This window comes from Carassius auratus, unplaced genomic scaffold (genome assembly GCF_003368295.1).
Source record: "Carassius auratus strain Wakin unplaced genomic scaffold, ASM336829v1 scaf_tig00005797, whole genome shotgun sequence".
Lineage (NCBI taxonomy): Eukaryota > Metazoa > Chordata > Actinopteri > Cypriniformes > Cyprinidae > Carassius > Carassius auratus.
In genome coordinates, this window is record NW_020523696.1 from 101,989 (window position 1) to 362,728 (window position 260,740).

At 39.4% G+C, this 260,740-nt stretch overlaps 1 protein-coding gene and 2 long non-coding RNA genes across 3 annotated transcripts; all 3 read right to left on the reverse strand.

Moving 5' to 3' along the window:
- Positions 1-81,157: 81,157 nt before the first annotated feature.
- Positions 81,158-83,209, reverse strand: LOC113071040 (uncharacterized). Its single transcript, XR_003280020.1, has 3 exons — positions 82,978-83,209; positions 81,958-82,087; positions 81,158-81,392 (listed from the first exon to the last, which is right to left on the reverse strand). It is a non-coding gene; the product is annotated as an uncharacterized LOC113071040 (long non-coding RNA).
- A 19,112-nt stretch (positions 83,210-102,321) lies between these two features.
- LOC113071044 (uncharacterized) lies at positions 102,322-102,759 on the reverse strand. The gene is made up of 3 exons (XR_003280021.1): positions 102,700-102,759; positions 102,523-102,611; positions 102,322-102,415 (listed from the first exon to the last, which is right to left on the reverse strand). It is a non-coding gene; the product is annotated as an uncharacterized LOC113071044 (long non-coding RNA).
- Positions 102,760-118,895: 16,136 nt separating this feature from the next.
- LOC113071043 (E3 ubiquitin-protein ligase rnf213-alpha-like) lies at positions 118,896-242,116 on the reverse strand. The gene is made up of 67 exons (XM_026244408.1): positions 242,063-242,116; positions 240,842-241,869; positions 240,571-240,725; positions 232,700-232,815; positions 232,303-232,454; positions 232,036-232,206; positions 231,765-231,967; positions 231,388-231,683; positions 230,567-230,826; positions 227,263-227,505; positions 226,890-227,082; positions 226,677-226,732; positions 213,998-214,142; positions 213,738-213,890; positions 213,083-213,181; positions 212,494-212,616; positions 201,783-201,975; positions 201,538-201,705; positions 201,307-201,459; positions 200,612-201,213; positions 200,374-200,521; positions 200,062-200,279; positions 199,841-199,975; positions 197,686-197,850; positions 196,182-197,454; positions 190,725-190,906; positions 190,457-190,612; positions 186,768-190,361; positions 186,542-186,666; positions 186,365-186,460; positions 186,152-186,273; positions 185,940-186,071; positions 185,806-185,864; positions 185,540-185,693; positions 185,305-185,440; positions 185,005-185,196; positions 184,518-184,645; positions 184,183-184,340; positions 183,891-184,100; positions 183,611-183,798; positions 183,091-183,211; positions 182,910-183,010; positions 182,644-182,826; positions 181,724-181,890; positions 181,530-181,635; positions 181,331-181,445; positions 180,596-180,803; positions 179,516-179,712; positions 179,311-179,433; positions 178,914-179,024; positions 159,729-159,971; positions 159,578-159,653; positions 158,864-158,898; positions 158,621-158,721; positions 158,067-158,223; positions 138,078-138,252; positions 137,895-137,989; positions 130,498-130,749; positions 129,457-129,589; positions 128,964-129,044; positions 128,672-128,852; positions 120,883-121,084; positions 120,665-120,742; positions 120,267-120,464; positions 119,977-120,066; positions 119,710-119,888; positions 118,896-119,506 (listed from the first exon to the last, which is right to left on the reverse strand). Exons 1-67 carry the CDS (start codon positions 242,114-242,116, stop codon positions 119,353-119,355), a joined length of 15,996 nt encoding a protein of 5,331 aa, XP_026100193.1. The 3' UTR covers positions 118,896-119,352.
- Between the last annotated feature and the right edge of the window lie 18,624 nt (positions 242,117-260,740).

Sequence of the window (260,740 nt, forward strand, 5' to 3'; positions counted from 1 at the left end):
TTGAAAATATTGATGTGCCTTTTGCACAGTAGTATACTGTATACACACACATATATACTAAAGGTGCACGATTGATCGGCTGGTGACCGGAATTGGCCGATTTTCACATGATTGGCCAGTCAGTCTGACATATGTCGATTTTATGCCGATCAAATTCACTCGTGCGCCGCATGATTAACATTGCGCAACATCAGCATCACACATGCACATGTAGGAAACCTTTACCCATTTAAACTTGTTTTTATTATTCAGTTTAGTTAAAAGTATATGGTGTTTTTTTTTTTATAAAAAATAAATATTTGTGTGTGCTGTAAAGTGGTTAGAAAAATTCATATCTGCTCAAATCTGTATCGGCAGGTCAAACTCAATGAAAAATTGGAATTGGCCTAGAAAATTGTAATCCATGCATCTAATATACACATGTGTATATGTATATATCATACATACATACACACACTCTGAATTAAAATGAATACTCTACCACTTTCAATGAACTGACGAAGGTAGCCAGCAATTCGGCTCTTATCCTCCAAAGAGCATTCGTCATCATTGTCGTCTTCATCATCATTTTACACCATGGAAGGCCAGCTGATGCTGTTTATGACACACTACAGATAAAAATGACAAAAACAACATACAAAAATCACTGTCAATTATAATCAAATATACACATTTCAAGAAGTATACAGGATAATCAAGCCAATTGGAGTATTATTTGGAGATGACATTCCATTTCATTCAGATTTACTCTTCTCTGAGATTATTACCAAAATTACGTACCACTGGGGTCAACACATCATTTTTCTCTGGTGGGAAAATGACTGGCAGCACATCCGGACGCTGACGAAGTAGTGGCCTTTAATCCTTTCCTAAGTTGCTTGATTTGCCTCATAGTTCGTCCGATAACCTAGTAAGAAAAAACATTAAATAACATTACAGAACGGGTTAATAGTCAAAAATTTTCCACCTATGTTAAAATGCATACTACCGCATGATGTAGAAGCCTCTCATAAAGCCATCGTCGATTAGCATTGTTCACTGGAGGAAGGTCCCACGAAAAGCACAAATCATTAATGCTTTCCTTCTCATCAGGTGTTAGTTCAGATTCTCCTTCAAGCTGAAAGTGACAATAAAATATATAAATAAATAAATATCCAAATGCAGAATATATACCAGCATAATTTTCTGACGCAAATCAAAATCTGGACAGTCTGAAATCTGTACAACAGCTGTTTCAGCACTGCCGCCAGAAATGACATGGACAACAGCAGGGCTAAGTCCTGACAAGGGTGGCCCTCCATGAAGAAAGCAGTGACCGATCATTCTACCAGCCATCAGAAACAGGTCACTATCCACCAGATGTGCAGATGAAGATGGTACGAGATGATCTGGCTCGCCATCAAAAATCCTTGTAATATGAGCATTTCCTGAAAAACAAGAAAACAAGATATTTTGTGGTCGGACACTGAAGAAGACAAAAGTTAGACAGTGTGGATTCAAAAATTGATGAAGTAAGGGCATACCAAAGTTAAGGTGAAAGCCACATTTCAATTTCTGTGTGGTCATTGAAAATAAAAAACGGTTTACACCCTCTCCAATAGCAGGATCCCCTAGGAAATAATAAAAAAAGTTTAAATGTTGTTCTTAATTACTTCAGCTATTGTTTGCAAAAAAATACATAAAAATTTAGGAAACCACCTTCAAGCCTGGTTTTCAGAGGACATCCCCATTTCACATTGCATGCTTTGTAAAAAGCAATGAGAGAGGCTTCTTGGTCAGAGATGCTGCTTGTAAGGTCAAGGTGCATGTAGAGTGGTTTCTCAGATGCATGATCTTGGATAACAGATTGCCTGTACAATTCAGCTGCTTTAATGGGGCCTTGTACAGTTTTCCAATCTACAAAACAAAAAAAAAAACATTAGTGGATTTAAAGAGTCAGGGAAAGGTTGTAAATAAAATCACAAAACAATTTGACCTGTATGCTTTCCAGCATAAGATTTCAAGGACTGCCTGTATGAAAACATTATGAAGACCACAGAGAAAGAAAATGTTATGTAATATGCTACAAACCCTTTGCTTCATCAGTAAAATCAGACAGTGATACTGATGAAGTAGATGGTAGATTTTGGTTGGGTGTAGTCTGGGAAGCTATGCCTGATGGGCCAGCCTCTTCTGCGGTGTCAACATCCACTGTCTCAATGTCTGACAAATCCCAAACAGGACACTGGCTGAAAGACAAAAGTAATTCAATTTGGTACAACAAAAATACATTGGCGGAAGCATGCGTTTCCCCAAGATACTAATTTTGCCATCTAGATAACATGAAAGTGAAAAAGTGATGTGACATGTAGCCAAGTATGGTGTCCCATATCCGGAATTTGCGGTCTGCATTTCACCCATCCATGTGCACACATACAGCAGAGAGTATTGAACACACACACACACACACACACGGAACAGAAGGCAGTGGCGCCCAGGGAGTGATTGGGGGGTAGGTGCCTTGCTTAAGTTTGGGTTTACCAGTGGTGGACATGAGAGTGGAAGAGACCACTGTTCATTCTCTCCCCACCTACATTTCCTGCTGCTACTGAATCTTGAACCTGCGCCCCTCAGGTTACAAGTCCGACTCTCTAACCATTAGGCCACAACTGTCAGTAACAATAAATTTATAAATAAATAAATATATATCCAAATGCAGAATGTATACCAGCATAAATACAGCCACTTTGGAAATAACACTAATCAATATTGGTTGAATGTTAGCAAACTCTTTGTGCTCAAGTACAAACCTTTCTCCACAAGCACTGGCATGAATCTCGATATAATCAGGAGGGAACATAACTTGGCATATTGGGCACCTTTTACTTGTGGCGGATTGGTCTTCTTTGTTGGTGGGATCACTTTTAATAGATGTTTCAGGGGAAGCTAAAATAAAAACAAACAAACTGGTCAAGGGTCAACTCTACAAAATGCGCACAAGCAAAACATAAAAAAACATAGTTCAAGTAAGAATAACTACTTTAAAGTTGGTGTTAATCTATGCAATTATAATGAAGTAATAAATGTGATCGTTAAGACTTACAGACAATCTGTGTACTTGCTTCCAAGCAATCACTTGATTCTTCTTCTGCCTCCTAAACAGAGAATATGAACAAATAAATGAATTAAACCAAAGCATATATCTTCTATAATAATAATAATAATAATAATAATAATAACAAAAACAATGTAAGTTCAAAACATTTTAATGAACATTTCAAACTTACTTGGTCACTGTCTGGCTTGCTACAGGACTCTAAATGCAAAGCCAGAGCTTGTAATGGCAAAGTTTCACCACATGTCTTGCACTGTGATTTTGGCATTTTGCTGAACTCTGGGGCATCAAAAGGAAGTGGTGAAATATCAATTTCATCCTGAAGTGGAACAATGAAAAGCATATGCCTTCCATTATTAGATGAGCTCTTGAGTAGCTTTGCTGAGTATCCCTCTGATTCTGGTGGGATCACTGTCAATTTCCTCTGGCCACTTCCACCTTCAATAAATGAATAACATCAATGCATGCACTAAGAAAGCAGCATTAATACTGGCAAACAATTATACAAACAATGGAGATATATTAAGAGACATCAAAGAGTTAAACATCAAAGTCATAAAATAGTTAAACAATGGATAATAGATTATAACTACTGACCTGACGCCTTGTATAAAAGCCATCCACCCATTAAGTTCTCCAATTTAGGATACTCAACTGCCAGAGATGCTGTAATCTACAGAAACAAAATTTAATTAATGCAAATATCAAATACATTGTTCCTGCTTATAAATACTGAATTTAAAAACGCTCACCTCTACATGGTTGCTGTTTTCAGGTAAAGAAATATGGCGTTTACCTAAACCTGCCATTAACAATTTAAGTTCTTGAGATCCTTGTGGGGTCCTATCTGTTGGTGCTGGGAGTAAGTAAAACTGCAGACTAGTATGCTTTGTGGGGGCTACAACAGCTTTTGTCACTGGAGTAGGAAATCTGCGTTTCCCGCTGGTTCTTTCTTTTCGAAACATACTAGGAAAGGACCTGTTGAAAAGTATTCAAAGAAGGAGATGCAATATTTTCAGGATTTAAAAAACTTGTATTTGTATCCAAACACAATAATATAATCTAAGAAATGATATGTAACCTAGTCATCTCTTGATGAATGCTGGGCTGCCTCAATCCCAGACTTTGACTGCCAGGTGGATTTAGAGTCAGACCCCGGGATTGGCTCTGACCCTGAACCTGTTCCTGACCAGCTGTTGCCATTATGAGTGACAGCAAGTTTCTTGCTGCACTTTCAATGAGTGCATACTCTGGCTGTTAATAAAAAAGAAAGAGAAAATAAATTAAATAATAATAATAATAATAATAATAATGATGATGATGATGATGATGATGTGATTATTTCAGGCATGTAACAATACACTCGTCGCACAATTGAGTTTGATACACGATACTGATCTTGCAATAAAGTACAATACACTGACAATACATTGAACAAATTCAAAAGAGAGTTAAAATGGCATTTTGTTATTATAACTTTTATCACATTTGGCAACTCATTAATACTGATTATTAAAGTGCTATATTTCATATTATATTAGAGGTGAACTTAATCTGTACTTGGTTGGTGCTCCCCCCATTCACACGGAAAAGGTGACAACTCTGCACTCTGTTCCTGCAGTCTACATACAGTAGCCTACATTTTTAAATGTTGTATTTTATATAGATATACTGTAGATGTGACATATTGTTGCATTTTTGTATTGTAAAATATTGTGACAAATAATATTGATATACCCCTGCATTATTTAAAATGTTCTCTGCAAAAAACAATTTCATAGTCATATATGTATAAATAATATAAAAGTATATATTTTTGTATATTCCCGTGAACCTAAGTGGATAAAAGGGATGGATGGATGGATTGATTGATAGATCCATTTTTATGGAGAAAAACCTCCCCAGCTTAAATGTTTTCAGCCGTGTTTGTCACTATTGATTTTGCACTTATTGATCGCAATAATATCTTTAAATTCTTGTTTTTTTAATATATATATATATATATATATATATATATATATATATATCGTGTTGGCATTGTGAAAACCTCAAAAGGTTAGTTATAGATATTGTAAGACAGAAACTCACCTGTTCATCGCTCATTTTCCTGTAGTAGGCTCTAGGCAAAGGCAAGCACGCGTTTCAGTGACTAGATCAATTAATCCCCTAGTTTAGCGCCATCTACTGTTTTGGAAGAGGAAGTTACTCAACTGCATTTGTGAGAAAATCTGCCTGGAGGCATTTGTCAGAAAATCGAGCCGAGAGATCCCAACTGTCTCACAATCGTAACAAACAGGTATGCATTTGTATGCACTAGATTTGGTATTTGTTCAAAGGTTACATGCAATTTGTTGGATGGTTTGTATTTATTTGTGAAATATCATTTAGGCTCATTTATTTATATTTGTAAAACACAATATTACTGAACTGCGTTTTCGCTCAAATTGACCTTTGTATTTGAACATTGCCTTCTGTTTGTTTGCGAGTGGAGTTTTCCTTTGCAAAGCAGATCGAGTTTGTTTGCGAGTGGAGTTTTCCTTTGCAGAGCAGATCGAGTTTGTTTGCAAAATGCTGGATTTGTTTGTTTAATTATGGCACAAAATTCGCTCCATATGTGGGGTCAAACTAACCCCCCAAGTCCATGAGTGTGACTGACTTGGAGGAACTATCCCTTTAATTCCAAAACTGAAAATTATTTTTTCTATTTGGGTGGACTAACCCTTTAATGTTATTGAGTATATGTTACTATTTGTCTAGGCAAGGTTCTGTGGAACACAAATGTTTAGCAGAATGTGCATAGAGCAGTTATCAGCATCCTCTGTCAACATTTTTCATACAATTGTTGTGAATGTTTTCTCAGGCTGCTAATGCCTGAAATTCTGTTAAACCTCAAAGTCAATCTTGTTTAGAAGCAACACAAATAAATAACAGAACTGATTTTCTTGTGAACGATCACTTTAGACTCGTATGCATTATTATTTTTCCTCCCTTGATATAATTGAATAAGCATCAAATGCACTGAATACACAAAGATGTTACCACAGTTGGGGTCATTTTATTGATTATTATACTAGAATACAGACAATGTTTTGCTGACATCTAACAATGTTTACAAACATGGATTACTCATACATGTTTTTCCTGCAAAATTTAATTGTGTAAGGACCTGTCTGTTTTTCCCCACATTAAAATTGAACAAGAATAGATTGGAAGACTTTGCCTAAAATTTATGAACATGTTTGTGTATAAAACCACTTCTAAACAAGTTTTGAATAACAAGTTTAACTTCCCTGAAACCAATAGGGTTGAAACATAATTTTTTTAATAGGGTATTTATTAGCTGGCTTCTGATTTGTAACAAAAAAAAATATTTGCAACTATAAACCAATGTACAGTATAGCTATTCTATCTTCTTTCAATTCAGTGGAATTTAATGTTTTGTATGAAATGGAATAGAATGGAAATTGAAACTTGACTCCATAAAACCTATTTAAAGCTTATCAAACTATAAAATCTTAAAACGTCTTAGAAACTACTCCGGAAGTTCAATAAATGTTAAATTACATTACAAACAAAATTGCATGAAACAACAAAACAATAAAACAGTATAACCACCGGTGTACACAAAATAAGCTTAACCTGACTTACTCCATTTCAAGGTCCATTGCAAAGCAATCTCCGTTTAGTACATTGTCAAACTGTGCACGAAACTCTGGATAAGAGCTGTATATACACGGTAAGTCGAGAACTGCTCCACATGTATGTGCAACAGGCCTACGTCCAAGGCCACATGATACATTAAACATGACTTCGATTTTGTCTTTACACACGACAGTAGAGCCGGTACAGAATCGTAAGAAAGTCTCCAGCTTTCTTTGGTCTAGATTTTTCACATAGCGCTGCAGATGATTAAGGGTCAGCTGCTCTTGCTGGTTCAAGCAATCTTTTGCTGGCTTTATCATTTGTGACACTTTCTTGTTTGTAGCTTTCTTTGACTCGTATGCTTCAAGTATGCTTTGTCTGGTCAGATTCAGAATGCCAGTTGGCATAATGGTCCGGAAGCAGTCAATTATAAATTTGGGCTCTTGAAGGAGGACTTTGTGAGCCATTGTCAAAATAGCAGAATCAATGTTTTCTTTTGGAGGCAAGCAGTATGAACCCATGCGTGAGAAGAGATCAAGTAAATCTTCTGCATTATTTTCATCCAGGTTGCCTTTAGCTTTTTCAACAACAGATTGCTCTGATGCAAAAAGATATTTAAAAAATGAGGACATCAAGAGCTCTTCAACAACGGAGTCCACACCATCAATACAAGCCAATATAAATGCCGGAGACAACCTGATGGGCATCACACCATGATCAACATAGCCTTTCACCCACACTCTTCCAACAGCCTGCCACTCCCTCTCGGAGTAGTCTGGTCTCAGTCTTGGAACTCGTTCTTCCTCACCCTCACACTGAGCAAGAAAATCTTCCCAAAAGGCAGTGTACAGTACACGTGACAATCCATCATCATCATTGGCATTTTCATTAGTGAATTCTACACGCAGGACTTGCTTTAATACTTTTTGAGAAGATCTCCAAAACATCTTTTACTATATTGACCCTTCTCACTTTCACACTTTGGATTTCTTTCATGCTCTCAGGATTCTCTGATTCTTCAATCAAAAATTTAATATTTCTTACCATTTCTTTTGTGTATCCTAGCCTGGGAACGACAAACCTGAGCCCTAAAAGGAGACATTGTTATCCCTCACTACGAGTTCAAATAAATTAGAAAGACAACTCTCTTTCACTTAAAGTTTATTTTGTTTGATTGGTTGTGCAGCAACTAACACATCGCTCTCCTTGTAGTAGAGATAACCGCTACTGAGACTTACCATCTCCATCCTCTCTCTCCTTTACTTTCCTCTTCTCTTTTTACATTTGTAGGACATGTAAGAACCATCAATCAATTCTAAGTGAAGTAAATACACAATCGTGCCAAAGATGACGAATCATCCTTATGAATTTTGATTGTAATCATCCTCTCATTTGTTCTTCATAACCTCCCTACATTTGGAAACGCAATCCAAGTTTTAGCATCTCATCCAACGTTGAGATCAATTTAATAGAGATACGTGTTGAACAACTGTCGCCTTCACAGCCTCCCTGGTGAGCGGTCCAACTGTAAGGTGTACGGTGTCAATCCTGTCAGACTAAGAAAAGAGATATCAGAATTATTATTGTATTCTTTTGTCCAAAGCAAGAAATATAATAATATTGTTTACGTTTTTGATAACATTTAATTGGAAAAAATAATTTTCCTCATTTGAAAAACAGAAATTTTGCTTGTCATTTGAATTTGTTTTTCACCTCTGTCTTTCTTTTCCTCTTCCTCATTAGAGTGACAAAGTCTTCGCATCTCTAGTCTACTTAGACACCCTGAGACCAACACAGTCATCACCACATTTCACTAGTGGTTCACAATCACTGATACAACACTTAGTTGCCCCACCACACATAGGCTTTTACTCCACACAGATCTGTGTCAGTCTCTCTTCTCCCCAGCGTGCCAACATGCCGCAGACTGCAGACCCCATTTCCCATGGGGAAGATGTGAACATTTGGCTGAGAGGCATAACAGACAGCCTCACTCCAAAGACATTTGAACTGTTATTAATTTTAATAATAATCCTAATCCTGAGAAGATTCCTGACACAAGATTCAAGCCAGAACAACAACCACGAGGAGCTAGTCAAGATCAGGAGCTCACTAAGCTATGCCTTCACAACCCAGCTAAAAACTGAGCGACAAGCAAATCACCCACCTTCAAGAGGAGCTGACACGTGTTCAACGTCGCATAGACAAGCTGGAAGTGAAAGTTCAAGATCAACTCAAAGCACGCAGAGAGAGGGAGCGGGAGACAACGGAACAAGTTATGAAGCTCCTAGCAGCCCTGGCAGCAGCTCAGCTCGACCAGCAACATGCAACGGCTGCTCAGAAAGACCTGGTAAACAGACTCCAGTATGCCGAACTGCTACTGGAGAAAGCCAAGATAGACATCAGAAACAAAAGCACCCAGCGAGAGGGAGCAGGATACAACAGAACAAGTTATAAAGCTCCAAGCAGCCCTGGCAGCAGCTCAGCTCGACCAGCAACATGCAACGGCTGCTCAGAAAGACCTGGTAAACAGACTCCAGTATGCAGAACAGCTACTGGAGAAAGCCAAGATAGACATCAGAAACAAGAATTCTGAAATCAGTGCTTTGAAAGACCACCTTGAAAGGTACAGAACTGAAATGGACAATCTGACCCAACAACTAGATGATACCAATGATGAGCTCTACATGGTCAGAAAAGAACTCCAAAATGCTTACAAGCACAAACAAGAGCCAAGAAAAGAGAAACATCTCTTAGCCTCATCACTGCTGAGCAGAGCAGAGTCCCACGTCCAAGAACTGGCATATGACGAAAGGAGCGAAGGGGCACAACCCAAAACCTCACCTGCCTTCGCCACACAACCCTTTCCTGCTAACGAAAGAAAACCTCCCGTCCAAGGCCTTGAAGCATCACACGGGATGACCATCAAAGACCTCAATAAGCTGTCTAAAAACATCAGCAGGTTCAACCCGAACTCCACAGAGAGCCCCGAGATCCAAGCTTACCTGCGAGATATCGAATTTCACCTGGAAGTGAGACCTCATGTGACTGACAAAGACTGGTTATACCTCCTTAGAGCCACGTCCAGTCCCGAGGTACGAAACTTTCTAGATCGACAGCCCAGTCAAACCAAGTCAAACTACCAGCGACTTCGTGAGGTCCTGATTAAAGAGTTTACAGACCCAGAGTCTGAACATGGACTGTTAACTGCCTTGGAAACCAAACAAGGTCGTCAAGAGACTCCACAAGCTTACTACAACCGACTCCGACAAGCCTACTTTGGTGCACACAACAACTCTGACCTTGAAGAGGATGTGAACTTCAAAACCCTCTTCCTAAAGAATCTGCACCCTGGAGTCAGTCACCATCTAGGTGTCATGGCCTGTCCGAACTCCATGACCATCCAACAGTTGCGTGACCTTACACAGACATCCTAGCTCAATAGTAGTTGTAACCCATGCTAGGAAAACCCACAGCAGCCTTGTTTTGTTTTGTTCTTCTTTTACCTATCCTTCTCCTTCCCCTCTTTCCTGAGTAGGTGAAACGCCTAGACACCCTGCAAGGGTCGAAGGTCTGATATTAGGATTGACTCGCAACACCTAATATCCGCCAGCCACTCTAAACTGAATGGAAGCCAGAGAGCTCCATGCATGATAGGTCAATTCATTGAATTGAAAATGAAATTACTAGAAAACTAACGGTAAATGTGTAAAGACAACCTAGAAGAACCAAACAAAGTTAACCACAAATTTGATTGATGAATCAGAATAAAACAACAATTTCCAAAACAATCTAAACTATCCTCAATGTGCTAAACTACATTGACTAATTGAACTTAACCACGTGTACCTAAATAACCTGATGCCTGCACCAGTACAGTAACTGTCATGGAGGTGTTGTCTTGCTGTTTGCTGTGTTTGTCTGCTTCTTCTGCCTTTGTTTCTCCAGCGGTCGACGATGTCTTCACCTAAACACCTCGCCGATCGAAAGGGGGATATATGTAGCAGAAATGAGTCAAACCAGACAAATCAAAGAGTCTATCAGAGCTGTGTGCATTGAAACGAGAGCCGAACTCCTCAGGAAGTCATAAATCAGTTCTAGTGCCACAAGAACCAAGCAAGATAACCAACCAACCAACTTGTTCACACAACAGCTTTCAACATTAACACCAATAGAACAATTATTGACAATTTTAATTCGAAGAAGAGATTGTCAAATTTATTGTTCGTGATTGAAATGCAACGCTGGACATCACATGTAAACCCAGGAGATCAAGTTAAATACTTGCATTGACTTCCCCCCAGCCAGTGAAACCAGACTGAAATTCCTAAGGGGGAAGGGCTTTAAACCTTTGTCTTCACAGAAAAGTCCCTTTGCCAGAGAATGGCAAAGAAACTGCTTTTTGTACATTATATATGGACCAGAATGAACTCAAAAAGACTTATAAATGAATCGTTCCATTGCTTAACTCCATATTCATTTATGTGTAACCCACACATTTGACTATCATGTATAATCACTTATTGTGTAGGTCTTTTGATAACTATAGGATACATAGTCATGTCTAGTATTGACATAATCGAATTTTCTTGCTTGATATTGTCCTGACAATCATTTATTTGTAAAATATATCATAATCATGTTATAGGAATCATGTCCAAAATTAGACCCTGTGAGGCAAGAACCACATGCTTGGTAAGATAAACAAATGATTTATGATACCCCAGACCCAAGACCATATCTGATTGGTCAACGCAACATTTGAGGGGTGGCCAACAAGGAAGTTTAAATACTTTGGACACCATGCAATTTTGCTTTTAGTTCTAGCATTGCTTGTGCTATCAGTCATGCCTTGCTTTTAGTCTGCTTTTAGTCCCTAGCTGCTGCTATTAGCCATGTCGGCTTTTAGTTCCAGCCTTGCTCGTGCTATCAGTCATGCTATTAGTCATGCCTGCTCTTAGCTTTTAGTGTTTAGCTTTGCTACCTAGCTTTAGCTTGTAGCATCTAGCCATGCGGTTAGTCATCATTGTTCTTTGAGCGCGGTTCCAGCGTGCCTGCCTGCTGCTACTATGCCACGATGAGAAGGAACACAACCTAGTCTCGTCAAACTTTATTTCTTTTCTTTTCCGTTTGAGAGTTTCGTGTCCTGAGTTAAGTTTTGTAACGTCGAGTCTCCGACGCCTGACCTCAGATGCCCGTTCAACTTCGACCAGCGTACACGACTCTGCACTTTCAGCCAACGCCCAACAACCACGGGCTTCCCAAGACGTCACTTCACTACTGAACTTCCAGCCAATCAGCGACACCGGGATACCCCTTTCAACGGGAGTCCCTTTCACAGGAAACAAAGGCAACGTATCCCCAGATATTTGTTGTGCTGGTGTATCTAATATAATTTTAGTCACATTGAGGAACTCAATGCAAGGGCTAATTACGTGATTGATGGTTGTTCATGTCTATGCAATTTAACGTATTGCTGTAAACTTGGGATTCCATATTTCCATTCTCTTAAACTCATCTCTTCCTAACTTTCGATCTTCCTGCAACTTGTGTGAATGTGTGAGTGCATGCGTTTATGTGCTAGATTAGTTTATATGTCTTAGATTTATCTAATAAAGCCTTATTCATATTGAAAAGAGAAGTATCTTGTGTTTTGTGCTTACAAGTTAATGTCTTAAACTGCCGATCTTGTTACTGTGCTAATTGATAGTGTCACAGGTCGGAGCGGACCACAGATGTTGCAAGTCACACCCCTTCCTAGTTTCCACCTCGAGGAGGTCTCAAAGCAACCCCAATGACCAGACAGACCAAGCGTAAGTAATATTAAAACAACTTTATTTAAATTAATTAAAATAATTCAGGGAGGGGGAGGTAAATCTTAAAATTATCGTCTCTGTTCAGCGGGAGGAGAAAGGGGCCGGAGAGGACTATGCGGCGAGGGTTAGTATGTCCCTTTGGGCTTTTGTTGACTCGTGGCGCCCTTCTTTTCTCCTGAAGGCAGAGAAACACACAATGAGTAATCGATCCGGTGAGAGTGGCTACCTGTTACTTGGGTCCATACGACTGGCTGATAAATGACTTGTTCCTCCGATCTCTTCGTACAGGGTGCTCGGGCGGCGCCTTCCCTTCTGCACACTCCGAGGTGAGCGCCAACCCGCGACACAGAACTCCAATGGCACTGCAAGAGAGAGGTCACTCAAACTGCGGGGGACAACACAGGTAGGTACTTCACAGGCAACTGGGGCTCTATTCTCGCTTTAGCGATTCGTAGCAATGGACAAAGGTAAGTATTCCACAGGCAACTGGTGCTCTATTCTCCCTTTAGTGATTCGTAGCAATGGACAAAGGTAAGTATTCCACAGGCAACTGGGGCTCTATTCTCACTTTAGTGATTCGTGGCAATGGACAAAGGTAGGTATTTTACATGCAACTGGTGCTCTATTCTCCTAGAATACTTCTCCTGGGCGGTGGGCTTACGGTGAAATACTGCGATACAGTAAGTAGATGAACTGTCAGACCTGGAGTAGTAAATCGTCGTAGCGCAGGCCTCCACAGGGATTTCCTGTGCGTCGGGGAAAGTTAAACACTGTCGCACCGGGCCGAACGCTTCCCTCTCCTCTCTTCTATTTGCAGTTTAAGGGATCTGGACCGGGGTGAACCTTTGAAGAGGCTCCACAACAGGTAAAGTAAATCCACACAGCTAATTTTCAACAGTAAAACTTCCTCCTTGCATATAGGTATAATTTTTGGCTTTTACTCACACCAGTCTTGCTTATGTGTATTCTTCACCACCGCTTCCACAGAACCAGGGTATTCTTAAAGGGTCTAGACAGGACGTTATATTTGGGTCTCCATGCAGGGGTCGCAAAATGGCATTTAGATGAAAATGGCGCTTCACCAGCCTCAACGGTCACTGGTCTCCCCCACGACTCATCCAGTCCAGGGTGGCTACTGACAACACAACCACAGCATACCACTGCAAGATTTCAAGTGTACACACTCACAGCACAGACAAGGACTCACCCACTGCACTCCACACACTCTACGTGAAATAGGGTCAGAACCACGGTTTACTAGGACTTATCCTGGGGTTTCGTTGGGCGTTGTTGATAGATGAAGGGCCGGAGGAATAACGTTGCCATCACGACTGCTTGCGGCTTCCTGTACTCGTACTTCCCGGCTCACCCAAAACTCTGCTCCGTAATGGGGCCGCTGGCCTATTTACCAGATGCTCACAACATACGCTGGATAATGCACTCTCCCCAATGATGTACAATGCACTATCCAATAGTACTCACAAATGAACGAGAACACTCTTCCTTTGTCTCCTTCTCCTTCTAGCTGTCCAATCCTCTTCACACCATCGGTTTTCCGTTGCTGGAGATCGCCTTTGACGTTACTTCCGGTGAGTACTTCCTATGACTGTGACTCCAACACATCAGTAGTTTATATACAGATGGTCTCTTCAAACATCAATAAATGTCGTATACTCAGCCCAGTTACTAGTGTCCTTGTCTCCTTCTTCACCCCGTGAAGATCCTCTGCCTTCACCAATGCTGACTCTGCCCAAACCTCTACACTGCCCGCCGGATCGGCCTGAAACGATTCAACTCGAACTCCTGTTTGAGTTTCTGAGACTCTTTTTATACCCTTCCTGTTCTCTCCATCGTCCAATCCACGATCGCCGCATTTATTGTCCTCACCTGTGCCTCGTACAGCCCAATTTGCCTCCCGGAGTTTCCCGGAAGTTCCAGTGTTTGTAATATACGAGCCGGGCGGAAACCATCTTCGGGCGGAACCAACCTTCGCCACTTTTGGTTCCGCCCCCAAAAAGTCACAGTGTGACAATAGTGTTTCACTATAGTTTGGATATTAGTATCCAGCGCAGATTTGAGGTTAACCGGCTTGTTCAGTGAACCGCAGGCGCGTCTCCGTGAACAGCCGTGAAACAGTGATTCTGTTCAAATTCCCTTTAAAATCTTAAATGATTCCCTTTGAGCTAAATTGACCTGTTTCCCTTACATATAAAACTGTCATATAGCCCCACATCCTCTTCAACGTGTAAAGTTAGCTATAAAAAATATTATAGTGGACTAATAATAGGCGCAAAAGCTACGGCCGACCACGTACGATAGCCAAAATTGCGTGCGTGTCGGGGTCATAATAACCATCAAACCTAAACATATCTTAGACTGTTTAGAAAAAATGTAAAATTCATATATTGATTTAAAAAAAAACATATAGTCAAAATCGCGGTCATTGTCTTGGCAAGTCAATGGAGTTGGACAATGACTGGGGGTGGACGGGTTGGGGGTTAGGGCACACTTATGTCTGGACACATGTATTCCCCAGCTATTTTCTGATTGGCTGATCGGTAGCTATATTTTTTTTATTTGATTAGCCGGTGCGTGTCAGGGCCGCCGGGGAACTCACTTGATTCCTCTACCTGTTTCACTGTTTAAATAATAGCGCCGCAACTTTGTGGCAGTTATCCTCGTAATGTCTCTGCTTGAGAAATACAAGGTGTGGCGTGTGAGCGTGTGATCAGGGTTGGGTATGCGTGACTTGAGAGCCCTGGTATATACTCTGATCAATATTGTACATAGCAACTCCACTGTACATTCTGTATATCATAGCTTTACTTACTCTGCATTTTTATGTATATAAAACACTAGATAGTCTAGATGGAAATAGGGGTCCATGCGTACCCCCGGCTTTTTTTATGCCACCTGATTTTTTTAAATCCTTAAAGTGTCTATTTTCAGATTCTGCCAGGTGCCAAGCTGAAATAATGTCCCAAAGGGTTCTTTTTTAACCCTTTGCTGCACCCGACCAGAACCCGAAAAATCTAAAAGTGATATAGAAAGTGGCATAACATTAGAAGTAAACAACATACAGAGACAAATAAACACATTTTCCCATACAATTCTGACCCCAGGAATTTAATAATAGGGTTATTTTTGACATTTGACAACATATTGACCTTATTTCTGGACAAAAATAGCAAAAAAATGGCCAAAGATGTGTAGAGGATCAACTATTTTTTCGTTTTCTCAAGCGCATAGGGTGATTTTTTTTTTCACAACATATTATTTCTTTATCATTCAACTGCAAAATGCTTGATTTTTAACCCTTTGCACCAAACCCGAAAAGTCTAAATATGATTTAAAGTGGCATAACTTTTGATGTAAATAACTCACAGACAAATGGACACATTTTTCAATACAATTCTGACCCCAGAAATTGTTATTTGTCATGTTTTACAACATCTTGACCATCTGTGGTCAAAAAGAGCAAAAAAAGTTCATTTGACAGCGTTTTTATTATACTAAAATAGGGTTTATTTGAACCTTTTACTTCACCTATCCTGAACCTGAAGATATTTAAAATAGTTTTACTTTTGAAGTTAACAAAACAAAGCAAATTAGCTTAAATAAATAAATAAAATAAAAAAAAAACTACAGAAAAAATCCAAAAAGGTCCATAAAGTTGACTGAGCATTAACTGCAAGTTTTTGATTTTTGGGGCTTTGCAGTTGGCAGTTGGTGGTCGTCGGTTCGTACCTGCAGATCGCCATCTCCCACTGCTCTCACTTTTGGAAAAATTTCAGTAAGTATTTGAAACTATAATTAAGATATACCTTTGTAGTCATAACTTAAAGTGATTTTTCAACAGTTTTTACTATAATCACAGGCTTTCGGAAATCAAATCTATATTCTTGACTAGCAGTGTTGGTAGCTTAGTTGGTATATACTAGCTAAAGTTTTTTTTTTTCTTTTTGTCAGACTCAATACTTCATACATACTTACCAAGGGGAAAATTAAACATTGTAACACAGCTGAAGTGCCTCCAAAGAGGATTCGTTCCCTAACACGTATTTTACACGTCTCAACTCTTTCTGAGTATGGTAATTTTACAACACTCAACACATGCCGGTGGGGAGGGCAAGCGAGAAGCTATCATATCTACACAGTATATGAGATATGAGACTCTGTAAAGATGTCAGTTCACCATACCACATGAGGGATATTTGTGAACAGGTTCCATTGAAATTAGAGGATTTCTCTTTGGATACAATTGGCTATCACCAATACTGCTATAAAGCTTTACAGGGAAAATACACTCACCTAAAGGATTATTAGGAACACGATATTAACACTGTGTTTGACCCCCTTTTGCATTCAGAACTGCCTTAATTCTACGTGGCATTGATTCAACAAGCTGCTGAAAGCATTCTTTAGAGATGTTGGCCCATATTGATAGGATCGCATCTTGCATTTGATGGAGATTTGTGGGAGGCACATCCAGAGCATGAAGCTCCCGTTCCACCACATCCCAAAGATGCTCTATTGGGTTGAGATCTGGTGACTGTGGGGGCTATTTTAGTACAGTGAACTCATTGTCATGTTCAAGAAACCAATTTGAAATGATTTGATCTTTGTGACATGGTGCATTATCCTGCTGGAAGTAGCCATCAGAGGATGGGTACATGGTGGTCATAAAGGGATGGACATGGTCAGAAACAATGCTCAGGTAGGCCGTGGCATTTAAACCATGCCCAATTGGCACTAAGGGCCTAAAGTGTGCCAAGGAAACATCCCCCACACCATTACACCACCACCACCAGTCTGCAGAGTGGTAACAAGGCATGATGGATCCATGTTCTCATTCTGTTTACGCCAAATTCTGACTCAACAGAAATCATCAGAGACTCATCAGACCAGGCAACATTTTTACCGTCTTCAACTGTCCAATTTTGGTGAGCTCGTGCAAATTGTAGATGAGTGGTACCTGGTGGGGTCTTCTGCTGTTGTAGCCCATCCGCCTCAAGGTTGTACGTGTTGTGGCTTCACAAATGCTTTGCTGCATACCTCGGTTGTAACAAGTGGTTATTTCAGTCAAAGTTGCTCTTCTATCAGCTTGAATCAGTCATCCCATTCTCCTCTGACCTCTAGCATCAACAAGGCATTTTCACCCACAGGACTGCCACATACTGGATGTTTTTCCCTTTTCACACCAGTCTTTGTAAACCCTAGAAATGGTTGTGTGTGAAAATCCCAGTAACTGAGCAGATTGTGAAATACTCAGACTGGCCCGTCTGCACCAACAACCATGCAACGCTCAAAATTGCTTAAGTCACCTTTCTTTTCCATTCTGACATTCAGTTTGGAGTTCAGGAGATTGTCTTGACCAGGACCACACCCATAAATGTATTGAAGCAGCTGCCATGTGATTGGTTGATTAGATAATTACATTAATGAGAAATTGAACAGGTGTTCCTAATAATCCTTTAGGTGAGTGTAGATTGTTTACAAGGTGTCAAAGGCTTCTACATCTGGTGAATTATTATCATTGAAAAGGGACTCTCTGCGCCATGTCAAATCACGGTCAGTTCAATCTGAAGGAGCTCCAAGAAGATGTTCCTTCTTGTTTCCCAATCAGTGCATTTTCTGTGACAAAGCAAACTCCAAGTTCAAGGGCAAGACTGAAGAGCTTACAAAGTTTCAGAGTTGGAAACACAAGGAACCAGGCTGGAAAGTTATTGAACCTAGGGCACAGGAATTAAAGAAAGAGGCTCTTTATCGCAAGGTGCAGGGCAAGGACCTATTTGTATTGGAAGCTAAGTAGGACCCACTTTATATTAAGTGGCCTTAACTACTATGTACTTACATTTTAATAAATAATTTAGTACAATGTACTTATTGTGTACAGACATGTTTTTACATTGTACTTATATTTTAAAAAACTACATGTAATTACATCTGTTTGTAATTTCTGTAATTACATTTATAATTACACTGTTGACCCATACTTTACACCTTAACCCACCCTTAAACTTACCCATACCTCCAACCCTCTCCCTAAACTTACCCCTATCCCACCTCAATAGCAGCAAAAGTGTTTTACAATACAATATGAACACAATAAGTACATTGTACTTATTTTTTAATGTAAGTACATAGTAGTTAAGGCCACCTAATATAAAGTGGGACCGCTAAGTATCATCCATCATGCAGAAACAACTTCAACACAGAGTACCAAACCCATGAGCGTGGAAGGGAGAGAGTAGAAAAGGCAGCAGACAACACTGACAACCTGCAGCCCCAGAAGATAGCAGCACATAACAAGTGTAACAGAAATGAGTTGAACCAGACAAATTAAAGTCATATTAACAAGTCATATTGTGTGGTAAAGGATTACATTCTTAGGAATGTGATTGAATGCAAAGAGGTAAGATCCATGTGCAACTTGTACATGAAGACATTGGAAAATCAAGGTTTTCCTAATCCTGAATACCGCAGTGAGAAATTGACAAGACAGTTAACTGCAAAGACCCAAAACTCAAAAACTTGCAGTTTATGCTCAGGTAACTTTTTTGGACCATTTTGGATTTTTTCTGTAGTTTTTTATTTATTTATTTATTTAAGCTAATTTGCTTTGTGTTGTTAACTTCAAAAGTAAAACTATTTTAAATATCTTCAGGTTCAGGATAGGTGAAGTAAAAGGTTCAAATAAACCCTATTTTAGTATAATAAAAACGCTGTCAAATGAACTTTTTTTGCTCTTTTTGACCACAGATGGTCAAGATGTTGTAAAACATGACAAATAACAATTTCTGGGGTCAGAATTGTATTGAAAAATGTGTCCATTTGTCTGTGAGTTATTTACATCAAAAGTTATGCCACTTTAAATCATATTTAGACTTTTCGGGTTTGGTGCAAAGGGTTAAAAATCAAGCATTTTGGAGATTATTTCAGCTTGGTACCCAATTTAATCTTAAAATAGACATTTGAATGATAAAGAAATAATATGTTGTGAAAAAAAAAAATCACCCTATGCGCTTGAGAAAACGAAAAAATAGTTGATCCTCTACACATCTTTGGCCATTTTTTTGCTATTTTTGTCCAGAAGTAAGGTCATATGTTGTCAAATGTCAAAAATAACCATTCCATTAAATTCCTGGGGTCAGAATTGTATGGGAAAATGTGTTCATTTGTCTCTGTATGTTGTTTACTTCTAATGTTATGCCACTTTCTATTTCACTTTTAGATTTTTCGGGTTCCGGTCAGGTGCAGCAAAGGGTTAAAAAAGAACCCTTTGGGGCATTATTTCAGCTTGGCACCTGGCAGAATATGAAAATAGACACTTTAAGGATTTAAAAAAATCAGGTGGCATAAAAAAGCCGGGGGTGCGCGTGGACCCCTATTTCCATCTAGACTAGTCTTCATGTGCAATGACAGCAGTGTGTTTGTGGAAGCTGTTATACAGGGTTCCTTTCTATATAGCACTGTGGACTGAATCCTACAGAATTTATTCGTATCAGCTGCAGTACCTATCTACAATCGTCTGGCAATTATTGAACAGCATAATAGCAGACAAAGTCAGAATGTAACATGCTTGTTAATATTTGGATTGGAAAACTAGTCATTTACATAATAAGCATCTAGCTATTTATACTCAGATCTGTAATATGGTCTGGAATATTGAAATGGAAAGAGTTTACGTGTTCAAAAATGGTCTTGGTCTCTGTCTCACCTGGGAATTGACCAAATTCTTGATTGATCTGGACTTTATGTCAGAACACCCTTGTATGGCCTATGACTTGTTTTCTGTTTAAGTAATCCTGTTTGTGTAATCCAATATTAATGGATGGTGAATAATAGTTTGTGTTCAACACCACTTCTTCACCAGAACTACAATATAAAAAAGTTCATCTGATCATTTTCCTGTTATTTGTGTAATTGTCTTGAAAAAGTATTTGTGATTTGTAGAACTGCTAAACTTAGCAAATATTTAAACAGAACAAATCTCACTATTTTTAGGGTCAAAAGCTGAAGCAGGTGGAGTGGGAGCCATGCAGACTATGGTATGTACCACTTCTCATATGTAACACATAGTCAATTAGTTTTTACAAGTACAAACTTTTGACTTACCGGTATGTTAGTTAGTACATGTCAAAGTTTGTCTTAATAGCTGTTAAATGGGTGGTCAGTATTTGCTCTTGTATTTTAATATACAGAAGCCAACACAAAGTGTCTTAGTGACGTGTTAGGCCAAAACCTACCCTCAGAAGAGCTTCATGATCTTTGACATAGATTTTCTTAGACTTTCTATTCTACTGGGGGCAGGAGGATGGAGCTCCATTCATCCAAAATGTATGCTTTCATTTGGTGTTTTGATAATGTTGGATCTTGGTGGGCCAACATCTCAATAAGACACTTTGTTGTTTTTTTCCCTTAATTTGTCAGTCTGCAGTGTATCTGATTTGCCAATAACACCTAGGCCTGTCGCAATAATCAATATATCGACTTATTGCGCAATATACTGTATGTAAATGACCTCACTTTTTGATGACGCAAAATATCGGCCATTATATTTACTTAAAAATAAATGTCACCGTGTTTTATTAATTCTCCTTATGCCTTTCTTTTGCAGCTTCTCTTACATATTTTTTTCTACTTTTTGTTAGGAAATGATTATTTACTATTTATTAATATTTTTTAAGGTCTCTAATATTTTGATACTTAATTCCCATGATCTAAATATTCTTAAAAATTAAACCATTTGTTGTCATTTGGAAGTGTTTAGGCCTTCTTACATTATTATGCCATTACATTATAATTATATATTCAGTAGCACAAAATGGTCTTTAAAATTACAATATCGCTAATTATTTCAGGGCAATATATCGCACAACAAAAAGTTATCGTGACAGACCTACTAACACCTACTATTGCATTCACAGTGAAAATAGTTATTAACAATAATGATTAAGTTATTATTGCCAAACTAAACACAGCCACACAGCCTGCATTGCGTGAAATACTTACTCCAAACTCGTGGCCCTGCCACCGCACATGCACGGGAGCGTAACATGTGGAACTACCAGGTTCAAAGAGGTGTACAGGGGATAGGTTATGTGAAGATTTATAGACAATTTAGAAGTGTATTCTCTGATGAACTGATGAACCAGTGTAGAGATCTGAGGACTGGAGCGATGTGTTCATGTTTGGGACACAGTGTTTTGGACTAGCTGAAGACGCACAACCTGAGATTTACTGTAGATATACCGCAATATAAGGGATTCCAGTAATCTAGTTGAGAAGGAACAATTGCATGAACAGCCATTTCTAGAGTTTTAGGAGTGAGAAAGTCTCTGATTTTAACAGGAAAGATGTTGTTTCTTTTTATCTACTATCTTTTATCTAAACTCCGAGTCAAGTTACAGATTTAAAATGGTATTCATTGCAAAACCCCTGCGCATTCAAAGGCAACATGATAGAGAAACTAGGTATTTGTTAAAAAAAAAAAAAAAAAATAAGTGTGTGTACGTACATATGAAGTTTACCCTGTTGTAAAATCCAACATATGCTGGTTAGGTGTATGTTTAGAAGCATGTTGCTGGTTTGAGCTAGTTTAAGCTGGTCCTTAGCAACTAACTCCTGCTCAGGACCATTTTAGGACCAGCACATGACCAGCTCAAACCAGCTCAAACCAGCAGACATAATTCAAAAGATACCGAACCAGAATATGCTGTTTATTCAACATGGCAGTGGATGTGGATGCCTTATATGCCTCATGTAGTTAAACTGGAGCTCTTTTAAATTAAGTTTCTCAAAACTAATGTAATCTGAGACATTTTTATTTCTTATTTTAGTACACCATTGTCATAAATATATCCTTGAAATGGTTTGTTACTGCAGTACTGCATTACTTTCTTAATAACTGAATCATTATATTTACTGTCAGCTTGTGATCTTCTTTTACGATAGATGTTGTCTCAAAGTAAAATGTGGACTTCACTTTTCTCATTTTAGAGTCACTAGAACAAAATCCAGTCAATTGATGAATGCTTTAAAATAAAAAATGTTCAAAAGATGACAGAGTGAGCCGCTGGCTGAACAGAAAGGAAGAAATACACTTGAGAGTATTGTGCATAGCAAATAGTGATTCTTGTAAGAAACAGAACAGATTATAGAACATGGTAACAACACATTTTCTACTTCTGCACTGTTGACTAGCATTAGCCTACTGTGATGTAATGAAACCCCTGAAAACAGATACAGGAGTCTTCATATGTGCATTAATGTGTCTACAGTTTGTCTGCATAACCCAAACATCTAACTGCATCCTTCCTTTTTGTGTTCCAGCGGAAAGAAGTGACAGATGTAGACACGGTTTAGTTTCAATTTCCACAGGTTCCCAATGTGCTGGATTCCTCTTTATTTTATTTATATATTTATTTTCTTCTGTTGTAATAATCAATCATAATTTGTTTGTTGCATACATCAGTTGTTAACACTTTTGAGTGAGTTTATTATAACTTGTCTTTATTTATCACATATTTTGTATACACATTTCATCTATATCCAGCTATGGAAATGCCTTGGCATTTAGCTCCTTGATTTCTAAATGACAACCTGTTACGACATCTTTATACAAAGCTTTTTACATTGGAAATAATCAAGTAAATGTTTCATATATATATATATATATATATATATATATATATATATATATATATATATATATATATATATATATATATATATATATAATATATATATAATATATATTCCTCAAATAAAGACACCATCATTTAAAATAATTTTAACTTTCAAGTCTGTCCATTTGCATCGTTAGCTTTATATACCAATAAAAAGATTTAAAAGCTGTTGTTAGTGAGCTCATAAAATATTGTACATATATGTCTTGTGTCATGATGGCGTATTGTTTGTGACTTTGCTCTGTTCTGGATGTTCCCCTTCCTCTTCAGACGACCTATACCTATTTTATTCAACAATTACGAGATGTGTTTGAATATCCCGCTGGGGGCAAAGATATTTCCACACAATTGCTTCATCTATCTCAAGACAATCGCAACGCTGCAGATTATGCTATTGAGTTTAGAACCCTCGCTGCACAAAGTGGCTGGAATGATGTCTCATTAAAGGCTGTGTTTCGACAAAGTCTGAACCTCGACCTACAAACTGAACTGGCCTGCAAAGGGGAAAACTGTTCTTTGAATGAATATATCACTCTTGCTATCAAGATCGATAATCTTATGAGGAATGCTCCCAAGAGGAAGATATCACACTCCAGTGCTACAGTCACACCCCAGCTTTCCCATGTTCCCCAACCCATGTCAATGCTTAGCCAGGAGCCCATGCAACTGGGTTTTTCAAGACTCACGGAAGAGGAAAGAAATCGACGACGTCAACTCAATCTGTGCTACTACTGTGGTGAAACAGGCCACCACAGCATAACATGTCCACACAAAGCCCGGAAAAACACCAAGATAACTACCCGGGTGAGTGTTGAACAATTTTCTCTCCTTCCTACCAAACCAGTGTATGCACTCCACCATAATCAAGCCCTGTTTAACGACCACTATTGAAAGCCCAAACACCACTCAAAATACTAAAATTGGATCCTGTTACAAGGAATTCTCTGAGGTTTTCAGTAAAATCAAAGCCACACAGTTACCACCTCACCGACCATGGGACTGTGCTATTGATTTGTTGCCCAATGCCATGCCTCCTAAGAGCAAGGTTTACCCTTTGTCACGTAACGAGACTCAAGCCATGGAAGAATACATTGAAGAAGCCATGAACTCTGGATTTATCCGTCCCTCCACCTCTCCAGCGGCTGCAGGGTTTTTCTTTGTAGAAAAGAAAGATGGAGGCTTATGGCCATGCATAGACTACAGAGGGCTAATAATGTAACTATCAAGTTCCGTTACCCCCTTCCACTGGTTCCATCTGCACTGGAAAAACTACGTGAAGCAAGGGTTTACACGAAGCTGGACCTCAGAAGTGCGTACAACTTGATCCGCATTCGTGAAGGTGATGAATGGAAAACTGCCTTCCTCACTACTAGGGGAGTATTTGGTCATGCCGTATGGACTTGCTAATGCCCCAGCAGTCTTCCAATCTTTTATCAATGAAATATTCAGAGATCTCTTGAACCAATATGTGATAGCATACATAGATGACATACTGATTTACTCCAAGACAGAATCTGAACACATCCAACATGTCAAGACAGTACTCTCCCGCCTGCTGGATAATCAACTATACATCAAGGCAGAGAAATGTGAGTTTCATGTCAAGCAAACGTCCTTTCTTGGGTACAACATCAGTTACCAGGGTGTGGAGATGGATAACTCCAAGGTCAGAGCAGTCACCGACTGGCCACAACCCACTAAAGTCAAGGAACTACAACGTTTCCTTGGTTTTGCAAACTTTTACCGGCGGTTCATTCGTAATTACAGTCTGATTGCATCCCCCCTAACATCACTGTTAAAAGGCAAACCATCCAAACTTAAATGGACTCAGGAAGCTATCCAGGCATTCACCAAACTCAAGTATAGTTTCACAACGGCCCCAATCCTCAAGCACCCTGATCCTAATCTACCTTTTGTGTTAGAAGTGGATGCATCTGATTGTGGAATTGGAGCCGTCCTTTCTCAACGTCATGGTCAGCCTGGCAAGCTCTACCCCTGTGCATTCTTCTCAAGGAAATTGACTTCTGCTGAGTGCAACTATGATGTAGGCAATAAAGAACTGTTGTCCATGAAAGCAGCTATTGAAGAATGGAGACACTGGCTTGAGGGAGCAGTCCACCCATTCTAAGTAATCACCGACCACAAAAACCTGGAATATATCAAGAGTGCCAAACGCCTGAATCCACGTCAAGCTCGTTGGTCTTTATTCTTCACCCGTTTCCAGTTTACAGTCACCTACAGACCTGGCAGCAAAAACAGTAAGGCTGATGCTCTATCTAGATGTCACGATCCTCCCGTAGACAATATCACACCTGAATCTATCCTCCCACCATCTGTTATCATTGCTCCAGTAACCTGGGACATTATGGAAGAGATCCAGCGGGCCCATCAACAAATTGTCCCCTGAATAAGTGCTTTGTGCCTCAACGTTTGCGTCTCCGAGTTATGCAATGGGTTCACACCAATTTGAGCTCAGGACATCCTGGAATTTCACGCACTCTCCATCTGCTACAGAACTCTTTCTGGTGGCCTTCAATGACCAAGGATGTGGTAACCTATGTCAAGTCCTGTCAAATCTGCGCTCAATCCAAGACACCCAAAGAACTACCCTCTGGCCTCCTTCAACCGTTACCCATTCCACAGCGTCCTTGGTCCCACTTGTCCATAGACTTTGTAACAGACCTGCCTCTCTCCACTGGTTTCACCACCATACTAGTAATCATTGATCGCTTCTCTAAAGCCTGCCGTCTGATCCCTCTCAAAAGTCTTCCCACTGCCATGGAAACGGCTCAAGCCCTATTTCACCATGTCTTCAGAGTTTATGGCTTACCTGAGGATATTGTGTCGGATAGAGGACCTCAGTTTACCTCTCAGGTTTGGAAAGCTTTTTGTAAACAACTTGACATCAACATAAGCCTTACATCAGGATACCATCCACAATCAAACGGCCAATTGGAGAAGTTGAACCAGGAAATTGGCAGGTATCTCAGAACATATTGCAGCCGTGAACAGAACCGATGGGCAGAATTTCTTCCATGGGCTGAGTATGCCCAAAACTCCCTGACCCACTCCTCCACTGGCTTGACCCCTTTCCAATGCGTCTTGGGATACCAACCCCCCTTGTTTCCGTGGTCTGGTGAACCCTCAACAGTACCTGCAGTTGATGACTGGATCAGACGTAGTGAGAGGGTGTGGGACAGTGCTCATGTTCGTCTACAGAGAGCCGTCAGAACCCAAGAATTCCAGGCTAACAGACGACGTCGCCCACACCCTCCCTACCAACCAGGACAACGGGTCTGGCTTTCTACGAGAGACCTCAAACTGCGGCTACCTAGCAGAAAACTCAGCCCAAGGTATGTTGGACCTTTCAAAATAATAAAACAGATTAATGAGGTCACATACCAGCTTGAACTTCCCGTTAACTACCGTATCTCCCCATCCTTCCATGTCTCGCTCCTCAAACCGGTCCATCCGGATGCTGACCCCAATGCTGAGAACCAAGAGCCACCGCCACCACTGGACATAAATGGATCACCTGCATACAAGGTGAAGGAATTGCTGGACTCAAGACGCAGAGGGGGTCAGCTCCAATACCTGGTGGACTGGGAGGGCTATGGACCTGAAGAGAGATCATGGGTAGCCGCCTCCGACATCCTGGATCCATCACTCATCGAGGATTTCCATCAAGCCAGACCCGATCGTCCAGCACCCCGACTACGGGGACGTCCCCGTCGAGCGCCAGGAGGCGCTCCTAGGGGGGGGGATCCTGTAACGCCACGCCAGCAGAGGGAGCCCTCGCCTGAGTATTGACTGGTGCCGCTCCCTCTGCTTCTACTATCACTTCCTGTTTGGCAGCCATTTAAGCATGGCCAGGCCGAAACATGATTTGCGAAGTATTGCCAGTTCTACTGCCTTACCAAGCATTATTCCATTGTCTGATTTGATTACACTGTGTTTGACTTTTTGCCTGTTTCTCTGGATTTTTGCCTTTGGGTTGCCCCTTTTGCTTGTTTGTTGGTTGGATTGTTTTCTATGATTTTGACCCCTTTGCCTGTGACCTCGACTTTCTGCTTCACGATTTGGATGGTTGAACTGTTTTTTTAAATAAACTTCTGCAAATGGATTCTAACACAGCTTCGGCTTCACCGTCATTACAGACAGCAACATAGTGTTGGCCCAGATCCGGCCCACATCTGAGATGACACTGTTATTACTGTAGATTACTTTTACTAAGATTACTCCAAACAGATGTCTTTCCATTAACAGGGTAATGTGCAGAATTATATTTATATTCTTAGTAATCACATAACAGTTACACTTGTAATAAAACTTGTTTTAATTACTTGAGCATGGGACTTCTGAAAGATTTCACATGAGCTGAGGAGTCCTCCTAGTCAGCTGTACTTTTGACTGGTCTGCATACTGTCTTCTGGTGTTTTCATGTGCAAAACTCACTCTTAATGTAATAAGCAAATCATTTTACTTGCTTTTGGAGATAAGGGAAGGTTAATAACTATACATTAAATTTACATTTAGTAATTTAGCAGACACTTTTATTCAAAGCGACTATAATGGCATCTGTAAAGTAAATTAGACAATGATTGTGTATATAGCCAATTAGCCATATGACCACAGCATATATAGTAGCCTGCAATATTTAACCGTTGCTCCTCATGATACTGTGACGTATTTTTTAATGCAACTCACCCCCGTACTTAGAATCATAAATACCATTAATTTGAGAACACTTTTTCTGGAGATTACAATTTTAATTGGGTCAGGGCAGGGGTGTCCAATCCTACTCCTGGAGGGACACTGTAGTGTAGAGTTGAGCTCCAACTCCATTTATTCACACTTAAACCAGTTAATCAAGGTCAGACTAGGCATAATAGAAACTTCTGGTGAGGTGTGTTGAAGCAGTTTGGAACTGAACTCCAAAGGATGAAAAACATTTCAAGAGGTCCACAGTGACATTTGTAATTCTAATAAGTCAAAATAAATTTGTCATTAAAGAATTTGTCTTTTATTTCCAGTAATGACATTTTAATTCATGTTTATAAAATAGACTCTTTCATGTCTCTTTGAAATGCATGCATGACACAAAGGCTGAGTGGGCAGAGTGAAAATTAAAATGTTGTCATTGGACTGTCAGGAATCTGGAAGGAGGACCCAAATGCTGAGTGAGTAACCAGGGTTTATTGACAGAACAGATCGATTCAATAGGGTTGTGGAGTGCACAAGTGATACTACAACAGGAACACAGTAAACAGAGACAGTTAGGGAAGGCCACAGGAACAGCTTCAGTCATCAACTGGCAGAATAACAGAAGAGGGGGCGGCAAGACCAGGCTGATGAAGACCAAACAACCATAGAGCAGAGCTCAGATACTCATTGACCACCAACTCTGAAGCAGACCAAGTGCCAGGCAGAAACATAATTACCCCACAGTAAGAACAAATAAAGAGTAACTTAATAAGAAAGAGATAATTACCAACTTAAACCAACGGACACATACTCAGCCACATCCACAGACAGAGACAAAGACAAGGCGTGAGAATGACCACGAACCGGCAAAGACAATAGGGCAAGGGGCACTATAAATGGGGAGGAAAACACTTGAGGGACAGCTGAGCACAATTAGACAAACAAGAGGGCGTGGTCAAGAGGAAACAAGGAGGAGGGGCCAAGGAAACACATGGCCAAGAAAACAATCAACAAAGCCATGTGCTGACACAAGACATAGACACAAGAAACAAAACACAAGACAAACAGTGTCAGTGCAAAACCCTGACATAGGACTAAACCAAATACATCATTGGAAAGGTCTTGATCAGCAGAGTAACAGCAAGCCAAGGCTGAAGGCTGTACATCAGTGGCCTAAAAATAGATGCAGAATTATTTTTTATAGTCTCAATAAAAAATGTTTACTAAACTTGGGCTATTGCTGTTTACTTAGAAAAAAAAAAAAAGAAAAAAAAAAAAAAAAAATATATATATATATATATATATATATATATATATATATATATATATATATATATATATATATATTTATCAACTCTTTCACGCGTAAATTACAAATATTTTAACTGACCCCTTGTTTCCATGGCGACGCGTCATGTGTCACGTGACACACCGTAGCCACTAACAGATGTATCGGTATTCGTTTTATTTAGTTTTTCATTTTTTATTAAAAAATATTCACAAACTTGCTTACTGTGTAAACTATTCAGATTCTTCGTTTAAAACCCTTTATAAATGAACTTGATCTATAACGAGATGAGCGCTGCAGTCCTGTCAGCCGGATTTAACGTACAGCACTTGAATTCCCCAGTTTCTCCCGAAATACATGAAAGTAAGTGGCTGTTGAACTGGACGAAGAATAGAGTAATCTTTATTGTTCTGCTATGTGTGTCTGATATATGAATAAAACAAGTCTGCAAATTACATTTGATTAGATAGTTTTTGCTGCTTCCATAGACATCAGTGTGTATTTTAGAAACTACCAATGGATTGTTTTACTAGTGATTATGTATATTTAAATGTATGAAACCTAAAATAAACATTATGTGGTTGAAAACACTGCATATAAATTGCGATATATGACAAGCGCTGAGCGCGTCCCGTCTCTGGCTCAGTGCAGCCAACGCGTGAAAGCAGTTTGAATCTGGCAGTTCTGTGACACCACTGAACATTCTAAATCATACTCTCAGGGGCACAGACATAAGAATCCAATATATGGTGCAATAATGCTAAAAATGTTAAAATGTAATTTACATTTTAAATTATTTTTGTTAAAATATATCTGCCGACATTTGGACTGCCAACCAATCAGCAAACAGCAGCTGACTGTGACCCCAGCAGTCTATTATAGATCTAGATCATTTTTGATAGCACATTGCTAGCTAGCAATATGTCGCAGAGCTCCTTTCTTAATTTTTTTTAGCAAAAAACCTTGGCTTGATGGACAGCCAGACACAAGGCATAACGTTACACCTGATGAGGATGTTTCTCCCTCCCCGGGCACAACATCAACAGACAGTGTTGCCAGATTGGTAATGTCCAAGTATCTGAACTTTGACATTGATGCATGTTTGTTCCTTATAATTAGGCAACTGAAGGGGCCACAATGATGAGACCAACTGTTATACAAAGCACTTGAACTGTTGCATTATGAGGGCTACCTTTTGGTGTAATCACAAATAAGGGCCATCACAAAAAATGGTCAAAATTGAATTTCATCTAGTTATCATTCACAATTTCCAAATTCTGAACAGCCTAATGTGTTTTTCATCTGCCCATAGTCCTGAATGCACTTTAAGTTTTATGTTCCAGACATTCAGTCATGAGAAAGAAAAAACAACTACAATTCCCTGTTGTAGCGGATTACAAAGTGATAGACAGCACATTAATTATGTAGTTCTTCCGGTTTACAAACTAAGGTTTCAAAAAGAATTATAGATTATAACGTCTTTTGCTAAAAAAAAAACAAAAAAAAAAAACAAGCACAAAACGTGTTGATTTATATATTTATATATATATAAACTCCCGTTCTTGGCAAGGTTCATGTTCATTGCTAAAGTAACTGTGTTAAAAACTGCCATTCACACCTTGGCCAATTTAAGAGTCTCCAGTTAACTAGTTATATTATTTTCTCTCGGTTAAAAATTATAACTTATAGGTTTTTAATAAAGAAAACACAAAAAAATGATGGAAAAAAAACTTTAATTATACATCACTTTTCAAAGTAAGAAACTGAGATGCATTAAAACAAAGATGACAAGGCCATTCATACATACACAAAATTGTACACATAACTCAAAGTAAACATATGATTGTTAGCTTATATTTACAATAGCAGTTGATTTAGTATTTATTATTGTATCCAAAGTAAAGTTACAGCAGGATAATGAAGAGCTCATCTGATTTATGGCTATAATTTACTAGTTAATTAATACAACATTGACAATTAACATGTAAACATATTATTTTGTGTGAATACATTTATTTGTATACAGTAATTTCATGTTTTTTTAAGACTAGTTCAGCATGAACAGTTCAACAGTTTTATAGTTACCTGAAGTAACATGGCAAAATTGTTCCTTTTGCTGGCATGGTAACCGAAATAATAACAGGACACACTACAAAAAATATTTAATGTAGTGTACAGTAAATGGCTCACTCCTAAAGTGACCAAAATACCTGTGAATAACATTATACAGGCGTGTACAGTATAAAACAATCTGAAAGCATTATATTAGCGAAATCGTAATATGTAACATAGATTCTTAACGTATGTAATGTAGGGAGAATAGATATTGAACGGTTTTAAAGGTGATAATTTTGACAAGATGGCTGGTGTAATTCACAAGATGTAGCACCACAGTTGCGTGAAGAAATAGTCTGTGAAACACTGGAGCTAGAGGGGAACTTAACCAACCTGCTGTTTGTAAGAAGAGTTTTGGAGAAGCACATTAAAAAATATAAAAGCACTGTATCAGACATCCAGTACACTTCAAAATAAAGTGTGTTGTTTTTCTTGAAACACACCTGCAATCCACTCACAACTGACACACATTCTTCAACACATCCCACCAGTTAAGAACCACTCATTTCCATTGCTTCAAAGTTACTGTCATCTGAACTCTCATAATCAAATTCTTCATGGTCCTCCAGAATCTCTTCAGGCCCATCCTCCAGCAGAGAAGCCGCATTTGGTCCTAAAGCCTGGCTGTAACTTGAGCATATGACTGGGAACTCGTCCTCCACATCTGCAAGCCTTTTCTGAAGAAGACACAGTAGTCCGCGATGACCTTCTTCACTTACGGTATACTACCTAGAAGAAAAAATTAAAGCCATGCATGTCAGTACTTCCATTGAGTCAGTATTGTTGAACTATTCATCATTTACTGAAGAACTACAGACCATTTTAAGATCTAGCCACAAGGAATCTGCAGTATAAAAAGAGGATACACAGTGGATCGCGAAGTGTGTGTGGTTTTATTGTCGTATTTACTCTTCTCTGATCATTCAGTTGATCCATGACTTTTTAATCACTAATGGACCAGCCTGATCTCACAATCAAAACATACATATTTAGACGTAAATTAAAACTGTCCAATACGTATGTGCCTTTACGTATTTAAAGTGTCATTTACGTATTATCTGGACGTAATTACAGGTTCGATACGTATCGAAATTTACGTAAAAACAACCTCAAATACTACAGATAGAACGTGTTCTCTGAACAGTCAGTTATCCATAAAAAATTGCTCATGAAGCTGCTTTTCGATGCGTATCTGATTAATTTCTTTAATATTTATGTATATTTTCCCTTTTTATATATATTTTTTTTATAAATGTAAGATCCCTATACCCCACCCGAACCTAAACCTACCCATTTTATACAGAATGTTAAAAGAATAAAACATAATAAAACACAATTTAGTAAAAATATAACATTAAAACGATATTTTGAGCCACTAACGTTAGTACTTCACCTACCCCTAAACCTACCCATAACCATTTCTTAAAACTACACAACGTTACTGTTACAAATAAACAAATAACAGAAAAACAAACATAAAGTTAATCATTTATTTTTTGCGAAAATATCAAAAGTGGTACCAAAAGTAGTTCAAATGACAATAAGTTCCAGTCGCAGTCCTCTATATGGAAGTAATAGTTTTTATAGGGTACAGAGCAGAATTTAATTTATTAATCCATGAAATTATGTATCTGTCTTCTCTCCGTGAAGGTGCTAGTGATGGCCGATTCGTGAACGAATCGTTCAATTTAACCGGTTCTTCTTAGTGAACCGGTTGAACCAGTTCACCAAATCGAACTGAATCGTTTGAAACGGTTCACGTCTCCAATAAGCATAAATTCACAAATGACTTAAGCTGTTAACTTTTTTAACGTGACTGACACTCCCTCTGAGTCAGAATAAACCAATATCCCGGGGTAATCCATTTACTCAAACAGTACACTGAATGAAATGCTGTGAAGACCGAACTGAAGATGAACACCGAGCCGAGCCAGATAATGAACGAACACGCCCACTGCTGGAGCAGTTCTCGTTCTCGAGTCAAGAACCGGTTGCTTCGGTTTTCGGATCACCAGTACACTCAACCGAGAATCGTTTCTGTCGGACGCGTCCGAATTGAGAACCGATGAACTGATGATATTGCGCATGCGTGTAATTTTGTAAGTATTTTGTTAAACATCGGAGAGTTTGATAAAATAACTATATTTTTTTTTTTTTTTTTTTTTTTTTTTTTGATTAATGTTTCCAATCTGTATATTGTATATAATGTATAGGCCAAATGGGTTTTCAGGGAAGTTGGACAATAATTAAGACTCTAAAGACTCTTATGTTTAATATAGGAATAAGGGATGATTTATGAAATATGTGTACTGTATTTATAGTTAATGATGACATTCACAAATTGAGTTTGTAGTAAACAGAACATGAACACGAGTAGAGCAGCTGATGACACTGAACTGCAGCACATGCCGGTTAGAGCGATTCTCGTTCTCGAGTCAAGAACCGGTTGCATCGGTTTTCGGATCATCAGTACACTCAACCGATAATCGTTTCTTTCGGACGCGTCCGAATTGAGAACCGATGAACTGATGATACTGCGCATGCGCGATTCAGCGTGAAGCCAACTGACTCACAGCATGTCTGAACCGAAGGGATTCTTTTGGTGATTGATTCTGATTCTGTACTAGTAATATTATGAGCACGGGTATTTCGAGGGCTAGGATGAAGGGCAATCTGGAGAAATGTAAGTTAATTTAATAACAAATACATCGCAATGGATTATGTTTAGTAAGTGGATCATGGTTTCTGCACTGATGACACCTAATTTATTTACTTTATATCTTCAAGACTTAAATCCTCATATGCACATTATTGCTGTTACTGTATTTAGGTGTTGTTGCAAAACTCAAATGTAAACTTTTCATGATTATGAGGTTTTAACTGACTAAAGTTATGATTACTGACTTTATATATTTGAATGTTTGATAGACGTGACGCCATTACGTCATCGCCAATGACGTCATTACGTCGAGCGTGAAAGAACCGATGAACCGGTTTTTTCAACCGGTTTATTGAATCGAACCGTCCGAAAGAACCGGTTCGCGGAAAAGAATCGAACTTCCCATCACTAGGGCTGTGTCCAAATTCAGGGTCTGCATCCTCCTTAGGATCCTTCCTACCCGGTTGAAGGAGGATGGGTCCTCCGACGACCGCAAAAACCGGAAGTCGGTGTTTGTGAATTTGCCTACCCTTCTTTCAGTTCTCTCCCTTAACCGTTGCTCATATCCTGTCGCCTAGCAACCGTGACAGCGCCAAGCAAGACGCCGGTGAAGAGCTCATCGTTCTCTCCCCGGAGCTTTATAAACACTTCTGTCTGCTCTTTCGTCCTTAGAAGCGTTAAAAACAGTTTCAATCACTAACAAATAAGCTGTGTGTAAGGGGATATTCACACAGGCAGTAAGGAAGAAGCTAGTTTACAAAAGTAAACTTTTTTTTTTTTTTTTTTACATATACACGTACAAATGTAAAAAAAAAAAAAATGCTTAACGCTAAAACAAAATGCCTAACTAGAAAACCACTGAAAATATATATTTTTGAAAAGCCAGTTTTTCAAAAACATCGAAAATAATACTCCTCCCCCACTCCGCTACAGCTCGCTTCGTCCTGCCGAAAAGAATTATGGGATAAGTAGGACGCGAAAGGATCCTCCACACCCATCCTTCCAATTCGGGGAAAAGGAGGACTCATTTGTGGGCAGCATTTGAAGGATCCTACGAATTTGGACAGCCTTCGTCGCAGCGCTGTGACGTAACATCCTTCAAATGCGTCCTCCGAAGGATGTAGACCCTGAATTTGGACACAGCTTAGAAGGTGCACTGGCACAGTACTCTAATGTCATAAACTGAAACACGACATGTCGCAATCTGTGACGAATTGGATGAGGACCAATGAGCGTTCGATATCAGTGCCGTAAACCATGTCGTAACGTGGCGCACTGGCGCTATTTTCAAATTCTAATCATAACGAGCACGAGCTTTGACTGTGACGGACGCTGTTGCTGAGAATGAAGATGAAGATCGATTGATATGGATATGTTCCTTGCAAACATCTGGATTGTAAAGATATGCAGTACAGCAAACAAATAAAACTGATGTGATTTGTAATTTTATGCTGTGCTTTTGTGTATCTATGGTTTGCAGCATTCACAGACATGTTATTTCCTATTAAGTAGACGAGTAAACTGCTTTCAATAAATTGAATAAAAACATGTATTGATATGACAATTAAATACAACAGATTTAAATCATTAAAGCCACTATTTTAATATTAATACATGGGAATTCATATACATTCACACTTTACGTTAGAATATTTACGTTTTTTTAGCTCCTAACACGTACACATTTGTACGTTTTACTGCTATAAATACGTCTAAATTGTACGTTTCTATGTGCATGAAAACGTAAGTAAATGTACGTGTGGTAGAACCACATTTAACGTAAAAATACACACGTATTCTCATGAGATCACGTTGAAAGGACAAAGGAAAGTAATTTGAGAAACTAGTAAAAATCCTGAAACTAACATGTGATTTATGGAGATTTCAAACAATTCCAAGTCTCTGGGCACAGCCATTTGGCTGTTTTTCACCTTTTTTTCTCTCTTTGTCAGATTCTGACCCAGAAACATGTAAATGAAAAATACACATTAATCAAACTATGACGTTCATAAGAAGAACATATAGCAGTGGTTGGGTAAGAACCCAGTCTCCCCAAATCTTCACACAGCAAGAAGGTATAAGAAAAGTTCATTTCTTACCACTGTTTCTGCCAGAAGACATTTCTGATGTCATTGTCCTGATGTTCCCAGTCAGCTTTCTGAGCTCGGTGCAGTGCTGTCGCATCTCCCTCATCACAATCAGTCTTTCCTCTTCAAGACACACTTTTGACATGTACGCATCAAACTCTTCTTCTTGGTATAAGGATGTTGCTGGATTCTGAAATCACATAAATAACATCTCTACAATACAAATTTGACCTGCACATTCTAAACAGCAGGCAAAACAAAAGTAGTGTATGTACCTCCCAAAACCTGGTGCCGGGTGCAAAAATTAAAAAAGTTGGCTTATTAAGGTATAAAACATTAGAAAGACCCCCACACACTAAAGATTGTCTCCCTTGTTCTTTATTTCAAGAACTACTCCGCTGATTAAGAGCTTTAAATACCTCAGTCATCTCACAAGTGATGTAGGCCTGATGAAGACCTTGTGGTCAAAATGACTTGTCCTAATAAAGAATAAGTGAGTAAATCCTTAGTGTAGCAGTCAGCAAGATAAATTAAAATAGACAATTAGTTTTTTTATAATTTGATTATTTGAAAGTGCAGACCCAAACATCAACAGATATAGGACGATATTAATATTTTCTCTCAAAACATCGCTGTACAAAAACTGTAGAAAAAAGTGAAAAATGATTCTGATAAATAGTGTGACATATGTTTACAGTAGCAAACACAGCATATTAGTTTGCTTAATCATGCACACACACAAATACCCTTAGAGACAAATGGTTACACACCACTGCTGTGCACTTCCCATGGCCATATTAGACTGTCTGCCCCCCCCCACCCCCCCCCACCCCAAAGAGAGTCCGCTGACCACCTTCTCCTCAGCGATGCGCTCCTCATCTGGCATCTGCTCATTGCTTGCAAAAGTTTTCTCTTCTCTTCCCACAATTTCCTTCGACACAAATGTCGAATTTTGTTGCTGTCTATAAAAATTGCGAAACACAAAAAAACACTATGTACAAGCATGTTTATGCAGATATCAGAAATTAATATGAAACAGTAATACTTAGAACTAACTTAGGAATTAATATATCTAAATGTAAACTAAAAACTGAATAACTTAAAAGGCATAATTGGCTTAATATCTGTAAAATTAAGAGGAAGACACCTTAAAATTAAGGAAAATGTATTAATTCCACAAAAATCCAGATGAACCATCTGGAAGTCACAAAAATGACTAATATATTAGATGAGTTGTCAACATACCAGTCTGATTATAAAGACTAGAAACATTTGTTCAGTTGATTTCTGAAGGTTATGTTGTTCATCTGGTACCTACCGAATCTTAAAGAAACAATAATACATGTAAATTATTATAATGTCTTTTAGGCTCAATACCAGTTTTAAGATAATTTAGAAATCCAAATCAGTGTTTACAGTCTCAGTGGAGTCACAAGTTTATAGCAAGTAAAACAGGAAGACAAGACCTTTCTTAATTCTCACGCATGGCACAGATTCTCAGTTCTACACATGATGACCACACTGCAATAGTGAACTACTTCGATGACTGTGTGTAAAATACTGTCCCCTCAGTACCCCTCTGTCTGACATCATGTACCCACTGAAGCACACCTAGTTCACTGCTCAAATCCTCCAGTCTCTGACACTCAGACTCAGCCGTTTGAAAATAAAAAAATAAAGATTTTAACTTTGCAATCTTAAAAACTGATGAAAAGCTTTGTATTCCTAACTGAAGGCATAGCATCATACAGTACCTTGATGTATCTGCTGGATAATGCAAGATGAACGTCTTCCTGCTTCCACTGGTTTCACCCAATAGCACGGATCATTAGCAAGTCATTCATGCTTTTAACAACACAATTATGTGATGGAAGATAGTCCTATTAAAGCTCATGGTATTTCAGTTCATCCACACACATTGACCACTGAGTTTTAATTCAAGAGAGATGTAATGCAGTTTTATTAATGTAATCTCCTTAATCTATGTCATTTATGCAATATCCGACAGAGTTTTTGACAAAGAATAAAAATAATGAAAAGAAGAAAGAATAAAAGAAAGGTTTTCATAAATAACCATCAATTAGCAGATTGTGTCATGAGCTGTTAACCGTTTCAACCTCATCCCGTGCTCCTTCCTGATTCTTGCCCCTCCAGATTATCTAATAGATCAGTGTGACACTTATGTTTAATCATATAGTGTATTATACCAGTAATACACATGTTTACTATGATTAGGAATATGAAGTACCTCACATCATGACAGAAAGGAAAGGTCTGATCTGCAGTAAAGGTCTGAGCTCCAGCATGGAGACTGCCAGCTTCTCTAGCTAGAGCTAATACTAGCATGAAATATCTGTCCCCGTGTGGCTGCTTGGAGCTCCTTCTGCAGGGACATATTTCCCCTCCGTACATGTGAAGAGCCTTGAGTAGTAGTCCGTGTCTGCAGACAACCACCTCCAGACCCTCTTCATCACGTTTGCTTGCTCTTCTGACTGGCTCCACAGATCCCTCTGCCAGCAGTCATTAAAAAAAAATCAGACATTATATATTTTACTGACACTTTTCATTTTACTCCTGATCTCATCAACACAATGGTGTACATCAGTGTCCTTGGCAATGAAGGTACCATCAGAATAGGCTTCTTCTGACCTTAATAGAGTAAGAGAAAGATTATGAGTGTCACACATTGTTTTCTGTAAAGTAAAGTAAAATACAAGTGTAACACAACTAACCCTTGTGACTGATGAAATCGGTGTAGTTTTCTGTTGAGAAGGGTGTTGGGTGAACATGTTGATGCCGGGCAGGTGAAGTGATCTACACATGTCATTTTCTCACACTGGTGCTGGCAGAATGTGTGTCCCGTAAAGCTTCTTTGGAGAACATCTCCATGTATTTTCCCAGCCTGTGTGTTTGATTAGTGAAGAAAACAATGAAATAGCTACATTAATATTATTCCATCTATACTTAAGGACAACTTTGATCCACACTGATCGTACTCTTCCAAAGTGACAAGTCCTCCTCTCCAACATCTGCACAAAACCTTGTCCTGATAAACTGGGTGCAATAGTTTTCATTTCTTCAAATGTGCTGAAGACATCCACTGAAAACAGTGTGTCAGCATTCACAGATGCTGGACAATACACACTTCTTATCAGGTGACCATTGCGCCAGACATACTTTACACAACAAATGTGCCAAATACTAAATCATACCGGCCTAAAATTTAAATACAAAACAATATTTGGTCATACTTTAGCACACAAAAGAAGCAGAATGAATTAAAACATAAAACCATAGGTTCTTAGCATTAATGCAAACCAAACTGATTGCTCTGCAGCTGATTCAGTGGTGTTTACAGGGTCACACGTACAGAAATGGACAGGTCTCACTATAAACACACTGAAAAGAAAAGGTCCATCATTAGTGAGAAAGCATCAAAAATGTCCACTTATGATTGTATTTTAAATATAAATTCCCCACTTCACCAGAAAGGTTCAGAACACTAGCTTGACTGAGCAGTGTATATTTCCCATCTTTCTTTACACAGCACACTGCTAGATCAATGGGCATGTAAATCCCCTCAATGCAGGACTCTCTGTAATGAAGGGAGAGTTTTTAGTGTATGTGTATGTCACAATCTATACACAGACACTCTTCTGACATGAAGTCTTTACAGCCAATGATGGCAGGAGATGTTCTGGAGCCAAACTGCAGGACAGCAAGCAGTTAAAGTGATGGGACCTTGCTTTCTGCCACTCCTCTTGGGCTACAGATTGACCCAAGCACTATGATTGGGATGTTGATGGACTCTTGTTTGTGCTTTGAACATTTGCTGAGGTCAGAATGTCCTGCAATTGATGCATCTCACTCTCTGTAAAACAGAAACAACAACAACAACAAAAATAATCATTCCTTTCAGGCTTATTGCTAAGTTGCTTCATTAAAGTAAGATGACATCTTACCAAATAAATGTTCAGAGTCGTTTGATTGGGGAACTGTGGGAACCTCCGTAGCTGAATCAGAAGTAGTAGCATCCTCACTGACAACTACAGATAATACTAAAAATTTAGTTAGAAATTAAAGAGATAACACTTTTCTTTGTCTTATTAACAGAATACAGCAGGGGATCTCAACTCTGGCTCCAAGTTTAGCTCCAACCTTGATCAGATTCACCTGCATTTAGCTCTCAGGGTCAATATCACTGGAGGGTGCCTTTTGGTGTCCTGAACATAAATAACTCATTTGCCATGATAACTCAACATACAAATGACAATGAAAGGTGTGTTATATTAGGCCAAGTTTTTTTATTCATAACAGAAGCATTACTTGGCTCTTTAGATACAATTTCTATATTTTCTTTAGTTTTGTATGAGAGGATGTATGTTGTTTTGCTATCTCCCAGCCACTGCTCATTAAACTTGAATGAGAGTTAAATAGTCAAAAAAAAAACAAAAAAAAAAACAACTGTTTCCCTATTAATATTTTGTTAAAAAAGATATTACTCAAATTGAGTTTATTGATCATTTTGTAATAAAAACAATATTTTTATTTAATAAAAAAGAAGAGTTTGTCAATGTCCCTTGAATGGACGTCCACCCTGTCGTATTGCGGAATCTGTCCCTTTAAGAAGAGACCATCACCATAGTGACATCATACAGATTTTTTTTAATATCTTCAGTGGCGAGAATTTCAACTGCTGAGGTGAGTAGCAGCTGACTTTTCAACTGACAAATTTTCTTCATATAAGTTTGCTTACTTGTTTTGCCAAAGCTTAACATGTCCACCCTGTCGCCATAAAATATACAGGAAGTGATTAAAATACAATATTTTCAAAATATGTAAGTTTAAATATACCAAATTCTCTTCAACAAGCAGACTAACTATTTAGCTAGTCACAGTTTGTTGTAAGCTAATATGCTAATTGAAGCTCAAAATGTCCACCCTGTCGTTGTTACACAATATCCACCCTGTCGGCCACTTAGACTCGATGGGGTGGACATAGCATTCATTTGTAGTTAATAGAAATGTTATATTACATTTTATAGAAACATCTGCTGTAGATAGTAGTTGTAATAAAATAAATATATATCAATGTGATTGAGAATGTAATTATATATTTGTTTTTTATTTTGAATAAATGTTTCATTGTCATATTTTGTCATGCTTTTTGTTCTGCTTTATGTGTCTACTCCGTCGTGGTCTCATCCACCCCGTCATCTTGGTATTTTTAAATAATATTTAAAATAATAATGTAATCATACCTATATACAGTATTGTTCAAAATAATAGCAGTACAATGTGACTAACCAGAATAATCAAGGTTTTCGTATATTTTTTTATTGCTACGTGGCAAACAAGTTACCAGTAGGTTCAGTAGATTCTCAGAAAACAAATGAGACCCAGCATTCATGATATGCACGCTCTTAAGGCTGTGCAATTGGGCAATTAGTTGAATTAGTTGAAAGGGGTGTGTTCAAAAAAATAGCAGTGTGGCATTCAATCACTGAGGTCTTCAATTTTGTGAAGAAACAGGTGTGAATCAGGTGGCCCCTATTTAAGGATGAAGCCAACACTTGTTGAACATGCATTTGAAAGCTGAGGAAAATGGGTCGTTCAAGACATTGTTCAGAAGAACAGCGTACTTTGATTAAAAAGTTGATTAGAGAGGGGAAAACCTATAAAGAGGTGCAAAAAATGATAGGCTGTTCAGCTAAAATGATCTCCAATGCCTTAAAATGGAGAGCAAAACCAGAGAGACGTGGAAGAAAACGGAAGACAACCATCAAAATGGATAGAAGAATAACCAGAATGGCAAAGGCTCAGCCAATGATCACCTCCAGGATGATCAAAGACAGTCTGGAGTTACCTGTAAGTACTGTGACAGTTAGAAGACGTCTGCGTGAAGCTAATCTATTTTCAAGAATCCCCCGCAAAGTCCCTCTGTTAAAAAAAAAGGCATGTGCAGAAGAGGTTACAATTTGCCAAAGAACACATCAACTGGCCTAAAGAGAAATGGAGGAACATTTTGTGGACTGATGAGAGTAAAATTGTTCTTTTTGGGTCCAAGGGCCACAGGCAGTTTGTGAGACGACCCCCAAACTCTGAATTCAAGCCACAGTACACAGTGAAGACAGTGAAGCAGGGAGGTGCAAGCATCATGATATGGGCATGTTTCTCCTACTATGGTGTTGGGCCTATTTATCGCATACCAGGGATCATGGATCAGTTTGCATATGTTAAAATACTTGAAGAGGTCATGTTGCCCTATGCTGAAGAGGACATGCCCTTGAAATGGTTGTTTCAACAAGACAATGACCCAAAACACACTAGTAAACGGGCAAAGTCTTGGTTCCAAACCAACAAAATTAATGTTATGGAGTGGCCAGCCCAATCTCCAGACCTTAATCCAATTGAGAACTTGTGGGGTGATTTCAAAAATGCTGTTTCTGAAGCAAAACCAAGAAATGTGAATGAATTGTGGAATGTTGTTAAAGAATCATGGAGTGGAATAACAGCTGAGAGGTGCCACAAGTTGGTTGACTCCATGCCACACAGATGTCAAGCAGTTTTAAAAAACTGTGGTCATACAACTAAATATTAGTTTAGTGATTCACAGGATTGCTAAATCCCAGAAAAAAAAATGTTTGTACAAAATAGTTTTGAGTTTGTACAGTCAAAGGTAGACACTGCTATTTTTTTGAACACACCCCTTTCAACTAATTCAACTAATTGCCCAATTGCACAGCCTTAAGAGCGTGCATATCATGAATGCTGGGTCTTGTTTGTTTTCTGACAATCTACTGAACCTACTGGTAACTTGTTTGCCACGTAGCAATAAAAAATATACTAAAAACCTTGATTATTCTGGTTAGTCACATTGTACTGCTATTATTTTGAACAATACTGTAATCCATTGTGCTAGGTGTGGGGGCAATAACATGCAAACAAAAAACTGCGTCCAAATATTCAAATATTTCTCCAAATAAGAAAAAATACATGTGTGAATTTTATGAGTTTCTTTAAAAAAAAACATTGTTTACATAAAATCTTTTATGTATTTATAATTTGAAAGCAAACAAATAACCCTGTTTAGGAAAGGGACATCATACATTTCAGAAAGTATAATTTGTATCTTAATAGTGCACTGAAAACATATTTAACTATCATTTATATGTCCACGACAGGGAGAGATGAGAAACCCAGTAATACAGTGTTTGTATAGTGACTTAAGTCTATAATACACGTGACTATTTAACATTTCTGACAGTTACATTGATCTCCTAAAGTTTTTCCCCTCATAATCTGCAGATAATCTGGAAATGTTAGCAGCATTTAATTTACTTCCACAAAAGTGAGAGAAAACGTACAGAGCTGGAATATTGTTACTGCAGGTTTAATGGATCAATAAAGTTATTCTTCAATCCACTTAAAAGAAGAACTGGAGAACAACGGGGAACAAAACCCCTGCTTCAAATTCTGTATGAACATATCCCACTTTAAAAAAAAAATACTACTATACTATATTCATTTATAGTAAATAATAATTTCTGAACCATACTAAAGTTTTTGAACCATAATATATTATTAAAGTACTTGAATTAATTTGGTGTGGTAATTCTATAGTTGCTGTGGTAATATAACAACTATAGTAATAAAAACTAAATACTGTACTAGGTTTATATTATACCAGAATACACTACAGTCTACTGAAGTAAAATGTATTACAGTTGATCAGTTCACTATAGATAATACTACAGTAAGCTGTAGCAAAAGTGTTGTGAATACTATAATATATACAATGTAATAAACTTTACTATAGTAGTGGTATTTGTTCATGTGGGGACACTGATTGCTTCACTTCAGTTTCTGAGCATTACAGTAGTTGTGCTGAAGTTAACATCTCAGGATGTGTTTCCAGTCTTAGTTTGATAACAAACACACATTTGAAAATAGATAAAGCCAATAACATAAGTAAAAGATATACCATAGGGTGTTTCTGATGGCACAGTTTAACATGCAGTATTTAAATGACAAACTTATTAAAAAGAACATCCTTTTGAGTTAAAAAAGCTTAAATCTATATACAATAGGCACAGTTACACTCTGTTAAGAAAGATTGGGTGGTAGGGGTAATCACAAATAATCTCAGAAGACATGCTACACCTGTAGCTGAAGCTCGTTTCCGGGTCTCTCCACTTCTGCTTCTTTTAAGCAGTGGGCGTCCTTCAGCATCTTTCTCCACCCATCGGACATTACATTTATTACAGGCGGATGTTGCTTTGCCCTTGGCTTCCTTTGCCTTGCATGACAGAAAGAGAGCATTGTGTGATAACACTGAAATTATGTTAATAGTACCACCAACACTGCAAGATCACTGTCTCAATAAATATACTCACCTTTTTTTGAGTAAGAAGCATGTCTTTGAGGAAAATAGCATCCTCTGCTTTCCCTCTGTTATTCTGAGCAGACATTTCAACAATCCTATATTGCAAAGGAGGATAAAAACATGGGTAGACAAAAGGAGGATTGAGGGCGAGGTGTAGGGAGGCTATCGCTTATATTTGGTTCATAGAGTTGTTGGCTTTGAGAAAATGATCGCCCCTGCTGGTATTCTATCGGTAACTTCACCTTCATACATGCGTGTAACTTTCACGCCTCGAGGAGGCAAAGCGTGACACTTACACGCATCCTTGAGTGGACCAGCATGACTGCTACACGCTTTGGCGAGATACCGGGTTAAATGATCAGTGCACAAGGGTTAAATATCATCTAATATTAAAATTAGCTCTGATTATGAACACTTTTACCAGCAATGAAGCTACTTCTCCCCGTTCCTCATCACTCTTCTAGATTAAGTAAGCAGTGTTTTTATCTTTACCTTCCTGGAGAAGCCATAGAGGCCTCCAAATATCAATGTTATACCTTGAAAAAGTATATTTCTGTCACATATGCTGAACTGAGCATACAGTATATACTTAAATAAAATAAAAAAGGTTTACTTAACTTACCGTATCACCTTGTGGTTTGTGTCAGTGTGCATCAGGGACAGAGTATGTCCTCCTAACCACACATCCTAATTGTGACATCCTTCAGTGTTAACTCAATGCATTGAAGAACAAACTCAGTCCCACTGTACCCGATGACCCTGTGCTCTCTCAGACCCATCATCATTCTGTAACCTGTCTTCAGATTGCTTGTGTGGATTGTTTCCACAAGAAAGTCTAGCTCTGCATCTGCAATGTTGCTGTAGGTTGTCTTCACAGATGATCCCGTTCCACCATGCGTCTATGAATTGTAAACTTGGACACCCCTAGCAACCTTGCAGTACCTGTCACAGGCAATCCTGATGTAAGCGGCTGGGATACAGAGTCTTGGGATCAGAATCCATGGACGGACATCTTTTCCTCTCTCTTGGGAAACCATGATGTGTGGATCCGTGTTAGTATTCATCACGGCTATCTGGTGGTCTTGATAAAGTGCATCATACAGTTCATCCAGAATGGGTCTCTGATCTGAGATGGCACTGAAAATGACCAGCTCCTGGGAACAAGTAAGAAGTCCATGTCAAGAGTAATGTGTTCCAGCCAAAGTGACAGACGTGTGTAAAGCTGTTGTAATAAACGGTTCAACAACACTTCCTGCAAGATAATATGAAAAAAAAGTTATTAAATGTTCTAAAAAGTAAATCCCTCAATTCATCTGTCATCTAACAATGGTTTTTATGTAGTATTAAGCTTTAGTGTTTTCAGTAGGTAAAGGCAGCTAGTAAAAAGATCACATCGCAGCACTCTGGAATACTTCATTATAACGTGTAATAAACAAGATTTAACATCATGATAGTGTAAGTAATTTTAATTTATAAAGCACATTTACACACAGCGCAAAACTGACCAAAGTGCTGTACAATGAATAGCTAAAAAGACAATAAAAATATAAACACATAGATTGAATAATCATAATTATATAAAACATTAATAAAAATAAGCCTTCAATATCACGTCACACAACACAGAAATACAGAAAACAAACAGAGGTACCAGGTTAGGGAACAAGGAAAGCCAAGGAATAAAAATGAGTTTTTAACCTGGATTTGAATGCAGTAATGGAGGGGGCAGATGTAGGGACAGTGCCGGATGCAAGACATAGATTTAAGATGACTAGAATGGAGGGACCGACTACATCAAAAACATCCTTTATAATAGAAGAGGGGATAGAATCAAAAGATGAAGTAGTAGGTTTCATATGTGATACTAAATTCCTCAATTCAATGAGAGAGATGGGCTGAAATCGGCTAAAAGTAGCCAGAACCCCTGAGCAACCAGGTGGAGTAGCAGATGAGGTGGGGGTAAACACTGACCTAAAGTTCTCAATTTTATTAGTAAAAAACTTAAGAAATTCCTCACAGGTATCGGTAGATACATCAACAACTGGGGCATTTGAGGCGTTGATAACAGAGTTTATTGTACTAAATACAATTTTAGGTCTGTTTGAGTGTTTACTGATCAAATCAGAGAGGTGCTTTGCTCTGGCTATTTCTGCTGCTGCCTGAAAAGAAGCTAAAGCAGATTTAAAAATTTGAAAAGAAACATTGAGATGATCCTTTTTCCATTTCCTTTCAGCTTTATGACAGGCCTGCCTAAGAGAGCGTGTATTCTCATCTAACCAGTAATGAGATTTTAGTTTGGAGCGAGTGTATGTGAAAGGTGCTACAGAGTCAAGTAAGGAAGAGCAAGATGAGTGAAAAAGGGTGACTAATTCATCCGGACTAGAGGAGAACGATGCCTCTGTTGCAATAATAGATGCAACATTTCCACTCAAAAAACTATCAGAAAACTGAGTTGCAGTAAGAGAATGTATCTGTCGAGTGTCAGTGTGTGTGTGAGAGTGTGTGTGAGAGAGATTTTGGTTGGGTGACAGTTGTAGGTCACAGTTTGACAAGAGTTTATAGTTTGACAAAAGCACAATGTTGTGTTTAATAGCGAGTCCTCACAAATATAAGTAAACACTCAGCAGTTTGAATGATGTCCTGTATGAGCAGAAGGACGGAGTATGTTTTTATGTGTCCACTGTTCGATCGCACCTGCGCCTCTCTAAATTACTCCATAATGACCAACATTAGATTACAGCAGCGTATGTAAATATTCAGACTTCAGCTAATATTCAGCACATCTCTGCACAGTTTCACACGAGCCAGTTTTATTCCTAATAAGAATATTTACTGTTGTCAGACACTTTAGCTTTGTAAATACACCGTTTATTAACACTGTACTGTGCTTACACACTGGTAAATAATAATTATAATAATAATAATAATAAAAGTTAATGATTCAATTAAAATGTGTTGTACCAGAAGTGAAACAAAAACTGGACTGTACTTAAACGTAATCACAACAACACCACCACCAAAAAACAACTGTACTCAAATAAAAGATAGAAGTAAAACGTATTAACATTAGTGATTCCTCTCGTACCACTAGAGGGAGCTAACTAACTAACTAACTAACTAACTAACTACTGTAACTAACTAACATTAGTGCTACACTTTAGAGCTGAAGATCTTTTCTTGAACCAAACGGGACCCGACGGGTTCGGGCTTAATTTATATAATCTTACGAGGGCTCGGGCTCGCGCTCCGGTTTGTGAGGTAAACCAGCGGTCATGTGATGTGTTTCGATGCTGAGCAGGTGTAACGGAGGCTTGCCTCTGGTGATTACGTTTTGGTGTCACCAGCAAAAGCAAAAGTCTGAGATGTGGAGAAGTTTTGACCATGCTTATTATGAGAATAATGACATCATCAGTGAGCGCAGGAACGCGCTGAAGGCATCTACAGTGGATTCAATCATTTTCCTCCAGAAAAACATGAAGACTAATCTCTGTGAGTAAAGGTTTTTCAAATGATAACTAAATATTCATTGAGTCTTAAATGCATAATGTAGACAGAGTGTTTACGCTAATGTTGGCATTATTCTTTTATTAAATATCATCTGCTAGTGGGGAAGCAAATCCGGCGGAGCCTTTATCTTAATTCATTTCATTATTGCCAAATACCCATCTTAATTAGAATTTATCTTAATTCAATTTTTTAAGAAAGACTTATTTTTATTGGTGTGTTGGCCCATTTATATGCTAAATGAGCCTATACCTATTAAGAGTGCTGAGATATTACGATGTTACAGAGGAATTATTTCATTTATTTATTCCAACTTCCCTTACGAAAATTAACCATGTTTTTTTTTTGTGTAGTAACTATGCTTTAACCATGTTTTTTTTTTTTTTTTTTTTTTGTAGTAACCATGGTTTAACTACGGTTATTGTAGAAAAACCATAGTAACTACATATAAACCATGGTTTTACTACAATAACCTTGTGTTAACCATGGTTCCCTATCTGTCGGTCACTACGAGTTATGTCGACCGACAAATGGGGTCTCACTTGGGAGGCCAATCTTCTCTGATTTTAAGAGAAAACGCCAATGAAATTGGCAAGTGGATTAACACACCTGAGCCACTCCCCGTGCCAGCGGGTATAAATAGGTCGACAGGTGCATCCACTCATTAGATTTTTGCTTCGGAGCCGAGTAAAAAGTCCTCTTACCTTGCTCTATACTGTGTGTGTATGTTTTTTACAATTTGGAAATGGAGCATGTTTACACCCCTACTACTCTCAAACTGTTGCGTTGCTACACCCCCTTGGACTCGACGCTGTATAAACTCTGCAGCTCGCTCGGTATTATTCGTCGTCCACGTTATATTCATCGCGGCAAAAGAGGACCGACTCTTATCTACGGACATGATGCGCTCATTCCAACGACATACACGCCCGATTGTTGTAGGCGACCCCAGCATAAGTACAGGGGAATTAACTTTGGAAATCTCCGTCACCCCTCCAGACTGTCTGCTTCTGCCTCGACGTCAAATCAGAACTTTAATATTGCCCATCTAAATGTGCGATCAATCGCAAACAAAACGTCCCTAATGAATGATCTTATCCTTGACAAAAAGTGGAATTTGTTTTGTATCTCAGAGACTTGGCAGCAACCTGGCGATTGTATTCATTTAAATATGCTGACTCCCCCTGGCTATTGTTATATATCCAAACCAAGATTGGTAGGGAGAGGAGGCGGTTTGGCGGTAGTACACCGCTCTGACCTGTCTGTTAAAGAACTCAGGCCTTTTGAAGTGACATCTTTTGAATACATTGCTGTAAAGGTTGTTACTATACCCTTACTATTACTGTTAATCTACCGCCCCCCCAAACCATCTGCAAATTTTCTGTCTGAATTGAATGAACTTCTCATAGTAATTTCATCTCTCTGTTCTGCCATGATTATGTTAGGGGATTTTAACATACATGTGGATATAAACTGTTCTTACACCTCGGAGTTTAACTCTGTACTGGATTGTTTTAGTTTAACACAGCATGTTAACTTTCCTACTCACACTCATGGCCACACTCTGGATCTGCTCTGCTCCTCTGGCTTGGATGACATTTCTGTTTCTGGTTCCATCTCTGGTGTATCTGACCATAAGTTAATTGAATGCTGTTTTCATACGGTCACAACTCCTACCTCCTCTGAGAAAATAACTATCACAGGTCGTAATACCAGATCAATTGACCGTAGCATGCTTGCTGCCTCTATACAGGCCTCACCGTTATCTGAGCTGGACGAGAACTCATCCCCAGATAACCTGGTTGATATGTACAATGACTCCCTGAACAACCTGCTTGATAGCTTAGCCCCTGTCAGGTCTAGGCTTGTACCAGCAAACCGTAGATGTCCCTGGTTTACCCCTGAGCTCAGGCAACTAAAGGCCGCTGGCCGCCGTCTTGAACGGCTATATAAAAAAACTGGCCTTACAATTCACTCTTTGCTCTATACTGAACATACCCAGACATATAGAGATGCCCTTAACGCTGCCCGCTCAAACTACTACTCATCACTCATCACCTCCTCCATGTCCAGGCCAAAAACCTTATTTAGGACTGTAGACAAACTTCTCAAACCCCCTCTCATTGCCTGTCCTAAGACCCCTGAACAGTGCCATGCCTTCTTAAAATTCTTTGAAGACAAAATTACCCAAATTTACAACACTTTTAACACCCACGTTAGCTCTCAAACTACTCCTCCTCCCATGGGCCCACAGCTCTCCCAGTTTACTGCTATTGACTCTACCACTATCACTGACATCATTATTAAGTCTAACTCTTCCTCATGTCAGCTCGATCCTGTCCCCACCTCTTTACTCAAGGCCTGTGTCACATCTTTAACTGAATCCATTACATTGATTGTAAACGCCTGTCTCAACTCTGGTGATCTGCCTGCTGCACTCAAAATTGCTGTAATCACACCCATTCTCAAAAAACCTAATTCTGACCCTACATCACTGTCTAACTACCGTCCAATCTCCAACCTCCCATTTCTGGCTAAGGTATTAGAAAAAGTGGTGGCCTTACAACTACACACTTTTCTACACCATCACAACCTGTACGAGCCTTTTCAATCTGGCTTCCGCCCGTGTCACAGTACAGAGACTGCCCTATTACGCATAGTTAACGACCTCCTTCTGTCTGTGGACTCTGGCTCACTCAACATTCTCATCCTTCTCGATCTTAGTGCTGCTTTTGATACAATAAATCACAATGTCTTAATCTCCCGTCTGTCTACCATTGGTGTTTCAGGCACAGCCCTAAGTTGGTTTCAATCTTACCTCACCAACAGAAAGCAGTTTGTCGCACTTGGCTCACATAAATCTTCTATGTCCCCAGTCACTATTGGTGTCCCTCAGGGTTCGGTTCTCGGGCCACTCCTCTTTCTCATATACATTCTCCCTCTTGGTCAGATTATTCGCAGCCACGGTCTAAATTTCCACTGCTATGCTGATGACATTCAACTCTATCTTACCACTACTTCCTTCTCTGACCCCCCCCCACACTCGCTCACTGACTGACTTAAAAACATGGATGGAAAACAATTTTCTCAAACTCAACACGGATAAAACTGAAATTCTGCTGATTGGCCCCAAAAGCATGCTCTCCAAACCGTACACTTTTACTCTTAATATTGATGATTCACCCGTTCACCCCACCCCGGTTGTCAAAAACCTTGGCATTACATTCGACTCCACTCTCAGTTTTGATCATCATATCAAATCACTCACTAAAACTGCCTTCTTTCACCTCCGTAACATTGCCCGCCTCCGACCTTTCCTTTCTATTAGTGATGCAGAGACTTTGGTTAACTCCTTCATCATGTCCCGCTTAGATTATTGTAACTCACTTTTCCTTGGTCTACCCACCAAATCCCTTCAAAGATTGCAATACATTCAAAACTCGGCAGCCAGGCTCCTTACACATACAAAACGATCTGCTCACATCACCCCCATTCTCCATCAACTCCACTGGCTACCAGTCCCGTCCCGGATTAAATACAAAGTACTACTACTCACCTTCAAAGCTCTCCATAACCTCGCTCCTCCATACATCTGTGACCTCCTGATTACATACACCCCCTCCCGTTCACTCCGATCCTCCGACCAAAACCTTCTTGTTATTCCCCGCACTAGACTTTCCACCGTGGGTGGTAGGTCTTTCAGTGCCCTGGCCCCAAAACTCTGGAACTCCCTCCCACAACCTCTTCGTAACTGTTCATCTCTTCCTTTCTTCAAAACGCATCTCAAGACATTTCTGTTTAATGATCACTTCTCCTCATACAATTTATAATCCATTTACTGTATGTTTTGTTGTATTACTGTTTGTATTACTAATTCTTATGTTTCCTATGTAATGTTAATCTGTTTATTCTGTTATTATGTTTGTTATTCTATTTCTATGTAAAGCGACCTTGGGTCTGAGAAAGGTCGCTATATAAAATAAACTTATTATTATTATTATTATTAGTGGATGAAGAAACCTCTACAAAGCCATCATCTTTGTTTTGTTTTAAAACTGTTCCTGGTCGGTGTGACGGCGCATTACAGCGGTGTCCCTGCGAGTCGGCGATTCCCCTGGCCTCGTTCTGCTCCGGTGCCTTTCTTCCCGGAGGTGCATGAAGAGGTGACGAAGTCGTGGACAGCCCCTTTCACGGCCAGAAGCCGCTCTTCTCCCTCTTCCATCCTCACCACCCTCGATGGCGGGGCAGCCAGGGGGTACGTGGAGGTTCCCCAGGTGGAGAGGGTGGTTGCGGTGCACTTGTGCCCACAAAACGCCGCCACTTGGAGGAATCGTCCGCGTCTCCCGTCCAAGGCCTGTAAGCTGACGGCCGCACTCGCTGCCAAGGCTTACAGTGCTGCGGGCCAAGCTGCCTCTGCCCTGCATGCCATGGCTATCCTGCAGGTACACCAAGCCAAGGCACTCAAAGCTATGCACGAGGGTGGTACCGACCCGGGGTTGATGCAGGAGCTGCGCACGGCGACTGACTTCGCCTTACGGGCAACGAAGGTCACGGCGCGGTCCCTCGGGAAGGCGATGTCCACGCTGGTGGTCCAGGAGCGGCATCTCTCGCTGAACCTGGCTGAGATGAGGGACATGGACAAAGCGTGCTTTCTCGACGCCCCCATCTCCCAGGCAGGCCTGTTTGGCCACACTGTCGAGGACTTTGCCCAGCAGTTCTCGGCGGTACAGAAGCAGACTGAGGCCATCCAGCACATCCTGCCCCGACGTGTCTCTCCGGCTGCCACCGTTCCGTCGCGGGTAGCGCCTCAGCCTGCTCGTCGCCGTGGGCGCCCCCCTGCGTCCTCTACGCCAGCTCCGCCCTGTGCTGAGAGTTCTTCGAGGCCGGCAGGTCGAGCCCCGCGCAGGAGAGCGGCGCCCCCCGTGTCACTCCCGGCTGCGAAGTCCTCCAAGAAGTCGACCAAGCGGCCCTGACACGGGCAACTCGGAGATGCGGAGAACTGCTCTTCAGGAGATGGCGAAGACAGCGCCACTCCTTCCCCCGGAGGAGGGCCGGGCGGAGAATCTTCAGTTTCTGTTTTGTTCTGTTCCGCCACTGGCCGATCAATCGTCCAGCCGACGCGCTCTCACGACAGCTCACTTTCCCCGGGGAATGGCGATTCCATCCCCAGACGGTCCAGCTGATCTGGAGTCGATTCGGGGAAGCCCAGGTAGACCTGTTTGCTTCCCACGAGTCCTCCCACTGCCAGCTGTACTATTCCCTGTCCCAGGCCCCCCTGGGCACAGATGCACTGGCACACAGCTGGCCTCGGGCTTTACGCAAGTATGCGTTTCCCCCAGTGAGCCTGCTCGCACAGACACTGTGCAAGGTCAGGGAGGACGAGGAACAGGTCCTGTTGGTTGCGCCTTACTGGCCCACCCGGACCTGGTTTTCGGAACTCATGCTCCTCGTGACAGCCCCTCCCTGGCGCATCCCCCTGAGGAGAGACCTTCTCTCTCAGGGGCTTGGCACCATTTGGCACCCGCGTCCAGATCTCTGGAACCTCCACGTGTGGCTTCTAGACGGGACGCGGCAGACCTAAGTGATCTGCCCCCAGCTGTGGTAGACACTATCACTCAGGCTAGAGCCCCTTCTACGAGGCAGGCCTATGCTCTGAAGTGGAGTCTGTTCACAAATTGGTGTTCTTCTCACCGAGAAGACCCCCGGAGATGCCCGGTCAGAGTCGTGCTTTCTTTCCTGCAAGGTAGGCTGGAGCGTGGGCTGTCACCCTCCACCCTGAAGGTGTATGTGGCTGCCATTGCAGCACATCACGATGCAGTGGACGGCCGGTCCCTGGGGAGGCATGACCTGATTGTTAGGTTCCTAAGGGGTGCCAGAAGGTTACATCCTCCTAGGACACCCCTGATTCCCTCCTGGGACCTCTCTATTGTCCTGGCGGGACTTCAGAGGGGTCCCTTTGAGCCGCTGGATTCGGTTGAGCTGAGGTTCCTGTGTCTCAAGACAGCGCACCTGATCGCGCTCACTTCCATCAAGAGGGTCGGGGACCTCCAAGCATTTTCGGTAAGTGAAGAGTGCCTTGTGTTTGGGCCGGCCTACTCTCACGTTGTCCTGAGACCCCAGCCTGGATACGTGCCCAAGGTTCCCACCACTCCCTTCCGAGACCAGGTGGTGAACCTGCAAGCGCTGCCCCTGGAGGAGGCAGATCCAGCCTTGTCGTTGCTGTGTCCGGTAAGAGCGCTTCGCATATACGTGGACCGCACCCAGAGCTTCAGAAGCTCTGAGCAGCTCCTGGTCTGCTTTGGAGGTCAGCAGAAGGGGAAGGCTGTCTCTAAGCAGAGGTTGGCCCACTGGATAGTGGACGCCATCGCCTTGGCTTACCATTCCCAAGGCGAGCCGTGCCCCCTGGGGGTGAGGGCCCACTCCACACGGAGTGTGGCCTCCTCCTATGCGTTGGCGCACGGCGCCTCTCTGGCAGACATTTGTCGAGCTGCGGGCTGGGCGACACCTAACACCTTTGCGAGGTTTTACAACCTCCGTGTAGAGCCAGTTTCCTCCCGTGTGTTGGGTAACAGGTAATTGGCGGGAAGGGCTGGCTGGGTGTCTCGCTTGCTGCGCCATTCCCCCTAACACGGGGATGTGAGCGCCTTTTTCTCCCAGTAGAGTTCCCCGGTTGGCGTACCCTGGTCGAGCATCCTCCAGCACCCTCGGCGTCAGACTTGGCGGAGCAGTCTGTCGCCAGGCCCAGTACTGGCGTTAGCATGCCCGGAGCCGGTCAGCCCCTGTACTGGGCTAGGTGTCCATATGGCTGGGTTCCCTACGGGTAATCCCATATGTGTATTCTTCCACGGTAAGGTTTCCCTCTTGGCAAACCCGTGTCTTCCCTTGACAGATCGCTCTGTCAGTCTCTTCTGGCAGCCGTTCCATCCCTACTCCAAGGTAGGACCTGCCTCAGAGACCCTTTCCATATGTAGTACTGCCCCCTGGGTCAGTCCATATCGGTATATCCACATGTCACCTCCCTACGGGTAGGATGTGGTCTCCGTAGCGACCTTTCCTAAAGGCTCGCTTCCCCATTGTCTTGCCAGCTGAAAGAACAAATAAGGAAGATTTGAAGCAATCTTTCACTGAAGGTTGAAATCCCTTCCATTTACTTTATGTGGGCGGAACAGCAGCATGGCCTTCTCCAGCAGGGATGTACTCACCCTTTGGCCCCTTCGGTACCAAGGTCAGTGAATTTGCACTGGGGCTTTGGGAAGGTTACGACCTTAAGCGTAGCTTTTGTGGCACGCCAAGGCTTGTCAACAATTGCAGCGCCTCAGTGTTGTGACGAGGTTCAGGTTATGGCATTTTCCATAGGACCCCATTTGTCGGTCGACATAACTCGTAGTGACCGACAGATAGGGAACGTCTCGGTTACATACGTAACCCTCGTTCCCTGATGGAGGGAACGGAGACGTTATGTCCCCATGCCACAACCTTGAACCATTCGCTGTTGCCGGGACACGTTCTCGGCTCCTCAGCGTAAAACCTAATGAGTGGATGCACCTGTCGCCCTATTTATACCCGCTGGCACGGGGAGTGGCTCAGGTGTGTTAATCCACTTGCCAATTTCATTGGCGTTTTCTCTTAAAATCAGAGATGATTGGCCTCCCAAGTGAGACCCCATTTGTCGGTCGACATAACGTCTCCGTTCCCTCCATCAGGGAACGAGGGTTACGTACGTAACCGAGACGTTATTGTAGAAAAACCATAGTAACTACATATAAACCATGGTTTTACTACAATAACCTTGTGTTAACCATGGTTTTAGTAATAAAACCATAACCATAAAATTAACCATGGTTTTTACAGTAACCATGATTAGTTTTGTAGAAGAAAACCATAACTGCCTAAATGAACCATGGTTTTACTACAGTATATATTTACTAAGGATTTAGCCATTTCTTACTCTTAATAGAATAATCATAATTAATCTTATAATAGTATATTAGTATAATGGTCATCTAGGAATTATTTCTCATACACCCAAAATGTCATAACTATGTATTGTTAAATATACATTTTTTAGCCTGCTGAATTCTCAGCACTTGACATGTTTTATCTTTGAATGTAAACATGGCGAATAAAATTGGCAATTGAGTTTTCAATTTAAAGTCTTTATAAAAGTAAATATGTTTTCATGAAATTACTAAATTAACAGGAAAAATGTGGAATCTGGGAGTAACAGAAATAAATAAAAAGAGCCAACGATATCTGAAAGGCATCTTTTTAGATAAGATGAATAAAACAGTTATATCAGATACATGTTTTAAAACAATTTATACACATTGATGTTTAAACTTCCCTGAAAATATTTCTAAATCCTCTTGCAGCATGTCATTAATAAGACAAAAATAATGTATGACCATTTTATGTAATCTCTTTATTACTTTTGGTTTATCACAGTGTTTCAACACTATACCAACATCCAAATTTAAGCAGCATTTCAAAATATCTGTATATAATCCAGACATTGAAAGCCAAGAAAATATTTAAAAAGCACATACACATTTCCATACATCTTTTAACATGCACATCTAATTGTCTTTTACCTCTAGTATATAGGACTACTTGTGTTTAATAACAGTACAGTAACAAATCATTGTGCAAACAGAAAATTGTTTAGTTTATGATGTTTAAAACACATTTCTCATGACAATTTTCTCTTGACATAAGAGTGTTGAACTGCTGGACTGGTCTGTTAAATTAATGAATAATTGTATGGTTTACAATGTTTTACATTCCTACATGTTCATCCAGCTAATACATTGACATCTGATTGTCTTTTAACAAATGAAGGACACCAGTCACATCCATACTTGCCATTGATGCACAGGAACAATCACTAAATCCACAGTCACAATGACCCCTCAGCAAAACTAAATGCTGGATACGCTAAAAGCTTTCATCTTGAAGCATTGCAGAAGAATTAATGTGCTTTCGCATTTTTGTGTACGCATCAGAAGTGTAGAAAATGCCATCATGTAAAAATCTTTTGAAGAACTGTAATGGATGAAGTAGGATAATGTGAAATGTTCGGTTAATAGCAGCAAGTTGGTTTGGTGACAGTGTTTGCCAAAGAGATGTAGATTGTTAAGAATGAGCAGTTTCTTTATTCCCGTAAGTCTCCTGCAGTAACGGAAAACAAGACTATTTTACTGTTTGTTACTGTTTGTCTAAAGATGTTACGCCAAAGGAGAAATGTGCGGCAGATCTGTTCAGGAACACACTGTGTACCATGGAAATACATCATGAGATTATGATTAATGCTGATATACACCACAATGGACCCCACAACTTGACCGTATCAGCTGAATGTGTTAGCTGATGAACATTAAAGCTCATGTTTTCTCTGCAATATAACTTGTATCACAAATGTATGTAAAGCAAGATCTGTCTTTTGTACAGCTTGCCGTGAGATGTTATTCATAAGGAGCACATGCATGGCATAAACCAAAAGCAACCAGTGGTTTAGATACTGTGAGGGCAAGACACCTTGAAGAACAGCAAAGGAGTAGTAAAGCAGCCAATTCTTAAAGTCCGAAGCTTTCCAAAATCTTATCTTGTCCAATGAAGAAGGAGTACGTGTGACTTCCTTGGGGGGCTTAAGTGACAGCAACCGACTACTAATGACTTGTTTTCTTGTTCCAATATACCATGGCTTGCAGTGATATGAGCTGTCAAACCACAGGGTCATAAACTGAAGAACAACACCTAATAGGACAGCATGGGATGAAACCAGTTATGATGTTAGAAATGGCAGAAACAGAAGTGGGGATATTCCTTTTACTTCCCTCACAGGAGAGCCTGCATCCTCTTCCCATCGTTGGGTTGCCTTCTTTCTACAGGGGAATCAACATAAGGGTAGGTGTTCACAAAGCCATTTCCCTTTTCTACACGCTCACCGGGGTGAAAATATATGTTCAGGATATGTTCTTTTCTCAAAGCTGCTGGCAGCTCATTAATAGTTACTTGTATTGTATGTGAGAATCATTCAAATAGTGACATCACTTCCTGGATATATAGGTTCATCTCCATCATCGGAGTGCAAGGGATCCTAATAAAATAAAATTAAGCATTATCATGATTAAATAGTTTTAAGCCATGTGTGCAAACGTTCATGATTTTGGATGGAACAACCTCACAAACAGAGCTTAAACTGCAATAGGGTCATTTCAATGTCAAATCAACCAAATTTGAGAAACTTCCCAGGTTTAACAGTATTCTTGTCGGTTCTTTTTGTTATTTTATTTAAGGAAATAATTAAGAACAGTAACATGGCTTTATATTTTGATATTTATCAAATAAATATCTATAGCAAAAGAAACATTAATGTTTTAACATTGTTCGGCATTTTTTGTGTATTATATAGATTACATAAGATAAGATACAATAAGCAAAGAACAAGAACAAAAAAATAAAATAAGTATACAATAAAACAAAGATAGAAATGAAATAAACAGTGCTTTAATTACAGGAAAGTCTACATAACTGTTCAGTTAAGTAATATGACCTACACTGTAAACCCTGATAAGTTCACAGAACTCAAAAAATATTTTGTAACAGATTACACAAAAACATTTAAGTGATGTTTTTAAATGTTTTAAGTTTACATAAACTTAACAAATGTAATTCCAGTTGCCTTAAATTATCTCAGAGTTATCTTAAATAATTATATTTCTGAACTTATAATTAGGGAGTAATTCACTCATAATTTTATCTATTTTTCAACTCCTATAATGTGGGAAATACACTCAAAATTAGGCTTTTGCTGTCCATCCTCAGTCTAACCACAGGCTCTACTCTTCACCACAACGGTAACACTACAAATCCAACATAACATAAACCTTTGTGACATCTTATATAACACAACATTTATGTATTAACTTATGTCCCTCTATGTTAATCTTTTGTAAAAACACACAAAATAACACTTAATTTCTAAATTTATTTTCCTTGTTTTCTGATGCAAAGCATGCTGGGAACTAGAAAACACAATCATTTTAAGTTCACCTCACTACAACAAAGTTTTGAGTTAACAGAACTTATTTAAATTAAGTCCAATGAACTTTCGTTATTATTTGAGTGCAATTAACTAATTTCATTTGATTAATTTCACTGTTCGGTTTTACAGTGTACAAAAGAAATTAATAAAGTTATCGGTAACACTTTACAATAAGGTTCATTTATTAAACATTAGTTAATACATTAATAACATGAACCAATCATGACCAATACATTTGTTACTGTATTTGTTCATATCTAACATTAGTTAATAGAAATACAGCTGTTCATTGTCAGTTCATGATAGTTCACAGTGCATTAACTAACATTAACAAGATTTTAATAAATATTTAATAAAGGTTTAGTGTTAGTTAATGTTGAAATTAACATTAACAAAGATTAATAAATGCTGTATAAGTGCCTTTCATGATTAGTTCATGTTAACTAATGTTAACTAATGAATCTTATTGTAAAGTGTTATCAAATGTAAAATAACACTTCATAGTTTATTATAGACAGATTAATGCTTATTAAAGTTAAAGTTATTCATTCAGGAGCGGTGAGTGATTTTCTCTTTGCCTTTAGTTGTTTGATTCACATTAATAACTCAATCATCAGCAGGTTTATTAGACTCCACCACTTTAAGACCGAATGCAGATCTAATAATAATACACATATTATCTCCCAACTATTAACTACCATTTAAGACATCAACTGTGTTTATATGTTTGTGTGTATGATTGTTTAGACGCACAGTTTGCTTAGTTGCGGTCCACTTCAGAGTGCCTTGGGAACGGGCAACGTCTCTTGCACAGATTATGATTTTAATAGCCCTTTTTTATTATCAAACACATCCTGCAATTTAGCAACAGCAGAGACTGCATTTAACAACAATCACCGATTGTGCCGATTCTGACGTTAAGTTTGGGTTTAGGGAGAAATGACAGCGTGCGATCACTGCGATGTAAAAGGAAGGAAGATGCACTAGACTGAACGCGGCTAGTTTTTAATAGTTTTACCTCAAATATCTTCTTATTATAATCCTAGATAGGTGAAATCGAAAATAAAATGTGATTAATATCAAGGCTAAAGTGTAACCAGATGTTTGAATGTTTAGTTATCTCCATCATTGTCACTGTTAACAGGGATTTCGTGCGAACGTTCAGGGTTTCTGCAGGTATCTTCAAATCTAATTTAATGCTTTTTAATGCTATTTTTAACATTCTTAATGCCACACATGACCCATGATTAACCACATATTATATATACATATATAAATACACACAATTATTTTCTTTATTTTAAATACCCATGTCCCAAATTCTGGTTTGCAACCATTCAGTTTGACGATGATGCAATGATGAGACTATATCACTCTGAACTGAATTAGAAATGGCTCAGAAGACTTTACACTATCAATGGCCAAACGCTGCTCGAATGTTGCTTGATTTTCCTAAATTATCTACACTTGTAGTGACTACAGCAGCAGCTGTCGTCGTAGATGTAGATTTGTGGTTGATTTTACAGTGTTAATTTCCATTGTTCCCAGCTTAAATACCCTTTCACAAACGCAGTAAAATCCATCAATGGGCTGCAACCAAACTGTTCACCTTCCAGCCACTTCTTCTGGAATTGGCACTTTCCCATTTTTCTGCTTTTATTCCTGTCAGTCAGCCGTTTTCCAAAAACACTGCGTAATTACGGTTTAGCACCGGCCGGAAGCAATTACCAAACTGATTCAGCATTTATCACACTCATGTACATATTTTCAACAGCAAATCAAAGTAATTATGAAGGCTATATTCAAAATAAACGGATAATATACATTTTCTTCAACACTATCCAGGACAGGGAGCACTGTACCCCCTTACTGAAAATTTTTAGGAGCACAAGCAGAAGATTTAGAGTCACATCTTAAATCAGTTTTTCCCATTTCCCCCCATTTTGACTGATATACCAACAAATGGCTTTTACAGACATTAAAAGTGCAGTTTTATTTTAAGTTGACAGGCTCCAGACTAACATTTGAGGGCAGCAGCACCAGAGCCACTCAGATCTACAGACAGTATTCGATAGCACTGGGGCTGAAGATAAGTAGTGGTAGTAGTAGCCCTTTATTGTCTCTAGTCATAAGTACCAGCGAAATTAGCCATCAACCTGTCCATACATACACAACATACATACAATGGGGTAGACAGAACAGGAAGACAGGGAATTGAGGAAGAAATACAGCATAACATTGGGAAAGTGAGGAGAAAAAAAACCAACACCCACACTATGCTCCTTTTGGGAGTACAGTATGGGAATATGAAAAAACACCTCAGCAACAAAAGCACATACACCAGAAACACACGACTTTGTAACTGGGGACGGAAATTGGGGGGGTCGAGGTAATCCAGTGCAGGCAGCAGTCGTCCTACCCTGCAGCTAGAAAGCGCTGGTCACGGACCCGCTTGACAGACTGAACCTTTAATAAGAGTGTCACCAAAGAACCTGATTTGATCTTAGATGGTATAAATATACTTAGTAAGAAATGTGTATTCGGCATATTTTTCAGAGTAAAAAATATAATGTTGCTAAAGGCAAATTTTATTGGGCCTCTTTTATTGAACATATCGACTGGAAGGAAGCCTGGATGTTACCTCATAAGTGTTTTATTTCAAATAAAACTAAGGACGTTCATTTTAAGATCTTACATAAAATATACCTAGTGAATGATACTTTTGCAAAATATATGGATGTTGACAATTCTTGTTCGTTTTGTGGGAATGAGGATGAAACACTGATTCATTTAGTTTTCCAATAACTTCTGGAATAGGTTATATCTTGATATTGGCAAGCACCTTCATTCTTCCAAATCCTTTCAATTAAAGGATATAATCTGTTACTATAAAGAAGATAAAGCTAGCACTTCAATTAATTATATAGTTAATTTTTTTATTTTGTTTTGGGAAGTTTTTTATTCACAAGCAAAAATTCTCTAAATCGCAGCCTACTTTTCCTCATTTTTTAATAGAAATTGATGCATGCCTGAAGTCTGTAAGGTTAATTAAAAACAGGAAAAGTGACCGATTCCTGAAATATTATGATGATATTTTTGGTATAACCACTGATGCATAATGTTTCCTCTGTTTATCCTTTTTTTTAAAATAAATAAATAAATATATATATATTTACTGAGTGGAATTTGATTTACTGAATGATATTGACCGTATTGTATTGAGAGCACAGTTGTTTTGTTTACAGAACTACAGAATAAGACTCATCATCCTTATATTTTCCCCAAAGATGTTAAAATGTCCAGTTTTGTATTACTAGAAATAAATTATAGCTGTTAAATATATTTCCATGTGTCGCTCTGCACAATTGCTGGTAGTTCATGCAGTAAATGGCTGATTCAGGTGTTTGAAAAGCAAAAAGTGCTTCACGCTGGGTCTTAAAAAAGTTCAATCACCTGGATATATCATCAGAAATAGCCAGTTGTGTCATGAACACACATGCTAGCTGACAGACGGCTAGTTCTCTCTGTAAGTGCAGCTTTCCTCCGATGCAGACGACAACACAGTCTGCTTTCATCCACATTAGTTCTGTGGCGTCGGATTGGTTTAGATGTTTCCATTTCCAGAACATATTGACACATTGTGTTTCCTTCTTTATTCCTTACATTCTCTTTACTTGCTCTTAAAAAGTCTTACATTTACCTTATGCAGTGGTGTCAAAAGTACTGGCATTCATTACTCAAGTAGAAGTATAGATACTAGGGTTTAAAAAGACTTTTGTAGAAGTTGAAGTATCAACTCAAGCTTTTTACTCAAGTAAAAGTGTAAAAGTACTGGTTTAAAAACTACTTAAGTATAAAAGTAAAAGTAATGTAAGGGGAAAAAAATGCCATTAAGAACAAAAGCTTAGGCCGCACCACAGGGGCCTATTGTGTACTACCCCACCTCCTCAAAAAACATTTTTCTAAAGGCCATATGCCATAATGACTATAATGTTATATTAAAATGTTCATGTTGAAAAATTTGGGATGCACTAGGCTTCCTGTTTCAGCCGCATATATGAAAATACAAAAATGGTGTGCACATCCCAAACATCCAATTAGGACACAGGTGCAAGACAACTAAATGATATAGACAAATAAAGAAGTGAAGTCTGAACACTGAAAACTACTGCTCCAGAGGAATTTAATCAAGCAACGTTTCGACCTTCAGGTCTTCCTCAGCCGCATATATGCCCATTTAAAATGAACGCACTTTAGTACAATCCAAATACATTAAAGGACTAGAGATATGATTACTAGTTGCCAATAAGTATTGTTATGGTGCAAAAAGTCAAACTTCAGAGGCTTGTCATCAATAACTTTTAATGGAATGTTTATGTACATCCATGATTAGCTGCAGGAATCTGTGAGGGCAATGGACAAGAACATTGGTGCAGGCTTAGTAACAATTACACTTGTATGGATGTCTATTTACAATAAACATTATAGTGCTGTCAAAATTAATGATTAATCCAAGTGATTCATCAAAAACTAAAACTGAAAAAGAAATCATAATCCTGATACTTTCTTGATTGATAGCTTCCTGTATTTGGTACATACGTCTGCTATGTCCAGTGTTCGGAGGGTAACGAGTTACAAAGTTGGTATAGCCTACTTATCACAACTTTGTCAATCGCATCGTCAATCGAAAACGCTAAATTATTCAAACGTCTCGCTACCAAACTACCTACAGTAGCTTAATTTGTGGAGGACGAAGAAAAAGCACTAATTTGGTAAATGAGCCAGTGAGAAATAATAACTTTTAAGTAGGGTCCAGTGCCTTTTCAATACTTTTAAAACGGTACCGGCTCCTAAACGGTGCCTGAACCGATACTTTAAAAAAAAGAACCACAAAAAAACTATGGATAACTTTAAAGAACATTACAAATATTTTAAATAAATCCATAGCTTGTTGTGCAAGTTGTGCTTCCCTTAATCTAAGGCTAATAAATGTATTTCACAATCTGGGTCATTATTTAATACAAAACCACACATAATGTTTCTACTGTATATCTTTCACTCACTCTGATATTTAGTTAAGATGAGTGCTGTCTTTCACTGTCTTTTATCAGTTCTGTGAATTACTGTATGGTCATACTTTATAAAGTAGCAACAATGTCGTTTTTAAAATACAGTACTTTGCAAAAGTCTTATGGAAAAATGAGTATTTTCTCCCCAAAAAGGGTTTTAAGCCAGTTATTTATATCTTTTGCTGTAGTGTGTCCGTTGGAAATATCAATTTGCCATTAATTTTAATAATAATCTAGTGCGATTCTGAATGCACAAGCAGTCTGACAACGGGAAAATTAATGTTTGGAAATGTAAACTGATATTTTATACTGACACACTACAGCAAAATATATAAATAACTGTCCGAACACCATTCTTTTAAGTGAAAATACTAAAGTGTCTAAGACTTTTGCACAGTAGTGTATGTATAAAGTACGTATGATTAAATTAAGTATATTTTAGTAAGTGTAATTAAAGTATGTGTTCATTCATATGTGTTATGGGCTAGATTTTCGCTGGAGAAAACGGCTGTGGTGTGATGAGCGAAAACTTTACAGATGAGAAACCGACTGCTACCTCGTGACTTTTTGTAAACTGTATTTATGACAAAGAACTGCACAGATATGGATATTCTAACAATCTATCGATAAACACACACCTTGTGTCCTCTGTGTGTTTAAGTGCGCATGCGCTGCTCCGTTCGCAGTCTGCGCCTCTGCGGATTGAAGAGCGCGCTGAAAGACGGGAGGAGACCGGTCTGACGCCGGTTTCATATGAAATTTAAGCCGACTGACTCTGAGGCGATCGGGATACCGGTTCCATACCCAACCCTACTTTTAAGAAATGTATTTTTTGATAAACGAACCCAAAACTGTCTATGTCCTGGCTGGACTGTTATGTGATTTGTGTCACGTGCAGGTTCGATGGATCGCGTAAAGACCAATAGGGTGTAGGAATGGTATATGTTTATACTTCTCATCCAACCACAATCAAATTCACTCCATCCGGATGGCGCGATTTATCTGGATAGGTTTTTATTTATTTATTTTATTTATTTTTTAATGATGACAAGGCAGAATGAAAACAAGCCGAAATGAAACAGCAGTAACGAAGCTATTTTTAAAATGTAAGGAGTAGAAAGTACAGATACTTGCCTGAAAATGTAAGTAAAAAGTCGGCTGAAAAATAATCACTCAAGTATAGATACCCCAAATTTCTACTTAAGTACAGTAACGAAGTATTTGTACTTCGTTACTTGACACCTCTGACCTTATGATATACGTTTTCTGCTTACACTTTACAATTTCATTTGTTAACATTAGTTAATGTTGTAAGGTTATTGATGCCGTTTTGACTGGATCAGATAAAACATCACAGCAGGGAACTTTCATGAGAACCAACACCTAGATCCTGTCTCGCAAGTCTGAAGCAACACACCCAACTGAGAGGGACAGACAAATGGCCCACACCATATGCATAAACATTTCACTCCTTTTGCCCACTCCCTCCTAACAGGAAACACTGAAACTCAGAGTTTATAACAATGCAATAATTCGTGTCTCATGTTTTTACAAAAGGTCTCTGTGTGTCTGGTAAAAGGGGTCTCATTCTCTTAACAATAGAACAGGTAACCACAAACATTATAAACAGACTACTCCCAGGTTTTTCACACAAATTACCTCCAGTATGTAAATACAGCCTCCCATAGAAACCAAGGAAACCAATCTTCAAAGAGTAATATGCTAAACCCCTGCAATAAATACCATTTGGCAATTCTGGGGTCCTGCTGGAGATATAAGGGAAGGTGACAAAGAGCTCAGGGAATCTGTAAACAGATATCCCGCATAATTGCTGTGCGTAGCTCTGAATTATCAGGTAACTTTTACATTCTCTCATCTCAGTATTATTGAATGTTTATTTGTGATTGATTAGTGTTTTTTATATTGTTTGAATTGGATTTTGAATTATTACTTTGATTACCTGATTAATAAATTGTTATGTTTGATTTTATTCTGGTTGTCCTGAAATTATTTTCTCAAGTAGATTAAGTGAAGGCTATGTTTCCGCAAATCTGCGTCCAGGGTTAAGTGCATACTAGAACTCAGACTAGATGGAGCATAGGGCACATCAGGTGAGGTTTTAGATTTCTGGCTAGACCGCTTGGCTTTAGTTAAGTTGTACTCAGTTGCATTAACTATGGGGGACCAGTAAAAGTACTGGTCATAACCGCTGGTTATTGTCTCAGCTTTAATTAAGTTGTACGGAGTTATATAATTGTCGGGGGCTAGACAGATAGTGCTAGCATAAACCACTGATTATTGTTGGAGCTTTGATCAAGTTGTACGAGTTATATGACTGTCGGGGGGGGGACTAGACAGACAGTACTAGCAGAACCGCTGATTATTGTTTTGAGCTTTAACTAAGTTGTACATGGGTAGCTGAGGGGAACTAAACGGAAATACTATTTAGAATATGGTAAGTATAGGTAACCTATTAAATAGTATTAGTCATAACCTCTGACTACTGTTGAGACTGGCGAGATTGTGATCGTGGGGCACACGCAAGAACGGCCGTCGTGGGGCACCCTGAGCGACATAGATTCTTAATGAACGAGTAAAATAAATGTGAAAGTAAAACAGGATTATCAAACATACACCTAAATTTAATATACATCAAACATCTCTTCTAACCCTTTTCATTTTTGGAGTCAGATGAATAAAAGAGGTAAACATGCAAAGAAAAATGTATTTAATCTGATATCATTGCGTTATATGAAAGGAAAGACAGCAACCCGCAAGAATCCTTCTACCGGATCATTGGCTACCGTCATTGGACCAGTGGGCGGACCTTACAATGTATTAAGTTAACCATCAGAGACGTGTGTGTGAACGTGTGTGTGATCTGTTCGGGATGATGTTCATAACACAACACACTCCTTAACTGGATTAAATCAGAGAGTGTGAAACATTGCTTGATAAGAAGCATGGCAATGCCATTCTTACATTATTTTGAATTCATTATATTGTGTACAGTTGTGTTAATTGTCTCTAAATATTTCTCATAATAGTTTTTAATTTAGAGTACACTTTAAAGAAGTTTCCATCTTCAAATATTAAGGAGCTAAGAGTGGCAGCAAGAAACAAACTAAACAATGCAAGCAAGTTGTTCAGGAAAGGGTAGGTTAAGACAGCAATCTGTGATCTCCTATGACATTTTTTGATATAGTTGACATAGTTTGAGCTGGTTCTAGCTGTTTGGCCGAGCAATGCAAGACCAGGGTATAATTTATAGGAGAAAAAACATATCTCAATGGCAGATTTTCCCAAGACATAAATTTGCCTGTGAACACTTTATATAAATACAATATAGTTAGGTCTAAATCCCGGTGATCATTCATATCAATGTTATATATATCATTATATCATCCAGCCATTAAACTAACACCTAGTTTTTTTGTCAGTTTTCTTTTAAAAACATCCAACTATGCTTAATAAACCAATAACGCACGTTTTGTGACCTCTGCTTTCTGCTGATGTATTGTGTGTTTGTGTATTTACAGATCTTACCTAATTCTGGATGAGGAGTAAAGGAAGGATGTTGGATACAATTTCTGACTTTTCTATAAATCTATTTTAAATTGCATTGTTTTATTAGTTATCTCTTTAGTGCATTATGTTATTACTTTGAACACATTTAACAAATGTCTTTACTGTGGTCCAATCAGACAGGAAAAGGTAATAATACAACTGCCAAATATTGTACTCTATGGTATATTACTCAATTTGGGTTCATTTTCTGCCCTTTTGATTTTATTGGTATGTATCTGACAAATTATATGAATCAGAAATCATTAAATAACGTGACAAGACTAAAATACAGTAGGAATACACATCCAAATAAATAAATTACACCAAACTTTTCTGGAACAAAATTAACAAAGTGTCAGGTAAGTTTTCAATCACATTTTTATCTTCAAACTGTCTTTTCAACTTGTGACTGGTGGTACAAATATTAATTCTGACTATTACCATTAATTAATATGTATGGTACATAATCAATTGTTTTGTTTTTAAAACCTTTTTTTTTTCAGCCAACTATACCACCATGAAAAAAAATTATAGGACCTGAAGAAAAAATAAACTAACCATTTAACCATTACATTTAATGACTTTGGTCAACTTGTGACTTACATAAATGTAATTTCTAACGATCTTCTTTAATACAGACGAGAGAGCGTGTGATCAGCTGTTTGCTGGGTCACAAATAAACATGTAATGATTATATGCTATGTACTGTATATCCCAATTGTTTGTTGTTGTTTTTTTGGTCCCCAGTCTGCCAGAAAGACCTGTCCAGTTTATACCAGCATGAAAAAAAGATTCTTGGACTGGAAGAAAGTGAGTTCTTTTGGCAAGTTCATTTACAAACCAATGATGTTTATCTATCAAATGTCAGTATAACTCCCCAAATTAAATATGATAAACATTAAAGGGATAATTAACTTACCAAAAACAATATTTAATATCTGTTACCATCTACTTGCACGTTTTTTCAGATCTTTATGACTCTGAGGAACACAAACCGTGAACTTTGGAAGAATTTTCTGATTTATTCTTTCCATGTAGTGAAATTTAACAGAGCCAATCTTTTTTTAAACTGTAAAAGTAATATAAAAAAATAACTGTAAAATAGGTCCACATGACTCATGTAGTGGTGTCCAGGTTGAAACAATACAATAGCTTTGGGTGAATAAAAACCCTCTCTTGATTATCTATCTTTGTATTTCTCAATTCTTTATGATTTATGCATTTAAGATTGAATTGAGTGTCTAGAGCTCTATCCCTTTGTTGGTTACACGTCTCTACTCAAACCAATACTTTCTCCATCTCTTTTGTCCATTATTCCAACCCATTTTCTCTTTTGTGAAATGATGTGTCTGCCATACGGAAACGCCACCCCTGGAGGAGGGGGATCCGCCAAAATCAATCAGTCAATCACCTTTATTTATATAGTGCTTTAAACAAAATACATTGCGTCAAAGCACTGAACAACATTCATTTGGAAAACAGTGTGTCAATAATGCAAAATGACAGTTAAAGGCAGTTCATCATTGAATTCAGTTATGTCATCTCTGTTCAGTTGAAATAGTGTCTGTTTTTATTTGCAATCAAGTCAGTGATATCGCTGTAGATGAAGTGACCCCAACTAAGCAAGCCAGAGGCGACAGCGGCAAGGAACCGAAACTCCATCGGTGACAGAATGGAGAAAAAAACCTTGGGAGAAACCAGGCTCAGTTGGGGGGTCAGTTCTCCTCTGACCAGACGAAAACCAGTAGTTCAATTCCAGGCTGCAGCAAAGTCAGATTGTGCAGAAGAATCATCTGTTTCCTGTGGTCTTGTCCTGGTGGTCCTCTGAGACAAGGTCTTTACAGGGGATCTGTATCTGGGCTCTAGTTGTCCTGGTCTCCGCTGTCTTTCAGGGATGTAGAGGTTCTTTCTAGGTGCTGATCCACCATCTGGTCTGGATACGTACTGGATCCGGGTGACTGCAGTGACCCTCTGATCTGGACACAGACTGGATCTGGTGGCTACGGTGACCTCGGAACAAGAGAGAAACAGACTAATATTAGCGTAGATGCCATTCTTCTAATGATGTAGCAAGTACATCAGGTGTTATGGGAAATGTTTCCGGTTCCGGTTTACCTAATTAATGCAGCCTAAAAATCCTTTAATGGATTTGGATATTAAAAGCATATTAGTATGTTATGTAAATGAGGTGCTGGATCGGATTTCGGAGGTGCCGGATGCGGCTTCGGCTTGTTCAGGCACAAATTAAGCCCTGCGCGTACGCCAAGTTCAATTTTGCGTGCATATGATACGCCATTCCTTCCCATTAACTTCGGCGGAGAGCAGATGCGTTGGGACAAACTCGGACATCAAGAGAAATACAACGCGTCACCATCAACTGCGCTGACATCACCAGTGAGGCTCAGTTCGCCTATTATTCTCATGCACCTGATGCGCGTCCCGTTAAATCTTCAAACAGGTAAGTTAAAGGCCGTGTTGCAAGGTAAATTTTCTTACGAATTTGTGCAATTTGCTTGTTGGTAATAAACATTTCAACTGTTATCCATTGTATTTTATGTTGTTGGGTATCACAAAACGGAATATAATATGAAAAAGTAGGTACTATCTTACAGCGGTCTCCTTTCCCCCACAATGCATTGCATCACATCACGTTGGGGAGAGAATTTACCAAAGCCCGCCTTGAGAGCATTGAGAGTGACTAGAGAGACGAGTAGTACACGAGAGTATTCAGATAGCGCAGAATTTAGATAAATAGATAAATACATAGACATATATAGATAGATAGACAGATAGATAGAGAGATATCGACCAACAGCGACCCAAACGCACTCACTTCCCTACAGCACAAGCTTTCCAGCGCAGTTTCCATGGGACAGCACCGCCCACACAAGCACCTGCCAAACACAGCGACAGACACACGGCTACGTTTGCATAAATATTTTCACCGGAGGAAGAGATTAATGCTTAGAAACGGCCACATAGCTAGCATATGCCTTCTATTTCTAGATGACAAAGACAAAGTTTACCAGTTCTACGACACTATGACAAAGGTTACCGGTACTTATCTGAACTAATGTCATGATCACCGCCACTAGATATAAAGAAAACACTCGGTGCTATTCAATGACAGTAAAAATAATAATAATAATAATATATATATATATATATATATATATATATATATGTGTGGTTATTGTGCACTGCTGCTCGTAGACTAGCTCCAGTGCTCATTGCTGCGATGCTAAATGATAGCAACTCACCAGGACACTTCACCAACTCTCCACTCATTCTCCTCTGACCATGAATAGGCTTTGACGGACATCATTTCTTGGCAATTCCTCATTTGCCCTCTCACGACTGGCTCGATCGAAATTACACAGCTGCGAGTCATCATACATGTTTGCTCTCGCCAGCTCTTCCTCATCCCAGTCAGTCACTAAAACGTTAGTTCTGATGCTGCGTTCCAGGCAGGTTTTTGAACTCGTAATCACTATTTCATACCACTGCTAACGACTTTGTACCGTTCCAGGCAAGTTACGGCAAACTTTCTGAGCGCAAGGAATTGTAACTAGATTATTTATTTTATTGCAACATTACATTGTCCTAAAATCGTTTTTTCAACGTGTACCACTTGCATAAACACTGCATCCGTAGGCAGTATTATTCGTAGGGGCTGTCATCATTGTTATGCGTGCTGTGTGACCTCTGAACTCGGAGTACATCGATCTAGTACGAGACACGAGTTCACGGGTGGGAAGTCACAGATTTGATTGCCGTTCCAGTGCACTTTCACGGGTTTAAGGTTGGAAAAACAAGGGTTGCGGGATGCCTGGAACGCTGCATCATACTAGACTGAGGCTACCTTTCCTCCACTTCTCCCCAATGTGACGTCATCACCGAGTTGCGTAAAAAAAAACGTTAATACCAAAAACGTAAAAAAATAGGTCTTTTAGACCATTTTTGAGACATTTTAAAAATGATATACATATCTTGAGTGATTTATGTACCCATTAATCGAAAGTGATGGTTAACCTGCAACATGGCCTTTAACAGTGTTATTTTTGTAATGAGATCACGGTGTTAACTATATTGTTTTAATTATTTCAGTTTTTCTATTACATGGGGCCATGTGTCGAAATGGCAGTGTAATACGTTTAAATTAGTTGTTAATGGAACCGTGGGCTGCTCCCTTAGCACTTGATCTGGTATCCTACCATTGACATTAGCCTAAGCTAACTTCTACTGTATGCCTGTTGCAGTTTGAAATAAATAAAAAAACAGTTTTTTATTATGTTTTGACATGGGTCTTCAGCTTTTAGACATGGCTGACAGCACTACAAATCAACAGACTGAATTAGTATTTGCTAATGTTTTTAGCTATAGTGGCATGGTTAGCCATAGCCTACGGGATCCCCCAGGGGTCAATAATGTGCGCATGGAATAATTCAGGCACGCGCAGACATTACTAGCTTTCAGATGCATGATACTGTAGGGATAGATTAGACCTCTATCCCCCAAGATATTAGATTTCTAATGTCATCATCATACATAGTGCATTTACCTAAATTGCACATTGTTGGTTTAATTGCTTATATTGCTCTCTTCATTTGTAAGTGGCATTGGATTAAAGTACCTGCTAAATGATTAAATGTAAAGGAAGATTAAGCAAGATTTAGACTAGACCCTTTGTCTTCAGCTGAAAAACAGAAATTGCTTAAAAAAAACTTGAATCTGTAGTTGATAATAATAATAGCTAATATGTTAGGTGACATAATTGTAGCCTTGGTAAAATAAACAGTTGAATAAAGAAATATCATTATAGTTACATCCAAAGGTTGTAATGAATATCTGCATTCTCCTGCAAATAGTCAAGACACCACTATCCTCTACCGGAAAATTAACCTTTTACCCTCATATGACTGATGTGGTAAAAATAAAAGAGCCACATTTACAGGACAGAATAGCCGACCTATCAGTCTATTACCTTTACTCAAAAAAGTCATGGAAAAGATCGCTTTTGAACAAGTTTATAAATACTTTTTTTCTAATAGGCTAATCACCAAGTACCAGCATGCATATCGAGAGGGTCACTCCACATGTACTGCTTTAACTCATATGACCGACAACTGGTTAGAAGAAATCGATGCAAACAGATTAGTAGGAGCAGTGATGTTGGACTTCAGTGCAGCGTTTGACTTGATAGATCATAAAATACTGCTTCAAAAATAAGAATGCTATGGTTTTACACCTTTGTCTCTGTTATGGATGGGGAGTTACCTATCCAGTAGGAAGCAGCGGGTGTTCTTTAATGGTCAATATTCATCTACTAAGACAATACATTGTGGTACCCCAGGGTAGCTGCCTTGGGCCTTTACTATTCGATCCTTACAAATGATTTACCTTTAATTGTGAAACATTCAACTGTTGTCATGTATGCAGATGATTCCACACTGTACTGTTCTGCAAAAACTCCTCATGATGTTTCAAATCTCTTAAATCATGACTTGCAGAATATAGGCAAGTGGGTAAAAGATAACAAATTAGCTTTAAATGTAGACAAATCAACATCTATGATATTCTGGAAAAGATCAAAACTAATCACCGAGCCTTCTCTGAACTTGTCAGTCAATGGGCTGCAGCTAAGACAAGTGATGCAAGCCAAGTTATTGGGCATCACTTTGGATTCTTACTTGTCTTGGTCAGCTCATATTGATGGAATGATAGCTAAAATGGGGAATGGTATTGCAATGTCCAGAAAATGTATGTCATATATTCCTATGTCCATTGCTAAACAGGTTCGCCAGTCTCTTGTTCTGTGCCATTTAGAAAACTGTCCAATTATATGGTCATCTACATCACAAAAAGACCTACGTAAGCTTCAAGTGGCACAAAATAGGGCAGCGAGGACTGTCCTCCAGTGCTCTCTTAAGACTAACGTGACCCTGATGCATACACGCCTTTCTTGGCTCACAGTTGATGATAAAATCAAACTACGATTAACTTTAATATTGTGGAATGCAGTATTTATGAAACAGCCACAGTTTCTTTCTGAGCAGCTTGTTTTTGTAGGAAGTGGACACTTATATGCCACCAGGCAGGCACTAGGTGGTGACATAAAACTTCCGCTTCCCAGGACAAATTTTCTGAAACGCACATCATTTTACAGAGCAATATCTATTTGGAATCGACTTTCTGTCTCATCACGCAGAGTTCAGAACAAATATAAATTTAAGAGGACAGTAACCCAGGAACTGCTGCAAATGACCTTGTGAAAGCTGGAAATTGTCATGTTCTTTCAATTGGTAATATTTTGAATGTAACTGTAATGTTTGAATTTTCCTGATTGTAATTTGTGTTTGTTCTGTGTAATTTTATGTTGTGAAGATTTTTAAAGAGGACCCCAGGAAGATTAGCTGCCATTAAATGGGCCGCTAATGGGGATCCTGATAAAACAATTAAACAATGTGGTCCAAACTTTCTATTCAGTTATAATAGTCAGCAAGTTTGAGTTACACGTAGATCTCAGATCAAACTGACACCTTTATTTCCTGATTAAGTACAATGTCAAGAGGAAATAAGAAGAAGCTAGAAGCTGTTCTTCAGCTCGGGGATGCATTTGTTGAAGAGATACAGGCATGTTTCATTCTTGTTATTCACAATTATGTAATTAATTAACTCCAGTTAGTTAATGCCTGTGTTTCACCCTTCTACGTTTCATTACATGTGCATAAAGAAACGTAACACAGAGTTACAAACGCAGAAGGCTGAATACACAGGACAATCGAAAGTGACCTGGTGGAAGAGGGATCGTGATGGGCAGAGTGTGACCACCAGCAAACAGAGGAAAAAAAGTTCATCTGCTGGTTAGTGTACATCTTATCAAATTGATGTCAAATACTTTAAATGAAGAGTGATGCGTGATTAAGAGAAGGTGCTGGTTTGATAATGCTGTTGTTACCCAATATTCTGTATGCTTGCACATTCATAATCTAAATTACATTATAATGACAAATGCATTTAGGTTTGATAGTTTCCATGCTGCAAGTTTTCAGCTTTTATTTTTGTACATCTGGCAAAGAGTTTGAAAGGACTGTACTTAATTATAATGTGGTTTTTTTATTTTTACTTCCAAACAGTTGGTAATGGTACTTCTTCATGTGCTAGATCCACCATCACAACTTTATGTACTAGCTAACAAAAGTAGAAAAACTACTTTAAAACACTTTTCATAATATGGTATGTGTCAGTGGCCGAATGTGTCTATAACATTTAACTTTTGTAGCCGACTACGCCACCTAGAGTAGAAACTAAGACCCCAGGAACCCAATATTAACACACGGTTCTTTATCGGAGGATGGAACAGTGGAAACCAAAAACCAGAAATGCACAGTAGAAGAACAATTTATTAAAATAAAATTAGTTGCAAGGAAAACATCAAATTTATCAAACAACAAGCAAGTCCAAAGTCCAGATCTTCAGCTCAAGGGCAGGGTTTAACTCCGTCTTTACTAGACCCCGTTTTACAGCGGCTGTCCATTAACACTCAGTCACACATAGAGATCAGTATTAGCCCGATGTGCATGACTGGACAGCAACCCTGCTATCCAGTCCAATGTATTCACGGCAGAAGAACCACGTCGTTTTCTTATCGTCTCCCAACACTCCCGGTAAGCCCTCGCAGCCGGCCCTCAGCCCCTCTCACACGCTGCTACTCCAACAGTGTTCCGCGAATCGTCAACGTTGTGGTCACTCGTCTACCATGCAGTCTCTCATAGCCATAGGCCGTCTCAACATGAGTGAAACACAAACACTCACGCTCTGATGCAGGCACAACGTGAGTTCTCGCTCACTGTGTTAACTCCAGTTACGAATACACGATGCTGCCACACCCCGTCAGTCACTGTTACGTCTTTTTATAAGGGAACAAATTACCCGCTCCGCCCAGTATCCATCACTTATTAGTTCATTAATCTATCAGGAATAGAGGTGTGGCTATAGGGAACTGTTTTCCAAATACAAACACAGCAAATCCACACGAAAGAAAAACAATTCACTCCAAAGAAAAACACAGCAATTAAACGTGATCATGCATATATATAAAAAATACATTGTGCAACGCCTTTACTCCACAACATATGCTTCAAATAAAAACAACGAGTTGTGTAAAAAGGAAGCCTCATTATACCTGCACTTTAGCTATGTTTAGCAACTAGTCATCTAATGATGCTCCTTTTTCCACAGTCCCCAAACATGCCTCAGATATTAAAGTTACCTCAATTTGGTGCATTCAGCCCTGTCAACATGACAGAAATAGGAAAACCTTAGACAATAGCATCACTGTTTCTCAGCTAAATCACATGGTTGTAGTTTAGTTTCACAGTTAAGTGGGCAACACTACTTACAGCCAGCACCTACACAGAATATATCCTGTCACCCTCTGCCTTCTCTGCTATAACTGGACTGTCCCTGTATTAAAAGCAAAGGAAATGCCTCAAAAGAAGTCAGTGGTAGTGGAATTGCAATGTTGGGTTTCTAGTATGTTTTTATTTTTCTCTTTCTCTCTCTGAAGATTTGAATATGCTTCTACGGGATTCAGAGAGCATTGATTGGCCTGCTTTTGCTCTTTTTGCTCACGTGACAGAAGCCATCATCCGTTGCAAGGAATGTTTGCTCTCAGAGTGGTTTTGTGCAGAGTGTGATCAGTTGGTACATAAACGCCACACTCTACACAGTAGACAGACCACCATAAATGACTTTTATAAATACATTCCCCCAACAGAGTTTGTGAAACTCCATGATGATAAGTACATCATCTGTGAACAAGGTTGGTGTCTCTTTTTCAGTTCATTTGCATTTTTTCATCAACACACAACATTATTAAATGATTGATTGTTTTCCAAGTACTTGCTAACAATCCAAACATTCATTAATGTCATCCAGATGGTCCTTTGCTCTTGCAGATTGTTCTTTCCTCAAAATATATCCTCCTGTGTAGGGCTGTCGTACTCGAGTCCGGTCTTGGACTCGAGACATTTTTCTGTCGTCTCGGACTTGTCTCGGACTCGTTGTATTTGCACTCGGACTTGTCTCGGACTTGGCCATTGGACTCGCCAAGTCTTCTAGTTGGTCTCGGCCGAGTCTAGCAAAAAAATGAAATACAACATAACTCCTTCAAAACAAAACCACATTTGCATGATGTCTGGAAAACGCTAGGAGCGCCGCTCTCCTTATTTCCAAAGCACTCTGTAATCTACGCTTGCGCTCCAGTGGCGTCTGCTGTTGCTGGGCAACCATGACCCGCTCTTCATGACGACACAGAAGTTTCAGCAAAGAATAAATGGATTTCCAGCACTAAACATCCCTTGCAGTCCTTGTAGTGTTTCTCCATCTTATCTTTCAGTATTGTTCCTGGAAAGGATGTGCATGACCAGGGGTGCACTTACTGCGACCTGAAAAGTTTCGATGTTTCTAAATTAATTTTTGTTAGATTGTGTTTTATTTACGTCTACATCTAGATAGCCTTAAAAGTACCCTTTACAACAATGAAATACTAATTATTGTTGTACAGTATAGGGGTTGCAAGACTACTGATTTCTGCTAGTAGATTTTTTTAAATAAAAAAAGCTTGAGTTACTCGACTACTCCTGGTTCATGCTATTGTAAATGAAAATACATTATATCGTTTATCAATAAACGCATATTTATTTATAGCCTTATGCAACAATTACATAGCCTTTAAAAACTTTATAATTATGACATACCATATTTACATTTTCATGTAACAGCCAGTATTTGTATCTGTAACAATCACAAAATTTTTCCTGTCTGCATTCGGATACAACATCGTACAGTTACTTGATAAGACCGTTATGACTTTTTTTTTCCGTAGTTATCACTGAACAAGTATGTCGTGTTAACCTAAAATAATTATTAATTTCTAAAATAATATTTATCATGCAAGCAGAGAGATGTCATGACAAACGTTTAGTGATCATTTGAACACGACTGAATCCATTCAATGCACACATTTTCATTACAGAACACTTTGAGCGAGTCTTAATGTTAATGAACTTCACTTAACAGATGTGTGTGTTCCGCGCAAACCAGCAAAAGGTAAAGATGCAAACATGTAGGACAAGTAGACAATGTATCCGTATCTAAGCTGATTATTAGCCTACTCTTGAGAGAGAACTGGTTTGGTTTTTGAGAGACTGAGACGCGCAACGCTGCGGTTTGATTGGTGAGCGCGCTGTGCTTATTCCAGGGGGGGGGCGGTGGGGGACACGTCCCCCGCACTTTTAGAAACAGGTGATTCTGACCCCTGCTAATTTTTTTTTTTTAGGATCCAGCGTGAATATTTCCTGTAGTGTTCTCTGATTTGTTACTTAGATTTGAGTGAAGTAACATTCAGCCAATCACAGAGCGAATCATCTCCTGGGCGCGTCTGCTATGAGCTTCAAATCTCTTGTTGCTCTTCTGACTTTTCGTTCGTTCGTTTGTTCACTTTGCTATTCGGCCGTCTGGGATAAAATGCACTCCAGAAAAAAGCAAAGGACGATTACATCCTTTTTTCAAACACACAATGTAAGTATGTTACAGTATATCGCGATGACACGAATCGCGCGATAAAGTTTTCATGTTATGATTTAACCTATTGAACCCGTATGGACCTCGTCACGTCGCGCCGGATTCAGTGTGTTAAATGCTCTCCTAATTGTCGCTTTGGATAAAAGCGTCTGCTAAATAAGACGTAACAATATTATTGGTTTCCGCTGTCTTTTGTTTGTCTACGTGCTGCTCGCGGAGTAAAATTATAATTTCACAATAAATCATATTTGTTTTGCAACGAATATCTTAAAATACTTTATCAAATTTTATTCTTTTAATTCATAACTGTTACTTTATGTCCTAACTGGTCTGTAGGAAAGGCAGGCTGTGACGTCACTGGCAGAGAGAGCGGGCAGTTGCTCAACCTCTCCAGAATGTGTACAGGTGAGATTTGTATAAAAAAAGCAGATCGACTATCTTAAACTGCGGTAGGTAACTTTTGACGCTCTAGCGGTTAATAAACAGAACTGCTTGTGTCTTGCGGAAGAACATCGTAGCCGGAACTACTTCTCTCTGTTTATGTCTATGAAGAATCACAAAGGTACTGGGTTACTCCGCCGCGGTATCCCCGAAGCAATCTAAAATAGTCCGAATATAAACACTTATTATAGGTGTACCCTAGTGATTCAGGACAAGCTAAAAACACGGTTTGGAAAATGGATTCATGGTGTACTCGCTTATTATATACATTTTTCTACATTTTGAACACAAACAAAGTTACGGACCGCAGCTCTGATTGGTTATTTTTTACCGGGAGTGATGTATTTCTGCAAATGGCAATAGGACACTGGGAGGAGCCAGAGGAGCTTGATTTTTTTCACAGATTATCTGTCTCATAATTTTCATAAAATGTATGTTGTATAAAATTACTGTAGATGTAATCTGTATACTCATTTAACACCTGTTTTTGTCCAACTGTTAAAAAGAAAAGTTATTGTTCAAATGTAGTGCAACTGAAATATTGTAAATGTCATAAAATATCTTTATTTCATAAAAAAAAAAAAAAAAATTATAGATGGTCTCCCATTGGTCTCATAATCCTGCAGTATTTTTACATTTTGAGTATGATTTAACAAAAATAGGTTCCTGTATATCATGTCATGTTCCCAAATTTGAAAAAGTAAAATGCCAATTGGTATTCTATTTAGAATTTATTATGAACATCAGCTGTCCCCCCCACTTTTAAAATGGCTGCTACGCCCCTGGGCACAACCCTAATTATTACATTACATATTTTATTTTTACATGCAACATAGATACGATCATATAGTAACAGCTCCACGCAATATGGTAATTCTAAAATTCACGTCGTACTTGCAAACACTTTGGGCCCTATCTTGCACCCAGCGCAATTGACTTTGTACACAGACACATGTGTCATTCCTATTTTGCACCCGCGCAAAGCGTGCTTTTCCCTCCACAGAAGCACGTCGCTAAACTATAGTTGAATGAACTTGCGCTCCCTGGGCGGTTCAGCGCAAAAAAGGAGGCGTGTTCCGGCGCAAACAATCCCTGGTGCTATTTTGCTGTTCCATTAAACAATTGCGTCACTGACCAGAAAAAACCTAGTCTAAAGTCAGTGGCGCGTTGCGCGTTGTTCATTATGCTATTTTAAGGGCGCATGCTTGACCATAATGTATAGCGTGCACAACGCGCATACACTTTGCTCATGTAATCTACACAGATGCAACAGTTATTTTTGCAAATCATAAATTGTTACACTAAAAAAATATTAACACATGAGATGACGGAAATCATGACGCTATTTTGGGTGGGTTTCTCCCATCCCCATACAACACAACTTCTCTGTCTTTCACTGCTCTTACAAGAACATCTGTCTCCTCGGCTGTGAACCGCTCCTGGCGTGCGCCTGGTAAATACGCCATAATAATAGCAATCCATAATGGAACTTGCGCACCTGCTTTTAAAGGGAATGTTGGATGACGCTCAGATTTGCGCCGGGCGCAAGAGTCATTTATCCCGCCGGGAAAATAGCAACAGCGCCGAGACCCGCCCACAAAGTTACTTGCGCTTCGCGCTTTGACACTTGCGTTTCAGACCGTTAAAATAGGGCCCTTTGTATGCATTATGGTTAATGCATGCTGGAGTAGTCGATTGTTTCCAACAGCGCCGAGTAGTCTATGCAAGCACTAGCACAGTATGACAAAATTTTCGTTGTATTTATGTGCGCATGCCCAGTAGAGCCAAACGTATCCATTCTAGCCTTGCTGCGCGCATTTGTCATATCCCGAGCTTTGCGTGTGTCTGTGCACTGTGCCAATTAGGCATAGTCATATAAATTTTTGACCACAGACATAATGTCAGCAAAAGCAGCATTATTAAGTAAATAAAATGAAATTAAAGTATTAAAGTAAAATGAAATTTGACCTTACAGCTCCAAACTGTGTTCTAGAGGGCCAGTGTCCTTTCTAGTTTAGATCCCAGGGTCGGACTGGGGGTAAAACCAGTACTGATTACCAGGGCCCCAAAGGAAGAGAGGGCCCTTGAAAAGTATGAATCTGAAATATATATATTTTTACCTGGATATTTTCATGGGTGGGGGGCATGGGGGCCCATCAGGACTGCCTATGCATAGGGCCCGGGATCTTGTGTAACGCCCCTGTTAGCTTCAACCCTAATTATACACACTTGAACCTAATCAAGCCCTTACTAGACACACTAATCTTCCAGGTGCAATCACTATTTGCTTTGCCTAGCCAGAATGTTTTTTTGTTTGTTTGTTTGTTTGTTTTTTTCCTCTTGCTGCTACTGTCTTTTTTCAATGAGTGTTGTACAGATACTTTGTATAAGAACAAATTGAAGGAACAAATATGAATTGTAAGTAATTAAGATAAAAAAATAAAAATAAAAACACAATTCTTTGTAATGTTTTTTTTTTTTGTACAGCTGAACATCGAGAAACAAGAGTTTGAAACAATACAAGTAAACCTTACTCATCTGTGGAGTCTTTTTTTTCAGTGCTCTCATCTTTTCCTTAAGACACGCATCTATCAACGAAAAAGTGCCATTTATTACGGCAGGACCAAGACCATGTGTTGCCAGGTCAAATGTGTCCCAATTGTTCTCTAGAGCAGCCTTTAAATCTTTCAAAGTCTTCCTGCAATAAAAAATACAAAAAGCTATTTATTTTTCCAGTTCAACTGATCATTGAATCATTAAGTTAAAGGGTAAGTTCACCCAAAAAATAATAATAAAAAAAAATCGACATTTATTACTCGCCCTCATGTCGTTCTACACCCATAAGATCTTCATTCATCTTCAGAACACAAATTAAGATATTTTTGATCAAATCCAATGGCTCAGTGAGGCCTCCATTGCCAGCAAGACAATTAACACTTTCAGATGCCCAGAAAGGTACTAAAGACATTTATAAAACAGGTCTTGTGACTACGGTGGTTCAACCTTAATGTTATGAAGTGAACAAAAATACTTTTTGTGTGCCAAAAATGACAAAATAATGACTTTATTAATCAATATTTAGTGATGGTGATTTCAAAACACAGTTTCATGAAGCTTCAAATCTTTACAAATCTTTTGTTTCAAATAATTTGTGTTCTGAGGTTTGGAACGACATGAGGCTGAGTAATTAATTACAGAATTTTTATTTTTTGGTGAACTATCCCTTTAACATCAAGTGTAGTAGTAAATTGTTATTAAATTACCTGCAGTCTTCGGTTTTGACCATAGTTGCATGGACATTCCCTTCTTTAAGCAAGGCTTCACCCACCCTTTTCTGGGGGATGAATTTTGCGGCAAGGAACATTATGTCCCCAGCCAGATCCTTGCATTCATCTAAAATACAAATAAAAACAACAGCAAAATTATTTGTAATAATGTCCAACTTATAAGTAGTACAAAAAAAAAATAACAAAAGATGAAGTATGTGGATACACTCATCGTCCACTGTATTAAGACTACCTGTATATTCAAGCAGTTATCTAATTAGCCAATCACGGCAGCAGCATAATGTAAACATAACAACAACATGCAGATACATTCCAAGAGCTCTGGTTAATGATGTTCACATCAACTATCAGAATCAACAACACCATAACCGTGGCATGGTTGTTGGTGCCATATTTCAGATCCTGCTGATATACTGGGATGTTTCTCACACAAAAGTCTCTGAGTTTGCACAGAATGTTACAAAAAATATTAAGTAAGCAATAATTATGGGGGTGCAAATGCCTAATCTGAGGCACAGAAACTGTAAAAGTTACAGATCACATTTTCCCCATTCTGATGATTGATGTGCTTTTGACCTGTATCTGTATGATTTTATGCAGGGTGCAGTTGCCATATGATTGGCTGCTTGTATGATTCTATGAAGGACATGGTGTACAGGAGTTCCTATTAAAGTGGACAGTGAGTGTATATTCCAAAACTGGTAGTAAAACAGCAAATCAGGCTATTAACATAATATATTGACATATTTTGGTAAAACTGAACACCATAAAACTTGCCCATAGTGGCAAAACAACTTGTCTACGATTATATTTACTTTTTATTTGTACATTTATATAACTGTATAACAATACAGTTGTAAGTAATGTGGAATTTCAGTGGAAGTTATATTGTTAGAAAATTTTACTATAATAAATAAACTTATGATTCAAAACCACAAAACAAGGATACTGGTCTCAGAATTCCCTTTAGAGTTATTACTACTACTATATTTTTACCTTCACAAAGTTTGGAGCACTGTGAAGTGAACTTTGTGCGCTTTGAGGGGTTCACCTCCAACTCTGCCAACTTCTCTGTGATTTTCGTTTTTTGTCCCTTGGCCTTCCGTAGATAAGCCACAACAGTGTTTGCTGAGTAACTCTCTGGAGGAGAGCACCTCCTCTGTAGTTCATCCAATGTGACCAGGTATCTGAAATATCAATGTGTTATGTACATTATAAAAATCCTTGAAAAGGCAGAGGTGCTTTATCTTTTTTAAAAAAATCTTTAGAGTATACAAAAGAAAGAAGGATTTGAACCATGGCAATAAGATAATTAACTTGATTTTTAAATAACTGATACACAGCATAATTTGCTATAATTAATAACCCATTTATATATAAAGGCTGGTCATATAATTAGAATATCATCAAAAAGTTTATTTATTTCATTAATTTCGTTCAAAAAGTGAAACTTGTATATTATATTCATTCATTACACACAGACTGATATATTTCAAATGTTTATTTCTTTTCATTTTGATGATTATAACTGATAACAAATTCAGTATCTCCGAAAATTAGAATTTCACTTAAGACCAATACAAAACTTGGCCAACTGAAAAGTATGAAGATGAAAAGTATGAGCATGTACAGCACTCAGTACTGAGTTGTGTCTCTTTTGTCTGAATGACTGCAGCAATGCAGCGTGGCATGGAGTCGATCAGTCTGTGGCACTGCTCAGGTGTTATGAGAGACCAGGTGTCTCTGATAGTGGCCTTCAGCTCTTCTGCATTCTTGGGTCTGGCATATCACATCTTCCTCTTCACAATAACACATAGATTCTCTCTGGGGTTAAGGTCAGGCGAGTTTGCTGGCCAATTAAGAACAGGGACACCATGGTCCTTAAACCAGGTACTGGTAGCTTTGGCACATTTGAAATATATCAGTCTGTGTGTAATGAATGAATATAATATAAGTTTCACTTTTTGAATGAAATTAGTGAAATAAATCAACTTATTGATGATTATATGACCAGCACCTGTATATATTAGGGGTGTGACGAGACGGGTATCTCACGAGATGAGACGAGACAAGATTTTTACACACTATTTTTAAGAAATCCTCAATGGCGAAAATGACTAGAAAACATATTCTGCAGGTGTATTTGAAATGTTTTAACTAATCATCTTGTAATGAATGTCATTTCATTTCTACTTTCTGAGTAGATAACCAAAACAATCCAAGGTTTTTATTTAGCACAGTGGCTAAGTCAACAAATTACCAGACACCACCTGATTCAAATATTCCACCAACGTTAAATAGTAATGACTTTATGAATTTCTTCACTGATAAAATAGATAACATTAGAAATACAATAGCGAATGTAGATTCTACAGCATCTAACACTTCAGTTTCATCCATCGCACCCAAAGATAAACTGCAGTGCTTTACAACCATAGGACAGGAAGAGCTAAATAAACTTATCACTGTATCTAAACCAACAACATGTTTATTAGATCCTGTACCCACTAAATTACTGAAAGAGCTGTTACCTGTAGCAGAAGAAACGCTTCTCAATATCATAAACTCGTCGTTATCTTTAGGTCACGTCCCAAAACCATTCAAGCTGGCGGTTATCAAGCCTCTTATTAAGAAACCAAAACTAGATCCTAGTGTACTGGCAAATTATAGGCCTATTTCAAATCTTCCATTTATGTCTAAAATTTTAGAAAAAGTTGTGTCTGCTCAATTGAGCACCTTCCTGCACAAAAATGATCTGTATGAAGAATTTCAGTCAGGTTTTAGGCCCCACCATAGCACAGAAACTGCACTTGTTAAAATTACAAATGACCTGCTCCTTGCGTCAGATCAAGGCTGCATCTCATTTCTAGTCTTACTTGATCTTAGTGCTGCGTTCGACACCATAGATCATGACATACTCATAGATCGATTACAAAACTATACAGGTATTCAAGGGCAGGCTCTAAGATGGTTTAGATCCTACCTGTCCGATCGCTACCATTTTGTTTACTTAAATGGGGTGTCATCTCATTTATCATCAGTAAAATATGGAGTGCCACAAGGATCCGTCCTAGGTCCCCTTCTATTGTCAATATACATGTTGCCCCTTGGTAATATTATTAGAAAATACGGAATTAACTTCCACTGTTATGCTGATGATACTCAGCTATATATCTCAATGAGACCAGATGAAACTTCCCAATTATCTAAGCTAACAGAGTGTGTTAAAAATGTAAAAGATTGGATGACAAATAATTTTCTCCAATTAAATTCGGATAAGACAGAGATACTAATTATTGGACCAAAAAACACTACACAGAATCTTGTAGATTACAATCTGCAACTAGACGGATGTACTGTTACTTCCTCTACAGTCAGAAATCTGGGTGTTATATTAGACAGCAATTTGTCTTTTGAAAATCATATTTCCAATGTTACAAAAACTGCATTCTTCCATCTTAGAAACATTGCCAAGCTACGAAACATGTTATCTGTTTCTGATGCAGAAAAGCTAGTTCATGCATTCATGACCTCTAGACTGGACTATTGTAATGCACTTCTAGGTGGTTGTCCTGCTTCATCAATAAACAAGCTACAGGTCGTCCAAAATGCAGCGGCTAGAGTCCTTACGAGGTCAAGAAAATATGATCATATTACCCCAATTTTACAGTCTCTGCACTGGCTACCTATTAAGTTCCGTATCAGTTACAAATTATCATTACTTACCTATAAGGCCCTAAATGGTTTAGCTCCTGCGTACCTAACTATCCTTCTACCACGTTACAACCCATCACGCACCCTAAGGTCACAAAACGCTGGACCTTCGGTAGTTCCTAGGATAGCGAAGTCCTCTAAAGGAGGTAGAGCTTTCTCACATTTGGCTCCAAAACTCTGGAATAGCCTTCCTGATAATGTTCGGGGTTCAGACACACTCTCTCTGTTTAAATCTAGATTAAAAACACATCTCTTTCGCCAAGCATTCGAATAATGTATCTTTTAATTGTGAGTGTAGTTGCATCTGATAAAAGGTGCTTTTTTATTCATTAGCTTGGGTTGAACTAATTTTACTTTGTTGGATCAGCAGCTATGCTAATGATGTCTGTATTTTGTTTCTATGTTTTGCCACGGGATTCACATCCCGTGGTAACTAGGATTTACACAAGCTCCAGTCTGGATCCAGAACACCTGAGAAGAGATGATGCTGACCCTCAGAGGACCTCAGATGATGCTAACCCTGAATGAACAAACAGAACTAACAATTATTCCTAAATGTGTGACTGAATCATATAATAACTTAATTAATAATATTGATAGTTCATCGTCTAGCTGACTACGTCTTGTATTATTATTATTATTTTTATTTTTTTCTAAAATCCTGTCAAATGTGCACAAACTACTAGCTACTACTAAATATTGTAGAAACATAATTTTCTGTAAAGTTGCTTTGTAACGATTTGTTTTGTAAAAAGCGCTATACAAATAAACTTGAATAAAAGGTTTTGCCACAAACTCAACTCACTGACCTCTTCTGTATGATTCAGTCTCTTCAGACCTTACTGTACATGATTTATGAGCTTCTACAACCTTTGACCTCCTAACTGAACTCCTTTCCACAAATTGATCATAGAAATAAAAACAGTATAAATAAAAATGGTAACACTTTACAATAAGGTCTCATTTATTAACATTAATGTATTAACCAACATCAACTAACAATGAGCAATATATTTGCTACAGTATTTATTAAAGGTGCTAAAGAAGATGTTTTGTTTTATACATTTTTGCAATATTACTTGAAACTGTCTTTACTAACTGATAAAATACTATTTATTAGGTGCACTGAAAGGAATAATTTTAATATACATCATCTGTGCATGAGGTAGGGCCTTAAAAACATCAGCCAATCATTTATGCGATCATCACGTAAACGATTTGCCCTCTGTCTCAGTAGCCCCTCACTGCAGAACACAAGATCCAGGGGGTGGTTGGATCCCCATCTAGGGGGTGGAGATTGGTAGGTTTAGGGGTGGAGATTGGTAGGTTTAAGGGTGGCGGTGGTTGGGTTTAGGGATCAGGGGGTGGAGACGGGTAGGTTTAGGTATATGTAAGGTGGGAGGAGTTGGATCTGGATCCAACCACGCCCCCTGGATCTTGTGTTCTGCGGTGAGGACCATCTCCTCTGTCTTGTCAATCACTGCCATGACGTTCCTTGTGAGAGACGTGTGCGGCTACGCGCTCCAGTAACACTGCACACTCCACAGGCACTGCATACAATGTTTTTGTCAGGAGACAGGAGTAACAACTGCAGATTATGAGTTACCTGCGGTGAGTCCGATATTATGAATCCACTAAGTGTGTGCGCTGCTTTAAGTGAATGTAAATTGATACTTATGACTGATCGCGCTCAAAAAAATGTCAGTGGAGACGTAATGTAAATGTAGCAGTGGCATATTCTTTCCTAATCATCCTAACACTCTGTCATGGCAACATCACAAGAATACTTTTCGCCTTGACGAGAAATCTCATCACATTTTAGTCTCGCGAGATCTTGTGACACATATATACATATACATCATATACATATATATATATATATATATACACACACACACACACACACACACACACACATTTATTTTAATTTTTTTTTTTTTTACTTTTTGCTTGATGAGAGTCTGAAACTTTTAAAACACTTTCCACCAGGAATCCCCCTGGAAGGGGTGAATAAAAGGAAAAGTAACAGTATCAGTATGGGAGAGGCATAGCATGCTTTCATTTAAATTAAGTTAAAAGTAATTAAGTTAATATAAACATTGGTTCTTTACTACACAAATCAACACACAAATCACATTGTTTACTGCAGTAACATTAAAACCACTGATTTTTTTTTTTTTTACAATGGCTAAAACCTTCCACAGGTTAAAGAAGTACATAGCAGCGGCAAATGGCATAATATCTCAATATTAACAACCTTAATTTCACATGAAAATTCATGTAGGACAAAGTGTCCACAAATTTTTAAGCAAATTTGTGTTTTTCCAAGATCTTACTTAAGACTTTACCTTGAACTTGGTTAAGTCCCGAGCTGCTTTCTTCCTGAATTCCTTCATTTTGTTTGCTTCCTCCTGATCTATCTTCTCCCTCAGGTTCATTCTCTCTTTCTCCTGATCTATCTTCTCCCTCAGGTTCGTTCTCTCTTCCTCCTGAGCTGTCTTCTAACATGATGTATTTAGAAATAATATTAAATGAATAGAGAACAGACTATCTGTTAGTCAATTTTAATAATAGTTTATACAGCCTCTAAAAATGTAAAGTGCCATATAGGGTTAGTTTGCCCTGAAAAAAATATCTGTCATTAAGTAGATCCTGTGGAAGATTTTTATTAGTAAGATTTTAATCAATCAAGAATAATCAATGTGAATTCAAGCCATTTTTGTTGCTAGTTGTTTTTCCATTATAATCCTATAGGTAATGGAGAGAAAGTTGCCTACACCCTGGAATGTACAAAACTGAGGAGAAACATATGGCCAGAAACGGCCTTTCGTTATACAAAAACAAGTAGGGGCCTCTCCTCCCTAGGGAGGGATCAAAATTGCAAGCATAAGGAAAAGTTTGACTATTTGGAAACGCCCTGTATAGGGTATATAATGAGATGCAACCTAGCATTTCGGGAGATCTCCTTGCAAGGGGGCTCGGCTTTGTTTTGCTTGAAATAAAGTCTTTTCTTCTGAGAGAAAAATCCCTGACTGAGTTTGATTCTTCTGAGAACCGGCAAAATACACCACAGATTTGGCACCCCAGATGGGACTGGAAAGGAGCAGAGTGGACGACTGCTTTTGAGCTGACTGATGAGCAACACACACACAGTGGTGGCCACCATAGAATAAGGTAAGCATTTTTGCTTATATAATTAGTGTGTGTTGTTGACTGGTCAGTTCTGAGTGGTAAGGACACTTAAAATCTGCTCTTCCAAATTTAGAAAAATAATATGATATCTAAATTGAAAAAGGGGTTTTACTCCAGAAGAAATAACTGCATGCACATATTTGGGTTATTAATAGGAAGGCCTTGGAAGGCAACCTCGATTTAAGACAAATATGGTGTAGGCAGAAAGACATGGCATGCTGTGGGTCTGTGTTTATTGGATAGCTGTGCCAGATAAGACAGTGATAAACGGATCAGCAGATTAAGGAATCGCGAGGAAAAGTCCCACGGATACCGCTTTGAGAATGTATAAGTGAAATTTTCGAAGGACAGAATAGGTGGGCCCTTAAGGAGCTCTAGGTGAGCTGTGTTTTGTTGTGTGGATGTATCTGTGTCCGGACGAATGAATGTGTGAACAAATAAATTCTGTGTTGGGTGGGTAAAAGTTGCGCACCATTCTTGGACCGTCACTTCAGGGTGGCTGGGTGGAGTTGGACGCAGCTAGTATCCACTTGAGAGGGATGAATGTATGATGAGCCTTGATAATAAAAGGACAATTAATGACTGATTATCCCTTAAATGAAGGGAAAAAGTATGCAAGAATAAGCACTCTGGCTCAATAAAGAGTGCAGAAAGTGTGAATGAGGTTAGGAAAATAGCATCAATAAAGTTTGAACCAAGATCTATAATAGATTTTTATATTTAAGATGTCTGGGGCAAAAGGGAGAAAATTTTCTGAGCCCAGTGTAGTGGGAGTGAGAACAAAGGAGGACGTTTCCACAGTAAAGTTGTATTACATGGGGGGAGCAAGAGGTGCTCTCCCCTCCTGGACCATCACTTGGGAGTGATCAGGTTACAGAGACTGGTGTTGAGAAAGGAATGCAGGAGCCCTAAAACAATAAAGTTAACTGAAGGAAGGTTGTTTTAGAGAAAAATAAATACAAATGTTCCAAGAAATGGACTAATATAGAAATGGCAGATATGGTGGAATATAGAAATAATAATAAATTAATTAATAAGATATGCATTTATTATTTAATAATTTGTCTGAATAGATTAATTTAAAAGATGCACGTGCTTAAAACTTTAAATCTAATATGTGAATACATCTAAAATTTGTATCTTGTTATCCCTGGGACACAGTATGAAAGTTAATCCATTACAGAGTTTCAGAGATTGGGCTTGTGTAAATGTAAAAATAAAAGAAATAACTTGTGCAATGTGGAATTAAAGCAAGATTGGGTGACCAAGTTAATAGACATTTTGATTCAAAAGCTATAGGTATTTTATAATAGGAAGGGAACTAGTTACTTAAAGAATTAAATTTAATTATTTTATTTACAATAATAGGAATTATTTTCTGTTGGTTAAGAAACATTAATTCACAAATACCAGATTATTCTGAATCATGTATGCAAATATAGAAGAAAAATTATGATTGAAGTCTTTATTTTACCATATGCATGTCATGCTGTTATAAAAGGAAGGTTTATTTTATTTTATTGCAGTACATTTAGATAATAAAGGTAGCTGATTTCTGCATTTTGCAAAGAAGAAAAAATGCTTGCGATTTTCCTGCAATGAAGAACTTGCTTTACTATCAAAGAATAAGAGAACTGCTGTTTTCAACCAGATGATTTAGTTTTTATTAAGGGACCACTGAAAGAAGAGGTTGAAAAGTGAAAATTAGAAAAAGAGCTGATTGCTCAGACACAATTTGGTCAGAAGTTACATAGGTACATTTGATTAATGCAGTCTCTGAGTGTTACACTTTCAGATGATTTCTGGAACAGTGCCTTGACAAAGGAAAGCAATGAAATGGAGTCTGTCGAGGAATGGCAAAGCAGCAAACACAGCTACAGAGAGAAGAAGAGGGAGGGGCTGACGGATGTTCCCCTCCCCTCCTGAAAGAGAAGAACACACTTCAGCATGGAGAAAGAATTAAAGCAGGAAAAGGTGAATCTTTCACTTGAGACTTTTCCTGAGGGTGAAAAGAACATTATGAAATGCAAAACTCTGGCAGAAAGCAACCAGAAGCCAGACTGAGAAGAAGCAGAGAAACAACGGAGACCGTACGCCACAACATCAGGTCTTTGAGTGCCATCACAGACTGACGACCCAGTACAACAGCCCAGGCTGATGATCTAACCAGAAGGACTTCCATCCCTTCAGTGCACAGGTCCTGCAGATTCAATGAACACTATAGAGACTGCTTCAAATGTTAATTATTTTATTTGATTATTTTATTTACTATGTTTTAATCTTGATTATTCACTGGTCTCACAGCACTTCTTTAAATTCTGTGTTTTAACTAACTTTCTCAATCTGCTTTTCAATAGGTTCCAGTCCAGCCTCATGTCTTAAAGAAAAAATAATAACTTTGACAGACAGAAGTGAGTACTTGACTCACCAATCAGATAAACATGGAGCTGGATTTGGCATAGTAAGACAGTTTCATTAAACAACTAGGGGAAAGTGTATAACTGAATACTTGACAACAATGCTGAGCGCATTGGGAAAGAAGAGAATAAATAAATAAATAAAAAGGGTATCCTGATGAACAATAGGAAAAATATATATGGTTGAAAAAATAGAAATATTGGTCACTCCATTTTGTTTTAAGGTAATTTTCTAAGGTAAAACTGAATAAAATAATAATGAATAAAAAATTATTCCAAAGATCCAAAATCATGTAATCACATACTGTCATCACTGGGGATAACCAGATGGAAATGTTGATGGTCATGGATCCAAGATATGCAGAGATCTCCAATCCTCTTCTCAGAGTTGCTCATGAGCAATAACAAAAAAGTATTTGACTAAACTTTAAATTAGACAAACACATGACATTTGAGAAATGATAATTGGCTCTCTCAAATGCCCAATGCCTAGGCCTAATATTCTAAACAAATTCATCTATGAGATTTTGAAAAAGGAAGAAAAGAAAGAAAACAAAAGTTTTTGGCAAAAAAAAAAAAAAAAAAGGGGGAGTGAAAGTGTGTGAAAAAGTATGAATGATGGTGTTGTATGGCATTAAAGATAGTGTCTGACGAGACACTGAGGCAATTCAATCAATTTGCCCAAACAGCTGTATACAAATTTGAATGTGGGCCCACAGGGCAAACTTATGCCCAGTAAAATAATGACCATGGATGTATTTGGTTAAGTTTCCTGGTCTGTACCTAGGTCTTTGTTGTGGCAGAAATAAAAACAGTGCCACACATGCGCAGCGTATAACACGGGAAGGCAGAGCAAAGCAAGCTTGCTCTGTCCACCCCACATCTAACTTCCTTTTCAGCATATCATGATGGAGCAGATTGTGTAAAAAAAAGGATGAAATATTGTCTTTCTGACTGTTAAAATAAATGCAGTGGGTTGAGTGTTTTCCAGGTCAAAAGGCCTATGCTACTGAGCAACATAGGCCTAGATAAAATATCCAGTGATATAGTGGAACTCAGTTTACAAAACAAAGAGATAACTAAATAAGCAAATTGTTGAGAATAAAATTGAAAGGAATTAAAAAAAAAATAGTAAAGACAGCACTGAAATTGTGAAAACTCAAAAATGGGCCAAGACAGCCCTCAACCCACATTACATTTCCACAGGTCACACCAAGAAGGACGACTGGCAAGATGAACAAATTAGCATGCTCGATAACACTAACAAAAAACTCTTAAGTTTTCCATTTACAGGTGACAGCAGTTCTAGTAAGACCAAGGAATGCTTCGCTCCATCAAAGAGAACCAGTGAGGGTGCAGAAATTATCTCAAGAGAGCCTTGCATTAATCAGCAAAACAGTTACAGAGTGACATCTGAGTTCACATCTCTAACCTTAAAATACTCCAACCAGCTTCAACAACTCCACACAGCATGAAGTGAGGGATGAAGGGCGTGCTAGTAACGACCCACCCTTGCCAACGAGGGAAAGACCATTGCAACGACTCGCAAAGAGTCTCCCTGGTGAAGATGGAACGAGAGAGTGATGGGACTGCTACTGAGATCAAAATACTTGGGTGCAGATATGAGCCAACAAATAGAAAAGAAAAAGTGGAAAGAGAATGTCAAGTAATGTCAGATCAAGAATTTGGAGGTTATTAGAAGGGAAATATAGATGTAGGAAGGATAGAAGGGAGAATAGAGCAATTGGATGCAACAAATAGAATTAAAAGAGCATAATAGAAAAGCTCAAGATTTGTGAATTGAAGAAGGAAAAGTATGTGTTATGTTTGGGGAAAGTGCTGTATTTATAGAAGGGAGCATTTAATGAAGAACTGATCAAATTGAAAAGGCTAAGAATGGTAGATAAAGAAAATGTTGGAAAAGATAATAAAATGTAAGACTGGTTTGATTTACAGTTAGGAGCATGGGGAGCATAGTTTATAACTAAATAGGGAAGGTTTTTAGGAATTGCATTAATGACAGGATATTTACTATTTTACTGTATACTTCCTATATTGAGGTCACTAGTCAAAGCCACAGTTAAGCAAATTAAATTCAAAGATGTCAAGATAATGGGAAATTGATACATAAGGTATCTAAGCTGAAGATCAACTCTTATAATCTTGTGATATTCAATGTGTGATGTGATTTGTATTTGTATGTGTATGTATTTTTATGCCTTTTATACAAAACTGTGATAACCAGGCAAATGCTGAACCAATTGCACATTCATGCTTTTAACAATGTTTACTATTAAAGAGGGGTTAGGGAGACTGGATCTTTTACTCACTCCTTGTCAAATTAGGAGAGAGATGTTTGGTCTAGTAATCCCTCAGAGTGGAATTTCATAATCTAGTCACTGGTGATAATACAATGTGACTTATTTAGTCACTAGGTAGTGTAACTAATATGACTGGATTATGGAGTAGCACTCTGGATAAGAATAATCAAATGTGAGACTTATTAAGTCTCAAAGGGGAGAATATGTGGAAGATTTTTATTAGTAAGATTTTAATCAATCAAGAATAATCAATGTGAATTCAAGCCATTTTTGTTGCTAGTTGTTTTTCCATTATAATCCTATAGGTAATGGAGAGAAAGTTGCTTACGTGCTGGAATGTTCAGAACTGAGGAGAAACATATGGCCAGAAACGGCCTTTCGTTATACCAAAACAAGTAGGGGCCTCTCCTCCCTAGGGAGGGATCAAAATTGCAAGCATAAGGAAAAGTTTGACTATTTGGAAACGCCCTGTATAGGGTATATAATGAGATGCAACCTAGCATTTCGAGAGATCTCCTTGCAAGGGGGCTCGGCTTTGTTTTGCTTGAAATAAAGTCTTTTCTTCTGAGAGAAAAATCCCTGACTGAGTTTGATTCTTCTGAGAACCGGCAAAATACACCACAATCCACACCCGTAAGGCCTTTGTTCATCTTCAGAACACAAATTAAGATATTTTTGATCAAATCTGATGGCTCAGTGAGGCCTCTCTTGACAGCAAGATAATCAACACTATCAGATGCCCAGAAAGCTACTAAAAACACGTTTAAAACAGTCCATGTGGCTACAGTGGTTAAACTTTAATGTTATGAAGTGATGAGAACACTTTATGTGCACCAAAAAACGAAATGACTTTATTCAACTATATCTAGTGATGGGTGATTTCAAAACACTGGTTCGTGAAGCTTTGAAGCTCTATGAATCTTTTGTTTTGAATCAGTGGTTCAGAGCGCATATCAAACTGCCAAAGTCACGTGAACCATTGACATTTCAAAACACTTATGCTGTATCGAAGCCTCGATTACTGAAATCATCTGACTGATTTGAAACAAAAGATTTGTAAAGCTTAAAAGCTTCATGAAGCAGTGTTTTGAAAATCAGCCCAATACTGAGGATGACGAAGGTCTTACGGGTGTGGAACGACTTGAGAGTGAGAAATTAATGACCGAATTTTCATTTTTGGGTGAACTAACCCTAAACTTTGCAGTTGTTAGAAGGATTATTTTATAATGTAGTCACAAGGGTCATTTAATCCAAAATGTACTACCTTTGCAAAAAAGACACTCCGGTTTCTCAGGAAGACATCTTTTATGAATACTGACAAAACATATTGATCATTTTTCCTAGAAAGATCATTTGCATGAAAAAAAGGTTAGATCAAGATTATCCAATTCCTAAGGAACATTTATTTATTGTATTTATCTTTTATTCCCCAACTAATTAAACAATTTAATCTGGTGTACTAGATCAAAAAAACAATTGACAAACATCAGTTGAAGCTTAGAATCTAACTTTATTTTCTAATATTTAAATTGTCATTTGCATCACTTGCCTTGTTCTTCCTGGGTACTTTATGAAAACAGATGCCACAAATACCTGACCTATCTGAAACACATAGGAAACATATTTGCTGCATTATTAATCTATCGACAGGAAACAACCAATAGGAACGTCTCAGGTTACGCATGTAACCATGGTTCCCTGAGAACAGAGAAGGAGACTCTGCGCTGACAGCGCTATAGGGAACGCCCTCCTTGACCCGTGCTCGAAATGCCAAAAATCACAACACTCCAATCCTAGCAGACATTTTTTGGCAGAGTTAAAATGGCACGAGCAAAAAACAGTCGCGAAAAGACAAAAGGATGTCGTCTGTTGCCCCAGGCGCTCCCTTTATACATCACGGTTCGCGCCGTTTGATGTGATAGACTGTCGCTGGCCAATAGGATTGGAGTGTTGTGATTTTTGGCATTTCGAGCACGGGTCACAGAGGACGTTCCCCATAGCACTGTCAGCGCAGAGTAGAAGTTCCCTTTCGAAAGAGAACTCTAAATTCATACATGAGCATGGTACTTACCAAGTGAACTAAAGAGAAGTGTCCCCAGACGCTCCCTCTCTTCCTTGATAGGAGAGCACGTAAGGTATCAATGCCATAATCAACAGGAATTTTGTAGAATTTCTAAAACCAATAAACCAATTAGTCATATGAAATATATGCAATATCATTACAAATGACAAAAGTTTCATGATCCAAAAAACTGACAATGATTTTTTAGTAGTAGTAATAATAATAATAAAATATAGCTGCAAGCAGCAATAACGGGGCCAAGCACTACAGAAGCAAGCTTCAGACGAACGGCAGGAATGAGTAATTAAGACAGTTTTAAGATTATTTTAGGCAAAATGGCTTGAAAACTATAAACACAACAACTAGTAATAGGATTTATTGGCTTTTCACGTGTAACCAATAGGTGGCACTGTTACCAAATTAGTTTGTAATGGTCAGTGTGAGGTGACGATGACACATACAAAGTTTGGTGCAAATATGTCAAAGCATTGCAGAGATACAGCCTCAAACGCATTTTGGCACCCTTCCAGCAGATTTTTTGATGCCCTAAATGAGAACCGTTTCTTATATGGACACAAAATCCATAACTTTTTGCCAGAATGGTCCGAAAATGATCCACGTCAAATTTGGTGAAAATCGGACTAACGGTCTAGGAGGACTTCGAAAATGTAGGTTTTCAACATTAATCAAAATGGCGGACAGGGAGTTCAGCCAAATAAGGTAAACTTTGTATTTTATGTTCTCGACTTGACCCAAGGAATCTAAAAAGACCAGCATGATGTCAATAGCCAGATTAATTCAAAAGTTATTAGCCTTTATGTAAATTGAGTTATAACCTTTGACCACTAGGTGGCGCTGTTTCAAAATATTTTGAGTACCTTCAGGGGATGGTGTTGTTGACACATTCTGAGTTTTGTAATATTACACCAATGCATTTGTTTAGTATAGCATTTTATTTCACAAAACTGTATTGAAGTCAATGAGAATTTCATGTTTTGTTCTATTATAGCGCCACCAAGAGGCTCAGTCCAACCATTTTTTTTATATTTGCTCAGAGTGAGCCCATACATATGTGTGTCAATTTTGGTGAAAATATCTCAATTCACTTCAGAGTTATGGGCATTTATATGAAAAAGCACGTAAAAATTGACTGACTCTTGACTTTGATTGAATATTACTACCCCTTACTATCAATATTTTGGCATTTGGGCATTGTCGTATAGCTATCGACCTATGTTTCCGAACTTCTGACGGTGGTTTCGTCTCGATCAGACAAGCGGTTTCAAAGATATAGCCAGATGTTTTTTAAGCGCTAAATCACAACGCTACACAAACCGTAAGGCGAAACCTAGAATGTTTGGTATCGTTGGACTCGGTAAGGTTTCAGGAGTCCAATTTGGTGAGTCTCGAGAAAATAAGTCGACCACACCCAAGGTTATAAGCATTTAAATAAGGATGATCACCACTAGGTGGCGCTGTTTCGAAACTTCTCACGCTCCTTCAGGACATTGTACTGATGACCCATACCATTTTTTGTGACAATCCGTTGATGCGTTCTGAAAATACAGCATTTTAGCACAAAATTCAAAATGGCCGACAGTCAAAATGGCCGAGATGGTAAAATTGGATATCAGTCGACTCGGCATGTTGCCCTGAATCTAACAAGACCAATGTTATGATTTTTGGACAAACTGTTTAGAAGTTATAAGCAAAAATAGCAATTTTCCATATCTCCGGACCAGTAGGTGGCGCTGCGCCGAAACGCAGCAAGTAGCCTCAAGTCATGCTTGTTATGACATGTACCAGGTTTGGTCTGAATAGGATAAGTCGTTGCCGAGATACAGCCTTAAGACTGTTTTTGTAAGCGTTTCGTAAAATTTGTTAGAGCGTTTATCAAAAACGGTTTGACGAATCAATTTGATTTGCATAACTTTTGGTCAGCACTGCCTGAAGATGATCTGGTTCAATTTTCGTGTGAATCGGACAAACCGTCTAGGACGAGTTCGAAAAAGTATGTTTTTAAAAAAATTCTAAATGGCGGCCATATTTCTATGACGGAAAATGACTGTATAGAGTGCAATCGAATTGGCTTGAGCTCAGAAATCAGAGGAAAAAAGAATTTTGTTGATTGGCCTCACGGTTAAAAAGTTATTAACAAAATTAAAGTGAAATTTCGGACAGTTGGTGGCGCTAGAGGGAATGTCTTAGACACACCAAAATTGGTGTACTTAATGTTGGCACTGTCCTCTATCAGAATGTCAAACCAAAACAACTGTCCCGCATTCGGTTCTATGGGCTGCCATAGACTCCCAGTCGGAAGAATAATAATAATAAATATAGCTGCAAGCAGCAATAACGGGGCCAAGCACTACAGAAGCAAGCTTCAGACGAATGGCAGGAATGAGTAATTAAGACAGTTTTAAGATTATTTTAGGCAAAATGGCTTAAAAACAATGAACACAACAACTAGTAATAGGATTTATTGGCTTATCACATGTAACCAATAGGTGGCGCTGTTACCAAATTAGTTTGGAATGGTCAGTGTGAGGTGACGATGACACATACAAAGTTTGGTGCAAATATGTCAAAGCTTTGCAGAGATACAGCCTCAAATGAATGTTGGCATCATTCCAGCAAATTTGTTGATGCGCTAAATGAGAACCGTTTCGTATATCGACATGAAATCCATAACATTTTGCCAGCATGGTCTGAAGATGATCCACGTCCAATTTGGTGAAAATCTGATTAACGGTCTAGGAGGAGTTCGAAAAAGTAGGTTTTCAACATTAATCAAAATGGCGGACAGGAAGTTCAGCCAAATAAGGAAAACTTGATATCTATGTTCTCGGCTTGACCCAAGGAATCTATTAAGATCAGCGTCATGTCAATAGCCAGATCTTTTCAAAAGTTATTAGCCTTTATGTAAATTGAGTTATAACTTTTGACCACTAGGTGGCTCTGTTTCAAAATATTTTGAGTACCTTCAGGGGATGATGTTGTTGGCACATTCTGAGTTGTGGAATATAACACCAATGCATTTGTTTAGTATAGCCTTTTATTTCACAAAACTGTATTGAAGTCAATGGGAATTTCATGTTTTGTTCTATTATAGCGCCACCAAGAGGCTCAGTCCCACCATTTCTTTTATGTGTCATCAGAGTGAGCCCATACATATGCGTGTCAATTTTGGTGAAAATATCTCAATTCACTTCAGAGTTATAGACATTTACATGAAAAAACACGTAAAAATTGACTGACTCTTGACTTTGATTGAATATTACTACCCCTTACTATCAATATTTTTGCATTTGGGCATTGGCGTATAGCTATCGACCTATGTTTCCGAACTTCTGACGGTGGTTTCGTCTCGATCAGACAAGCGGTTTCGAAGATATAGCCAAATGTTTTTTAAGCGCTAAATCACAACGCTACACAAACCGTAAGGCAAAACCTAGCATGTTTGGTATTGTAGGACTCTGTAAGGTTTCAGGAGTCCAATTTGATGAGTCTGGTGAAAATACGTCGACCACACCCAAAGTTATAAGCATTTAAAAATAGAATATCACCACTAGGTGGCGCTGTTTCGAAACTTCTCATACTCCTTCAGGACATTGTGCTGATGACCCATACCATGTTTCGTAACAATCCGTTGATGTGTTCAGAAAATACAGCATTTTAGCACAAAATTCAAAATGGCCGACAGTCAAAATGGCCGAAATGGTCAAATTGGATATCAGTCGACTCGGCATGTTGCCCTGAATCTAACAAGACCAATGTTATGATTTTTGGACAAACTGTTCAGAAGTTATAAGCAAAAATAGCAGTTTTTCATATCTCCGGATCAGTAGGTGGCGCTGCGCCCAATCACAGCATGTTGCCTCAGGTCATGCTTGTTATGACATGTACCAAGTTTGGTCTGAATAGGATAAGTCGTTGCCGAGATACAGCCTTACGACTGTTTTTGTAAGCACTACATAAAATTTGTTAGAGCGTTTATCGAAAACGGTTTGACGAATCAATTTGATTTGCATAACTTTTGGTCAGCACTGCCTGAGGATGATATGGTTTAATTTTCGTGTGAATCAGACAAACCGTCTAGGACGAGTTCGAAAAAGTAGGTTTTTAAAGAAATTCAAAATGGCGGTCATATTTCTATGACGGAAATGACTTCGTAGGGTGCAATCGAATCGGCATGAGCTCAGAAATCAGAGGAAAAAAGAATTTCGTTGATTGGCCTTAGGGTTAAAAAGTTATTAACAAAATTAAAGTGAAATTTTGGACAGTTGGTGGCGCTAGAGGGATTGACTTAGACACACCAAAATTGGTGTACTTAATGTTGGCACTGTCCTCTATCAGAATGTCAAACCATTACAACTTTCCCGCATTCGGTTCTATGGGCTGCCATAGACGCCCAGTCGGAAGAATAATAATAATAATAATAAGAACGCCAACAAAAACAAGAGGGTCCTACGCACCTTCGGTGCTTGGCCCCTAAATATAGCTGCAAGCAGCAATTACGGGGCCAAGCACTCCAACGGCAAATGTAGGAGCTAAGCATGGCATGGAGCATCACACCAAATGCATTAATGAGCAATAACAGCAATTTTAGGATGATTGTAATTGAAATGGCTAAAAAAATCATAAATACAACCTCTAGTAGCATGATTTACTGGCTTATCAAAATTGACCAATAGGTGGTGCTGTTATCAAGTCAATTTGGTGTACTCTGTGTGACTTTTCAATGACACAAACAAAGTTTGGTGTCAATATGCCAAAGCATTGCAGAGATACAGCCTCAAGTGTCATTTTGGCATTGTGCCTCAAATTCGTCGCTGTGGTATGCGAAAACGGTTTTGTCTATCGATACGAAATCCATAACATTTTGTCAGTACAGTCTACAGATCATCTGAGTCAATTTTGGTGAAAATCGGACTAACGGTTGATGAGGAGTTCGAAAAAGTAGGTTTTCAACATAAATCAAAATGGCGGACAGGAAGTTCGGCTTACTCTGGCATATATGGTATCTATGTTGTCGGCATAAGCCAGGGAATATTTTGAGGCCAGTTTCATTACAATAGGCTAATGCATTAAAAAGTTACTAGCATTTTTATAAGTGTAATTATTCATAGTTAATTAATGGTTCATTACTCTTGACCAATAGGTGGCGCTGTTACCAAATTTATGTGGCATGGTCAGTGTCAGGTGGCGATGACACATACAAAGTTTGGTGCAAAAATGTCAAAGCGTTGCAGAGATACAGCCTCAAATGCATTTTGGCACCCTTCCAGCAAATTCGTTGATGCGCTAAATCAGAACCGTTTTGTATATCGACACGAAATCCATAACTTTTTGCCAGCATGGTCTGAAGATGATTCACGTCAAATTTGGTGAAAATCGGACTAACGGTCTAGGAGGAGTTCGAAAAAGTAGGTTTTCAACATTAATCAAAATGGCGGACAGGAAGTATGGCCAATTTTGGCATAATTGGTATCTATGTTCTCGGCATGACCCAAAGAATACGCGGAGACCATTTGCATTTCAATTGTCTAATTTACTCAAAAGTTATTAGCATTTTTGTGATAATTCATTATAACTCTTGACCACAAGGTGGCGCTGCCACCAAGCTTTTTGAGTACATTCAGGGCATGGAGCCGAATATTTTTGTAATTATTTGCGAAACGATACGATGCTGCATTGAAAAAATACAGCATTTTAATTCATAATTCAAAATGGCCGACGCCTAAAATGGCTGACACGGAAAATTTGCATATCATACGACTCGACATGACTCACTGAATCTAAAGAGACCAGTTGTGTGATTTTTGGCCAAACCATTCAGAAGATATAAGCCAAAATATGCATTTTTCATATCTCCTGACCACTAGGTGGCGCTGTGTCGAAACACTGCAGGTAGTCTCAGGTCATGCTTATTATAACACACACCAAGTTTGGTCTCAATATGCCAAACCGTTGCTGAGATATAGCCTCAAGTGCATTTTTGCGTGCTTTTCGTCAAATTTGTTTATGTGTCATTCGACAATGGTTGGACGAATCAACTTGAATTCCATAACTTTTAGCCAACATGGTCTGAAGATGATCTGAGCCAATTTTCGTGGCAATCGGACTAACCGTCTAGCACGAGTTCGAAAAAGTAGGTTTTTCGAAAAATTGAAAATAGCGAAAAAACTAAACCTTGCGATTTTTGAATTTTGGGGTTCATTCGACTTGGCATGAGCCAAGGATTCAGAGGAAAAAAGAATTTCCATTTTCTGGCTTACGGTTCAAAAGTTATTAGCATACAAACATTGAAAGTTTGGACAAGTGGTGGCGCTAGAGAGTAGGAGTTAGAGACTTCAAATTAGCTATAGTTAATGTTGGGACTGTCCTCTATCAGTGTGCCAAATTATACAACTTTCCCGCAATCGGTTCTATGGGCTGCCATAGACTTGCGGCGGAAGAAGAAGAAGAAGAAGAAGAAGAAGCAGAATAATAATAACGCCAACGATTACAATAGGTGCCTACGCACCTTCGGTGCTTGGCCCCTAATAATAATAATAAGAACCGGAACAAAAACAATAGGTGCCTCGCACCTTCGGTGCTTGGCCCCTAATGAAAAGCATTTTACCACAGCTGTGAAAACACCACATGAAATGCTATCATGCTGTAAGCTATGTTTCCTGAGTACTCTTTTCCATGGCCCCTGGTAGCCTTTTGAAGCAGCAAATGTGCTGAAATGTAGATAAAGATTAAAATATGTAATGCAGATGTGTAAAATAAAGTTTACATAGACAAACAAAAATGTAATTTTGTTTTTTGGGGTAAAAAATGCCTGTACCTCCAGTTTTCTGCTATTTTGTTATATTGTTCATCTGTTTCCCCAAGTGAATTAAGGTATGTAATTGCACGGTCAACAATGCTGCAGTGCTAGAAAAAAAAACAAATATGTTACACTGGGAGCCAATATGCTTGACATGTTTATAATATGTACATAGTTACTTGGTAAGTAACTTACAAAAAAAGTCCAATGATTCCCGTCCTCCAAAAAGGGACCAACAACCTCTGTTTTATTTTCAAATATGTTCTTCTTAAAAGGAAATTAAAATTCTGAATGTAAAATGAAATGTATGTAATACCTTTAATTCAGTAAGAGCAAATTAAAAACTATTCTGTGAGACTAGCAATGAATATTTGTCTATATTAGTTATACCTGTAACACTGGTAAGAATTGGCTTTTCAAGTTTTGTCAGGGTACTTCTTACCTTCGTAAAATAACTGCTCCTAGCCCGGGTGTCACCCTCCAGAATGTGACCCAGGGTCTGATTATTAATGGCCAAAACATCTGGCCACTTCTAAACAAAAAAATGAAAGGTACTGACAATCATTTTTAAAATAAGTGCAACTTCACAAGGTCAACGAAGTGTATGAAAAAAAGCTAACTAATTATTCGAACAATACCAGCGACCATTTTATGACCATTTCGATGTCTTCATTCACAAGTGTTGATGGTACTGTTCCAATAATTCTTGTATTGAAAATACTCCTAGGCAGGGTTGGGCCATAACGAAAATATATATCACAATACGTCAAGACATTTTCACAATACATGATAAAATACTCAGGTGTGTTAGATTAGACTGGTGTCTTCCCCTTATATAGAAAGTGTTCAAATTAGTTTAGTTAACATCTTACCCTGCTGAACAGATGGAACAAAGCATCCATTATCTAAGGAGCAGTGTTGGGTATAGTTACTTTGGAAAGTAGTTAGTTAGGTTACAACGTTACCATCAATTAAAAGTAATCAGTTATGATACAGCGTTACCTATTCATAAAAGTAACGCGTTAGAGTACTCATGCGTTACCAAAAATTAAAAGCCGATTGCAGCAGCTCACACATGACAGACACAGCCCCCGGCCCCTTTAAATGCACCTAGAAGTCGTGACTCCCGACAATGAATAACGTCAGTCATCCGACTAAATTAACACTGCGGGATAACAATAACAGGAAAGACAGTCAGCAATCGGCTATTCCACATGGCGTTTTATTTATTTATTATCACAGAACATATTATTAATCAAAATTCGCACCTAACGTTACCCGGGTAGCCTAGGCTACTGTATATTATGAGCACCACAAGATAACTCCTGATTTTTCTTTAACTTTACATAATGCAGTTATCAAAGTACAAGTATGCTTGTAAACACAACCTTAAACAGGCTTGCAGATTTAAATCCATTTAGAAATGATGAACAACCAGCCAGCCAATGATCTAACAGAAATTAACAGCTGCCTGTCAAACAAAAATGATAACAAACCGAATTAAATCCTTCACTGCCACACAGGCAAATGACAAATCGCTTAATAGCCGAACTAATTATTATTAAAGTATCACTCACAGTCACAAGCCTAAATTTGCTTTAACACAGTCCTCTTACATTTACTCTTCAAAGTAGTGATTAAAACGTAGCGTTAAATTTGAGGTAGAATTTTTGGCGGTCGACAGAAGCTTTTCACCAAAGCAGTGTGTGCATTTTACCGTTATGTTCTTTTCTTTTTCGTTGACAAATTGAAAATAATGTGCGTACTTCCATAAACCAAACGCTGTCCTCTCTGCTATCTTGCCGGGAGTTCGAAAAAAAAAAAAAAAAACCCACACACACACAGGGTCAGGCGTAGGGCACAGAAGTATCACAGCCATTGACTTTACGATCACAGAGCTTCGGCTCCGCTGATACTGTACATCCGCAGGTGGCACAGTAGACCTAGGACTACTGTCTGACAAAAAGCAGGCTGCAGTCGGGATTTTCCTTTCCTTAAAATAACGGATTACTTTTTTAAAAAAAATAACGAAGTTACTGATTACTTATGCACGAAACTAACGCGTTAAGTTACAAGTTTCAGGAAAAAAGTAATTAGAGTACTCTAACGCGTTACTTTGTAACGCGTTACCCACAACACTGCTAACGAGACATCAACCAAAGAAAAAAAGAGGGAAAAAAAGAAAAAGCAAAAAATTACAAATACTAAAAGTGATAGCAAACTTGTTTTGAGAATTTTGAGTTCAAACTTTCAAAATTAGTGTTTTGAGGAGAACTGAAAAGAATAAAACTTCTGAATGCCTTACATTTATATTTCTAATTTTATCCAAACTAACTTACATGCATAAAAGGGATAGTTCTATGGTAGTTAATTCAGTTATATTTTCCAAGATCAATGTATAGTACTCTAGTACACTAAAAATAACACAGTAAAATGAATCTATTGAGTACTGCAGCCCTGTTATATATATATATAAACAGCATTCTTTTGCATAGACTTGAACACTTTGTTGGCATCAGTGGAAGTGCATTAGCATGGTTTAAATCGTACTTATATGACCGCCATCAGTTCGTAGCAGTGAATGAAGATGTATCATATCGATCACAAGTGCAGTATGGAGTACCTCAAGGCTCAGTACTAGGGCCGCTACTCTTCACGCTTTATATGTTACCCTTGGGAGATATCATCAGGAAACATGGTGTTAGCTTTCACTGTTATGCTGATGATACGCAGCTCTATATTTCCTCGCAGCCTGGTGAAACACACCAATTTGAAAAACTAATGGAATGCATAGTCGATATAAAAAATTGGATGACGAGTAATTTCTTACTGCTAAATTCAGAAAAAACAGAGGTGTTAATCATAGGGCCTAAAAACTCTGCTTGTAATAACCTAGAACACTGTCTAAGAGTTGATGGTTGCTCTGTCAATTCTTCGTCATCAGTTAGGAACCTAGGTGTGCTACTTGATCGCAATCTTTCCTTAGAAAGACACGTTTCTAGCATTTGTAAAACTGCATTTTTCCATCTCAAAAATATATCTAAATTACGGCCTATGCTCTCAATGTCAAATGCAGAGATTTTAATCCATGCATTTATGACTTCAAGGTTAGACTATTGTAATGCTTTATTGGGTGGTTGTTCTGCACGCTTGGTAAACAAACTACAGCTAGTCCAAAATGCAGCAGCAAGAGTTCTTACTAGAACCAGGAAGTATGACCATATTAGCCCGGTCCTGTCCACACTGCACTGGCTCCCTATCAAACATCGTATAGATTTTAAAATATTGCTTATTACTTATAAAGCCCTGAATGGTTTAGCACCTCAGTATTTGAATGAGCTCCTTTTACATTATACTCCTCTACGTCCACTACGTTCTCAAAACTCAGGCAATTTGATAATACCTAGAATATCAAAATCAACTGCGGGCGGCAGATCCTTTTCCTATTTGGCGCCTAAACTCTGGAATAACCTACCTAACATTGTTCGGGAGGCAGACACACTCTTGCAGTTTAAATCTAGATTAAAGACCCATCTCTTTAACCTGCCATACACATAACATACTAATATGCTTTTAATATCCAAATCCGTTAAAGGATTTTTAGGCTGCATTAATTAGGTAAACTGGAACCGGAACACTTCACATAACACCGTACTTTCTACATCATTAGAAGAATGGCATCTACGCTAATATTTGTCTGTTTCTCTCTTGTTCCGAGGTCACCGTGGCCACCAGATACAGTCTGTGTCCAGATCAGAGGGTCACTGCAGTCACCCGGATCCAGTACGTATCCAGACCAGATGGTGGATCAGCACCTAGAAAGGACCTCTACTGCCCTGAAAGACAGCGGAGACCAGGACAACTAGAGCCCCAGATACAGATCCCCTGTAAAGACCTTGTCTCAGAGGAGCACCAGGACAAGACCACAGGAAACAGATGATTCTTCTGCACAATCTGACTTTGCTGCAGCCTGGAATTGAACTACTGGTTTCGTCTGGTCAGAGGAGAACTGGCCCCCCAACTGAGCCTGGTTTCTCCCAAGGTTTTTTCTCCATTCTGTCACTGATGGAGTTTCGGTTCCTTGCCGCTGTCGCCTCTGGCTTGCTTAGTTGGGGTCACTTCATCTACAGCGATATCGTTGACTTGATTGCAAATAAATGCACAGACACTATTTAACTGAACAGAGATGACATAACTGAATTCAATGATGAACTGCCTTTAACTATCATTTTGCATTATTGAGACACTGTTTTCCAAATGAATGTTGTTCAGTGCTTTGACGCAATGTATTTTGTTTAAAGTACTATATAAATAAAGGTGATTGATTGATGAATTCTTGCTGAATATGCAGTTATATTATAGGCTGTTGGCATGAATTGTACTCGTGATGGAGTGCTCTTGGAGCAAGTTAAAACCACAACCCTCATATTCAAGTGTTTGTGCAAAAATTATTAATGTACATTTATAACAGGGAGGCGCAGTCTCATCACTTTAATTTTTTCCTGATAATGAATTTATAATTTTTTTATTTACATAATATCGTGGTGTCTCACATACATTAAAAACATCTACAGAAAGCTTGAAATGTTTTTTAAATGAAAACGAATTGTGTAATCTGTGAATGTCGCATTTCTCTGACGGAGAGAGCCAGCACTGTGAATATTGAATATTGAATATAACAAACCAACGACTAGAACTAGAAAAATCTTATGTGGGGGCAGACCATTTTTTAGTCTATAATCAAAACAACAGTCCTATATAAACAGGTTCAGCAAGTGAAAGCCTCATAAGACACTGTCCATATGAAAGAGCAATTTATCACAATTTAACACCTTTATCTCAACCCCCACAAGCCACACATAACTACCCCCCAAAACCCAACCCCCTCCAGCTGAACTGAATTCTTTCTGTTTTTTGGCTCTGAAGAACGGTGTGTTCCTGGGCTGAAACATGCCTGCACTCAGCAGCACTACTCTTTATTCAATATTTTCTAGCAGCCCATATTATTATTTTCACAAGACCATACTGATAATAACAAATCATCAATTAATAATGAATCATTATTTTACGAAAATCATTGTTATTTGTGATCGTGGATGTTCTTCGGAAGGCTTTAAGACCACAGAATCCTCTGTTCCCGCCTCACAGCATTTTCAAATGCTGTATGATTGAAATAATATTTTAGTTCACAACTTTAAGTTCCATTGTTTAAAAAAATGCTTTATTGGCTAATGTTTTATAAACCTTCAGTTGTTATGCTCTAAAATCCATTCCATTATTAATTTCACAGTATTTTCACCTCCTAAATCACTAACCTTTAAAGTCACAATTCTATAATGGTCAAAATTACTCAGGCCAATGGTATTTTTAATGACATTATTTTATTATTATTATTATTATTATTATTATTATTATTATTATTATTATTATTATTATTATTAATGTAGCCTACATAAATAGGTGAAGCAAAACAAATATTCGGATTGTCCCTTATTTTTTCCCCTTATTTTCTTAAATAATAAATAGGTATTTTCTACAAGAATAAACATGATAACATATTATTAATTAATAAAAATAATTTAAACTTTTTTAAAACTTGAATTTAAATACTATTAAACTAACTTTAAATTCTCAAGGAGTTTACAAAGTAAAAAATGGTAAAATGTCACAGTGCATGTTAGATAGCCTAAATGAACTTGTGTTAACAGGCTCTGTTCTGAAGTATACAATTTTAACGGATTAATCGGCTATTTTCATTTGCTGCATGTTTTCTTTATTTTTTTATTTTTTAAACACTCTAAAAAATAAATTAAGTTTGTCAGAGGAAAAAATATATAAGTCGTCTATAGTTTGCATTTTAACAGATTCATCACCTATTTTCTGTTTGCTGCATGTTTTTTTTTTTTTAACACGCTAAAAAATAAGTTTGTGAGAGGAAAAAATATAAGTCAGGTATAAGTTGCATTATATTACATTTAGAAATAATAACGGCTGGCCTAATAATGTTATAATGTACCAACGGGATATTTTTAGTTCCCTTCACTTTACAACAAATCCTTTAAATGTAACAAATTTATCAGAACAAAAAAATAATTAAAAACATATAATTCTAATGGATAAATATAATTAACTAACCACAACTGGGACGGTTCGAGAGGCAAATTTGCCCATGAACATAAGACAGTATATTACAAGCACTGTCTCCTAGAGGTTTCCCCACATGTCCAGCGCTGAGAGCAAGCGCATAAAGGACCGGGTCAACGAATTCCTACGCTCCCAAAGGAGGATAAAAATAATAAAACCTATGTTTCCCTCAAGACCAAGGCATTTTTTTGTGGTTGTTTTAATTTAAACGTGTCTGCTTTTTTTTTTAGCATTATTTGTTTAGCGTGCTTCTATTTGCATTATTGACACACTGTTTTCCAAATGAATGTTGTTCATTGCTTTGACGCAATGTATTTTGTTTAAAGCGCTATATAAATAAAGGTGATTGATTGATTGATTGATTGATATTTTAGCCAATTTATTTTCAATAAACAAAAAAAAAAGATTATAATAATAAAAAAAGGGAAAACGAATACAGCTCGTTATCAGACTGTAAAAAATTATGATGAAAAAGTCATGACAACACATTTTTAAGGTTGGCTACTTTAACTTATAGAAATAATTTAAGCAATTTAATGTGTTTTTATACATGGATAATACATGGAATGTTAAGTTTAAACGGGTGAAAATACCACAGTGAATGTTAAATATAGCCTAAATAACAGAAGACCTTGATTGCATGTTACCATGAAACTAACAATATAATTAGATTTTTTTTTTTTTCAACAATTCATGTATAAAATGGGACAGCAACCTTTATATTAAACATTTTTATGACATCCACAACTGAGCAAGGCAGTGGAAGGTATTGCGCAAGAGTGCACAAGTGAATGTGAAGAGAATTTTTTAGGGGGTAAGAGGATTTTTTTATTCTTAAATTTTCATATGCAATGAAAAAAATGGTATAAACACAAAATAAATAAGTAAATAAAATAAATTGATATACATTATATTCAATTAGCTTACCTGTTGGGTTTACCTCTCTCATTCTGGACAGATGTTGCATTTGTGATGTTGCATATTTGCAGCTAAACTATTATTTATTAGGTAAAATAGGCTTTGTGGATCACGTGTGTTTCAGTATCGATGGAAAAATATTATAAAGAGCAAAAATATGCAACAGTAGACCGCTGCTCATGCTGAACTGCGCTGCAGGCACGTGCACACATAGACATCAAAGGGGGCTTGAGCACCTGCCCTTTTTATTCCTGGAGAGAAAGTGCCCTTTTTTCTGGGGTGCTTTTTTTTTTGGTTGAAAAAATAATATATATTCCTGTTTGCGCATAGCTTCCCTGTCAAACAAATATATTTATTTAAGAATAGTATATCTAAATATCAGGTCAGGAGTTCTGAAGCGCTCATTGACCCCCCCCCCTCCCTTCCCCCCCCCCTTCCCCCCTTGCGCGCAGCGGCACACATCAGATACACAGACACACACCTGCAGGCAGCAGCAGCCCCTCCCAGCAGTGTTTTTCTTGGCTTGTGCTGAGGTGAGTGGAGCTGGTGATGAACAAAAGATTAAAATACCAGTGCCTCGAATAATGCTCGAATTTACTGCTGATTAGGCAAAGGCAAAAACCTGTGTTCTGCTAGCATGCATGACTCATGAGCTACTAGACTAGAGCTGTGTAAGGGATAATCGTTATCGTTATCGTTAATAATTATCCTCCTGCTTATTACATGACTACCTACCAAATACAAAAATACTTTGAAACAAAATATTAAAAGGGAGTTTATTGATTTAAACGCGATTGTATTGCTTCCGCTAAAGAAAATAGTATGCTCAGTCTCTACGGTTAGAATCCTGTGAGTCCATACTCCATAGCAACGGTCTGTTATTCTCAGGGGGCAAGGAACTCGACCGGAAGTTGAAGTCGGGTGGGGGCTGCCATCTTGTAGCAGAACTTCACCTGCGTTAGCATTCCCATTGACTCCCATTCATTTTGGCGTCACTTTGACAGCGAATATCTTTACATCTGAGGCGTTTAAAGACTCCGTTTGTCCATTATTTATTTCTAAAGATACACGACAATGTATAAAGGGCTCCATTACCTTCTATGTTACATTATGGCCCCGTATAAACAGTTTTTGTAAAAATAGGCTAACGATTGCTACATAACCACTCGTCTCTCTGTCGCATTACCGTACAGACAGGAGGAGAAGCTCGCAGGCAATTAACTTAATATGGCGTACTGGCGTTACATTTTAAAATACTATTCAAAATAATTAATCAGAATACTTACTCCTGCTCACTCACGCCAAAGAACTCCCCGCTCAAGCTCACCGTCTCTGCAACATTAACGATGGCAGCAGGGGCGGCGTTAGGGGTGGGCTCAGGGGGCTGGAGCCCCGAATGTTTTCAGTAAAGCCCCGAATGTTTTTATTACCACCATGCCATCAATGAGTTTTCATGCCCAATAAAGTAATTTAAATTAGAATTTAAATAAATAAATAAATATCTCTCGACAGTCCACAGTGTCTGTAAATTTACCCAAGTAAGTACACGTTGTCATTCACACCCGACGAAAACCGCCCACTGAGTCTAGTGCTTTTAACTGACATGTAAACTGGCCAACCATCGAAGAGCGTCTGTACGATCAGCCAATGAAGTGAGATCTTTTGGAGGAAGGCGGTTTGTTGGCGTGTAGTATTTTACTAGATCAATTTATTCGAAAATTAAAATGGATATTTCAAAATAATCTCCTTCTTCTTAAAAAAAAAGGAAGTAAAACCCCCCAGCCAAAACACTTGAATGCCAAGATACAACAGCTTACTTCAGGTATCTGTAACTTTTATATTTATTTTTTTAAATTGTGTCTGATTTAACGTCATATTTTGAACATCGAACAGTTAACGGTTGCGCAGCACAGTCTGTAGGGGACACACACACACACACACACACTTTTTTTTCTGAATGAATCATCCGTTTCTAACGAATCCATTGATTAAATGACTGACCGACTCATTAAGGCAGTGGCATGCCGCCACCTAGTGGCAAAGTACCATTCTAATTTTTTTTCATAATTTCATATTTCTGTAGCCTATTCCAAATTGTATATTTGATACATTAACCTTCTTATGATTATTTATGCAATTTGTAAGTGCTGTGTAAGTCCTCTTTCAAAAATATAAGTGTATAGAGCCCTGCGTTTATAATTATACTTGGCTTTAAACACAGAGATAAAGTCCTTTGACCGGTATATCTTTATAGAGTAAGAGTGTGTCAGTGCACTGCTTAATGTTTGCTTCTTATCCCTGTTCTACCAGGACGAGTGTAGCCAGTCAGGCTTGATTGGAAAAGAAAATAAAACAGAGACAGAGACAAAAAAAAAAAAAGTGAGATAGAGACACAACATCAGCATATGTGTCAGGATACAAGGGATAAACTTTAAATAAAATGTTTTAAATTTGTTTTTATTGTTTTTGTATATTTTGAACTAGGTAAATCTTTCTAATTTATTAAAATAAAAAGTCACATACAGTATTGTTCAAAATAATAGCAGTACAATGTGACTAACCAGAATAATCAAGGTTTTTAGTATATTTTTTATTGCTACGTGGCAAACAAGTTACCAGTAGGTTCAGTAGATTGTCAGAAAACAAACAAGACCCAGCATTCATGATATGCACGCTCTTAAGGCTGTGCAATTGGGCAATTAGTTGAAAGGGGTGTGTTCAAAAAAATAGCAGTGTCTACCTTTGACTGTACAAACTCAAAACTATTTTGTACAAACATTTTTTTTTCTGGGATTTAGCAATCCTGTGAATCACTAAACTAATATTTAGTTGTATGACCACAGTTTTTTAAAACTGCTTGACATCTGTGTGGCATGGAGTCAACCAACTTGTGGCACCTCTCAGCTGTTATTCCACTCCATGATTCTTTAACAACATTCCACAATTCATTCACATTTCTTGGTTTTGCTTCAGAAACAGCATTTTTGATATCACCCCACAAGTTCTCAATTGGATTAAGGTCTGGAGATTGGGCTGGCCACTCCATAACATTAATTTTGTTGGTTTGGAACCAAGACTTTGCCCGTTTACTAGTGTGTTTTGGCTCATTGTCTTGTTGAAACAACCATTTCAAGGGCATGTCCTCTTCAGCATAGGGCAACATGACCTCTTCAAGTATTTTAACATATGCAAACTGATCCATGATCCCTGGTATGTGATAAATAGGCCCAACACCATAGTAGGAGAAACATGCCCATATCATGATGCTTGCACCTCCATGCTTCACTGTCTTCACTGTGTACTGTGGCTTGAATTCAGAGTTTGGGGGTCGTCTCACAAACTGCCTGTGGCCCTTGGACCCAAAAAGAACAATTTTACTCTCATCAGTCCACAAAATGTTCCTCCATTTCTCTTTAGGCCAGTTGATGTGTTCTTTGGCAAATTGTAACCTCTTCTGCACATGCCTTTTTTTTAACAGAGGGACTTTGCGGGGGATTCTTGAAAATAGATTAGCTTCACACAGACGTCTTCTAACTGTCACAGTACTTACAGGTAACTCCAGACTGTCTTTGATCATCCTGGAGGTGATCATTGGCTGAGCCTTTGCCATTCTGGTTATTCTTCTATCCATTTTGATGGTTGTCTTCCGTTTTCTTCCACGTCTCTCTGGTTTTGCTCTCCATTTTAAGGCATTGGAGATCATTTTAGCTGAACAGCCTATCATTTTTTGCACCTCTTTATAGGTTTTCCCCTCTCTAATCAACTTTTTAATCAAAGTACGCTGTTCTTCTGAACAATGTCTTGAACGACCCATTTTCCTCAGCTTTCAAATGCATGTTCAACAAGTGTTGGCTTCATCCTTAAATAGGGGCCACCTGATTCACACCTGTTTCTTCACAAAATTGATGACCTCAGTGATTGAATGCCACACTGCTATTTTTTTGAACACACCCCTTTCAACTAATTCAACTAATTGCCCAATTGCACAGCCTTAAGAGCGTGCATATCATGAATACTGGGTCTCATTTGTTTTCTGAGAATCTACTGAACCTACTGGTAACTTGTTTGCCACGTAGCAATAAAAAAATATACAAAAAACCTTGATTATTCTGGTTAGTCACATTGTACTGCTATTATTTTGAACAATACTGTACATGGATCTCCACTCACCCTAGAACCAACCCTGCTTATGACAACAAACTGTTAGAAGAAAGGGATCATTGGGGTTCTATATAGAACCATAGAGTTCTTTACTCAACTCCAAAGAACCTTTCATGCTAAAAAGGTTCTATAATGACAAGAAAGAACCCTTTTGGCACAAAGGGTTCATTTCTTGAATTTTGTGCTCATTCACATGCATTCATAAATGCATTTGAATACACCGAATAATGCAGTGAAAGAACACACTCAAAATGCACACGCGCACCAGTATGACTTCATCATGTAAATTTACATTAGCCTAGATGCGTGCACTTTTTAGGCACGATTTGTTTAGTTTTTGAATATACTTGATACTGTTAAAAGGCACATCATTAAAACCAAAAATACCAGTTCACATTTCACACCTAAACAAGCATGGAAAATGTAATTATAACTAGCTACTAAATTAGTTACAAATGCCTATCCATATACAGCTATGATTTGCGAACCCCGAACTGACTCAAATGATTCGCGATCCTCAAACTGACTCAAATGATTCGCGAACCCGCTACCAACTCCCGAACTGACTCAAATGATTCGCGATTTGATATGTATTGCAAAATCATTGCTTTCGCGCTGTTTCATTTGTTTTGCAATTCTTAATTTTTGTTTGCAAAAAGCAAATGTATTTTCCTCAATACTTTAAATAAAATGTTTTAAATTTGTTTTTGTTTTTATTGTTTTTGTATATTTAAAATAAGGTAAATCTTTCTGATTTATTAAAATAAAAAGTCACATACATGGACTTTTCTGGGCTAATCCCCAGATCTTCACTCACCTTAGAACCACCCCTGGATAGCAGTTTGCACCCACAGCTACTAGAAGATTTACATCTGTCAGACAGGTTGCTGACGTCATCAAGCTTTGTTTGAGTCTGCGCGTCAGAAACGGAAGTGCTAAAAAACGCTAAAAATGGGCTTCACTTGTCTCAATTGAGTTCCAATGGGGTCGCTGTGTCCATTTCTTTTACTGTCTATGGTTATTCTCCGCACAGCGGTCTGTTATCAAGAAATAACAGACCGCATTCTACATTGGAGATCAACCAAGCCATGTAATAAAATAAGTTAATAAAATAAGAACGTCCCCAGGTAGTTAATGACTTACATCAAGTCTTTCCCCCTGAAATTTAGAAATCTAAATTGGTGAATCTAGAAATCTACAGCAAACAGATGGAGGATAGGCTACACTCTAAAAAATGTAGTAAATCTGAGTAACTGCATCTGTACATTAATAAATAAAACTGAGTAGAAATAAGTTAACATTAAACATTAAAGGGCAGGTGAAATGCTATTTCATGCATACTGAGTTTTTTACACTGTTAAAGAGTTGGATTCCCATGCTAAACATGGACAAAGTTTCAAAAATTAAGTTGTACGTTTGAAGGAGTATTTCTGTTCCAAAAATACTCCTTCCGGTTTGTCACAATGGCTCTGTGTGACGTTAGATGTAGCGGAATTTCCTTATATGGGTGCTAAGGGCGCGTCTGCCGGAAGAGCGCGCTCCCGTATAGCAGAGCACTGAGAGCACAACAGACTTCACTGATCAGAGCGAGAGCGTCGCGAAATGTCACAAAAGAAGTGTGTTTTTGGTTGCCAGGGCAAGACAACCCTGCACAGATTACCAAAAGAGAAACAGCATTAAGGGAGCAGTGGATGGAGTTTATTTTTACAGAGCATCAACGGAGTTGTGCAAGTGTTTGTGTTTGTTCCCTGCATTTCGAAGATGCTTGTTTTACAAACAAGGCCCAGTTTGACGACGGATTTGCGTATTGTTTATTTCTTAAGGATAATGCAGTCCCAACGAAAAAGGGTCACGATCGTGTGTTGGAACCGCAGGCGGTGAGTAAAACTGCTTAAAATATCTCTGTGTTGTTAACTTAGCTATCCAAAACCGCTAAGCAAATATATACAGTTTCAGTACATACCACATAGAGACGCCGTTGCTGATGCTGCTCTTGTTAAATTTCAGCCTCTGGATCTGATTCTGGATCATAAATATACGCTGAATCTGACTGTTAGCCATGGTTTGTTTTGGTTGTTTTTTCCTCACGGTAAAGTCACAGCTTCCAGACGCGCTCAACTCAAAAGCTTACTGGCGCTCGTGATTCTTTAGCTCCGCCCACACATCACGCCTCCAGCCGGTCGTGCTCCAGACGCATCTTTCTCTTATGAATATAATAAAACTAAATACTTTTTGGAGTTATGAAGGATGCAGTACTACTCTATAGGTACTCAAAGATTAACATGATATTGAATGAAAACGAGCATTTCACCCCCCCCTTTAAAAATAACAATATTTATAAATAAACTTTTTATTTATGAACTTTTTTTTTATTTCCTCTAAACCTTTATAAAATAGTATTTCATACAACCACAAATAAATACATGACATTGGCTTTTATTTAATTTTACTTAATTTTTACTCGATTATTTTGGTAAGTTCAATTCAAACAATCAAGTAAGATTTTCAGAGATTTTATTAAGTTAATTAAGTTAAATATTTACTAAGCCACAGAATATTTTTTGAGTGTATTAGGTTTCAAACAAACTCCATCTAAATGTGGATTTTGAAGGTTTTATTTGATGATGGTGATGATACAGTCCTCCCTCAAATGTGAAACTATCCTTGTCAGTCACCATCAGTTATTGTGTATGTGTACATACATGCATAGAAATAATAATATTAATAGTGAATATTTGTGTTGATTTAAAAGTGTTATGTGTTCTGATAACACCAAAATAATTAAAATGATGTAGTGCCTTGTACAAAAAAATAAACAAATTGGGTCTCATTCATGAAACACGAGCAGAACGAATTTTTGTGTAAATCGCGTGTAAAGTGGTTTTGGCGTAAATTTTCGGATTCATTAAAACTTTGGTATTTTCCAAATGTTAGTTGGTACGAAAGAAATCTACACCTGCTCCCAGCCACGCGTAAATAGTGCGTTTAACGTCTGAATGTTTTGCTCATTAATACGGCTGCATTTTAAATCATACTCGGGTACATATTTACACAGCATTTTGAAAAAAATATTATATATATTAATTACATACGGTTTTTCTTTAAACTTTTATTATGAGAGCCAGTAATAAGATCTGTAATTTCTGTAATTTCTTTAAATTCTGCAATTTCTGCAGCTGAGAAATCTTTCTTTTTCAGTCGCTTTTGAGAAGACATGTTGAAATCCTTCGTTTGGTGTCATAATATGATGCTCATATATAGTTGTCAGTCGGATTTAATAGGTGGGATTTATGGTAATTGAGAGTGAGCGTGCACGCGCGTCCCATTTACGACTGATTGGAATATATTAACACACACACACACATTTCACTATCACATCTGACGTTTACGAAGTATTTGTGAATCAGGGGAAGAGTTTTCGGGAAGTTCTCTTTACGCGCAAATCACTCAGATATTTACTCGTATATTTACGAATGTTTCATGAATGAGACCCATTATGAGTAAAACACACCCCTCTGCTTGATGCAGTTATTTTGGTTATTCTAAATATATACTTGAAGCTAGTAGCATAGAAAATGTTTTCAAAACATGCACATTGTGGGATGGTTTCCTTTGCTGCTCTATAAACCTAGTGAATACTAAGGAGACCATGGTTTCTGTGTGAACTGATTATTTTGTAGACATCTTTTGAAAATTAGATTTGAGGAAGTAATAATAATTCAACTTCTTTAATAATTTTTTTTTTTAAAGGAAGTCAGTGTTGCGTTAATATATATACTTTCTTGTTAAAAAAAAAAAAAAAAAAAACGTAATTATGAGAAGTGCCCTTTTTTCACTTGAGCCCCTGCCCCTCAAAATGTCTGTGCACGTCCCTGCTGCGCTGTTTACAATAAATATGTGCGCGTGAGGCACCAGCGCATAAAACAGCTGAAATATACCATACTCAATTTGTGCTCACACAGTTAAGGCATAATTGGAGACAGTTTGAAAAATCAAGAACAATAGCAGTTAATAAGTATTATTGCTGTTAGTGCAGTCTTAAGCTGGACCGTTCTCATTCCGTTCCTCATATGGAGCTTGAAGGATTTTATTTCTGTATTTTTGCTAAGAACAAACTAGAATTAAAATATATATTTTTTAACCTGTGTGTGTGTGTGTGTATGTTCCTAAGCCTAAGACTATCCCACGTTTTTAAATGAACTCTTACTTTAAATTTTATAATGGTTTTTAAGGATGTTAAAATGTTATAATATAATGCTATTGATGTTTTACTTGTCCTTTCATCTTCGTTTACAAACTGTCATTTTATTATTACAGTCAGTTCAAAATTTGTCCCTTTGCGCCACCTGGCGGTAGTTAAGCCAATTATTTTAACACGCAACTGAATTCAGTTAATGCCGCGGTACCGCAGTAATGGCGGTAATGCCCATTTAGCTTGTCCTCCTACTGTATGATGTTTTTGGTTGGTTCTATGTTCATAGCAACCATCTTACTTACATCTTATCTTATTTCATTACACTGTTTTTTTTTTAAGATATCTAGAAATCAGTCTTTATTAACAGTTTAAACATTTCATAAATCTTCATTCTGGAAACAGGAGACCGAGTGGAGAACGGCTGATTGACATGTTATTCCTGCTCATTGTTAAGTTGCATCAAAAGAGAAGAAACAGAATCATCATATTTTCATGATTTCTGAAGATCATGTGACACTGAAGACTGGAGGAATGATGATGAAAATACAGCGGAGCATCACAGAAATAAATAACACTTTAACAGAGATTCACACAGAAAACAGCTCTTTTAGACTGTAAAAAATATTTCACAACATTACTGCTTTTGCTGTATTTTGGATCAAATAAATGCAGGCTTGCTGAGCAGAAGAGACTTCTTTAAAAAACAGTACCAGTCAAAAGTTTTTGAACTATAAGATTTTTTGTGTAAATCAAGGACACAACAGAAAATAAGTCCCATATAATAAGGATAACCTTTTACATCATGGAAAGAACTTGTCATATCTGCCATTTACAAACTACACAAAAGAAGTGGAGGTTAACATGTATTATTTTTATTCAAATCAATTTAAGTCACAGGAAAAAACATTTTGCATGCAGCATTGTTCCACCATAAAATGAAATGTAAAATGAAAGAAAAAAATACCCTGAACATTATTTGTATTGGACACCCTTTAATCTACACTAAGCAATGCAATGACATTTTAATAATCAAAAACATTATTTTAAGATGAACATAAGTGTGCTCAGGTCTGAGATCATGATATATATTATATATTTTAAAATGTTTTTATTGTGATTGTGTAAAGGTCCTCAAGTCGGGAGTTTATATGTACTTAGAGAATCAAGGAAACACATTAATATTGTCTACAACTGTTTTTATATACTTTTTAATAAGTTGTACTATGCTTGCTAACTATCCCAGAGAGATACTTTGACAGATCATGACTATAATATTACTGTATACAGTGCTGTAGAAATGCAGAAAAAGACAAGGATTTAAAAGGTCTGTACTGAGCGAGGGATGTAAACACATATCTTTTGTAAATCAAATCTAAGCTTTGTCTAATATGAGTGTTTGAGTAAGAAAACGGATGTACTTTATCCAGGATCTAATTTTGATTTCTTTCTCGTCTGAGAAGAGCTGAGAACTTCCACATTTCAATGCACTGCGAGAGCAGAATGTCTTCAGGGAAGAACTCGTCAACCTCAGGAGGAACCTCCACATCTTTACGCTCCATGTAGGACACAACAGTGATTTTCAGACTGGAGGACAGACATAAATCAATCAGTTGAATTAGAATTTATGCATTTAACAGAAACTTTTATGCAAAGCGACTTTTATGTTTATCTACACACGTGTACTCTGGTTATTATATGCACATTAACAACCAAAGCAAAAACTCACTTGTTCTGAACGAATCACATTAATGATCAATGTTGTATTTAAAATAGCACATTCAGCTTACCCCCAGCCAGGTTTGTAGGTGTCTGTGGCTTTTAGGTTCTTCAGACCTAAAAGCAGAAATTCATGGATCTCCATCAGGAAGGCACCAGCGCTGGACTTCATTGTAAAACTAGTGAGCTGGCTCCTGTGTTCCTCCTGCAGAGGATGTTTGTACTCCTCACTGATGTCCTTAAAAGGGTCCTGAAGAGCAGATGAACAGTCATGATCACACACAAACTCACTGAAAGCACAAAGCAGAATGCCGTGTATACTGTGTAGAGTGTCTCACCCCCTTCAGACGCAGCAGTGTCTCTGATTTCAGAGAGCTGAGCAGCTGCCACAGCGCCACACAGTGTTTAAGACTGCACCGACTGAATGCCTGCATACACAGCACTTATTCACTAAAGCATCACACACTGCCATAGAGTTAGTTAGACTACCTATAGTTTTCCATATTGTATTAAACACTATATAAAAAGGTTGACTTAACCTGACTTGACCTAATATCAGTGAGGATGGCATCCTAGTAACACTGCTCTGCACAGATGATAATGAAGCAAGCGCGTGTACTTGACTTACCTTGAGGATGTGCGGGGCCATATTGTCAGTCATCTGTAGAACCTCCTCCAAATAAGTGGCCAGCTGCACGTGTGGCTCTCCTCCGGTCATGGCGAGGAACCCCAGGGCCAGGTCGATCATAGACAGTGCTTCACACACGTCATTGTAGCACTGCAGCTCCTTCACGAGGTTGTGTTGTGTGACAGCCTGCAGTGGCTCCTTTGAATGCAAAATCACAATTTGGCTTGTGAAACTACACAAATGAATCTCTGCATTGTAGATGCAAATTTTTTATGTTGCATATAAAGAGAATGTAAAAAATGTTCATTAAGAGCATTTTCTAAGTTTTTTTTATAGACCCATGTCTAACAAACTTAACCAATACATCAAATTAACAATTAACAAATAATGCAACTTACTTGTGGAACTTTGCCCTTCAAATCCATAAATATGATCTCATAATTTCTGTCCTGTCTGTTCACCATTGTCGGAATACCCTAGACAAATAAATATAAATATATATATTAAATTAAATATATATAAGTATTAATATCTAATTTAGTGTTTGTCAACTCCTAAAAAACATCAGTTTTAACTCTGAGCACATATTTACAACCCTTGTAATACTGTGACTTACATTAAGTGTAATGACAGGTTTGCCCTGTAGAAAGTGGGTGAGGATCTGCTGCTGAATCTTGGGCAGGTCATACTCCATCAGTGTTTCCTGGCCGCGCTCCATGCTGTACTGGCAGTTGGACAGTATCAGAGGCAGCAGGTCCCGCTCATAGTCATAACGGATCACATGCAGCTCCATCAGGTCAGCTGGGCATACCGTGTAACTGGAGGAAGCGGGACAGAGAAAAACGAGATATAGAAAAGTGGGATCCCTACAAAAGCACCATGGATGCCTCCCATTCCAGTGTCCTGTGCCCCCTTTTTAGTGGAGGCCGGAGCTCGCAACAAGAAGATCAGTCACTGTTATCGTAGTGAGATTGGATAACACTGGGAAAACATACCTATTCCACTTTGAACAGGAACGTTGCGGGAGCAACTAAAACTTTGTGTCCGGTCTACATACTATCTCAAGGCTCTGACAAGACAAAGCAAAGCTAGGGCTGGGTCTGCCTCCTCCTTGCAGGCTCACCACCTTGGGGAACCTTGGGCACATAGCTGGGCCTCAGGTTTACCTTGAAGTCAGCCGGCCCAAACTCTAGGCATGAATCATCAACTTGATGGAGGCCAGTGCAAGCAGGAGTACAGTTTTCATTGATAGAAACTTCAGCTCAACTGACTGCAAAAGGCTCAAATGGGCCCTGCTTTAGTGCTTTGAGCACTAGAGACAGGTCCCAAGAGGGTATAGAGGGGGACCAGGGAGGATTTAACCTTCTCGCCCCCTAAGGAACCTGATGACCAGGTCATGCTTCCCTACCAACTTACCTCCACGGGGTCGTGGTAAGCAGCGATCGCAGCAACAAAGACTAAGGGTGGAGGGAGACAGCCTTCCCTACAACCTTTGCTGCAAAAAGGACAACACGACCCTATTCGGGCATCTTCGGGGGTGTTTCGACGAGAAGAACACCATTCAACGAACAAGTTGCACATCAAGGTGTAAGCATGTCTTGTAGACGGTGCTCATGCTGAAGTGATGGTGTCACTACCTCTTGGGGTAGGACACCTAAAAACTCCATGTCCCGTCCATGGACCAAATATCGGGACACGGGTGCCACAGGGTGCCCCGTCACTTTAGAATTTTAATTCTTGTTATGTTCTGATAGTTACATGTAAAGGATTTGTTGTAAAGTGAAGGGAACTAAAAATATTCTATAGTGTTTATAATGTTGGTACATTATACCATTATTAGGCCTGCTGTTATTATTTCTGAATGTAATAAAATGACCTTGCACACCGTGTGCGAGAAGGCTCACTGGGGGAAACGCATACCACTGTGTGACAGTGCATCCATGCCGAGTGTCCCCTCGGGCAGTGAGTAAAACAACTGGCAGTGAGAGGTATCTGGAGAGGCAAACAGGTCAACCCGAGAGACTCTTAAATGTCTCCACATCAGCTGGACCATCTAGCGATGGAGTCTCCACTCTCCGGGGAGCACAGCTCATGACAGCTCGTTGGCTGCACGGTTGTGCAGGGTTGGAATGTAAATGGCACGAAGCCACCTCAGATACTTCTGACTCCAGAGGTGGTGGGCAAATTGTGATGGGAACATAATAACAAAGACTTAATGCCATGTCACATATTACAATTAGATCTAGCCAATCAGCACTCAACACGAGGAATATAAAAGCCCTCTACTCACCCTTCATTGTGTTTGCAAATACTGCTGCGATGTTTCTTGCTCAAACTGTCGCTTGACTTAATGCCTGACTTTCCCTGGGTTACTTGCATATAGTTAAGTTTGTCTCCTACAAATGATGGCGAGATTGACATTCCTCTCAAGATGCACACTAGATCATTGGCATTGCTCTGGTGTCACGGTAAATATTTGCAGTCGTTTGGTAGTGTTGAATGATATACAGGCTTCTGAGTTTTCTCGGCAGAGGATGTGATACATTGCTGGAGTTCAGAGTGTTTTCCAGGGTTGCCATGTTTTCTCAACAAAACCACCAATTGCTACTCAAAACTAGCCCAATTGCATTTCGAGAGGGGTTCCCCAGTAAAATTTGCATTCCAGGGGCTAAATATCACGTTATTGGGGTTGCTTCAACCCACGGACATGAAAAGCAACCATCAGCAACAGTGTTAAAATAGCCCAATTCCGCTGAAAAAACGTAGACTTGGCAACACCGGTGCTTTCTGAGCTGCCGCGTAGTTGGCACTACTTGCTGTATGCTCACCTGAACCTGCACGCATGAAGTCTTTCAAGGTCTGCAGTCGGAAACAAGGCTGCCGGTCTCCATTTTCATCTTCACTTCATCAGCCTACATCATTATAAGTATCATTTTTGTTTTATACACTTGTGGCATTTGGGCATAAATTTTATTCTCTGCAAGATTATTCACTCACACATATGTTTAAGACAAAGCGCTTGGTGTTGCTATGGTGTATCTAGCAGACTAGCACTGCATAATTAAGATTAATTATCACTATCACTCTTTGTTTCTTCAGTCATTGTTTCATTCATATCTATATACAACAATTTGTGAATGCCTTGTACTAGAATGTGGTAAGTATTACGACTTAAGTCTCTCCTTTTGCGTAGACCATTTCTGCAAAGAGGTCCTCTCTGTCTATTTCTGCACGAACATATTAGATTTAAGGCAATTAGCTCCAGCTTAGCTATGTGGCATTAGTTTGCTTTTTCTGTGTGGTGAGCATTAAAGTATTCGATCTTGGAACTTATACTCGTCAAGGCCTTTCTATAGTCTGGTGTATTTATGTACTTTCTGTATATAGACACGACTTCCTCTCCGGATTTTCTCCTAAACTTCGTCAATGTTTGGACTTGGAGGTTTAATGTACTGGACAGTGTATGCTCACTCATAAAGTCTGCTTTAAAGTCATGCAAAAATCTTTGTGTAAGGGCTATCTTTATGCTTTTACAGGATTCAATAGCTATTGAAGTTTAATTGGCTGGTAAGGCATTGTTGTTAAATGTAAAGTGTTCTTATCCTTCTGCAAGGGTAATTTATCCAAAAAAAATTCTATCTTTGTTCTAATTCCATACATTACTAATATTTCTTTAACTTGTATTTCATGAGATCTGGTTTCTTTAAAGGTTCACTCATCGGGTTGCTATGGTTAAATGGAGTCTTGTCTGCAGAGTCTATCAAGCTTTTGCAGGAGTTAAGCCAGAGAATAGTTCTGTTTTACATTTCAGATATTTATGCTTATGTGTTTTTACACTCTGCATAAAACTTAACTACATTTGATTTTTACTAACCGTAAAAAGGTTAGTAAAGGGTTTTTTGGCCTTGGGCCAAAGCGGGCCAGCTGGGGCTAGAGGCGTGGTTATTAACAAAGGTGGGGTTTCTCCGCGTCTGGACAGCTCAGCATTGCAGATCATTTCAGAAAGATAACAGCAGTATTAAAGACTTTTTAAATTAAGTTGAGCTCAAAACTCACTCTTAGTCAGCAGCAAGTGCAATAACTTGATCCGATGTGGATTATAATCACTAAGCAAGGCAGAAATATTATAAGCAATGTAAAAGACTATGCACGCTAAACATTAACGTTACCATAGTAAACATGGTAAATATGACTGCTTGAAGAAATCAGATGTCAATTTCTTATTCTTTATCACAAATCGTGTATTTATTTAGTAACTTATATTATCTGTCATAAGTCTCCTCTCAAGAGTTTAGCTCCATGTAGCCTATCATAAAAATATAATAATGTTTTTTGTTCAGGAGCTTTTATAGAAATATAAATATTATTATTTATTCTAAATGTGACGTATAGGCTAACGTTACCGTTGCTACAAATAAACAGAAACCGACTCGACTGAATAAGCAGTCTATTTTCATAAGCGTTAAAAATAAATAAAAAAGAAAAAAAATTATTTCTGTGTGATTATTTTAAGTCCTGATAAATTAATTCATTATGATCAATGTATCACTTATTCTATAGTGAAACGTTGTTGCTGTTGAATTTGAATATTAAACAAAGCATGCAAACGACAGCTTTTATCATGTTCATTTTGTGATCGCACATGTTCCAGTGACTTCTTAGTTTTCAGATAACTTCTCTTTGTTGCTGAAATGATGAGGTTGCGTGTTGTTGTTCCTGAGAGGCGTGTAAAGGGCGGGTTTTAGTGAAGCACAGCGGAGCTTCAGGCCCTGACTGTGGAAATGCTGTGCTATTCTGAGCTCGGTGCTACTGACCCGATGTTATTAGCCCCACCCGGCCCGTTTTAAGTCCTGGCTCGCACTGGCCCGACAGTGGAAATGCGGCTATTTAGATTCCATGGCTGCAGATGCAGAGAACCATGGCTCTCGACTAATCTTTACACAGGTCACTCTTTGGACTGCCGCTATTATGAACGCAGGCTTTTTCAAGCTGAAGTATACAAGGTCATTCTCCTATTTGAGTTTTAGGTAAGATTTGGCTCAGTGCTTAGCATGCATGTGTTATAATCAAGGCTTGTTTATTTTTGTATCTACTGGTGTTGGTTCATTTCGTTTCCTCGTACCTATTGACTTCAGTCTTACTTGGCTGTTGCGGCCTTCACATTACATGGACTACTGTGGCAATTTGCATAATTCTGCTCTGATGGTCATCAGGTGAGTTTGTCCATTAATGTAAATGGAATTCAGCCTATTGTGGCCTTCACATATCACTGCCTATCGTGGACTTCCTTTAACATTGAGTATATCTTCTTATGGCCATGCTGATCTGGCTCATTTTCTATTTTTTGGGGGGGAATAGGTTTCCTGTGTGGGTTAGATGGAGTTTTATCAAGCGTGCACAGGAGTCTAGCCTAAAGAATGTTTATTTATCTGTGTATATGCTCTTTAAGTTGCTGCTAGAACCCTAATTCTACCTCTGTCATTTAACCTAAACTAATGGTCTCTCTTACACAATGCAATGGTTTAGAATTCATGTAATCCACCATCAAGCTGCTATGTACAGGATTGTCCTCTGCATCTGAGTTCTGTCAAAATCAGACTCAACTATTTCATGTAATACTCAAGGTACAGTATGATACTCTAAGAAAACTACTGGTGGTGGTTACTTTTCACATGCTTCTCATGTCCAGTCTATCACGGCTTTTCACATACAATGGTCTATCGTGGTCATCTACACACTAGGCTTTCACATCACATAGTTCATAGGAACATATGCAGGTTATCATTGCAACCCGTCGGGCACTCCCCTTACTTGGCCTATCGAGGCTTCACATTACTCACCCTATACCCTTTGCTCAATTTGGCTAATTGTGACCATCAGGTAAGTGTGACTATTATTGTTTATGTAACTGTCTATTATTGCCCTTCGCAAAATTGTCCTGTGATGGCTTTTCTCATTACATGAACTACGCTGTCTTTGTTTAATGTCATAATGTGGCCTGTCATTAGATAGCTCATACAGTCATTCATTTGTAAATATGTATGCATTTTGTTAAATGTAGTGCTGCAGGTTTAAGGTAAATTAAGCAAATACTGGTGGTGTTGTCACATGTATTCATTACATCTACTCTTTCACCGTCTCTCGCAGCCTTCCATCATGGCTTTTAGTGGCCATCCTCTCTACACCCTTCTGTAGCCTTTCTCTCATGGGTTATCAGGCCCTTTCTCTCTGTGGCTAGTTCGGCTCTATTTAGTCACCTTTAGAAGCTGTGGTCCATCACTGCTTCTATACACCAGCCACTACTGCTGTTGAATACTTTAATACTTTAAGCCCCCCTTCCTCAAATCTTACCCTGGAGGTCCAATGCACTGCAGCGTTTAGCTCCAACCCTGATTAAAGTCACCTGTCTGCCATTTTCGAATGATCCCAAAGACATTGATTGACACTGATTAGCATGCTCAGGTGTGTTTGATTAGGGTTAGCGCTAAACTCTGCAGGAAAGTGGACCTCGAGGTCCAGATTTGAGGATCCCTGCTTTAAGCTATAATTTGATACATTCTTGAATGCTTTTTATAATCACTTTTATTATGAGTAATTACAGCTTATCTTTTCTTTTTTTGTCCATATGTTCTAGGATCTTGTAAGAATTTCTTCGTCTGGTGGGTATTTAATTTTCTTCTTTCTTTTGGTGTATGCTCTGCCCTGTCTTCGTCTTCCACAGATGGGCTCAAGCTACGGATGGGGCCTACACCAAAATAATTCTGTTCTTTGTATTGGTTTTGTAAATAAATACTTCTGAGTTTTATCTTCACCTCCTAAGTTTATCTGGTAGAAATGCAAGGTCTGACCATGGGGTGAAGGTTTGGTTTAGGTCGGTTTAAAGCAGAAAAAATGTGTCTTCCTGATAAGCCTTTCATGCCAGAAGAACTAATCATCCAATCTTTAGGGCTCAGGACATATTGGACCCTCACGGCGGGCCGGGAAAGTATAGCCGTCATTTCCGGATCCGATTCAGGCATTGCTACAGTCGCAGAGGGCATCAGCACAGACAAATTTTCCTCTCCAGAAAGCTCCGTCTCACCCTCCGATGCAGCAATCGACATCCGATCGTTGGGAGGAGCGCCAAAGGATACTGCTGGTACACTCCTTGTAGAGGGCCCAACACATTCCTTTGGCAGCTCAACTGGCTGCAGAGTGCAAGAAGAGCGATAGTCCCCTGAGGGTTGGTTCCCTGGAGGAAACCATCACTGTTCCCATCACCCTCAGACCACCCGTGCTACTGTCTGAAGTAGCCCCTGCCTGACTGCCGCTATGCCGAGAACTAGATTGAAGCAGAGGCAAGGGAGCTCCGCCCCTTTTGAGGTAACGGAGCTTGGCCCACAGCTCCAAGATGCTCATGTTCCTGCAATGAGAACATGATTCACCCACGAATGCAACCTCAGCATGCTTAACGCCCAGTCACATGATGCAGCGATCGTGACCATCACCTGATGCAAGGTAACAAAGGTTTACAAAGACATAACATTGAGTTTTTCAAATGCTACGTTGCCTTTAAAAATACGCACCAGTGAATGAACTTTTAGGGAAAAAGCTCTTTTAGCGTGCTGAAGTGCACAGGGGAGATGGCTGGCTGCAACAAAAACAGGGGGTAGTGCAGCCTGATATGTGCAACCCACTCGACACGGTAACCACCACCGCTGAAGCGCCGTTCTGCCAACAGTAAGAGCTCTCAAAGAGTGCGCTGAACTCGTTCAGTCTCTTTCTCTCAGTAGAATAGTCAGGAGCAAAATGATGTGATTGCGGCAGCTGGATGCAATCATCACATCCCAATATCTGTTGGCTCGTTAAGTTTACACTCGAAGTAGATTTCAATCAGGACCACTTCCGTCAAGTATATTTATGACAATTATGTTGCATACACTTAGTGTTGGCGGTATGGTTATGTTCTGGGCAACACTCCACATGCCTCTCCATGCAGCCATAGTTGGACAGAGCAGTGAGAGCAGCAAGACAAAGGTTTTTCTGATTGTGATGGATGATTAAGGGCATTTGGGCTTTGTTTTCCCTCCTCTTTATATTTCTGTGAATCAGGAAGCAATGGCTGGATAATTTAATGTTTATAATCACCCTGGAGTGCTCAGAATTGTGAATATGAATGGGAATATACTTCAGAGATATTTTAGTCATAAGAATTTATAGGGGTGCCAATAATTGTGTCCAACGTATATTTGAGGAAAACATTTATTTCATAATGATATTTCCCCCCATTTTAAATTCTTACTATTCAATGAAAGGTTAGATTTTTGTGAATTTTTAAAATAAAAGATTAAAAGGATTAACAATGCAGATTAATTTTCACAGCCTTTACCAAGAGTGCCGGTATTTTTGGCATCTGAATTCCTTACCCAGACTCCTCTCCGGTGTGTTTTTCCACAGTGTACACAAGGTCATTGTGAAGGGCGATGAGGTAGCTGACGAGGGCCGTGGAGCACAGGCCCAGACCATGTCTCTGCGGCAGCAGCACCTGCAGGTCAGAGTCCAGAGCCAGATCTTCTTGAGTGTATTCAGCCGGCAGCTTTATCTCTCCTGACAGAAAAAGATTCATTCGTCAACAGAAAACAGTAAACATTGCTCACCTATCCAAGAAATGATTCAACAGTGGTCTGAAACAGGGTTAGTAAGTAAGGGCTGGTTTACCTGTAGTGGCAAGAGATACCCTGAGTTGGTTCCATGTTGACAAGAAGATGTTTATGCACTTTTTGTACCAAACTAGTGAAGCTGTTGGTCGAAAATATGACAATATTACTGAATAATGAACATAATCATTATTCATGCTTGCATGATTGCTGAACACTTTTGCACAAAAATGGGTAAATTAACCACTAACAAGCTTGCTGAAATGATTAATAACAATTAATTTATCATTAATCAATCATGAACATCCTCATGCTGACCCTAAGACAGCGCTGGAAAACATTGCCCATTTAGATACACTTTCCTGCAGAGATCAAACGCCAAAGTGATCAAACTTTAGATTTTGACCTTGTTTCATTTGTTCATGTGTGTTTGCTTGGGGCTGGAGCGAACTCTGCAGGAAACTGAATCTCAAGGGCCATAGTTACCCACCCCTGCACCAAGATAAAATTTAGCCATGGCAAATGACTTCTTCATTCTCCAAAATGGCCAGTACCTTCTTTATGGCTATCCAGAAACTCTCCAATGGTTTTGAAGGTTAGGTCTGTCATGTTCTGAAACTTCTTTACCAAATCCATCTGGAGAACCAAGATGTCAGGAAGGAACCTCACTAGCCGTAACTCTGCTTCCTAAAATAAAGTGCAATAGCTAGATCAGATAAACAATAATTTATTATATTTCACAAACAATCCACAACACTCCTCACCCAACAAGAAAACCATTAGGGTAGAGTCCTATGGAAGCCTCCTCTGAACTCCTGCTAACCCCAGATCTAGCACATGCATCTGATTACCATAGATAATCTAGAGATCATTTTATGACACTCACTTAATTCATTATAAAACAGATAACATAAAGCCCATTAAAAAGGACTTCTTTCCATTAATTAATTGACAAACCTTTCTATGTATGTACAAGCATATTCCCCGGACATATCTTACTGTTGTATATTGTCTTACATATTGTATACTATTTTATGCATGCCTCATGATTGAACCACTAGATAAATTAACCTTATCTATATAATGCTTGATATCAAAATAATCCTCATTTAAGTAACTATTTACTAGTGTATATAACACACTTATAACATGCATTGCATGCTTGTTTTATTTATCAGAGTATACCAAACTGCCAGTCCACTCTGATCAGGAAAATGAGTCATCTTCCAAAACAAAGAAACTTCTTCTTGTCTCAAATGAAAACTTTTTTATTGGTCAAGCCAGGAGGTGTGATATCTGTAGAATTTAAAAGGCCTTTACATCAGTGCCCAATTCTGCATGTAATCTGATGACTTGGCACAATTTAAGAATGTTTTTCTGTGAAAACAATCTTGTTTATCCAACTGTATATTAGTGTAACTTGTTTAACCCGTAATCCTAATTTATGTCCAAAAGAAAGTTTCCTAAAGATCATACAAAGTCACTTTTCTGCTATTTTTTCTGTGATTCCTCTACACCTATTTACCTTTATATATTTTTTCCCATGCTGCTTCATTATAGTAAAATTACTTCATACAAGCCTGCCAGTATCTTACCTTTTGAAGGAACCTCCAGAGTATTGGTAAAGTGTCCCGGCCATTGTTTTGCTCCACAGTGTTGGCCAGACTCAACAACGAGACCTTTCTCCTGCAGCTCCAGATGGATGAATTATGGATTAGGACGTTCTGGGGCAAAGAGCTCAGGAAAAGCTCTGGTTTCCCAAATGTCAGCTTCATCACTGCATTAGAAGACACTCGCTCATCTTCCCTGATTAGTTCATTCACTTTCTTTAGCTGTTGCTCCAGAACCTGAGAAAAGAAAAAGGTCAAAGAATGGAAAGCAGAGCTTCAACTAATAATCATTTCAGTAATCCAGAGGTTGACTAAGTTTTTCGTCAGCCAAACTCCTTAGACGGGGTGAAATAAAGAGAGATCCCAAAGATCCACCCAAATCCAATTCATAACTATGTTTGAAAATGGATATGAGCTATAGGGGTGCTCTGATCATTTGGGTACCAACGGCTATCAGCAGATTATCAGTTCTTATGAATGTGAGAGTTATGGCAAATATGACATGCTTGCAGTGGCACTATCTCAGATTCTGAGTCTCTAGAATGTGAGGGAAAACACATTTACAGACATACTATGTTCAGAGTAGTGATCGACCGATATTGGTTTTTTATAACCGATACCGATTATTTGTATGTTTATGTACCCGATAACCGATATGCAGAACCGATATTTATTTACTGTTATACTTCTGTTTCTGACAATTATTACAACACAAATGAGCTGAAAAAAACATTTTATTTATAACAATCACTCCCCCCTTGCATACAAAAAAACTTTATATTTATACACAAATAAATAGAGGGGTCTGAGTCCAAAAAATTTAAGCACACTGTTACTAAGTGTCTTTGTTTTAAAATAAAAGCTTTGATGAGGTAAAAAAATAAAAACAGGTAAAAAAATAAAGCACAAAAATGATTCTAACATATTGGTGGGGGCGGGAGGGCTATTTAGGAGTGCATAGCTATTTACTCCTAGTTAAGCAGAACTAGGTTTTAGTGTAGAAAACAGAGTCTTTCAGCATTCTGCCCTGTAAGCCTGCTTCCTTCAAAAATGTCATGCAGTGGCCGTGCTTGAGGCTTCCTGATCATCAACCCAGCAGGTGCTGAGAAATATGAACGAACTTTTTTTCCCGAGACTATATAAAGTTAAACAGCACTTGTCAGTTGGCATTTTATGATCTAGATTCAATCTAACGTTAGATCATGAAATGCCAACTGACAAAGTGCTGTTTGACTATAATTTAATCAACCGCGATCGCGCATGGAGATAATAAATAATTAATTTCCACAAAGCGGTAGGCTATATTTATATGTGTATTAGCGAAATAATTGTTATGTAGTAAATGATAATATAATCTAGTGTGTTTAAACAAGATAATCTTGTCAAAAGTTTCATTCAGTCGCCGTGCTTAAGCCTCCAGATCATCCGTCAGTTGCTAAGCAATATGAACGAACTTTCTCTTCTAGACTAATGGTGAGCAAATACAACAGATAGAGAATTAAATTCAACGCTTTTATTTTCAACATGCACTCATTCTTGTCTGTTTTATTTAATTCATGTAAAGATACGTCTTTATTGGGGCAGGACATGATGAATTACACTACGTGACTCAATGAGTTCGTCTCAATTGTTTAGAAACAAGCTGCATAAATTAACTATATCAGGAATTTATGTCTCAGATCTCATTTGTGCATGTCTGTTATGTTAAATAAAGTTGATTAATTAAAGCAAACCAAGTAGAACATATATTTACCTGTGCACTGAGTTGTTGTTGACTGATCTCCTCAGACACCCGGGCTGCAATGGCGGAAATCTCAAAACGGCCACAAGATGGCGCCGTAAATCGGCGAATCCGATATTACAAAACCGATACCCGATTATGGAAAAATGCTTAAATATCGGGAAAAATATCGGTAAACAGATACATCGGTCGATCACTAGTTCAGAGTCTTTGTCCCAGAGAGACAAAAGCACTTTGACCTCTCTGATCTTGAGTCTCTGGCCCAGAGAGGCAGAAGACATACAGACATTTGTAACAAGTTCAAGGTCCTGCAAGCAAGCCTTCAGCACTGCATGTTTCAAAGAGAGCACACACTTTGCTCACATGATCAGCTTGTGCATATAAGTTTAAAGTGAATGCAGCAAACTCCATCTTCACCTGTGTTGTGAGTATCAAATGCTTTTGGGAATGCAATGGGCACCAGTTATGCTTTGTTTTTACATTTCCAACATTATTATTTTTTTTACAGTGCAATTGTATTACGTGTGTTGTATTATGTCCTTCTAAAAAGAAGATGATGAACTTCTTCAATGTCGTCTCGGGATGGGAACTGTTAGTTTGCAAATGGCTAATAAGGCCAATCCAGGCCCTGAAGTGTCTCTGACAAACGGAGCAGATCATGTGAGCTGGAGTGCTCTGTCATTTGATTGCTGCTTTCTCTAGCTTTGCATACTGCAGGGTTTCACATACATTGATTTATTTGTGGTGGGCCACCACAAGATCTAAACTGATCGTCACAAATAGATATTCAAAAAGGCTTTGACTTCGTTGAACAAACATGAACACTGCACGTAAAAAAAAAAAAAAAACTGGCACAGGTGTTTTTATATCACTGTATTTCAGAAGAAAGCCGACTGTTTTGAGAAAATGGGTTCTCGGGCTGGCAATACCACGACTGAGGTGTCCTTGAACAAGGCACCGAACCCCCAACTGCTCACCAGGCGCCGCAGCATAAATGATGCCCACTGCTCCGGGTGTGTGTTCACAGTGTGTGTGTGTGTGTGTTCATGGTGTGTGTGTGTGCACTTTGGATGGGTTAAATGCAGAGCACAAATTCTGAGTGTGGGTCACCATACTTGGCTGAATGTCACTTCACTTCACTTTCACTTTGTATACAGCCGTTACCGTAGAAAACTCTCTCTCCCACTCTTAAAGCGCTTCCTTTTAGCAAAAAATGAATTTGCATATATATATGGGGGGGGGGGGGGTGCTGCCACAAATAGAATGTAAGGGTGTGGGAAACACTGTACTGCTCTTTTTTTTCTTTGCAGTTTCACTGTGCATCTGCTCTGAGACCATGGCCTCATTTAATACAGCAAGGTAAACCTCTTTTTCTGTCCACCTTGCAAGCATGTACCTCTTTTCAGCTCTCCATACAGGATGCGTTTTGGTAAGCGTTCATTTGGCATTCTCACAATATGACCAGCCCAGCAGAGCTTAGATTTTTGCAACAATGTGGAGATACTGGGCACACTTGTACTTTCAAGTATTTCTGTGTTGGGGACTTTATCCTGCCACTTCACTTTTAACAATTTATGCAGACAGCAGAGATGGAAACGATTCAGCTTCTGTTGGTACACTGTCCAAGTTTCAGAGGCATAGAGGAGGGAAGACAGGACTACTGCTCTATGGACCTTCAGCTTGGTGGTGACACTAATTCTTTTATGTTCTGTGTCTTAGCCTATGGCTACCAGGGGAAGAAACTAATCCCTTGTAGGTGCTGTCAGCCATTGTCCATGTTGTGGGTGTCCTCTAAAATGTGTGTCTTAACCCTATGGGGTCTAAGGGGTAAGAATTTTGACATCCCCTGAAAAATGTCTTTGTAAAAGGTTAGATAAAGCTTGGCCCTCCCACACAGGCACTAGTCTGCAGGAGGAATCTAAGCGAACACTAGAGAGAGGTGGAATCTTATACCAGCCTGGGTGTCCTTGGGTAGGTGGCGCCGCTCCTCCCAGGATTATGTTTCATCCAGCAGTCATCATCTGCTGGAACAGGGTCTTAGGGACGATGAGCTGGATCTTATACATGCCCCCCCCCCCTCAAGTTCCTGGAGAGTGTGGCAATCACCCTGCTTGCTACACAGTTGCTCTCTGGAGAAGGGCAGGATGGAGAAGATGTTGTTGAAGTCTGGCCCCTTTAGAGTAGTGGCACAGTATTCTGTGAAACCAGGGGTTGACGTGGAAGGCACTGGGCTGGTCTTCACAATGAGAGGTGGCTTTTGGATCCTTTGTCTGCTCCAGCTGTTTCGCCCATTTCTTCCTCTTGTAACAATCGATGACCTCTCTCTCGCCACGGCATCCTTGATAGATTCCTCCTTTTTGTCAAATTTAAAATCTCCAGCCTCTCTAAGAAACACTTCACGGATAAGAATACTTTCAACGGAGTCTCTAAAAACCTTCTCCAGTTTAAAAACAATGATTTAAAGAGCATAAACCTCAGCGCAAAGCTGTACACACTCACAGTGATGTAAAACCCTTTCATTATTAAAACCAGTAAATGTACTTAAAGAAGCAGCATTAACTTGATTTGTCATCATCTTAAAACACTTATCTCAACACAGCGTTTAAAACATTTATACGTTCCCCGTACGGGTCACCATATGTAACGTTCAGCCTTATCGCCCCGAATTACATGGATTTAAAATGGGTCAGATTAAACTGTGTGAGGTAAAATTTGTGTTTTAAAAAGATTATACAATAACAAATGTAGAATTAATTAATAAAGTGTCTTTACTATATCCACAGGGAACTTAAAACAATACAATAATAGAAATCCTAGGCTGTTAAAAGTACAGAGTCAATTCCATGTCAATTCCATACAGTTAAAATAATCCTCAAGCGTGTTGTAAATTCCAATGTAAAAGTGTCCACCGGTGTATATACAGTCCAAATAAGTGAAAATTCAAATAACAGTGAGATGCTGGAGTGGCAAGTCTTTAAAAGCAACTCCTCAATCCAGTGTGTTTAGTGATTTGGTCTGTTACCCTGATTGTTTGTCATGGTGCCTCCTTTATACTGCTTGAGCACTCCCTGCATTCAGGGCACAGTCCTCAGCAAATAAAAAGTCACATAGTCTGACTTCATGGACCTTTTGTCTTGGCCTGAAGGCAATGCAGATTAAACAACTTGTCATCTGTCCTGGATTTGATGTCGATGCCAGGGTCAGTGTCCAGAAAATCATCCGTCAGCATTGCAGAAAACATCATGTTGAACAGTGTAGGGGCAAGCACACAGCCTTGTTTCACTCAATTCATAACTGGGAAGGGAGCAGATTGATCTCCATCATCAAGCACATCTGTCTGTTTCCTTTGTGTTTGTTGAGGTGCACTATGGTGGCATCCTTGAAGTCTTGAGGGAGAGTGCCTTGCACCCACATTCATTGGAATAGTTCTATCAGCTTGTTACACAGGCATGGTCCAGCAATTTTGTAAATCTCAGATCATCATTGACAGTGACCTGTGGTAACCTGTTGATCGCTTCTTTACAGATGTGGGATGAGTTGTTGATGACTGCATCTAAATGCTCCACCCACTGCTCAAGTATCTGATTTTTTTTTGATCTGTGTTGTTCTATCCACAGTGAGATCAGGGGATGAGCTGACAGGTTGGGGTCTGGATTTCGGGTCTTTCCAGGTCAGCAAATCATCTTCCATTTTTTTAAGTATGCAGTCTTCTTTGGAGTGTTTTTAAGTTCATCTTGCTGATGACAAATCTATGGTCAGTCCCGCAGTCAGCTCAACACATGGATTTTGTCACCCATTACATCCTGTCTGTCCCTCCTCCTTATGATAACAAAGTCAATAAGGTGCCAGTGCTTAGAACGCGGATGCATCCATGAAAGTGATGGGAAGTTGGATTCTTTTCCACAAACCGGTTCTTTCGGATGGTTTGATTCATTGAACCGGTTGAAAAAAACAGTTCACCGGTTCTTTTACGCTCGACGTAATGACGTCATTGGCGATGACGTAATGGCGTCACGTCTATCAAACATTCAAATATATGAAGTTAGTAATCATAACTTTAGTCAGTTAAAAACCTCATAATCATGAAAAGTTTACAATTAAGTTTTGCAACAATGCACCCAAATACAGTAACAGCAACAATGTGCACACAAGGATTTAAGTCTTGAAGATATAAAGTAAATAAATTAGGTGTCAACAGCGCAGAAATCATGATCCATTTACTATACATAATCCATTGCGATGTATTTGTTATTTAATTAAAACTTAAGTTTTGCCAGATTGCCCTTGATTCAAGCCTTCGGTTTACCCGCACTCATAACATTAGCACAGAATCAGTTCAGAATCAATCACCAAAAGAATCAGTTCGGTTCAGACGCTCTGTGTGTCGGTCTGCTTCACGCTGAATCACACATGCGCAGTGTCATCAGCTCCTCGATTCTCGAATCGGACGCGTTCAGTAAAATAAAAATAACTTAAAAGAGCAGTCTCGCTGCACAATTACCATTTTAAATCACAAACTGTACTATATAAGTTTTATTTTATTTTATTTTTAAGCTGAAAGCAAATATCTAGGCTATTCCTACTGTTTCAATACAAAACTGTGACATTCATCCACTGACGCTCTTTAATCAGCAGTGGTAAATCCGGAAACGTTTACTTGCCAACAACCCGCCAAAATAAAAGCCTGCTGATTTTAAGTTTGAATATGATGAAAACGCTTTTGTTTATTTATTTTCAGATTCTTTTTTCCAAAGCGACTTAAAACATACATACACAACTCTTCTTAAAGGGGCAAACAAAGTTGTAGGAAATATTAGCATTTTATTTTTAAGTTTATTTACTATAAAATAAATTCATTTGTATTTAATACTAGGACTGTTTTTTATTTTAAATAATATCACACACTATTATTTAGTTTATTTACTATTATTTAATGTTTTAAAAAACTAAAAATTGTAATAATATTATAACTATTATTAATTCATTTTTTTATAGTTGCATTTAATGAGTGACGCTATATCCAGTGTGAGGACCAAACCAAATCTCCAGGTTCTCTTATGAGAACCAGGCTGAAAAAATTATGTGCACCCTGCTAATAGCTCTGTGTAACATTGCTACAGTGAAAGTGACGTGACATACAGCCAAGTATGGTATTCGTGCACTGCATTTAACCCATCCGAAGTGCACACACACACCATAAACACGGTGGTTCGATGCCTTGCTCAAGGGCACCTCAGTCGTGGTATTGAGGGTGGAGAGAGGAATGTACATTCATTGGATTACTGCTTTTTGCCTGTCTCGAGCACTGCCTGTATTCCTGACCATCCATATGCCTGTTGATATGGATTTACTGTTTCAATAAACTTCTGCAAATGGATTCAAACCCAACCTCAAGCTGATTCTGTTACATAAAGTGCACTAGATTGACTCATTTAACTTTAAAATGTGTATAATTTTACTCCTAGAACACAGAGGTAAAAAATTAATAAAATTAAAAAAGTTTTTTTTGTTTTCACTAATTGTCTATACATTTCAGACAAAATTAAAAAAATAAGGGAAATACATGAGAAAATGCAAAATCAAACATGATACACTGAATATTCTAGATAAATAATAGACTAAAAGAAAGCATGTTGTTCACCTTCAGTTGATGTGTAATTACATCAGTATTCATGGCATTTTCCCATCCATTTCTTGCATCTTTAGAGGAAAGGTTTATATCATAAGGAGCAGGCCCTGTTTATAATAACAAAATGTTACATTTCTTGAATTTCTGTGATCCATATGGTATGTGGGAATGTAAGGTGAGTTGTAAGGCTCTTACACTGGCTGGTCTGACGGGGTTCAAGTAGACTGTGGATGGTCAAATGGATGGTACTGACTGTATCATCCACTCCTTTACCCAGAGCTCTGCTCAGCTGCTCCATGTCCTTCAACAGATGGGCCATCAGGAATGACCCAGGATCCGGCACAGCAGGCTTGATGATCTGCATGACACTCTACACAGACACATGCAAGAAAATGGAATTAAGATAGTTAAAGTTGCTCTCACTAAGTTACCTTACATTTTATTTAAATGCATGTTATAAAATAATAAAAAATAATAAATAGAAACAAAAGCACAAAATAATCGGGATACAAATGCATATGTAGCAAACAGTATTTTTCGTCCTGAGAACTGTTACACCTCTTTTCAAAAAGATTTTAATCTCGTAATGTCTAATCAGGGTCTCATAACTGGACATACTGTAAGTGTCATAACTAGACAGTCTTCTCTCTGGTGATGTATGCAGGACTCATGTCAATTAATGTGCTTAAACTCCACCCCACATCTGCCCCCATTATTGAGTTATTAAAAGCATTATTAAAGCCCACATCTCAAAATTGAGTAATCAACTGATCCATAGAAAACATAGAATCCTTCTATGATCCATAGAAGTCCCCACCCTATAATTTTTTCCTTTTTTTACAAATAATTCTTCTAGGGAACTTCACGCTGGGTCCCCTAGGGAACACACTAGGGAATGGCAGGTGTCTGAAGCACATGTAAAACAAGGCCAATCCTATTGGTCCACGTAGCCCATGTGACATCATAGGTGTGTGCCTAGAAGAATAAAAGGGCACCTGCTGAATATGTCACCAACTTTTGTCTCAAGGAGCCATCTATTGCAAGCAGTGTGTACTACGTCTGATAATCTGGGTGAGCATTTCAAGAAGTGTGTGCCCCCGTGTCAGGGGCATAGCCATCTTTTCAGAAGTGAGGGGGACAGAAATGTTTTAATTATTATTATTATTATTTTTAATTATTTTTTTTTATTGAAAGGGGTAAAGCAATCTACAGTGAAATCATGAAAGTTACATTTTTCCTCCTATTTTTAACTATAACAACGCCCCTCAACACCCAAACATCCCTTCCCTGGGCAGCTTAAATACAACAGAATAACATAGCGTCTGGTTACAAAGGCAAAATATAACCATTATGTCACTACACCATCTCAAGGCATGTACCCATGCATACCAACCAAAACAAAAGTACTGATGATAAAAGTATCATTATAAATGCATACATAAAAGAGAGAGAGAGAGAGAAAAAATAATAATAATAACATTTTTGTCATTCTGTGAGAAACTACACTGAGATCAAAAGAGCAGATACAGCATCACAAAAAAGTGTAAAGAGAGTGTAAGGGAAACAGGTCAATTTAGCTCAAAGGGAATCATTTAAGATTTTAAAGGGAATTTGAACAGAATCACTGTTTCATGCCTGATCACTGAGACGCCCTGCGGTTCACTGAACGAGCCGTTTAACATCAAATCTGCGCTGGATACTAATATCCAAACTATAGTGAAACACTATCAATTAGCACAGTAACAAGATCGGCAGTTTAAGACATTAACTTGTAAGCACAAAACACAAGATACTTCTCTTTTCAATATGAATAAGGCTTTATTAGATAAATCTAAGACATATAAACTAATCTAGCACATAAACGCACGCACACACACATTCACACAAGTTGCAGGAAGATATAAAGTTAGGGAAAGATGAGTTTCAGAGAATGGAAATATGGAATCCCAAGTTTACAGCAATACGTTAAATTGCATAGACATGAACAGCCATCAATCACGTAATTAGCCCTTGCATTGAGTTCCTCAATGTGACTAAAATTATATTAGATACACCAGCACAAATGTCTGAAGGAACATAGCCTGTGTAAAGTTGTCGTTGAAAGGGGTTTCCCGATGTCGCTGATTGGCTGGAAGTTCAGTAGTCGCTGAAATGACGTCTTAGGAAGCCCGTGCTTGGGCGTTGGCTGAAGATGGAGTTGTGTGGCTGGTTGAAGTTGAACGCGCAGACGAGGTCAGACGGCGTTACAAAACTTAACTCAGAACACGAAACTCTCAAACGGAAAAGAAAAGAAATAAAGTTTGACGAGACTAGGTGGTGTTTCTTCTCATCGTGGCTAAGTAGCAGCAGGCGTGCAGGCTGAAGCACGCTGGAACCGCGCTCAAAGAACAGTGATGACAAACATCATGACTAGAAGACTAGATGTTAAACGGCTTGTTCAGTGAATCGCAGTGATCAGCCGTGAAACAGTGATTCTGTTCAAATTCCCTTTAAAATCTTAAATGATTCCCTTTGAGCTAAATTGACCTGTTTCAAGCACGATGTCAGACACTGTAATATGCTCTGGTCCCCTCCCTGCTTACCGTGGTGACAAGATGCATAGCAGATTGTCATCACTCAATGGCTGGATGTCTAAGTGGTGCCCACAGAATAACATAGGTTTCATAGACAATTGGACGAGCTTTTGGGGCAGACCTGACCTGTTTAAAAGAGATGGTCTTCATCCCTCCTGGGGTGGTGCTGCTCTTCTGTCTAGAAATATGGCAAATAGTCTTTATACTTGACTAACTGGGGCCCAGGTCAGGAAGCAGACAGACTGGCTAAACCGACCGTCTGCTAGCTGCCTCCCGTCACAGAGGTCAGTTAATTCTCAGCACATAGAGACTCTTTCACCTAGATATCACACTATAGAGACTATGTCTGTTCCACGAACTAGAAAATACAAAAAACGTCCAAACCAAGTTAAGGTTAACAATTTAATTGAGGTTCAACAAATAAAAAACAAATGCAATATGGATAAACAAATGATAAAGATTGGCTTATTGAATATCAGATCCATTTCTACGAAAACACTTTTTGTAAATAATATGATAACTGATCATAATATAGATGTGCTCTGTTTGACAGAAACTTGGCTAAAACCTGATGATTACATTATTTTAAATGAGTCCACCCCCCAAGATTATTGTTATAAACACGAGCCGCGTCTAAAAGGCAAAGGGGGAGGAGTTGCTTCAATTTATAACAACGTTTTCAGGATTTCTCAGAGGGCAGGCTTCAAGTATAACTCGTTTGAAGTAATGGTGCTTCATATAACATTATCCAGAGAAACCAATGTTAATGATAAATCCCCTGTTATGTTTGTACTGGCTACTGTATACAGGCCACCAGGGCACCATACAGACTTTATTAAAGAGTTTGGTGATTTTACATCCGAGTTAGTTCTGGCTGCAGATAAAGTCTTAATAGTTGGTGATTTTAATATCCATGTCGATAATGAAAAAGATGCATTGGGATCAGCATTTATAGACATTCTGAACTCTATTGGTGTTAGACAACACGTTTCAGGACCTACTCATTGTCGAAATCATACTCTAGATTTAATACTGTCACATGGAATTGATGTTGATAGTGTTGAAATTATTCAGCCAAGTGATGATATCTCAGATCATTATTTAGTTCTGTGTAAACTTCATATAGCCAAAATTGTAAATTCTACTTCTTGTTACAAGTATGGAAGAACCATCACTTCTACCACAAAAGACTGCTTTTTAAGTTATCTTCCTGATGTATCCGAATTCCTTAGCATATCCAAATCCTCAGAACAACTTGATGATGTAACAGAAACTATTGACTCTCTCTTTTCTAGCACTTTAAATACAGTTGCTCCTTTACGCTTAAGGAAGGTTAAGGAAAACAGTTTGACACCATGGTATAATGAGCATACTCGCACCCTAAAGAGAGCAGCCCGAAAAATGGAGCGCAGCTGGAGGAAAACAAAACTAGAGGTATTTCGTATTGCTTGGCGGGAAAGTAGCATATCCTATAGAAAAGCATTAAAAACTGCTAGATCTGATTACTTTTCTTCTCTTTTAGAAGAAAACAAACATAACCCCAGGTATTTATTCAATACAGTGGCTAAATTAACGAAAAATAACCACAGCAACACCACAGCAGTAACGAATTTATGAACTACTTTACTTCTAAAATCGATACTATTAGAGATAAAATTGCAACCATTCAGCCGTCAGCTACCGTATCATATCAGACAGTGCACTATAGACCCCCTGAGGAACAGTTCCACTCATTCTCTTATATAGGAGAGGAAGAATTGTATAAACTTGTTAAATCATCTAAACCAACAACATGTATGTTAGACCCTATACCATCCAAGCTCCTAAAAGAGGTGCTTCCAGAAGTCATAGATCCTCTTCTGACTATTATTAATTCCTCATTGTCATTAGGATATGTCCCCAAAACCTTCAAACTGGCTGTTATTAAGCCTCTCATAAAAAAGCCACAACTTGACCCCAGAGAACTTGTTAATTATAGACCAATCTCGAATCTCCCTTTTCTGTCCAAGATACTAGAAAAGGTGGTATCCTCACAATTATATTCCTTATTAAAGAAAAATGGTATATGTGAGGATTTCCAGTCAGGATTTAGACCGTATCATAGTACTGAGACTGCTCTCCTTAGAGTTACAAATGATCTGCTCTTATCATCTGATCGTGGGTGTATCTCTCTATTAGTTTTATTGGATCTTAGTGCTGCGTTTGACACAATTGACCACAACATTCTTTTGCATAGACTTGAACACTTTGTTGGCATCAGTGGAAGTGCATTAGCATGGTTTAAATCGTACTTATATGACCGCCATCAGTTCGTAGCAGTGAATGAAGATGTATCATATCGATCACAAGTGCAGTATGGAGTACCTCAAGGCTCAGTACTAGGGCCGCTACTCTTCACGCTTTATATGTTACCCTTGGGAGATATCATCAGGAAACATGGTGTTAGCTTTCACTGTTATGCTGATGATACTCAGCTCTATATTTCCTCGCAGCCTGGTGAAACACACCAATTTGAAAAACTAATGGAATGCATAGTCGATATAAAAAATTGGATGATGAGTAATTTCTTACTGCTAAATTCAGAAAAAACAGAGGTGTTAATCATAGGGCCTAAAAACTCTGCTTATAATAAACTAGAACACTGTCTAAGACTTGATGGTTGCTCTGTCAATTCTTCGTCATCAGTTAGGAACCTAGGTGTGCTACTTGATCGCAATCTTTCCTTAGAAAGACACGTTTCTAGCATTTGTAAAACTGAATTTTTCCATCTCAAAAATATATCTAAATTACGGCCTATGCTCTCAATGTCAAATGCAGAAATGTTAATCCATGCATTTATGACTTCAAGGTTAGACTATTGTAATGCTTTATTGGGTGGTTGTTCTGCACGCTTGGTAAACAAACTACAGCTAGTCCAAAATGCAGCAGCAAGAGTTCTTACTAGAACCAGGAAGTATGACCATATTAGCCCGGTCCTGTCCACACTGCACTGGCTCCCTATCAAACATCGTATAGATTTTAAAATATTGCTTATTACTTATAAAGCCCTGAATGGTTTAGCACCTCAGTATTTGAATGAGCTCCTTTTACATTATACTCCTCTACGTCCGCTACGTTCTCAAAACTCAGGCAATTTGATAATACCTAGAATATCAAAATCAACTGCGGGCGGCAGATCCTTTTCCTATTTGGCTCCTAAACTCTGGAATAACCCACCTAACATTGTTCGGGAGGCAGACACACTCTTGCAGTTTAAATCTAGATTAAAGACCCATCTCTTTAACCTGGCATACACATAACATACTAATATGCTTTTAATATCCAAATCCGTTAAAGGATTTTTAGGCTGCATTAATTAGGTAAACCGGAACCGGAAACACTTCACATAACACCGTACTTTCTACATCATTAGAAGAATGGCATCTACGCTAATATTTGTCTGTTTCTCTCTTGTTCCGAGGTCACCGTGGCCACGAGATCCAGTCTGTGTCCAGATCAGAGGGTCACTGCAGTCACCCGGATCCAGTACGTATCCAGACCAGATGGTGGATCAGCACCTAGAAAGGACCTCTACTGCCCTGAAAGACAGCGGAGACCAGGACAACTAGAGCCCCAGATACAGTTCCCCTGTAAAGACCTTGTCTCAGAGGACCACCAGGACAAGACCACAGGAAACAGATGATTCTTCTGCACAATCTGACTTTGCTGCAGCCTGGAATTGAACTACTGGTTTTCGTCTGGTCAGAGGAGAACTGACCCCACCAACTAAGCCTGGTTTCTCCCAATGTTTTTTTCTCCATTCTGTCACTGATGGAGTTTCGGTTCCTTGCCGCTGTCGCCTCTGGCTTGCTTAGTTGGGGTCACTTCATCTACAGCGATATCACTGACTTGATTGCAAATAAAAACAGACACTATTTCAACTGAACAGAGATGACATAACTGAATTCAATGATGAACTGCCTTTAACTATCATTTTGCATTATTGAGACACTGTTTTCCAAATGAATGTTGTTCAGTGCTTTGACGCAATGTATTTTGTTTAAAGCACTATATAAATAAAGGTGATTGATTGATTGATTGAAGCAAAAGCTAAGAAGCAAAGCTAAAAGCTAAAACTAAAAGCAGACATGACTAATAGCAGCAGCAAGGCTAGAACTAAAAGCAAGATTTTATGGTGTCCTAAGTATTTAAACTGGCCTGTTGGCCACACCTCAAATGTTGTCTTGACCAATCAGATATTGTCTTGGCTCAGGGGTATCATAAATCATATGTTTATCTTACCAAGCATGTGGTCCGAATTTTTCCACTCTTGCAGGGTATAATTTTGGACATGATTCCTATAATCGAATATGATAGATTTGACCAATAATTGATTGTCTGGACTAATTCAAGCAAGCAGATTCGATTACGTAGATACTAGGCATGACTATGTATCCTTAAGCTATCCCATAGTTATCAAAAGACTTACACAATAAGTGATTATAACATGATAGTCAAATGTGTGGGTTACACATAAATGAATATGGAGTGAAGCGATGGACTGATTCATTTATCAGTCTTTTTGAGTTCATTCTGGTCCATATATATGTACAAAAGACAGTTTCTTTGCCATTCTCTTGACAAATATTTCTGTGAAGACAAAGGTTTAAAGCCCTTCCCCCTTAGGAATTTCAGTCTGGTTCTGCTAGGTGGGGGAGGTCAATGGAAGTGTTTAACTTGATCTCCTGGGTTTACATGTGATGTCCAACGTTGCATTTCCATTACGAACAACAAATTTGACACCAAATTTCTCTTCTTCGAATTGAAATTGTAAATAATTGTTCTAGTGGTGTTAATGTTGAAAGCTGTTGTGTGAACAAGTTGGCTGGTTTGTATCTTGCTTGGGACAGAATGTTTTATGACTTCCTGAGGAATTCGGCTCGTGGGTAAACTACAGCCCTGATCAACTCTTTAATTTGTCTGGTTCGAGTCATTTCTGTTACAAGAGGGATACATGGAAAATAGGTTAACTAGCTAATTCTTTCAGATTTTTAAAATATGACAAAATAGGTTCCCATTTCAAATAAAATCTGTCCACAGATCCCTTTAATGTAAATTTTATCTTTTCAAATTAAAAAAAAAAACATCACATCTTCAAGCCAAACTGTTGCAGATGGAGCAATGATGTCCCTCTGGGTTGCAGTTAAGGTAATTGTTATAGTGTCACTGGGAGATCCAAAAATAGCTATTGAGGAACAAGGTCGCAATGTCACCCTAAGGGCCTCACTGATATTTTTAAAAACCAATTCCCAGTAATTGTTTAGAGAGGAGCAAGACCAAAATGTATGTGTCAGACTGGCTGGGGAGAAAGGGCATCTGTCACAGGCTGCATCTAACCCGGGATATATTCTTGCTAACCATTCCTTGCTCAAATGAACCCTGTGAAGCACTTTAAATTGTATGAGCCCTAACCTAACAGAAGATGATGATTAGTGGACCCTTTGAAGCGCCTCCCTCCAAAAAGCCTCAGGTAACATTATGCCCAGTTCATCTTCCCATTTGGATTTAATTGTATCCAGATAATACCCTTTCAAAGACATGAGCTGGGAATATAATATGGAAATAAATCCTTTATTAGTAAAATTGAGAGTAAGACTATCTAAGGGCAAGGTAGGAGGGAAATCAGGGAAGGGTGGACATTTGTTCTTAACAAAATTGCGAATCTTAAGGTATCTAAAAAAATGGCTTTTTGGGAGGTCAAACAGTCTGCAGAGGTTCTCAAAACTGTTAATAAATATTCAGTATATAAATCTTTAATGCATATTAACCCGGAAGTTGCCCACTGTCTAAATGATGAGTCTGTTGTAGAGGGAGGGAATAAATGATTTTTGTAAATAGGACCCAAAACTGATGCTGATGTAAATTTATAGTGACAGCGAAACTGATTAAAGATCTTAAGAGTGAAAAGTTCTACAGGGTTTGATGTGAATCGAGAAGCTTTCAAAGGTAAGGAAGAGTACACTAAAGCAGGGAGAGAGGAAGAGTAACATGTTTGTTGATTTTTGATACGGAGTCACTTATGTAAAGCAAAAGGTCATCGGCGTATAAAAACACACTATGCTCAATACCCCCCCTCCTAACCCCCTGAAATGCTGTGACTGTTTTCAAAGCTATTGAAAGAGGTTCAATCACAATGTCAAAAACAAGTGGGGACAATGGGCATCCTTGGCAGGTCCCTCGCGTTAATGGGAAAAATTCTGATCGACAATAATTAGTCCGAATTGATGCCGAAGGGGAATTATATATTAATTTGATCCAAGACATAAAAATATTACCAAAACCAAACTGTTTTTAAGACTGCAAACAAATATGGCCATTCAATTCAATCAAATGCCTTCTCCGCATCCAAGGAGATAACTACCTCCGGGTGCAGAGAAGTATCAGAAAGATACATTATGTTAGCGAGTCTACGAATATTAGAGAAAGATTGGCGACCTTAAATCCTGTTTGATCGTCTGAGATTATCGAGGGAAGGACATGTTCTAAACGAAATGCCAACACTTTAGCTAAAATGTTAATGTCGGTGTTTAAAAGAGATATAGGACGATACGATTCACACTGGGTAGAGTCTTTATCCTTTTTAAGGAGTGTAATAGATGCTTGCAAAAAAGTTGTAGGCAAGAGCCTGCCTCAAAGGATTCTTTAAAAACCTCAAAAAGAATTGGTGCAAGTTTTTCCTTAAATTTGTTATAAAAATCAATGGGATACCCATCAAGGCCTGGGGACTTGCCACTCTTCATTGCCATAACGGCCCTACTGATTTCTTCAATCTCAAGGTCACAATCTAAATCTACTGCCCTATCTGATTGCACAGTAGGAATAGCCAAATTGTTTAAGAAATTTTCCATTTCTGTAGTATCTGAAGGGAATTCAGAAGTATATAATGAGGAATAAAAGTTTTTGAAAATTTTATTAATTTCTTTTGGGTTGCTAACTAAAGTTTGATTTGAGTCTTTAATCTGAGAAATAAGATGGGAGGCAGTTTGACGTTTCAGCTGATGCGCCAAGAGCCGACTTGATATGTCTCCATATTCATAGTAAAGACCACACGTCCTCATTATTAATTGTTCTGTGTGAGAAGTGGATAAAATATTAAACTTTGTCTGCAAGTCAACTCTTTTTTTTTAATGTAATTCAGCTGTGGGAGATTCAGAATACTATCTTTCTAACTCTAATATGGATTGTGAGAGTGTTTGCAGTTCCTTCTTACGTTCTTTGTTAGCATATGATGTATGAGAAATTATTTGACCCCTCAAGTAAGCCTTTTAATATCTCCCAAAACAATGAGTAAGACACTGTATCTGTTTTATTGTGTTCTAGAAAATTATCTATACTAGATGAGACAAAGTGACAGAATTTATTATTGGATAGTAATAGTGGATTAAATGCCCAGATTGGTCGTTCTCTGATGTTCAAAGGGAAGTGCAGGTCCAGCACCACAGGTGCATGATCGGATACAACTATATATGAGTAATCAACTTTTTTAACCATTGATATAAACAAGTTGTCTACAAAAAAAATAATCTAGTCTGGAAAATGAATGATGGACATGGGAATAAAAGGAGAATTGTCTAGTCAACGGGTTTAAGAATCTCCAAGGATCTACACAACCATTCTGCTTCATAAACAGAGAAAAGGCCATTGCCATATCAGAAACATTACTACAAGTGCTGGATCTATCCAGCTCAGGATCGAAAACACAATTTAAATCCCCAGCGAATAACAAATGATGTGTATCAAGCTTGGGAATTATCGATAGGAGACAATAATGTAACGGCCATTAGGGTCACAGATTGTTTCAGAAGGTATAAACTGTATTCTTTTATTAATTAAAATTGCCACACCTCTAGATCTGCTATTAAATTTGGAATGAAAAATTTGACTAACCCATATCTTAAGAATTCTATTATGATCAGCCAATCTTAAATGTGTTTCTTGTAAAAACAATATATCTGGTTTGAAAGATTTAAGATGGGAGAAAACCTTAGCTCTTTTAACAGGACCATTTAAACCTCTGACATTCCATGTCATAAGTCTCACAGGATGACCTCCATTTTCATCACCTATATTAACTGTATGATACATAAATTAAAAGCATGCATCGGTCTTGATCTAAAGCAAATTGCAGCCATGAATTGTAAATGACAAAAATAAGATAACAGAAACCAGAGGTAAACAATCCTGCCAACCGCCCCTCCCTCCCTCCCTCCCAATCCCCAACTAAAAGGGGAAAAAAAGTTAAAAAAAAACATTACTATTCCTATATCTAAATCCCCAAGGGTGATCGCAGATAAAACATTAAAAAAAAACTTTCAAAGAATGCAAAGGAAATGATATTTATAACCATAAGTCCAGCGCAACCTCGGGTTGGAACATAGTTACAGTATGAATCTTTTTAATTAGAGTCTATGAAACCGTATGGAGAAAATTTTTTTTTTGTTTTTTTTTCTCTCTCCCCCTCCCCTCCTCCCCACTTACCCAAGGGGAAAAAGAATTGTCTTTGCACTGCACATTATTCTTCACCCCAATTAGAACGGTAGAACTCGTTGGCTTCTTCTGGCGTGATGAACAAGTGTGTTTTCCCTTCGTGAGTAACCCGGAGCCTTGCAGGGTACAAGAGACCAAATCTGACTCCCTTTTCGTAGAGCCGAGACTTCACATCTTTGTACCGCTCGCTTTTTCCCCAGCTCAGCGCTGAAATCCTCGTGAAAAAACACCCGGCGTCCACGAAATAGCAACTCTCGCTGTTGCTTACTGAATCTGAGGATGCAATGCTTGTCCTGGAAGTAGTGAAAAAGAACCAGAAACACTCTTGGTTTGGTCTGATTGGTCCTTGCATCGTTGGTTGGGTTGGGTCTGGCTCGATGGGCACGAGAAAGAACAAGAGGACTTGTGAAGAATTCTTTCTCCAGTACTTCCTCAAAAAAAATCTATAATCATAAATTTAATCGGGTCTTGTCCTTCCAACTTTTCGGAAATGCCCACAACTCTCATATTAGATCTCTGTGATCGATTTTCGAGGTCGTCCAGCTTTTCCTTCAGTGATACGTTCTCTTTTAGTAGTGCATCCATTGAAGCCTCGACATTCACCAGCCTATCACTGTAGTCATTTATCTTCAACCTCGCAAAGACGTTCGTCATGAGCTTCGTAATATGATTTAACTTGTTCCAATGTCACATTCACAGGTGACAGTGCACCAGCCAGTTCTGTTTTTAAAAGAGAGTGAACTACTTGCGTCATATCAACAAGAAGCACTGACCGGAGCCTTTCGAGATCTTCAGGGTAAAGCCGTTACGCCCTCAGGGGATGGCGCCATATCGTCGGACTTGCTCGAAGCTTCACCGTCTTTGTCGCCAGTTTTATTGCGAAGTTGCTTTCTAATTGTAATTTTTGCTCCACCGTTATTTCAAGTAATATCAGCTGCCAGATAATCAATTGTAGTGAATAAATATCGGAAAAGTAATGACTAAATAAATGAAAGAGGTCGGGAGCTTCATTCACATGCGTCTACTCACGCCATGCTTAAACCGGAAGTAGCATTTTATAATTATTAATATCATTATCAATATTTAAAACAGTTGAGAACATTTTTTTTCAGTATTCTTTGATGAATAAAAGGATCCAAAGATCAGCATTTATGTTAAATAAAAAGCTTTTGCAACATTGCACTATACCATTAAAAAGCTTAGGGTCAATATAATTTAAATTTGATGATAAAGACATTTATAATGTTAAAAAAAGATTTCTATTTCAGATAAATGCTGTTCTTCTGAACTTTCTATTCATCAAAGAAAACTGAAAAAAAATTATACTTAGATGTTTTATAATAATCAGAAAGAACATCAGAAAGATTTCTGAAGGACTGTGTGACTGGAGTAATGATGCTAAAAATTCAGCTTCAAAATCTCAATAAATTACATTTTTAAATATATTCAAATAGAAAACAGTTATTTTAAATAGCCTAGTAAAATATTTCAAAATTTAACTATTTTGCTATACTTTGGATCAAATAAATGCAGGCTTGGTGAACAGAAGAGACTTCATTAAAAACCATTACCAGTAAAAAGTTACTGTATAGGCAACTTAAATTTTCTCTAATTGTTACTGCTTTTAATTGGCTTAGAAATCTATAACTGCTGGACAACAACTGGTAATAATGATTTGTTCATATACTACAAACACTTGATACACTTATTATATCACATGCTAAGGCAGAATAGTTTCTATACTGTATTAAATGCAATGTCAATTAGGACTGCATTGTTCATATACTTGATTTATTACCTGCTGGAGATGACTTGAAAAACACAAATAAACCATATATTGTCGCAATCGTATGTTTAATTTCTTAATGTTTCCAAACATGTTTTTGTTTTTCTGTTAAAGCAAAGGTTTTCATACAGCAATTGCAGGACACTTTTGTCCATATTAGGACTTGCGCAAGCGACAATAAATCTATATTCATACTTGCTTTTGAAAACCTCTATGCGAACACACTTGCCAGAAAAAGTGTGCGGAGGACGAATTTACGTGATATTAAAAGTGGGGGGACATGTCCCCCGTGTCATCTATGCCCCTGCTCCGTGTCCTAGGTCTTTGACACATGAGGACACACACAAATTTTGCATTATGTTCCTAGGTGAGGAGCATGCGTGTTCGGTGCTTGAGGGCTCCAAACGTGTGCATTGTGAGAAATTCATTATGCAGGAGCTCCGACCATGTTTGTTTGTTTTTATGAGGGAAAAGCCTCCTAGGGTTTTTATCTGATTGCCATAAAACTTGGTAAACATGATCTCAAGACTTTGAGGATGCTAAACTGTGAAGGGAATTTTGATATCTCAAATGGTTTGGTTGTGTCAAAGCAATGATGAAATTTATAATGAAAAATGGGAAACAGTAAGTGTGTTATAACTTCCGACCAACATGCTTTGAATCAACATGCTTTTAAATGCTATGAAATCAGACTTTTACTTTTACCTGGTTTGCTTCAAACTTCATCAGAATAATCTTCATCAAATAAATTAATGAATATATTTACACAAATATACTTCGTATCCTGGAATATATATTAAGCCACTCCAACTCTACAGTATGATTTCTCCATCCAGCTAGGTTCTTCTACAATTACCCCATCAACTTCAGTCAGAAATCTTGGTGTAACCTTTGACGACCAGCTGACCTTTAAAGACCACCATGTAAAGATTGCTCAATCTTGCAGGTTTGCACTGCACAACATCAGAAAGATAAGGCCCTCTCTAACGGAGCATGCTGCACAACTTCTTGTCCAGGTCCTTGTCATTTCTAGGCTGGACTACTGCAATGCTCTTCTGGATGGACTTCCATCAAGCACAATCAAACCTCTACAAATTATTCAGAATGCAGCGGCAAGACTGGTCTTCAACAAGCCTAAAAGAGCCCATGTTACACCTCTCTTTATCTCCTTGCACTGGCTACCGGTTGAGGGTCGCATCAAGTTCAAGACATATAGTACAGCCACAGACTCAGCAGCCGCCCACTTCCACTCACTACTATGAATCTACATCCACTCCAGAAGTCTGAGATCTGCTGGTGAGCTACACCTCATGGTACCATCACAGAGAGGCTCAAAATCATTTTCCAGCCTAAAAGAGCCAATGTTACACCTCTCTTTATCTCCTTTCACTGGCTACCGGTTGAGGCTTGCATCAAGTTCAAGACATTGATGCTTGCATGTTGAACAGCCACAGACTCAGCAGCCACCTACTTCCACTCACTACTACGAATCTACATCCCCTCCAGAAGTCTGAGATCTGCTAGTGAGCGACACCTCGTGGTACCATCACAGAGAGGCTCAAAATCATTTTCCAGAACATTCTTCTTCACCATTCCTGGCTGGTGGAAAGATCTTTCCCACCCCTATCCAGAATGCTGAATCCCTGACAATTTTCAAATGACAGCTGAAAACGAATCCCTTTCGAAGCTACTTGACTTCCTCATAAAAATAAAAAATTGTCTTTCTCTTTATTAATTCCTTCTCTTTCTAGCTTGTACTTATTTGAACAATGTCTAAAACTTGACATTACAAGCACTTCGTGTGTCTGTTTGCCTCTTTAAGAAGAATCACTTCATGTATCCCCCAATTGTAAGTCCCTTTGGATAAAAGAGTCTACAAAATGACTAAATGTAAATGTAAATGTAAATATATGCATGGGTACATTTGAGAAATAAAAAAGATGCCTACTACATAAGATAGGGTTAAAGCATTGCTGACAAACATTGTCACGATCATCAGCTGGACTGCCCATGAACTACTATAGAGGGCACTCCACTTAGGACTCTGGCATCTTGTATTTCCATTCCTAACTCCATTTCTCATAATCCCGTGCTTAGGGCTAATAACCACCAGGTGTTCCCCATTACCACTCCCCTATATAAACTGTTTGGACTCTCTAATATTGTGAGGTCTTGTTTAGTTCTGCCTGGCATTTCCAAGCGTTTTCCCTGTGTTTGTTCCTTCTGTGTTTGTTCCTTCTGTGTTTGTTCCTTCTGTGTCAAGGAGGCCTATCTGTTGAGGAGTATGTTAACCGGTTCTGTGAGTTGTCTTATCAAGCACCATTTCAAGATGAAATATTGTTTAAGGACTTGTTCCGTTTTGAACTTAATGAACCAACAAAATCATGATTGCCTGAGGGGAAATTTATCTGTAGTTTAAAAGACATCATGGACTATGCACTTCTGTTATGTGACTCTCCATTCACTGTGGGAGAGGCAGAGGACAGCGTTGAAACCCCAAATAACTTTTTATGGGGGGGACAACACTGTCAAGCACAGTTGGCAGCGGTTCTTGAACCACCAGCGTCACTGAACAAGATGGCTGTCAGTCCAGCACCACTGTACAAGATGGACGCGAGCCCAGCGCCACTGCACAAGATGCCCACCAGCCCAGCACCACTGCACAAGATGGCCGCCACAGCTGACCTCCAGCTGAGTCAAGTCAAGTTCCCGTTGATCTTCCATAGTCAAGTCAGGTCCCCGCTGACCGTCCAGAGTCAGGTCAAGGTCATTAACACCCATGAGTCAAGTAAAACCACAGTTAAATTTCATGAGTCAAGTCAAGTCACTGTTGATCTTCAAGAGCAAAGTCAAGTCACAGTTTATCTTTATAATTCTAGTCAAATCACTACCGATCTTCCAGAACTTCATCATGTCTCAACAGATCTTCCAGAGGTTCATCATACCACACCAGATCATCCAGAGCCTTGTCACGTCTCAGCTGGACTTCCAGGACCTCGTCACATCCTGTCTGTTGCACCCAGCAATGTTCTCTAAGCCTGTTGTGTTGCTTTCAAGGAGACTGTTACTGCTGTGGAACATCCAGAGGTGGCGCCAACTGCTGCAGAACCTTCGGAGGTGTCAGTAGTATCCATCCATGAACTCTCGTCATGTGCTGTCACGGCTACGGAGGCCACTCAGGAACTCCCTGCTTGTCCTGTCATGGCCACGGAAGCCTTTCATGAACTCACCGCCTGTTCTGTCAAGGTCATGGAGGCCGTCTATCAACTCGCCGTCTGTCCTGTCACGGCCTCGGACGCCATCCATGAACTCCCCGCCTGTCGCATCATGGCCATGAACTCTCGTTCTGTCCTGTCATGGCTATGGAGGCTGTCTATGAACTCTCGTTTATTCCTGTCATGGCTATGGAGGCCATGTGTGAACCTTCTACCTTATCATGGCCACAGAGGCCACCATTAATCTGTTTATCTTCTCTGTTTCAGTCCCACCTAACCAGATTATGCTCTCCTTGGCCATCGACTCCACTGTGGTGGTCCTCTGCTCCGCCCTGGTGGGCTTCTGTCTCATCTGTTCGGCTTTGGTGGTCCTCTGCTCTGCCCTGGTGAGCCTCTGTCTCGTCTGCTCAGCTTTGGTGGTCCTCTGCTCTGCCCTGGTGGGCTTCTGTCCCATCTTCTCCACCCTGGTGGGCTCCAGCTCCCCTTGCTCCACCCTGGTGGGCTCCAGTTGATTTCATTAATTCCATTCCAAAAGTTATTATTATTATAAGTGATGTATATTATATTCATTCATTACACACAGACTGATATATTTCAAATGTTTATTTCTTTTAATTTTGATGTTTATAACTGATAACTATTGAAAATCCCAAATTCAGTATCTCAGAAAATTTGAATATTGTGAAAAAGTTCAATGTTGAAGACACCTGGTGCCACACTCTAATCAGCTAATTAACTCAAAACACATGCAAAGTCCTTTAAATGGTCTCTCAGTCTCGTTCTGTAGACTACACAATCATGGGGAAGACTGCTGACTTGACAGTTGTCCAAAAGACGACCATTGACACCTTGCACAAGGAGGGCAAGACACAAAAGGTCAATGCAAAAGAGGCTGGCTGTTCACAGAGCTCTGTGTCCAAGCACATCAATAGAGAGGAGAAGGAAAGGAAAAGATGTGGTAGAAAAAAAGTGTACAAGCAATAGGGATAACTGCACCCTGAAGAGGATTGTGAAACAAAACCCATTCAAAAATGTGTGTCACGGTCCAAAAATGCACCGTCTCCTGCTCGTCTCATGTTACGTCATGTTGATTGTTTCATGTGAGTGGGATGATCAGCGGCAGCTGCAGCTCATTCCACCAGCCTACTTAACGCCCTGTCTTTCGTCTCTTGTTTGTCAGATCGTTGTTTGAGGTCCTCAGTGATTCATGTCAGTTCGTCATCCAGCTCTACAGCTTCGTGCCTTGTTCCCGGTTTCTGTCTACAGTGGATTACAGCCTCACCTTGGATCTTTCACCACCATCACCTCTACCAGCGCACTCAAGACACCAACTCACCTGTCTGTGCTGCCATCGAGGTTCCTGCGTCACCCTCCGACATCTCCTCATCATTACAAACCTTCAATAAACATTCTTACTTGCATTTGCCTCCTGTCCTCCATTATACCCGTCACAATGTGGGGGAGATTCACAAAGAGTGGACTGGAGCTGGAGTCAGTGCTTCAAGAACCACTACACACAGACGTATGCAAGACATGGATTTCATCTGTTGCTTTCCTTGTGTCAACCCACTCTTGAACAACAGACCGTGTCAGAAGCATCTCGTCTGGGCTAAAGACAAAAAGGACTGGACTGTTGATGAGTGGTCAAAAGTTATGTTCTCTGATGAAAGTAAATTTTGCATTAACTTTGGAAATCAGGGTCTCAGAGTCTGGAGGAAGAGAGGAGAGGCACACAATCCACGTTTATTGAGGTCCAGTGTAAAGTTTTCAGGTTTCAGTGATGGTTTGGGGTGCCATGTCATCTGCTGGTGTTGGCCCACTGTGTTTCCTGAGGTCCAAGGTCAACACAGCCGTATACCAGGACGTTTTAGAGCACTTCATGCTTCCTGCTGCTGACCAACTTTATGGAGATGTAGATTTCATTTTCCAACAGGACTTGGCACCTGCACACAGTGCCAAAGCTTCCTGTACCTGGTTTAAGGACCATGGTGTCCCTGTTCTTAATTGGCCAGCAAACTCGCCTGACCTTAACCCCAGAGAGAATCTATGTGTTATTGTGAAGAGGAAGATGTGATATGCCAGACCCAAGAATGCAGAAGAGCTGAAGGCCACTATCAGAGACACCTGGTCTCTCATAACACCTGAGCAGTGCCACAGACTGATCGACTCCATGCCACGCTGCATTGCTGCAGTCATTCAGACAAAAGAGACACAACTCAGTACTGAGTGCTGTACATGCTCATATTTTTCATCTTCATACTTTTCAGTTGGCCAAGTTTTGTATTGGTCTTAAGTTAAATTCTAATTTTCTGAGATACTGAATTTGGGATTTTCCATAGTTATCAATTATAATCATCAAAATTAAAAGAAATAAACATATGAAATATATCAGTCTGTGTGTAATGAATGAATAGAATATACAAGTTTCACTTTTTGAATGGAATGTGAATGATTAGGTAAACAATTGAAATGTATCTTATGACTCTTTTTTTACAATATGTCAGATTGTATCTGCTAAATCATTTTAATCTGCAAATAATCTTTTTGAAGACTGGCTGATATTCAGTCTGAGGAATTAACAGTTCAACATCTAGATGTTGTGCTCACTGTAGGGGATTAGAGCAAGAAGACAAGAGGCGTTTATTTGTCATTTGCATAGTTAACACTTGGGAAAACATTGAAATGCTTGTGATGAGGCTCAGACATACAGTGACAATAACAAGATATAAAAGCCATAGACATACATGGAGAGCACTGAGATTTTTGAATGACTTCAGTGCTCATAGACAAAGACATGGACAGAGCATTATATACACATAAGTGGCAGTTACCGATACAATAAAGGTAGACAGTGTTAAGAGTTAAAAGTATTCATAAGTAGTCCTGAGGTACTAATATGATTATTTGGGTAGAGGGTTGTCTAAAATGTCATGCAGAGCGATGCAGAGCTACATGAAGGAATATTAAAAAAGTGGCAGTGCAAGTACAATAAAAGTAAACATAAGAGCAGCAATGTTTCCGGTTTTAGATAAAGGACAGCTGATTGTTAAGTAGTCTCATGGCTTGAAGATAGAAGCTGTTCTTCAGTCTGGTTGTCCGTGAACGGATGGATCAGAAACGTCTGCCAGATGGCAGTGTGTCAAACAGGTGATGAGCAGAGTGAGTGCGGTCCTTGATGATGCTGCGAGCCTTTCTCAAGCAGCGAGTCTGATAGATGTCCTGTAAGGCTGGGAGTTTATGTCCAATGATGAGCTCTGCTGTTCTCACCACTCGCTGAATAGCTTTGCGGTTTAAAGAAGAGCAGTTGCCATACCATACAGTGATGCAGATCAAACAGTGATGACATGATCAGAACTGTGCCGAAACTGACCAAGGGCAATGCAATGGAGTCAACAATGGAGAACCATGATAAATCTATTGAGGATCTTGGCACCAAGAAGTCTAAGCAAGTCTATGGAAAGTTTGTCATCTTTAGGCAGGCAGCCCCAGATAAAATCTAACACCCATGACTATCACTAGTAAAATTATGAGGGGTATGAGTTTCCCCCCAAGCAGGACAGACACATTGCCAGACTCAGACTCCTAAGACCTTTTTGACCCTGTCTACACAGAAGTGAACTCCTCCGCACTCTGATAATTAGTTAATATAATAATTAAGCCCCATTTAGCTAAATCTACCGGTATCGCTCATGTGAGATGCTTAGGTTTGAGATTAAACTTAAAAAAAAGTGTGCCTTCTCCAAGCCAGAGGTTTGTGAACCTTATATCTCTCCTAGACAGCACTCCGTGAGATTCCCATCTGGAAAGATCTTCTGTCTCAGGAACGGTGCTTGACTGACCAAAGGGAAGAACTCATAAACTCTGGTCTCTTACTCTAGTTGAGACCATCCTGAATACTAGATACATGGAGCTTAAAGGGGGAATACTTTGCATGGAGCTTACAGGGGGCAAAATATTTTTAATTAGCATATTAACTAGTATAGTTAAGTATGTTTTTAAATCGCTAACCACACTACATTTTTTGGAAGGCAATGGTGATTTTTTTTTAAGTATATTTTCTAAGCAGGCAGAGAGAATGTAATACCTGTGGGTTGTTTTGAGCTCCCAGCAGCATGGACATGTGTGTGAGCAGTCTGAGAAGAGCGAAGGGGGCAGGGGACATATTCTTAGTGTCCTGCATGTCTGGCTGGTCACGACGATGTGCGTCACCCAGAATGTGTCCCGACTGAGTACGGTCCCCTCTGCAAAGGGGAACAATTGCCTCAGATTGATTAAAGAAACATGTTTTGTAAAGAAATTAAGAAAGACTTTACAATAATGTTCCATACATTAACATCAATTTGATTAACCTATGTATACTAATGCTTTTTTATTTCAAGTTGTACAAATTTACCTTAATATATCATTAAATTAATATCCTAAAATGAATCTATATTAATAAAGGCTATAAAAAAATCCTTACAGTGGTTGTCTACTGCTTGGCTGTGACTATGGTCAATTGAACAGCTGAAAGGTTTTTGTATTTTGTATTTTATATTAACTGCAGAATCAAATATTTCAGAGAGCCAGGTAATAAACTAAGCAGAACTAAAGACTCAGAATAAAAAACAACAAGCGTTCATTGCAAGAGTAACTCACTGTATCTGCATGACTTTGAAGCCTTGAACGGGGATGTGATTTGTGCCACCTATTTGTGCATTACAGTCTTGACAGCGGCGAACCTCCGTGGGTCGACCACACTGGACAGATACATAAAGAGAATAAATGTTTAAGACAGAATGAATGACTTGATCATATTAAATTAAAGCTCATGCTGTGTTCTATGACTTTTAAAGTATGTAGTTAATGCCAAGCCAAATAATACAAATTAAATGATCCTACCATATCAACAATGCACGGATGACCGTTAGGACAGGCTGTTAAAAACAAAAGAATACATCAAGAATTGTTTTTTTTTTTTTTTTTTTTTTTTCAGAATGCAGAAATGTTTAAATACAGAAACACTTGACAATTCCAAGAATCTTTTGAAATTCCACCCCTCTTGTTTCCCAAAGAAATTCTATTGGCAGAAATACATTTTAGGGCTTAATATAAATTTATACATTTGATGTCTGATTAGAAATCCTACAAGTCTGTACAATATATAATCCTTCAAATCCTACTGGTCTGTGTAATATTACCAAACAAAATGCATCAGTCAAAAAGGTTTCAAAAAAGGGTTTCTTCTTTACTTCATTATTATTTTTATTATTATTATATGCACTTTGTCTTATATTTATTTAAAAAAAATAAATGAATGAAACCTTTGAAACTTGAAAAATGAAACTACCTTTTTTCTTAATTTTCCCAACTGAAAGACACTCAAATAACTGAAATTTTTTATTATTTTGCTTATTTATTTATTAGTTTTTTTATTTATAATACACAGGATAACCATTTTGAATATATTATCCTATATTATCACAGTTCTTATAATGAAGTTGTGCTTGTTTTACATGATTTATTGTGGCCTTTCTGATCAGTCATTAATCACTAGTCTCCAGGTGTTTATAATTTTGACAAATCTTTAATTTGCATGACAAAGAATCCACTTACAATACCACTGGACACCTTCCATGGCCTGCCGGACTACAGCAAACATGTCATCCGGCATAGTTGGGATGAATGAAGCCTGTGAGAAGAACATGACAGAAATAAGACACTCAAACACATACTCGTCACCCTGTGAAGTATGAAGGGTTCATACCGTCATGTTGTTTGGGGACAGAGCCAGCTGCTGCAGTGGGTTCAGTAAAAACTGATTTCCACACAACAGGACAGCAGCCATGTGGACCATAACCTCCACCAGAAGAAGCTCTTTGCCTGACGTCTCAGGTTGTACACGCAGATCATGAAGATTATTATTCACCAGCGCTTCAGCAAACGCTTTCATTTCAGCATTCACAAAGATGTCTGTTCTTCTGATATAATCTCCAAGGCCAGCACGTTGCTATAGAAAAAAGCATAGGGATATACATTTAACACGAATGTAGCATATTAACAAACATTCTATAATGCTTGTTTATATACAGGGTCGGCGCCACGAGGGAGCCCCAGGGGGCCTGGCCCGGCCACCTAGGTTACTGTGCCCCCTCACCTCTAGTCAGCACACCACCCTCAGGCCGGCGACACACTGGATGCGTGGCGCAAGCATCCCAGAAGCGTGGCGTGTCGGTTTTTAATTCGGCTCCCATGTTAACAGGTTAGAGCTTGCAGACTGCCTGCGTGAGACGCGCGGAAAACGCTTGCTTGCTAGAAACAGAACCGACGCCTATTTTTACCGGGACACGCGCGCGTGTTGGAAGTGTTTCCAGGCAAAATCTAATATGAAAATGTTTATATGTCATTTTGTACACAAATACATATGAATTCATGATATTTTGATATTTGAAAGTCTATAGGTTGACAAATTCAGATATAAATGTAATTAAAAAAAATAAATGAATAATTATCGATTTTCAAATATTGCACCTGTCAAACAATCTATTTCGCCGTCAGTACTTTTGACGGTGTCCTTTATCAGTAGGCGTAGGTGTAGGTGTATAAAAAAAGTTGATATTGTTGTCATGAAGACAAGAGCCTGGTCTGTCAACGGTCTCCCTCCACAGCAGCAGCGCAGCAGCGCTACGCCACTGGTTGCCACCCTAGGTTCTTTTTTTGCTCAATCCTGTCATTATCACTCTGCAAGGAGAGGATACAGACCTTTTAACTGAGATGAAACTTGTATCTTCACCTGCCGAATGTGTCCGCAATCTCCGCAGCGAAGACGAATTCTGCATTTCTCTGTGACAGTTACAGCAATCACTAAAAATACACCTGTTTCAGCAAAACGGAGGCGACAGGTAAACAAGAACCTGACTGAATATGTAGTTGAAGAAACAACTGGAGCCCACATCATTGATAAAGTTGAGCTACGCAGGCTGTACTTCAGTGCTTTGGATCAGTGGCGTAGCCACCTAAAAATAGATACAGAATTATTTTTTATAGTCTTAATAAAAATGTTTAATTAACTTGGATATTGTTGTTTACTTAGAAAATATAAATATTTCTAAAATCAACCCTTTTACGCGTACGTTCAAATATTTTAAATGACCCCTTGTTTCCATGGCGACGCGTCATGATTGTCACGTGACACAGCAGCCAAAAGAACTAACAGATGTATCGCTATTCGTTTTATTTATTTTTTCTTTTTTATTAAAATATATATGCAAACTTGCTTAACATGTCAACTATCTGATATTCCGATTCTTCTTGATCTATAATCTATATATTTTGCTGCTTCCATAGACATATGTGTGTATTTTACAAACTACCAATGTATTATTTTACTAGTGATTATGTATATTTAAATATATGAAACCTAAAATAAACATTATGTGGTTGAAAACACTGCATATAAATTGTGATATATGACAAGCTCTGAGCGCGTCCGTCTCTGGCTCAGTGCCAGCTATGGAAGGCCAAAAGGGTCAAATTCACGTGAATTTTAACGCGTCAACAACACGTTAAATACGTGTATTTCACGCGTAAACAACACGTATTTAACGCGTTAAATACGTGTTGTTTACGGGTTAAAAATCAGCGCGTACTTAACGTGTATTTAACGTGTATTTCACGTGTTAAATACACGTGAAGTACACGTGAAGTACGCGTTAAAAATCTGTTTGAACGAGTCAATGTCATTGGCTGCTGAGGACTTGGGTCAAACCACTTCTGTGAGCTTAGAGGGGTGTACCATTCACAGACAGGCAACCACCATTTAACATGCTATAGATCAGCTTATTCAGCCTTATTATTTTGTCTTTTTTTGGTATAGACTATAGAAATAATATAATTTAATTGCAGTTTTATGAAATATTTATTTTTTAATAAATATTAATTAACATTTTGTGGTGATAGTATAATGTTTATAAAAGTTACAGTATTTTGTAATGAAACAGGACTTTTTGTTTAGCTCTTGACTCGCCAAAATATACTATTCAAATACTGTTGCTTTCTGAGTGCCATACACAAAAATACCAACTCATAACTCCACGAATATAGCAAGGAGAGTCAAAAGTTATAGTCTGAATCTACTGTGAAGATCCAAGGGGCTGTAGTATTTTATTTTGCCCAGCAGGTGTCATGGGGTAACACTTTTTGTGTCTTTAGGTTAAGTGCTGTGATGCAGGTGTGGAAAATTGATTGTGATTAACAATGCTGCCTATAAGATGCTGGCTTTCTTACCCTTTGGAGGGAAGGAGATTGGGGCTTGGTCTTTGCTGGTCTTGCAGACTTTCTCACGCTCTCCAGTCCAAGGCTTGAAGTTGTGTTTTTGTATCTTTATATTTTTTTTATGTTTTACCTCAATGTGGTTATGGCTGTTTTCTGATTAAAACACATATTTGTGCAAATTTGATTATGTTGTATGGACTCTCTATTCATGTTGCTACTCCTTGATCCAAGGGGTTGTAACACTACGTTCTGTCAAATGTTTAATAGAGCTCTCCAACTGATTCATGGGTTTAGGTATTATTTACATATGAAAGATCATAATGGATTGTTTTGATTTTGGACTCATTTCAATCTGGAGAATCGGCTGTAAATAATGATATGCCATTTTCACAATCAGAGCATGTTTCATGAAGTTATAAAGGTAAAACCATGAGAATATTGTAGCATGTGCGCATTTGGAGTTTTTGTTTTGTTTTGTTATAATTCGATGACGGATATCTTCAAATCTGAATGACAGATTATTGTATAATTGGGCTCATTTTAATCGAGAGAATTTTAAATTTTCCAATATTATTAAAATAACTAAATTACTAGTAACTACTTACTGCTCAACTCTGACTTTCAGTAAATAAAAATAGATATTTGCACATTCTCCTGCTGAGAAATAACTGACAAAATGTAAGAAAAAATATAGTGTTCAAGATAATTTATATCCATCTTATTTGATATTCAATATCTCAGGACATACATAAGTTTAGTTAAAGTATCTGTTTCAAAAGTTTTGTGATAGTATAAGACTTAAGTTAGTATCGAGCATTAACATTTGTGTGGGGAAAATAGTTACAATGGAGGTAAGCAATCAATTCAGGTTTAAGATATACAAACCATTGAAATCAATATCTGTCTTTAGAAAACAATCATCTCAGGAATCAACAGCTTTTATTGTGCTTACATTTACAGCGATCGCCAAGCAGGTGGCACTTATTGAAACCTCTTTTTTTGTTCAGCAATTCTGCACTTTTTGTTCAGCGATTATGCACTCATCAGACAATCAGTAATTAGGTACACAGGTGATGTTATAAGACATAAGCATTTAAGACTTTCAGGATTAGAATGAAAACTTGTACTAGGGTCAGGACAACAGAAGTATTCTACTGCTACCACCGTCATTTTTTGCACTTGTTACACTAGTGCGCCTAACTTTTTTCTTACAAGTCCACTTCTTTTTTTTTTTTAAATCGCTGTCCATATAAACAATATTGACTTGTAGCCTAAAAGATTAACTAACAATCTGGTTAACATAATGTATTTGAAGTACATTTCTACAAGAAAGGTAACTTACTGAAAAAGTTTTGGTGCTTAAAGTGTTTCACTGAGGTGAAATTTAAACCTAAAACATCTCAAGATATATGAAATAAAAAGAAAATCTAAATGAAGGGTTTTAAGGGCTTCAAACTGAACATATCATGGCTCAATGTCTTATGGACTATCCTCCACTGCAGTCACATGCCCCTCGGATGGCCAACTCCTGTAGTCTGTCCTTCTTGATCTTTGGCCTTTGCTAATCCAGACTTGGCCATCTACACTGATTCTTATCAGATCTTCCACTGTGTCTGAAAAAAATGGGACAGATCAGACAAACCTGTCTGATTTGAACAGGTGAACAGTCCCTAAACAGCTTACACTTATTGTATCAGCTATTAAAATAGTTCAGTTTTATATGTAATAGAAAAGTGATTATATTTTGTTAATATAATATATTTTATTAAGTTAAGTTAGAAAAGCGTTTGGAGCATTTTATGTTTGTTAAATATAAGTTTTAGGTTTTTTTTAAGTAACGACCAAGCTGCCAGCGGCAGACAGTGAGCCTATATGTTTGATGAATTTAGCCTTCTCAAATCATCACGACTTGCCTAAAATAAAATCTATAGATATAAAACAGTTGAAGCATATGACAGTGTTTGTTTGACCCAGATAAATGTAAGCTATCCAATCATTTGTGAGGAGATGCTTCAGGACAGGGAAACGGCAGCATGATCACTTGCAATTTTTTCCTTGGATATGCCATCATTTTTGCTTATAAAAGGTAAAAGTAATACATTATTCGTAACAGTACACACAATATCAACAAAACAGTTGCTCGTTCTGCCGTGTTGTCTTTAATAGGAGTACAAAAATTAACCGAAACATACATACATACATACATACATAAATATAGCTTTAAATAACTACTTAACAAAATAAAAAAAATAAAAAACAAAAACTTTCATTATAATTATAACCCATTAAGATGTACTTATCTCTAAAAGCGCTTCTAATGAGGAGATGACGAGTCGGGATTGCAACTGTCATGATCCCAGTTCGGTCTCCATCTGCTGGTTCTTTCTTTTCCTTTGTGCTCACTTATCTCTACTCTCATCATCTTCAGCTGTTCCTCGTTCTCTTCCGCTCACCTGCTCTCTATCTCCTATCATTAGGCTCTCTATTTCTAGCTCTGTCTCTTTCCATTCCCTGTAGATTATTACTAACCACTTTGGATGTTTCTGACGTTTTTGTGCTTTTTCTACAGACCTCTAGTCTAGTCCTGTCAAGTCGTTTGGAGAGTTTTGTATGGACTGTTTGTTGCTTGTCTTGTTCTCCCCCAGTTATCTGCCGTGAGGAGTAACGAGGGGTCCCCTGCCTCACCTGTACCCTGTCTCGCTGATCACAGGCTTCCCAGACCAGCCACTTTAGGCTCCATTGTTTTGACCTGGAATTATCCCTGTACTCTGCCTTTGTTTTTTGGCCGTTGCGGCTTTGCCTTATTTCTACTAAAAGAGCATTAACTTGCCATTCGCCTCCTGGGTTCTCTCTCTCTCTCTGTTCCGTGACAGCAACTTCATTCTTGTGATACAGATTCAGAAAATGCTAGTTTATTAGTAAATTAAAATCTTCTTCTTAAGCCTATTATTTGAACGCAGAACTGTTCAGCAGTGCTGCTGCGGGACACAAAACACCGTTGAGCCACTCTTTACAGTCGTGGCATCATGGTCTCCTGTTGTTTCCACTAGGGCAGCAAGTTTTTTTTTTCATCATTAATTGATGAATGTCTAATATATAAAAGTAAGAAGAAGTCTAAACAGACTGGAGGCCCGGCTCGAGGGGTTCCCCTTAAATGGCTCGTTGCACCGGTGCGACCTCAGAGTTTTTTTTAGTCGCACCATTGAGAAATTGTTTGAGGCTTTGAATAAACTAGAGCGAGTTTTGTACAAGAAGTCAACCCCAGACCCATATAATAATAATAATAGGCCTATTGATGTCACCATTTTACTTGTAACTTCATAAAACAAGATTTCAGTGTTCAGTATTTTCAGAAAATTATCCCAATTAAAATGAGCCCAGAGATACTGTAATCCATGGATGAGATCCAAATATATTGCTATAACACATAAAACCCAACAGGCACAGCACAACAAATAACTTTAGTTTCCCTTTGCGCTTTTATTAATAACTTCGTGAAACATTAGATCATGCAAAATCATATGTCATTTTTTAGAAAATTCTCCAGATTAAAAGGAGCTCAAAATTATCATAATTTGTTCACTTGATCTAAATATATTACTTACGATATTATCACACACATGAAATCATTCAACTGAGAAAATAACATAGGTTACGTTTCCATTCATAACTTCATGAAACATGCATAGCTCGTGGAAAATTTAAAATTCTCTCGATTAAAATGAGCCCAATTATACAATAATCTGTCATTCAGATTTGAAGATATCCGTCATCGAATTATAACAAAACAAAACAAAAACTCCAAATGCGCACATGCTACAATATTCTCATGGTTTTACCTTTATAACTTCATGAAACATGCTCTGATTGTGAAAATGGCATATCATTATTTACAGCCGATTCTCCAGATTGAAATGAGTCCAAAATCAAAACAATCCATTATGATCTTTCATATGTAAATAATACCTAAACCCATGAATCAGTTGGAGAGCTCTATTAAACATTTGACAGAACGTAGTGTTACAACCCCTTGGATCAAGGAGTAGCAACATGAATAGAGAGTCCATACAACATAATCAAATTTGCACAAATATGTGTTTTAATCAGAAAACAGCCATAACCACATTGAAGTAAAACATAAAAAAAATATAAAGATACAAAAACACAACTTCAAGCCTTGGACTGGAGAGCGTGAGAAAGTCCGCCTGACCAGCCAAGACCAAGCCCCAATCTCCTTCCCTCCAAAGGGTAAGAAAGCCAGCATCTTATAGGCAGCATTGTTAATCACAATCAATTTTCCACACCTGCATCACAGCACTTAACCTAAAGACACAAAAATGTTTTACCCCATGACACCTGCTGGGCAAAATAAAATACTACAGCCCCTTGGATCTTCACAGTAGATTCAGACTATAACTTTTGACTCTCCTTGCTATATTCGTGGAGTTATGAGTTGGTATTTTTGTGTATGGCACTCAGAAAGCAACAGTATTTAAATAGTATATTTTGGCGAGTCAAGAGCTAAACAAAAAGTCCTGTTTCATTACAAAATACTGTAACTTTTATAAACATTATACTATCACCACAAAATGTTAATTAATATTTATTAAAAAATAAATATTTCATAAAACTGCAATTAAATTATATTATTTCTATAGTCTATACAAAAAAAGACAAAATAATAAGGCTGAATAAGCTGATCTATAGCATGTTAAATGATGGTTGCCTGTCTGTGAATGGTATACCCCTCTAAGCTCACAGAAGTGGTTTGACCCAAGTCCTCAGCAGCCAATGACATTGACCCGTTCAAACTGATTTTTAACGCGTACTTCACGTGTACTTCACATGTATTTAACACGTGAAATACACGTTAAATACACGTTAAGTACGCGCTGATTTTTAACACGTAAACAACACGTATTTAACGCGTTAAATACGTGTTGTTTACGCGTGAAATACACGTATTTAACGTGTTGTTGACGCGTTAAAATTCACGTGAATTTGACCCTTTTGGCCTTCCATAGCCAGCCAACGCGCGAAAGCTGTTTGAATCTGGCAGTTCTGTGACGCCACTGAACATTCTAAATCATAACCTCAGGGGCACAGAAATAAGAATCCAGTAGGCCTATATGGTACAATAGATGCTAAAAATGTTAAAATGGAATTTACTTTTTAAAGTTATTTTTGTTAAAATACATCTGCTGTGGAGGTATGCCCCCCCAGTGACACAACGAGGCCCCCTCGTTTCGTATGTCCTGGCGCCGACCCTGTTTATATATGTTTATATATCCAATTACTTGTTTATTACATTACATTTAATCATTAAGCTGACACTTTTATCCAAAGTGACATACAAATGAGAACAATAGATCAGTCAGGTCAACAAGAGAACAACAACAGTTCATTTCTCTTGGTTCATGTCAAATTAATTTTTATAAATAAGTCGCACCTGACTATAAGTCGCAGGACCAGCCAAATTATGAAAAAAAGTGTGACTCATAGTCCAGAAAATACGGTATATATATATATATATATATATATATATATATATATATATATATATATATATATATATATATATTTATATTTATTTATTTATATTTAAATACCTAATTTATTTATATTCCAGGCCGGATATGGGATATTGCTTCGATAGACCAATCTACTTCTAGTGTAAACTAAACGAGCCAATGCACTTTGGCTTGCAATTATTGCATCCAGCTGCCGCTGATCACTGCGTGAGTATAAGAGGGCAGCAGGTGCAATCCATACCAGCTTTTCGCTTCGGAGCCGAGCGTTAGTATCGCTCTGCTCAACTGTGTCTACTGTGAACTACGAGTTCAGCACGCTCTCGGAAGCTTCGTGTGTTGGTGAGACGGCGCTTCAGCGGCGGTTGTTCCTGTGTCGAGTGGATTGCACACTTCAGGATGCACTACCCCTGTCGTGTTGCAAGCGGCAAATTCCCCTGTGCGCCTCAGCACTAAAAGAGCATTTCCTAAAGAGCAAATATCTCTAAAAGAGCTTCACAGGTGCGTATTTGTAAAGACGACAGATCGTCCTTATAAGGATGCTGTTTCACCCCCTGCGTTTCTGGGTGTGGTCGTTACCTGGCAATGGGTGATGGTCATGATCGCTGCCTCACGTGTCTGAGCGTCGAGCATGCTGAGGTGGCTTTCGTGGATGAGTCATGTTCTCACTGCGGGAATATGACCATCTCGGAGCTGCGAACCAGGCTACCTTCAGGGGGGCAGAGTCCCATTGCCGCGGCCGCGATTTAGGGCTCGTTCTGGTGGCCGACAGACGAGATCCACTTCCGGCAGTAGCGCGGGTGGTTTGAGGGTCACAGTGGTGGCAAACCCCGCAGGGAACCAACCCTCTGGGGACCACCATTCCTCTTGCACCTCCGATCCAGTGGAGCAAACCACGGAACGCACTGGGCCCTCTTCAAGGAGCGTACCAGCGGTATCCAGTGAGACTCTCCCCAACCAGATGTCGATCTCAGCATTGGAGGGAGAACTGTCGGATGACGATTCGGCTGCACTAGCACCCTCTAGGACAGTGGCAAAGCCTGAGTCGGATCCCGAAGTGGCAGCTATGCTTTCCAGGGCCACCGAGAGGGTAGGGCTTGAGTGGAATCCCCCACCGCGTCCCGAACCCTCGCAGCCTGATGATTGGTTTCTCGGGGTGGCACGCGCTGGTTCTCAGGGCGGTGCCTTGGAGCTGGGCGCAGGTAGACTGCCCCTCCTGGGATGCGTGACCCAGAGAGAGGTAGCTGCTTTCTGGGGGATGGTGAAGGCACCTCTCCCTCCCCTGGAGGAGGGCCAGACGGAGAATCTGGAAATCTCGACAGGAGAGTAGTTTTCTCCCTCTCTGGGTCCCAGGAGGGCACGGAGAGTTTGGGACGGACAAGCACCGGACCTCACTCATCCTCCTCCTTCGCCAGATGGCAGCAGCGGGCGGTTTGAGAGCGTCAACAAAGGCCCTACTCACGCACCCTCTGCCAACCCGTGGAACCAGTTGAGCCCTAGACCCCTCACTCGCACCACACTCCGGCCTGCTCACAAGCCGCCCGAGTTGGGTCCCTGTGTTCCACCTTGCTGCCCCACTGCGGGTATGGCTGTGGTTCCGCTGGTCCCGCTTGTACGGTTTTTAAGCGCCTGGTCAGCGCTACCCAGCCCATCTCGCTGGCTTCTGTGAACCATCAGCCTCGGCTATGCGATTCAGTTCGCCCGGCATACCCCCAAGCTCTGCGGTGTCCGCTTCACTACAGTGTAAGCATCCGATGCTCCTGTCTTGCGGGAAGAGATCACAGTCCTACTGGCGAAGGACGCGATAGAGCCGGTCCCTCCAGCCGATATGAAGACGGGGTTTTACAGCCCGTACTTCATTGCACCCAGGAAAGGCAGTGGGTTATGACCGACCTTGGATCTGCGAGTTTTGAATCGGGCCCTCCATAGGCTACCGTTCAAAATGTTGACACAGAAACGCATTTTCAGGTGCGTCCGTCCCCAAGATTGGTTTGCAGCGTTCGACCTGAAGAACAGGTTGTGATCAGTTGTGAGAGCACAGGGATGTTGTGCTAACGTCTGCGGTCGGTGCTAGCCTGCTTGAATACGTTCAAGAGCAGGACAGCGGTCCCACTGAAACTCTTTCAGAGGCTCCTGGGGCATATGGCGGCCTTGGCGGCACTTTCACCACTCCAGCACTGGCTTTATGGCCGAGTCCCGAGGTGAGCATGGAAGCACGGCACTCACCGGGTCCAAGTTTCACCGGACTGTCGCCAACTCCGTGGTCAGATCTTGCATTTCTCTGGGCAGGGGTGCCTCTAGAGCAGATCTCCAGGCATGCTGTGGTTTACATTGATGCCTTCACCACCGGCTGGGGGGCCACGTACAACGGGCATGCAGTCTCAGGGGTTTGGACGGGCCCGCAGCTGCAGTGGCACATCAATTGCCTAGAGTTGTAAGCAGCGCACCTTGCCTTGAAGCGTCTCAAAGGTCTCTTATGAGGCAACATGTGCTGGTCGAATGGACAAAACTGCGACTGTTGCGTACATCTGCACTCTCGTTGCATGTTGCAACTCGCACACCACCTCCTCCTTTGGAGTCGGAAGGTTCTGAGGTCACTTCGTGCCGTTCACATTCCAAGCCTGCTCAGTCGTACAGCCGACGAGTTGTCTCGAGCAATGCTCCCGGGAGAATGGCGACTCTGGGTGACTCCTACCCAAGTATGCGTTTCCCCCAGTGAGCCTTCTCGCACAGACACTGTGCAAAGTCCGGGAGGACGAGGAGCAAGTCTTGCTAGTAACGCCGTATTGGCCCACGCGGACCTGGTTCCCCAAACTAGTGCTCCTTGCCACAGCCCCTCCTTGGCCAACTCCTCTGACAAAGGATCTACTGACTCAGAGATGGGGCACCATTTAGCACCCACGTCCAGACCTTTGGAAACTCCATGTTTGGTTCCTGGACAGGACGCTGAGGTTCTAGGTGACCTACCCCAAGAGGTAGCGAACACCATCACTTTGGCAAGAGCACCGTCTACGAGACACGCTTACGCCTTGAAGTGGAACCTGTTCGTCGAGTGTTGTTCTTCTCGTCGAGAAGACCCACAAAGATGTCCGATTGCAGTCTTGCTGTCCTTTCTGCAGCAAGGGCTGGAGTGAAGGCTGTCTCTCTCCACCCTAAAAGTCTAGGTTGCTGCTATTGCTGTGTACCATGACCCCGTGAATGGGAAGTCTTTGGGTAAGCATGACCTCTTCGCCAGGTTCCTTAGAGGGGCCAGAAGGTTAAATCCATCCCGCCCCCCCGTATACCCTCTTGGAAGATTCGAGACTTTGCATTCAGTTGAGCTAAAGTTTCTTTCATTGAAAACTCTGCTCCTGCTTGCACTGGCCTCCATCAAGAGGGTAGGGGACCTGCATGCATTTTCGGTCGACGGTTCGGGCCGACTGACCCCGGCCTGGCTACGTGCCCAAGCTTCCCACTACACCCTTCAAAGACCAAGTGGTGCACCTGCAAGCGCTGCCCCTGGAGGAGGCAGACCCAGCCCTGGCTTTGCTTTGTCCCGTCCGAGCATTAAGGTGCTACGTAGACCGGACACAAAGTTTCAGGACCTCAGACCAGCTCTTTGTGTGTTACGGAGGCCGGCAGAAGGGGAGTGCCGTCTCTAAGCAGAAGATGGCCCACTGGATTGTGGATGCCATAACCCTGGCTTATCAGGCTCAGTATGTGCCCTGACCATTCAGGTTGCGAGCTCACTCAACTAGAAATGTTGCATCCTCCTGGGCGCTGGCTCATGGCGCCTAGCTGACAGATATTTGTAGAGCTGCGGGCTGGGCGACCCCAAACACGTTCGCTAGGTTCTATAGCCTTCGTGTAGAGCTGGTATCCTCCTGTGTTCTCACCTGGTATCCTCCTGTGTGAGACGTCACTTCCCACGAGACGTCACTTCCTGTTCGTTGTTGACGGCTGTACTGCGTTTGAGCTCCGTCACAGTCTTCTTTTCGTTGACTATTTTTAACTTAAAAATCAATTTTATACATCATCGTTTCCGTTTATATAACGCGTGAATATATCCTCTATTGTATTCTACAACAAAAACAATCAGAGCGCCTCGCTATCACTAGTTTTATTTTGATCTCCCGGGTCCGCTATTAGCTTTTAGGCAGTTAGCATCAGCAAGCGTGGTTGCTGCTAACTGCGCTTACATTGCTAATACTCTATTCACACACATTACCACTGCTGTACTCACTGTTACTTGCTTTAATGGCGGATGAATGTCTCCACTCTGTGCAGCTCGAGCTCGAGGCCGTGGGGAAGCAGATTCGCGACCTGGAACAGAGGCAGGCCCAGCTGAGAGAGCGGAGAGCCGCGCTGGAATCATCCCGGGCTGACGCTCACAAGTAAGTATACAGCGTGCTGTTAACAGTCCCACCACGTCTACTCTGTGTGTTTCTCTGCGCAGGCCCGGTGCACCCAGGATGCGATCTTCCCAGATGTCCTTCACTGCGACGCCGGGACACCACGGACCCTGGGTGCATCCACAGCGGAGGACGCGAGCTGGGTCCCGTGCGACGACTTCTCCCCCTCCTGCCTTCAAGATCTCCATCCAGAACCGCTTCACTCCCCTCCGCGAGACAGGACGCGACGCTGTGATCATCGGAGACTCCATCGTCCGACATGTAAGTGCTACGTTAGCTGAAGGTAAAGTGCACACTCATTGTTTGCCTGGTGCTCGTGTTCTCGATGTTTCTGCGCAGATACCCGCGATCCTGAAGGACAACGAGAGCCCCAGAGCGGTCGTGCTTCACGCCGGGGTTAACGACACCACGCTGCGGCAGACGGAGACGCTGAAGAGGGACTTCAGGAGCCTGATCGAGATGGTTCGCAGCACGACGCCCGCGGTGACGATCGTCGTGTCAGGACCACTGCCCACGTATCGACGAGGACACGAAAGGTTCAGTAGACTTTTTGCTTTAAATGAATGGTCGTTGTCATGGTGTAAAGAACAGAAACTGCTATATGTTAATAACTGGAATCTTTTCTGGGAGCGTCCTAGACTTTTTCGCGCTGATGGATTACACCCCAGCAGAATTGGAGCGGAGCTTCTCTCTGACAACATCTCCAGGACACTTCGCTCCATGTGACTAGTAAGACAATTCTCAAATAACCATTATGATGAGTTTTGTTCCACCCGCTTAAATGCTAAAAATACTTGCGCTGTAAAATCTATTAAGACCGTGTCTGTTCCCCGAATAGTGAGGTCAAAATATAAATATAAATATAATGTAGGATCTAGAAAAAATCTTATCGTAATTAAACCAGAAAAATGTAAAGTAAATGAACAAAAACAATTTTTAAAGTTTGGGCTCATAAATATTAGATCACTCACACCAAAAGCAGTTATTGAAAAATGAAATGATCACAGATAATGATTTACTCTGTTTGACTGAAACCTGGCTAAAACCAAATGATTATTTTGGTCTAAATGAGTCTACTCCACCAAACTACTGTTATAAGCATGAGCCCCGTCAGACTGGTCATGGCGGGGGTGTTGCAACAATATATAGTGATATTCTCAATGTTACCCAGAAAACAGGATACAGGTTTAACTCTTTTGAAATACTTCTGCTAAATGTTACCCTGTCAGACATGCAAAAGAAATCTAATGTATCTCTTGCTCTGGCTACTGTGTATAGACCACCAGGGCCGTATACAGAATTCCTAAAAGAATTTGCAGATTTCCCCTCAGACCTTCTAGTTACAGTTGATAAGGCGCTAATCATGGGAGATTTTAATATTCACGTTGATAATGCAAATGATACAGTAGGACTTGCATTTACTGACCTAATAAACTCCTTTGGAGTCAAGCAAAATGTCACCGGGCCCACTCATCGTTTTAATCATACACTAGATTTAATTATATCGCATGGAATTGATCTTACTGCTATAGATATTGTACCTCAAAGTGATGATATTACAGACCATTTCCTTGTATCGTGCATGCTGCGTATAACTGATATTAACTATATGTCGCAGCGATACCGTCTGGGAAGAACTATTGTTCCAGCCACCAAAGAAAGATTCGCAAATAACCTGCCTGATCTATCTCAACTGCTATTTGTACCCAAAAATACACACGAATTTACTGACAACATGGGCACTATTTTCTCTAATACATTAGAAGCTGTTGCCCCAATCAAATTGAAAAAAGTTAGAGAAAAATGTACTGTACCATGGTATAACAGTAATACTCACTCTCTCAAGAAAGTAACTCGTAGTCTTGAACGTAAATGGAGAAAAACTAACTTAGAAGTTTTTAGGATTGCATGGAAAAACAGTATGTCCAGCTATAGACAGGCTCTAAAAACTGCTAGGGCAGAGCATATACACAAACTCATTGAAAATAACCAAAACAATCCAAGGTTTTTATTTAGCACAGTGGCTAAGTTAACAAATTACCAGACGCCACCTGATTCAAATATTCCACCAACGTTAAATAGTAATGACTTTATGAATTTCTTCACTGATAAAATAGATAACATTAGAAATACAATAGCGAATGTAGATTCAACAGCATCTAACACTTCAGTTTCATCCATCGCACCCAAAGATAAACTGCAGTGCTTTACAACCATAGGACAGGAAGAGCTAAATAAACTTATCACTGTATCTAAACCAACAACATGTTTATTAGATCCTGTACCCACTAAATTACTGAAAGAGCTGTTACCTGTAGCCGAAGAACCGCTTCTCAATATCATAAACTCGTCGTTATCTTTAGGTCACGTCCCAAAACCATTCAAGCTGGCGGTTATCAAGCCTCTTATTAAGAAACCAAAACTAGATCCTAGTATACTGGCAAATTATAGGCCTATTTCAAATCTTCCATTTATGTCTAAAATTTTAGAAAAAGTTGTGTCTGCTCAATTGAGCACCTTCCTACATAAAAATGATCTGTATGAAGAATTTCAGTCAGGTTTTAGGCCCCACCATAGCACAGAAACTGCACTTGTTAAAATTACAAATGACCTGCTCCTTGCGTCAGATCAAGGCTGCATCTCATTTCTAGTCTTACTTGATCTTAGTGCTGCGTTCGACACCATAGATCATGACATACTCATAGATCGATTACAAAACTATACAGGTATTCAAGGGCAGGCTCTAAGATGGTTTAGATCCTACCTGTCCGATCGCTACCATTTTGTTTACTTAAATGGGGAGTCATCTCATTTATCATCAGTAAAATATGGAGTGCCACAAGGATCCGTCCTAGGTCCCCTTCTATTTTCAATATACATGTTGCCCCTTGGTAATATTATTAGAAAATACGGAATTAGCTTCCACTGTTATGCTGATGATACTCAGCTATATATCTCAATGAGACCAGATGAAACTTCCCAATTATCTAAGCTAACAGAGTGTGTTAAAAATGTAAAAGATTTAATGACAAATAATTTTCTCCAATTAAATTCGGATAAGACAGAGATACTAATTATTGGACCAAAAAACACTACACAGAATCTTGTAGATTACAATCTGCAGCTAGACGGATGTACTGTTACTTCCTCTACAGTCAGAAATCTGGGTGTTATATTAGACAGCAATTTGTCTTTTGAAAATCATATTTCCAATGTTACAAAAACTGCATTCTTCCATCTTAGAAACATTGCCAAGCTACGAAACATGTTATCTGTTTCTGATGCAGAGAAGCTAGTTCATGCATTCATGACCTCTAGACTGGACTATTGTAATGCACTTCTAGGTGGTTGTCCTGCTTCGTCAATAAACAAGCTACAGGTAGTCCAAAATGCAGCAGCTAGAGTCCTTACGAGGTCAAGAAAATATGATCATATTACCCCAATTTTACAGTCTCTGCACTGGCTACCTATTAAGTTCCGTATCAGTTACAAATTATCATTACTTACCTATAAGGCCCTAAATGGTTTAGCTCCAGCATACCTAACTAGCCTTCTACCACATTACAACCCATCATGCACCCTAAGGTCACAAAACGCTGGACCTTCGGTAGTTCCTAGGATAGCAAAGTCCACTAAAGGAGGTAGAGCTTTCTCACATTTGGCTCCCAAACTCTGGAATAGCCTTCCTGATAATGTTCGGGGTTCAGACACACTCTCTCTGTTTAAATCTAGATTAAAAACACATCTCTTTCGCCAAGCATTCGAATAATGTATCTTTTAAATTGTGAGTGTAGTTGCATCTGATCAAAGGTGCTTTTTTATTCATTAGCTTGGGTTAAACTAATTTTACTTTGTTGGAACAGCAGCTATGCTAATGATGTCTCTGTGTGTTTCTATGTTTCTGCTGGGATCTTCATCCTGTGGTAACTAGGATTTACACAAGCTCCAGTCTGGATCCAGAACACCTGAGAAGAGATGATGCTGACCCTCAGAGGACCTCAGATGATGCTAACCCTGAATCAACAAACAGAACTAACAATTATTGCTAAATGTGTGACTGAATCATATAATAACTTAATTAATAATATTGATAGTTCATCGTCTAGCTGACTACGTCTTGTATTATTATTATTATTATTTTTATTTTTTCTAAAATCCTGTCAAATATGCACAAACTACTAGCTACTACTAAATATTGTAGAAACATAATTTTCTGTAAAGTTGCTTTGTAACGATTTGTTTTGTAAAAAGCGCTATACAAATAAACTTGAATTGAAAAAAAACTTGAACCTCAAACGGGTAGTGGCACTGAGAGGTCCCGGTTAGTGCCGGCTTGCTTAAACTGCTCCAGAGTGTCCGTACTGTAGACCCTGTTGAGATCCTCCATCACCCTAAGCAGCTGGACGCGGTGGAACGTCCGGCGCCAGGCCTTCATGATGTATCCGTGAGAACCATGGGAGGGTGGGTTCCATATTGAGACCTAAGCGGTACTCATATGTGTGTAGTCCACGGTATAGCCTTAGAGCCGTATAGCAATGTTTCCCCGGCAGACTTCTGCCTTCCCAAGAGGGTTTTTAATCACCTCATATTTCTCTGTATACTCCTAAATGGATGCTATATGTGTATTTGCCTCAGAGACCTTCTTCCGGAATGATGGGACTTCCGCAGCGTCCCGGTTCCAAGCGGACCGGGTACGTTTTCCCAGTGTTATCCAATCTCACCCAGTGAGGTAGTGCTTTGACAATGGTGAGTGGTGCTACTTGTTCTGAGCCCCGGCCTACACCTAATAGGGGTGCAGGCGGCTCGCACAGGGCACTGGATGGGGCAGCACCCATGGCGCTTTGATAGGGATCCCATATTCGTCAGTCACCGACGTGGCGTCGAGAGTGACCGACTGAAAGGGAACGTCTCGGTTACGTATGGTAACCCTCGTTCCCTGAAGGATGGAACGGAGATGCCACATCCCGTCGCCATGGTTGCTGTACGGCTGCTGAGCTTCCGGGTCCCCGGTTCGGCTCCTCAGCGAAAAACTGGAATGCATTGCACCTGCTGCCTTCTTATACTCACACAGTGATCAGCGGCAGCTGGATGCAATAATTGCATGCCAATGTGCATTGGCTCGTTTAGTTTACACTCGAAGTAGACTGATCTATCGAAGCGATATCCCATATTCGTCGGTCACTGACGTGGCGTCTCCGTTCCCCTCTTCAGGGAACGAGGGTTACCATATGTAACAGAGACATTATCAGTGCTCAGTTCAGAAGCCTGCATCTCTGATGGTATGGGGTTGCATGAGTGTGTGTGGCATAGGCAGGTTACACATCTGGAAAGGCACCATCAATGCTAAAAAGTATATTTCAAAATATGTAAAAAAAAAATAAAAAAAAATGAAAGTACATTTTAAAACGTATTCAAAGAGAAAGCAGTTATTTTAAATAGTAAAATTATTTCATAATATTAATGCTTTAGCAAATGAAACTTTCTGTATTTTGGATCAAATAAATGCAGGTTTGGTCAGCAGGAAATAATTAAAAACAACATTAAAAATCTTACTGTTCAAATGTTTTGATTGGTATTGTGTCATGTTGCAATATATAAATGAACATTACATACCTTGCACATATCTCATATTACTTTTATATCTTATTGTTGTCTATGTTATACATTAGAACATTAAAAAAAAAAAAAAACCTTCCTTGCATTGTGAAACATTTAGATGATGTAAATGAAACTTCATAATGTTTAGTCAGGAATTATATTTTAACTAACTAGTAAAATGTGTACAAGTTATATGAAAACTAATACAAGTAGATTAATAAAAAAAGAGATTACTCATGTTTATGATCTCTGCTGGGTCAAGCCACTTCATTCTTCTTTCTGAGGAAATCCAGTCTTATTCATCTCAGCGCGAAGCAAACAGTAAAATAAAAGAACTTGAAGAACAGTCTCGCTGCATTGTCTTCTGTTGTGTGGGCGTATTCATTAGAATCTGAATATAATTATAATCTCATTATAATCTTAATAGAGTGTTCAGCGTGGGGGCGTGGTGGCATCAGAAGATAATGAAGGGAGACGTGCAAAACGGACATCGCGTTGTTTTCATATGGATTACTTTATCACTGAATATTTGTTTTCGGCAGCACTTGTTTAGTTCAGAAGTAGACATGTCAGGCTTCCTATAGATATCTCTCTCATGTCTCTTCGTCAAAACTGAAAGTGTAATTTAAGTTCTTTTCAGGTTTATCAGGAGAAAATGCCTCATAACGCATATATGCGTTAATCGACTTCAGAGGGTTAATAAAGATTTTGATGAAGCAATGAGACCAAAATGATCAGGGATTATTTAACAGCACATCGTCTGACATACCACATTTTACTCCAGCACCCATTACTCTGTTGTTTAGGGATAATAGTATACGTCTTGCTTTCTCCTTATTTTGTCACTATAATTCTGATCACCCAGCAGGTATTCTGTGAATCCAGTGTTCATCTGTGTATTAACTGTTTGTTGGAATGGGAAGGAAGTCTTGAGTTCCAGAAGTTACGGTATGTTTACACAGTAAATGAATATATATATATATATATATATATATATATATATATATATATATATATATATATATATTTTTTTTTTAAACTATTTTACTAGGAAGCTTGATGTAAACATTAATTCATAATGTTCTTCCAAAATCATGTACCAATACTTTAGATTGGTAAAGCACAAATGCCTTGTTGTGTAGCATATGCTTGTGTTTTTACCTCAGGTTTAGGGTGGAAGTTGGGGTTTCCATTTCTGTACAATGAGGTGACTTCTCTGAACAAAGCCATTAGCAGATAAACAGCTTTCTTCATGGGTGTGCTTTTGCAGTACTACAGACAAATATAAAAGCAAATTAACTTATCAGAGTGAGGAAGAGAATGACAAACATTTGATTGAATGTCATTACAGTGTCCACACAGACACAACAACTCTGTTCCAAAACCTTGTTTTGCTAACGTCTAATGTGACATCCAAGCCCAACTGGAACTTCACAAGTGACATAACAGAAATTCTGTTGATAGACATTGGCATACAGATGCATTCTATGTGGCTCTCTATGTTTTGGGACTTACATAGTGTGAATGTGTGTTTGTGTGTAAATGTGTATATCAATACCTCAATGGCTTCCTGTATTCCATTCATGTTGCAATCTAGAATGGCTTTGGCTACTGCATTTCTAACAGTTTTGTAGTCCACTCCACATGCTAGATAGTGGTCAATCTGGCTGTCATCGTGATTCTGAGAGAAACAAATTTATCTGTTAAAGCACAAATACTTATCACTCATGTCAGCATTATGAGGTAAATCAACTAAAACCCACCAACTCAAGAATCTTCTGAGGAAACATCCATTTGAACTCTTCCTGTGGCAGAAGTTTCTGGACATATTCAATCCCATGAAAACTGCAGATCTTTCTGATGAGGTACACCCTGTACCAGTCATTCCTGCTCTGGCAGCATAGATCAGCCACACTGTTCAAAAACGCTGAGGTAACAGATGAAGGATCATCCTGTGCCTCTAAACCATGAGAAACAATATCAATATCAAAGACAAACCTTCAAACATTATAGACTGCTTTCTCAGTTTCAGTTAACACAAAGTGCTCTAGCCTTTCATGGCAAGCTTTTGTGGTTCTTTATTGAATTTATAAACTTGCCCAGGTCATATTTCATTGATGGTGGGAAATGCATTTAATTGTCATTAAAATAATATAACTATGCAAAATATCTTAATGGTCCTGAAATATGCATCATCTTTTTTATGCACAGTTTTAATTAAATGTATTTAATTTTGTAGGAATGGTTAGGAAATAGAAAAAGGGAACGTAGAAAGATAAGAAAGGAAAATCAGTTCACCTTGCACTTGTAATGATTATTTGCTTTTGGAGTGTAGGCAAATTGTCCTAGTGCGATTTCTTGTGGGTTTTCTTCTAGTACTTTGTTACTTTCCTATATAACTACTTATCACGGCTGATGTAGAAGGTACTGTATTAAGTGTACTGTGGTGTGAATTAGTATATTCTCTTTTTACCTTATCAAGATATTTGTTATTGAGTGTATGAATTCTGATATCTTTTTACTTTCCAACTTCAATTTTGTAAAATAAAGACATTTTTGAGAAAATGGTGATTCCGTGGCATTATTGAAGATTTTGGTTTGCTACCCAGAGTTATTGAAGAAATTTCTATAGTGGTTAAACATGAGATATAATTAATTTTGGGCAAATCTAATGGGCAGTCTTTGGTTTCATTATTATATTATTTGTTCTAGAGCAAATACATTTGCTGAGGGAAATGTTTCATAACTTTATATTTTTATATAACTTCAGTGATGTATCAGAGCGCTTCCTTTGAAATCATGTCAGGCACTTGACTAATAAAAATGAACACCAAAGCATTTACCTGCACTAGTCTCTCTGTTAACTAGCAGGTCAGCAGCCACATCCAGACACAGTCGAACTCTGGCCACCTGCTGCAGGTGCTCTATAGGTTCAGTGTGTGAAGACACAGAATCAGATTGAAGGAACTCAAGCAGAAAGTGTGTTTCCTCCCGCAAACAGCTCTGCTGCTCTGCCAATGAGTGCCATTGTGTCCGATCATACATCGAGTCCTGCAGACACAGGATAAACTTACTGTACTTTTAACCAAGCTTTAAATATATGCAGTACCATATATGTGTTCGTGTATTCAATACCATGTCTTAAGGAATTAAACATTGAACATTTTGTATTATTTTTTAATTAATTTAGTTGTTTTCCAGTAAAAACATTTAAATGTTTATAACATACATTTACTTTAGAACTTACTTCATATTTACATTTTTTATCTTTACATATTTACATTATATTTAATCATAAACCTCAAAAACAAACAAATAAATACTACTGGTAAGGATTACGCACAAAAAACAATTACAACAAATACTTACAATCCCAGGCAAATGTTTGGACATACTGGATAGATTTTCAAAGTCAACAAATATTTTTATCTAATTTGCTTGAAATAGGTTCATAACTCAGGCACAAGCATGTCAGTAAGCTTGGCTTCGCATATCTCGCAAGTTCATAGGGAGCTTTTTTCAGTCCATTTTAAATAAGCTATAAAACTTGGCCAGTGAACATGAGTCGATATACACACCTCCAAACAATTTATGTACAAAGAATAAAGCTCGGTTTTATCAGTCTCCTCAATGATTTTGCTTTGCTCAACGTCTGTCAGATGCTGCTGAAGATAGTGCTTCACATCATCAAAGCTGAAAGAGGATAAGACAAAAACTATATTATCCATAACTGTGTAAGAAGACTGTGGTGTGAGCTGTTAGAAGCCCAGAGCTCACCTGTACTTGAGCAGGAGTTTCAGGACCACTGAACGCACCACTGGATTTTTATCCACAGAGTCATCAAAGGGAGAAAGAGCCTTAGTCAAGAACCTGCGGTCTTGCCCTGAGAGGACGAGGAACAACGTTCTGATCATTTATTCATTCTAATCCAAATATAGACCTCCACACATATATTTTATTGACAGACATACCTTCAATCTGAGTGAGCGAGCAGGACTCTACCATCAGGAGTGATAACAGATGGTGGATGATGTCCTCACTGGGAGGAGTGCTGTCCTTGAAGCACATGCTGGACACCAAATCAATGAAGAAAGCATTGCATCGCATTCTGAACAATGCATTTCGACTGAAGAGACCTCTAAAGCACATAAAAAAGCACATCAACTTTTAGATTGATAGAAGGCAAACAGAGAGATACAGTACAACTATAGACGGTTTCATCGGGCGCACGCGCCTGGACCTAAGTTAACTATAACTTTCTACAAACGCAGTTAAAGGCAAGGTGATGAGTAGACTGAAGTTGGGCTCAGGTGGTTGTGCTGCGGGATGTGTTTCCCATACATTTATTTATTTTTGGAGACTCGTCACAATTTTAAAACTGATCGATTTTCAAAAAGGCTTCGTTAAATAAACATGAGTAACGTAACGTTACGTAACGTACTGCACGTTTAATAATAATAATTCCTTACATTTATGTTTAAATATCAAAACGAGGCACAGGTGTTTTTATATCGCTGTATTTCTGAAAGAAGACTTGCATGTTATATGCCTGATAGCAGCGTATGAGCGTACCAGCTCTGCTTCGTTTACAGCTGTTACTGGGGAAACCTCTATTTCTCGCGCTTTATGTCTATGCTTTAAAACATCTCCTGCTGGCAAAGGATGAATTTGGATTTTCATTAAGTCCGCCTGATCCACACAGAAAACATATTTTGTTTGTTATAAAAAAAACATCTACTCTAGTCTAGATGGACTTGACTGTTGTTATTGATTCTATTTGGAGTCTACCGGAAGTTAAGTTAGGTCCACAAAAGCGCTCACGCGCATTAACGTTTGTTTATGTTGATGCCGTTGAAACCGTCTATTAAGCTCAGACAATTAGTTGATTTACCGTATTGTCTCAGAAGCCTTGAGCTCAAAGTTATCTGGCACTTCATGGTGACACTGAGGACAGAGCATCTGACCAGGCACCAGCCACTGTTTGATACAGGTCAGGCAGTAGATGTGCTCACAGGGCAGACTCAAAGGGTCCTGCGGGTCTCCCGTGCACACTGGACATAGCTGATTTCCAAACCTGGGGACAAATCACCAATATTCAATAGGAGCCTCTTACTTAATCCTAAAATAAAAGAAAGTATAATTAATAACAAATCATACCTGAAAATGCTCCGAGATGCTTCATCTTTACAAGCTTTGAGTATGGTGACCACTGCCTCAAATGGCTGCTTCTTTTTGAGGTCTGAGTCCTTATCTAGGACCTTTAGCAAAGATATGAGTATTGATGAGCAGAAATAAAATCAAGAAATTATTTTCCAGTAAGGACTAAAAGCTGACTCACTTGTGCTAAGCGTCGTGTGTGGCCAAGAACCAGTGGCCTGAGATTTAAAAGCACAACCTCGACACCCAGCAGCATGTGCTCCACAAACAAGGCCAGAGAAAAAATGCGACACCAACCACGTCTAAAATAAAGAACATTTACTTAGATGACCTGCTTCTTTATTAACTAAACTCTAAATAATCATATCAATGCAATACACCTAAAGCAGTGATTCCCTACCAGGGAAAGGGGGCTTTTAAGTGTATTTATAGGCTGTGATGAGGAGAGTCAATTTAGCTATTAAAGTGAAAATTGTTGTAGACAATGGGGGGATTTGGATCCCAAAAGGTTAATAACCACTGATTTACAGTATCTAAAGAAGTATAGAGCCAGCAATTCTAGCACAAACAGTCTGAAGAATGGCTTCTTTCCCAGAGCTGTATGTGTTATCATGCCGGACTGTATCACAACATACAAAAAAATACAACATGAACAAATAACGTTTCCCATAGGACAATACATTTGAGAGCTCATAACTCACTGGATGTGGGTTACAATCTGTTTGCTTCTCTCTCCATAGTGGCGTAGGCTCTCTTCACAGCAGACCAGCTCAACTGGCACCTGTAGCTTTTTAACACGTCTATGCCAGGCCAGACTTTGAACATCTTCATCTAGAGACTGGGGCTCCAGGCATTCCATACAGGCTACCGCAGCATACACATCTAACACCTGTGAAACAGAAAGAAGTAACCAAAGTAAAACATGCACATCCAATCGCTGTAATACATATTATGCAAACAAAAAAAGTTCCAAGCACTTACCAGTTCTGTTCCCTCCCTGGCACCCGTGTTATCTAGAAGCATCTGAGCAATCTGAGGCTCTATACTGATCATCCTGTAAAGGTTCTGTATTCGGTTCTTGAAGTGATGGTAGGCAGCATGAACCCACTGCAGAGAAATTACTTCATTCTCATGCACATCCTGACTACTTCTAAGCTCACTTATACCACAGGTAAGGGCTCCACATAAGAGCTAAAAAGTAAAAACAGATATACAAACATATCAACACATGAACATGTATAGAAATTTATCTTTGAAAGAGTCTGACTCTCACCTCGAGATTCACCACGGATGTTACCTTCATGGTCATGGAGATGAAATCCTTGAGATACCTGTGGAAAAACTCCATCTGCATCTCTTGGGTTGCTTCAGAGATGTACCTGCCCAAGGGGATCTTCCAAAAAAACTCTTCAAAATGCTCTAGAGAGTGGCCTGTTGAAAGAAACACATTGACATTTATTAAGTTTTCCCAAGAACTGTTAAACAGGACAAAATAACTTGCAATGACTGTCACAAGTCACAAGAGAACAAACCAAACTGATATAAGTGTGATTGCTCAAACAACAACAGCAACAACAAACAGCAAGGATAGCAGTGAAGTTAATATACCTTCTCGCTTCAAAGCATGTACCCAGAGTTCCTCTAGATAATCTTTAATCCTCCAGCTGAAAGGCATGGTGCAACCCACATTGCTGTCAACTGCAATGTAGTTCTGAACCAAGATTGTCTTCTCTGAGCTGTCAAAGACCAAATGTTTCTTTATTTAGTTACAACTAAATTGCTTTAAAGCCAAGAAATGTACAATGCATATGCACCCATTATCAGTGTACAGTCATGTTTTGCATGCTTAAAATGTTTTCTTGCTTCCCATGTGATCAGAAAATGTAATTCTGACTAACTTGCTCAAAATAATTCTGTTTTCAACTATTGCACTGAAATGACAGCAGTTGACCTGAAAGAAAAAACTATCTAGCTCTGCAATGCAGATTTGCCTTGCATTGTGAACTGCTGTCTGACACATTGTGGAATTAAAGAAGATCAAGCTTGTGTAGTTAGGAGTATTAGTTAGTTATCTTAAAATCAAATAATTACACACTTGCTGTCCAGTCTTGTGTAAGGAACATTCAGTAACTTGACATCTCCAAAAATGTCCAGCCACAATTTCCTCAAGGATTCATCAGAGTTTCTATCCAACAAGAGGTCTAGATTGCAGTCGCGGTCAATAATTGAAACAATTTGTGCCAAAAACGGAGTTACTACTGCTTGAATTCGTCTCCAAAGGGCATGTCTAAAATACAGAAATGAACAAATACTGAAAGTAGAGTTTTTTTAAGTTTCATAAAGATATACAATTCAAGACCTTTATTGCACTTTACACCTACTCTCATTCACTTACCTAAAAGTCCCCCCCTCTTGCAATGCATCAATATTTAGTGCCTCCTTGAAGACCCAGCTCTTGGCAGAGATTGTGTTTTCATCGTGAGCCATCAGTAGAGAATGAAGGCGCTTCTTTAAAGCTGTGATAAAATCATCTGGTAACATAAAAATGTAAATTTCAGTGACCAAATATAAGTTGGCTAATCAAGGCTATTAAACAAAGTCTCAAATAAAGAGTGATAACTAAGTCTTACCTTGTAGAGTTTCATTGTCATCCAAGAGCATAAGAAGAATCTCTATTCTCTTGGCGCTGCGGGTGCCTGTCTCTGTCTGATCTCTTAGCATGCCAACTGCACTCTGAACACAGCTACGAACCAGCATATTGGTGTCTAAAACATTCTCCCAGCCCTATAGAGCACAAGAAACAGAACTACACTTTGAAGCTTACTAAACTCCACTGGGTAACAATAGTATCAAAAAACACTGAAAATATATTGCTTTTGTTGAGGTAATGACCCACAGTACTATCTTCTAGTTCCATCTTCTCTTCTTCTGTATGCATGTCTTCAACCTCCATAGCTGTAAGCAATCAAAATTACTTGAGATTTCTGATCACCCCTTTAAAGAAATATTCAGAAAATAAACCATTGTCACCTTCAGGCTCATCTGGTTTCTCAGCTTTATGTTCAAACAACTGGCTGATGGTCAGACACTGCAAGGCTTTTATATCAGAGATAATGTCTTTCGATGTTCTCAGGTCATCAATGTGGACTGACTTCCAAAGGCCTTAATAAAGGACTCTTTTTGAGATTTTGTCTAAAACAAGCATTATGTTGGTCAGTAATGCAAATAATCAGTTGTCTTACCACCATGAAATCCAACATAGGAAGTTCCACCATCCATTCTGGGTAGCTTAGTGATGAAATACACAAAAATCTTTCCATTGGACACTTTCCTGAATTTGTTGATTTCATTGAGAGAAGAATACCTGGAAATATGTAAAATAATGCTGATTTGATAGGATTCAACAAGTAAACAAATGAACAAGTAAACTGGGACACTAAACACATTTAACTCACTTTGCAGATGCAATTAAATTTAGGCTTTGGGAGCTTTCATCAAAATTGGTTTGAATGATAAGTGTCTTGTCTCCAGTGTTGTTTTCAAAATAATTCCTGCACACAGAAAATTTGATAGAATTAATAATAGCTATGTTTTTGTAGTTGTGATATGATGTGTTGTTTTGAGCACAATACCTGATCTTCTTTAGGAATGAATTTTCTGTGTCAAACTGCTGTAGTGAGAGTAGCTCAATGTTTTGAACTATGTTCTGTAGTTGTTTAGTTTCTGTTGCGGTCAGAAGTCTTGAGAATGTAGTTACCTACAGGATTAAAAAAAAAAAACAAGAAACAACTTTGTTCACTAAACTTGCAGAAATACAAATGTTAAATACTCAAAATATTTGAAATACAATATGTTTACCTCTGTGAAGAAGGCATGGCTAGGACCTGCTTGCTGTATTTGAGAAAGGATGAAGTCAGCAAGTGAGCTATGCTTCTGGTCTTCAAAGTACGCCCTTGACAAGTGCTCAGTTTCTACATTGGAAAAGGAAGTGCAGTCTAGCCTAATCACTGCATCTGGTGTAGCACAGTTCAAAAGGATTAATTTAGCCTCATCTAAAATCATCTTCAATGAATCTGAAATCTGCCCTTTGAGTTGCTCTGTGACTTGCAGGACAACAGAGGCACAGGTGTCTGAGTGGTAGCCAATGAAAGCATCAGCAGGACGGTAGCAGCATGCTTGGGGAACAATTGAGTGATTGCTTTTAGCTGCAATGAAGCTTTCAACCCACTGCTCAAGCTTCTGAACTAGGTCCTTTTGCTCACTCTTTAGTATGGTATTGATGTCAAGATAATGTTTCTCCAACCTGTTGATCAGTGGAATGGGAAACTGCTTGTACACAACATCCTTCTCTTCAATGACAATGAGCCTGAAATCTTTGTGTACTCTGCATTTTATTCTGTGGGTTCCAAGCCCCAAATCCACATATTTCTGACCTCCAAGCCAAACATAATATTGGTTGAGAGCATCATACAAACTTTCGTACAAGTTCTGCAAGTTCAGAAGCACAATGGTTTGACCAGTTTCCATACAAATCTTGACACGGTTAATGTTGCGGCATATCTGAGTATACTCCTGGTCTTTTGGAAAGCTTGAACCAAAGATGATCTCTGGTTGGCACTGATCTGAAAAAAACGTTTGCTGTAGAATTCGAAGGGCTGCATAGTTTTTGGTCAGAACCAGCAGGTATCTGCACTCCTCATCTTGATCAATGGCTGTGATGTTCTCTCTTACAAGCTCAATGATTCTAATATTCTCAAGTTTGGGATTGATATTTAGTTCATTGGTAAAAACTGTGACAGCATCCACATTATCCTTCCCACTGAAGTTCCTTAGCACAGCTTTCACAATCTGGTCTGTACTAGGCTTCTGATCAGTAGCTTTGGCTACAGCAAACATCATTTTTATCAAGCTGTAATAGTCTCGCAAACCAAAGAAACCTCTGCCTTGTTCGTTACAGATCTTCAGGTAAGCCTGGGCAAAAGGCTCAAAGTAATCTCTCACCCTCTCAAGGATCATGAGATCTGAGGAACATATTCCTTCAGCAGTCTCAATCAATTCCTTTTTATCAGGATCACCACGAGAAACAAATATCCCCCTATTCATCTTGGCTGGATCCAAAGCCCAGTTTGAGATACCGATGAATCCAACCTTCTCGTGGGGTACTGGCTGGTCATCTATGCATCCTTCTTCCAACAAAGGATGTAAAGTTTTCAGGGGCATTTTCTGGGAATCTTCAGCCAACCCTATCTCATCTAGCACTACCACTGAGACATATTCCTTTAGATTCTTTCCTTCCTGAAAACGGGCACATTGCTTGAATGTATTGATGATCCCATATGGTGTAGAATGAGGACTGCACTGGAAGGAAACCAGATGAATTTGCTTTAAGTTTTTAAACAAATCCGAATGAGCTGCTTGTCCTTGCATGCCATCTGCAACAAGAGTTTTTGACAAAGACTTAGAGCTTCCAGGTTTTCCAACCAAAAAGAGAGGTATTCGAAGTTCAATGCAAATAACCATCATGAAGACATTTTCTTTCAAGGCATTGTTTCGGGCAATAGTTTCACCCAATGGAACTCCACTCAGGAAAAGATCCTGAATAACTGAAATCTCCTGCATCACATTCATTTGGCTATAGGATTCTGGAAGGTATGTGCAAATATTTTCTCTGTATTTCTCCTTATCTTCCAAGCAGGCATGGTAACACACACCAACAGCCATAATCAATGACCATAGAATTGGGTTTCTTATTACAGTATCTCTTTGATGTTGGTCATTACTTTTTCCACTCTCAAACTGGTAGAGCTCTGAGAGCAACATTGAGTTGTTTATGTAGAACCAGCTAAAAACTTTCATGCAACGCTCGACATCCCTCAGACTCACAAAACTACATTCGTCCTGTCTAGTTCGCATATACATCTGTGAGGCTGACAGAACATCTGTGATGGTTGTAATATAGTTTGAATCAACAGAATTTGTTTGAACTACTCTTTCGACTATTTGCTTGATGTATATTTTCTCAGTCTGGTCACTGAGTTGTCCAAAGTCCCAAACTAGTGGAATCATGCTAGGTGGCAAAGCATGCACTCTGTACACAAGTTGGCGAAGTGGAATGGATCCAAGTTTTTCATCTGTTTCCTCAGCATGAACTCTGTATCCCAAACCAGCTGACTCCAATCTCTTGATCATGACATCTGTGTGTTTCCTGTATGGGTTGCAAGCGGCAATGATTTGCAAGCCAGTGTCAATTATCAAATCCTGTCCTTTAGCAGTGTTGTCACAGAGGATTTCCTTAATGCTGCCAATGGCCTCTGTTGTGTTTGCTTCATCATAAAACAACACAGAGTCAAAGCCATGATCCTTCTTGTTTCTTAAAGCCATGCCCTCTGCTTCTCTCACTTTGGTGTAAATCATGTCTGAACTTGTCCCTCCATGAACCTTTACTAGTTTCATGTTGTCAGAGGCAACTGCACCTCTGTGCATCTCGCAAAGGAATTTGATTAGCCTGGTCTTCCCACATCCTGTCTCACCCATGATTATTACAGGAATCCCGCAGCGGAAGCGCATATGAATTGCCAGCATTTTCAACATGTTGTCTGTGGTGAGCTCATATGTTTCATCTAGGTCAGTAGGAGACTGAATTCCAAATACCCTGGAAAGTTTATCAATTTTCTCAGGTCTTGGAAGCTGGTCAAAATCAATATTAAAAGAAACTCCCTGTAGTTTAAGGCCCTCATAGAGCTCTCTAGTCATGATGTTCTGCTTGATCACTCTGTTTGTTGATGGATCAATAGCATCAATCTTTTTCTGTGCGTTTGGCTGAAGATGAAAGCCAATGAATGTCATAGACACATGGTCATCATTGAAGAAAATATATGGATGTGGTTGTGATTCCCATCGTTTTCTTATCCTAAAGGGAGCAAGATCCTCTTCATTGGCAGAAGAAATGTAATTTTGCAATCTCCCTGGACTCTGGTCAGAGATGCTAAGTGAGGGAGTGGCAAAATCCTTTGCCATGAGAATCATGAAATCAACAACAACATTTTTAAATCCCAACAAAATGTCCCCTATATGTGAAACATCACAAAAAACTGAGTTTTCACAATCCCTAAGTTGTAAGTTTAGGAACCAAGCAAAATTCCGCAACTCTGCCCAAGATGGGTCTGCAATGCCGCAGTACACAAACAACATCTGAAGGCATTCAACATGAGTGCCTTCAACTCTTTGGTACCTGAAGGCATCCAAATTAATACCATTGTAGAAACGTTGCAGGTACTGATAAGGCCGCTGATAGGCCTCACTTTGGAACTCTTGGTCATCCATAAGGGGATCATCACCCTTTACTAATGACGGATCTTCCTGGATTCTCATTTCTAGCTCAAGGACCTCTTTAGGTGGACTGCAGTAAACACTTGGAAACACATCCATGAAAGCAGATGGAACTTCCGCACCCTACCACAAAAAGGTAAATAAATTCATAATATTTTTTTTTTCTGGTAATAAGAAAAATCGAATATGATTTTATTAAATAATATATATTTACTTACAGCTTTTCTGTCATTCTGTGATGTTCTGCCATCTGGTCTTAGAATCTCAATTAAATATAAGTGCTTATTACTGCTTTTCCACATATTTCCTTCCGAGTCCATGAGGTATCCAAGAATCAACAGTCTGAATAGAAATTCATGAAGTCCAGTTTTGACCTATAAGTATAGAAAACAGTAATGAAAAACAGCAAAAAAATTTATTTCCATTTGTTCATCAAATTGATAAAAAAAGATCAAACTGATAAAAAAAGTAAAAACAGGTAGCTACCATGGTGGTGATGTCAAAATGATAGACTAAAAGTTCATTTTCCTTGAGGCTGTTAAGCAAGAACTTGAGGATGACATTTTCATCAACTCTTGGATCAGTTAACCTGATGCACTTCAGCTGTGAAGGCTTATCTGTGATCCTCTCCAATTTCTCATGCATTCTTTTAATGTGAAGTGACTTCCCTAGAACACACCACAGAAAGTAACTAATCTGACACAATGCAGTGCAAAAATATTTATATTCATACACACACAGAAAACGTCCCTGGTTACATATGTAACCATTGTTCCCCGAAGGGAACGAGAAGCCGCGTCCAAAAATGCTATGGGAATGCACGTCAGCGTGACCAGCTCTGAATAATATGTGAAATCAGTTTCATGAATGGGCGTGACGTCATAGGCAGGTGACGTACCGACCAAGAAGCTATAAAAGCATGTGAGGTGGAACGAGAATCAACTTCTAGGAATGAAGCGAACTCTGGCAGTGATGCCGGAAGTATGGCTTTGAGAAGCAGCATCTCATTCCCTTATGGGAACCATGGTTATATATGTCACCTGGGAGGTCCCCCTTCAGGAACTCGAGCTGCGTCCAAAAACGTTATGGGAATGAGAATGCCCATGCCGCCAGACTTGCAAGTCCCTGCCTAGTGTGTATACAAGAAGCAGAGTTAAGGCAAGAGAAAGAAGAGCCGTGAGTGGCTCGCAGATCTAAACCATAAAATCTGATGAATGTGAGGGGCGTGGACCATCCAGCTGCATTGCAGATGTCCTGTTTAGACACACCTTACAAGAAGGCCTTGGAGGCTGCCATACTTCGGTTCGAGTGAGCCTTGACTCCCAATGGTGAGGGAAGAAGATCAGAGGACTCAAGATTTTAGGATAGCATCCTGATCAACCACTACGATAAGGTTCTTCTGGCTGGAGGCCTTAGCCTCAGTGCACCGCAGAGGAAACACATAGCCAGAGGGTGTCTGCCCATTGAATGGCCACCAAGAGGGGCGCGGTAGGCTGTAATAGCCGCCACATAGACCCTCAGGCTGGAGAGGGTAAACCCTGCAACGAGAAGGGCCTACAGGAGCTCCAGAACTCTCCCAACTGGGCAAATAACTGGGTCTAGCTGGCAGTATTCGCACCAGGTGGTGAAAGGTTTCCCCCTCAAGGCATACAGTTTCCTCATGGAGGGAGTTCTGGACTGGATGGCAATCTACGCAACCTCGGTTGAGAGACCAGAAGCTACGAGATGCGCCCCCTAAGTGGCCACTCACATAACTTCCATAGCTCTGGGCGGGGATGGAATATCGTGTCCTTCGCTTGTGAGAGGAGACCCCTCCTGATGGTAATCTCCCATTAATCACCGTCGAGGAGAGAAATCAGATCCAAGATATGTACTCTGCCTGCCCAGAATGGGCCTACTAATAGAAGATGGACCCCGTCCCGGCATACTCTCAGCAGAACTCCGGGGAGTAGAGCAATCGGGGGAAAGTACAGACGAAGCCTCGGCCAAGTCTGCACCATAGCATCAAGCCCCAGTGGAGCCGGATGAGTCAAAGAAAACCAAAGGGGACAGTGCGATGTCATCTGAGTGGCAAACAGATCCAGCTGACTAAATATTCTCCATATCTGCTTCACCACCTCAGGGTGAAGCTTCCATTACCTGGGCCTCAGCCCCTGCCTCAACAGGATGTCTGCTCCCATATTCAGATGCCCAGGAATATGAACTGCTCTCAGCAAAAGGAGTTTGCCCTGGGACCACACAAAGATCTGGTATGCAAGTTTGTACAAACTGCTTGAGCACAGACCCCTTGGTGGTTGATATAAGAGACCACCGCTGTGTTGTCGGTGCGCACCAACACATTGTGACCTCTTAGGTCTGGGAGAAAGTAAAGTAGTGCTCGAAGCACGGCCAGCATCTTCAGCCAGTTAAAATGCTATGTCAGATAGCGGCCACTCCACAGACCGTGGGCAGGGTGGCCACTTATGACCACACCCCAGCCGGTGAGGGACACAATCCGTCACTAGCATTACTCGGCGACAAGGAGCCTCAGGCACCGGGCCCTGAGACAAGAACCAAGATCTCATCCACATGTCTAAGGCACGTAGGACTTCCGGGTGACCTTCAGCATGCAAAGCTGGTTTCCCCTCAGGAAGAATCCCTTGGTCTTGAGCCACCACTGTAGGGGTCTCATGTACAACAAAGAGGTATCACGTTGGATGCAGCTGCCATCAGACCCAGCGGTCTAGAACTGTTTGACAGTGAGTGACCGGCCTTCTCTCGTGACTGCAGTGAGGATCGACTCGATCCCAACAGGAGACATATGTGCCTGCATCGTGGTCGGATCCCACACCATGCCCAGATAAATGGTTCTCTGTACTGGAAAAAGCACGCCTTTCTTGGCATTAAGTCTTAATCCCAGGTCTTTCGTGTGAGTGAGAACGACACATCTCAATGCAGAACTGCCGTCCAGTCTGATTGAGCTAATATCAACCAATCATCGCACCATGTTCTTAACCCTCTGGAGTCGATGAACACGTATAAGCGTTATGAGGCATTTTCTCCTGATAAGCCCGAAAAGAACTTAAATTACACTTTCAGTTTTGATCGTACAGATAAGAGCAATACATCAATCGAATCTGTAAAGGGTTTACTTTTTTTTGTATACAGACATAATAACAAGAATACTTTGTGCATTTATAATATAAAGATAACAAACAAGGTGTGCTGTCTGCAGCCTTTGTCTGAGGTGATCTTAATTTACAAACGAGTCATTAAAATGAACTGTAACTCAGTGAATACTCAACAAAGAGACATGGAAGATATATCAATAAAAAGCCTGACATTTATATTTCTTTTAAACTAACAAGTGCTGCCAAAAACAAATATTCTGTGATAAAGTAATCAATATGAAAACAAAGCAATGTCCGTTTTTTCACGTCTCCCTTCATTATCTTCTAATGTGACTACGCCCCCACGCTGAATGCTCTATTCAGATTCGAATGTTTCACTGAACCTTGCGGCTTGAATACGCCCAAACAACAGAAGAGAACGCAGCAAGGCTGTTCTTCAAAAAAATGTTATTTTACTGTTTCCTTCACAATGAGAGGAATAAGACATAATTCACCCCAAAATGATGTGATGTGGATTACCTCAGGATTTGATATTTGGATTTCCTCAGAAAAAAAAGAATGAAGGCTTTATTCAGCAGAAACCATAAACATGAGTAAGTCTCCTGACTAAATGCATAACTGTATTAAGTGAAACATTATGAAGATTCAAAAAAAATATACACTACCATTCAAAAGCTTGATGCAAATAATATAAATGTAACAAATAAATGTAACTGTAACAAATGTGACAAACAATGGTGTTCTTTCAATTTATCCCACCCCCCAAAAAAACATGAACAAATATTCTCAGCTCTTTTCCACATTATATAAAAAAGAGATAATAATAATAATGATAATAATCAGAAGGATTGTGTGACTGGTAATGATGCAAAAAAATCAGCTTTAAAAGTCAGCTTTGATTGTTCCTAATAAACTGTTTAACTGCACTCGCAAGTGAATATTAAATTATATTGTGGGATTATTAAATATAATCTCCTCATTAATACTGCTCATTATAATATTAGTAGGGTGTCCATATGAGCCATTTTACCAGTACGCGTCCTTGCCAGGATTTTTATATTGCCTAAAATATCCAGATTTTGGTTGTTTGTGCTGTGCAGATTGATCAATGTATGACATTTATAAGAGCTTTAGAGAGCAGAGCAGACATCTCCTTATGCATTCAAATCACTCTCTTGGTACTTTGGTGTCATACAATGATCGGTGTGCAGTGACGCTTCAAGTTGAATGAACAAACAAACACATAACATGTATTTGCATTGCTTTGATTGTTCTCTGTAGATCTTACCTTCTCACATGCCACAATTGGTTGATTATGTAACACCTGCATGTTATTGGTCAAACTACTTTGGTTGTTTTAGGCAATATAGAAATTCTGGCAAGGAAGCGTCCTGGGAAAATGGCTCATATGGTCACCCTAAATATTAGGTCATAATATTGCTTGTGTAACTGATGCTTGTGCAGCTGATGTTTATGTAACTGATGATTATGTAACTGATGTTTGTGCAACTGTGAGCTCATCGACGGCCTCCGTGTCAATCTCCTCGGAGAAAGACAGGCGGAGCGCGAAAGCGAAACCCACAAGCACAGCCACCGCTCCGCCTCTGCAAAAGGCGGGACCGGCACCGAAAGAAACGCTAGTGAAGGCTCCCTCCTCAAAGAGAGCCTTCTGAGAGTGAAACAAAACAGTAACAAATGGTCGTATTGTGGGCTGTAAACTCCCTCGAGAGCTGATTCTGGGAGCTTCTCTATCAAGCAGACAACACCCTTCATGTGTCCCTACCCCAATATATTATCACGGGCAGGGAAAACACACAGCCTGAACGCTGCCTGCTTTAGCCCAAAACCTCTCTTGACTGAGGTTTGATATATTGGAGCTTATCAGTGGACAAACAACACAAAATAAGACTCACAAAACAAATAGCGACTGACACACACACAGAGCTTTGCTGAATGACAAAAAGCTGATGCTCATTCCACCCATAGACAGTAAAAGAAATGGACACAGCGACCCCACTGGATTCAACGGAGACAAATGAAGTCAATTAGAAGCAAGCACTTCCTGGGGGTCCGGTGTACTGTGCAGACTCAAACTGAGCTTGATCACGTAGATGTCACGTGAGCAACCTGTAAGTCTTCTAATCGCTGTGCCAAGAGAAATCTGAATCACCCACCGAATCTTCCAGAGAAGGCGAGCGTGAACAGGAGCAGATTTTGGTAAGTATTCTGATTAATTACCCCCCCCCCCCCCGATAGCCTCATAGACAGTAAAAGATTGTCTGTGAGCTTCAGCTCCTGTCCATACGTTAATTTCTCTACTGTGCGACAGAGAGTCGCAGGTTATGACGCAATGGTTAGCCTATTTTTACAAAAACTGCTTCTATGGGACCATAACGTAAGATACAAGGTAATGGAGCCTTTTATACATTTTCGTGTTTCTTTAGAAATAATTAACGGACAAATGGAGTCTTTAAATGCCTCAGATGTAAAGTTATTCGCTGTCAAAGTGACGCCAAAATTAATGGAAGTCAATGGGAATGCTAACAGCAGGTGGGGGTCCGCTAGTCAATGGCGGCGCCCAGGGGAGCTTCAAAACAATATGAAACCCTGCCCCCTGGATCCACCCCACATGCTTTTATAGCTTCCTGGTCACTATTTCACCTGCCTATGATGTCACACCCATTCATGAGACTGATTTCACATATTATTCAGAGCTGGTCATGCTGAAGGGTGTTCCCATAGAGTTTGCGGATGCAGTTCGAGTTCCTGAAGGGGATAACATTTTTTATTTATTTATTTTATTTTATTTGGTCAACTAGAGATTTATACTCACCTACTCCTGACCTTTCAGAGATTACAACTCCCACAAATTGTCTGTTTTTGAACACAGCAGCAGCACTGGACATGTAAGCTGGGACTGTAAAATGCCTAACAAGATATTGTTGAATACTGACTAAAAGTTCCTGGGGAACCAAGTGCAATCTAAATTGACTAAAAGCAGAGGGAAGGTATGCATGTTCTCTGTTTGAGCTGCAGACCAACACCAGTCTGTAATCATCTCTGCTCTGTGCTTTTTGCTGCTGAAAAAACTGCTCTACTTTATAGCTGACTTCATAGGCAAGTTGGTCCACATACAGCATTGTGTATATCTTCTTTCCCTTGTAGCCAGCAGAGAGACAACGCCTGAGGAAAAGCTCCACTTCTTCATATGGAGTGGAAGCACTACAGAGGAGTACTTCATCATAGGTTGGTAGAGGCTCATTTTTGCTGCTCATGTAAATTGAAATGCATGTTATTAGAATTTCTTCAGAAGGGCAGATGATCAGATTTGGTCTTCCAGTAGCCATTCCATTAGGGAGTTCTCTCTGAATATTACTTGTTTTCTCATCCTGTTTGGAATCACTCTCATTTTCACTAGGACTATTGGCTAGTATTTCAAGAAGATATCCAAGGCTTCTGACATCAAGGAAGTCTGGCAGGAAGTTGTTCATGTCTCGCATGTAAGCATTCCAAATCACACATAGTTTTTCTGGCCCATCAGCTTTTCTCAACAGACTTGGCAAGTTGTCAATCAATGGACAGGGCTCCTCAGTACTTAAATCACATTCAGTCATGCTGGGAACTTCTGCAAATGTTTGAAATTCTAAGTCATCATTTTGCTTAAGTTCCTTCATAATAACATCATACTGAAGCCTGTGCCAAGCTTGTGTCACATCCAAAAAGGAGCAATTAGGTTTGATGAAGGAGAGCATCATAAGAACTTGATCATTCATTTCAGTCACATTTTTCTTGGTGAGCTGGCTGCACAGGTAGACCACCTGTTCTGAAGTGAAATAGTTCAAGTAATAATGCTCAGATCTCTGCTTGGCCATAAATCCCTTCCAGAAGCATAAACAGCTCTCCATTTTCCGACAGACTTCTGGCAACTGTTCTGTGACATCACCTTCCATCATGACACTAACATCACTTCCTAAATCGAGGTCCATAATGATGCATGCTTCTTTATTATTACAGTTGACCTTTGCCTTCCAGTGTCTGAATAACGGATTTCCAGCAACAAACAAATCAATAAATGCACAGGAAAACCTCTGTACACTGGCAAAGACCTGGAAACAGGAAAGAAGTTCAGGGATAAATACAACAACCATGGTGAAACACAGCAGAATAAAATATTTACATTTATGCATTTAGCAGAGGCTTTTATCCAAAGTAACTTACAATGCATTCAGGCTATACATATTTTTACCAGTATGTGTGTTCCCTGGGAATTGAACCCACAACCTTTTGCACTGCTAATCCACAGGAACACATAAAAAAGCTACAAGTTGTAAAGTCACCTCTGCAAATCGTTTGACTTCACGCTGACCCTGATCTCCTTTGCCCGACATTAGCATCAATTTATTCTGAAGGTCCCTGAGGTCTTCAAAAGAATAAATGCGTGTCTCGTGGCCCTCATCATGCTCTTCTATAATATGTAACTTCAGAATATCTTCCAAGCAAAACTGAAAAAAGCAATATTCAAGGATTATTTCCAAAGTTTTATATGCATCAAATATACTATTCAACAGAGGAGAGAAAACTAAAAATGCACATTATACTCATATAGTATTGTATTATGTATTCTTTATATAATTGACTCAAATGCTATATTATCATAAAATAAAGAAAAGATGGTTTACATCAGAGAATTAAAATTGGTAGCCTGTTAAATATATGTTAAAATTATATCCTAAACTATTTGTATGCTTAATATCTGTCACAATTACAAAAGTTTAAATTTTACATTTAATAATTCTTCTAATAAAATAGCATGTATTTCAGCATGTCATGCAGTAATTTGTTATTAATTATCTGATATGTTTTTATAAGTAGATCTGTCCATGTGCATTCAATTCGTTATTTTTTGTTCAGATGTTCAGTAACAGTCAGGAACGTGAGCTCATTAAGAATTTGACTCTTGCGCCTTTGTGTCAGTGGTTCCCTTGAGATGCATTCGACCGTAAAACTCTGCAGGTTTACTTTTTTATATTAACAATCCAAATGTAGCAATATATGTTATAATACAAAGTAAATGACATGCAATGATATTGGGGCTTCATTTAAAATTCCTATAATGTGTGTCTCTTCTCTTTGTTGAGAAGATAATAATAAAATCATTTAAATAAATGTTACTCTTACTCAAGTAACTTGAGTAATTTTTCTATAAATATTTCTAGAAGTACTTGTACTTTCATTTGAGTACAGTTTTTGGATAATGTACCCCACCTGGGCCCCATAGTGTGAGGACTACACATGCCCTCAGAGCCCACAGTGGGCTGCCCGCAGGGGGCTCACATGGGGCATGTTTGCTGTGTTCAGTTGAGTGAAATATCTGACTTCTGTAATTTGATATGGATTCTTTTCACAGAATAAGGCAGACAATATATATTATAGTATTCTATGCTATAATCAACTTAGCCTTTATTAACTATGCATTATAAATATACTTTTAGAAATTATATTTATTATTTATATAAAATTTAAAATTTTGACACATTTTATAAGCTTGGGGGAACAATGCCCTTAAAAATAGGAAAAATGCTTTTACACAGAGGGCCCTATATTACACCCGGCGCAATGCGTTGAAAGGCTCAGCACAAGTGTGTTTGCTAGTTTCAGTCCAGCGCCACATCGTTTAATTAGCAAATGCATTTGCACTCATTTGTGCACGCATGGGCGTGCTGGTCTAAAAGAGAGGTGTGTTCAGGTGCATTGTTGGTGCTTTGCTATTTTAAGGAGCTGAAAATAGACTGCGCTATAGACCAGCTCAAACCTGGTCTAAAGTCTGGCGCAATGTTTTTTCTTTGTTATTTAAAGAGCGTGTTAGAATAGGCGGGTCCACAACGCGCATACACACTTCTTATTAAACACAGGGACGCACAGCAGCACACCAACATGGCAAATATTAAAAATTAAAGGATTGCAATGCACAATAATTTTCTCTAGGCTAATTAAATATATATATATATATATATATATATATATATATATATATATATATATATATATATATATATATGTGCCTACATGTCATAATGGATAATCATTGCATGTATCAGAATTAGGCTATTTGCTCGTACACGAGCAGCTCCGTTTCATCTCGGAGACGTGTTCTGTCTTTGCGCTTGACAAATTCTGCCGTGTAAATAGCAAATCCGTCATGGAACGAGCGCAACTGGATGAGACTCTGATTGGTTTGTTGCACGTTACGCCCAAAAAACACCCATTACTCATCAAGAGAATAGGGACAACCCATTTAGACCATGCGCCCAGGCGCGCCAACCGTTTATCCGTCGTTAAAATAGCAAAAGTGGATTTGTACATGCCCTGAGTGCACCTGTGCCGTGCGCTGCTTACTTTGCATTTAGATCGTTAAAATAGGCCCCAGAAACTCATATATTATGTAAACACAAACTTATTTTTTTCAGTGAAGGTATTGAAACAATGACAAACCTTTTGATTTTGTGCACTAATAACATAGACGCCGTGGATGTTGATAGATGATGCCAGAGACAGAGATGAGGTTTCCACTGACCCATGACTGTCCTTGACAGTCTTTAACCATTCTAAGTGTCTTGCAGAGTCATGCTGAAATCAGAGAAAACGCTGATGAACAAGACTGTGACAAATCCTGCTTTCTTTTTCTGGTTTTTAAAGCTAGCAGATGCTCTCACCAGTTTCTTTGGGAGGTTGGGGTCATTGCCAAGTGCCTTCCACAGTTTCTTAATTGTCTCCTTAAAAAGCTGGAAGTCAGCATCTGGCTTTAAATCATAGAGCATTGAGGAGTAGCCAAGAACTGCATCATGGAAACAGGCCACACGATCCACTTCCATATCATTCTCTCCGGCAGAGATGGAAGCCAAATCCACAAAGACTTTCAACTCATTGATGTCTGAAGTGATAAAGAGGAATAACATTTGCTTACAAAAGAGCATAAAAATTAAGAAATCTAATTCAATAACCAGTTCAAACACACATTTATTTACCTCTAAGAACGTCTTTTACCCACATAACAAAATTATTTCTGAGACCGAGCTCCTGAAGGCACAGTCTACGGGGTTCTGTTATATCCACAAGCACCATTTTTGCCTGCACCAACTCATCATCAATACTGTCAAGATGCTCCTTGCGTCTCTGAAAGAAAGCCAGCCTTATGGGTTTATCATATTCCTTATTTATCAAAAAAAAAAACTGTACGTATGATGGCAAAATATGATGACTTACAGTATTAAGTAACTTCTCCAGGACTTGAAAGTCTCCCTGTAAGCCGAGTGTTTGTTTGACCTTCTTGACCACCTTAGCTGACTCTACTGCCAGATGAAGCTCATGGTACTCCTTAATCTGATGGATTCTTGTCTGGACCCAACCTCGGTCCTCACTGCTGTCCAGTCCGCATATGATTGCAACTTCTGCTGCAAGATCATCATATTTTCCCTTGTAGGCTCTGAATGTCACATCAATATTTTCAAAAGTGATGCTGCCATCTTTAAACGCTGTGTATATGTTTCTATAGGCATTGTAGCATGGTGTAAATATGTGACTGTGAAGCACTTTGGGGGAGATAACCAAATCACCATCTGAAGGAACTGCTCCATTATCTTTAGAAAACTTGTTTGCCTCATTGACCCAACACTTTCGGAAGATGCAGCTGTCTTTGAATTTGTATAGGACCTCTGCCATAGATCGAACATCATCTTCAAGCTCAAAGTAACTGACTACTCTTATTTCAGAGGGAATCTGATTTAACACATGAACATCCACAAACTTGTCCAGGTCCATCTCATCAATGTCATTACGCCGTTTGTCTTCCAACCCTTCAAAATTAACTGTAAAATAGAAATGAATTATTAAAACGTAATATTAAAATCTCTCTGTAAAAGCAATCTTTTATTGTCAGGTGTTCAAAAGAAAACTTATACCCCTTGCATGTTTCTGTAGATTGCGGCACATTATAATGAGAGCATCCACCAGTGATTTCTCATGATAAATAGCATTCACCTCCTTTTGTCTACAGACAAGAAGCCTGTTCATGGCATTGATGTCCCCGTATTGTTCATTATCACAAAAACAATCTGGAAAAAATATTAAGGTCATGACTCCTCAAATTACAGTATGTAAAAGGGAGAAATCCTATATGTAAAGTATTTTACCTAAATTAAGCAGGTCAAAGAAAGCGCTCTCGTTTTGCAGGATGTGGTTGAGTAGCTTTATTTTTATTTTCCCTGATACAAGTTGATTTAAAATGTTTGTGAATGATGAGATTGCCATCTCAAATTTCTTTTTAGCTTCTTCAGAAAGCTGACTGATCAGTTTTTCACCTACAGAGCAAAAAATGTACATATACTTAAACATTATGTATACACTATGCACTATGCAGAGGGAATCAATATAATACCATGAAGCTGAAAGACATTCTTAGCTGCTGTCCAGCCCAGCAGATGTTTGAGAACAACTTCTTCATCCTGCAGATAGGTTCCTTTGCTGTCTCTTGGCCAGGACTTCAGGATGATCGTAGACACAAGTGTGTCGATTTTCCAGTTAAGGTGGAAATGATTCAGTCTCTCAAAAAGTTTCCCCTCAGATTTAGCCTGTAAAAAAAAAAAAAAAATCTGTACATTAAGTGTCTTTATTAATGTTTTTCATCTTATTAAATAGAATTTGGCAAAGTAACGTGGAATACATGAAAATAATTGATTAATCTATTGCTCAAACACTGCAATTCTCAATGAACAGCAAACTCTATACCACATACATTCACATCTCTATGTATTAATAAGTTTGTAAATGTATAGTTTAGCAAAAAAAAATACTGTCATCATTTACTAACTCTCAAAATGTTTGGGTCATTACCATGGACAATAAGGCACAGCTTACTGATGTTGTTAGACACAACATGAATTGAAGACTGGAACAGAATGCATTTAAGTGTAATAGGCATATGCGTTTTAACAGTTTTCCTGTTCCTGTGGTACCCCTAGCCTTATCATTACAGCATTATTCATTATTCACCTGGGCATTAGAGCACAAGAAATGCGTTGATTCACTTATTTAAAGGGCAAAAGGAGTAACAATAGGAATTTATGTAAAATAATGGACCAAATGGTCACAGAATGAATAACATATTTCCTAGAAAGTAAACCTCTTTTGTCTCCATATCAGAGTAGGTTTCGTAGGGGTAGGAATACAATGGACTCCGTATTGTGCCTAGACTCGCAATGTAGACGGTTGTTTTGACAGGTTGCTGTGAATACCTTTACATTTACACAGGTTTTACTCAAATTAAACAGTACAATGCTTGTGAAGTGACTCAGAACAGTTCTGGTGATGGAGTTTATGTATTTATGTCCTCATTGAGATGGCAGATGCTGAAATTACTGCAAGCATCACGCGCTTCAGTCTATGTAGTAAACAAACCATTCATTCATTCACACAGAGACGCGCAGAACATGCAGGATTCAGATTTCAACCAACTTTTGCGGCTTAACATTTACGGATACTGGTCCATATGGAGATTTGATTACATTAATTTATGCTAACTTTGACAAATCTTTTGACTGTCCATATTAAAATCTACATTTCATTTTCATGACTGGATTTGAGATTTCATCCACGTTTTCTGCTTCGCGGAAATCATAGCGCTGTATGCGTCTATTTTTTTAGTACCGACTTGGTACCGAAGGACCGGGTCTTTTGACAACATTAATATATATATATATATTAGGGGTGTAACGGTTCACAAAATTCACGGTTCGGTTCGATACGATACACTGATGTCACGGTTCGGTTCGGTTCGGTTCGATACGTTTTAGATACAGCAAAATGTAAAAACATCTCAACTTTTCAGAATGCCGCAAGCGCACCGCGGGTCATGTGACAAGAACCAACCAATCAGCTTCATCCTTTCCCGTAACAACGTTGAGAGCTCAGCCAAGATGAAGGAACAGCTGATCATAGTTGTATATGGATTGCAATTTTGAAATAAATTCAGTAGCAGAGCTACTGCAAGCGATTTTTAGAGCTGCAAATCCATTTATCCTTCGCTGAAATTTCCGCGTCTCATGGAGAGAGCACGTCATTGTTGCTTAGCAAAGACAGACGCCTCATGAGCGCTTCTGCCCGAGCGCTTTGGAAAGGAGGAGAAAGACGTGCTTAGCGTTTTCCACGCGTTTTTAGGAGCGATATGTGAACGGCCCCTAAGGCGCTCGCTCACTCAGCACGCGCTGAAGGCTCGTTGCAAAATGTCTAATGCATTTAACAGACCAGAAATATAAGATCCTAAAATAACCAACAGGTCTGGTGTTTGGGTTGGATTCCCTGTAAGCTATAGTGTCTAAATTCTGCAGGGATAGTTTGCTGCGTGCATGTTTCTCCTTTTTTTCGTCTTTTCCCAGATAGTACTGACGCATATATCCCAGATATTCCCGCTGTTTTTTTTTTTTTTTTTTTTTTTTGTATTCCCGCTGGTGTACCCTGTCATGTTGCAGATGCGACATACCGTTGTTTTTTTATCCACCACTCTCTTGCCATCACCATTATAGCTTAAAGGGAATCCAAAGTGCACCCAAACACCAGACCTGTTGGTTATTGGAGGATCTTCTCATTTCTAGTCTGTTAAACGCATTGGCTATTTTGCAACGAGCCTTCAGCGCGTACTGAGTGAGCGAGCGCCTGCTGAGTAGCCTAACATAAACATATAAGATGGTGTTTTTTTCTTCTTCGGGAGTGTCAGGGGCGTTGCCTGTTACGTTGTTTGGGTTATTGGGCTACCTTGTTGAACGCATATCATTATATTTCTTTCTCTCTCTTTTTTTTTTTTTGTTCAAATATAATTAATTACTCCAACGAACCGTTCGGTATACATAATGCGTACCGCGTACCGAACCGAAAGCGTCGTACCGAACGGTTCAATACGAATACGCGTATCGTTACACCCCTAATATATATATATATATATATATATATATATATACTATATACTATATATATATATAGTACTCGATGGCGCCGCACATGGCTGCTTCAGGGCATGGCTCTCCAGTGTTTGTGCTGTTTTTGTTCGTTTTTCCTGTTTTTTGTTTAACAAACACGATCAGTTTCCCCAGGGATGAACTGCTGAACATTCGGCAGAACACACCACAAGATCTTTTACCGGATTTAAATTATTCAGACATTTTACTGAACGTTGTTATCGGAGGAGCGGCGGCGCTGATCAAGCGCTTCAGGACGCGCAGACGGGGGAGCGCTCGTCAGACTCAGGAAGCGCGGATTTCGAACGCCGTTGCCTAGCATCCATCTGGCAAATCTCCGCTCTCTACCCAACAAAACGGACGAACTCCTGCTCTCTCGGACAAATAAGGATTTCTCACAATCTGCTGCTCTGTGTTTCATGGAAACCTTGCTGAATGACGCCATACCGGACAGCGCGCTCCATCTGCCGGGCTTTCAGCTGTTCAGAGCAGATCGCGAATCAGAATCAACTGGGAAATCGCGCGGCGGCGGGACATGCTTTTACATCAATGAGCGGTGGTGTAGAGATGTAACTGTGTTAAAGAAGATGTGCTGTCCTGATCTAGAAATGCAGTTTGTCAACTGTAAGCCGTTCTATTCGCCGCGGGAGTTTCACTCGTTCATTCTGGTCAGTGTTTACATCCATCCTCAAGCGCATGTGAGCTCAGCTTTACAGAAACTTGCTGATCAGATCACAGACACAGAACAACAACACCCGGACTCTGTTTTAATCATTCTTGGGGACTTTAACAAAGCCAATCTCTCCCGTGAACTGCCAAAATACAGACAGCATGTTACATGTCCCACCAGAGACAGTAATATATTGGATCACTGTTACACCACAATAAAGGACGCATATCACTCTGTTACACGAGCAGCTTTGGGACGTTCTGATCACTGTCTGATTCATCTTATACCATCCTACAAGCACAAACTTAAACCTGCTAAACCTGTAGTAAGGACTGTGAAGAGATGGACCAGCGAAACAGAGCAGGATTTACAATCTTGTTTTGACCTCACTGATTGGAGTGTTTTTGAAGCTGCTACCACCGATCTGGACGAACTAACAGAGACCGTAACATCCTATATTAGTTTCTGTGAGGATGTTTGCATTCCTACCAGGACTTATTTAACATTCAACAATAATAAGCCATGGTTTACAGCAAAACTCAGACATCTTCGTCAGGCCAAAGAGGATGCCTACAGAAATGGGGACAGGGTCTTGTACAATCAGGCCAGGAACACACTGAACAAAGAGATCAGAGCGGCTAAAAAGACCTACGCTAAAAAGTTGGAAGACCAGTTTACTTCCAACAACTCAACTTCAGTGTGGAGAGGTCTAAGAACCATCACGAAATACGAAACACCATCCCCTTGTACTGAGGCTAATCAACGACTTGCTAACAACCTGAATGAGTTTTATTGCAGATTTGAAACCCCCAACACCCATTCTGACCATCTCCCTACACAACCATTAACACATCCTGCAATCCCACCCTCCACACCTCCTGCTCTTCAAATCTGTGAAGATGATGTGCGCCAGGTCTTCAAGAAGAACAAAAGAAGAAAAGCACCAGGCCCAGATGGTGTTACACCAGCCTGTCTGAAAACCTGTGCTGACCAGCTGGCCCCCATCTTTTCACAGATCTTCAACAGATCCCTGGAGTTGTGTGAAGTGCCTTCCTGCTTCAAACGCTCCACCATCATCCCCATCCCAAAGAAACCCAAGATAGCAGAACTTAACGACTACAGACCTGTGGCTCTAACGTTTGTCGTCATGAAGTCGTTTGGAAAAACTGGTTCTGGCTTATCTGAAGGACATCACTGGACCCTTACTGGACCCCCTCCAGTTTGCTTACCGAGCAAACAGGTCCGTGGATGATGCAATCAACATGGGATTGCACTTCATCCTGCAACATCTGGGCAAAACAGGGACTTATGTGAGGATCCTATTTGTGGACTTCAGTTCGGCATTCAACACCATCATCCCAACAGCCCTTCAGACCAAACTGACCCAGCTCTCTGTTCCTAGCTCTATCTGTCAGTGGATCACCAGCTTTCTGACAGATAGGCAACAGTTAGTTAAAACCTGCTAGGGCAGAGCATATACACAAACTCATTGAAAATAACCAAAACAATCCAAGGTTTTTATTTAGCACAGTGGCTAAGTTAACAAATTACCAGACGCCACCTGATTCAAATATTCCACCAACGTTAAATAGTAATGACTTTATGAATTTCTTCACTGATAAAATAGATAACATTAGAAATACAATAGCGAATGTAGATTCTACAGCATCTAACACTTCAGTTTCATCCATCGCACCCAAAGATAAACTGCAGTGCTTTACAACCATAGGACAGGAAGAGCTAAATAAACTTATCACTGTATCTACACCAACAACATGTTTATTAGATCCTGTACCCACTAAATTACTGAAAGAGCTGTTACCTGTAGCAGAAGAAACGCTTCTCAATATCATAAACTCGTCGTTATCTTTAGGACACGTCCCAAAACCATTCAAGCTGGCAGTTATCAAGCCTCTTATTAAGAAACCAAAACTAGATCCTAGTGTACTGGCAAATTATAGGCCTATTTCAAATCTTCCATTTATGTCTAAAATTTTAGAAAAAGTTGTGTCTGCTCAATTGAGCACCTTCCTGCATATAAATGATCTGTATGAAGAATTTCAGTCAGGTTTTAGGCCCCACCATAGCACAGAAACTGCACTTGTTAAAATTACAAATGACCTGCTCCTTGCGTCAGACCAAGGCTGCATCTCATTTCTAGTCTTACTTGATCTTAGTGCTGCGTTCGACACCATAGATCATGACATACTCATAGATCGATTACAAAACTATACAGGTATTCAAGGGCAGGCTCTAAGATGGTTTAGATCCTACCTGTCCGATCGCTACCATTTTGTTTACTTAAATGGGGAGTCATCTCATTTATCATCAGTAAAATATGGAGTGCCACAAGGATCCGTCCTAGGTCCCCTTCTATTTTCAATATACATGTTGCCCCTTGGTAATATTATTAGAAAATACGGAATTAGCTTCCACTGTTATGCTGATGATACTTAGCTATATATATCAACGAGACCAGATGAAACTTCCCAATTATCTAAGCTAACAGAGTGTGTTAAAAATGTAAAAGATTGGATGACAAATAATTTTCTCCAATTAAATTCGGATAAGACGGAGATATTAATTATTGGACCAAAAAACACTACACAGAATCTTGTAGATTACAATCTGCAACTAGACGGATGTACTGTTACTTCCTCTACAGTCAGAAATCTGGGTGTTATATTAGACAGCAATTTGTCTTTTGAAAATCATATTTCCAATGTTACAAAAACTGCATTCTTCCATCTTAGAAACATTGCCAAGCTACGAAACATGTTATCTGTTTCTGATGCAGAAAAGCTAGTTCATGCATTCATGACCTCTAGACTGGACTATTGTAATGCACTTCTAGGTGGTTGTCCTGCTTCTTCAATAAACAAGCTACAGGTCGTCCAAAATGCAGCAGCTAGAGTCCTTACCAGGTCAAGAAAATATGATCATATTACCCCAATTTTACAGTCTCTGCACTGGCTACCTATTAAGTTCCGCATCACTTACAAATTATCATTACTTACCTATAAGGCCCTAAATGGTTTAGCTCCAGCGTACCTAACTAGCCTTCTACCACGTTACAACCCATCACGCACCCTAAGGTCACAAAACGCTGGACTTTTGGTAGTTCCTAGGATAGCAAAGTCCACTAAAGGAGGTAGAGCCTTCTCACATTTGGCTCCCAAACTCTGGAATAGCCTTCCTGATAATGTTCGGGGTTCAGACACACTCTCTTTGTTTAAATCTAGATTAAAAACACATCTCTTTCGCCAAGCATTCGAATAATGTATCTTTTAATTGTGAGTGTAGTTGCATCTGATCAAAGGTGCATTTTTATTCATTAGCTTGGGTTAAACTAATTTTACTTTGTTGGATCAGCAGCTATGCTAATGATGTCTGTATTTTGTTTCTATGTTTTGCCACGGGATTCACATCCCGTGGTAACTAGGATTTACACAAGCTCCAGTCTGAATCCAGAACACCTGAGAAGAGATGATGCTGACCCTCAGAGGACCTCAGATGATGCTAACCCTGAATGAACAAACAGAACTAACAGTTATTCCTAAATGTGTGACTTAATCATATAATAACTTAATTAATAATATTGATAGTTCATCGTCTAGCTGACTACGTCTTGTATTATTATTATTATTTTTTAGTTTTTCTAAAATCCTGTCAAATGTACACAAACTACTAGCTACTACTAAATATTGTAGAAACATAATTTTCTGTAAAGTTGCTTTGTAACGATTTGTTTTGTAAAAAGCGCTATACAAATAAACTTGAATTGAATTGAATTGAAGTTAGTGAGACTGGGGAAATTCACATCAAACAGCTGCTCCACCAACACTGGTGCCCCTCAGGGATGTGTTCTCTCCCCTCTGCTTTTCTCCCTGTACACCAACGACTGCACCTCTAAAGACCCCTCTGTCAAGCTCCTAAAGTTTGCAGTTGACACTACAGTCATCGGCCTCATTCATGACAGTGATGAGTCTGCTTACAGACAAGAGGTTGAGCAGCTGGCTGTTTGGTGCAGTCTTAACAACCTGGAGCTGAACACGCTCAAAACAGTGGAGATGATCGTGGACTTTAGGAGAAACCCACCTGCACTTTCCCCACTCACCATCATGAACAGCCCTGTGGCTGCAGTGGAGTCATTCAGATTCCTGGGAACCACCATCTCCCAGGACCTGAAGTGGGACAATCACATTGACTCCATTGTTAAAAAGGCCCAGCAAAGGTTGTATTTCCTTCGCCAGCTGAGGAAGTTTAACCTGCCACAGGAGCTGCTGAAACAGTTCTACTCGGCCGTCATTGAGTCTGTCCTCTGTACTTCAATAACTGTCTGGTTTGGTTCAGCAACAAAATCAGACATCAGAAGACTACAGAGAACTGTTCGGACTGCTGAAAGGATTATTGGTGCTCCCCTGCCCACCCTTCAAGAACTGTATACATCCAGAGTGAGGAAAAGGGCTCAGAAAATCACTCTGGATCCCTCACATCCAAGTCACCCCATCTTTGAACTTTTGTCATCTGGCCGGCGTCTCAGAGCCGCAAACACCAGAACAGTAAGGCACAAGAACAGTTTCTTCCCCCAGGCAATCTACCTCATGAACAGTTAAATGTTCCCTACTTATGCTCATAAACGTGCAATATCCTTATATTTATTTGTTAACCCTCCATCTTAGAACATTCCTGCATCTCATTCAATCCTATTCCATTATCATTTATAGCACAATTGTTTATACACTTATTTATTTGCCAATTTGTAAATCTCTTTTTTTTTTTTTTTGTCTGTGTGTTGTTGTCTCTGTGTACTGGAAGCTTATGTCACTAAAACAAATTCCTTGTATGCGTAAGCATACTTGGCAATAAAGCTCTTTCTGATTCTGATTCTGATTCTGATACAGTGGGGATCGAAAGTTTGGGCACCCCTTGCAGAATCTGTGAAAATATGAGTGATTTTCAAAAAATAAGAGAGATCATACTAAATGCATGTTATATTTTATTTAGTACTGTCCTGAGTAAGATATTGTACATAAAAGATGTTAACATTTAGTCCACAAGACAAAAAAGAATTGCTGAAATTATTAAAATAACCCCCTCAAAAGTTTGGGAACCCTTGGTTCTTAATACTGTGTTCAGTCACCTGATAATCCTCGGCTGTCTTTCTGTTTTGTGATGGTTTTGCATGAGTCCCTTGTTTGTTCTGAGCAGTTAAACTGAGCAGCATTCTTCAGAAAAATCTTTAAGCTCCTGCAGATTCTTCAGTTTTCCAGCATCTTTGCATATTTGAACCCTTTCCAGCAGTGACTGTATGATTTTGAGATACATCTTATTACACTGAGGACAACTGAGGGACTCAAACACAACTATTAAAAAAGATTCAATCATTCACTGATGCTCCAGAAGGAAACAAGATGGATTAAGAGCTGGGGGGTGAAAACTTTTGAACACGATGAAGATGGCCAAATTTGTCTTATTTTGTTGAAATATAATTGTTTCCATTTAGTTCTGCCCTTCGTAAGCAACGATACTTGTATGTTTCCCGGTACACAAATTAAGTACAATTTACCTTGATCTTCAAATTCCAAAAGTTTTCACCCCCCCGCTCTTAATGCATCTTGTTTCCTTCTGAAGAACGCTGCTCAGTTTAACTGTTCAGAACAAACAAGGGACTCATGCACAACCATCACAAAACAGAAAGACAGTCGAGGATCATCAGGTAACAGAACACAGTATTAAGAACCAAGGGTTCCCAAACTTTTGAGGGGGTTATTTTAATAATTTCAGCATTTTTTTTTTGTCTTGTGGACTAAATGTTAACATCTTTTATGTACAATATCTTACTCAGGACAGTACTAAATAAAATATAACATGCATTTAGTATGATCTCTCTTATTTTTTGAAAATTACTCATATTTTCACAGATTCTGCAAGGGGTGCCCAAACTTTCGATCCCCACTGTATATATATATATATATATATATGCAGCACAGGTGCGGGGGCAGATGCAGCAGACCACTATCAGCCAGGGCAAAATTTGTTTGATTGCCTCCGTCTGCTTCTGTGCATCTGATAACTGCTGGGCAAAGCTCTTGACTGTATCATCGAAGAGGCCAGTCTGGGACATGGGGGAATTTAAAAACTGATTTTTTTTGGCATCCCTTATGTCAGCCAGACACAACCAGACATGGTGCTCCTGGACCACAAGGGTGGACATCACATGACCTAGTGAATGTGCAGTGACCTTCATCGCTCATAGCATGAGGTCAGTAGTTATCCACACTTCTTTCCGAACCTCAGGACCGTGGCCACCCTCACGCTGGTCCTTCAGTGTCTTGGCCTGATAAACCTGCAACAATGCCATAGTGTGTAAAGCTGAGGTCGCCTCTACACAGGCCGCATAAGCACTGCCAGTCAGACTAGATGAATGCTTACAGGCCCGGAAAGGGAGACACGGTTTGCAACGCACCAGGTGGAGGTGGTGTTTGGACACAATTGCATTGCAGCCGACTGCTTCACCAGGGGATCCCTTTGTACCCCTGGCCACCCCGCCATAGAGAGTGGTGAGGGAGGCCAGATCCATTTTGGCCAGTAAATGGTGCCTTCCACAACCCCCTTCAAAGGTGCCTTCATGACCCTTTGAAGCTCTTCACGCACTTCAAAGAAAGACACAAAGTGGGGTGCAGAGAACCAGCGTGAGCCCCATCGAGAAAGCAATCAACCAGTCTTGAAGGCTCAGTACACGGTGGAGGTCTCTACTAAAGCCCGATCTTCTTTGGGGTCCAGGTAAGCCATCATCTCAGGGTCCGATTTAGGCATTGCCACCGTCCCATTTCATCATCCCCAGAGAGCTCAAGCAATCAACATCCGGTCGTTGGGGGGAGCCCCAAAGGATATGACTGGTACACTTTGAGAAGGTCCAGCATGTTTCCCGGACATCTCCACTGGCTGTGGAGCCCAAGTGGAGTGAGGGCCCCTGGGAGGTTGGTTCCTTGGAGGGGAAGTCTTCACTGTCCCTCTGAGACCACCCAGTCCTCCCCCTTTTTGAAAGAGAACTGGATATAGGCAGAGGCACTGGATGTATACAGACCACCCGCTGCAGTGCCATAACACCCACACACCCAGAGGATTCCTTGCACAGTATATTCACTCATTCATGAACACCAAAGCTTGTTGTGCCTATTTATAATCACGCTGTGAGGCATGGCAGTCAGGTGCAAATATCACATGCCAATGCCCGTTTAGTTTACACTCGGAGTAGATTGGTCTCTCTAGCGAGATTCCCAATTCGTTGGTTGTGGACGTTGAAAGTGACCGACTGAAAGGGGAACTAAATTCTGTTGGTACAAATTGGAGAAATAATCCTTAAACTGGATTAAGTATTGGACCCTGATCTCAATATATTAAATGTTCTAATGTACAATATGTGTGTATGATGCTAAAGTGAGAACAAAGTGAAAGACCTTTACCTGGCATACTGCGGTAACAGCCTGGAGTGCACACTTCTTCACACTTCCCAGCAATAAAGGCTTGGAGACATTTAATTTCTCAATCTTTGAGCAATAAACCAGTATTTGATCGAGATCATCTTCCTAATAAGAGTAAAACATATTTATGTATATTTACAAAAAAGAAAAAGAAACAAAGAAAACAGACATTAGTGAGGGTTATCAGTTGTCAAGGTCATTGCAAAATGTTTTACTAGAGTCACATTTACTGCATTTCATCAAGAAGCAAATCTCACTTGCATAAGATGTCTCAAGCATTTTAGTGGATTTGAAAGGACCAGGAAGGATGTTTCCAGTCAAAATCCTGTGGTCTGATGCCACTTCTGAACTTCTTTAAACCACCAAAAATACTTTGAGCCGAACTAGACTAAACTAGATAATAGGCATGGGAATTTAACAATTCAGTTTCAGCATTTCAATCAAATAACAATCAGTCTTCGATGGCAGTATTCCAAACACAGAATAGAAGAAAGTAGATACATTTTCAATGGAACTAAACTTCATGAAATGTAATCATAATTTTAACCATACATCATTTTGTGAGGAGTACCTGTTGATATTTTCCCTCAAAGTCCCGTGTAAAAGTAGCTCTCCATTCTTTAGTTAAGTTCTCACTCGTGAAATCTATGGTTATAATGTCATTCCACATCTGTAAAGCAGAACAAACAAAATTCTTATAATAAACTACATAAATATCAATGAACTTGGTCAATTTATAATACTAATAACAAAACAATAATAATTTTATGAACGCTTTTCTGGGTAAACAAATTGCTTTACATGAAAGGGGGGGGGGGGGTAATCTCCTCAACCACCACCAGTGTGCAGCATCCACCTGGATGTTGCTCCAGAACACCCACCACACACCAGCTTACTGGTGGAGAGGAGACAGAGTGATGAGGCCAATCAGTAGATAGTTGGGAGGCCATGATGGTCAGAGGCCAATGGGTGAATTTGGCCAGGATGGCCAAAATGTAGATTTTGGCCTGGGATTTTTACTGACCACACAGAGCCATGACCACTGGGTGTTAGGACCCACACAGGCCGCAGTCTCACTAGCACCTCTTCCAGCAGCTACCTAGTATTCTCAGGAGGTCTCCCATCCAGGTACTGACCAGCTCAACCCTGCTTAGCTTCAGTGAGCAACCAGTCTTGGGCTACAGGGTGACATGGCTGCTGGCCATGAATGTACTTGTTCTGCTTACCTCAATCTCTCCAGTGAAGTCGGCAACCATTCCAGGACCTTTGTTTAAAAGTCTTCTTTTGAAAGTTCGTCCAATCCATGTTCTGACTGTTTTCTTGGCATCATTGAGTAACTCATGAGTCTTCTCAGAAGAAGTGTCCATGTGTTGTGTTGTCTTAGGATTGAACAAATGTAAGGCATTTTGAGTCATTGTCTACTGAAAATCTAAAGGCTTTAATAAGTTATTTAAAACAAAGATAATATGATTTCAGAATGTAATACCTGCACAAATTTTGATACAGAGGCCACAAGGTTCATGCAAGCAACAGGAATATTTGTAATTGCATGACTGACTCTTGTGCAGATCTTCTCTAGAAGTTTGCAAGCTGCTTGAATGCACTGAATGCCATAATCCTCATCCGGACAGCTACAAAAATAATGAAAGCCAGTTAACCAGAGCATATTGATAGGTCTACTGGATTTTCTTTCTTTTGAATTAAGAGCCCTGATATAATTTCAATATCATGGAATATCACATAATTTGGCACTCTCCTGAGATAAAAAGCTTTGCAGGTACATACCAGTGAAATGTCTGGAAGTGGCCTTTTCATAATATATAACCAACATGAAGTTATATTTTAATTTGATCTTTGCCCCAAGCCTTTGTTAATTTTTAACACTGACTGGAGGTTACATCAACCATGCTTTGTCATTTTACCCACTACTGGAATAAAATTGCAATAAAAAATGTTCAGCTACAAGATGACAACTGGACACCACTCACTCAATTAAAACATGCAACATGCTAGAAGCATAGCTTTATAACGCATAAACAAATTGATCCTGACCCTTCATTGCACCGAGCACAACATCTTTCAAATAAAGTCACAGTTATTTAAAAAGCGCTTTATACCATACAGTTTCAAAGCATCTTTCAAAGTTTCATAGCAGTTTCAAAGCACATTAATAAACAAGAAAATAGCACCGTTGTTGTAAAATTCATCAATTATTAAATGAATTCATCTTCAGCTGTAAAGCAGCCCTACAGAAGATAAAATAATCAGTAGTGTTTTCACATCCCTTTTTGTCCTCCATTCTGAATTTGAAAACCCATCATATTATCTTAGGTGGAGATTTTAATGGTTGTGGACCCTACGTATGACAGATGAAATACCAAATCTCTAGAACAAACAGTATGGCTTAGCCGGACTCTGACTGGATGTGTTGAACCAAAAGGCATTTTCTTCCCCTTTCTTATGTACATAATTGTTAGACAATTAGAGTTATTTTTGCTATTGTTGATACAATATTCTTTTACCATTAGTTAATTTTCCTGAATATTCAGCTATCATTATCCAGAGATGGGACCAAGTCACACATTTGTCAGACACAACATCCACAACAGACTCCTCTCTGAACACCTCTCTCTCTCTCTCAAACACAGTTTACATACAACATTAAACTTTATTACATTTCTCCTCTCTCACTCTCTCATTCTCTCTCTCACACACACACACACACAAACACACACATACACTCTCTCTCTCAGAGTATATAAGTCATTGACTTTATTACAAGGTATTGCACTTGCAAAATATAAGATTCGAGAGAGTCTTGTCTGCAAGCCGAGCACGATGTGGCCTCATGATGATCCCACCATGGGGTGAGCTCGCGCAAAACAAAACACATCTTCAGCACAGCGACTCATTTACATTGCAACTGTAATATGCACTTCTCATGATTAGGTAATCGCGGCAGCTGTAATCTTATTCACATTTGTTTTTCTGATTAATTGTTTTGCTCTATGAGAAAGACAAGGTAACAAAATATTCGTGGCTTAAAGGGTTAGTTCACCCAGATAGCAAAATTATGTAATAATAACTTACCTTCATGTTGTTACAAACCAGTAAGACCTCTGTTTATCTTCTGAACACAGTTTAAGATATTTTAGATTTAGTCGGAGAGCTCTCAGTCCCTCCATTGAAACTGTGTGTACGGTCTACTGTCCATGTCCAGGAAGGTAAGAAAAACATCATCAAAGTAGTCCATGTGACATCAGAGGGTCCGTTAGAATATTCTGAAGCATCGAAAATACATTTTGGTCCAAAAATAACAAAAACTATGACTTTATTCAGCATTGTCTTCTCTTCCGTGTCTGTTGTGAGTTCAAAACAAAGCAGTTTGTGGTATTGTAAGGAGGATTCAGGCTGAGTGGATTCCATAAGCGGGTCTTTATTATAGGATCTGAGCATAAAATCCAAACAATATTCACAACTCGTGGTCAGGTCACAGGCTTGGGTCAAAACACAGGCAAAATATGGAGCCAAAAGAGTCTCAATAAAGATAAATGCACACACTACATTCACATATGCACACACAGGATTCATACATGCACACACATGATTCATAAATACACACACAGGATACACAAATGTGCACAAAATTCAAAAATGCACACACAAAATTTAAAAAGCACAAAAGATTCACAAATGCATACAAAATTCAGAAATGCACACAAAATTCAGAAATGCACACACAATTCAGAAATGCAAACAACATTTACAAATGCACTCAAGATTCACAAATGCACAGAACAAGATTCACAAATGTATTTCTGATGCACACACACATATATCTTGATTTACAAACTGCTTGCGGTCTGTGAACCTCACTGCATTTGTGTGTGAATTTTGAGACTCCCCTGACTTGACTTGACACACAAATGCATGGAATGATCAGCAACCAATCAGATGTCTCCCTTCTTTTAGCCAATCACAAGAACACACGTGGTTGTTTACTTATAAACCAATCACATGCGTTCACACAGCGCTATATGCCTGTGGTGCACATATTATAGCCTACCTATTTATGAAATTGTATGGAAATACACATGTTTAGATTACAATTCAGGTTTTTTTTTATATTTTTTTTACAAAATATACATTTAAAAATGTCTCAGTACATATAGCCCAGACTGTGACTGCAGAAAAAAAGTTAATCATAAATTTGCAATAGGCAATTATTTCATTTTATTGAAATATTTTAATGAAAGTAAAAAAAAAAAAATTTACACCTTTTTGAATATTTTAAATATATCTAAATATTCTTGTGGATGCAATATAGAAGTCACTTTATTTACAATATTCGATCCCTACATGAAGAGAGAGTCAGTGGTCCGCTGAGAGAGGAAAGTGACTCTCCGGCTGCGCAAAGTGAATCGCCGCTGTGTGAGGAAAGGGAATCGCTCGCTCTACTTCGCTGGGTGAGGAAAGTGAATCGTTCGCTGAGGAAAGTGAGTCGCTCGCTGCGTGACTCGTGAGGAAAGTGAGTCGTTCCCTGCATGACTCGTGAGGAAAGTGAGTCGTTCGCTGCGAGAGGAAAGTGACTCTCCGGCTGCGGAAAGTGAGTCTCCTGCTGCGCAAAGTGGGTGTCCGGCTGCGCAAAGTGAGTCGCCGGCTGCGTGAGGTAAGTGAGTCGTTCGCTAAGGAAAGCGAGTCGTTCGCTGCGTGAGGAAAGTGAATCGTTCTCTGAGGAATGTGAGTCGTTCGCTGATTGAGGAAAGTGAGTCGTTCGCTGAGGAAAGTGAGTCGTTCGCTGATTGGCTTATAAGTGAACAATCCCCCTCATGGGGTGCATTCTTGTGATTGGCTCAAACAAGGGAGATAACTGATTGGTTGCAGATCATTCCCTGTTTAAAAAAAGGCATTTGTGTGTCAAGTCAAGTCAGAGGAGTCTCAAAATTCACACACAAATGCAGTGAAGTTCACAGACCGCAAGCAGTTTGTAAATCAAGATATATGTGTGTGTGCATCAGAAATACATTTCTGAATCTTGTCCTGTGCATTTGTGAATCTTGAGTGCATTTGTAAATGTTGTTTGCATTTCTGAATTGTGTGTGCATTTCTGAATTTTGTGTGCATTTCTGAATTTTGTAAGCATTTGTGAATCTTCTGTGCTTTTTTAAATTTTGTGTGTGCATTTGTGAATTTTGTGCGCATTTGTGTATCCTGTGTGTGTATTTATGAATCATGTGTGTGCATCTATGAATCCTATGTGTGCATATGTGACTGTAGTGTGTGCATTTATCTTCATTGAGACTCTTTTGGCTCCATAGCAAAACAATCCACTGGCAGACAAATCCAAAACAGTAATCCAAAAACGTGAGTCAAAAGAGCAAAAGCAAAGATCATAACAAGTATCAACAATGGAACAATGAAAGAACGCTTAGTAAGGCAGTGAACTGGCAATACTTCGCAAAATGGCAGTGCAAACAATTGACTTATATACAGGGTGACAGGAAATGACAAGACAGGAAATTATGTGGCAGGAACAGGAAATGGCAGAGTTCAATATTCAGGTGAAGGCTCCCTCTGGTGGACTGGAGCCTGATCAAACGTTACAGGTATCCGGTTCGCAAACGAATCAATCGATGTAACAGGATCTTTTTGAACCAGTTCACCAAATCGAACTGAATCGTTTTAAACGGTTTGCATCTCCAATACACATTAATCCACAAATGACTTAAGCTGTTAACTTTTTTAATGTGGCTGACACTCCCTCTGAGTTCAAACAAACCAATATCCAGGAGTAATTAATGTACTCAAACAGTCATTTGTGGATTAATGCGTATTGGAGATGCGAACTGTTTAAAATGATTCAGTTCAATTTGGTGAACTGGTTCAAAAAGATCCGGTTACATCGAATGATTCGTTTGCGAACCGGATATCACAAACTGCTTTGTTTTGAACTCTCTCACAACAGACACAGAAGAGAAGACAATTCTGAATAAAGTCATAGTTTTTGTTATTTTTGGACCAAAATGTATTTTCGATGCTTCAAAATATTCTAACTGACCCTCTGATGTCACATGGACTACTTTGATGATGTTTTTCTTACCTTCCTGGACATGGACAGTATACCATACACACAGTTTCAATGGAGGGACTGAGAGCTCTCCGACTAAATCTAAAATATATTAAACTGTGTTATGAAGATAAACTGAGGTCTTACTGGTTTGAAGCAACATGAAGGTAAGTTATTAATTACATAATTTTGCTATCTGGGTGAATTAACCCTTTAAGCCCCCTTAGCCCAGCCCTTGCGCCACCCCTGGAATGTGTTTTTTTGATGGCCTGCTAGCGGATCGTTAAGGGCCGTTCACATATCGCATCTTTTGCACATGCAAGTTCGTTATTTCCAATGTAGGCGCGCGGTATGCGCACTCATAATGGAAGCAACACGGTCGCGATGTGCATCCGCGCCGCATCGAGTTAAAAAATCTCAACTTTTCAGAGAGCCGCAAGCGCACCGCAGGTCATGTGACAAGAACTAACCAATCAGCTTCATCCTTTCCTGTAACAACGTTGAAAGCTCAGCCAATATGAAGGAACAGCTGATCATAGCTGTATATGGATTGCCATTTTGAAATAAATTTAGTAGCAGAGCTACTGCAAGCGATTTTTAGAGCTGCAAATCCATTTATCCTTTGCTGAAATTTCCGCGTTTTCATGGAGAGAGCAGGTCATGGAGAGAGCACGTCATGGAGAGAGCAGGTCATGGTTGCTTAGCAAAGACAGACGCCTCAGGGGCGCAACTGCCCGAGCGCTTTGGAAAGAAGGAGAAGCGGCGCGCCTAGCATTTTCCATGCATTTTTAGGCGTGAATTATTGAAGACAAAAGCGATGAGTAATCAACTTTATTTTTAAAAATAATTTATATATTTTATATTCAAACTGAAAACATGATGTGATTAATACTCAAGTCATTCAAGTCATCGTGTCTCAAGTCAAGTCCCGAGTCTTTAACTTCCAAGTCCGAGTCAAGTCTCAAGTATTTTATTTTTTGTCAAGTCACAAGTCATAAAAATAGCGACTCGAGTCCAAGTCACCAAGTCACAAGTCCCCATGTCTGTCACTTTCTCTGATAATGGCCCATTCTCAATATGGATTTGAGCGACACAAGAAACAATAAACATTTTGTCAATTTTGTGAGTACAGTATATGAGCATTAACATTTGAGGGGCTTATCAATGTTAATAAGTCAATATCAATCCTTACCTTTTTGTTATGGGAACCTTCAAAGTAGCAATTTGAAGGTATACTATCTCATACACTGTTTATAATAACAAAAGAAAACAAAATATTAATTTTCACTGCAATTAATGTTCAGTATATGGAAGTAAAATAATGACAAATGTGTTTAAAACTAAAAAACATTGAATAACACTAACTGAAAAAAAGCATTGCATTAACAGTGCTTGCGTTTCAGTGTATTGTATTATCAGGACTTGCAGCATTTTTAGGTGCTGAAATTCAACATGGTAGTATATTTAAGCTGTGAATATTTCAAATCAAAACATTTCACACACATTTTCATTATTAAAAATTCAATAACCCATGTTCGCATTTCAGACTTCACAGAATCAAGTATATAATGTGTTCAGTATATAAATGTACACTGTAAAATGCGTGAAAAGAAATATGATGCGAATGATGCGTAATAGTTTTAGTTTAATTGTGCAGGGACATATTTGTCGAATTTGGTGGCATTTTTGCCTCAAGACACCCTTAAAGTCCACGTAAAGTCAATATTAAATGTGTGTTCTGAGTTTATCACACCACAGAAAAAGGTGTTATTAAACACCCAGCCAAATTTGAGTGAAAAAAAAAAACTCCAAGTGATTAAAATAAGCTATCAAAATCTTGACAAAATAAGCAGTATTCTTTGTTCTCAAATGCCCACTCATGGAAAAGCTGCCGTCTCTCTCAACTGTCTTCCTCTGCAGCTTATTTAAATGAGGAGGCCGAGCTGTTTTGTAAATTATTGTAACCAGTTATTATGCATTTATGTGAAGGCATTGCTAGCTAGCAACCTCTAGGCTGTAGTAACTAATGGTAGTAACTCGCGATTGAGCGGTCAAACCACTGCGCTGTAGTTATTAGGTGTGTTCGACTTGAAGCAAGGCTGTGCAGAACAATCAGTGTATGACACGAGAACGATTCGAAAGCATAAAGAGCCGTCTTCTCTCCATAGCTCTGTACTTTGATGTCACACACCGATCAATCTGCACAGTGATGCTTCAAGTCGAACACATGTCTTATAGTGTTAGGGGAGGGGCCATGCTCCGTTTTGTCATCAAGTCATGATTTTGGCCCCGCCCCCAAAAAATCCTGAACACGAAAATTATGAAAACTTGTTTAACTGTTTAACTCCACAATTAAGTACTACATAGTTCACAGTCTTTGTAACATATTTCCGCAATGCATTTCTAACATTTATAATGTGTTTAGAAACATTTGAAGCACTGAATATGTGGAAGTGAATTTATAAAGAGAAATAAAATGGATCAAAAATTGCCTGTTGACTATTATCAGTTGTATTTTTTAAACAGATTGAATATTTCAGAAGTGAACTCTGGAAGGTTAATATGGATTATTTAATTTTTATTTTATTTCAATGTGTGTGAAATGTTTTGCATTGAAATATTCACATCTTAATTATACACCAATGTTGAATTTTAGCCCATAAAAATGCAATCCCTGAAAATACAATGCATTAAAATGCAAACACTGGTAATGAAATAAATGTTTATTTTTTCAATTAATGCAATTCAATATGCCTTTTTTTTTTTTTTTTTTTTACTTTAATTCACATAAATGTCTTTATTTTATGTTGAAGTCTTTTTTCAATAAACTGAAGCTACATATCTTGAAAATGGAGTTAAAGCTGGTCTGCTTTTAGCACAGGAACTTAAAAGACTAGTTGCCTCCTGTTAATTACACAGGTGTATGATCCCATACCTCAATCACAAATCCTTTAGATTATGGAACACATATTCACACTAAGAGTTTCCCTTAATAAACTCCTAATCACTGCCTAGTAATGTTTGGCATTAAGGGATCTAAAGAATGCACATGCAGAATAAGGCAATTATATGTACTTTATATGCTTAAGTACTAATAAACAGCCAATATGCTAGTAATATGCCTGATATTAGCAACTAATTAATAGTGAACGGTGTTGCTGTTCCCCAATCTCATTCCAAATATTGATAGCAGTTTTGCTAGTGTTATGCAGAACAACTGTCAGTTTGTTACTGCAAGTTATTAATTCTACATACATAGAAATGATTCTGTTCCCGAAACTCTTCTATCTCACTTATACTAAAATGTGACAAGAATCCAGAGGAATTTGGTAGTTGGAGGCAGGTAACCCTGTTGAATACAGGTGTTAAATTGCTACCTAAGGTTCTGGTGTGCCATTTAAATCCTTGATTACTCTACACACAAACATCAAATTATTGGCCATACACATGACAAATTTAAAACACTACTATCATGTCTTTTGCTTGTTCATTGTGCAGTGAAGTGTACTGGCATTGGTTATAGCACTGTACAATGAATTTTGGGACATAGATGTAGCCTATGTTAAAAAATACATATAAAGTGTGTATGCACAATTGATGGACTTTACAGTAGGGCTGTGAATCTTTGGGAAGGCAGCGATTCGATTCGATTCACGATTCATAGGTTTTCGATTCGATTCAAGAACGATTTTTGCAAATTTAGAACGATTCAATTCGATTCGATTCACAATTAAATTCGATTTGATTCGATTATAACGATTCAACTCTGTATTCTTTAAGTGCATTCAAGGGATTATTTAAATGCTTCTACTAAATTCTTTAAATGCTTAGTCAGGGGGCAAATTACAGTAGCATTTATGGTTAGAGAACCATAGGTTAGAAAAAAAATAAAATAAAATTTTGTCCATTGTTAAATGCTAGTTTAATGATGCAACATGGCATACATAAAAATGTATGTAAGCCAAGTTTTTAAAAAAGACAACATTTTGTCACACCAGGGGCGTAGCCATAATTTCAGAAGTGACAGAAATGTCAAATACAATCATTTTATGTATGTAGCCTATATAATAATAATAATAATTATTATTATTATTATTATTATTATTATTATTATTATTATTATTATTATTATTATAATTATTATTATTATTTTTACAAGGAATTATCTTCTTTTTTAATTACTTTTAATTAGCTGTAATAAATCAAATACACTGCTGGACAATAATCAGTCATTTGTAATCGATATTTTTTTCCTAATGGCAATTTTATGATTGTTTAATATAACCAGGCTACATTTAATTAGCAATTATTAAAATTTTCTGCACAGAATAAGGTAGAAAATATACTTTATAGTTTATGTCATTTAGCACTGCATCATTCATAAATTGTTTGTGTTTTTTTTTTTTGTTTCATCAGTTCATTCTGCTTTTATTCAGTTTAGCTGCAGATATAGCCTGGCACGTCTATGAGAGCGAGATCGCTTCTCTTTCAGTGTGAAAACGTCTTCATCTCTATTTAACTTTTCCTCTCCATCAGCGAATGATTCTGAGAGAAAACGCGCCGGATGTCTGTTTGCTAATGAAACAAACGCTAATTTCATGCATCTGATTATCAGATAAATCTCGCGCTCTTATTACAAGGTCGTTGTTAATGCTGTGGTTAATTTTAAAAGTTTCCTTCGTATATTCGGTTCATCCACATTGTTTAAACACATTAATCATTCAATGGAACTGTGCGTATGATTTAGACACTTACATTCCTGCTCCATCCATGCAATAAATACAGCTGTCGACGGCTCCAGTAACTCCGTCGGTAAGATGCAGAGAGCCATTGACAAACTACAGAAAAGTAAAACTACATCACGTTAGCATTACTGGCCACGAGTCCTATAGATCACACGTCAACTGCGTCAGACACGAACGGAGCGCGAGCGCAATCCTGTGACAGTCTGATCAGGCGGTAAACAGTGGAGCGCGTGAAGGACAGATAAGAGGCATGATTCACAAACACTCTTCAAGGTCTCCATTAATTCTTGCGTGTAGTAATTTAATGTGTATACATTTTGAAAGCATTGAATCGCTATAGATATCGCGATTCATTCGATTCTTAGCATTTTGAATCGATTACTGTCCGAGATCGGCGATTCACGATAAAAAAAATCATGTTTCAAGATCGATGCATATGAATCGACAGGGTTTGTAATCGATGCATCGAGAAAACGAGTGAATCGTTACACCCCTACTTTATAGTTATTAAACTGAACTGAATCAACACTGAACAGAGTTGAGCTGTATTATGACTTTTGTTCTTTGAAAAGAACCGGAACCATGAGCAATTTCTAAGTTTCGGTTCCGAGAACGGTTCTGGTGCGACATGTGACCAAGCGCTGTGAGCAGCCTTGCGACGGTGTTCTGATGAGTCTGCATTTCCCGTAAAGGATGTCACAAACTGAATAACAGACAGACCACCCTGCCACTTTAATTACTGAGCACATTGTTTCCAATGACGTGCACTCCACAGACGCGTCGCGTCTTTAACTACCGAACACATGTTTCTCACGACTGTACGCTAACTCATGCTTTCGATAACTGTGCACATCATTTTGTCTGACTGTACATGGCGCGCTGCACCTGCCGCCACTAAATTACATTATATTTGTCCCATATTGTCATTAATATACATACTAACTTTAGTAGACTGGTATTTTAATGTAAGTATGAGGGTTAGATTATTTAGTGTACAGGTCATTTCAAGAGTGATAAACAGTGATAGAAAATATTTATTTTCATGCATTTTAAATGTTTAAAAATGTGGAAACCACTCACTGCATCACACCATCTCCTGACTGCATTATTATTTGTAAAATAGGGGCTTTATGGAGTGTGTGTATACATGATTAAGTATAACAGTTTATATTTCATAAATTTAGTGAAATTAACAAGTCTCTTAGCCCTCAAGGGACTATTTGGCCAACCAGCTTCTTCCTGCTTGAAAAGCTCAATGTAATTGAAAGTGTAAACTGGCTTGCTTAGTTGGGGTCACTTCATCTACAGCGATATCATTGACTTGATTGCAAATAAATGCACAGACACTATTTAACTGAACAGAGATGACATCACTGAATTCAATGATGAACTGCCTTTTCCTAATGAATGTTGTTCAGTTGCTTTGACGCAATGTATTATTTTTTAAAGCGCTATATAAATAAAGGTGACTTGACTTGACTGCACACACTGGCCCAGCTAACCAATCACAACACACAATGGCCAAGCTAACCAATAACAACACACACTGGCCCAGCTAACCAATCACAGCACCCAACAATGGCCCAGTTAACCAATCACAACACACACTGACCCAGCTGACCAATCACTGCACACACTGGCCCAGCTAACCAGTCACAGCACACACTGCCCCAGCTAACCAATCACAGCACCCAACAATGGTTCAGCTAACCAATCACAGCACCCAACAATGGCCCAGCTAACCAATTACAACACACACTGGCCCAGCTAACCAATCACAGCACCCAACAATGGCCCAGCTAACCAATCACAGCACCCAACAATGGTTCAGCTAACCAATCACAGCACCCAACAATGGCCCAGCTAACCAATTACAACACACACTGGCCCAGCTAACCAATCACAGCACCCAACAATGGTTCAGCTAACCAATCACAGCACCCAACAATGGCCCAGCTAACCAATTACAACACACACTGGCCCAGCTAACCAATCACAGCACCCAACAATGGCCCAGCTAACCAATCACAACACAATCACAACCACAACACACATTGACCCAGCTAACCAATCACAGCACCCAACAATGGCCCAGTCTCGCATGCGTGACGCATCACCTGCTGTGCACGCTGTAGCCTACTATTCAGTAGATTAAGTGCAACATGGAGCTTGAAGAAGCAAAGAAAAAAAACTGGAAAATTAACTTTGAGCAAGTTTGGAGGAAAATCGGAGGTATGGAAACATGTCACTCCCCATATGTGTTGGCTTTGTCTCGTGCATTAAATGCGGCACGCATATATACGTATACGTATATATATATACAGCTCCCCCGTAGCACAGCAGCACCTGCGGTAAAAAAAAAAAAAAAAAAAAAATCTGGCACGGCCCCTGGTTATAACGGCCCATATATTAAAAATGGTCGGGTTTAAATCGGGCTCGGGCTCATAATTACAGTGAAACATGTCGGGCCAGGCTCGGACACAACGTGCTCGGGCTCGGGTAGGGTCGGGCTTGATTTGTTGGGCCCGATCTAAGCTCTAATCACAACACACACTGGCCCAGCTAACCAATCACAGTGCATTTCATATTTCAGAAGGCGGGCCTTTATTTGATACAGGAAATATTCAAGCCGTTCAAGCCAGACTGGGCAGTGAGGTGTTGTAATAATGTAAAATATGGGGAAAATAATGTGTTTTGCAACAACCTAGTATGTTCTAGTACACCCCCAAAACAAAATCAAGACCTTATAAAAGAGCATAATAGGACCCTTTTAATGGCTCTTATGTTGGCAGGAAAAATAAGAAAAATCCTGGAATGTACATTGGTTCATCATGTTATCTGACAAACACTCTCTATCCATCCATCCACTCATCCATCTATCAATCATTTGCATTGCTCTTCATTTCATAATGCGTACTGATTCACTTGGGGTCACAGTTTGGCTAATAGCCACCATTTTACACCATTTTATCTTTCTACTGAAAGCAACTCAAAAGCAGGTGAGCAAAAAAAATTTGGCAAGCAAAATAAATAAAAAAAAAGTTCATTATATTTTAGTAGATGTTTCAACAGTTATATAGATTGATCAGTCACATGACATTTACACCTCAAAAACTGTCAACTCAAAAAACAGAATCTGCAGCAACCACAGGATATATTTTTGGGCACATTCACTTCTCCATTTTTATAATCTGCTCAGGCCTTATTTATTCCCAATGTTGGCAACATTTCAATACATTACAAAACTACTACTCATTTAAAAAGCAATATTATATTAATTGATTCCAATATAAAAACAGTTTCAGGGGCAAATTAATTAATTATTCATTTTGATTTCAGTTGAAGAACTTCACCTGTATCTTTGGTGGAGCAAGTCAGTCTGAATGTGTTCCAGAATCTTCGAAATGCTCTAAAATAACACAACAATTAAATATAGATAGATAGACTTTTTTTAATTACCCTTTTTTTCTCTAAAGTTATACTACATGGAAATTCAGTTTGTTCTGATTTATACACAAATGTTTTGTTTTTTTTTTTTTTTGTGTGTGTGATAGCTTGACACTCACTGTTGAATTTATGTTTGATATTTCTTTGGGGCATTTCATAGTGAAAATCAGCAGGATGTCCAGGAGCTCTGCATGGATGGAGTGGTCACACTTGACCAACTCATCTACAGTCATCAGATACATCCAAGACCTAGCCAGCAGTCTGTCTATCTCTACCAAATGTTCATGTGTCTTCATGAGACTCAGCATCACACTAAAATAAAGGGATTTAACAATGACAAGTCAAAAATCAGAAAAAATAGGACCCCCATTTTTCTTTTTATTTTTTAACTGAAACCCAAATGGGTCCAAATGTTTAACAATATCTAACAGGAAATTAAAAATAAAAACCCCAGAAAAACATATGGAGAACTATCCCTAGGTAATTTAATACCTTCGATCTTGGTATCTGAGGGAAAGAACACTTGAGTTGAGTTCCTGCAGGCCAGCCCAGATTTGCTCAAATTGTGAGTTGATTTTAATTAACACTGGCTGAAATGGTTTTGAAGTGCCTTTGAGTAAGTGCAATAGTGGTAGAACGATGATCCAGTTAGACATTTTATCTGCTTTCACCCTGTTGATCAGCACTTCCACCATGTCAGCTGAAGATGTCAGAGTTCCAGAAGAGGGCATCCAGCTATAGAGAGAATCAAAATTATCAAGACCTTTTCTCAGAAAATGCTGGACTAAAGTCTGTTCTCTGCATATTAACCCTTAAAGACACACCTGCACTTTTCTTTGTTTTTCAGACCTATTCTAGCAGTCAGCATCAAGTACCATACATCATTATAAACAAGAGAACTTGAAGTTTAAAGGGTTAGTTCCCCCCCCAAAAAAAATTGTGTCATTAATGACACCCTCATGTCGTTCCAAACCCGTAAGACCTCTGTTTATCTTCTGAACACAGTTTAAGATATTTTAGATTTATTCCGAGAGCTCTCAGTCCCTCCATTGAAGCTGTGTGTACGGTCTACTGTCCATGTCCAGAAAGGGAAGAAAAACATCATCAAAGTAGTCCATGTGACATCAGAGGGTCAGTTAAAATATTTTGAAGCATCGAAAATACATTTTGGTCCAAAAATAGCAAAAACTACGACTTAATTCAGCATTGTCTTCTCTTCTGTGTCAGTGTGAGAGAGTTCAAAACAAAAGCAGCTCGATATCCGGTTTGTGAACGAATCATTAGATGTAACCAGATCTTCTTGAACCAGTTCACCAAATCGAACTGAATCGTTTTAAACGATTTGCATCTCTAATACGCATTAATCCACAAATGACTTAAGCTGTTAACTTTTTTTAATGTGGCTGACAATCCCTCTGAGTTCAAACAAACCAATATCCCGGAGTAATTCATTTACTCAAACAGTACACTGACTGAACTGCTGTGAAGAGAGAACTGAAGATGAACACAGAGCCGAGCCAGATAATGAACAACAGACTGACGTACACAGTTTCAATGGAGGGACTGAGAGCTCTCGGATCTAAATCTAGAAATCTAAAATATCTTAAACTGTGCTCCGAAGATGAGCGGAGGTCTCACGGGTTTGGAATGACATGAGGGTCTTTAATTTTATTTTTGGGAAAACCAACCCTTTAACTAATTTAAAGTCCCAATTTTCCTTTTGTTTGCTCGAAGAATGAATAAGATTACAGAAATTTACAGCACTTTTAAAGCATTCAGATAGGATTAGCAGTTGAAAAGTTATAAAAAAATTTAAGAACAACAAGTTGTTTTTTATGCCGCGGGTGGCTGTCTCTGTCTTTGAAGGTTAAACCAAGGTTGTGGGTTAATGTAAGCTCTATTGACTGCTGTCAATTACCAGAGAAAGTTATTAATTGTTATTATTAGTAAAAACTAGGAATGCACAAATCTATTAGCCAATAAATGTTATCGGTATATATAGGCAATTATCTATTGGTAAGGAACCAATTATTTGAAAACAGTCAATGATCAGTCGATTATATCCTGTCAATCAAAAGGGCATAAAAATTGTCACAGAGGTGTAAGACTCACAGAGTCCAGAAGAAAGGGAGAAACACAGGTGGAGCAACTAAAACAAACAATAATGAGGTAACAAGATGGGCGGGGTCAGGAAATAGACAGGAAAGAGCACATGGCACCAAACAAACACAACACAAGCCATGTGCTCACAGAAAGACAGTGTCATATGGTGGCCATCCTGGGCACACCAGCTGAAGACTGTGATACAGTGTCAGACATTAAAGGATTAGTTCACCCAAAAATGACAATTCTGTCATTAATTACTCACACTCATGTCGTTCAAATTTGTTGGGTGAAATATCCCATAATGTAGAGCTTAGAAGTCAACATATTAATGCAATGGAATAATTAAAAAAAATGCACCATAGTTTTGGCCTGGGTTGCCAGGTCTGTGTTTTGCCTTCACCAAACATTATTTATAGTGTGCCTCTCATCCAAAAACTGCAAAGATCTTTGTGCTTTGTTACTTCTAATAAGGAACAAAGTCTCAGCTCTAAAATATTGTCCATTTTATGTAAAAATTCTAACAATAAATGCAGTTTTGTTGCTCTCAAAAATGACAGTTCAAGTGGCAGCGTGGACCGAAATACACATGAATGAACATTAGATGTTGAAAGATACAGTACAACTTGCAGAAATGTATCATGTCTCATGTTTATATCAACTGTTAATTATATATGCATGTTTAAATGTTTTGAATAGACTTTTTTTTTTTTTAACTACATTGTGCGCAATTAAGTTGTATACAAACATTTAAAACGTGTGTTTATTATATCGTAAAATAAACAGATGGTGAATATAATAGTTTGGGCTCTGTTGTTGATTTTAAACCCTAATATTATAGTGATTCACCAAATGAGAGTGTTGCCTATATAGTTTACAGCATTAGTTGGGAAAGACTTTTTTTTCCTTAAGAAATCCAAACTATTATATTTGCATCAGCACGTCATTATAAAAGTGAAGTGACGTGACATTCAGCCAAGTATGGTGACCCATACTCAGAATTCATGCTCGGGGAGCAGTTGGGGGTTCAGTGCCTTGTTCAAGGACACCTAAGTCATGGTATTGCCAGCCTGAGACTCGAACCCACAACCATAGGGTTAGGAGTCATACTCTCTGTGCATCCCTAGTAATAATTATTATTATCTGCTATTATTATGATCATGGCAGTGGGAGATTGTACTGAAGTGTTTAAAGCTATGGTGAAAGTGAAGAATTTTCTCTGCAGCTGCAGAGAAAATATGTTGTTTGGCTGAAGAATGGCCAAGGTTGCAAATTAATCGCTGTACCCACCACAGTCCTGGTGAACAGACAATTATTAGCTCAAATATTTAAATGGGTTAGAAAATGTAAAATAATTGACTTAATGCAAAATGAATTTGTGATTTAAAGCAGTGTGTAAGTCTTCTTCTCTTACATATAACACACAATAGTCTGTGTTCAAAATAACTGTATAAGGGGTGTTAAAGATATTACTTAAACCATGCCTTAATGTGAGCATGACATGGTATGCTCACAGCTATTAGAAGAAAATGCTCCCTCAGATCATACAGCCTTGGTCCAGTCACTGAACTGTCACACTGAGCAACTAATTTAGATTTTCTTCAGATCTGTCCTGCTTTGCCACACTGTTTTGAGGTCTTTACAATTCACGAATAACCTGTAAATTATACAGCAATAATACAGCAGTACTCACTTGTTTATTACTGAGAACGATTCTGTCATTTCATTCCAGAAAGACAGGAACTCCTCCTCAGGTAATTTTGGCAGGCAGAGGGCAGTGCAGAGACGAGAAAGAGTCCCTCCATCTAAATCTAGACTAAACTGTCTCCACACATAGAGCATAATGAGAGCAGCATTCAGTGGCTCCATTATGAATGCATTTTTTTCTTCAATGCCTGTTTGTAGGTCTGGAGTCACACACTTCAGCATGAACCCCTTCAGAAGCTTTCTCACCTGACAGGATGAAAATGAGACAATATGCTGACTTTCATATTGACATCAGCATTTAAACTACAGTTAATGTCTTTCAGTTTGTGATCAAAAAGGCACTGTTCAACAAAAAGTGGAAATTTATATTTTTACCATAGAGGTGTACTAAATTTTTATCTTTTGCAGATATTCACATTCATGTCATTCCAATCTCGTAAGACCTTCTTTCTTTAGTGGAAATAATTGCATAAAATTAATGAAATAATAGAAGTGAAACTGTCAAGCTCAACTAATTAATTTCTTCAACATAACTCATGAATGTGTGTATATATTTTTAATATTTACATTTATGCAGTTAGCAGACGCTTTTATCCAAAGCGACTTACAGTGCTTATTCAGGCTAACATTTCTTTTTCTACCTAACGTGTTTCCTGAGAAGCGAACCCACAACCTTTTGCACTGTTCTACCATATAGCTAGGGAATTTTTGCTTTTGTGTTCCATGAAGTCACTCGAGCTTGGAATGACATGTGGATCAGGGAAATGATGACAGTCAGAATTTTATTTTTGGTGATTTTACACTTACATCATTTTCACCATAATTAAGTAAGACCCGTTTAACTTCTGTGCTTTCAAATATAAAAGGGGTGCCATAGACGTCATAAAACTGCTGCAGTTGACAAAAGAAGTTGCTGAGGTTCATTTTGCTCCAGCATCTCAGAAGGGAAAAGATAGAGTCCAGCATGACTGAACCAGCAATTTCTCTTCCCTTGATTATTTTTTTCCTCTGCTCAGAAAGCACAAAATCCATCACTCGATTGATCACAGTTTTTGGTTCTGATGGTTCTGAATAGATGATATCATCATACTGATGCCATTCTCCTGCAATATATGGTAAGAACTCATTTGGTCTGTCAAATAAGGAATATTAAACATGAGTATGAACTTCTAAGCTTTACCTACCTTCATTAGTTAGGAGATGTGGTTTGACAAACAGACATCTGTTGGTGATTTCTTTTGAAGCCGGGTTGTAGATGTATTCATAACGTAATTTATCCTTTTTAGGTTTATACACAACATACTTGTATGGGATGGACACGGATACAGCATCAGTCTTTTTGCATTCACATTTCCCTTCCACAAAAAATCCATTCTCTCCGAGATTCCTGTAATCAAATTATTCTTCAACAAGAGTTTCCAGTGAAGAATAAATAATACGTAGTCCTTTACTTACCTTGACACATGCAGCTCAGCCAAATTGTCGTCCCAGCTACCAAAGCGACTACCGGCCCTTATGAAGATACGATGTTTTTCTGGTTTAAACTTAAAGTCTTTTGAAACAACTGCATGAAAGTGAATGGTGAGTCTGTCACTGGAACTTATTTGTTGATTTGATGCTGGACTTCTGCAATTCAAAAATATTGTTAAGATAATAAACAAAGAAAAAAATATACACTAACAAATTCTTTGAAAAAGAACATTCAGACAATTCTGTATTCACCTTTTTGGCGATGTGAAATACTGACTTTCTGTATTCACACTTTCATAGTATTTCTGGTCAGCAGCAAAATCTGTCTTCCCATGGACAGACTTCACCTGCTCCAGACTGTGCTCGACCTTCACCGGTGGATCTACACTGGAACCATTATTCTTCTAAATGCAAAATAAATCAAAATAGTCATCATTTAACTTCCGTGTCTATGCTTTATGTGTTCATCAATTAGCTTTAGCTCCCTCTGGGGCTAGTTCTCAAATTAAGTGTGACCCCTGTGAGAAGTTTAGAATATTGTGTAAATTTCAGAAATTGCCTGCACACAGGATGAATGAAAATAAGAAACCTTTTAAAAATCTTATTCTAGAGCTATTATGTTGTTAAAACTGATGTTCATGCTAGGCACCTCTTTCTCTGGGTTAGAGTTGTTGATATCTTCACTTATTCGTGTTGAAGATACACTGGCATTCTGGTAATCCAGCACTTCTGATTCATGTCTGATATGAGACTCTTGTGATTTGTCTGATAAACAAAAAAAAAAAAAAAAAAAAAAAAAGTCACGCAGCAGTGGTGAACATTTTACTTTGATAAGGTACTTTAGTATATTTTACAAAAAAATTTACTTCATATTTCAAAGAATTGTATAAAAACACATAATTCATTGTTATCTTAAATGGAAGAAAATGGCACACACCCTTAATTAACCTGTTGAATTGAGTCACAAATCTACCATTATGGTTCGTTCACAAATCGCACTGATTCGACTCCAGCTGTTCTCACTTACCAGTCTGCAAATCTTCAGTTAACAATTCACTGAATTGTTCATGTCTGACTCAAATGAGCCAAGAACCAGGAGATCCTCAGAGCTTGAATGCACACGACTGAATGCACTAACTGTAGTATTGATAATTTTTTAATTAAAATCATAATTTAGTCATAAAATGAGTGAGTTCAAAAATGTGAGTTATTTGTGAACTAAATCTGAGGGAAAAGAATTAAGGCCATTACGATGCTTGAATGTGAACATGTCACCAACTGTTCAAAGTAGACCACTAAGTTAAAACTACAATATAATACAAAATACTGTCTCATGCATCTACCTCATTTCCATAGCTTTTTCAAATGATATAAAACTAGGAGTGTATCTTCTTAGGATGTTAACATTTTTCCCCACGTGACATCTGTTTTATATATTATCTGTATTTAATACTGCAGTGTAGCAGTATAAAAAGTATAATATGTTGTTTCTTCTCATAAATTAACATAACAACATCTATAATACATTTTAAAACTTACTTATTTGTGGTTGTAACAAACTGTGTTGTGCTCAGTTTTTCGTTCAGGCTAATTACTAGCAGCTGCAACTCATTGTAAGCATGTCTGAGAGTGACCAGAAGAGTATAAATTGTGCACTCACTTCTCCCCCAGAACTTACTGAACTTCTCATTGTTCACGTTCAGTGAGAACCAGTGATTATTTCTTTGAGATAGGTGTGAGACCTATAGTTGGTTTTGTTGTGTTGCGGCATCTGGCTTTTGGTTTCCTTGCTGGTTTGTCCTTGTGTGGGTAATTAAAAGCTATTATGAAACCGGAGACTGACATTTTATGTTTGCCCTCATGGGTATGGGCTGGACGGCATATTATAATTCAGTTGTAATTGTTGACTGGCTTTTAGTTTGGTTACCAGTAGGGCTGTCACTTTTAGTTCGAAAATCGATTGCACAATTGATCGGACCAACCCAAAAAAGTTTCGAAAATGGAAATAGGGAATCGATTTTAACCAAATATGTACACTACTACTTTTAAAAGAAATAAACAATAAAAAAATATAGATGTAACATAATTCACAAACAAGCAGAAAAAGAAAATAAAGAATTCTGAAAGTGCAGTATGCCTTGCGAAAGCTAGACAGAAAATACGCGCCTATAAGACCCAGTGACATCGAAAGCGACCTCTTATGCTGCGTTCACACCAAAAGCAAATAGAGCATCTGGCGCGAATGTTTTCAATGTTAAGTTAATGTAAAGACGCATTTACGTGCGTCTGGAGGTCTCGCGGCGTGGTAGACGCGAATTCACCGCATTCGCGCATCTAGTTACAGGAGATTCTGAGTTATGAAAAGGACCATTGCAAGCTGACAGCGACCGGTAATACCCCCACCTTTCGCAGCTGTACATGAGTGTCTCTGGGACATCAGTGCGGTCAGAGCACGTCTTCTCAACAGCTGGACATATAGTGAATAAAAAACGCTCTGCTCTGGACCCCGAAAATGTTGATCGACTTGTTTTCCGGTCCAATAAATTTGTAATGGCCCTAGCCTTTTTGCTCATGCCTGCCTAGTGCCGCCTAGACTAAGCGTCGGTTACATTCAATAAAAAAAATAAAAAAAAAACACACATGGCCTGTTCTCAGGTCCATTTAAATTTTCTTACCGGGAGCGGTAAGAGAAACGACCAATCAGAGCTGCGGTCCGTAACTTTTTTTTGTGTTCAAAGTATACAAAATGTATATAATAAGAAAGTACACCATGAATCCATTTTCCAAACCATGTTTTTAGCTTGTCCTGAATCACTAGGGTGCACCTATAATAAGTGTTTATATTCAGACTGTTTTAGATTGCTTCAGGGGTACCGTGGCGGAGTAACCCAGTACCTTTGTGATTCTTCATAGACATAAACAGAGAGAAGTAGTTCCGGCTACAATGTTCTTCCGCAAGACGCAAGCAGTTCTGTTTATTAACCGCTAGAGCGTCAAAAGTTACCGACTGCAGCTTTAAAGTTTACATTTTTTGAATAGTTGTTTGAAATGGATTGATCATTATTTAAAATAATCTTGGAGATTTTTGAATTGCCTAAATCATAAATGCAGTCAGGTTGAAGCCTGCAGTAATGTTTTTCTTTTGTTATGGCAGCCGTCCCCTCTGCATATATATTTTTTCAAGAATGTTGCACTCCTTTTGCTGTTTGCTATTCTGCACGAAACTTCATGCCAATAAATAAGAAATATTGCTGACTTGTGCGTTTCCAGCGCTCTCTTTATGTTCGTCCGTTATTTGATGTTGAAAAAGGAAACGTCTTTTTTTAGACATGGAAAATAGGTTTTTCAATCGATTCAATGAACACTTAAAGGGTTAGTTCGCCCAAAAATGAAAATGATGTCATTAATAACTCACCCTTATGCTGTTCCAAACATGTAAGGCCTCCTTTTATCTTCTGAACACAGTTTAAGATATTTTAGATTTAGCCGGAGAGCTCTCAGTCCCTCCATTGAATCTGCGTGTACGGTATACTGTCCATGTCCAGAAAGGTAAGAAAAAAATCATCAAAGTACTCCATGTAAAATCAGAGGGTCAGTTAGAATATTTTGAAGCATCGAAAATACATTTTGGTCCAAAAATAGCAAAAACGACGACTTTATTCATCATTGCCTTCTCTTCCGTGTCTGTGTGAGAGAGAGTTCAAAACAAAGCAGCTGGATTTCCGGTTCGCGAACGAATCATTCAGTTCACCAAATCGAACTGAATCGTTTTAAACGGTTCGCATCTCTAATACGCATTAATCCACTAATGACTTAAGCTGTTAACTTTTTTAATGTGGCTGACACTCCCTCTGAGTTCAAACAAACCAATATCCCGGAGTAATTCATGTACTCAAACAGTACACTGACTGAACTGCTGTGAAGAGAGAAATGAAGATGAACACAGAGCCGAGCCAGATAATGAACAAAACATTGACTCGTTCACGAGTGAAGAACCGGTTGCATCGGTGTTCGGATCACCAGTAGTTCTTTCGGACAGTTCGATTCAATAAACCGGTTGAAGAAAACGGTTCACCGGTTCTTTTGCGCTCGATGTAATGGCGTCATTGGCGATGATTGCCCTTGATTCAAGCCTTCAGTTTACCCACACCCATAACACTAGCACAGAATCAGTTCAGAATCAATCACCAAAAGAATCAGTTCAGTTCAGACACTCTGTGTGTCGGTCTGCTTCACGCTGAATCACACATGCGCAGTATCATCGGCTCCTCAGTTCACGAATCGGACACGTCTGACAGAAACGGTTCTTCACTCGTGAATGAGTCAGTCTGTTGTTCATTATCTGGCTCGGCTCGGTGTTCATCTTCAGTTCTCTCTTCACAGCAGTTCAGTCAATGTACTGTTTGAGTACATGAATTACTCCGGGATATTGGTTTGTTTGAACTCAGAGGGAGTGTCAGCCACATTAAAAAAGTTAACAGCTTAAGTCATTTGTGGATTAATGCGTATTAGAGATGTGAACCGTTTAAAACGATTCAGTTCGATTTGGTGAACTGAATGATTCGTTCGCGAACCGGAAATCCAGCTGCTTTGATTTGAACTCTCTCTCACACAGACACGGAAGAGAAGACAATGCTGAATAAAGTCGTCGTTTTTGCTATTTTTGGACCAAAATGTATTTTCGATGCTTCAAAAAATTCCAACGGACCCTCTGATGTCACATGGACTACTTTGATGATATTTTTCTTACCTTTCTGGACATGGACAGTATACCGTACACACAGCTTCAATGGAGGGACTGAGAGCTCTCGGACTAAATCTAAAATATCTTAAACTGTGTTCCGAAGATAAAAGGAGGCCTTACATGTTTGGAACAGCATAAGGGTGAGTTATTAATTACATAATTTTCATTTTTGGGCGAACTAACCCTTTAAGTCTTAAAAATCGAAAATGATTTTTTCACAAAAGTGACAGCCCTAGTTACCAGTTTCTGTTGGATTTCTTCTAAATTAATCTTAATTGTGAAATGTAGGGAGAGAATGCAGACAGATAAAGTTTTAATTGTTGGTGATTTTAATATCCATGTTGATAATGAAAAAGATACATTGGGATCAGCATTTATAGATAGGGATGCATGATAATGATTTTTCATGGCCGATTCCGATACCGATTTTTTTACAAGCAAACTGGCCAATTCCGATACCGATTTCTCTGATTTTTTTTTTTATTTAAGCAACAAACAAGAAAGAAGGAAAGTGTGCATAAAAAAAGATGTTTATTTGGTATTTAATAGGCCAAACTGGCTTTTGGCTATTGAAAACAATAACCGTAACCATCTGAAATTAATGGCAGTAACTGCACAGTAAGTAGTCTACATTCAATACAAACATAGATGTTACAGACATCAGCATTTAGCTTTTGTTTTTGAATTAGGTTGAAACTACATAGAACTGGCCTTAAATTAAAAGATTAACTGTAACCATGTGAAATTAGAGGCAATAACTGCATAGTTCTACAATCCAAACAACACAATCAACACACATTCAATAAAAGCTTTCTTAATCAGCATTCAGTATTTGTTTTAGTTTTTAAATTTGCCTTAAAAAAGGTATTTACCAGTGAGACTAAATAAAAGTATGCTATATAAATACATTATTCCAAAATGTTAAAATCAAATAATGTTGGTGCGAATAAAACAAGGATGCAAAGTGTTTCATTCATCCAATTAAAAAAATGAGGATAATGATTCACATCTACATTTTTTTACTTGAGCCAATGAAAAATTGAACCAATGAACTTATTGTCTCAAGTAAAAAAAGTATAGATGTGAATCATTAACCTAAAAATTTTTAATTGGATGAATGAAACACTTTTTTTGAGTGTGCTACAGCAGGTGATTTTTAAATCAAATTAAGTCGATGTAAATTTAATGTAAAAATAAAAATAATCATGCTATAAAGAACTGACATTTATTTCTGGCTTTTCAAACGTGTAGCAAGTTCTACTTTACAAAAAAAAAACATTTCAGTTTTGTCACAGCTTAGTCCGTTTCGTTTCTCATCCAACACGTGAGAAGTTGAGCTGAACATCTGTTCAGGGCGCGAACCGTTACAGTATGCTCGCGCAGCTTTAGTGCGAGCAGGAAAGGGGCTTATTTTGTACATCAGTACACTAACGGCTTTTTGCTTCCTGCTATCTGTGCCTCAGACGTGTAGCTCTGCACTTCCAGTGCTGAACGGCTGCCCGTGTCCTGTGCACAGATTTCAAAATACTTCCACACAAATGACATAGCGAACGATTACAATGTAGTATGTGCACGCGGGCGCACTTCCGGGAAAATCGGCCGAAAAAAAATAAAATAAAAAAAAGGCCGGTTCCGATTTATGACCGCTCAACCGGTGCATCCCTATTTAGAGATATTCTAAACTCAATTGGGGTTAGAAAACACGACTCAGGACCTACTCATTGTCGAAATCATATTCTAGATTTAATACTGTCACATGGAATTGATGTTGATGATGTTGAAATTATGCACCAAAGTGATGATATCTCAGATCATTATTTACTTTTGTGCAAACTTCATATACCCAGAACGTCTCGGTTACGTCTGTAACCTTGGTTCTCCGAGAAGGGAACGAGACGATGCGTCGATAACGCCTTAACTGCGTGAGTGCGTCTGCGTCCATGTCAACTAGTCCAATGGCGAGAGTGAGCGTCAGGAGTGATGTCACGACTAGGAATTGATAAAAACCACAACTGGAGCAACTGGTGTTAGCTTCGACAGTGCCGAAGCAAGTCGATCACAGTTACGAAGGAAGTATGGCAGGGAGACGCATCGTCTCGTTCCCTTCTCGGGGAGCCAAGGTTACAGACATAAACGAGGGAGAGACGATGCCTCGATAACGCCTTGGGAATGAGAATACCCAAACCGCCATGATTACAAGTACCTGAGTGTCAGCCAGAAAGAACTAACACCTCAAGAATTAAAAAACCTGAGACCCGGGAGTAGCGTCCAGGTCTAGGCTATAAAACCTGACGAATGTGAGTGCCAGCCTGCCACATCACAGACATCCTGAAGAGAGGCCCCAGATAATAAGCCTCTAGAGGCCGCCATACTCCTAGTAGAATGAGCTCTGACCCCCAAAGGGCACGATAGGTCAGAAGACTCATAGGCAAGACGGATAGCCCCAACTATCCACTTACTAATTGTCTGTTTAGTGGCAGGAAGACCTTTCTTAGGTGACCTGAAACAAACAAACAGCTGATCGGATTTCCGAAAAGAAGAAGTCCAATGAACATAAATGTCCAATGCTCGCACCGGCCACAAGAGGTTAGACTTTTCCTGGTCCGATGATGCAAACGGGGGAGGACAGAAAGCCTGCAGAACAATTGGTCTCGGAACAAAGGTCGGTACCTTAGGGACGTATCCCTGCTTAGGGTAGAGAAATGCTTTGACCATCCCAGGTGCAAATTCAAGGTAGGTTGGAGAAACCGAGAGAGCCTGAAGGTCTCCGACTCTTTTAAGGGATGAAATAGCAAGAAGAAAAGTAGTCTTAAACGAGAGAAACTTCTCAGAGACTGAATCTAGGGGTTCAAAAGGAGTCCTAGAAAAGCCTTCTAAAACTATAGCCAGGTCCCAGGCCGGCACTCTAGTACGAGTTGCAGGTCTCAGCCTCGAAGGAAACGAGAGATAAGAGGGTCTCGACCCAGAGATGCACCGCCCACCGGGGCGTGGAAAGCCGAGATGGCCGCCACGTAAACCTTTAAGGTGGATGGACATAGACCAGAAGTGAAACGGTCTTGTAAAAACTCAAGAACTGAGCCAACAGAGCAGTGGACGGGGTCACACTGATGTTGGTAACACCAAGAAGAAAAAACATTCCATTTGAGTCTATAAAGTTTCCTCGTAGCTGGAGCTCTGGAGCTAAGAATGGTCTCCACAACCTCAGTTGAGAGACCACTCTCTATGAGTTGCGCCCCTTCAGAGGTCACACCCAAAGCTTCCAAATCTCTGGCCGGGGGTGAAATATAGTGCCCCCGGCCTGAGATAGAAGGTCTTTCCTGATCGGGATTTCTAAGGGAGGACCTACGAGGAGATGAATCAGGTCCGCAAACCAGATTAGACTCAGCCAGTGTGGAGCTATGAGAAGTAGACTTACTCCGTCCTGGCGGAAAAGGCATACAGACGTAGCCTCGGCCAAGTCTGTACCATAGCGTCCAACCCCAGGGGTGCTGGATGAGTAAGGGAGAACCATAGTGGACAGTACGTAGTGTACTGAGATGCAAACAGATCCACTTCTGCTTGGGCATAAAATTCCCATATGAGCTCCACCACCTCGGGGTGAAGCCTCCATTTCTCTGGCCTCAGCACCTGCCTCGACAGGGTGTCTGCTCCAATATTCTGAGTCCCTGGTATGTCCCCTGGATCTGGTGCGCTAATTTGCAGAGTGTGCGGGAGCGCAGACCCCCCTGGCCGTTGATGTAAGAGACCACCAATGTATTGTCTGTGCAGACTAGCACATGATGGTCCCTCAAGTCTGACAGGAAGTGCCTCAAAGCTTTGAAGACAGCCATCATCTCCAGGCAGTTGATGTGCCAGGAGTGATGATGGCTCTCCCACAGACCCTGAGCTGAGCGGCCTTCCATTACTGCTCCCCAGCCGGTAAGGGAAGAATCTGTCGAGATAGTAACCCGATGACAAAGAGCTCCCAATACCGGACCCTGGGGCAGGAACCAGTGTTCTCTCTATATGACCAAGGCGCGGAGACACCGCCGTGTGATCTTACGTTACAAAGTGGGTTTCCCCTTGGGGAGAACCCTCTGGTCCTGAGCCACCACTGTAAAGGTCTCATGCCCAGCAGGCCAAAGAGGATCACATTGGACGCTGCTGCCATGAGACCCAACAATCTCGCGAACTGTTTCACAGTGCGTGACTGGCATAGCTTTAGCTCTGATGTGGCTGTGAGGATGTTGGCTATAAGAGCGGGCGAAAGAGCGGCTCGCATCGTGACCGAATCCCATACCACCCCAAGAAAAGTGGTCTTCTGTAATGGAGATAGCACACTCTGCTTGGTATTGAAGCCTCAAACCCAATTTCTGCATATGAGCGAGGACGACATCTCGATGCAGAACCGCCAACTGTTCTGATTCCGCTAAAATCAACCAGTCGTCCAAGTAATTCAGAATACGTATGCCCTGCAGCCTGAGCGGGGCCAGAGCTGCATCTACGCACTTCGGGAATGTGCGGGGTGAGAGAGCTAGACCGAAGGGAAGTACCTGATACTGGTATTCTTTGCCCCCGACAGAAAACCTTAGGAACTTCTTGTGCTGAGGGAGGATGAAGATATGGAAGTACGCATCTTTTAGGTCTATCGTGACGAACCAGTCCTCGGATCTGATTTGAGTCACGATTTGTTTGAGTGTCAGCATCTTGAATTTTAATTTCTGAACTGTATGATTCATCAGACGAAGATCTAAAATGGGACGCAGCCCTCCATCCTTTTTTGGAACAATGAAATAACGGCTGTAAAAACCTGATGCCCTGTTGGGAGGATACACCTGCTCTATAGCATTCTTAGCTAAAAGAGATTTTACTTCTTGCTCCATTACCAGAGCTTGCTCGGGATGCACTACTGTGAGCAACACCCCGTTGTAGCGTGGGGGACGAGAACCGAACCGGATTCTGTAACCCTTCTCTACTATCTGCAGGACCCATTGAGATATATTCGGCAGACTTTTCCATTCTGTCAGACATTCTAATAAGGGAACCAGCCTCTCGAGGCTGGCCTCTGGTGTAACTTGAACCGCTAGTTCGGGGACCTGAAGTCGAACCGCAAGAAACACCCGAGCTAACTGCTCTTGAACCCCCCTCAGAGGGAGCGAGCCTGACGCAGCGTCTGGTAGACGCAGTGCCAGAGACCCGCTGGAGACTGCTGCGCCCCGAGGCACCAAGGGTGGCGGGGGTGGCAGAACGGCCCCGTGAGAGCACCGAGACGGGACGGGCACCTTATACTGAGGTGTACACCGCACAGTCTCGATTGTGGCTGCCCTCACAGGTCTGACCCATTTGGCGTCAGGACCTTTTCTTCTGAGCCAAAGCTTTCTTAGCGAGAAGAACAGTCCTCAGATCTGGCTTCTGCTTAGATTGCTTTGGCTGTGAGTGCTGGCTCGGCCCCCGTGATTTTTGAGGAGGAGCGCGAGACGCAACACACAATATGAGGAGCATGACGGCTGGGGCTGCCTTGCACGCCCAGCAGCCTCAGGAGGATTAGATCGGCGAGGAGATAACTTTTAAAAGCTTCAAATTGCTTTTTATTTTCTTGAAATCTTTCAACCACCTCATTCACAGCATCACCAAACAGACCATCATGAGAAATGGGAGCGTCTGAGAGAAAAGATCTATCTTTATCTTTAATATCTGAAAGATTAAGCCAAAGGTGTCTTTCTGTAGAAACCAAAGCAGCCATAGATCTACCAATAGCACGTGCTGTTTCTTTAGTCGCCCTGAGTGATAAATCCGTAGCCTGACGAAGTTCACAAATTTCTAAATCCCCCAGCAGCTCTGCCTGATAAGCCTGAAGCAAAGCCATCGAGTGAAGGCAAGCTCCAGCCTGACCTGCTGCTATGTAAGCTTTACCTACTAAATTAGATGTGAATTTTAAAGGCTTTGTGGGCAAAGTGAGGTTCTTAATAGATGATGCTGAACCAGGGGAAAGATAGCTTGCGAGCGTTTGTTCCCCGGGGCATCGCTTTATAACCAAATTCTTTCAGCCCTCTTACTTGTGTGTATTGCTTGGAGAAACACACTGTTTGAATAGTTGTTTCCCCATAATATAAACTTGTACAAGTACAAGTACAAGTTATCTTCCTGATATATCTGAATTCCTTAGCATATCAGAACAACTTGATGATGTACCAGAAACTATGGACTCTCTCTTTTCTAGCATTTTAAATAAAGTTGCTACTTTACGCTTAAGGAAGGTTAAGGAAACCAGTATGACACCATGGTATAATGAGCATACTCGCACCCTAAAGACAGCAGCCCGAAAAATGGAGCGCAGCTGGAGGAAAACAAAACTAGAGCTATTTCGTATTGCTTGGCGGGAAAGTAACCTATCCTACAGAAAAGCATTAAAAACTGCTAGATCCTATTACTTTTCTTCCCTTTTAGAAAAAACAAACATAACACCAGGTATTTATTCAAAACATTAGCTAAATTAACAAAAAATAAAGCATCAACAAGTGTTGACATTTCCGAACATCACAGCAGTAATGACTTTATGAGCTACTTTACTTTTAAAATTGATACTATTAGGGATAAAATTGTAATCATTCAGCCGTCAGCTACAGTATTGCATCAGACAGTGCACTATAGATCCCCTGAGGAACAGTTCCACTCATTCTCTACTATAGGAGAGGAAGAATTGTTTAAACTTGTTAAATCATCTAAACTAACTACATATATGTTAGACCCTATACCATCTAAGCTCCTAAAAGAGGTGCTTCCAGAAGTCATAGATCCTTTTCTGACTATTATTAATTCCTCATTGTTATTAGGATATGTCCCCAAAACCTTCAAACTGGCTGTTATTAAGCCTCTCATAGTGTTGGGTGATATGGTCATTTTTCAAATCGTCATATCGTCAGCCTGTGAAATCGACAATACATGATATTATATGGTCTTCATCCCTCCTGGGGTGGCGCCACTCTTCTCTCTAGAAATATGGCAAATAGTCTTAGTGTTTATACTTGACTAACTGGGGCCCAGGTCAGGAAGCAGACAGACTGGCTAAACCGACCGTCTGCTAGCTGCCTCCCGTCACAGAGGTCAGTTAATTCTCAGCACATAGAGACTCTTTCACCTAGATATCACACTATAGAGACTGTGTCTGTTCCACGAACTAGAAAATACAAAAAACATCCAAACCAAGTTAAGGTTAACAATTTAATTGAGGTTCAACAAATAAAAAACAAATGCAATATGGATAAACAAATGATAAAGATTGGCTTATTGAATATCAGATCCATTTCTACGAAAACACTTTTTGTAAATAATATGATAACTGATCATAATATAGATGTGCTCTGCTTGACAGAAACCTGGCTAAAACCTGATGATTACATTATTTTAAATGAGTCCACCCTCCAAGATTATTGTTATAAACACGAGCCGCGTCTAAAAGGCAAAGGGGGAGGAGTTGCTTCAATTTATAACAACGTTTTCAGGATTTCTCAGAGGGCAGGCTTCAAGTATAACTCGTTTGATGTAATGGTGCTTCATATAACATTATCCAGAGAAACCAATGTTAATGATAAATCCCCCGTTATGTTTGTACTGGCTACTGTATACAGGCCACCAGGGCACCATACAGACTTTATTAAAGAGTTTGGTGATTTTACATCCGAGTTAGTTCTGGCTGCAAATAAAGTTTTAATAGTTGGTGATTTTAATATCCATGTTGATAATGAAAAAGATGCACTGGGATCAGCATTTATAGACATTCTGAACTCTATTGGTGTTAGACAACACGTTTCAGGACCTACTCATTGTCGAAATCATACTCTAGATTTAATACTGTCACATGGAATTGATGTTGATAGTGTTGAAATTATTCAGCCAAGTGATGATATCTCAGATCATTATTTAGTTCTGTGTAAACTTCATATAGCCAAAATTGTAAATTCTACTTCTTGTTACAAGTATCGAAGAACCATCACTTCTACCACAAAAGACTGCTTTTTAAGTTATCTTCCTGATGTATCCGAATTCCTTAGCATATCCAAAACCTCAGAACAACTTGATGATGTAACAGAAATTATGGACTCTCTCTTTTCTAGCACTTTAAATACAGTTGCTCCTTTACGCATAAGAAAGGTTAAGGAAAACAGTTTGACACCATGGTATAATGAGCATACTCGCACCCTAAAGAGAGCAGCCCGAAAAATGGAGCGCAGCTGGAGGAAAACAAAACTAGAGGTATTTCGTATTGCTTGGCGGGAAAGTAGCATATCCTACAGAAAAGCATTAAAAACTGCTAGATCTGATTACTTTTCTTCTCTTTTAGAAGAAAACAAACATAACCCCAGGTATTTATTCAATACAGTGGCTAAATTAACGAAAAATAAAGCCTCAACAAGTGTTGACATTTCCCAACACCACAGCAGTAATGACTTTATGAACTACTTTACTTCTAAAATCGATACTATTAGAGATAAAATTGCAACCATTCAGCCGTCAGCTTCAGTTTCGCATCAGACAGTGCACAATAGACCCCCTGAGGAACAGTTCCACTCATTCTCTACTATAGGAGAGGAAGAATTGTATAAACTTGTTAAATCATCTAAACTTACAACATGTATGTTAGACCCTATACCATCTAAGCTCTTAAAAGAGGTGCTTCCAGAAGTCATAGGTCCTCTTCTGACTATTATTAATTCTTCATTGTCATTAGGACATGTCCCCAAAACTTTCAAACTGGCTGTTATTAAGCCTCTCATAAAAAAGCCACAACTTGACCCCAGAGAACTAGTTAATTATAGACCAATCTCGAATCTCCCTTTTCTGTCCAAGATACTAGAAAAGGTGGTATCCTCACAATTATATTCCTTCTTAGAGAAAAATGGTATATGTGAGGATTTCCAGTCAGGATTTAGACCGTATCATAGTACTGAAACTGCTTTCCTTAGAGTTACAAATGATCTGCTCTTATCATCTGATCGTGGGTGTATCTCTCTATTAGTTTTATTGGATCTTAGTGCTGCGTTTGACACAATTGACCACAACATTCTTTTGCATAGACTTGAACACTTTGTTGGCATCAGTGGAAGTGCATTAGCATGGTTTAAATCGTACTTATATGACCGCCATCAGTTCGTAGCAGTGAATGAAGATGTATCATATCGATCACAAGTGCAGTATGGAGTACCTCAAGGCTCAGTTCTAGGGCCGCTACTCTTCACGCTTTATATGTTACCCTTGGGAGATATCATCAGGAAACATGGTGTTAGCTTTCACTGTTATGCTGATGATACGCAGCTCTATATTTCCTCGCAGCCCGGTGAAACACACCAATTTGAAAAACTAATGGAATGCATAGTCGATATAAAAAATTGGATGACGAGTAATTTCTTACTGCTAAATTCAGAAAAAACAGAGGTGTTAATCATAGGGCCTAAAAACTCTACTTGTAATAACCTAGAACACTGTCTAAGACTTGATGGTTGCTCTGTCAATTCTTCGTCATCAGTTAGGAACCTAGGTGTGCTACTTGATCGCAATCTTTCCTTAGAAAGCCACGTTTCTAGCATTTGTAAAACTGCATTTTTCCATCTCAAAAATATATCTAAATTACGGCCTATGCTCTCAATGTCAAATGCAGAAATGTTAATCCATGCATTTATGACTTCAAGGTTAGACTACTGTAATGCTTTATTGGGTGGTTGTTCTGCACGCTTGGTAAACAAACTACAGCTAGTCCAAAATGCAGCAGCAAGAGTTCTTACTAGAACCAGGAAGTATGACCATATTAGCCCGGTCCTGTCCACACTGCACTGGCTCCCTATCAAACATCGTATAGATTTTAAAATATTGCTTATTACTTATAAAGCCCTGAATGGTTTAGCACCTCAGTATTTGAATGAGCTCCTTTTACATTATACTCCTCTACGTCCGCTACGTTCTCAAAACTCAGGCAATTTCATAATACCTAGAATATCAAAATCAACTGCGGGCGGCAGATCCTTTTCCTATTTGGCGCCTAAACTCTGGAATAACCTACCTAACATTGTTCGGGAGGCAGACACACTCTTGCAGTTTAAATCTAGATTAAAGACCCATCTCTTTAACCTGGCATACACATAACATACTAATATGCTTTTGATATCCAAATCCGTTAAAGGATTTTTAGGCTGCATTAATTAGGTAAACTGGAACCGGAACACTTCACATAACACCGTACTTTCTACATCATTAGAAGAATGGCATCTACGCTAATATTTGTCTGTTTCTCTCTTGTTCCGAGGTCACCGTGGCCACGAGATCCAGTCTGTGTCCAGATCAGAGGGTCACTGCAGTCACCCGGATCCAGTACGTATCCAGACCAGATGGTGGATCAGCACCTAGAAAGGACCTCTACTGCCCTGAAAGACAGCTGAGACCAGGACAACTAGAGCCCCAGATACAGATCCCCTGTAAAGACCTTGTCTCAGAGGAGCACCAGGACAAGACCACAGGAAACAGATGATTCTTCTGCACAATCTGACTTTGCTGCAGCCTGGAATTGAACTACTGGTTTCGTTTGGTCAGAGGAGAACTGGCCCCCCAACTGAGCCTGGTTTCTCCCAAGGTTTTTTTCTCCATTCTGTCACCGATGGAGTTTCGGTTCCTTGCCGCTGTCGCCTCTGGCTTGCTTAGTTGGGGTCACTTCATCTACAGCGATATCGTTGACTTGATTGCAAATTAAAACAGACACTATTTCAACTGAACAGAGATGACATCAATGAATTCAATGATGAACTGCCTTTAACTATCATTTTGCATTATTGAGACACTGTTTTCCAAATGAATGTTGTTCAGTGCTTTGGCGCAATGTATTTTGTTTAAAGCACTATATAAATAAAGGTGATTGATTGATTGATTTCCACAACATTCTTTTGCATAGACTTGAACACTTTGTTGCCATTAATGGAAGTGCATTAGCATGGTTTAAATCATACTTATATGACCGCCATCAGTTCTTAGCAGTGAATGAAGAGGTATCATGTCGATCACAAGTGCAGTATGGAGTACCTCAAGGCTCAGTACTAGGGCCGCTACTCTTCATGCTTTAAATGTTACCCTTGGGAGAATTCATCAGGAAACATGGTGTTAGCTTTCACTGTTATGCTGATGATATTCAGCTCTATATTTCTTTGCAGCCCGGTGAAACACACCAATTTGAAAAACTAATGGAATGCATAGTCAAAGTGCTCTACCAAACTTATAATTGTAACAGTTTCCTACTTCAGTTTGTTACAAACATAATTTTGGTGTCTTTGGAAAGCAGACCCTTTGAGCAGATATGATAATGCTCAAAAATATTAAAAGTTATAGACATTGAAGAGCCTTGAATTTTTTTTTTTTACCACACTTAAATATTTTTTTATTTGATATGAAAATACATGAAATGATACCTGGAGCGATCTAGAAAAGTAATGGGTTGAAAGTCACATGTCTCATGAGTTTATTTTTCAAATCTGAATAAGATATCAGGAAAAATGAGACTCCTGCAAATAATTTTATGAGACCGTCTACACCCCCCACCCCCCAAATATATATATAAAAAATTACCAACAGTATTGAAGGCTTCTACAAACTATTTAATCATTAAACATACCACAGCATAGTTTCCCTTTCAATACTTCACTCAAACTGCGTCGAAGACGCTTATGGGAAAAACTCCTTTTTGCTCCTGAACTGAAGCCTTATTTAATCATGCAGTGAAACTGCAAGGCCATTGCTGCACGAACCTATGGCAGCGAAGCCCGCCAAAGCCCGAAAAAATGGGCGGGGAATCTGGCTATATATTGGCCGCCTCGCCACAGGAATTCAGATTTCTTCTCCTTCAGCGACGACGTCACATCACTTCGCTGATCTCCGCTGAACTGCTCGCCGTTGACACACCTCGCACTGGAACGCGACTGCCGTTCCCCACTGCAGATACATCGCTTCTCTGCGGCCATCCGGCGAGAGAGAGAGATTGAAAGAGCACATTTCTCTAAAAGAGCCTTTTCTACAGCGTTGTTTCAAATGCCGTCTTGTCATTGCAGCTCGTGCAGAGCCCCTCTGCACGCTGATGATGGGCACAGCGAGTGTGTCGCTTGCATGGGGAAACACCACGCTGACGCAACACTCACGGGGAATTCCTGTTCTCATTGCGAGAACATGAATATCGCCTCTCTGCGCTCGCAAATTGCTTTCTTTTCAGAGAGCGATCTCGCTCCTCGCGCCCTCTCGTTTTCTTCCTCCCGCGAGCCGGCAAGGGAGAAAAGGCGGGACAGAGGATTAAAGCAACACGATGAAAGCGAGCTCACGCTCCACCCCATGGCAGTGCTACAAGTCTTCCAGGCCAAACTTCTCGCCTCCACTGATGAGTCTGGCCCGGATGTCGCCACGCTCAGGGAGCTGAGAAGTGCAACAGACTTAGCACTAAGTGCTACCAAGAGCACTGCCCAGGCCATAGGGCGCTCGATGGCTAACCTGGTCGTCCTGGAGCGACACTTGTGGCTTAACCTCACGGAGATCAAGGATGCTGACAGAGCCCAGTTCCTGGATGCGATCTCCCCCAGCGGCCTCTTTGGTCCAGCGATTAAAGGGTCGCTGAGCGCTTCACAGAGGCACAGAAGTTTTTGCTGCAAACAATGGGCCCTTTTTAGCGCCCAGACAGCAAAGCGCTGTTATAGCACACAAAATAAAAAACACACTCCTTCACAAAAAGAGCAGTTTTCCTCACATAACACTCACAAGTGGTATGTCCCCCCACGGCAGACAAACACTCGAGGTAATCCAACCTCTGTCCATCCGGGCCTCACGATGGCAAGCCATTACCGGGGTATCAGATTGGGTCATGGGAATAATAAAACAGTGCTATTCCTTTCAGTTCGCACGATGACCACCACGCTTTCGCGGGGTGGTCACCACTTCGGTGCATAACGAGAACGGTCACGTTCTTCGTGCCGAAGTGGAAAATCTGCTGGTGAAGGGAGCTATAGAAATCGTTCCCCCAGCACACTGCGACTCAGGGTTTTACAGCCGTTACTTTCAAGTTCCCAAGAAGGATGGCAGGCTGTGCCCCGTCCTCGATTTAAGACATCTAAACCGTGCCCTCATGAGACAGTGCTTCAGAATGATCACGTTGAAACAAATCCTCTCACAAACACGCTCAGGGGATTGGTTCTTTTCACTTGATCTGAAAGACACTTACTTTGACATCCAGATAGCCCCCCGTCACAGGCCATTCTTGAGATTTGCCTTCGAGGGTGTGGCTTACCAATACAAGGTCCTTCCGCATTCTCAATTACCTCGATGACTCGCTAGTTCTAGCTCAGTCAGAGGGGGAGGCATTGGGTTATAGAAATTTGCTCCTCAGCCATCTGGAATGCCTGGGGCTCAGGGTGAATTTTGCCAAGAGTTTGCTGTCCCCCAGCCAATGGATATCGTTTCCGGGAACAGTGCTAAGACTCAGTTACGATGAGGGCAACAATGGTGAAGGAGCGCGCCACGGCTCTACATCGACTTGCGGCCTCTTTCAAAATAGGTGCTTCTCGACCCCTAAAAACAGTGTAGAAGTTGCTGGGTCTTATGGCAGCAGCATCGCCGGTGATGGAGCTCTAGCTGCTACGTATGCGCCCCCTCCAATATTGGCTGAAACCGCGTGTTCCACCTCATGCGTGGTGTCACGGACGCCTGAATATCAAGGTGATTCAGGACTGCATTTCGGCCCTGACCCCTTGGAGGAACATGCAATGGATGGAAAGGGGTGCTTCGCTTGGTATGGTTTGCAGAAGGAAAGTGATCTCCACAGATGCGTCCAAAAAAGGTTGGGGCGCGTTGTGCGAAGGGAAACCCATTTTCAGCCAATGGTCGAAAGAGGAGAGCAGGCTTCACATCAACTGCCTCGAGATGATTGCAGTTCAATGAGCCTTCCAGAGCTTCCTGTCAGACCTAAGGAGCCACCACGTGCTGGTCAGATCAGACAGCACGACAGTGGTCTCTTACATAAATCAAGGTAAGAGACCAAGGTGGGCTGTCATTGACGCGTCTCTTCAGACTAACGTTGCGACTGCTGGAATGGACCCAGAGCAACTTGGGGTCCCTGAGAGCAGTGCATCTGCCGGGCAAACTGAACAAGGGTGCGGATATGCTGTCAAGAAGCGGAGTCTCCTCAGAAGAGTGGAGGCTCCACCCGGAGCAAAGCAGAAATAGACCTCGTTGCCTCAAAAGACAACTCTCATTGCCCAACATATTTTTCCAAGATCGAGGATGCGTTGTCCCAGGACTGGCCCACCGGTCTTCTTTACGCTTTTCCTCTGGTTCCTCCGATTTCCCATGTAATCAGGCGGGTCAGGGACCAGAGATGCAGGGTTCTTCTTGTATCCCCACTCTGGGAAAATCAGCACTGGATAGCCGACCTGTCACAGATGCTGACTGCGGCCCCATGGCCCGTTCCTCTGAGATGAGACCTTTCTCAGGCAGATGGAATCCCACGATTTGGCATCCCACCCAGAGATGTGGTTTCTGCACCTTTGGTCGCTCGACAGGAACCCAAGGGACTCCCTGAGCGTGTGCTAGACACAATTTCACAGGCTAGAGCTCCATCTACACGACACCTCTATGCCTCCAAATGGTCTGTATTCTCCACATGGTGCTCAGACCATAGTGAAAACCCGACTTCCTGTGACGTATCAGTGATACTGTCATTTTTACAAGAGCTCTTGGAGAAGGGACGATCCTCCTCCACGCTCAAGGTCTACGTAGCGACTATAGCAGCGTCACATGCCCTTATAGGCCAGTCGGTGGGCAGAAACGACTTAGTCGTCCGATTTATGAGAGGTGCCAGAAGGCTTCATCTGCCTTTCCCTCACACTGTCTCTTCATGGGACCTGCCCACAGTATTGAGAGCCCTAAAGGGGGCCCCCTTTGAACCGCTACAGTCCATAGGCCTTAAGACCCTGTCGCTAAAGACCGCTCTGCTGTTGGCACTAGCATCTGTTAAGCGTGTGGGTGATTTGCAAGCACTCTCGATAAGCCCTAATTGAGAGTGAGCACAGGTGGTCACTCTCTCTGCATTACAAAACACAGAGGATGATCGAGAGCTGAATCTGCTTTGCCCAGTGAGGGCTCTAAAAGTCTACATAGAGCATTCTGCGCCAATAAGGCGATCAGAGCAGCTCTTCATATGCTTTGGAAACCGCGCCAGTGGGTTACCGGTCTCATAGCAAAGGCTTTCAAAGTGGATTGTGGATGCAATCCAGCTAGCCTACTCTTCTTTGGGCCTGCAAAGCCCAATCGGAGTAAGAGCCCATTCGACGAGAGCAGTGTCTTCGTCCTGGGCATGGTCTAGCGGTGTGACTATCGCAGAAATTTGTGCGGCAGCTGGTTGGAACTCGCCGTCCACATTTGCTAGATTTTATAATCTAGACGTCCCGGCACTTCATGCTAGGGTACTTTCTGTGTAAAGGTCACCTTTTTGTTCCTCATTTGCATGCTCTTGGCCATTCTTTGCCCAAGACTCAAACTCTGCTCGTATGCACTCGGTCCCTTTGGTACTGGGGCGATACGAACAGGGGATGATCAGGCTAGGCCAGATGTAACCTCATCTAGCTTATTCTGCTCCTAGTTGCTATTGTCATGTCTTGGTATCACATATCATGTATGATTGCATTGGTCGTCCCCCCCTTCTTAGCATGGCGTGATTGAACTGGGTTCCCATAAGTGTCTTCGATGCAGTACGAGTTAAGTATTGAAAGGGAACATACTCGGTTTACTAAAGTAACCTTGGTTCCCTGAAATATGGGAACGAGTACTGCGTTCCTTGCCATGCTAAAAGGCTCCATGACTCAGTTGTCGCTTCAGTCAAAGTAACCTGAATTCCTGTGGCGAAGCGGCCAATATATAGCCAGATTCCCCACCCATTTTGGCGGGCATTGGCAGGCTTCGCTGCCATAGGTTCATGCAGCACCACTGCCGAGCCATTGGTTTGTTTTAATAACACTGCATGAACCAATGGCCGTGCAGTTTCACTGCGTGATTGAATAAGGCTTCAGTTCAGGAGAAAAAATTAGTTTTTCCCATAAGCGTCTTCGGCGCAGTACTCGTTCCCGTATTTCAGGGAACCGAGGTTAAGTTAGTAACCGAGTAGACTTTTTCCATTATAAAACACTAGACAGAAACTTAGACATCTTATAAGTGATTTATTTGAGCACTAGAAAAATACAATAAGAATATTTGAGTAAGAAAAATAAGAAAAAAAAAAATATTTAACTGTTTGCCAGTTACAGGAAATCTTGAGATGGTTAGAAATGCAGCATTTACAATGAGTTACGATGCAAATAAGTGCTGATGTGCTGATGGCCACTTATACAGATGGTAATGACACAAATGCGCCATACAGTAAATAATCCACTCTCATTATTCATATAGTCGCGTTCACTATGATAGCTGTGATCATACAGTAATAGCGAGCTGATTTGGGCTGATTTTAACTCAAACAGATGGTAATCATGCAGATACCCGTTTCATTTAATCTATTAATAAACACTGACACGTGCGAGTTGAGTGGCTTTGAGGACGAGGGCGTTGGGGTGCAGGCTAAGAGGCTAAAATCCATTTCAACATCAACACAAATACATTAAACACAAAACTTTTATTTTTCACCTTATTTAAAACAAATTCTGGTAACACTTCACACTCAGGATAACATTATTAATACAACTGGTTGTGCTTTTTGGATAGGGGTGCGTCATTCAGGGGCGGACTGGAACCAAAAAGTTGCCCTGGACTTTCTGGCCCACAGCAGCCCAACACATCATAACGCAAATGCCCGTTTTGATGTAATTTATTAATTTAATATTTAAGTAAACAGTTTGGGGATTTTAACCAATAGGACAACTGATCCTTCATTGAGAAAAAATAAAAAAATAAAACAGCTGTTCATTTAGACTCCTAGTGAGCGATACATGCTCATCAAGACACAAACATTCTTCTAGAACTAACACTTTGCATTTAGTTAGCAGATCCATACGAATCATGCATGAAATAGAAGTTCCGGGGCTATTGTGTTTTCCAGTCTGATGGGCTATCGTGAATAGTGATGTAAAATTCCTAACTTGATTTGCGTTGTTCACTCCCTTGAAGGGGTGAAACGGATCATAGCTGATCGTTTGCACTTGTTTCTAAATCTTGCTGATTCAAGGGCTTTAAACAATTCGCGCGCGTTCGGATCTTGCGCTCACTCATTCAAAGCACGCGCTGCGTGCAGCATTTCAGACCATGTGCGTACAGAAAATGAATTCATCTTTCGCGTATCGTAGCTTCTGAATGAACACAGACACACACAATTATATCAAAATAATTGTCTCTGCAAGTATTCTTGTAAACACAGTCGGTTATGTTTTAAGTGAACATATATAGTGGCCTGCTGCTTAGAGAAATTCGCTGTACCGGATAAATCTGTCTCTCTCTCTCTGTTTTTTAGACGACGTGAAAGGGGGCGTGTTTCAAGATACGCAGTGGAGTAGACCAAACTAAACAGGGAGGGAGGGAAAAAACACTCATCCAAATTTTGGTTGGAATACTCTTATCGCATATGTTGCACTTTGCTGACTCTGCATCCGCTTTTATAAAGTGTAGCCACACTTTAGACCTCTTTGGCATTGTAAAACGGAAACCTTTTGAGAAAAAGCAACTACACTTGTGTTGTGTGACTGCGAGTATTTTCAGAAATCCTCCCCATCACGTCACATGGTGGTGGACAGCCAATCACGGCGAATATACTACAAGCTCACACAGACACAGCCGCTTGGCAAAAAAAAAAAAAAATACGCCTGCGTGGACTTTGGAACCGAAATTTGGCACTGAAAGATAAATAATTTTTTGATACTCATTGTTAGGGTTTTAACGATATACCGGTATGACGATATACCGTGATATAAACATGTACGATTATCACACCGTGTACATGTGCTTATCTACGGTATTGAGAGAAAATCTCACCTGCGCCTAGGCAACAACTTTCCACCTAAGGGGCCGTTCACATATCGTGCCTGAAAATGCTTGGAAGATGCTAGACGAGCTGCTTTCTGATTTTTTCCCAAAGCCTTCTGGCACTTGCGCTCTTGAGGTGTCTGCCTTTGCTAAGCAACCATGACCTGATCTCTCCATGAAGATGCGAAAATTTCAGCAATGGATAAATTAATTTGCAGCACTAAAAATTGCTTGCAGTAGCTCTGCTACTAGATTTATTTAAAAATGGCAATCCATATGCAGCTATGATCAGCTGTTCCTTCATCTTGGCTGAGCTTTCAACGTTGTTACGGAAAAGGTGAGGAAGCTACATGACCTGCGGTGTGCTTGCTGAAAAGTTTAGATGTTTTTAACTCGATGTGGTGCGGACGCACCTGAAAAAACGAGCGCGTCACAACCGAGTCGCTTCCATTATGAGCGCGCATACCGCGCGCCTACATTTTAAATAACGAACTTGAGTGCGCAAAAGACGCGATATGTGAACGGCCCCTAACTGTTCTCTTGATCCACCCACACGTACAGCGTAGACAACGTCAGAGACAGAGGCCGTTATCTCTAATCTCGATCCCACGTCAAAATATGAGTTAAAATTGGCACTAGTATGCGAATACTTTTTATATAGAAAAGACAAATTCTTATTTGTCCTTGAAGGTAGACACAGTTTGCAAAAACTGTGGTCAGAGAGCGGCTGTAAAACGAGGAAACGCATCAAACATGTTTACCTATTCAGGGGTGTGTTTCCCAAAACCATAGTTGCTAACTAAGTTAGCAACTTTGTTGGTTGAAATGCAATTTCCTATTGCCAACCAACTAAGTTCCTAACAGGTTAGCAACCATATGGTTTTGGGAACCGCACCCCTGATCATCATCATCCCGTGCAGATACAGCTATGTCCCATTTATAATTTAAGGTTAATGCATTATGATTTCTGTGATGCGAAGTGAAGCACAGAATCCAGTCATGACAATGAATTTACAGTAGCTAGCTAATTATTATTTTATTTAAATATTAATGATAAATATAAGTTATTAAACTAATAAATAATCAATGGTAAAATTTTCTTGTTTTTGATTAATTAAATTTGAATAAACAAAACTGTATAACTGTGGTATTTTCTGAGAAGATTATCATACCGTGAAAATATCATACCGTTACAAACCTAATGCGATGCATGCAAAATACATAGTTTTGGCTGTTACAAAGTCTCCATCCTCAAACAGATGTACATCGTCCACACATTTAAGGTACTAAGGTAATGTAGGGACAGCTGTGGCCTAATGGTTAGAGAGCCGGACTAGTTACCAGAAGGTTGCTGGTTTGAGTCTCGGTGCTGGCTAGTTGTAGGTGGTGGAGTGAATGAACAGCCCTCTCTTCCACCCTCAATACTCATGACTGAAGTGCTCTTGATCTCCGTGTGTGTGTGTGTTCACTGCTCCAGGTGTGTGTTCACGGTGTGTGTGTGTGTTTACTGCTCCGGGTGTGTGTTCACGGTGTTCACTTCTCAATGCTGTGTGTGTGTGCACTTAGATGGGTTAAATGCAGAGCACCAATTCTGAGTATGGGTTACCATACTTGGCAAATGTCACGACTTTCACTTTCACTTTCATTGTACTTTAACAAGTAATCTGAACGACCTGTATATGTGTAATGTTTTAAACATTACTCACTAACTCACTAACTTGAGTTTAATGTCACAGTTATGTTAGAATGCATCTCATTCTTGTTTCTGTGGCGGTGCGTCGGTCATGAGGCGCGCGTCTGGAGGGCTTTATGACTGATACATCAGTTCAATTCAACTTTACTCCAAATATATGAACTTAACCGTTTGGAATAATTTATATTTAACGTGTTCATTTATGCCCAATATTAGTGTTAAACTGTTGGATTTTAAATTAAATCTACTATTGATTTTCACCGTTGACTGATTCTGCAGAACATTTAGTCTGGTAACTTCTGTGCGCAGATGTGGCAGATTTGTCTCAGGACGCACTATATGACAGTTTCGTCCGACTATATATGAACTTGCTGTCTTAAATACAGTAATACGCATTAATCCACAAATGACTTAAGCTGTTAACTTTTTTTTAAATGTGGCTGACACTCCCTCTGAGTTCAAATAAACCAATATCCCGGAGTAATTCATTTACTCAAACAGTACACTGACTGAACTGCTGTGAAGATGAACACCGAGCCAAGCCAGATAACGAACAATAGACTGACTCGTTCACGAGTGAAGAACCGGTTGCATCGGTGTTCGGATCACCAGTAGTTCTTTCGGACAGTTCGATTCAATAAACCGGTAGAAGAAAACGGTTCACCGGTTCTTTTGCGCTCGACGTAATGGCGTCATTTGCGATGATTGCCCTTGATTTAAGCCTTCAGTTTACCCGCGCTCATAAGACTAGCACAGAATCAGTTCAGAATCAATCACCAAAAGAATCAGTTCAGTTCAGACGCTCTGTGTGTCGGTCTGCTTCACGCTGAATCACACATGTGCAGTATCATCAGCTCCTCGGTTCACGAATCGGACGCGTCTGACAGAAACGGTTCTTCACTCGTGAACGAGTCAGTCTTTTGTTCATTATCTGGCTCGGCTCGGTGTTCATCTTCACAGCAGTTCAGTGTAACAACATTGAGTCTTACAGAGTAATTAACTCAAATGATATATAGGGAATTTGAATAATTAATCAGGAATATGATTAATTTATATCTCAGATGACAGTTACATTAAATTTGATTGATTATGAAAAATAGCTCAATTGCCTATACCAATAAATAATCACAGGGCACTGTAATTTACTCATTAATATGTCAATATTCCATTCTCCATATCAATTGTTGTGATATGCCTTACTGTAAATTAATGCAAATCAAACAGTGGTTTGACCAGCAAACCAAATTGACTATCAATTTCCAATAAAGTTATCACTTATAATAATTCAAGGAAAAATATTCTCTGGCCATGAAAACATTATCCTATCCTTATGATAAATTTAGTTTCTAAATTAAGAGGTTGTAGCTATAGATCAGACATCTCAGTGACTCGTAATGTAAGTGGGGAGGAGTCCAAGCCAATCGTCAGTATATGGGTTTTTAATAATTAAACTAGTAATACATCAAACTACAAATCACACAGAGTAAATATGCGTACGACAATACAAACAGTAAGCTTTATACAAGACATAACGGAATCCAAATAAGAGATAGAGAGAGAGAGAGAGAGAGAGAGAAAATAGAATGAGATCACATAAGGAGCTCAGGTATGGAAATCATAGTCAGTAACTTTTGGAAGCCAACAACGATCAGATCACAGCAACAATTTAAAGCAGCATTTAAATATCCATAGAGAAAGTGATACTTGCAAAGTGTCCAATGTGCGTGAGCTGGACATCGGGGCGCGCTGGATCTTTTGAAACCGGCGTGCGCGTGCTGGAGACCGGCGCACGCTGGAGCACGTGGTCTTTTGTTCTGTCCTCGCGCGGTATTTGAAAGGTTCAACAAACAATGTTCCAGAATTCGTCTTCCTTGCGTGGAGAGGCGAATAGTTGAATAAACTTAGTAAAGAAAAGAAAAGAACGAAAGCTTCCCAAGGAGCCATTAAAATGGCTTTTTCTCTCAGCCCCTGTGCTGTTATGGCTTGAAATGGTTCACGCCCCTTTTTCGAGGGAACATCCAATGAATGTCCGCGATCTGCAGCGGGAAAAAGTTCCTTTGTCTCTGTAGAAAAAACCCCCTGGTGATCTAGGGCGTGTTAGATTTCCTCAGGGATATTTCTAGTTTGTAATTCAGATTACATACATTTTTCATTACTTTGCTCTAGATAAATGGGTCTGTCACAGCATGACGATTACACAGATACTAAACATAATATATATAGATGATCAAAACATGAAGTTACATTCAAATGCAGAATTACACATATTTAAAGATTTGCTTAACACATGATAACACTGCAGATAGTCCCAATTTATATGGGAAACATCTAAATGTACCAAAAGGGAATACGTAATACACTTATAAAACATAAAAACAAAAAGGTAATGAATTCATTCCATAGAATGCATTGGGGAGAAGATTTGGCTTCTCTCCTGTCCTGTTGTCCAGGGAGGTCGTAAGGTTTTACGACCTGCAGGGGTGGGGGTTGCAGAAGCATGGCTCTCTTTGAGAAAGTTAAAGTGAGGAGAGACATTTCCTAAAGTATAAGCTGGCAACTTATACTCTTCACGTAACAAGGATTAACAATTTTATGCAAACCATACACATATTTAAAATACATATTATTAATAAAATTATGAAAGTAAGGAACTTCTAAGAAAGGTTTCCTTCATCTTCAGGAATTTGGTTGGGGGTTTTCATTTCTCCTTTGAGGCTTGCACGGTTATCGTAAATTAATTTAAGTCCAGCCAGGCTGGCGCCAGGCCAGGCAATTAGTGCAAAATGGGTTTCATTTTTTTATGCCTGAATTTGACCCATGAATCGATGATCTGCATATCTGTTACACCTCCCCCTTTACGTCAGATGAAGTCCCTGTGTGGACATCATCGGACGGCAATCATCAGGATGGGCAGATGACAAGTGAATCGTGATGGTCATGTAGCAGGTGGGTCATAATGGCAGGTGGTTCCTGAAGCTGAGGATTCAGCTTGATGAGGTTTGGTGTTGTCTTTGACTTGGCGTCCCTTTTCCGGGGATTGCATCTGAGACCTCCAGCCACAGTTGTCATGAGTTTGGCTGTAGAGGTTTGCATCTCGTTGAGTATCCTGTATAGGATGAAGGTCACGCCAAGAGTCAGGGCGGGACCAATGACGGTGGAGATGCACCATGCAGTGTCGGGAGCAGTCCAGGCTCGGACCGCAGATGACTGGTTCAGAACGGGCTGTCGAGGCTGTGCTTGGAGGGCTGTGTCGACAGGAGTAATGTCAATGTGTTGGGTGGTACCTTTCAGTACTTGGTCCAGCAGGTTGGCACGGGTGGTGGTGTCATGCTGGTCGTAGGTCAGTGTAGCTGAGCGCACAGGAGTGTTGACGAGCCATCTGTTACCCACAATCTCTGCTTGCGTTTCTGTGACTTGTGTACGAGGCTTGGCTTCGGCAGGGCAGCGCGTATCCCTGACCCAGGGTTGCGCTCGCAGATTCCTTCAGAGTTGTGTCTGAGGAAGGGTTTGCTAAGGCAGAGATAATGAATGTCTTTGGTTAAAGTACACATGTGCATGTTTGGGGCCAGGTACAGCTGTGTGTCACTGTCGTGGTAGGCCATCACATTTGGAATGTGTGTTTTGGTGTGGGTGTTGCTTTTCCACATCCTGACACTGACAATGTCTTTAGGTCTGTAGACTTGGCTTGACTCGCTGATGAGTTGGTTCAGGAGCCCATTCACTTCTCTCTGTTTGGGGTTGACGTGCCGTAGGAAGGCGCTATCCAGAGAGTTGGCCAGGTGTATTTGTTGCAGGTCAGCTGGCATGGTGATGGCGTAAGACGGCACAGTTAACACAAGGCTTAAGGGTATCATGTATGGTGGGGTTTTACTCGTGGTTAGGCTGTCATTGGAGGAGCTAACCTCCCGCAGCATGTCTGTTGTTAATGCTGTAAACAGCTGAGTCTGGGTAAAGTTCTTCTGGAAGACAGTAAACAGTGGTTTCAAGGAGTTTACAGTCTGGTTCGCTGCATTGACACTGGACATAACAATGTTAAACATTCTGGCGGCAGCAGCGGCTCTAAGCAAAGCTCCCGGGAACTGTGTGGAGCGGTGGTGGTGTCCACCTAACTCCATTTGTGTAACCGTCACTTTCTCATGTTGGCTGAACATGTGTTTGACATCGGCCTCAGTGTGAGTGAGGGAGTCCTCTCTCCATCGGAACCTTGTACAGCTGTATTCGGTTACAGTGCTGGGGTAGTGTGCCCTGTCATCGGT

Excerpts from the sequence above, each read along its gene's own strand:
- LOC113071043 (XM_026244408.1), bottom strand. The coding sequence starts at position 242,116 with ATGGGTCAGACCTGTGAGGGCAGCCACAATCGAGACTGTGCGGTGTAC. Across the intron at positions 231,968-232,035 it reads GCTGAGCTGCATGTGTCAAG|GAATCTCGGAGAGAATGGAT; the intron begins GTAAGTAAAGGA and ends ATTTGATTACAG. Across the intron at positions 158,899-159,577 it reads GGAAGGTGTCCAGTGGTATT|CCTGTCCTAACGGTCATCCG; the intron begins GTAAGTGGATTC and ends TGTTTTTAACAG.